The 288,358-nt window shown below is 41.2% G+C and overlaps 4 protein-coding genes across 23 annotated transcripts; 2 read left to right on the top strand and 2 right to left on the bottom strand.

Annotated features, from left to right (window-relative positions):
- Positions 1-30,700: 30,700 nt before the first annotated feature.
- SLC18A1 (solute carrier family 18 member A1) lies at positions 30,701-59,841 on the bottom strand. Of its 2 annotated transcripts, XM_082470013.1 has the most exons (15): positions 53,583-59,841; positions 51,864-52,221; positions 51,187-51,245; positions 47,685-47,768; positions 46,673-46,765; positions 45,007-45,096; positions 44,719-44,762; positions 42,515-42,575; positions 42,337-42,432; positions 36,740-36,818; positions 35,731-35,782; positions 34,144-34,207; positions 33,752-33,871; positions 33,407-33,540; positions 30,701-32,546 (listed from the first exon to the last, which is right to left on the bottom strand). In XM_082470013.1, the coding sequence occupies exons 1-15, from the start codon at positions 53,704-53,706 to the stop codon at positions 32,433-32,435; spliced, it is 1,572 nt and encodes a 523-aa protein (XP_082326139.1). In that variant the 5' UTR covers positions 53,707-59,841; the 3' UTR covers positions 30,701-32,432. The 2 variants fall into 2 exon arrangements, with proteins under 2 accessions (XP_082326139.1, XP_082326140.1); XM_082470014.1 differs by lacking the exon at positions 33,407-33,540.
- Positions 59,842-70,014: 10,173 nt separating this feature from the next.
- Positions 70,015-102,023, top strand: LOC309664400 (V-type proton ATPase subunit B, brain isoform). Its single transcript, XM_082469710.1, has 14 exons — positions 70,015-70,193; positions 76,760-76,815; positions 81,105-81,203; positions 82,306-82,399; positions 82,531-82,608; positions 83,079-83,218; positions 83,554-83,655; positions 84,036-84,133; positions 84,769-84,892; positions 93,911-94,061; positions 95,892-95,974; positions 97,252-97,356; positions 98,201-98,330; positions 100,567-102,023. The coding sequence occupies exons 1-14, from the start codon at positions 70,058-70,060 to the stop codon at positions 100,704-100,706; spliced, it is 1,536 nt and encodes a 511-aa protein (XP_082325836.1). The 5' UTR covers positions 70,015-70,057; the 3' UTR covers positions 100,707-102,023.
- A 26,555-nt stretch (positions 102,024-128,578) lies between these two features.
- LOC309664473 (uncharacterized protein) lies at positions 128,579-235,636 on the top strand. Of its 5 annotated transcripts, none has more exons than XM_082469985.1 (3): positions 128,581-129,544; positions 224,272-224,418; positions 234,769-235,636. In XM_082469985.1, exons 1-3 carry the CDS (start codon positions 129,404-129,406, stop codon positions 234,886-234,888), a joined length of 408 nt encoding a protein of 135 aa, XP_082326111.1. In that variant the 5' UTR covers positions 128,581-129,403; the 3' UTR covers positions 234,889-235,636. The 5 variants fall into 5 exon arrangements, 1 of the variants encoding a protein (XP_082326111.1); XR_014265772.1 differs by lacking the exon at positions 234,769-235,636 and adding an exon at positions 225,545-226,681 and having other exon boundaries at positions 128,598-129,544; XR_014265775.1 differs by lacking the exons at positions 224,272-224,418; positions 234,769-235,636 and adding exons at positions 130,050-130,134; positions 130,267-130,860 and having other exon boundaries at positions 128,608-129,544.
- Positions 206,309-257,952, bottom strand: LOC309664436 (cyclin-dependent kinase 20-like). 15 transcript variants are annotated; one of them, XR_014265749.1, is made up of 11 exons: positions 257,168-257,950; positions 256,703-256,816; positions 254,391-254,579; positions 254,024-254,145; positions 253,771-253,833; positions 252,310-252,465; positions 236,211-236,374; positions 235,643-235,761; positions 232,931-233,118; positions 210,877-210,962; positions 208,334-208,360 (listed from the first exon to the last, which is right to left on the bottom strand). XR_014265749.1 is itself a non-coding variant. In XM_082469870.1 (9 exons), exons 1-9 carry the CDS (start codon positions 257,240-257,242, stop codon positions 208,321-208,323), a joined length of 948 nt encoding a protein of 315 aa, XP_082325996.1. In that variant the 5' UTR covers positions 257,243-257,952; the 3' UTR covers positions 206,309-208,320. The 15 variants fall into 15 exon arrangements, 14 of the variants coding, with proteins under 14 accessions (XP_082325996.1, XP_082325999.1, XP_082325994.1 ...); XM_082469870.1 differs by lacking the exons at positions 232,931-233,118; positions 235,643-235,761; positions 236,211-236,374; positions 253,771-253,833 and adding exons at positions 218,642-218,683; positions 252,912-253,035 and having other exon boundaries at positions 206,309-208,360; positions 257,168-257,952; XM_082469868.1 differs by lacking the exons at positions 208,334-208,360; positions 210,877-210,962; positions 232,931-233,118; positions 235,643-235,761; positions 236,211-236,374 and adding exons at positions 244,225-244,315; positions 250,437-250,589; positions 252,912-253,035 and having other exon boundaries at positions 257,168-257,951.
- Between the last annotated feature and the right edge of the window lie 30,406 nt (positions 257,953-288,358).

Raw genomic sequence — 288,358 nt, 5'->3', positions numbered from 1 at the left:
TATTTAGGTAAATGATTTAGGAACGGTTCCAGGTATGATTTGAACATTTGGGGTAAATATATGGGAATTGAAGTATAATTACAATAGAAAGTAGAACGGTAAAGTAATGAAAGATCTTGGCTATATCTCAGAGCTGCTCTCCTTTCCTTCTCCTGACTGCATTGGAAGGCACAGAAAATCTGGTGTTTTTTGGCTTTAGTCATAAGTGATGATTGTCAACCAGATAAAAATCAGATAAAACAGTTATTGTAAATAACTGTTATAACCACCATTGTTAAGATCATCTACTCAGAAAACAAAATAGGTTCATTTTATAGAGCCTTTTTGTTACTGTTCAGAAGGTCCTGTGGACCTTCCAGGAGACCTGGATTTGCCTTCTGACTCTGCCATCCACTAGTTAAGTGACCTGAGCATGACATTGAACCTCACGGAATGTCTGTCTCTCCACCTACAAAGTAGAGTGAATAATACCTTCCCTGTTCATATAGGATCAAGTGAGGGGATTTCTCTACTTTGTAAGATGCCACATAAATTTAAGATGATATTATTATTATCATTATTTACCATTAGGGGCTTTCACCTATATAGCCCATACTAAATTTTCATCTCTCCCAAGACCAGAGGAGACCCTTTCTGTGGTTTTAAGCTTGTCTCAGACCCATGAGGAGGTAGGTGGTTGCCAGAATGTGCTATTTCTCCCCTCCCCAAGACTGAATGTGCTGTGTGAATCAAGACACTTCAGCAGAGATGGCCAGAAACAGAAACTGCTAATTGATCTGGACACAACTGGACACATGATAGGACGTGATATTATAACGTTATTGCTCTTACAGACCCAGTTTCAGGCCAGGTGGCTTGTCAGCTGATTTCCTGTCCCGGGGCTCTGCAGAGTAAGGCTGATTTGATCATGGACCACGCTCTCCAGGGACCACTGGGATTAGTGGCAGGAATGACAGTATCTTGACCATACCTAGGGCACTGTAATAACAGACTTGTGGGATCAATCCAGACAGATACTGCTTGCTGTTGGTTTGGATTTTTTCTTGATTTGGGCTTGTGGAACTGTGTGGAGAGTCTGGCTGATACAGTTTTATCAACTCCTCTTTCACCTAAAAGGATATGTCTCTAGCTTCTTTTTGACAAATACAATGAAATTCCTTTACCAGGGCTCTCAGGGGAGGAATGGTCATATACTTTAGGAGCAGTTGGCCCAACAATGTGAACTGTGAAATGATTTTCAGTGAACTATCCAGTGATATCCTGTTTGGATAGAAAGTGAATTTCTGTTGTTGTTGTTGGGTTTTTGCATTGTTATTTTTAGCGGAAAAGTGAGTCTTGCAAAATCAGGCCTATTGCCTGTGCTTTCTCTAGTTCACTTCCCCTGTGGATAGGAGAGAAGGCACAGGAATACTGTGTGTCTTTGTGCTTCCTAATAGACAGGAGAAAATAGATTTTTACCTGTGAGTGCTTCGACGTGAGATCCCATGGTAATCCCTCTAACTCGATATATCTCATCAGGATGGCGTGTCTCTAACATCTTGAGGTATTTGCTCGTGGTGTCTCTGGGCTGGAGGATTCTTCTTGGCACCCTCCTGGTGCTCTCTCATTTCCTTAGTCCAAATAAGACAAAGATTTTGAAAGAGTCCCTTGAGCTTCTGCACACTCCACCAGATTGTGCAAGCTTCTAACTCCAAGAGAGCCAGGAATTGCCAACAGCAACATGGCAAGAGGAATGCAAGGCCCGGGACCCTGGTTCAGACTCTGGATCTCTCAGGTTTAGGGCACTCTTGCAGCCTCCTCACCAGCCTGCCTGTCGCCTGCTGCACCTCCACCCCATCAATCCTGCACAGCCTGGCCAAAGTCTTCTTCCTGGATCATCATTTGCATTGAGCTCCCTTCTCTACTACCAGGAAGATGAAAGCTGGCTCCCCGAACCCGGCCTTTGAGGTTTCTCATAACCCGGGCCCAGCGTGCCTCTCTTTCTTAGCTCCCATTTCTGCTTAACAAGAAATGACCTTCCTGTCCCACAGTGACTGTGCTTTTCTCAAGCTGTCTGTTTTTGAGCTTCTTTGCCCAGCTGGCCATCAGCTCCTTCTTCGGAGTACAGCTCAAACTTTACAGCGGCCGCCACCTCCCCTCACACAAAGTGGTCTCTCCATCCCTTGAACTGCTTCAGGAATTTTCTGTATTTTTCATTTTAATCGATTAATCTCCCACAATTGTGACCTCCAATAATGTTATGGACAGAATGTTTGTGTCCCTCCAAAATTTCATATGTTGAAGATGTAACCCTCATTGTGATGGTATTTGGAGATGGAGCCTTGGGAAAAATAATTAGGGTTAGATGGGTTCATGAAGGCAAGGGCCCTGGTCTGATGAGATTAGTGCCCTTATAACATAAAACACCAGAGCATTCACGCGTTCTCTCTCTCTCTCCCGCTCTTTCTCCCTCTGTCTCTCTGTCTCTCTGTCTGTCTGTCTGTCTGTCTCTCTCTCTCTCCCTGCACACAGGCAGGCACTGAGGAAAGGCCATGTGAGAACAAGGAGAGATAGTGACCATCGACAAGCCAAGGGGAGGACCCTCATCAGAACCCAACCATGCTGGCGCCCTGATCTCAGACTTCCGGTCTCCAGAACTGCGAGAAAATAAATGTCTGCTATTTAAGCCACCTAGTTTATAGTATTTGGTTATGGCAGTTTGAGTTGACTAAGACAGATAATATTTCAAGTCTTCTGCTGGGTAATTTTTCTTTCTTGTGTTACTTTCTACCTTCCCAACAGGATAGCTCACTTTCCTGGAGATTAAGGTCTTAAATACCTCAGCATCCCCCACAGAGCTTGGTATTCAAGATATGAATGAGTCTCATCTGAATTCAATGTAGCTGTTCAGGTCACTTGAAGAAAGATTTGTGGACATTTATGGAAGTCTGTCTTTTGAAAATAATTCAAGAGGTCCAGTTTTTATATCTTCAAGATCGTATTCTAACTAGAATAAAAATATTCCTAAAAATATTGTTCAAGAGAACTCCTTTTGAGACTTCACTGTATATATAGAAAATTTTTGTTTCTTCCCTTACTAATGGGATAAACAGGTATTCCTTACTCTTAACAAAACTTAAAATTAGTTTTTCATCCTTCTGACATAGTTTGAACCCCCAACTTGCCATATTGTTGACATGATTTCTTGACAAAGCAAGAGCCCTTTCTTTGTAACTCTCTTTATAATCACAAAGGTAAATGTCAGCCCATCTTGCACCATGAACCACTTTGATTTTCCAGGAAGCCGAATCAGAATTGGTGAGGTTTAACAATATATGCATTTTATAAAATAAGTTCTCTCCCCCAGTCAATCCACATTTTGCAAAGGCTTTGTCTTTTCTTAGCACACCCACTACTATGTGGGGAAGAAAAAAAAGCAAAAAAATGTTCTGAGGATTGATTTCCCACTCCTCCCCTACATCTGAGATAGGGCTCTGACTTTTTCTCTGAAATGTGTCCTGAACAGTTCTAAGAAGAGCAGGAAGGAGGGACTAACTTCTGGGACCTCACTCCACCTCCACCTAGAAATTTAGGAAGGCTTGGTGGCCCAGAGATCACAGCAGCTGACGAAGAGAGGTGTGTGAGCATAGTAGACAAGTGACATATTCAGTAGGGTTGCTGTATCCTCATGGGGAAAAAAGGATCACACTGCATTTCCTGTCCTCAGCTGGATGTTACTTTTGTCAGATGTTATCCATAGAAAGTGTATTATTAATACACAGTCTATTAACCCCAAGGACCTCAGCTAGGTTAGGAGTGCTCGCTCATTTTTCCGGCTCTGTTGCAGTGGCTGCTCTCCGGTGATTCTGTTTCCTGATTCATCTTCTCTGACTAGTACTTCCTCCTGTCCCTGGAGTCATTGGCCCCAAAGGACGGTGCTCAGAATCCCTGTTCAGAAACATTCCATGGTCCCTTAAGTGCCGACAACATTAATTCCAAACATCTTCAGAATAGTATCGAAAGCCCTCCACAACTTCTCCTCTTTCTAAACTTTTCAGCTCTCTCTTTTATTACCACTTCTCATGCATTATATTCATAATCTCCCATGGGTCTGAACATACTCTGGTGCCTTCTACCCTTGCTCAAGCTCTTCCCCTCCTTCCCCATATGTCCTCCCCTCCTTCCCAACCTGGCCAGTGCTGTGCTGTGTCAGCCATATTGGAGTTGAGGCTAAAGGAAAAATACATGCCCCCATATACGCTTATCAAAGTATACTCTCATATTTGGAATCACTTGTAAAAGTTAATAAGAGCGCTCCAATCAAAAAACATGACTATCTATAAAACTCTGTGTTGCCCAGTCTGTGCTCACTCACTGTCAACCCTCATAAACTCTCCTGATAGGGCACTAGGAACCGAGAGCTGATTGAAAACAACTGTTCCCATTGTACAAGAATGCAGGGTCACAAAACGAACATCCTGTCTTTATTGAAATTCTATGTTCTGTTCATCATAGTCTTTTTAAAGTTTATTTTTATTTTTAAAGCTATTTCATTAACATATTAATTAATATTTATATATTAATATGATTAATATTAGTGTGTTGATCATATTAATATATTAATTATTACATTAATATTAATGTCTTGATTACTGAGGGTTTTTTGCACTTCTTTACATTCTGCACCTTACTCAAAAGCGTCTCTTGCCTCACCCTTACCCCCACCCTGAATCTGGCAAAACAGGGCGTTCAGAGTCCTGTTTATATGCTATTTCCTCTAAGCCTTAGCAGATCTCCCTAATTAGGTCCAACTCTCCATCTCTTCTACATACACAGCATGCTGCTTGGGCCTGGACCTTGGTCTCAACTACTCTGCTCTTTACCAGATTATTGATGTATGAGTCTTGCTCTCTTACCAGCTGAGGGCTTCTGGGGAACGAGGTTCACACCTCTTTCATCTGTGTGTTCCTTGCTGTGCTTAGCACAGTGTTCTAAGTCCACAACTGTGCAATGAGTTATTGGTTCAATAAGTCTTGGCTTGATTGGATAACAGTTCTAAGCCCCTGCCCTGGAATCTCACTCAGATGTTATTTGTTGTAAAATAGAATTTAGTATAAGTTCTTCTATTGCAGCTGAGGGGAATTTGGTTCCTGAAGTTCTGAGGGTACTAGTTAAAAAGTAATCCCATTATATGGAGGGTGGAGTGTAGACGTACAGCACTGAAATGCCTCACGGTGGCCTCCTGATCTTCTCCTTCAATGTCTCTTTCAAATGAGCCTCTTTCCATTTCCCCTGTTAGATCAGTGAGTGCTTCCCCCACAAATTCCTAACTCTCCTTGATATAGGACAGGCGTGGGGTTCAATGCTTCCAGTGTTTCTCATGTTAACACTTATGCCCGACTCTTCCCATCAATCTCTCTCTTTCCAGGCAACACCTCTCTTGTGGGTTAGGCCACTGTCTCTGCAGATCAGTGGGGGAAAAAGGAGTTCCTCATCTTTCTTACTGAGGCTCATTGAGCTTCTGACTGGAATTCACTCTGCTGCTGAAAGGGCTCTGGAATGGAGAACCCAGGGCCCCCAAAACGCAACCGTTCCGAATAATTGGACTTGGGTCTACTGACATTTTCCCTCGGTAATCTGAAGACATTTATCCTTGTATTTAATGGCATACTTTTATTGATACATGCTCAAATGAAGCTGCTATGCGTACGAATTAAAGCAATTCGTAAAAGTGAAAACAAATTTCTAAACCAAGAGAATAAATAAGCAGCTGAGAAAGTCAAAGCCAAGAGACCTCAGGGACCACTCTACCTCCTTGAACGTAAAATATTCCTAGACTCTGGGGAGGAAAGGAAGGGGAAGTGGGCCCTGTTCTTTCTAAGGTATAAGGTTTTGCAGCTACTTCTGAAAAATCTTAATTGGTCAAGGCCACAGAAGAATAAAATTGAGGATGAATTCCCTGAAATCAGGGACCCTGACTGGCCTGATTCTCCAGGGATCCCAAGAAACCCGCTAGTTATTTGGAGGCTCCTTCTAAACTCTGTGACCTGTTTGCAGCAGACACCCACCGCAGATTTGACTGCGTGACACAGCTTCCCGGTGGCCTCCACTGACCCAGCCACCAAACACGCAACCCAGCCCACTGAGCTGAGCCTGGAAATGTCTCAAGGGAAACAAACCACAACCCCATAAACGGGTTACAGTAGCTTTTAACATGAGTTAACACCATACTTGCTCTATTCAACCTTTGCAACAGTCAATTCTGCAAACTCCCAGAGAACGTCACCAGGAAGCTTTCATTCTCATGCTGGGTTTACGTATCCCAGCTAAGTGAGCCTGATGGGTGGTTTTGCTAGAATAATTCCCTATTGGCCTCTTCAAGCCAGAGACAGGCCCTGCAAGAATTCTCTCTAGGAAATGATTTTCCCAGTAGTCTAAAATCCACTTTCCCTGCATTGTATTAAGGGGTGTGGAATGAAAGTGACACGGGCATTTGGAATTCTATGAGGTCATGCATGCCAGCTTCCAGGGCTGACAGGCTTTAAGGGCACACTGAAACATACATGCTGGCCCACGTGCTCATCCTGCCCTGTCCTCAGCACTGTGATCTACCAGTTTACCTCTTTCCAGAAAAGCCCATTTCCATGGCTACTCCACGTTCATTTCAGCCTGTTGAGTAAATGAGCCAAATCCATTCATTTATACTCTCCTGTGTCATTTCCTCATCAAACACGTTTTGAGCACCTTCTTTGTGCAAAGCACTGGCCAGGTGCAGTGAGGAGCTCAGGGATGACCCCCGGGGCACCAGAGAGCCCCGTCAGCTGCCACTCTCTCCTCCCTGGCAGCCCCCCTCACGGCCAGCACCCTTCAAGTTCAAATCTCCCATTGCCTCCACCCCTAGCCACAATTCTCTGGATGAATTAAGTTTAAGTCTTCAATAGGAAAAGTTTTAGAGACCTTATCCTTATAAGAAGGGTAAAAGCAGGATTCCTAAAACCAGCAGACTGGTGTTCTAATTAGGAAAATAAAAGTTCAGGTTAGATAAATGCTGCCGGGGTTCCGGAACTGTGTGCAGGCAGAGAAATTATCTGTAGGGCCTGTGCCCGGGAAAACACGGGCCAAGGTACTGACTCACGGGGGCGAGCTTTCTAAGAAAGATGAAGGGGTCAGGAATTTTCCAGTAGGACACACGTTGTTTCTCCCAGGCCTGACTTCCCCAGCCCCTTCTCCTGAGCCTGCTGGATGGAGGAGCTCTGTGGCTGGGTTTTGAGCTCTCAGGCTGTCTGGCTCTAGACTAGACACCAAGCAGTAGTTGGAAGCCCCATTTCCTGGCTGGGAAGAGCCCAGACATCGATGTGTACAGAGAAGACCCACAGGTAATACAAACTCACAAACGATCAAACACGGGGAGTGCCAGCAACCCCGAGAAGGAAGAACGCTCAGTGTCGGGAACCCTTTATTAGGAAAAACTGCAAGTAAAAGACCTGGAGTTCACTTGCGACTTCTGAGGCAATATTTTGGGTGTTTTCGCAAACACCTCAGCACAGTCCCGGAAGGCAGATGTTACCCCTCTTTTCCTCAGCAGAAAACTGAGGTGCAGAGGTGAGCTCGCTTGCCTAGTGTGACTAATGGCAGGACAGGGATGGGTGCACAATTCCTTTTGATTCCTCCTCTCAGGCTTTTCCCAGAAATCAAAGCCCTAACACAATACCCTTCTCTGAGACACGCAAGAGCCAGGGCTGTCCCTTCAGGCCAGGGGGAGACAGAAGCCCATGGAGTAGGATTTCGGGGGCTGCGGCCGACTGAAAAGTTCCCCTCAATAGCTTTCCAGCTGTGCCTGGAACTCATACCAAAATTGTCCCTCTGGTTGTTTGAACTGTAAGTAGATTTACCTGTATTCACTCTCTTCTTTTTAGCTGGCTTCTTCCCCTCAGCTGCCACAAAGCATTTAACTCTCCCCAATCTAAAATTTTTAAAAATCTTTACACACCTCTGCATACCTTCTCTTCGATGGTCCAACCCTGGATGGAAGAGAAGCTCCATGGTGCTGATGGGTTTCTTCATCCTCCTATGGCCTGTTCCCACGTCCGCTAAACCAAGCCTGTGTAAGTGTCCTTTGACTCCCAGCTGTCTCTATAATGGTATCTTTTAGGTCTTCTTCCTGCCTGGCCTTTCCATGGCATTCAGTGCCCCTGACCACCACTTCCTTGAACTGTCTGCTTTCTCAGCTTCAGGCAAACTCTGGTTTTTCAGGGTTCACTTATGTTGCTCTATTTCTCCCTCTTCTTTGCCTGCACCTCCGCCTGGCCTCTGATTTAAAGTCCCTCTGCCCATTCCTTCTCTGTTTTATTCCCACTCTTGGCCAAAGGCATTACCATCTCCCAACTTGAAGGCATGAAGCCATATGTTTGGACACCTCTTTCTATTCCACACTCTCAATGTTCATCTTTACAAAGTCCCATCATTCTACTTTCTCTCACTCATCCTGTCTCCTCCATTATCTCTGCCCCCTTTTCCAGTCCTTCTCTTTTCTCATGTGTAATGAAGAGGCTCCTAACAGGTATTCCTGCTCAGAATGTCTCCCCACCTCAAGGAAACTCCACATGGCTGTCAGAGAGATCTTTGAAAAGTACAAACATGGCCATGTCAGGACACCAGTAAAACCCCTAAATAATCCCGACTGACCATGACTTACTGTCTGAACTCCCTGGTCTGGCCTTTTAGGCTCTTGGCAAAGGAACCCCGCTGTGCTTTGCTGGCTGGCCTCCAGCCTCCCCACCATTTACCCGGCCCTCTAGGCCCTCAGAAGAACCTGACACTCCCCAAAAGCCGTGCCCCCTGTCTCTGCTGCTCACGGCCCCTTTATGAGAAGCACACTCTTAACCCTCCTTCCAGGGCCAGCCCAAATATCACCTCCTCTGGCCGAGTCTCTCTCCTCCCCCAAGAAAGGTTGAACTTAGGTGCCCTTTGTGGTCCTACAGCACTTTCATCCGTCTGCTAATAGAGCCCCACTCCAAACCCCTCTTTAACTTTGAGTCGCTGGACAGGTAGAAGCCAGGTTTTTGGTTTTTTTTCCATGGTGTTGATTTTATTGTCAATAGAATAATTTTGATGGAAGTAAATATTACAAATACACAGAGCTAGATTCATCCATTTTGTTGCACGTATCCATGGTTTGTGCTCTCTCTCTTATTGCTGCATGGTTTTCAATGGTATGAACATATCATCACATTGATTTTTTTTTTTAACATCTTTATTGGAGTATAATTGTTTTACAATGGTGTGTTAGTTTCTGCTTTATAACAAGGTGAATCAGCTATACATATACATATATCACCATATATCCTCCCTCTTGCATCTCCCTCCCACCCTCCCTATCCCACCCCTCTAGATGGTCACAAAGCACCGAGCTGATCTCCCTGTGCTATGCGGCTGCTTCCCACTAGCTATCTATTTTACGTTTGGTAGTATTTATAAGTCCATGCCACTCTCTCACTTTGTCCCAGCTTACCCTTCCCCTCCCCGTGTCCTCAAGTCCATTCTCTGGTAGGTCTGTGTCTTTATTCCCATCTTGCCCCTAGGTTCTTCATGACCTTTTTTTTTTTCTTAGATTCCATATATATGTGTTAGCATACGGTATTTGTTTTTCTCTTTCTGACTTACTTCACTCTAGCAGCCAGGTTTTATCTAACTTGTTTTCCTAGAACAGTAACCAATTCCTCAAAGGAACTTAATAAATGATAATGATGACTGTGAAAATTTACGAATGAATGAATAAACTATTGTGTTTCAATTGTTCTTTCAAGGACTTTCAGGAAGCAGGGAAGGAGAGAGATGGGTGTAGACGGAAGTGGAAGCAGAGGCAATGAACAAGGTGGCATAAATTAGCTTATTGGATCACCAGCTGTATTTATTTTGTATTGAAGTATAGTTGATTTACAATGATGTGTTAGATTCAGGTGTACAGCAAAGTGATTCAGTTACACATACACATGTATCTATTCTTTTTCAGATTCTTTTCCCTTATAGGTTATTACAAAATGTTGAGTAGAGTTCCCTGTGCTATACAGTAGTCCTTGTTATTTATCTGTTTTATATATAGTAGTGTGCATATGTTAACCCAAACTCCTAATTTATCCTCCCCCCCTTCCCCTTTGCTAACCATAAGTTTGTTTTCTATGTCTGTGGGTCTACTTCTGTTTTGTACATAAGTTCATTTGTACATTAGCTGTATTTAAATGAAAGGGCCAAGTAGGTTTTATTTGGCGGATTCTGGCCAGCCGTTTAGCACTGGGGAGCTGCCTGGGGAACCCCAGGCCAGGTAAGAAGCAGCAGTGAGCAGATCCCAGCCTGGACGTAGGGAGGGACTATACCCCGCCCCTGGAAGGCCTGTGCATTCTGAACTGACGAGGGGTAGAAAAGTGATCAAAATTGCCACTTCACAATTTTCTCTTGAGCCTTTTTGTGGAGTAACAGCTTTCTATGCCTAAAGGAAACTCCCTGAAATTGAAAAAACTGGGCGCTTCCGAGGACAGGCGCTGTTTCAATAGTGTGGTCAGGGCGCCTCCTAGTGGACCTATATAAAATGAACAGAGAATCTTTCCTAATGCTCTCCCTCTTACCCATTTACTCAACTTCCCCTCTTTCCATCAATTTTTGTATCTGTATTAGTTTTATATTGATGTGTAACAAACTATGACAAAAGTAAAGGCTTAAAACAGCACTATCTTATAGTCCTACAGGTTAGAAATTCAAAATGAGGCTCATTAGGCTAAAATCAAGGAGTTGAATGGGCTGCATTTCTTCTGGAGTCTGGAGGCTCTCTGGGGAATCCCTTTCCCTGACTTTTCTACTTTCTAGAGGCCTCCGCATTCCTTGGCTCGTGGCCCCTTCCTCCATCTCCAAAGCCAGCAATGTCGAATCCTTATGACCCTTCTGTTGTCTTGTTTCTGTCTGACTCTGACCCCAGCTGGAAAAAGTTCTCCTCTTTTAAGGATTTTGTTTGATTTGGTAGGGCCTACCCGAATAATCCAGGATAAGCTTCCTATCTCAAGATTCTTATCCTTCATCACATTTGTAAAGTCTCTTTTGTCATGGAAGGTAACATATTCACAGGTTCCAGGAATTCGGATTGGGCACATATGATCAGCCCTTATTCTACCCACACCTCCATCCTGGCATCATTGTTTGTCATATTCCTTGTGCTAAAGAATGAGTAAGATACTCCTTACCTCATGGAGCTCACAGTCTACTGAGCAAAGCAACCCTGTAAACACATGGCATCGCGGTACCTTTCAGATGCACCAGTCACTATGGGAGCATTGAGGAGGGAGCTTCAGCTCTGCCAAAGCCGTTACAGACAATTTCCCAGATAGGATGGTATTTCAGCTGAGATGAATTAGGAGTAGCATTTACTGAATGCCTTATCCAGGATTAGAGCCTACTCTATCCACTGTTGGTTTTGTTTGTTTGTTTGTTTTTGGCCGTACAGCATGTAGGATCTTAGTTCCCCAACCAGGGATCGAACCCGCATCCCCTGCACTGGAAATGCAAGGTTTTCACCACTGGACTGCCAGGGAAGTCCCTATCCACTGTTTAGAGACCGCTTTCCTATTTGCTTTCCAGAGAAGAGGGAATGGTATTAAAAGAGCAGGGGATGCTTAAATGTCCACAGAAAAGTGTCATTCCTAGGAGGTACAGGAGCTATGGGAAATGCAGGTTTCAATTTTCTTAAATGATGTTTATCCTTAGAAAACTATATTCAGATGAAATTTTACCTGGATGTCCAATAAGCAAAACAACTGAAAATAGAGCTTCCCTAAATAACGGTCACCCTTGGCTTAAATGACTGGGTGGGGCAAGAGGGAGCCTTTTGGGGTGCTGCAATTTCTTTATATCTTGATCTGGAGGGTGGCTCCCTTGTGCATACATATGTAAAATGACTGCATAAAAACCCCGCTTTGGCCCCCCGGACAACATTCTGGAACCCTTTGGCCTGGAACGTGGTTTGAAGTCCACCAGCCTGTTTTGAAACATAAACTTTTGAGAAGGTACCCTATGCAGGGTAAGAAATGGGTCCACATTAAGTGCAGACCCAAGTTCTCTGATATGATCAAGTCTAGAAGGGAGAACACAGTCTAATCTCTCCATTCCTTCTTAAGTAAACTTCTAAATAAAACACCATATACATAGAGAATAGTGAATAAACCCTAAACGAACATGCCCATGAACCCACTATTGAAATCAAGAAACAGAGCATAACACACACTACCCCCCAGCCATGTCCCTGCCCCGGTGCCATCACCCCTTCCCCCCGGGGACAACCACTGACTTCTAACCCCATAAATTAGCTTTGCCTGGTTTTGAACTTTATATAAATGGACTCTTACAGAATGTATTCTTTTCCATCTGGCTTTTTGTTTTTTTCTTTCAACATTATGTTTTGAGATTCATCTATGTTGTTGGGGATAAGAGTAGTTCATTTATGCCGAGTGCTGCATAATATTTCCTGTGTAAGAATGCCGCTATTTATTTATCTGTTCTACTAATGATTTATATCTGGATTGTTTTCAACTTTTCCATCCCCCCCCCCAAAACCTAGCGATCATCGAGCAAGTTAAAGAATATATATATATAAAACTGAATCACTTTTCTGTATACCTGAACCTAACACAGCACTGTAAATCAACTACACTTCAATTAAAAAAAAAAAAAAAAAAGAGCAGGTGGGCCTGGAAGCTGGGTCTGGCATCAGACTCCCACAGCACCCTCAGGCCATAATACAGTCACAGCATCAAACACAATTTACTAACCTAAGGTAATGTCCTCATCTGTGGGTGTGAGTACCCAGTCCTCCCCAACCAGGCTAAGAACCCCTCAAGGACCAGATCAGTCTCTCTGTGTAACACCAGTCCCTAGCACAGTGCCAAGCACCTACAGACGCTCACAGGTGTCTGTGGAAGGAAGGCCTGTTCCCCACTGCTTCCCACGGCAGGCTTAGGACCCCTTTTCCTCCCAAAATTCTCCTGCCAATTTGCAAAAAACATTCAAAAGGAATCTAAATTTCTGTTATTATATTGCAAGAGGGCCCAGAAGAGGGAGGGCCCAAAGATGTCTTCGGTCCCTTGCATCTCAGCGTGAATATTTTTTTAATTTATTTTATTGAAGTATAGTTGATTTATAATGTTGTGTTAGCTTCTGGTGTACAGCAAAGTGCTTCAGCTTTATATATATATATATATATATATATATATATATATATATATATATATATATATATATATATATATATATATATATATTCTTCTTCATATTCTTTTCCATTATGGTTCATCACAGGATATTGAATATAGTTCCCTGTGCTATACAGTAGGACCTTGTTGTTTATCCATTCTATATAATAGTTTGCATCCACTAGTCCCAAACTCCCAACCCTTCCCTCTACCACCTCCCCACCCTTGGCAACCATAAGTCTGTTCTCTATGTCTGTGAGTCTGTTTCTGTTTCAAAGGTAAGTTCATTTGTGTCATAGTTTAGATTCCACGTATAAGTGATATCATATGGTATTTGTCTTTCTCTTTCTGACTTGCTTCACTTAGTATGATAATCTCTAGGTCCATCCATGTTGCTGCAAATGGCATTATTTCATTCTTTTTTAGGGCTGAGCAATATTCCACTGTGTATATACACCACCTCTTCTTTATCCATTCATCTGTCAATGGACATTTAGGTTGTTTCCATGTCTTGGCTATTGTAAATAGTCTCAGTGTGAATATTTATCAGAGATCCCTCCTCCCTAAGGACAGTTCCCTGAGACCCTCTGGAGAGGCTTTCAGCTTCAGCCTTTGCTAGAATCTAGACCCCGCTGTGCCCCAGGGCAGCCACTCTGCTGTCAGACATCCCCTCACTGGTAAAATGAGCCACGTCTCTGCCTGGACAGGCAAGCTGATCAGGGCAATGCCCATCTCTACTGTTTCATCAACCATCCCCGTGGGGAGAGTAAGAGGCTCACAGTGGAGACCATCTAGGGCAGTGGTTCCCAACCTTGAGTCTTTGGTCTTTAAGCTGCATAATCTTTTGTTGAAACAAGATTTTGTGGAACGTTTTGGGGAAACCCCCAACTTTGCCCACCCGTCTGCATGGATTGCCTAGAGCTTTGGGAGGCACAGGTGCAAATCTCTGCTTTAGACCAAACAAAGACGTTAGCCAAAGCCCGGAGAGTGACCGCCGCTCTTATGGATGGTACCATAATTATTCTTCACGTTAAAGCTTGGGGCACATTCGAGGGCTGGACCAGAGGAATGTGTTATGCCTTATGTAACTATACTGAAAAGAAAAGATGCAGAGAGCTTAATTCCAGATGACCTTGTTAACAAGCTTGCCCATCAGATTCCCACTGGTGGAGATTAGTGAAATTCCCCTACTTGGAGCTACAGAGAAGTTCAAGATCTTCCACTCCGCAGAAGGGTGAAGGCAGGATGTAGGCCTTGTTAGGAGGAAGAGGAATGCTCCCCTCTGATTCTGAGGGAGCCAAGAGCTTCCTTGGACCCAGAGCCTCTTCTGAGCTGTGGGGAGGTTGGGCCGCCCCCTGCTGGCTGGGCTACCACAGAGCACTCTGGGTTTCCACCAAACAAGAAAGGAGCTGGAAGCGATGAAGTAAGTGCGTGCTCTTTGCAGCCCCAAAGCTTCAAGCTAAGTCTGGAAATTAATTCCAACAAATTGTCAGGAAGGACTCTTTCACTCTTGGTTCATTGCAAAGTGCATGGATTACAATATTCCTCACAGAGCAGGCCACACACAGCTGTGGGACAAAGGAGGGGCCGTGGGTGAAGCGTTTCTAAATGCAGGCCTTTTCTAGTGCACATCAGGAATCAACCTTGGAAGAGACCTCTGGGTATAACACGGTTTGGTGCACCCATCACTTATTCGTAATGGAAATTAACTTAAGAGCTATAAAACAAAAGGATTTATTGGCTGGGGCGGGGAGTGAAAGTAAGGAAGGGGCTATTTAAATACCAGCTTTATTTCTTTTACTTAGAAATCCACCTGTTCTTTTTAAGCGATTAAATTTTTAACTTGCTTTTGCTTTGTAAGTTGCTATTACTAACTGCTATGTTTGAATGCACTAAAAATATATATATAATTTTTAAAGAACTTTATGAGAAATTCTGAACTGCCAGTAGATGATGACCCTCCTCTTACAACTATAGTTCATTCTGAGGGCATCTGCCTCTGTCCTCCACAGGAAAGAGCTTGTAGCCGAAAGGGATGGGAGGGAGGGAGGGAGGAGGGGAAGAAGAAATAAAAATAAAGAAGTATATGTGTATATTTATCTATGTCTGTATGTAGATGGGTCACAGCAACAAATATTAACTGAGTACACACTATATGTTGGGATCTATAACAGGTACTAAAGATGCAAACCTGGATAGAAGAGCCAGCAATCAGCCTGAAGGAGCTTGGAGTCTAGTGAGGGAGAAGGTTTGTAAAAATACAGCAGCTACACTACATACTCCGGCTGTAACTGAGGCAAGTGCTCAGTGTTGAGGGAATGTGGAGAGAGGAGTGGTTCGGCCTGGATAAATCAGAGAAGACTTCATGAAAGAAGAGGGTAGAGGAGCAGAATATGCCACCCCAAAATATGCCACTTGGCATATTGCTTTTTTTTTTTAAGATTTTTTTTTTTCTTTATGTGGACCATTTTTAAAGTCTTTAGTGAATTTGTTACAACACTGCTCCTGTTTTATGTCTTGTTTTTTTGGCTGCGAGGCATGTGGGATCTTAGCTCCCCAACCAGGGATCGAACCCGCATCCCCTGCACTGGAAAGTGAAGTCTTAACCACTGAACCGCCAAGGAAGTCCTTGATTATTTTGAATTAAAGTTACTTGAGAAACAGCTAGTGTCAAAAGGACACTCTGACCCTCCTTTGTCCCCCTGAAAGCAGGAGATAAGCCTCCCATATGAAAGCCACCCTCCCTGTACCAGGAAAATAGAAGGTACTTGTATCACCAGAGATAGAGAATTTAGGGCTGAGAAGACTGTGTAAATAAACATTGTCACTCCCTCACTAATTTACTACCCCAAGACCAAACTTCTTTGTCTTGTCAATCCTTCACAAATTTATTGTTTCTTTGTCAAAAAGGTGTAAAAGCTGCCTGCTTTGGTCACTTCTTTGAGTCTCATATTTTTTTTTTTTTTGTCTCATATTTTTTTGGACTCCCATGCATACAAAATCAAATTTCTTTTTCTCCTGTTTATCTGTCTTAGGTCAATTTCATTATTAAGTTAGCCAAAGAAATGAGAAGCAGAGAAGGGAAAACTTTTACGCCCCTACAAGAGACATTTGAGCTAGATCTTGAAGCATGAAAACAAGTTCTCTATCTGGTGTAAGGGGACACTCATTCCCGTCTGAAAGAACAGTGCAGGCTAAGTGTGGAGGGTAAGGATGAGGGCAGCTGGCCCAGGAGGATTACAGAGCCAGGGAGGACAGGAGAGGCTGCCATTCTCTCTCCTCCCCTTGGCAGAAGCCATCAGCACAGACAGGAATGCCAGCTCAAGGGCATCCCAGTTCCCTGGACCAGCGCCCAGCTTCCCTTGATCTCCCTGGGTGTTAAATCTTCTCCCGAAGATAATAGACAGCTTGTTAACTATTAGAGCTGTCCCACATCAGAATGACTGCACAGGTGGTAGTGAGGTCCCCGTGAGAGGAGGTATGGAGCAAAAGTGACCCCTTGTCTAGGCTGTGGTGGAAGAGAGGTGGGAGGAGGAGGAGGTCTCTGCCACAACTAAGGGTCTGTGATTCTTTAACGAAAGTGGAAGTTCCTTCTCTACTGTGGGGATTGGGAAAACAGGCCCAGAGAGGTTGTGTGATTTGTCCCAGGTCACACAGTTCTGGTCTCCTCAACTGGATTTTAAGATATCTGAGAGCAGAGGCTGGCTCTTATCTTTGCACTCTCTTTGCCATCTTTGGTAAAGACACTAGCACTGGACGCCAGCTGGATGACACATGCATGTGACTCACAGGCTCTGCTTCAGTCCTGCTAGGCAGGACCCTGAACAAACAGAAGCATGAAGTGTTTGTGCGGACACCGAGCAGGGCGCTGTGTGTTGGGTCCTGACTTCACAACAGCAGACAGAAGGTCACTGCTAGAAATATTTCACATGTTTATGTTCATCATGTTCCTTGCTTTGTACCAGCACTGGCTGATCAGATGGGTCAGGCTGAGCCGGCTTTCCCTCTGCCGAGCTGTACTTACTGTGACCAGTCAAGGGCTTTACGGTGACTGGCTCAGCCTTCAAACATGTCCGTTTTCCTCCTTCCCGGTCCTTGCATCCTAAAGCGAGATTCAGATGCTCAGACGCCTGCTCCTCTGTTAATGCCAGCCGGTGCTGGGAATCAATGTGCTGGCCCTTCTCCCTCTCCTTCCCACGGTCATCCCTCCTCTGCGTTAAAATCCAGCACCCACAAGACCCAGCTAAACTCACCAACATGTTCTGGAAAGGAGAGGAGTTTTCCAAAGTTCTCGGGGCCCGAGACGTGTCCGCGAGCAGGTTCATTACCACTTGGGCGCACTTTGGAGCACTCAGTGTGACTTCCCACACGTGACCCTATTTGGCCCCATGGCTCTGGCTCAGGTGTTAGTCACAACCCCAGCATCCAGACAGAAAACCCAGACCCTGAAGCTTGGAGCCTTTTCCACACATGCCAGATGGTCTGTTGAGCAAGGCTTGGCTGTCCCTTTGGAAAGGGGTGAGCAGAGCACTTAGGGGCTGGGATCCAGAGACACGAGTTGTGGGATGAGGAAACTCCAGGGCAAGCAGACCCCGCTAGGATGCACTGGGCAGATGATAGCAGACCACGGGGACCAAAACCAAACTTTAGAGTTCACTTTGTCCACACTTGGGTGCTGCACCCTAGATGGTAGATTGTCAGAATTGTAAGTGTTGAGAGTACAGTTCAGTGTGGGCCGTGCCCTATCACGTGGGCGTGACCTGGCTCTAAGGGGTCCTGACCTGATGTCACCATCCTTGACCTGATGCCAGCAGAGCCAAGCCACGGACATGGGGACACCCCAGGCAAGGCTGTCAGGCGAACAGAGGCCACAGGGCAGCTATAGGAGTATGTGCGGCCCCCCGGCAAGGTGACTAGGAAACAGAAATAAAAAATGGAGATGAGCTTATAAAAACCACCCAAACAGACAGCACCTCATACTGGACTGAAAGTGCAACATCAAATGCTCTCCAAGGGGAAGTAACATGCCTAGATGACGGTTAGCGTCCAACTCCATCTTCCTGCCTCTTCATCCTGTGTGACACAGCCAGGCCCACCTTTCCCACATGCTTTTTGACCTTGTAATTCTTTCTTTGATTTCTGGTGTCTGCAAAAGACAGATTCTAGACCCTGACCTGATGGCCACCATCTTCTGTCATCTGACCTCTCACCACCTTTCCAGACTTGCTGTCCCCTCCTCCCTGCGTTGTAGGTCCCCCCGCCCCCCTCCAAGCTGACCTGCTCACTCACTGTCCCCCAAGCCAGCCTGACACATAAGACATGAGTCTTACACTCAAGGGAATGGGATCTAGAGAGGTGAAGCCATCACCTCTCCTGGTCCCTAGGGGATCCAGACCAAGCCTTGATTTTGAAGCCCAGCCTGTTCCCACTATTTTGCAGTTGTTTTAGAAAATGAACACGCCAGAACTAATCAGTTTTGAGGGTTTTAATACCCACAAAGTGTGTCCATTACTCTTAATGAATAATCTCTGACCCTCACATCTTTTAATAATCTCCTTTGCCCATGGCATTGAACACCATTTCAAGTCTGACCAACAGTGAAGAATTAAAGTTTTTTAATGGAACAAAAATTATGTGAAGCAATGTCATCAACTGTAAGATAACATCCCATATTAGATTCACAGGACATCATTGTATTTCATAAACAAAGCTACTCAGCGAACCATTTGTTTGAATGCAGATTTTTCTTCAACTCAGTCTTATGCCGAAGAAAGCTCTGCTGGTGACTGGTTCTCATGGCCATTTTAGGGAGCCTTATTCTCCATTTCTCTGCAGCTTGTACGTGATGCTAGTTGTAATGCTTCTGTTGTTTCTGAAGAGAGAGGCTGAGGCCAAAGCAAACTCAGAACTTTCATCCAATGTGGTAAAACCTCCCAGGGATCTCTCCAACCAAAACTCCATGTCCCCCTTTGACTGCTGAGATTGACACTGACACGCACCTCCTACCCCCACCCACCAAGTAACTGGCTGCTTTCAGTCGCTCAGCATTTCTCTACGCAGACCCTAAAAAAGACAAAGCAGAATACAAAGAATTCCAGAATGGCAGGGTTGGTAAGGACCAACCTCCCTGTTTCACAGATGAGGACGCTGGGACCCACAGTGGGGAAATGCCAGCTAGTAAGTGCTAGTGTTGACAAAAACTGAATCAGTCGATCTAAGAAAGAAAAGGAAAATTTTATTTGTGCCAAGTTTGAGGATTATAACCCAGGAAGAGCATCTCAGGAAGCTCTGAGAACTGTTCTGACCATTAGAAATCAAGACACAATTTATATAAGTTTTTTGAGACAGAGAGCTGTATATCAAATGACATATTACTGACAGTTTACGTAATCCAGATCTAAGCGCCCTCATGGTGGGTCACGTGACCCCTTACAAGATCAAGAAGGAATGTTATTTTTAAGGACTTGTCTTGTTGGTGCTACGAGAGGTTGAGCAGGTATTCCGGCCCTGCCCATGGGGGAGGTTTAGTTGATGCATAATGTGGATACACAGTGCACAGTGTGGGGGAGAGAGGAGGCCAAAGGGCAGAGAAGATTTTTTGTTTAAATGTTTTGTCATAAAAATATGACTTTTATTTCACACTAGCAATGGGACTCCCACTCCAAGTTCCAATCAATCAAGATTTTCTAAGCTTATGTACCATGGAAATTTACAAGAGGGTCAAAAAGTGTGCAGCATGGAAGGATCCTTGAGGAGCCCACAGCCTGGCTTGGGGAGATACCATTCATACACTCAGAATAGTAAAGATGAACACAAGACGGTGTAGACAACAATCCAGGTAAGTGATGCAGCCATGAGGCCCACAGGACATCAGAGGTAGAAAGGGTCAGTCACCCTTGCAGAGGTTTGAGTAGGGCAAGGAAAGGCTCTACACCCACCGACCCCAGATATATGGCAAGTTCAGCACCAAAGTAAGCTCTTAAGTTGCAGACATTAGCCTCTTCAGCAGCTGTGCTGGTCCTCTGAGGTCTCTAGCTCCTGCAGACTCTGTGCCACGATTGTGGAACTCACTCATATGTGCACAGCTGCATAGGGGTCTTCAGTGTCTCTGTGGGCGCCTGGGCTTAAAAAGTGCCTGGCACTTAGTAAAGGCACAGTAAACGTCAGCTATTTTTTTTGTAGTTTTTAAATTTTTTTTTTTTTTAATTCTCTTATAGATTTGCACAACACTAACCAGATATTAGGCCACGCTTCTTGCACTGGAGTCAGCCATTAGCAGTCACTTTGAGGGAAGTCATGAACACAAACTGGCAAACGACTTTCTAGGACTGCCTTTGGAAGAAAACAGAGCCCCGAGAAAACGGACTACTCACTCACTTACTTCGGAGCTGAGAGGAGGTAAGTGAGAGGTTTCAATAAGAGAAGATAAGGGTGTGGACTAGTTCAAAGGGAAAAGGGAGAACAGAATGTAGAAATTAAACTTCACTTAACATTGTGCGTAAACTTTATGTAACGTTGTGTGTGCATAAGGTCCACAGTAATTAGTAAACAGTAACTGCTCAGTGAGTCACCCGCCTCAGGTCTCCTTGGAATTTGGCTTTAGGCAGTTCGGGGTCTAAGCAATTTAGTGTGGGCTCTACTGCCCCCTTCTGGAAAGAATGGGAAATTGACCATTACTCTTTTTTTTTTTTTTAATAAATTTATTTATTTATTGGCTGCATTGGGTCTTCGTCGCTGCACACGGGCTTTCTCTAGTTGCTGCGAGCGGAGGCTACTATTCCTTGTGGCGCGCGGGCTTCTCATTGCAGTGGCTTCTCTTGCTGCAGAGCATGGGCTCTAGGAGCGAGGGCTTCAGTAGCTGTGGCACGTGGGCTCGGTAGTTGTGGCTCGTGGGCTCTAGAGTGCAGGCTCAGTAGTTGTGGCGTACGGGCTTAGTTGCTCCGTGGCACGTGCGATCTTCCCGGACCAGGGTTCGAACCCGTGTCCCCTGCATTGGCAGGCGGATTCTTAACCACTGAGCCACCAGGGAAGTCTCGACCATTACTCTTGATGGTGTTAGTCGGTCAAAAATACTGGAAACCTGAGGCCAGTTTCACTGTGGAAACTGAGACAGAATTTGGTAGGTGTCTCGGGAGGGAGGAGAAGCAGGGTGGGAGCAAATAAAGGTGATGTACCATATTTCTCAAAATATGCAGAAAAGTTTCTACAGCCCATTCCAACTTTAGTAATAATTCACTGATGTGAAAAAGGGCCCTATATTAAGTTTCGTTCATGAGCAGAAGGTGTTTGTTGAGATACTAGTTTCTAGAGGAAAGAGCTCAGACTTTGGAAGCAGACCAACATGAATTTAAATCTGGACTCTGCTGCTTGTTCTGTGAGAAAGTGACTATGTGAGCTCAAGCTGATTATTTAACCTCTCAGCCTCGGTTTTTTCCACTGTAAAATGGGGACAGTAATGCCTAACCCAGGAAGATGAAGTGAGATGCCATATTTAAAAGGTCCAATATGTCATAGATTTCCCTTTAAGAAATTTACTTGAAGGGGGAGGGGCAAGATAGGGGTAAAAGATTAAGAGATACAAACTACTATGTATAAAATAAATAAGCAACAAGGATATATTGTACAGCACAGGGGAATATAGTTACTGTTTTGTAATAACCTTAAATGGAGTATAATCTATAAAAATATTGAATCACCATGTTGTATACCTAAAACTAATATAATATTGTAAATCAATTATACTTCAATTAAGAAAAGAAACAAAAGGAAATTTATTTGAAGAAAATTATAAAATCAGCATGAGAAAAATAAAGAGAAATCTGAGTAAATGGAGAAATATATATGAAGTTCAAGAACAGACAAAAACAATTGATGGGAATAGAAGTCAGGATAGTATTTACCTTTGGATGGGGGGTGGGTATGGGTTGAAGAGGGAGAGCCTTCTGGGGTGATGGAGGTGTTCTATATTTTTATCTGAGTGGTAGTTACACACACATACATAAACTTATCCAGCATAGGAGAGGGTGTGGAAAAAACGGAACCCTCCTACACTGTTGGTGGGAATGTAAATTGGTACAAACACTATGGAGAACAGTATGGAGCTTCCTCAAAAAACTAAAAATGGAATAAACATATGATCCTGCAATCCCACTCCTGGGCATATATCTGGACAAAACTATAATTCAAAAAGATACACGCACCCCAATGTTCATAGCAGCACTATTTACAATAGCTAAGACATGTAAGCAACCTAAATATCCATCAACAGATGAATGGATAAAGAAGATGTGGTGTGTATATACATATATATATATATATATGTATATACACACACACAATGGAATATTACTCAGCCATAAGAATGAAATAATGCCATTTGCAGCAGCATGGATGGACCTAGAGGTTATCATACTAAGTGAGGTAAGTCAGACAGAGAAAGACAAATACCATATGATATTACTTATATGTGGTATCTAAAATATGACACAAATGAACTTATCTACAAAACAGAAACAAATTCACAGGCATAGAGAACAGACTTGTGGTTCCCAAGAGGGAGGAGAGGTCGGGGAGAGATGGATTGTGAGTTTGGAATTAGCAGATACAAACTATTATATACAGAATGGATGGACAACAAGGTCCTACTGTACAGAACAGGGGACCATATCCATTATCCTGTAATAAACCATAATGGAAAAGAATATGTGTATATATATGTATAACTGAATTACTTTGCTGTACACCAGAAACTAAAACAACATTGTAAATCAACTCTTATACTTCAGTAAAAAATCAATTTAAAAAACAAATAAATAAAATGAAAAGCTCTCAGAATAAATAAATAAATAAATAAATAAATTTATCCAGCATGCCCTTATTAGTACATGTATGGCCAGGCCACTCAAGGCAGCTGTTCTCTTGCTCTCTATACACCCCTTGCTCGACCAGTGCCTGCTTCACCCATACCCTACTAACATAATTGAACTTCCTACATACTTGTTCCAGGCCCCAGCTACTGATTGTTCTTATGAAAGGGGCGGTGAGGGCCCTGCCCCTCTGCTGGTTTCCCCGGTAACTGATGAGCCAACCCGACATCATTTCCCCCTTATAACTGGTAATCTCCCTCTCCCTCTGGTGGTGAAGACTGTCATCATATCCTACCCACCGTCCCCTGCACACGGTGGGGTGTTGCTCCAGGACCTTGCTTCAGACATGTAAACTCCCCCATCCATTAAACCATCTCTGTTGCTGACTCTGGGCCCTTTCTTTGGTCCTAAAGCTGGGCAAGAGCGGGCCTTGTAGGCCTGCAGGGTGCAGCCCAACAGTACACTTTACTTTATATGTAACATACATAATTTTTAAAAAGGAGGGAGGAGGGGGGAGGAAAAAGAAGTGGGGGAGGAGAAGTAGGAGAAGGAGAAGAAAAGAGAAAAAAAGAATGGAAAGGAAAAGGAAAAAATTCTAAGAAAACTGCAGTGGTGGGTGGGGGAAATCAGAACTCCACTCAAGATAGTGATCTGAGCATTTTTAACTCTGCCACACCCGACCCCTCCTAAGGGCCCATTAAATGGCCTGTATCAGACCCAGAACCTATGGGAAGAGACATCCACATGCAGAGACTACAAGGAATTTCTGCTGGTACTGACGTAAGGAGATAGAGCAGAGGTAGACTAACCTGTGATTCAACCAGGTGAAAGGAAAGCCTGGGGGGGGGGGGCGGTGGATGTAAGTGATTTCCATAAGAAACCCCTTGGCTCAGAGTGTCAGTGGCTGGAGGCCAAGATGGACCAAGGGGCAGCCAGAGTAGAGTTGGATGTGTAAGATTTGCTGCTACCATAATTTCTGGCAAGTGCTCTGGATGCAGGGGTCAACACAGAGTGGTGATCCCCCCACGTCATTCACCCACAGCCTTGCATGCCAGGCATATTATGCATGCCAAAAACAAGTTCAGCCATGATTCTGCCTCAGCTAATTGCTAACAGGAAGAGTCAGGCCAATTACAGAAATAAAGGACTTAATTTCAGACTACTCCAGCAAATATGAAAAATAAATGCAGGCACACAGACCAAACTCTGTTCCAAACCTGTCTCAACTCTGGCTCTTTTCAATGTCTTTATAAGCAAATTTAAACTATGAGTGATTTTCCCCCCTATCTTTCTTTAAATGAGCTGGAAAGATTTTAACTCATATAAGCTCCTATAGCTACCCTATGAAAGGATTCAGAAGGAAAGATCTGGGAAAAGTAGTTGATACTACATGAGATAGCAAGAATTTTTTGGAAACTGTTAGGATGAAAATGTTGGATAAATACAGATGGCAAAAAGGCACATGAAAAGATGCTCAACATCACTAATCATCAGAGAAATGCAAATCAAAATCATGAGATATCACCTCACACCTGTCATAATGGCTAACATCAAAAGACCACAAGTGTTGGCAAAGATGTGGAGAAAAAGGAACCCTCCTACACTCTTGGTGGGAATGTAAATTGGTATAGCCACTATGGAAAACAGTATGGAAGTTCCTTAAAAAACTAAAAATAGAACTACAATGTGATCCAGCAATTCCACTCCTAGGTATATATCTAAAGGAAATGAAAACCCTAATTTGAAAAAATACATGCACCCCAATGTTCATAGCAGCATTATTTACAATAGCCAAGATATGAAAGCAGCCTAAGTGTCCATCAACAGATGAATGGATAAAGAAGATGTAGTATAAATATACAATGGAATACTCCTCAGCCACAAAAAAAAAAAAAAAAAAAAAAAAGAAATTTTGCCATTTGCAATAACATGGATAGACCTGGAGGGTATTATGCTAAGTGAAGTAAGTCAGACAGAGAAAGACAAATACTGTATGTTATCACTTATATGTGAACTCTAAAAAATAAAACAAATTAGTGAATATAACAAAAAAGAGACAGACTCACAGATATAGAGAACAAACTAGTGGTTACCAGTGGGGAGAGGGAAGGGAGGAGGGTCAATATAGGGGAAGGGGATTAAGAAGTACAAACTACTATGTATAAAACAAATAAGCTAAGCTGTGTACAACACAGGGAATACAGCCAATATTCTATAATAATTATAAGTGGAGTGCAATCTATAAAAATTTTGAATCACTATGTTGTACACCTGAAACTAATATAATACTGTAAATCAACTGTACCTCAATTTTTTAAAAAAATTCAGTTAATGCTGGCAGATACCACTTTACCCAAGTGATCAAGGTTAAAATTACCAATAATAAGAGATATCATGTATTCCCTGATGTGATGCATTGGGAAGAGCACATTATCTCTGTAGTATATTTCTCAAAAATGCAAAACCTCAATCAAATCATAAGAAGACAGCAGAAGAACACAAATTAAAGGACATTCTAAAAAATATCTGACCAAATCTCTTCAAAAGTGTCAAGATCATGAAAGATAAGGAAGGACTGAGAAACTGTCACAGTTTAGAGCAGACTAACGTGACATGACAACTAAATGCAATATGGGATCCTGGAACAGAAAAAGAACATTATTTAAAAACCAGCAAAATCTGAATAAAGTATGTAGCATAGTTTTAAAAAAATGAATAAGAGGAAATAGAAAAAAAATTAATCAATCCAGGAAGCACAGAGCCAACTCACAGGATTTCCAGAAAGAAAGCAATAGGCAAACAATGAAAAAATTATCAAAGAGATAGCACAATAAAATTACTAGAACAAAAGAATATGATTTTCTAGATTGAAATGGTCCATTGGATTTGTATCACAATGAATTAAAAGAAGACTGCCACAAACCTAAATGTACATTGATGGATGAATGGATAAGAAAATGTGCTGTATATATACAATGAACTACTACTCAGCCATAAAAAAGAATAAAACTCTGTCATTTGTGAAAATATAGATGGGCCTTGAAGATATTGTGCTAAGTGAAATAAGTCAGATGAAGAAAGATAAATACAATATTATATCACTCAACTGTGAAATCTAGAAAAACAAAATAAATGAACAAACAAAACAAAAACAAGCTCATAGATATGGAGATCAAATTAGTGGTTACCAGAGGGGAAGGGGGTTTGGGTATGGGTTAAATGGTGAAGGAAGTCAACTGTGTGGTGACGGATGATAAGTAGTCTTGTGATGGTGATCACTTTGTAGTGTATACAGAGGTTGAATTATGCTGTATATTTGAAACATATATATACATATATACATATAAAATAAAATGAATTTAACAATTCTTTCAATAACAACAGCAACAACAAAAAGACCTCCACAAAGACTATCATGAAATTTCAGACCTAAAATACGTGTAAAATCCAAAAGCAACAGCAGATCCCATTTAAAGGATCGAGAGTCCAAGTGGCACTGGCCTTCCCAAGAGCAATGCTGAAACCAGAAGACAAAGGAGCATGTATTCAAAATCTGAGGAAAAATTATATTTAGCCCAGAATTCTGCACCCAGACAGCTATCAACTGAGCATGACATTTTTAGACATCTGATATCTCAAATTACTTACCTCCCTTGCACATATCTGAGGTAGTTGTTGGAGGATGTACTCCACCAAAAAAATGGGAATGTACCAAGAAAAGGGAAGAAACTGGATCCAGGAAAATGGGATCCAGTTCAAGAGAGCAGCCCAGGGAAGCCCCAGAAGAGCAATAGCTCAGATGGCTTAGAGAATAAGCCCAGAGGACATAGAACTGGAGGGATGTCTTCAGGAAATAAATTGTTTATTTGAGTCCTTTATTTTTTTCTTGTTTAGTCTACCTGATGCTTTTGCTGGCTATAGCTCAAACTCATGAAACATTAAAAAAAGATAGGCCATATCCTAGTATCTTTTCGAATTATGGTTTTCTCCAGATATAGGCCCAGGATTGGGGTTGTGATGACATGCTATGCTCAGATATTAGTAGTCAGAGAGGCTTTATCTATCTGTTGGAGGACTTGAGAAGAATGAGAGCAATCTGTAAAACTAAGCAAGCAAAGTAGGCATTATCAACTGTAGGAAAAACAAAACGTAGAAAAAAGGAATGAAATCAGAATACCATCCTTGGTTCAGCAGCGAGTAATGCTAATTTGATCATAAAATGCAAACACTTCTTATTAATTTAATAAATTGTGAGGTTAGAGGGCAAGGAAGGAGTATTTTTTGGTAAAAATACCAAATCCCCATCTACCATTAAAAGAAGACAGTAGATGACGTCAAAAGATTAAATCAAGAAAGAGCTGAGTAAGTAGGTTTCTTAGACATAAAAATAGATATATAGATAGATAGATAGATAGATAAAATAGATAAAAATTTGAAAGTGGGGGATAGGATTCAGGGGTGAATGATGAAGCAAAAGACTGCTGCTTTTTTCTCATGCACCAGAGGAATTATTTGTTTTTTTAAACTATCTGATTTTGTAACTTACTACACAGTTACATAAATCAAGACAGTGAGATTCTGGCATAAGGACTGACAAATAAATTAATGGAATAGAATTGGGAGCTCAGAAATAAATCCTTACATTTATAGTCAGCTGGCTTTCCAAAACAGTGCTGGGAAAATTCAATGGGAAAATGATAGTCTTTTCAATAAATTGTGCTCAGACAACTGAATATCCACATATAAAACAATGAAGTGGGACCCCTACCTCACACCACATACAGAAATTAACTCAAAATAGATCAAAGATCTAAATATAAGAGCTAAACCTAAAAACTATTAGAAGAAAACATAGGTATAAATCTTCATGACCATGGCGTAGACAATGGTTTCTTAGCTATGATGACAAAGTGCAAGCAACAAATTAAAAATAGATACATGGATTTCAAAATTACAAGCATTTGTGCTCCAAAGGATACCATCAAGAGAGTGAAAAGACAACCCACAGAATGGGATAAAATATTTGCAAATCATATATTTGATAAGGAATTTGTATGTAGACTGTGCTCCATTCTAGTGTATGACCTTAGGAAGCTCACTTTCCTTTGTTGGACCTCAGTTTCCTCTTCTGTGAGATAAGACAGTTGGACTAACTGAAAACAGAAAGTAGCACTTGGATAGGACTTTATGATTATAAAGTGTATTCTTATTTCGTTTATTATTATCTCATTTAATCTTCATCACAGCTCTGTTACTAAAGTATTGCTATTTTTTCCACTTTACAAATAAGGACGTTTTCATTGCCACATTGCTCATATGTAGAGGAGTTCTGCCACCTGCTTTGCTCTATAATACTGCTGCCCTGTCCCCAGATCCCTGATACCCCGTGATTCCATGGTAGAACTAGGGTGAGCACCAGGCCACCGGCACATTGTCATGTTACTATATTGCACTACACCTGTACACACAGAGCTTCTTGCTTTCCTATGAAGATTTGCTCAACAACCAGTTGTGGCGTCCACCCTGTCTGGCCTGCCCCTCAGCACACCCAGGACCCTGCAATTCTCCCTTTATGAATAGCTGTCAGTTACTGGCCTGGGCTAAGAGTCTGAGTAACCAAAACAAGCAAGATTCGGCCCAACAACCTCAGTTTCCTCCCCTGTGACTTCAGGAGACTGTATGCTGACTCAGTTTGGAGGACAAATGCAAACAGACCTTGATCAGGCCTCTTGTCTCTGCTTACACTGTACTCTTCACCCTCCAGAAGAAGAAGAACAAAGAGGAAAAAGGGGGTAGGGGAGGAGGAGCAGGTGGGGGAGGAGGACAAGGAGGAAAAAAAGGAGAAGGAGGCAGAGGAAGGTGCATATTTTATTTCCAATAACTTCCTGAATACAGGCAATCAAGCCTCAAGTCACATTTGTATTTCTGAGGTGCGCTGGAGCACTGGCTGTATGTCTCATCTTTGACTTAGGCTCTTCACACAGGCACTGCCCGTGGTACTCACTGAAGGTGGCCCCAAAATAAGCCAGTGGCAGGATGGAACCACAGAAAGCCAGATCTGATCTACAGGGGGTGATGCTAAAGCCCAGAGGTGTGAAATGACCTGCCCCAGGACACACAGCTGGTCAGTGGCAGAGCTAGACTAGGATTAGGTCTGTTTACTCTTGATTTGGTCCTCCTTCTATCACCTTATGACCTCAGCATTCCTCCCTCACAGCAAGGGGGGAGAGTGCTGTGTGCCAAAGCCACCTTGTTCCAATCCTCCCTTGCTCCAGAGAAAGTTTTTCTGCCTTAGACAGGATTGTAGGGGTGCACTCAGCAGGACTAAGTTGTGTGACACAGCAACCTCGGTGCATCACCCATGAAGCTCAGTCTACAGGTAGAGGACAAACAGGTATTAGAGATGACAAAGATAGACTCAGCTGCATCACATCCAGGGCCACCCAGGAATGCTGTGTGGAAGGACTACATTGCCCTTTCTTCATGTCAACCTCAGAGGACAGACTTACACAAGCATTACAGAGCTGCCTCCAGGTATAGGGTCAAATATTCTTAGAAAACTTATTTTATTTCAGTTTGGGCTATATCTTGGAGTACTAATACTCCATAAGACAACACAGTGGGAGATAATATTCCCTAATATCGACTCTTGCCTTAGCTCTGTAGTGCTTTTGGAGTAGCCCTTTGTGGAAGTGTTCTGAGATTCGGTGCTGACACCAAGACGGGGCCTTTCTTAAAGGTTTTAGCTACTTTCCCCACATCCCCTTGGGTTTGGGTCCCTCCCTGTAAGAATTGTCCTGTCTCTCTCCACACCACTCTCCCTGCCAGCCATTTATCATCTCATGTGCTCCCTCTGCATTTTCTCCAACTCCACAGTTACTGCTTTAATCTGTGGTACTCTGCCTTCCACCCCAGGTTTTGTACTTTGGAAATAAAATGTCTTCTGGTTTGTTTCCAGCACTCTGAGAATTCCCAGTATTTTTCTGGCCTATTGAGCACAATAGTTCATGAGTTCCATTGTCTCCTTTGTTGCATCTCGTTGGTAGTTAGGGGCCTCTCACCCTATAAATGTTTATAGTCTCTGCAGTTCCTCCCTTTCATAAGGGGAAAATACACATTTTCAGCCATTCCACAGTAGAGGCCATCTGATACTTTCTGCCACTTTTTCAAAAAAATCCCCAAAACCAAAACCAAAACACAAAAATCCCCAAAAAACAAACAAAAACAAAAACAAAAACAAAGAAAACACTTGTGGCTCATTTTTGCTGGGCTGGTATTTTCATTTTTAGAAGACCTTAGGGTCACCTGTGAATGTGTGACGTTTACCATGAATTTTTTATCTTTTGTAAAACCATTAATAAAGACTAATTCATTTTCTATTTTTATGATATTCTTTTTTTAATAATCTTCTATATATAGGCTACATTTAGGACCTATTTCTGACCTATCATAAAAAAATGGGTCCTGACTTACTTTGTAGTGTTTGGTGTTGACTCTTATCAACAGTATTTTGAAAGGCTGAATAAATTATATCCATTGTTTCTCCTTAAACATATGTTTTAAATTGCTCAATGTTTACTAACAAGTTAAAGATGAATTACTCCTTTAAAAATTCTTCCTACTTTTTTTTAATGTGTGAACAATTTCTGTAACAAGCCCATCCTTTAATTATAAATTGTCCTCCATGTGGATGTGAGAATCAGAAGAGCACTGTTGTTGGTGCCCCTGACCCCTCCACACCCTACTGTATCCCACTCCTACCTTGTACAGGAGTCACAGTGGACACGCATTCAATGTAAAATTTGTAGTCACAGCTTACACATTTTGACAAATTATTTCCCAATTTTATCTTTGAGCTCCTTCGAAATCTGAGACAATACCATCCTGACTAAATGACATAAATACATCGAGTTTTGCAAATCAGGTAAGTCTAGTTAATGCCAACCCCCTAAAAACACACCCATAAATCAGATACCCATTGTCCAAGTGGTAAGAATTCATTGAGGCTAAGCTTGAATGTGTTCTGATGATTCAGGACTTGCACTGAACCCACCAAACTCTTGCAGAGGAGTGCACTAATCAGAGCCAGGTGCCATTCCAGAGTAAAGTCTGAACACCCCGATCTAATATGCAGGAACCCGAAGTCTGTGCCTGTGGGTCTTTCCATTCCTGCCTCTGCCTCCATCTCCACCATTATTCCCCACCCAGACCATGAGCAACCTTGCCTCTTTACACTTGAACACAAGAGTATATACAAACTTGCAGTATTGATCGTTTTTCTTCAGTGTATATCCAGTTTGCCCAGATAGATGGAAAACTACTTAAGGGTAGGTGCCATGTCTCCCATATCTTGGAAAACCCATCTCTTAGTAATTATTTCAAAAAGGTAGAAAAATGTCAAAATATTTATTGTACCTACTGTATTTGCCCACACAATCTCTTTTGCTGTAAAAGAGCATCTAGTTTGCCATGTCTGAATCAGGGAACAACTTATTCATTAGCAAATGTGGACAATGCCTCATTAGAATCTTTGGGTTAGGAAACCCAAGTTGGAAGGGATTCCAGGACAGTTGCTTTACCCTTGTTCCCATGAAATCTTAGAGTTCATAGACTGTGTTTTCTGTCCTCCTACATTTATTTCCAAGAATCTAAGAAATTTAAGGAAAGGTAGACAAAACCCACAGGGGAAATCATGAGAAAGTCAGTAACTCAAGCATAAGAGAAGCAGGCTCTTTTCCTTTCCATTTAGTAATGAGGAAAACAGGAGACCTCCTTTCACTGAGGGCAGACTCACTTCGGCAGCTGTAGGTTTGGCCACAGAGAAAACACTCAGCTTATAAAAACCAGGCAAAAATTTCCCAAACTGGCAATGTGGCAGCAATACAAGGTTGAGGACGCTTTCTCGACTCATCTGGGAAAAGTCAGGGAGGACCATGTCGAGGAAGAGAGGACAAAACTCTTATAGTCTGTTGGGAAGGTGCCAAAGAAAATCAGATAACAGATGAAATGAGTTTTGTCAGCCACCCCACTGGTTTCAGGGAACACTGCTCACTGCCGCCTCCGTGAAATGAGTCACCCCTCGCAGATCCCACACCGCCTTACAGAAACCGAGGAGGAAGCATCACTCTGTCCTCCCACCAAAGGTGGGCTAGCTGAGGCATCAAAGCTTAGAGGGAGAGCTATAGGTGACACAGGCGAGGAGAGAACCAGGGATCAGCATGCGTGGGCGGGGAGGAAAGGAGACACCAGGGGAGAGAGAAGTGAAGAACAGCCCGTGGTGATCTGCGTCCAGGGAACGAGGTAGTCACTGAAGTCTGAGCCTCACGTGACGAGGTCCAGGGACCAGCTTCTGCTGCTACTCCTCACAGCCAGGCTCCTCGTCGCTGTCGTCCCCCAGAGGAAATTCCCTCATGTGCTTCTCGGCTGCGTGCATCCGGGTCTCCATGGGGCAGTCCTGGCTCAGAACTGCCTGCAGCAAGAGGCAGGAAGAGAAATCACCGCACATCCTTCACCAGCTTCCCCATCCCCTTCCCCAACTAGCTCATCCAAGTCTAGTGCTGCACAGAAGAGACTCAGGAAACCAGCAAGGGACCCTTGTTCTGCTTCATGTATGTGCATAGGCCGCCCAAGGGACCAAGGTGTAGTCACCCTAGTCAAGACAATCATCTGATATGCTTTTAATTGAATCCTTTCAGCAGTAGTACAGGCTACAGCAGGGAGCCAGCTGAAATCGGCACCACCTCCCACCAGACTTTCACGTCTTCTTTTGCTCCTTTAAGCAGCCTCCGCATCCATCCCTAACCCACCCAGACCCTCAGGGTGCTCGTGCTGCGGTAAGAGGAAAGTATCTTATTAACTAAAATCATATGCTGTGGTTCTCTCCCCTGGGGTGTTTGTACTTTAAGAAATGACCTGGTAAGGACAAAGACAGATGGGAGTGAATGAATGAATGAATGAATGAATGTGCCCACTGGAATGCTGTCCATTTTGTGGGCATGATTTGGTAATGCACACTTTGCTAGTAACTACGGCAAATATAGGATGCCTTTGATGATCCCTGACCCCAACACTTTACAAGCTTCCCATTTTCCTCCTGTACTTAGGACCCTTCCTAACGGACCAGTGAAAGAGAGAAAGTGGTTGTGTAGAGAAGGGAAAATAAGGAAGGGCACAAAGGAAAGAGAGAGACGGAAAGGGGCATCAGAAAACATGGCAAAGCAGACAGCCTATCAAAGAGGGAGGAAATAAGAGCACGGGATAAAAAGGGATGAGAGACATGGAAAGAAACAGAAGGTTGTTATTTTTTCAGCAGTAGTCAGAGCCCCTCACAAGCTTCTCCTCCTTGGCTGGGGCGCTCCTCAGGTAGTAGCAGAGAGGAGCGTAGATGATGTTGATGACGCCGATGATGACCGTGAGCCAGGGGAAGCCAATGGCTTGCACAATGGCACCCCCAGTGGATGGGCCTGCGAAGAATAAAGCAAATCCACAAGGATTTATTGAGTCTTGATCACACGGAGGACACCATGCTAGGGGCAGCAGGTGACCCAGGGGATGTCCCAGGGTCAAATATCTCCAGAACCCCAGGAGAATCAGCCTCTTCTACCTGGTAAACAGTAGATAAAGGGAGAGTGGGGTACCAGGTCCTGGTGCTCCCCTATCCCTCCACCAGCATACCTATAGCAAAGCCCATGCAAAAAGCCACGTCAGCGATGGCATAGACACTCCCATACACCGGGGCATGGCGCAGGTCCACCAGGTGTCCCATGATGGGCATCATAGAGGAATCCACCATGCCTGTGGTCAGAGCAAGCAGGACATCGCTGTCAGCTCTACCCACAGTCCCCCTCCCTGTCTGTGGCATCCCCCCTCCTCCTCCCCCGTTTAGTCCACTGCCTTTACCTGCTGTCTGTCCTCCCCTCAGAACTGACACCCATTCCTACCAGGAGTTATGAGGCCATCTCTCCATACCCCTGCCAGCCGCTCTCCTGCTTCTTCTGCCTTTCCCTCTGATCTGACCCAAAGCCAACATTCAGGGGCTTCTTGTTTCCTTTAAGGGCACTTCTTACCTATGGAAAAGCCAAGCCCTGCATTGGGGCCAATGAGACCAAAAATATTATGAGCCAGAGGAACCTGCAGCAGGAAAGGAGGAAGAGTTCATCAGGAGTCCAGCTAGGTCAGATGGGGGCAGCACAAAAATAAAGAGTTTTCCTACAAAATGCATTATCAACCAGGTGCTACATGCCACAGACATTATCTCCGTGCATTCTTATACCTCCTGATGAAAAAGAATCTTTACTTCCGTTTAAAGATATGAAAACTAGATTGGCGCCATTTGGGTTAAATGTCCTATCGAGAATTACAGAACATAAGTGGTAAGATCAAGTGTGAACCTCAGATTCGACTCTATGAAACCATAACAATGGCCCTTTTCTGCTGCGTGAACTCTTCCTCCCCTTCCTCTACCCCCTCCACCCAGACACATACTTCCATCCTCACTCTTCACTGAGTGGAGTTTCCTCTCCTTTCTATTTGCAACATCATCCAGAGGTTTTACTTAAACCCTAATTGGGAGCCAGTGGAGCAAGAAGACAAAAAAGAAATGCCAACAACCAATTACCCATAAGCCAGCAGGGCAGGTGGCGTGCTTTGCATTGCCGCTTCAGCAAGCTTGTGAAACTCATTCTCTTGCCCTCCCCATCCATCCCCCATGGAAGCCTTCTTTTCCTCTTTTGCTGGTTCCTTACCTCCCTCCCTGGGCATCTGTCACCCAAACCTGCTATACCAGCACACTCACCCCTTAGAGGTTTCACATACCATTTAGATGTTAGTGGCTATAAACGATTTTAGGGGTGAATCCTCAAGGGCTATTTCTATTTTATCACTAGTACTGGTTAAAACTCTCTGTGGGCTCACTACATTCCAGACACGGCTGCAGTTGGTGTGGGTAACCCTGTGAGGTGCTATCAGAATCCTCTTTACACAGATGAGGATACTGAATAAAGGGAGGTGACGTAACGAACTCAAAGTCACACGAGGAGCAAGTGACAAAGCTGGGACTGAACCCGGAGCTTGAGCTCCCGATGAGGACCTCCAGCCTTTCTTGAGCACTGTATTCAGTGCTTTACAGCCATCTCATTCTCCTTCAAGCCTACGAGGCAAGTGTGCTTCTGATCCTTATGGTGGAGAGGAGAAAATGAAGGCTTAGAGAGCTTGAAGGGGACTCCTGGAAATGGAAGAGCCCTTCTTTCTTTCTTCCTCTACCAAACATTCTGGTGCTAGAGATGGAAGCACAGATAATGGTTCCCCTGGTGGCTTATGGGGTCCTGTCAGGGTGAGATGAGTAAATGAAGGCATAAAACACACCATTTTACAGACCCCAGAAATAGATACCACATGTATTGCTTCATGTGCCCATCCATAAAGCCTCAGACCTCTGTCTCCAGCTGCGCCACTGCCCTTTACCTCTCCTTCCCCACCTCCTTTCAACGGGATGACTGGTGGCATCTCCTCCAGTGCTAAATTCGTACCTACACAGAAACAGTCTTTCTGACAATCCTTGCCAAGTCAACTCTCTGTTCATCTCAAAGGAAAGTGGTCTTTAAATGTCTGGGTTTCTCTCTCTCTCTCTCTCAACAAGACCTTATTATACTTACACAAAGCAAGCTGGTACCTACTACCACCATCCCAATCAGGGAGCACAGCCACCTGGAAGAAAACAGCCATCATTAAACAGTGCAAACGGGAGAGATCCCTTCCACCTGCCACCCCATCACCAACACACTGGCCAGTCCTACCACCCCTACTTCCAGGAACCCCTTAGGATATGAGAAGATAAACACATCTCTACATGACCAGTTTATGCCCAGGTGAGCTCTTGCCCTGTCCCTTCCTGGCCCCTCATCTCTTCCCTGACTCCACACCTCTTTCCAGTAGAAGCAGATGAGGAGCAATGGGACATACTCTTCCTTCCCTTAGAAGAGGAAGCAGCTGACTCAGAAGGTACTTGCCCCTTGGGGATCATCCTCAAACTTAATTTCTGCTGTTTCCCGATTCAGCCTACCTCTCACCTATTCATATTTTATCTGGTCTTCAGGGTCCATCTCAAAACCCACAAAATATACCAAACTTCTTTCCTTCTCTGATTTCCTATGGCAATGGTTTTTAAACTTATTTTTTAAATCTCTGTGCTGAACTCCAAAGGTAAAATTAAAGGTGTTCCCACTGTAGTGGAGGAACAGAATCCAGACTTATACCTCTTAGCCCCCAACCCTTTCCACTTGGTGGCCTCTGAGGCACACCTGTAGAGCTCCCTGGGGGTCCACGGAATATAGTTTGACAACCACTGCCCCAAGGTATTGCTTTCTTCATACCTGTTCTCTGTGGAATTATTTTATCTCTTCAACTGCACAACAAACATCTGGAGAGTAAAGGTTGTCTCTCATATATTCACTGCCTCTTCTATAGCAGCCAGCTCAGGACCATCCTTTCTCTACATTGCCCTTACCACCCACCCATCCCCATCCTCCCAGTGGGCAGTTTTTATCTGTGTGTACTTGTTCTAAATTTTCAACCTCAGAGAAGCTATTACTCATCATCCCAGGTGCAGGGAGCCCCTCAGAAGTCTCTCCCACCTGACTTTTCCCAGATCTCCAGGCTACATACCGACCCATCTTGTTGGCCAGCACGCCAAAGAGGCTGGTGCCAATGAGGTAGGACACACTGGCAGGCAAGAAAGCTAGACCTGTAGAAAGACACAGGCCCTTACCTTAGAATGTACCCAGCTACTCTAAAACACCTTGTTTCTTACAGGACAGTGAAGTCCCCCTGTTACCTTCAAGGATCCCAAACCACTTTGTTTTGTGGGTTGGAGATCCTTCTGCAAACCCAGAGCAGATGACATAGGGCTCCACACTCTGCTTTCCTCAAGAGCAGGGCTATGTTTAGCTTCAACACATTTAACGTGCTTTTAGCTCCCCTCTTGGACTTCCTGATGAATGGCTTTGATGAGCCATTCTCACGTATAAAATACCCGTGATTATCAGCATAAGAGCATGAGCTTTAGAGAAAGACTTACATACCTCCTAGGAAGTAAAATTCCTGCCTTGCTATTTACCTGCCCTTCTATTGCTCTGACAGTGACTTTTTTTTTTTTTTTTTTTGGCCACACCTCAAGGCTTGCGGGATCTTAGTTCCCTGACCAGGGATCGAACCCATGGCCCCTGCAGTGGAGGTGCAGAGTCCTAACTACTAGACCACCATGGAATTCCCTCTGACAGTGATTCTGGATAAGTTACTAAACCTTTCTGAGCTTTGGCTTCCACATCTAGGAAAAACAAAGCTGTGATTCTATCATACCAAATTACACTAAGGAGCAAATTAGATAAATGTATGTAAAAGGATTTTGTAAACTGAAGCCCTTATCACATTGTTTTTTTGTGACAGTAGAGTCAGGTACCCTGGAACATGGGCTTTGGTGCTGAGTTCAAACTCTGGCTTGACCACTTGTTAGCTCTGTGACCGTGGGGAATTTACCCTCTCTGAGTCTCATTGATTTGTTCTTTCATTTATTCATTCATGTAGCATTTTTAATGAGCTTTTACTATGTACCAGGTATTCTAGGGACCAGGATTAGAAGGGTGAATAAAATAGACAAAATCCTGGCTTCCAGGGAGCTTACATTCCAAGGGAGGGAGATAGACAATAAACAAATAAATGAAAAAGATAATTTTGACAAGTGATAAGTTCTGTGAAGAAAGTTTAATGTGGCAATATGGAAGAGTGACCAGGAATAAGGGCTAACTTAGATTTAGGGGATCAGGGAAGGCTTCTTTGAGGAGGTAACATTTAAGCTGAGAACTGAATAACCAAAACAGAAGGTTTTTAGCAAGAAAAACAAACAAACATACAAAAACACTTAATGCAAATAGGAAAGCCCATTGAGTAGACAAGTCTAGAGTTCCGCGGAGAGATCCTACGCACAGACATAAGGGTTCGACTAATTGGTTTACCAATTAGTTCTTAAAGCCATGGGAATGGCTGGGATCACCAATGAAAGATCAGAGATAGAAGAATAGATATCCATGGACTGAGCCTTCTGGGACTCCTACCTTTAAAAGTTAACAGACGAGGAGGAGATAGCAAAGGTGATAAGGAGTAGCCAAGGAAGTAGGAGGAGATGGAGTCCAGAAGGAAAAAGAAGAAGAAAAGAAAAAAGAAGTTCGACCTCTGAAGGAGCTGGGATGTTTCAACCATAAAGAGAAGGCAGTGGATGTAGGCACAGGTACAGGGAAGTAAGTATATGTAGTGATGAGAACATGCAAGGTCCCTTCTTGTTGCTTCTATTTTCTCAACGACTGGGAGTTGAGGATGATGAAGGTGAAGGGATGAGGATGTGTAGGAGGTTTGAATGGAGAAGTGTAAACCAGTCCTTTTGGAAAGTAGGAAGAACATAACTAGGGATTTAAAGAAAGATTGTTGGACAGTGTGAAAACCCACTTTAGATTTGTGGCCATAAATATAAGGTGAGACCAACAGCCTACCTAGTGTGTGTTTTCCTACAGCCCCATTTCACTGCTCAGGTGCACACAAGGAGTAGGCAACCAGATAGGCTTAACCAGAGTTAAGGCTTCCCATGTGACAACCCCAGAGGGAGTGGGTGGGGCAAAGAAATTAACGATGCTTTCAAAAGAGTGACATTAATGATGGACATGGATTCATCATGAGGGACTCCAAGCTGGGTAAAGAAAGAAGAGAGGACATGAGTAGTGAGGGAAACAGAGAAAGAATTGAATGGACTGGTGATCCCAGTGTAGCCAAAGTGTGTTAATATAGGGGTATTAGAATACCTGAGCAGGGAATATGTAAGGTGATAACTGCACTGCTTGGAAGTGAAATTTCAGAGAAGCCATGATTAATGGTGAGGTCAAGGTCAATATTATATAAAGGTTTGATTGGCTAAGGTGGAGAGGAGAAGAAGATCATTGCAAGAGAGTAGATTAAGGAATAGGCCAAGATGTTGGTAAGGTTATCCACCTGGATATGGAAGTCACCAAAAGTGGTGAGAGGAATAAAGGTGAAATGAATATGAGCCAGGTGTTGGTGGATTTAATGAATGAGAAGGGATAACTCAGGGGTCAGTAGATAACTGCAATAAAGAAGGGTGGGGTGGTATAATCTAACGACATGATTTTCAAGGGAGTCAGGGCCTTTGAAGGAGAATGAAGAAGAAATGATTCAGAAGCAGCGAAAGAAAGCAAAGCCTAAAGGAACATGAACTTCCATCAAGAAGGCTGTGGGAAAATGGTGTTCTCAGAAAACATTCAGGTCTCAGGGCAAGAAGATGAAAGAAGTGTTCAGAGAAAAGAGGCTGAGGGCGTAGGGACACTTGCTGATGGCAGGGACTTCCACAAGACCCAGGATTTGGGAGGGCAATGGGAGATTGGGTCAGATTAAGAAATCTCTAAAATATGGGAATAATAATAATTCCTACCAGATAGGCTGGTTATAAGGCTTAACTGAGATAATGCAAAGCAACCATTTTGCAAGGCGCCTGGCACAGAATAAGTGCTCTCTGAGCATCGGCCTTAACTATTATCATCATAACCAGTGAGTAACAGGGTCAAGACCTGAACCCAGACCTTCTCCCTCCAACTCCAGGTGTTTCCACCACCCCACCAGCAGTGTGGCAGCACAGATGGCTCTGGCATAAAGAACTGCATGGAATGAGTGGTGTGAGTTTCCTTGGGTCTCACCAGCCTCTCTCTGCCTCTCTGTATAGAGAGGAAATAGTGCTGCCTAATAGAAACTGTCATGATGATTACAATTAAACCCAAAGTCAACAATTCACCAGTTACTAGCTGAGGTCTTGTTTGCTTTTAATATTCTCTTCTGTGGGCTGGAGGTGAAACACACCCTAGTGTGTTTGTCTAGTCTATCTGTACAGGTGGCAATCTGTTTCAAACTGTAACCATGTGTTTCTGTTTAATTGCTTTAAAAGATTTAATAGTGTAGCTACTCAATTGTCTACCTGGTATCTGGAAATGGGCACCTGTAGGAAGCCCACAGGCCTCCTAGATACATCTCCTTGACATCATTTTAAGTGATGTGGGATTTCCTGAATGAGATTTTCCTCAGTCAGTGTGGCTTGTTCTTTAGGATCTGAGTATAGCTTGCAATTCAGTAGCATTTTGTGCAAAAGAGGTGTTCCAGACTATATGTCTACAGACACATATATATTTCACAGCATATCTTCAAGGGGTGGGGAATTACACAGAGCTGTGACTGTCAAAGTGATTTCAACAAAAACAATGATGAAAACAGTCATGATTTTTATTTCCTGACTATATCCTCTATTCCAGGCACTGTGCTAATGCCTTTAGAATACAAAGATCTATTTAACCCTGAAAACAACCAGAAACGTGCCTCCATTTTTACAAATGAAAAAAAGTGCAGTTTGAAGACGTTAAGTAACTTATCCAAGGACACAACCAGTAAGTGGCTGGGTCAGGATTTCAGCCCAGGTGGGCTTGTTTCCAAAGCCTGAGCTCTTTCCTCCACTGGGTGAGAGTAGCGGGCACACAACGGGCCACTTGGAGAATGTTCAGTCACAGACTATAAATTGTTCCTCCCGACAACTTGGAGAGGGTTCTGCATCGAAAGCAATATTTTTCAGTGTGGTCGCTAACACCATATCAGCATCACTGGGAAACTCACCAGGAATGCAAACTTCTTTCTGCTGAATTGCTGGATGGGGCCTCGCAATCTGAATTTTAACACACTCTCCAGGTGAGCACATTTGAAATTAGACTTACAGACGCAGAGGGCACTGAGGAGAGTTGTAAGGGATGGTGGAGGGCAAGGCCTTCTCGGTCTCTCACTTACTCTCCTGAGGGCTTTCTACTGCAGCCTCGCCTGCACAAGGCACGGGGTGGCATCAGGCCTGTGAGTTTCCTTGCGTCTCACCAGCCTCTCTCTGCTTCTCTGTACCCTGACAGGAAACAGTGTTGCCTAACAGAAACGGTCAGTATGTTTACAATTAAACCCAAAGTCAGCAATTCACCAGTTACTGGCTGACGGCTGGTTTGCTTGTAATATTTCTGTGGGGTGAAGAAGGGCTGCAGAGAGGCCATTCTGAGCCAAGGTTGGTTGCCCCTCTGCCCCAAGAGCCTGAGCGGCTAGAGCCTGGAGGCAGGGGATGTTTATTTGCACCAAGCACCAACTAACTCAATTAACTGTCATGGTCAGAGGCAGCTGCAGCCCAGAAAAATTCAATTTGGGGCTACGAGTGCAGCTGGGAGCCTTGCTTAGCCTGGTCCCCTAAAAAATTAGATTTAGTGCTTTTCATTGTATATTAAGCTGTATCAGGTTCTTGTCAGTTTCCCCTCTGGCCACTTAAGCCTCTCCTCCCTGCAGTGACTGAGCCATTTGCACGTAACCTTTTCTGTCCCCTTTCCTCAGACTTCCTGGAAAGGTCCAGAGCCTCCTCTCTAAGCTCAGATGAGTCATGAGGACATCTCTCCATGGAGCAGAGGAGGCTAGAGGCCTCCCTCACAGAATAATATACTCCATTAGCACCTTTTTAGAGGTAAAAAGATAGCAAAAGGTAATCTGGGGGACAGAGTGGGAAAGAAGAACGTATCAGCAATGGTAACGGTGGTGCCTTGTTAATATTCTACGGGTGCAAAGCTTTGCCACAGATTATGTCATTTATTCCTCAGATTTACCCTCTGAACTAGATAGTATTCTGATGTCCATTTTAGAGATGAGAAAAGTGGTGCTCAGAAAGCTGTGATTTTCACAAGTGTGTACAGCAAATCAATGGAGCAGAAATAAAAACCCAAGAGCTTTCGACCAGAAGCTATTCATCCACCCAGCTAGGTATGTTGCCCCTCCAACACCCGTCAATGCCCCCCAACCCTGCTCTTCTCAGCCTGCTTCTTTTTTTCTTCTTCTTCTCCTTTTTTTTTTTTAAAGTTGAGAGTTATGTTTTATTGGACAGAAATTTTTAGGACTTCAAGCCCAGGAGGCAGCGTCTCAAGTAACCCTGAGGGAACGGCTCCTTGGCCTGCTTCTTGAAGGGACTGCCCACTAAATCAGGCTTGATTCACAGTTGTGGACGGGGAAGGTCATTCTATGAAGGAAGCACACTGTCCTTCCGTGACCCTGAAGACCTGGCCCTGATGATGCTTGCCGATTACCCGAGAAAGGGCCCACGGCACGCATCTCTGCCCAAGCCCGAGTTGGGGACCAAGGTCACTTACCTAGCTGCCACTCAGGGGCACACATGGTCTGCATCATCCAGATGGGCAGCGTGGGCTCCAGCATGGCCACCCCCATGTTGGCAAAGCAGAGGGAGCCTGAGGAGATGGTTCAGTGAGCCCCCAAGGCTGCCCAGAAGCTCAGACTCTCCCAGCCCAAAGGGAGGTAATGCCAGCTTACCTGCAGCCACCAGGATAAAAGGGTCTCTGAGAAGTGTGAGGAGCGGAGTCCCCTTGGCACTCTGAGAACATGAACAACAAAAAACTTCCATCTGTACAGTGTATACATCTCTCCTGTTTTCACAGAATCTGAGAGTGCGCAGGCAGGACCTCAGAGACCGTCTACGTCAGCTCCCTTACTGGAGAGACCAGACACCCACGTCATAGAAGAGGAGGTGACTTGCCCATTGTCACAGAGTGAGCTGGTAGCCGCATAGCCCCCATGTGCAAGGCGGTCACAAAGAGTAGGACAACATATTCCAGACATGATTCCTGCCTTTGAATGACCATCAACCAGATCAGAGTGCACTGTCAGCAGGGCCAACGTTGGACAACAGGTGTCTGGACTCCTGGCCTCGGGCCTCTCCACTGGATCTCGCCAGCACCAATGTTTATCCAGGAAGGACCACAGGCAGAGTGCTGAACCCCAAAGGTGAGCCTAGAGGTAACGACTCAGAAAGCTGCTCAAGCTTTCTGACTGCTTTGTTCTGACCATGTGGAGCTGTACTGGACTGGTGTGGCCGAAGGTGCCTGAACATCTAGATTAAAATGCCAGCCTAAATGTCCAATTATAACATCCCGCACCCCTCAAAAAACTTCATCCCAGATAAACTTAGCATCTACCTTCCTTCCATGCATACAAGCAGCCCCTCAGTTGTCATGGTTACCTTTTCCTAAACTCCCTTCCTTCTCCTTTGCATAGGTCCAAACCTCACCTATTCGTCAAGGTCAAGCTTAAATGGCTCCTTCTTATCCAGTGTTCCCTGACTCAGTAGCTGGAACTTCTCTCTCTTTCAAATTTCCTGAGTACTGTGTCCTAATCTCTGGTGTTTACCACATTCTATCTTGTAATGGATTTAATAGTTTTGATATGATAACCCTCTCTGCATCCACACAGGGTGGATTGCAATATTCAGAGATGCTAAAACTAAAAAGATTATGCCCTCTCCCATATATAATTCAAGTAAAGAGACAGATCTAAATCATAAAATGTACATAAAGAAGTCCAATAAACGCTTTGACCCAACAATTTCACTTTTATCTGTTTTTGTTTTTGGCTGCACCATGAGGCTTGTGGAATCTTAGTTCTCTGACCAGGGATTGAACCCGGGCCCTCGGCAGTGAAAGTGTGGAGTCCTAACCACTGGACCGCCAGGGAATTCCTGACAATTTCACTTTTAGAAATTTACTCTAAAGATTACCTCCAACTCCATAACAATGCCTATACAAAAGGTTATTCATTACAGCACTATTTGTAGCTGCAAAATACTGGAAACTACCTAAATGCCCAAATATAGAAGAATGAATAAAATATAGTACTGGTATGCCAGCCAAAAAAAAAAATACTTTTTTGAATACGTAGAACATTACCATCTAAAAATAAAAATTATTCAAAAAGGTACTAAAGGAAAATCATTCCTCTACTTACAACACTTCTGATACCAAATGGGTGGGCTTTTTTCACACCAAGCAATTCTCCAATTCTCTGGGAACCAACTGGGTGTCCCTAAAGTTTAATTCAATTCTGACACTAATTACTTGGAGCTAGCACAGACCCCACAAGATTGCCCCCCACTTCAGACACCAATCACAAGTAGTGCGCCCCTAGGATACCAACACTACCATCTGACTTGGCTACAAAATCAAGGTCCTTAGATCAAACTTTCCCCTATTGTCTGTACTCTCTTATCTTTCTTCATGACTTGGTATAGATTTCCCAGAGCCATCTCTGTCTTAGAGTCAGACAAATACCAACTCTGATATTTAACTGCTACAGAATGACAGTCTGTAAGGATGCTTTGAGGGGAGAGATTGTTTGGATGGCCTCCAAGGTCTTCTTTAGCTCTGAGATATTATAACTATAAATACTCAGGTCCCAATGTCATTGTCATCCTGGTTCTGAGTTATTATGTATAACTCAGTAAGGTTTCTTTGATTCTTTATAAGGCCCTTCCTCCATCTTGGTCCAACATCAAGCCAGACTCCTTCCCCATCCCTCATGCTATCCTAAACATGACCCTATTGGGAATCCAGTACAGTTCTTGCTTTCTCCAACTCCACTCCCCTTTCTTCTTATGGTTTGACAGGGATGGTCTAGGCAGGCCTGGGTCACTGCACTTATCCATTCTATCACTCTCTTGGCAATGGAGCTTGGTATCCACTTACCTCAGGAGAGACTTTGGAAGGCTGTAGGATGCAAAGCTGGAGTGCTAAGAAAGGAAGAGGGAGTGAGAAATAGTTCAGTGTGTCCACTTATTAGTTGGAGGATCCAATAACAGCCACATTGTTAGCACCCTACCCCTTGCAGATCTAATTCCCTGAGATTCCTCCCTCTCTCTTACGATGGGGCAGTCCTTGATCCACCCAAATATGTCACCATGGACACCACAGCATGATGCATTCCCAACCTGACCTGGGCTCTCGCCTGCCTGGTGTCCTCTTATGGTGACTTACCTCCATCCAGTAGTGCCAGGAAGGCCAAGATGAGGAAGGGTACAATCTTCCCCCAAAATACATATGTCACACTTCCAAAGGGAGCTCCCACTAGAAAAGCAAAACAGGCATGGATTCCAGAGATGGGGGGCTGATTCCCAGCCAGCATGACTTGTCCTCCTATACCCAGTGAGCATTTCTTGAGGGCCTGCTAGGGGCTGAGCTCCACATGAGGACATGAGGTTTTGAGGATTCAGAGATGAAGAAGACCTGCTTCCAAGGGGCTCACTTTCTAGTGGAAGAAATGTGTGTGTGGGCGTGGGGGAACCCAATTAATTATAACATGGTGAAAAGTAAATGTTCCATCCACAAAATGTTATGTAATCACAGTAGAGTGAGTTCAGGTGGCCACAGGGGCTTTGTCAACTGGATAATACTGGTGGAGGAGAAGCATGTGTGAAGAACACAGAAGTGTCAGAAAAGAGAGTGTGGATAGAGCAGAAATAGAAGAAAGTCCCTGTTACTAGAATAGGAGTATTTGGGAGATGAGGAGAGGTGGGGAAGTTTGAGACCAAATAGCCAAGGGCCGTGTATATCCAGATAAGTACAAGTATAAGGCATGTACTTGGCCTTGTGGGCTAGGGAGAAACATGAGTGCTTTGTGGCAGGGAAGAAACACCACCAGCTCTGGGCATAGGAAGCTTCTTCTGGTGGCACCTTGGAGGAAGGAGGCAACGTGCAGATCGGGCAGGAGGCTGGTGCCTTGTTCCAACTGAGACGTGATGAGGAGCTGGCTTGAGTAAGTGGTTTAGGAGGGTATAATAGGCTTATTCATTTGGGAGTGAGAGGTGATAAAGGAGACAAGGATGCACCAAAGTTTTAGCTTGGGTGTTTGGGGAGGTGGATACTAACAAAGAGAGGGCTTTGGTTCCCTCTCCTCACCATGGTGGTAGAGAGCAGGGTATGGGCCAGGGAAGAGATTTTTGGTGTTTTCTTCTCAGTCAGCTAGAAAATTCCTAGAGGGCAGGAACCATGTCTGAGGCTTCTGACCTGTATCCCCTCTGTGCCAGCATTGTGCTTGGCACACAATACGTACTCAGTAAAAGTGTGTGGCTTGTTGGACTAGTCAATTAAACCAGACTTTGGATGAAACTCAAAGAAAGTATAAGCTTATGGTTTGGAGCTTGGGATTCAATCCCAGAAAATCTGAGTCTGTATCCTTGCTCTGGCATTTCCTGGCCATGTGACCTTGGATGGCTATGAACGTTTCTTATCCTTGTCTGTGTAATGGGGACGATCATTCCTCCTTTACAGTGTGGTAGTGAGGAATAAAAGAGATTATGTATACATTTAGCACAGAACCTGACAAAAAGCACGTTCTCATGTTGAAAGCGCGGGCCACGTACGGAAGCAGAGGTAAGGCAGCGGCTACTAGCAGGCAGATATTCACTCCCTTGAATAGAGTAGGTTTCTAGACCATTCCCAGGCCCTTATGGGCTGTTCAGCTTCCCAAGGGGAAAGAGATTCTGCTTTTCCTGTTCAGAAGGCCTCAAAACATGGTTGGACAGAGAAGGAAGAAAAATGCTGTCTTCCATGACCTTAGAAACACCTGCCTCCTGGGGCTGTCTCCAGAGAGTCTGCTGTACCTCACCCTCCTGAACCCAGACCCGGGGCCAGTGCCACTTACCTAGCACTCCCAAGGCCAGGCCCCCCAAGGCAATTCCCATGGCCTGCCCTCTCTCACAGTCATCAGTGTAGACACTTGCCAGCATCCCAAGACCTGAAAGGAGAGAGGCAGGTAGAGTTAGCATAGTCTCTGCCTCTCTCACTGAGTCCTTGGTCTTGCCCCTATTATATCTTCAGGGGTCGTCTTAGCTAGAGTTTCAGTTTTTGGGGTTTTATAGAACCTAACCCATAGTATTTTGCAAATACTGCCTCCCACAAGTCCCCCAAATGCCCACCTTGCTCACTCCTTCTGTTCAGAATATCATTGGAAGCGCAAAAGTCTCTGGGAAGGGTAATGCAGAATACCATTGTCCAGTGATCCTGCATTTCATATTATTTTATCATTTCCTAGTACATTTCCCTGAATCCATGGATATGGAGTAGGCCAAGGAAGGGAAAACCTATGGACACAGAGCATTGCTCTATTCGATGGGGATGCCCAAAGAAGAGTATGAAAGCACTTGGGAAAGAGTGTGGGCTGGGCTCTTATGCCCATTTACTCATGTGTAAAATGTCATAAAATCTCTGCTTCATAGGATTACATTAAATATTGTATTTGATAGTACTTTGCAAACTGTGATGGTATTACCAATAGTATTAACTTTACTATTTCTATAAAATGGTAAGAGGGGGACAGAGAAAAGACCATAGAGTGCCATTAAATGAAAACCTGGCATACTTCACAGTTTTACCTTGGGCTTGGTCTGACCTGAGCTAGCAGTATCTAAATATTATCAAAGAGAATTATGTCACGCTTAGGGATTTATAGGCACTACCAGCAACTCTACAATTATCTTGTTTTTAAATCACAATTTCCGCAACTATGCAGAGATACATATCACAATTTATGCAACAATCACAACTATGATGATATTTTCCTTAATTTCTTCATATAAATCTTATAGGGTCTGATGGTAGTAAGAGATGGTGAGAGATGTGTGTGTGTGTGTGTGTGCGCAAGATGTCGGCATTACCTGCAACAGATGAAAATGAAGATCCAATGCCTTGAAGAGTTCGGGCCACAAAGAGCAGGGTATAGGTACCAGAAAAAGCAAACACTGGGCAAAGAGAATAGCAAGAATGTTCCAGTTAGCAAAAATGCCTTTGATTCCCTGGCCACCAGAAAATGGACTCATGATACCATAGACATGAGCCATTATGTGTATGTTTTAATAAAGCATGATCACTGCTCCCTGTTTTCGGAGTTGTCTTTCTAATCCTTCCCCCTTAATTAGGATTGCATTTTAATTGGCATGAAGACAGAGAAACCAAAGCATAAACCGATTCACCACACAGTGGATGGAAGGCTGAGTGTCCACATTTCCTGCTTAAAACCCAACATCCTGTCCACTGGAGTCAGGGCTGTGCATGAAACCCAATGCCCTGGGCTGAGAACTGGTCCCTGGACCCTACTTCTGGATCCTCTATATGCAACACCCAGATTTGATCTTTGCCATTGTTGGGTCCCATTGGGTCATCTGGAGTGTGGGACCAAAGCTATGTGTACTTGAAGGACCATTGGTACTGTGTAGAAAATAATATCTTGTAATCCAATCAGATCCTTCCCCTTATTATGGAGGATCTGTTAGCCAAATCAGATCAGTGAGTATTTATTAAGTAATACTGACCATGCAGCTGTGCTGGACTCTGTAGCAGATGTGAAATAAAGAGAATATCCAGTTCAAGCCCTTGAAGAGATTAAGTCTACTAGAGACTAACATACACGAAACTGAGAACCAAACAGGAATATGTTATCAACAACTAAATTACAGGGCATTGGCAGTAAGGCTGGTGGGTCCAGACATGTCTCACCTCCAATTCCAGGACAACACCACAGAAAGAGAGAAGGCTCCCTCCCAAAGTGTCTGAATCAGCATAATCTGAATGCTTTTGCCCATTCATTAGATGTCTTTGGTTGTGTTTATAATCTTCTCCCATTACTTCCCGACATGAGAACACCGTCTCCCAAACATGCCAATGATTAGTCTCTCCTGGCCAGGCCTCCAATGCTTTCTCCTAGGCTTTCTAATTTCCACTCTGTTCAAGGTCTGCTACCCCTATGTCCTTTGAGAATGGTGTGACCAACTCATCTCTGTTGTCCCAGGACCTTTGTGGTTTTAAAATCAAAAGTCTCACATCCCAGGAAGCCCCTCAATCCCAGGCAAACTAGGATGGTTGATCCCCCTATTTAGGAAGACCAGAGTAATTTCTTTTTCACTTTGTGCCCCAACATGGGCCACCATTTAGCTCCTAATTACATTAAGCATGTTTCCCAGCTGGGGGCCCTTCGGGGGAGTGATGGGCATCAGCAACCTCATTTTAGTATTTAAAAACCCTGAAGGAATGCTACATAGGATCCCCTAAACATCAAACGTTTGCTAGAGTTAGGCTAACTCAGTGTAGCAACACTAGTTATGGCATGGAAACGATAATTATTATTTAATACATACAGTTCGGTAGATTAGAAAAGCTTTCAAAACATGAGTTCTTGGACTTCCCTGGTGGCACAGTGGTTAAGAATCTGCCTGCTAATGCAAGGGACACGGGTTCGATCCCTTGTCTGGGTAGATCCTACATGACACGGAGCAACTAAGCCCGTGTGCCACAACTAATGAGCCTGTGCTCTAGAGCCCGTGAGCCACACTACTGAGCCCACGTGCCACAACTACTGAAGCCCGCGAGCCTAGAGCCCATGCTCCACAAGAGAAGCCACCGCAATGAGAAGCCCGCGCACCGCAACGGAGAGTAGCCCCCCTCACCGCAACTAGAGAAAGCCTGTGCACAGCAATGAAGACCCAACGCAGCCAAAAATAAATAAATAAATTTTAAAAAATCAGTTCTTGACAGAGAATCAGGAAAGGACCTTATGCTAAAAAGTTTGGGATCCACTAGGACACTGCATTACCTTACTTTGCAGGGTGTTTGTCATGGCTCCCAGGCAAGCATTAAGAACTCCTGGGTAGACAGAGCCATGTCTTTTCATTCTTTATGCTCCCTCAGTGACTTTTCAACTCAGTGACTTTTCACCATCACCATCAAGGTATCATGTGTGTGTACCATAAAGTTTTGTGAAATGAACTATGTCTCATTTGATGAAATAGAGCGTCTTACTAGTTTTTAACTTACTGTTTGGTATAGGTTGAGCTCCTAGAAGTTCAATAAAGATTTCTAACTTTAATTTCTTCATTTTCTTTGATTCAATTAGAATGTCACAAGTAAGCTGAAGTTCTCAGACAGAACTTCACACATTGAGCTCCTGCACTTTGCACCTTCCAGCCCTGAATGCAACAAATTCCTGTTCAGTATTGGTTGACAGGAGTCAAGTCCTATGCTGGAAGGGAAGAAAATTTGAGAAAGAGCAATAGAAAAAGTAGAAAAGTAACAGAAAGGTAATAAGAAAAACAAGAGGGAGAAGGTATGTTATTCGGAGCAGAGAGGCAGCAGGATGCCTTCCCCTTTATTAAACTCTCCCCCCCCCAACTCCACATTCATTTTTTTCTTATTTTCTCAGGGTCAATTTCCAGATGTATTTTATTTCACTTACTGTTCTTATTCCATCTCTATTTTATTGGGAACAGTTATCTGATACTGGGTAGACTATTTGTCTTTCTCTTTCTTGTTTCCTTAGCAAATTTATTTTCCAAAGCTATAATCTTTAATGGCCTTCCTTGAAGGGAGTAAACTTTTATGGAATTTTCCAGTTGCTACTGCCCAATTTAGATTCTTTGTTAGTTGCCCTTTACCTTTACATATCAAAATACTATGACCTCTTTTCAAAGATGGGAGGTTTGGGGCTTCCCTGGTGGCGCAGTGGTTGAGAATCTGCCTGCCAATGCGGGAGACACGGGTTCCAGCCCTGGTCCAGGAAGACCCCACATGCCACGGAGCAACTAAGCCCGTGCGCCACAACTACTGAGCCTGCACTCTAGAGCCCGCGAGCCACAACTACTGAGCCCGTGTGCCGCAACTACTGAAGCCCCCGTGCCTAGAGCCCGTGCTCCGCAATAAGAGAAGCCACCGCAATGAGAAGCTGTGCACCACAACAAGGAGTAGTCCTCGCCCTCCGCAACTAGAGAAAGCCCGTGCGCAGCAACAAAGACCGGACGCAGCCAAAAATAAATAAATTTATTTTTTAAAAAAAGATGGGAGGTTTGTACTAAACTCATTCAAGGGATTACTGATAGATACACATACACATTATAGCATACAAATTAAAACAGCCTTCACAATTTTCCAGAGCTGAAGGAAGTGAAGTATCTGTTCTTTTATAGCATGATATACAAAGGCCAACTAGACTGAGTTGCCTCTACTGCTCTAGTCCCCATAACGAAAACTGTAAAGTATTTAAATCAGTGTCATAGGTCACTTAGTCAGATGACTAATTAGATAACTTGACCCTGCTCTCTTCCTGGTAATGCATGTGATAAAATCAAAGTTAATCAATGAAGTGAAGAAAAGAGGTAGCAAATTACTTACTAACTGTGGAGATAAACATGATAACAAAGCCAGCAAACATGGGAATGTGATATCCAATCCTAAAAGGGAATTTAAAAAAAGATACAATTCCAATAGGCGTCCGTATACTTGCACTATATTTTTTCATGTAATTGGGGACAAAAATGCAGTTATTTGAGTTCATGGCAAAACATGTCTCCGAATGCAGGTATAGAGATGGCATATGACATGTGAATGCATATAAACAAACATGCAAATTTGCCTGTCGGCCAGGGCCCAAATCCTCTTTTCCAGAAAAGATAAATAACCTAGTCAGAAGGCATATCTTTCTGAAACATGAGGATAATCCCAAACACAAGCACTAAGAAGCCAGTGCTCTATCCTGCAAGAGGCCTGTCCTATTTCTACCCTTACCCCATTCAAGCCATGTTCCAGGGCACTGAAATAATACCAGTAGTATACTTCTGTTCTCTGGTTCTCTTCTTGGTACTCAGTAGTCATTACATCACTAAGAAAATCTGAAGCCCAAGTCATTTTATCAATATCATGTTATCTTTCCCAAACAGCTGACCACCCTGGGGTGCAGACAAGTGAGTTTTCCTTCTTTATCCCTTCTAACCACCTTTATGATACCTCAGCCCATTCTCTTGTTTCTGAGCCCCTGAGTACCCTGTGGGGCACTGTACCCATTGAGATACCTGTTGGTGAGAGGCCCCACGAATGGGTTGACCAGGAGTTGCATCAGAGCCTTGGAAGCAAACAGAAGCCCAACCCATATGTTCTCTTCCTTCAAGAACTCTGTGCCTCGAAAGCAGTTGTTTTCATGGGCTGGGATGGCTTCGGTGACCGGAGCGGGGATGGTGCCGGAAGTGTCACTTGTCCATGCTATGCCACTGGGCACACTTTCTTCAATAGCCAAGGTGTTGTTTTCAAAGAAGGGGAAGATGGTGGAAAAGGCAGAAGTGAGGGCAGGCTGGGAAGCTGTGGTGGGCCCAGGGTACAGAGAAGTGTTGACTTTGAACTCTGTGGCATATAGGTAGGTGGGCACAATGGGCACTGAAAGTTAAGAAGAACAAGTAATGAGGGCTAAGGACAGACTGTCTTCTGACTGCTAGTCAGTTCAGGGACATTATCATGAGGTCCAGACTCATGCTCAGGAAGGCATCTAAGTGACATGATCTGAAGCCTACTCAAAGACTGCGCCTGCCCGAGTTACCCTATTAGCTCAAGTACCTGAATTCCAACCATCATACAATTGGTCCTCATTATTCATGGATTCCATATTGGCTAATTCGTCTACTGGCTAACGTTTGTAATCACAAAAATCAATGCTCATAAAGCCATCACGGGTTTTCTCAGACATACATGCAGAGAGTGTGGAAAACAGAGTCACCAGATGCTCACTTTTGCAGCTGAGGTTGAACAAGGTGGGCTCTGCCTTCTTGTTTCACTCTCACACAGAGATGCAGAGCATGGGGTGGGGAAGGGCAGCGAGGTGCAAGAAACACCAGCTCTGGGGCCAGTTGGGCACAGCCTGACTCCCAACTCAGCACCTGTTAGTGTGGTGGCCTCAGGCAAGTCACTTAACACCTCTGAAGTTCATTTACTCTTTTGTAAAGAAAATACTATCTACCAGGATGTGTTGTTTTTAAGATTTAAGATTATAATCTATACAGTGTGTGTTTGCGCACACACACACACATATGTATGGGGGGGGGCGGGGGGGCGTGTGTGTATTTCCCCGAGGAGAAATTATTTAGTATGGACTAAATCCAGTGTTCACAGAAACTTTATAGAGCGTAACACCATGAATAATAAGAACTGACTGTATTGGATTTATAATTTGTTTCAGGAGGATTCTTGTTTAAAACCATATATTTTACCCAGAAGGGGAAACATGTTGGCGCCCATTTATATACCAGCACAACTGAATGTAAAAATGAATAGACTACCAACTAAAAAAGAAGGACTGGGAGGGAATGCACCACAGGAAAGGTAGGTTTGGATAAGAAGTTGGATATCCATATAAAGTGTGTTATTTTGACAGAGCAGACAAAGGCAACACGGTGGGAAGACGCTCACTAACCCAGAGGGCACTTGGAGTCCTTAGCACCTTAGGAAGACAGTATGGGGAGGAAGAAAAGTATTGCCAGTTCTGGCTCTGGGTCAGCCCCTTTGATCTGGTCAGATGCTCTCTGAACCTCCTTCTCTTTGAACCTCTGGGGTCTTTCAGCAAAGGTTGGCAAGCTTCAGACTCCCATTTCCTGCCATTTCTTCCAATCCCCAGCAATCTTTGTGTTTTCAAGCAGAAAAAGAAAAATTCTCCAGTCCGTTCACTGCTGAATTCTAACAGGGTATGTGCTGTCCTCTGGGAACCGGAGCAAATTAACCCCCAGCACCAAGCCCCCCAAACGTACCCACCACAGTGAGCAGCATGTTGTCCAGGAGCAGAGCAACAAACACCACCAGCAACACCAGCTTCCGGGACTCTCTCCCCTTCTTCAGCAACCACTGAGGAACGTCCAAAGCTGCCCTGAGCATGCTGAGGGCTGTGCCAGGGGTGGCTTCTCTGCCACGTTTTTAGGGAGGATCTGGGAGAAATTCTGCCCAGACAAGTGAAACTCACTATTAAAATGAGAAGTACAAAGAGTTGCACGTGATAGGATGGTATTTTTGTTTGTTTTTGGTTTTTCTATATTTTATTGAAGTATAGTTGATTTACAATGCTCTGTTGATTTCTTCTGTACAGCAAAGTGATTCAGGTACACATATATATATTCCTTTTCATACTCTTTTCCATTATGGTTTATCACAGGATATTGCATATAGTTCCCTGTGCTATACAGTAGGACCTTGTTGTTTATCCATCCTATATATACTAGTTTGCATCTGCTAATCCCAAACTCCCAGTGATAGGATGGTATCTGAACCTTTTCCATGCCTGTGTCTCTGTTACTTCTTATACATCCGAATAACTCTACCTCGTTCTCAGAATGCCTTCCAAGGAAGCATTGCTGACCGGCTTTTTATATCTGAAATTCTACCTCACACATTAAGCAAGTTCTACAGAGATCACCTAGCTCTATATTTCTCAAACATCAGACATTTGCCCATCACCTCAGTAGTTTATGTCATATCTGAGGACTACCTGTATTGTTATTTACTTAATCTTTTCCTTTAAATCCACTCTTTTTAAAAACTGAAATACTATCGTTTAAAAAGATAACTTTATGTGCTATGCCAAAAAAATAACTGTCTATGTCTATGTACCACCCCAAAATAGCCCATGTGCCACAAGTGTTACCTGTGCTGCCCACTGAGAAACACTGACCTAGACCAAGGCTTTCATCTCACAGATGAGAAATCTGAGCTTCAAGAAGCTAAGAGATGTGTCTCAGGTCTCACAATCAGTGTCAAACTAGAACAAAATCCCAAGTTTTCTTTTTAACTTGCAGGAATGTTCCCCCCCATCTTCCCTTGCTCTATGGTACTAGAAACACACCTATTCTTTTGTTTAAGCTATAAACCCCTGCTCAGAAAGGTGTGCTACTCTGTGTAAGTAAAATACTAACTTTGATGATTCGTTTTCTACTTAGGATTTCATGTCATTAGTCAGCATTAAGCCAGAGTACTTTGTTAAACTTCAGGTAATAACAGTTGCTGGGAAGAATTTCATTTTCTTTTATGTTGTTTCTGTTGTAGTATCAACAATTCCAATCTCATAAATTTTAAAATAGATTAATGTCATGAAACATATCAGGCTCTAAAAAATGTATACCCTTTGATTTGGAACCTATATTAAGGAAATAATCAGAAATGCAGCCAAAGATTTATGTGTAAAATTAATAACTGTTGAATTATTTATGTTAGTGATATATTTTAAATGTATCATAAAAATGATACATTTTAATGGTGGAATATAAGTAGCTCTTAAAAACAATATTTTCAAATAATTTTGATGACTTAGAAAATACTCTTAATATGTTAAGAAAAAAAAGATATTAGATTGTATCTACAGCTTGACCTCAATTATATAAAAAATAAATATATGTGCACCATTTTAAAAGACTAGACTAGAAAGGTACACCCACAAGTGTCAGCTATTATAATCAATGACAAATTATCTTCTTTCTCCTTTTCTGTAATTTTGAGTTATTCCATAATTATTCTATAATTAACTACTTTCATAATACAGGAACTAAATAATTTTAAATGATTATCATTGGGGTTCAATATCAGCCTCAAATGTTGGAAGTATCCCAGCACTGAGCTACTCTGTTTTAAGGCAAGGGCTGGAAGAAGAACACCATCCACACTACAGTTCCAAGTGACCAAGGGGTGCCCATGGAACCAAATTTCCAGATCAGTTTTAACCAGAAAATGCATGCAAATCATTTAAGACCCTTCATTTCTCTCTATATAAGGAAAAGCTATATCTAAATGCAAACTGAGTTAGGATATATAAGAAATGCATACATAAGAATATAAGAAGAGATTAAAAGAAAAGCAATGGAAAACTAAAAGATGTAAAATGGAATAAAATAAGTTCTCTGAGGACAGACCAAAAATATTCAAGCAAACAAAACAAAACCAAAACCACAAACCAAACGAAACCAGGAATGTGTCAACAAATCAGTAGTAAACTTTAAAGTCATAATTCTGTTTTGAGAGAAACAAATTACAAGGAAGGATTGAATCTGTCCAGAGAGAAAAACATCTTACCTTAGAGCTCACCTTGTACAAGGTACTCAGTGAGGTATTGGCAGCTGTTAGCAGTTCAGCCAGGACAGGTCTCTGAAAGTGGATGTGCTGATGGATTTATTGCCACCTGTTATCTGGGGATGTCATGTGTGCCTTTTGTCCACAAAGATTTAATTGGAACCTTAGCTCCCTGCATCACAGGTAGGAAAGCAGCACTGAAGAGGATAAAGAGAGGGGAGAAATTATCCTAAATAAAGACGAACTGGGCTACACCGTTTTTCATTCATGCTTATCTATCATCAAACACATTAACGTTTGTCTGGGTCTGAATACAAACTGGAAGACACAAGGGAACAAGGGTACGGTTCCTCTCTCTTGTTACTTAGTCAAAGAGGCTCCACATACCCAACTGCTTTCAGGAAAGAAACAAATCTTACAACACCTGCAGGACCAAAAACAAAAGAAAAACAAAAAACAAACAAATGAAAAAAACTATGCATATTGTTCTCAAGTATAAAAACCCAACACCTATGGGTCTCTGTGGAAGCACAGATTGCGCACTTCCATCTTTATATCCCAATACTAGCTCAAAGCCTGGCACGTGGAAGTCTCCAGTAAATATTTCTTGTATGAATGACTGGATGGATGGTTACATGAGAGAGTATGGCTCATTGTGGAATCTTCGAGTGGCCCTATAGATCTATACTCTTAAGAAATTAAGAGTCATCAGTGGGGCAAAGAACATAAATAATTTACAAAAGAGCAAATGGAACTATTGAGCAGAGTAGCAGTGGAGATTTCCTAACTGTGGAATTTGTAGCCCCTCCTAATTGTCTTAATTAACTTGGGAACTTTCAAGTTCAGGCTTAAAAAAAAAAAAAAAAAAAAGGAAAGCGATTTAAAGGAATCCTGGAAAGAGAAATAGGAAGGAAGCAATAGAAATAGGAGGAGGGGAGTGTATGAGTTTGCTATTGCTGATATGACAAATTACCACAAACTTAAAGGCTTATAACAACACAAATGTATTATCTTAGAGTTCTGGAGGTCAGAATTCCAAAATAGATCTTATTGGGCTAAAACTCAAGGAGTTGGCAGAGGTGCAATTCTTCTGGAGACTCTAGGAGAGAATCTGTTACCTTGTCTTTTCCAGCCTCTAGAGGTCACCTTCATTTCTTGGCTCAGGGTTCCCTTCCACCTTCAAAGTCAGCAGCACAGCATTAATTGTCTCTCTCTCTCTCTCTTCCATTTAACTTTCTATCACTCTCTCTCTTAGCCTCTTGTCTCCCTCCTTCACTTAAAAGAACTCATGTGATGACATTGGCTCATTCAGATAATCCAAGATAATCTCCCCATCTCAAGATCCTGAACTTAATCACATCTGCAAAGGCCCATTACCATGTAAGGTAACATATTCACAGGTTCCAAGAATATGGTGTGGACATCTCGGGGGGAGGGAGGGTCATTATTCTGCCTACTGCAGGGAGCACGGCATACGGGCTCCCTTTCACTCCTGTTGCCTGAGCCTCTCTGAAAAGAGAGCATTAGGGCCAAAAGATAGAGGGGCGTATTAATAATAAAGACATTTACAAGATTCTGGGCATAAGGCAGTGTCATGCCGGAGCCCAGATGACACTTCTACCATGATGCCCTCCAGCCTAAGTACAGCTTTGGTACTCTGAGGTCTCAAGGCAGCCACGAGCAAAGCAAAGCTGTGTGTAGAGAGCATTAGCAGAAAAGAGCTCCTGCTGAGCACCTCCACAGGGAAGAATAAACTGTTTTGAGAGACCACCAAACTGCAAATGCCCCATAGAGTTGGAAAACCATGGTTTAGAGCAGCGGTCCCCAACCTTTTTGGCACCAGGGACCGGTTTCATGGAAGACAATTTTTCCAGGGACGGGGCCGGGCGGGGGAGGGGAGATGGTGTTGGGATGATTCAAGCACATTACATTTATTGTACACTTTATTTCTATTATTATTACATTGTAATATACAATGAAATAATTATACAACTCACCATAATGCTGACAGAAGGCAGAGTTCAGGTGGTAATGCGAGCGATGGGGCGTGGCTATAAATACAGATGAAGCTTCACTCACTTGCCCCTGCTCACCTCCTGCTGTGCAGTCCAGTTCCTAACAGGCCACAGACCGGTACTGGTCCGTGGCCCAGGGGTTGGGGACCCCTGGTTTAGAGGAGCTGAGGGCTTGAGAGACCATGTACTGGCTAAGAATCATCATACTTTGGGCATTAATAGAAATCATAGCACCAATAATAATAGCTATCATTTATTGAGCCCCCCACCACATAGCAGACATGTTTCTACTATATGCATATATTATACATTATATATATTTCAGTTAACTGTAACCGTGCTAGTATTCACAGGCTAGCCAAGTTTGGAGTGTTCTCATAAATGCCCATCACTGTTAATAATCACAGTGTTGTCTATCAAACAGAAATGAGGTCTTGGGACTTCCCTGGTGATCCGGTGGCTGAGACTCTGCGTTCCCAATGCAGGGGGCCCAGGTTCAATCCCTGGTCAGGGAACTAGATCCCGCATGCCGCAACTAAGAGTTCTCATGCTGCAGCTAAAGTTCCCGCATGCCACCATGAAGATCCCGTGTGCCACGACTAAGACCCAGTGCAGCCAAATAAATAAATAAATATTTTTTTAAAAAAAAGAAAAAAGAAATGAGCCTTTATCTTCCTCCTGTTTTATTTTCTAATGTTAAAAAATAAATAAATAAATAAGGACTTCCCTGGCTGTCCAATGGTTAAAACTCCAGGCTTCCACTTAGGCAGGGGTGGGGGTTCGATCCCTGCTTGGGGAACTAAGATCCTACATGCTGTGCAGCGCAGCCAGGAAAATTTTTTAAAAAGCTGGTGTGAATATGGGGAAATGTAAATTCATATACACTATTAGTGTGCAAATAGAAATAATTCTTTTAGAAAGCAATTTGGCTTTCTATCTCTTGTCTTTCTTTTTTTCTTCCCTTTGGAAGAAGTTCTTTTTTTTTTTTTCATTAACATATAGTTAATTTACAATGTTGTGTTAGTTTCAAGAGCAAAGTGATACAGCTATGTATATATGTACTTATATATATATATAATTTTTCAGATTATTTTTCATTATAGGTTATTACAAAACATTGTGCTATACAGTAGGTCCTCGTTGTTTACCTGTTTTATATATAGTAGTGCGTATATGTTAATCTCAAACTCCTTATTTATCTCCCTCCCCAATCTCTTGTCTTTCAAGTTATAAAATGTCCATATCTTTTAAACCTAGTAATTTCACTTCGTAGGAATCTACTCTAAGAATATAAAGTAAAATATGGGGGGAATATCACAGGTACAAAATTTTTATCAGCAGTGAGGGAAAAACTGGAAACATCTCAAATGTCCAACTGTAGAAAAGATTTAAGAATATGGGTTTGAAGGACTACCATGTTGCTGTTAAAACAGAGAAAAAAAGATTATTATGGAGGCTATATATCAACCTGGAAAAATTATATATGTTTATACCTAGATATTACAATGGAAAGTAAAAAGGTAGGGTATAAAACTTCATGTAAATTCACAGCAGCATTGTGCATAATTGCCAAAAGGTGGAAGCAACCCAAATGTTCACTGGTGGATGAATGGATAAACAAAATGTCATATTTGCATACAGTAGAATATTATTCAGCCTTAAAAAGGAAGGAAATTCTGACACATGCTACATGGATAAACCCTGAGGACATTATGCTAAGTTTAATAAGCCAGTCACAAGAAGACAAATATTGATTTCAATTATTTGAGCTAACTAGAGTAGTCAAATTCATAGAATCAGAAAGTAGAAAGGTGGTTTCCAGGGTCCGGAGGGAGGAGGAAGTAAGTTTTTGTTTTGCAAGCTGAAAAACGTCCAGAGATTGGTTGGTTGCCCAACAACATGTATATTCTTAATGCTACTGAACTGTCACTTAAAAATGGCTAGGGTAGGGCTTCCCTGGTGGCGCAGTGGTTGGGAGTCTGCCTGCCAATGCAGGGGACACGGGTTCGGGCCCTGGTCTGGGAGGATCCCACGTGCTGCGGAGCAGCTGGGCCCGTGAGCCACAACTACTGAGCCTGCGCGTCTGGAGCCTGTGCTCCGCAGCAAGAGAGGCTGCGATAGTGAAAGGCCCGTGCACTGCGATGAAGAGTGGCCCCCTCTTGCCACAGCTGGAGAAAGCCCTCGCACAGAAACGAAGACCCAACACAGCCATAAAGAAATAAATAAAATTTAAAAAAAAAAATGGCTAGGGTAATAAATTTTATGTTATGTATATTTTATTACAATTAATGTTTTAAACTTTATGTGCATTGTCATTATATATCTCTAAAAATTCCATATACATAAGACAAATGCACCTAAGTTATATTAGTGGTTATGCTAAATGGCAAAAATTCTAGGAGATTTTTTATTTAATATCCAAATTATAGTGGAAAAATTTTAAAATAAAAAGTCATGAGTAAAAGTAAGAGCTTAGTCTGTGTGTAATTAGACTGGTAGACTCTGAGCCCCCAGGACTAATGATTTCTAGCCAGAGCAGCCTGTTGAGAACAGTCTAGAACTGAAATGGAACTTAGAGGCTCTTTGACAGTGGTTCTGTTATCACTCCAATTAAAGTGGCTGGAACACAGCATCCTCAGACAGACAGCTTTTTTCTGCAGACCAAATAACACGTATAACCTAACTATACTTACATTTGGCTGCGGCTGATATGGCCTGCCAGAGTGGATGGTCCTGTGACTCTGACATGGAGGGTGCTTTCGTTTCTCCTTGTTTCCTCTTTCTCTTGCTGTACAGATATTTAACAATAAGTTCAGACTTCCTCTTATATCAAGAATATGTCAGTGTTCCAGCCTCAGGCTGGAGAGGTTTGGTTCCTGTCACAAGCTTCTGAAAAGAAGACCAGGGGATTTCTATCTTATGGCTATCATCTGCATGGCACTGTGGGCCCTGTAAGAGGGATCTGTGTCTAAAAACCTGGGAACTGCTGTGTCTCGTAAACTGAGGAAAGAGCTTGTTGCAGATAAGGGGAAACAAGGTGCTTTAAAAACTAAACTCAAAATGAGCTGGAACCTCATTGAATGTATTGTAGAGCAGCGATCCCCAACCTTTTTGGCACCAGAGACCGGTTTCATGGAAGACAATTTTTCCATGGACCGGGGTGGGGTGGGAGGGGGTGCTTCAGGCCGTAATGCCAGTGACGGGGAGCGATGGGGAGCGGCAGATGAAGCTTCGCTCGCTCGCCCGCCGCTCCTGCTTTGTGGCCCGGTTCCTAACAGGCCGCAGACCGGTAATGGTCCACGGCCCGGGAGTTGGGGAACCCTGCTGTAGAGAACTGGTGGCAAACTCAGCAATAAGTAAGTAGACTGGAGACAGGGAACCAGCATCCTTTTACCTCCCCACCGGCAAACCAGCATCCTTTTACCCTCAGGGATCTTGAGGAAATAGAGACTTGCTTATGGAGGCAGCAGACTCAGAAACATTTAAAGCCAAAGAAGGTACAGAATCTGCCCCTGAGAAACCAGCTTCCTTATCCCTAGAGCCAGGTCCCTTCAAACTCAGTCTGGATTTCCTTTGGCTAGGGCCACCAAGGGGAGCCTGCAGCTGTCCCATTACAATGTAGAACTTGGTAGGAGGATGCCCATGGTGGGTAGGACTTGCCCATGGGGGACTCTTCTGGCTGTGGCTTCTCACCTGCTACCTCAGTCTTTTTCTTTGATTCTTCAGTACGGACCTAAGCCTCATGTCCACACGCCTGGCTATCTGGAACTCTCTACCTACTATCAACACTCCTTCATCTTTTCTTCCCCGGTGAGGGCTCTCCTTTCTAATTCTTACTGTCTCTCATTATGTCATTTCAAAATCCTCCCTTAACTATCAAGTTTCAGCCTGGCCGTCTTCCCCTGATCATCAGAGGGTACCATCTCTGCCTAGTTTGACTCAAGCCTGCTCTGCTCAGGACACACAGCCTCAGCTACATTTACCAGTCAGCATCCCCACCTCCTTTCCTTTAGTGCCCATTGCATCTATGCAGGAGTTGGTTAAGAACAAAACTGGTCAATATAGGGGCAGGGGGGGACAAACGGATTATTATGGGATCATAATCATCTGTGTGCAATTTTTGAAACTTGTAAAGGACTATAGAATTTAAAGAATCTTTCATTCAATAAATAAAAATAGGGACTTCCCTGGTGGTCTAGTGGTTAAGACTCCACGCTCCCAGTGCAGGAGGCCTGGGTTTGATCCCTGGTCAGGGAACTAGATTCCACATGCCGGAACTAAAGATCCCACATGCCGCGATGAAGATCCCACCTGCCTCAACTAAGACCCCATGCAGCCAAATAAATAAATAAATATTTTTAAGAAAGAAGGAAAGGAAGGAAGGAAGGAAGGAAGGAAGGAAGGAAGAAAGGGAGGAAGGGAGGGAGGGAGGAAGGAAGGAAGGAAGGAAGAGAAAAGAAAGAAAAGAAAAGAAAATGTTAAAAAAAAAAAAGAACTCAAAACAAAACAAACAAAAAGAACAAGACTGGCCAAGAGCCAGATGCAGAGATATAATATTTTATGACATTTTTCCTTGAATTAGAGTTATCTGCTTCTAGACTGTAAGCTACTTAAGAACAGGTTTTTATCTTAGTCATCTCTGTATTCCACACAGCACCTGGCATCTTGCCTAGTAGAGATGCTCTGTAACTATTTGTTATTGTTATTGATGATGATAATGAACATTCTTGCCTCTCTAAGCATTAAGACTGGCTGAGGTATTGGAAGCCTGGAAAGAGACTTGTACTTTCCCAGAGCCTCATTGCTTAAGAATGGGAATAAGGAAATTCAACCTTCCATTAGAAATTCAGCTCCCAAACCTACCCATCCCTGACTGTGTGAGAAGAATTCCACAGGCAGGACTGAGAGTTTTAAAATCCACCACTAACCCTTAGAATCTTAGCCTCAGTCATGGCTTCTTATTAACTTTAATTAATAGACTAGAGTTGGAAAATCTACCATCCCACAAACCATTGATCCGACAGCCTGTGGAAATGTCCATGACTTTAGTGGGATATGAAAGGCCAGTGGTAAATTCTCATAGGAACAAAGGCCATGTTTTCTATAAATATCTTTCTATAAATACCAGGAAGCAGAGAAGAAGCACCTGAATTAGCAGGTTTTGGGTCCTGGTTCTGCCATTTACTAGTTGTGAGACTTTGGAGAAACTACCTAATTTTTCTGTGCCTCAACTTATAGAGTTTTTGCTAACTTTGCTAATTTATAGAGTTCCTGTGAGGATTTAATGAGAAAATTAACAACAAGCACTTAGAAGAATGCCTGCAACATCATAGTGCATAATATTAGATCCTATGCACTTATCAGAAAAACAGTAACACATTGACTCTGCTCTGACTGAATGACTCTAATTGTTGGGGAAATATCCAAACACTAAGTTCCCTAAAATAAATTCCTCTTCAAAATGTACTATCCACCATGAACTGCTTCAGAGGTGTTATGTCTTTCTAACCATGAGAATTTATGCATCTTGCTCAAGAAACACATGGGACATGCAATATTGCTCCTCTAATCCAAATTGGCCCCGAATTCTGTCTAACCAAAAAGATCTGCCTTCCTGTGGAGACTAATCTGACCTCGGTACATCCTAGCTGACCTATCTCTTACCAGTTAGACAATGTAGTATGTTATCCATGCTGTTTTACATATTCTCTCTGTCAAGTCACATGTGTTAATCTTGTCTCTACAATTTAGCCTTTAGCTCCTTAGCAACATACTTTACAGTAATGTCACCTTTGCTTTAAAGATGTGACTCAGGCCCAGAGACACTGTCTGCCTGAAGACACAGAGCTCGGCCCAATGTACTTACTACTTGAGAGCAAGAACATGCCCTCTAGTTCTTCTGAGGTTTTCCAGTGCCTAGCACGATGCTGAGTGCATTATCAATGCTCATTCAATATGCATTTCTTTTTTTTTTTTAATTTATTTTCGGCTGTGTTGGGTCTTCGTTGCTGTGTGCAGGCTTTCTCTAGTTGTGGCGAGCGGGGGCTACTCTTCATTGCAGTGCGCGGGCTTCTCACTGCGGTGGCTTCTCTTGTTGCGGAGCACAGGCGCTAGGTGTGTGGACTTCAGTAGTTGCAGCACCCGGGCTCAGGAGTTGCAGCACGCAGGCTCTAGGGCACCAGGGCTTCAGTAGTTGTGGCACACGGGCTCAGTAGTTGTGGCTCGTGGGCTCTAGAGCGCAGGCTTAGTAGTTGTGGTGCACGGGCTTAGTTGCTCCATGGCATGTGGAATCTTCCCGGACCAGGGCTTGAACCCATGTCCCCTGAGTTGGCAGGTGGATTCTTAACCACTGCTACACCAGGGAAGTCCCAATATGTATTTCTTGATAAAAAATGTCATTCAAGCTTTCACTGCACTTTCCCAATGAGTACATCCTAAGTAAGCAAGGAAATAAGGCCCTTTTCTGGCACTGGTCTGACTGATGTTGAGATAGTACAGGCACATTGCCATGACACCTTAAGAAAAAGTGGAAATGATCCAAATTAGAATAAATCCTTAGAATTTTTCCTGAGAATCCCAGATGTTCCAAGTCCAGCTTGTCCCCAGGTCATCTTTGCAACTAAAGAGGGGGCTTCAGACAGACACCAGGTCAGAGCCTGGGTCTTGGATTCTCATTTCAGATCATCAGAAGCCCCCACCTGTCTTAGAAATAATTTGGTCTTCCAAAGTTCCCCTACATGGGGACAGAACAGCCCATCTGTAACTAGCCTGCATCAGAGGGAATCTTCCAGACTTATCCTAATGTGTACACAGCTGACAGAGCCAGAACTGGGCAGCTAAGGAGGCTATGGAGCAACAAAAGGCATGGTCTAAAGTCTAGGTAGGTTAGATTGTCTTCCTAGTCCTGTTACTACTACCTTGCTTCTGGAACTTGGGAAATCACTTTACTTCCCGGAGCTTCAGTTCCCTCATTTGTAAATTGGAGAGTTAGGTCTAGTTGATTCCCAAGGTCTATTCCAAGTCTAACAATCATAAACTAGTCTTAAAGGTAAAACAATGAGTTCTCATCGAATGTTGACTCTGTGTCACCCTTCACTACTTTCTTTGCCCCAAATTCCTTCCAGGTCTCTGCAATACAGAACTTTTCATTTGCCTGACCACACGCTTATTTTACCACTAGTTGAAACTGCTGCCTGTTAAAAAGAAAACTGTAACATTTTAAACAGAAGTACCTTAATATTTCTAATTTTATTTCTGATTAAAAAGTGTAATGTAGGATCATACCAATAAAATGACAAATATAAAGAATGCAAAACATCCCATAACTCAGAGATAGATACTGGTAACATCTATATATCTTTCTTTCCAATAATTTCTCTAAGGGTATATGTATACCTATAGATAATAGAGATTATACTGTGTATGACATTTCCTATAGAATTTCTACTCAATACTGTATTGTGAAAATTTTTCCCAGGTTTAAGATATTCTTCTGTCTGTCCTAAAGTCTGAGTAATATTTCAACAAATAAATGCATCAGCAGTTATCCAACTGATTCATTTTGTCTGGAACATTTGGGATGAGAAAGGGCTATCTTGATCTGGCAACAAAAGAAAGTCTTTGACAAAGGGCACCCGGAGTTTCAAGACACTTTTTCCCACTACCAGAGAATGATACAGCCAGCACCTGGTAAGGGAACTTCCAGCCATTGGCTTCTTCTTGGGTTTATATGCTTAAACATTGCACTGTTCACACTTAAGCAGTCATGTTCTGATCATAGGGGGCCCTCTGCTGTCCCCTTTCTTTCCACAACACATTAGGGACCCTAGCGACAATGAAAGTTACATGAAATAGAACAAGAGATCTCAGTTTTCAGGAGGTCAAAGTATAGTTTCCAGCCTATAAAGCTCACTCTGCATCTGATGGTCAGAATTAGAAAATACCCAACACAGAAAGAGAAATATATATATATATAAATTAATTAGCTTCCTCTCCCATCTCATGCTGAAATTTTTATGTTGATGATCTTACACTGGTTTATGCCTTGTTACATGGAAATGTACAGACCTAGTGATTTGATTTGCTGTGGTTTGTCTTCATAATGTTTTTCTTGATGAGGATTTTCCAGCAAATGAAGAAAGACACACATTATATGGGGAAAATTAGGTCACTGGCATGAGCTTTTCTTCCCCTGCCCTTCTATAATTTTCTTCCTCTTAATCATTTGTGAAAAAGAGTAAGTGTTTGCATTTCTGTTTGCACTGTTGATTTCTGGAATCCTTCTTTTAAATTCTTGAGAACTATGGCAAGAAATCTTCCCAAATGACATATGGAGACTCAGAGACAAAAGGAATTGGGGATTGGCTCAGGGTCACACTGTGCATAAGCGGACAGTCAACACTGAGACTGGGGCTGGTGACTCTGAGTCTCATGTTCCAACCACATTCCCTGCTGCTGAGGCCAGCTGGTCTTGCATTCTTTGGGATAAAATAAGGATAGGATTTCAACAAATGATAAGAGGACAGTAACCACTATAAAATCTGATAGGGTGAGTGTTCCTTAGGAAAAACCCTCCATATAGAAGTATAAAATTAGTGGAGAACTGTTCATCCTTAGGAAAGGAGAACCCCATTTGTGTTCATCTACTAGATATTCATTATGTATTATGTGCAAGTTACCTTGCTAGGTACTATAGACAGAAGACACAAGATAATTATAAGATATAGTCCCTGCTACTTCCCTGTTAGAGTAGTGGTTAGGAATCCGCCTGCCAATGCAGGGGACACAGGTTCGAGCCCTGGTCCAGGATGATCCCACATGCCACAGAGCAACTAAGCCCATGTGCCCCAACTACTGAGCCTGAGCTCTAGAGCCCGCATGACGCAACCACTGAGCCCACGCACCGCAACTATTGAAGCCCACGCACCTAGAGCCCGTGCTCCACAACCAAAGAAGCCACTACAATGAGAAGCCCGTGCACTGCAATGAGGAGTAGCCCCTGCTCGCCGCAACTAGAGAAAGCCCATGCGCAGCAACAGAGACGCAACACAGCCAAAAAAAAAAAGAAAGATATAGTCCCTGCTTAATACAAACTAGTCAGGTAGCTATGCCATTTATAAAGCTCTTAGAAAAGAGCCTGACACATAGTAATTAATATGTACATGATTGATCAAAGTATACAATAACAATGCTAGTTAAAACATATTTAGCCCTTGCTATTTGCCAAACACTTTCCAGTAATCTCTTTTAATGCTTATAACAAGCTTATGAAGAAGGTAGTATTATGATCCTCAGTTTGCAAATGTGACCTAGAGACAATAAACAAATAAATTTTTGTTCCAGATCATAGAACTAAGAAAACCAGGACTTCACTAAGTTGTCTGGCTCCAGAGCCTCTTAAACATAATACTGTATTCTACCCACTCCCCAGATGATGGTCTCTGTGTGAGTGTATGAGATTGGACATTTAACATTCTAGAACAAAAAATTAGGCACCCCGCTACCACAAAGCCCCACAATATCAATTATTTATATCACTGCACTATGTCTTCTGATTATTAGCCGTGTACAAAAGTGTTGCAATTGGTCTATATCTGTTTTAGCTCTTTTCACTCACTATTATTTTATATAAATAGTTCCATACACTTAAATTCCACTAGCTTATACATCACATGCATGCCAGTAGCCATTAAATATAGAATCCTTGTCTAGTTCATTATTGCTAGATATTTAGGTTGCTATTTCATTTTCACTATGATGAATAACCATATTGCCATAACAAGCTGTAAACATATTCCTTTGGTTCATAATCCCATTATTGAGATTGCTCAAATTATTGGATCAAACACTATGAACAGTGTTGTAATCCCCAACCCATACCAGGTTGCTCTCCAGAAGGACTGGCCAGTTTACAAAGCCAGGAGAAACGTGTTGGTGCATCCCTTAGTCCCTAATCCTGCCAATGCCTAAAAAAAGAATCACTGGGTTAGTTTTGCTAATTTAACAAATACAGTAGAGCCGCACGCTGTTCCAGTTTGAATTTCTTCATTATTAGGGAAACTAAGATTGTTCCATAATTTCCTACCTATATTTTTCTATGTATAGAATATTTGTTTTACCCTGTCTTTCTTATATATTAAGGAAATACTTTTTTAAAAACCATGAGGAACGGTGTATAAATATCAATGCTCTAAATAACTGAGAAATTCTCATATTCAGTTTCACTTGATTAATATTTTTGAATTACCTCAACTCTACACAGATACCATCATAGGACCCTAAGACATTATAAAATTAAAATAACAGTAATTGTCTAAAAAGTTGGAGATGGTGCCAAGTAATAGCAGATATCTGACAGTACTGTACAGAAATATGATTCTATAAATGGAAATATCACTTTTCCAATTACTCAATGATGCTCAGCTATTTTGTTTTCTTTAAGTTTCAGGCTTCTGTGAGAATCTGACAAAAACCTACGGGTCATCTCCATGAAAGATACCCATATGCATACATTTTGCACAAGGTCTCATAGATTCTTGTTTTCTTATACTGTTGACAACTTTTTTTTGGGGGGGGGTGAAGTAGAAAAGGATAGCTTTATTGCTTTACCAGGCAAAGGAGGACACAGCAGGCTCCTGCCTCGAAAAACTATGTGTCCCTACTCTTGACAACTTTGGACATTAGTTAAAAATTATAGTCAATCCCATGAATTAAAAAATATTATCATATTATTTCACCTTTTTTTTTTTTAAATTATAAGACATACTAAATGATGCTAACTCTCACTCAAAATTAAGGAGTACTTGCTTCAGTGGTTTGGTTCAAAAGGGCTATGGGTATATATACCAAAGGGCATGGAGATGAGATGCCCCTAAAGTAGAGTTTAAATAACTAAGTAATGATCACTTCATTTGTAATATGACACCATCATATACAGTTCAACCCCTACAATTTTCACCTATGTAAAAAAGCTTATTGTTTTCCATTAAGCATATATCTTCCCATTATATCACAATGGTCTTCTAATGGCCAAATAAAATGGATACTTGTAGTATTCCTATTACTTCCCTTCTCGTCAGTTTTTGGCATTAACAGTACAGTAATCCCTCCTTAAGATTTTCTCTTCTTTTTGCTTCTAGAACATGTGCTCTGCGTTCTCTCCAACTCTAATATCACTGCAAGTTTGATTTGATTACAAGATACTCTTCTTGGTACATCCCCTCACCTTAGTGATCTCTTAAAAGTTGGCCTTTAGTATCTTCCACAATACATCACACACTCTCTGGCTTATCTCTTCTATTTTCATATTACTAACATGGTGATAAGTTATAAATTTTGATCTTGACTTAGCCCAGATAGCTTCTCCTGGGATAGTTACCTATTTAGTTGAATAGAAATCTCATTCTGAATATTCCACAGGAAACTTAACAGATCCCCAGACAATTAGCTTTTCTCTTTTCCTCCTCTACCACCAGCAAAATTCCTCACTTCCTTCTCTGTGTTCTACCCAGTAAACAACAACACAATCAACCAATCACTCAGGACCCAAGCCTGGATTGACACCTTCCACAGCCAGCTAATCATTCTTGCATCGGTTCTATCCCTTAAATAGTTTTCAAATACATCCCACTTTGTCTTTCACACCACTACCACCACCCTAAAACAGTCCAATGTTTTTTGACTGGACACATGAGTGAACGTATTGGAAAGGAAGATGATAAAGTGAGAGAAATGATGGCACACGGTTCCCCACGTTAATATCCACTAGAAGAGGTTTTAGATTCTGTTTTTCAAAGTGTTTTTTTAGAACTTGAGTTCTCTTCATTCAATGTCATGAAATGCCGTTGACGTTTTCTTGCACGAAGTTGCCTTTCTTCCCTCTCCCTCCTTTCTTCTCCTTCTCCCTTAACTCTTGCCTTTCTCTGGATCCCTCTCCCTGGCCCGCCGTCCTCCTCCCAGCACGCTGGTCAGCTCCTCTCGCGGAGGGCGCGGGTTTAGCCCCGCCCACGCGGAGCCCAAGTCACGAGGCCGCGGGCCGGGTGCAGCTCAGTAGGCGGGGACTCCTCAGCGCGCATGGGCGGAGCGGGGCGCGGGCTGCCCCAGCTATATCTGCGCCTGCGCGGCGCCGCTGCGGGGCCAGTCGGGACGGAGGAGACAAGATGGCGCTGCGGGTGATGCGGGGCATCGTGAACGGGGCCGCGCCTGAGCTTCCTGTACCCACCAGTGGGCCCATGGCGGGGTCTCGAGAACAGGCGCTGGCAGTTAGCCGGAACTACCTCTCCCAGCCTCGTCTCAGTGAGTATCAGAGAGCAAGACGAATCCTGTCTTTGCTCTTAGCCCAGCCCCTTGCTCCCACTCACCTGCTTAGCCAGAGGGGTGGGATGGGGGGATTGTTTTTCCCTCTCGCGTCCCCCTACTCCGACGTCTCTCTCTAGAAGGCGACTTGAGTGTACCTTAATTTCCGTGCCAGGGGTGGGCTAAGGGGAAGAGCACCAACGGGAACTTTTTCCTGGGTTGGTGGTCTCCTGGCTATTGCCCCACTCTCTCCAGTTTCCCGAGGCTGGAGCATGCTCAGGCGCTTGCTTCCTGTCTCTGAGCGAAGGCCACTTCTTGCCACTCTTATCCTAATCTTCTGCTGACCTCATTTGGATCTGCAGGGGTCGAGGGAACCGCCCCTCGCCTTCCCCCTGCCTCGGGTGTGGACCTCAGGGCAGGTCCTGAGCTCCTGCCGAGGGGGACGATGTAGTGTCATCGCTGACGTGCTCAGGCCTTTCGTGGATGGAGGTCGGGCCCACAGCCAGAGGGAAATGTTGTTCAGTGGAGAAGCTGCTCCGCAGGAGGACACCTAGATATCAGAGAAAGCTAGAGCTGAGAAGTACCCTGCGGGTCATCTAATCTAACTCTCTCATTTTACAGTGAGAAGCCTAAGGTTCTGAAAAGGACAGGGCTTGCCAGGCTTTAGACCCCTAATTACTGGCAGAGCAGGAAAATTCCAGGTTTCTTAATTCTTGCTGGACCTTTTTCTGCCATTAACTTGAGTGCAAGGCTATCTTGGGGAAGACAAGTAGCTTTGCCCATATTATGTAGCATATATGCAAAGCATATGCATAAGCACGTTTAAGTGTTGTGATTGTAAAAAGACCTTAATAAACCAGGCTTAAGTGGACTGTTCAGCAGTTCTGAAAGAAATGGTTCTTGATTACTAAACAATAAAATTGTGTAGCATCAGACCTCTTAACAGTTTCCTTAGGAACCGGGGATGAGCACTGGAAGTAGACTCTTTAAAACTTAGGAAAGCACCTGATGTTTTCCAAGGTGGTGAGACTGTATTTGCACCCGTTAATTGCCACAGTACCTCTTGGTGGGTGGCTCATTGGTTAAAAAGAATTTCAGATGAAGGGTTTCAGTCCGGGCGCTCTCCTGCCTGACTAATCCCATCCTCATCAGTCACTGGGTCAGGTCATGTGACAGCACTGCAGTGTAAGGAAGAAAGAAAAGACTTGAGTCTATGGTTTGCAGAGATGTGGTTTTTTTTTTTTTAATTGAAGTATAGTTGATTTATAACGTTGTGTTAGTTTCAGGTGTACAGCAAAGTGATTCAGTTATATATATTATATATGTATCTATATTCTTTTTTAGATTCTTACCCATTAGAAGTTATTACAAGATATTAAGTATAGTTCCCTGTGCTATACAGTAGTTACCTGTTGGCTATCTGTTTTATATATAGTAGTGTATATATTTCAATCCCAAACTCCTAATTTATTCCCCCCCCCATGTGCTTTCTACAGTGGGAATTATTTGCATTAGAGAATGCCTGTTCGGAGTTTACATGAGCTGAATGTTTCAAGAAATTGACAGATGTTGTATTCTTACGACAATAAATTTGTGCCTAACAGTTACAAATACTCTTTTATGAATTGCATTTGTATGCTTTGCTGTTCTTTGGGTAGAACAGATAGACATTAGTGGTGCTTCTAGAAAAAGATTATAAGGGGCAGTAGTCATTTTTCCATATAATTATTCACTCAATCTCAATTCAGAGTATCAATTGAAATAATAACATAGTTTAAAGAGTACTCCATGGTTGAGGTGGTAAACCCTTAAGGGAGATGAGTATGATTTCTCAACATTCTGTGTGTGCTTAGCCAGTGACTGAAGAACTTCTCCAGATGAGATTCCTCCTGACAAGATTGTTGCGACATAATGCTTAAAACTGAAACTTTAGGGTTCAGGAATCCTTTTTGTATCCTCAGTGCCTAGCACAGTGTTGGCACATAGAAGCATTGTGTTTTGTAATTGTATAACTTGCATTTAAACCCCTTGTTCTAATAGTTTAGTATATGGATCCTTAATGTGGATGGAACCAGAGTAGGGAGTTGGGGTACTTGGTTTGAGTTTCACTTCTGTGTCTGGGTTATTCTAAAAAGCACAAATGATATCATACTTAGGCTAACAGCTAACTGCATTTGAATGTCATCTTTTTCCTGGATTGCCACATTCTTGATTCTAGTTAACACACTTAATTTGCTTCTGAATAAATATTAACTTCTTAATTTTTCTGATTAAAGATGGATGTTACCATCCTAGGTAAAAAGTTATAGTTATTTAATGTGTGCTTTTTGAACAAAGGAATGGAATATTGGCAGCTCCACTGTACAAATTGGATCCTGGTTTTAAAAAATTTCAGGATTATGGGGCCGTTAACAAGAGATGGAAAATGAGATATGCAGGCTTGAAATAATCTTGAGCACATTAGTTGAATTTCTAAAGTCACAAGGAAAGAAAACTTGATTTCCTTTTAAACTTTGAGCAAGGTTCAATAATATACGCAGAGCTTTTGGATGTTAAACATTTTGGATTAGATAATCTCCTTTGTTCTTGAGATCCTAGATCAACTAATCTTACGTTTCTTATGTCATAAAGCAGAGTTAGCCTCAGTGAAAAGTCCAGTAAAGGAATGGTCGGCCTGCCTTTTTCTAGAACCTCTCCCTCCTTGCCCACTACAAAGTGTGGGTCTTTACTTTTCTTGCACAATAGAAGACGATTGTTCTGGTTTTGTTTTGCTAATAAGGTGGAGGCTGAAGGACTAGATCTCTTATTGTGCAACAGCTGTCAAATTTTCTCTTTGGAAGTTTCACAATCATTAAGTAGTGTTAGTTCTGTTGAACAATCTCATATCCTATAGGAGGAAGAGGATGTCATCTAACAAAATATGTGCTTCTTAAAATCTTTGTAGATTTTGGGTTTTAAATGTTACTCCATAAATGTTTATTGTCTCCATAAATATTCAGGATCAAAGATGTAAACATGTGTCTGCTGTGTTTTCAGAAGTTCTGATCATCCCCTGCAGACCCAAGTTCTTCTTCATTTGGAATTTTCAAGAGAAGAGTGGTCATTATTGTTTGTAAACAGAAATATTTATGTAATTTGTGAATGGGTATTGACTTTTTGAAGAACAGCTTTATGTCTTTGGCAGCTTTAATCTAAAGTGTTGTCTCTGCTTTGGGCTGTTAATACTAATGGTGAGAAAAGCTGGGTAAATATTGTTGAGAGATAAAATGTGGTATTTGATATTATTTTCTCTGCTTGTTCCCCCCCAGTAGTTTTACTATTGTGGAAAGGAGCTATAGTTTGTATATAAACTGTTTTCTACTCCCTATTTGTAGTCCAAGTGCTAGGAACTGTGTTATCTCCATATTTTTAAGTTATACTGGAGACTAAGGGTCATAGAGTATAAACCTAGAATTGGTGGGGGTGGGCCACAAACAAACAAAAATAATTTTAATCTTGGCTCTTGCATTTAGTAACAGATTTCTCATAGATGTAGTTTAAGTGTGGAGTAGGTCTATCAGCCTTGCCTACCTCCCAGTGTTTTGTGAAACTGAAAAGGTAACCTATCTGAAGATGCTCTGTAAAGTGTGAAGCAGTTTTCGTTTGGTAATATTTTTTATTTAGTTTGGATTATAACATTTATTAGTTTAGTTTGCATCCCATTTTAATTTAAACCAAGCATGTTGCTTAACCTCTGGTTTGTATCTGAAGTGGTCTCCTCATGCTTTCCAGTGACAGAAAACTGCTGAAGCATCTCCAGTAGTTTCTTCCTTTACTGGTTTAACTTTTCTAGTGGCTACACCCCCACTAGAGAAAGATTGTTTTTCAGTAATGATACAAGAGTGCCTCAGACCACAAAAAATGACCAGTTCACTTTTAGAATTTGAGCTGTAGCACAGAGTCAAGGAAAAAGTGACTGGAGGCAGACTATGTAAGTTTAGATCCTTAGGCAAGTTACTTAATTTCTGAGAATCATTTTTCTCTTGTAAAACTTGGAATAATATTTGTTAACTCATAGACCTGTTATGGAGATTAAAAAAGAATTCCTGACAAGTACTTTTTAAATGTGTCTTGGTAGTTTTGTTATTAATTAATTCCAATGGTTACTAGCTTTTTTAAAGGCTACATACATTGTTGCAAATTTAGAGACTGCTTTTGATGAAGTAGAATCTTCTATAGTTGAAATCAACTTGATTCACTGTTTCCGGGAAAAGCAATGACTAGCATTTCTTTTTTCTTGGTCATGCTTTTGCCTTGTGACTGGCAAAACTTCATAATTTGAACGGGCTTGAATTTAAACATGAGATTCTAAAGGATCATTGTTGTAGAGGTTAAAAGTTCAAAGGAGATGCAAATCTTGTCCAGAAAGTAAAGAGAATTTCAGAACCTGAAGCATTTTACTGATGTTACATTTTATTCAAAACAGTTGCCTGTAAATCTCAAAACTGAATTCCCATGCCCCCAACTGGCCCACTCCCTACGCCCATTCCCAGCTGTTTAGGTTTTGAAAAAGTCTGTGTTTCTATAGTTTTAAAACCTGGGTGCCAAGAAAACATGTTTCTAATGTAGTTCACTTTGCCTATCCACATAGCAATTTTAGAAAGTAATTGAAAACATATTTGGATTCTTTTAAAATGAGAACAATGAGGGAATTCCCTGGAGGTCCAGTGGTTAGGACTCGCATGGCGCTTTCACTGCCATGGCGTCGGGAAGCTAAGATCCTGCTAACCACGTGGCGAGGCCAAAAATAAAAATAAAATAAAAGAGAACAATGAAGAAATTGTTTTAGGGGTAGGACTTATTTTTAAGAGTGTTAGATTATTTTAAAACAATGGGGAGGATTAACATAAAAGTAGCAGAATATATGACAACTGGGATATTTATTTGTAATTATTTATTTATTTATTTTTTGTGCTGTGTTGGGTCTTCGTTTCTGTGCGAGGGCTTTCTCTAGTTGCGGCGAGCGTGGGCCCCGCTTCATCGCGGTGCGCGGGCCTCTCACTATCGTGGCCTCTGTTGTTGTGGAGCACAGGCTCCAGACGCGCAAGCTCAGTAGTTGTGGCTCACGGGCCTAGTTGCTCCGCGGCATGTGGGATCTTCCCAGACCAGGGCTGGAACCCGTGTGCCCTGCATTAGCAGGCAGATTCTCAACCACTGCGCCACCAGGGAAGCCCCAACAACTGGGATATTTTTAATAATCTTGGAGGCATGATTAATTTGTTTACATTGCCATCCATTCAAGTAACTTAACATTTAAAATTTGTGACTTACTTTTTATCTCAGGTTGAAAAACAAAGAAGTAATTAGGAGCCTCTGTTGATCATTACAATTACAAATGTATTCAAGCAAATATTTAGTGTGAGGATTTAAAGGTCCTCAGTATGAAAGACTAGGGTTCGTGACAGTGCTCGCCTGCCCTGTCTCAGTGTTTCTACCAGGGCACTTGCTTCCTGGCTAAAGAAATTATGTTTTTAAATTCTGAAGCCCCTTGAATGGACAGACTGGTTATTAAATGGTTTCCTCATTCTTGGGAGTCTACATTCATGCCAGAAATTTCTGTCTAAGACATCATAAGAAATCAAGCAAGTGAAAAATTCCCAGTTGGTTGACAGCTTCTTATACATTATTTTAGGTCTTGTAAACACTTACTTCATTTGTTTTTTCAGCTTTTCTGATCATGAAATTTAGTTAATTCTGGCATTGTTAGAATTGCTTTCCTGACTGTTCTGATGTATACCTGATTACCATTCATTATACTCGGCATGTATGTAGGTGTGATACAATTCAATGACAGCTACCTCCTTTCTAAAATGAGAGATTTGGGTAGTTTGTTGCTAGGGCATAATTTGCGGTAGAAAATATAAGCTTCTACAATGACAGTAACGTTTGACTTTTTTTTTTTTTAAAGGATACTTATATGATCTCTGACCTTTCATTCCATCCCCCTTCATAAACTCCTTTTTTTTTTCATAGTTTTTATGATACTATTTAATCATGGCATTTTATCTTAACAGACTACATTTTGTCAGATTTCTTTTGTGAGTTTTGTCACTTCTGCTTAAAGTTAAGGATTCCCTTCTTCTCTATCTACTTTGCTAAGTGCTACCTTTTCTGTAAAGCTTTTTCTTTTCTCTTCTAAGTGAGAACCATTGCAGGGTCTTTCCTGTGCTCCCACAGACCCTCAGCACACCTCTGGTAGAGCCCTTACCTCCCCCTTCTCCATATAAAATTGTGAACTCTTGTGGGAACTCTCCCTCTTTACCTTTGTTTTTGTATTCTGGGTCCTTGAAACAATGTGACTTATAGTAAGAATTAAACATGTTTTTGGTTTGATGAAGGGGATTATGAGAAGTTGTACAGATGCAGGCATATTTTATCAATTCAATGAAAAATTTCATACTTTTTGAGTGTTCCATATAATAATAGATACGGTAAAGTAGAGAGAGGTTCTTTTTGGTAATACCAGAGAGATCATTTAGACTGTTGTCCTGTTTGACAAGAACTGACTTTTTTGTGTTTCTTTCCAGCATACAAGACGGTATCAGGAGTTAATGGTCCACTAGTGATCTTAGATCATGTTAAGGTAATACCACTATCATTATCGTCTAACCATTTATGAAGTTAAAAACATAGTATTAAGTACTGTTTAGTACACTTTAAGTTTTTTGTTATGATTCTTTTAAGCCATTCCTTGGTCGGAATGTCAGTGCTATATGGAGACAAGAATTTTAGGTCCGAAGTCAGAAGATGGGATTCTAGTACTGGATCTGTTGTGGATTCTGTTTGTGGCTTTGAGTCCCTTGTCTGTAAAATTTAAAATTTTATTTGTTTGTTAATCATACCTCACAGGTTTATTAGGAACACAACAGTAATATTTGTGTGTTTTATGACTTGTAGGATATTATTTAGATATACGGTATCTTGTGGCTCTTGTCATAGACTACTGTGTGTTCTAACTACTTGTTACACTTTTGTCTTCTCTACTAAATTTTAAGGTCTTTGAGTGAGTAAACAATGTTACTTTTGTCTTTGAGGGCCTGACACTGGTATTCAAGTAATGAATAAACAACAGATTATCTCAACAGTGACTAAAACCATAAAGCAGAGAAAAGTTTTTACTTAATAGTTTGTTGAAAGACTCTTTAGTTACATGGGTTTTTTTTAGCCACACCTATACATAAGAATTATCTTAGAAAAAGAGGCATAGAATATAGTCTATAATTGAATAGACTTCATTCACCCTGGGTGAAGCCTCCTGCCTGAGTTCAGTGATTAAAATATCTTCAGAGGAGATAATTTGTATAATATGCTCTGTAGAACAGTAATTCTGCATTGGTTGTTGTTGGGAGTGGACGAGGGGGAAAGGTACACAGTTATTAGTTTGTGGAGAGAAGTAATGGCAGAAGTATGTTTGGCATGTGGCCCCCCTGGAAGCAGAAAATAAATTGAAAACCATTTCTTAAAAGAAAGGGCAAAGTGCACTGTCTCTTCAGCTTTATCACTAAGATATTTTTGTGCATGACAAGGTACCTATACAAATTAATTGCAAGATTAAGCATATAGCTTACTCCTGGCCAGTTTCATACTAGTCTGCAGTTTGATTCAAAGCCTCAGTATACAAGTTGTACAGGGTTTAGGCAGGTGCCCGTTAATATTTTGTGAAAGGATGAAGCATACACTTTTATTTTTGGGGGAAGTATTGAAAGCATTATTTGCTTCTTTGTCCTTTATTTCTTCTTTTTTATATACTTTTTATTAGATAAAATTTTTGACTCATATTTTAAAAATATGAAGCTTTTATATTAGTAAATATATTTTCAAAAACAGTTAAAAATATTCATGCTTCAACTATGTTAAGTGCTGAACTCAGCACCAAAAATACACAATACAAATACGTAAGTGTCTAATTGGTAAGTGCTATGAAGGGTGAGTGCAGGATGCTATGAGAGTCAATAGTGAGAAGGACTTAGAAAACATCTTGGGGGAAATAATTTTAAGAAAGCTGAAAAAGTTTTATTGAATGTTTGTTTGGGGTATAACTCCAGCTGAGGAAAAACTGGTAAATAAAGTTTATGTAGTTGTAAGAATGGCTTTATACCACCAGATTTAGAGTGTTTTTTGTTTGTTTTTAGTTTTTGGCTCCTGTTTTTAACTTAAAACATACACATAGGATCAAGGAATAGATAATTTTATACAAATTGTATCAGAATAGATGATGATGGAGACTGCTGTCCAACTCATTTTCTGAAGGTAGCACATCTTTGATTCCCAAACCAGACAAAGGCTAGTATCAGAAAAGAAACAATGTAGCTAGTCTCATTTACAAGCACAGATTCCAAAATTCTTAATAAAAATATTCTCATGTATTGGATATTAGCAAAAATACACTTTAAAAACTCAACAGAATTATGACAAAGTAGAATTTATCCCAGTAATACAAAGATGATCTGATATTAGCAAATGTCAGTATAATTCAGGTCATTCATAGATTAAGCTAGAAAAAGCTTATGCTCTTCTCAGTAAATACGGAGTATGTACCTGATAAAATTACTTGTTTCTAAAAAACAAAACAAAACAAAAGAAGAAGGTGGTCTTAGAAATAAGGGCTAGAACAAACGTTTCAAACCTCTTTAAGGATCTCCACCATAACCTACAGCAAACAGCGTACTTAAGGAGAGCCTCTAGCAACCTTCCCATTTAAATCAGGACCAAGGTGAGGACCCCTGTTGTCAGCACCGCTGTCCGTCTGTGTTCTGTCTCTGCGCTTGGCCCCTGATCAGTGCTGTGCGGAGAAGGGATCACAAGGAAGAGGCACAGCTGTCAGCATTTCTCGGCGGTATGATTAACTAAACAGAAAACACAAGTCATTCAGTGGACAAACTATTAGAAACAATGGTGTAAAACAGTGTTGCCGGATACAGAGGATGTCTATAGAAATCAGTAGTGTTTTGTATGCCAGAAGTAACTACTAGAATAATTAGGAACTTTTTACAAAAAACTGTGAAACTTTGTTGAAAGACATAAAAGAAGACTTCAAATAACTGGAGATTCCACATTCATGAATGGAAAGACTCAGAATAGAAAAGATGTTGATTCTCTCCAGGTAACAAAATCAGTTAGAAATACAGTAAGAATAAAGATTTGGTGAGGGAGTAAGCAGATAGTTCAGTGGAGCAAAGTTAAAATTCTTAAAACCAACTCTCCTCACACCTGAGAATTTGACTTGGTAAATGATAAAGGCTACATTACAAGTCTTGCTACTTGTAGCACAAATATTTACTCAGTAAATATTGTTGGGGTATTTGGCTTCCTGTATGAAAAATAAAGATAAAAATGAGAAAAAATTACATACCAAAAATAAATCCAGATGGATTAAAAACCAAAACATGAAAAACCTATTAGAAGACAGTATAGAAGGCCATTTTTATGACTTCAGATTGGAAGCTTTTCCTACACAAAAGACACAAATCATAAAGGAAAACAAGTAATTTTATTGCAAAAACTTCTGTATGATAGGATAGCATAAACAAAATTAAAAGACAAGGAAGACTGGGAGCAGATATTCGCAAAAGGATTGATATCCAGAATCTATGAAACTTACCTAAAAGTAAATAAGAAGAAGCAGATGTAGTTGAAAAGCGAGGAAAAGATATTATTAATAAGGCCATTATAGGAAATGAAGTCTGAATTGTCAGTAAACATGAAAAGATGCTCAATATTAGTAGAATCAGGAAAATGCAGATTGAAAGATACTATTTTTTATTTTATCAAAATGGTAAAAATTAAAGTTTAATAATGTAAGATTGGCAAAGATGTAGGGAAAAGATACTTTTCTATCCTACTAGGGAGTTTGTAAAGTAACAGGTTCCTTTGCAGAGTAATTTCACATAACAATGGACACAACCTATAGCCCGCCACTACGGAACCAGCTACCTTAGGGAAACTTAGGCCCACATGTGAGAATGTTCATTGCAACATGTTTGTAGTAGTTTAAATTTGGAACAGCCTTGAACACCAGTGGTAGAAGAACAGCTGAATAAAATGTAGTGTCACCTGATTTTATTTTAGCTATATCTGTTCTAACATTGATTCTAGATGCCCATTTATTCATATTAGCATCTCCAGAATCAAGTGTCCTACAGTCAGTGTTGATTCACAGATGCATTGGCAGATGTTTTCCTTCACATCACACAATGTAGTGATGCATTTTTCAAAAGATTCTGTTCATCAAATAAGGTAAATATGACTATGACAGATCCAAAACATACGGTGAAGTGGGAAAAAAACGAGTTGCAGGATGATACATTTAGTATGTTGCCATTTAGGTAAGTGAAACACTACAGTATATTTTTGGAAACATGCAATTTAAAATATTAAAAATGGATTAGAGGAATACATTTCTGGTTAGGAGAATTAGATTGAGGAGGGAATATTAGCATTATTTTTTATAATAGTAATTATTTTATTGTTCAGTTGCATTTTATTCCTGTCCTCCCAAGGCACAAGGTGATTACACAGCCCAGAAGCAAACATCATTTCTGAGTAGTGGGAACATAGTTTTTTAACTTTCTGTAGTCTCAAAGCTTAAAAACATACACACAGAAGGAAAGAATTTAATTGCCGTGGTTTCATAGATTTAAGATCCTTCTCTCTGTACCTTATGCTGTGTTTGCCAGTATATGTGCCAGTGATCAGTGTTCTAAGGACTTAAACTACCTGAGGATATTCTAAACTCCGGATGTATACCTGTGTGCTTCGGGGAGGTGTGGGGTCTGCATGTGCATACGTGCTGTGAAAGACAGAGAGCATATAGAGTATTTTGAGGAGCTTTTAAAATGTTGGTTATTGAGCCTTTATTTTTTTCCTATTTAGTTTCCCAGATATGCTGAGATTGTGCACTTAACACTACCTGATGGCACGAAGAGGAGTGGGCAAGTTCTAGAAGTTAGTGGTTCCAAAGCAGTGGTTCAGGTAAGCATCGCTTTCAAAACCTGGCCAGTTGAACGTTTTTCTGATCACAGCAAACATAAGAAACACCAATAGTTCTTTTTAGTAATTATCACATAAGTATACAGATCTTCATCAACTTATAGGTGGGGTGACATCTTGATAAACCCATCATAAGCTGAAAATATCATAAGTTGAAAATGCATTTAGTACACAGAACCTACTGAACATCATAGCTTAGCTTAGCTTACATTAAAGGTGCCCAGAACACTTATATTAGCATACGATTGCACAAAACCATATAACACAAAGCCTATTTTATAATAAAATGTTAAATATCTCATGTGATTTTTTTTTTTTCTCATGTGATTTTTCTGAAGTACGGTTTCTACCAGATGTGTATTGCTTTTGCACCATCATGAAGGTGAAAATTCTTAAGCCAGGGACCCGACTGTTTACTGGCTGTGAGGGAAGAAAAGTATTTTTTCATGTTTTCTTGCTAAATGCCAGCCACCAATATCCATTCTAGCCCAATAGCTCCACTGGTAAAATGGCTTTTTAAAAAAATTTTTTTAATGGATAAAATGAAACAGTCACATAGAAGGGGAGAGATGAAAAGTAGAATTCAGAGCTTATGGGCTGAAACCAAAATGAGATCTGAGTCTACTCCTTTAAATTGTCTCTGATAATTCCTAGTTTTTAATGTTACTGATTATAGGAAGTGCCAGTTTTCTCAAATAACATATTGCCCTAAAAAGTAATCTAGAGCAAAGGTCAGCAGAATTTCTGTAAGGGGCCAGATAGTAAATTTTTTAGACTTTGTGAGGGTTGTGCCTAAGGTCTCTGATGCATGTTCTTATGCTTTCTTTTCCTTTTTTTTTTAAAAACAACCCTTTAAAAATGTAAAAACCATTCTTAGCTTGCTTGATGGATTTGGCTGCAGGCATGACTCTGGGTCAGAGGTTGACAGTTTGGTTCGTCGTCCACCATGAACACTTCTTCAGTCATGAGGCTACAAGTAGTATATACGTTGATGTATTTTACTTTATAAGGGCTGACAAATAAATCTTAAGCGCTTATGATCTAAATTTCCTTTACCCTTCTGTTTACTTTTCTTTCTTGATAGGTATTTGAAGGGACTTCAGGTATAGATGCCAAGAAGACATCCTGTGAGTTTACTGGGGATATTCTCCGAACGCCAGTGTCTGAGGATATGCTTGGTAAACGGATATTATTATTCATGCTGAGCAGAGATCTGCTTCCTTTTTAACGTCTTTGCAGGAAGTCTTTTTAAAGATTGTGAACATTTGAGTCATTGTCCACTCTGTACTGTCTCGTTACTGTTTACCAGGTCGGGTATTCAATGGCTCAGGAAAACCCATCGACAGAGGTCCTGTTGTACTGGCTGAAGACTTCCTTGATATCATGGGTAGGGACAGAAAATGGGTTTCTGTGTTTTGGGGAAAATAGCATCTACCTATCTTATACCTTTGTCAGAGAAAGGGTGATTTTTATGATACTTTAAGTAGATAACCAACATACTCCATGTTTGATTAATTATGTTTTGTTTATTATTTAATAAATTTATTTTTCCTTGAGGTTATCTTAAATTTTTATATTTTATTTATTGTAAAATATCACCAGGATATATCTGAGATGTAAAAGCCATAATGGCTTTGAAATTAGGATTTCTCTCTTATTTGCTATACCTTACGTTTCACTTTACTACCATATAATTTGTGAATCTACAAAAGATTAATGGAAAAGAATATTTAAACAGTTTCAGATTTCAAAAACAACTGATTTTTTAAGAGTAGAAAGAAATGCTTTATATGCTTTATATGGTTGTAGTCTTAATGTAGAGACATATTAAAATTTTCCCTTTTGGAAATGCATTAGGCCAGCCAATCAATCCTCAGTGTCGGATCTATCCAGAGGAGATGATTCAGACCGGCATTTCGGCCATAGATGGCATGAACAGTATTGCTAGGGGGCAGAAAATTCCTATCTTCTCTGCTGCTGGCTTACCGCACAATGAGGTGAGACCTAGAATCTGTTTGGTATGAAATTTAAGGAGAAAGAATTTCCGAGTGCTTCACTCTTAGTGAGAAACCAAATATAGCATTTTCAAGGTAAATGCCCAATGTTACTGTTTATATAATCCAATTACATTGACTCTTTATCCACACATATCTGACTTCTTGCTTACTCTTAGGAATCTGCAAAAATTACAAAATAGTTTCATTGGGTAAAGCCCTTTAAGACAACCCAGTTTCATTTATGATTACAGTTCCCCAAAGTTTAGGGTAAAAGTTATTTTGTTGTAGAAATATTATTTTAGATTTTAACTTGGTTCTTTTGTACTCCTCATCAGATTGCAGCTCAAATCTGTCGCCAGGCTGGTTTGGTAAAAAAATCCAAAGATGTAGTGGACTACAGTGAGGAAAATTTTGCGATTGTATTTGCTGCTATGGGTGTAAGTATTATCTTTTTCTGTTTTAGTATGAAATGTAAAAGTGCTTGTGTTCTTAGAACAATGTAGAAAACTACACATATATTATTCGATTTATCTCTAGGCAGAGAAGTTGCAAGTTGGCATTTTGGGCAAACCATGGATTAGTATTTAGCATTTGACTGTGGAATGTAAGAATAATTCCCTTTGTGCCCAAAGCAAGCTGTTTACTCTGTTGGCTTTTGTGAACGTTTTGGGGGTACTTGAACCTTTAAAAGAAGGAGCAGTGCAGATCTATAGCTTGGCCTTCATCAGAAATAAATATTGGGGGGGAAAAAGAAAAAGAGAGAAAAAATATTGAGAATTTTTCTTCTCCCAGCACTGATGAAGTCATTGCCATTTAGGTAAACATGGAAACTGCCCGGTTCTTCAAATCTGACTTTGAAGAAAATGGCTCAATGGACAACGTCTGCCTCTTTTTGAACTTGGCTAACGACCCAACGTAAGTAAACAAATAGAGCTGTTTTCCCCCTACTCATGCAGCCTTCTGGTCAAAAATGTCACCTTACACTAAGGAGGTAGAACATTAGAGTGAAAGCTGCACAGGCCTAGGTATGAGATAACCGTATTTAAATTCCAGCTCTGCTTCTTGCAAGTTATTTGGTTTTGGGTAAGTCACTTAGGCTGTGAAGCGCAGTGTCTTCTTTCATAAAATGTGATAAATAATACTTGTCTCACAGAGTTGTTGTGCATATGAAATGAGATAATAGTGTAAGTTACCTAGCACACAGTCCATACTCAATAAATGACCTTTTCCTCTTACCTGCAAAATCTGGCCCCTACTTCTTTCATCCCTTTCTCCTTCTCTCTCTCTTCCTTTCTTGCTCAGTTTTGAGAACTATATAGTTCTGAGAAATTATGGGGCATTTATTAAAGTAAATCAATTTAGCTGTGTAGCACTAAGTAATTCTTATTATGTAAATGCATAAAAGAACTCTGCCTTACTTAAGAACTTTTAAAGTAATAATTGCTTAACCTTCCTCAATTTATGTGAAACTTTAAAAGGGAGACTGTACCATTATTTCTGGATACATTTTTTTTTGTTTGAGTGACGTAGGACTTAATGTTTCATTTCAGTATTGAGCGAATTATCACTCCTCGCTTGGCTCTAACCACGGCCGAGTTCCTGGCCTATCAGTGTGAGAAACATGTATTGGTTATCCTAACAGACATGAGTTCTTATGCTGAAGCACTTCGAGAGGTAATTTTTTTCTTAATTAAAATGGATTATCTTGTCAGGGTTATCTTGTCCCTCTGCAAGTTTTCAATTTTTTTTAAATCATGTTTTTTAAAATGCATTGCTCATATATTAGTAGAATACCTTAATTAATCAGAAAAGAAAATATTACTTTTGTCAACCTAGTTGAAATGATTAGAGGACGAGATTTAAATTATTAGCCTATTTATCATACTCTCACTGTCTCCATTGGTTAAGACTGGATTCTTAGAGAGAGGAAATGATGCAAGCTATTTAATCAGTTACTCTCCCAGGTAGTTCTGTCTCTGTCCAGACTGTCAGTTTTTAGCCCTTTTCAAGAATTGCATTTTTTTTTTTTAACATCTTTATTGAAGTATAATTGCCTTACAATGGTGTGTTAGCTTCTGCTTTATAACAAAGTGAATCAGTTATACATATACAATATGATCCCATTTCTCTTCCCTCTTGCCTCTCCCTCCCTCCCACCCTCCCCATCCCACCCCTCTAGGTGGTCACAAAACACTGAGCTGATCTCCCTGTGCTATGCGGCTGCTTCCCACTAGTTATCTATTTTACATTTGGTAGTGTATATATGTCCATGACACTCTCTTACCCTGTCACGTCTCACCCCACCGCCTCCCCATATCCTCAAGTCCATTCTCTAGTAGGTCTGTGTCTTTATTCCCGTCTTGCCACTAGGTTCTTCATGGCCTTTTTTTTTTTTTCCTTAGATTCCGTATATATGTGTTAGCATACTGTATTTGTTTTTCTCTTTCTGACTTACTTCACTCTGTATGACAGACTCTAACTCCATCCACCTCATTACAAATACCTCCATTTCATTTCTTTTTATGGCTGAGTAATATTCCATTGTATATATGTGCCACATCTTCTTTATCCATTCATCTGTCGATGGACATTTAGGTTGCTTCCATGTCCTGGCTATTGTAAATAGAGCTGCAATGAACATTTTGGTACATGACTCTTTTTGACCTGTGGTTTTCTCAGGGTATATGCCCAGTAGTGGGATTGGTGGGTCGTATGGTAGTTCTATTTGTAGTTTTTTAAGGACCCTCCATACTGTTCTCCATAGTGGCTGTATCAATTTACATTCCCACCAACAGTGCAAGAGTGTTCCCTTTCATCCACACCCTCTCCAGCATTTATTGTTTCTAGATTTTTTGATGATGGCCATTCTGACCGGTGTGAGATGATATCTCATTGTAGTTTTGATTTGCATTTCTCTAATGATTAATGATGTTGAGCATTCTTTCATGTGTCTGTAGGCCATCTGTATATCTTTGGAGAAATGTCTGTTTAGATCTTCGGCCCATTTTTGGATTGGGTTGTTCGTTTTTTTGTTATTGAGCTGCATGAGCTGCTTGTAAATCTTGGAGATTAATCCTTTGTCAGTTGCTTCATTTGCAAATATTTTCTCCCATTCTGATGGTTGTCTTTTGGTCTTGTTTATGGTTTCCTTTGCTGTGCAAAAGCTTTTAAGTTTCATTAGGTCCCATTTGTTTATTTGTGTTCTTATTTCCATTTCTCTGGGAGCTGGGTCAAAAAGAATCTTGCTGTGATGTATGTCATAGAGTGTTCTGCCTATGTTTTCCTCTAAGAGTTTGATAGTGTCTGCCCTTACACTTAGGTCTTTAATCCATTTTGAGTTTATTTTTGTGCATGGTGTCAGGGAGTGTTCTAATTTCATACTTTTACATGTACCTGTCCAGTTTTCCCAGCACCACTTATTGAAGAGGCTGTCTTTTCTCCACTGTATATGCTTGCCTCCTTTATCAAAGATAAGGTGACCATATGTGTGTGGGTTTATCTCTGGGCTTTCTATCCTGTTCCATTGATCTATATTTCTGTTTTTGTGCCAGTACCAAAATGTCTTGATTACTGAAGCTTTGTAATATAGTCTGAAGTCAGGGAGCCTGATTCCCCCAGCTCCATTTTTCGTTCTCAAGATTGCTTTGGCTATTCGGGGTCTTTTGTGTTTCCATACAAATTGTGAAATTTTTTGTTCTAGTTCTGTGAAAAATGCCAGTGGTAGTTTGATAGGGATTGCATTGAATCTGTAGATTGCTTTGGGTAGTAGAGTCATTTTCACAATGTTGATTCTTCCAATCCAGGAACATGGTATATCTCTCCATCTATTTGTATCATCTTTAATTTTTTTTAATCGGTGTCTTATAATTTTCTGCATACAGGTCTTTTGTCTCCTTAGGTAGGTTTATTCCTAGATATTTTATTCTTTTTGTTGCAGTGGTAAATGGGAGTGTTTTCTTAATTTCACTTTCAGATTTTTCGTCATTAGTGTATAGAAATGCAAGAGATTTCTGTGCATTAATTTTGTATCCTGCTACTTTACCAAATTCATTGATTAGCTCTAGGAGTTTTCTGGTAGCATGTTTAGGATTCTCTATGTATAGTATCATGTCATCTGCAGATAGTGACAGCTTTACTTCTTCTTTTCCGATTTGGATTCCTTTTATTTCTTTGTCTTCTCTGATTGCTGTGGCTAACACTTCCAAAACTATGTTGAATAATAGTGGTGAGAGTGGGCAACCTTGTCTTGTTCCTGATCTTAGTGGAAATGGTTTCAGTTTTTCACCATTGAGGACAATGTTGGCTGTGGGTTTGTCATATATGGCCTTTATTATGTTGAGGAAAGTTCCCTCTATGCCTACTTTCTGCAGGGTTTTTATCATAAATGGGTGTTGAATTTTGTCGAAAGCTTTCTCTGCATCTATTGAGATGATCACATGGTTTTTCTCCTTCAATTTGTTAATATGGTGTATCACATTGATTGATTTGTGTATATTGAAGAATCCTTGCATTCTTGGGATAAACCCCACTTGATCATGGTGTATGATCCTTTTAATGTGCTGTTGGATTCTGTTTGCTAGTATTTTGTTGAGGATTTTTGCATCTATGTTCATCAGTGATATTGGCCTGTAGTTTTCTTTCTTTGTGACATCTTTGTCTGGTTTTGGTATCAGGGTGATGGTGGCCTCGTAGAATGAGTTTGGGAGTGTTCCTCCCTCTGCAGTATTTTGGAAGAGTTTGAGAAGGATAGGTGTTAGCTCTTCTCTAAATGTTTGATAGAATTCACCTGTGAAGCCATCTGGTCCTGGGCTTTTGTTTGTTGGAAGGTTTTTAATCACAGTTTCAATTTCAGTGCTTGTGATTGGTCTGTTCATATTTTCTTTTTCTTCCTGGTTCAGTCTCGGCAGTTTGTTCATTTCTAAGAATCTGTCCATTTCTTCCAGGTTGTCCGTTTTATTGGCATAGAGTTGCTTGTAGTAATCTCTCATGATCTTTTGTATTTCTGCAGTGTCAGTGGTTACTTCTCCTTTTTCATTTCTAATTCTGTTGATCTGAGTCTTCTCCCTTTTTCTCTTGATGAGTCTGGCTAATGGTTTATCAATTTTGTTTATCTTCTCAAAGAACCAGCTTTTAGTTTCATTGATTTTTGCTATTGTTTCCTTCATTTCTTTTTCATTTATTTCTGACCTGATCTTTATAATTTCTTTCCTTCTGCTGGCTTTGGGGTTTTTTTGTTCTTCTTTCTCTAATTGCTTTAGGTGCAAGGTTAGGTTGTTTATTCGAGATGTTTCCTGTTTCTTGAGGTAGGCTTGTATTGCTATAAACTTCCCTCTTAGCACTGCTTTTGCTGCGTCCCATAGGTTTGGGTTGTCGTATCTCCATTGTCATTTGTTTCTAGGTATTTTTTGATTTCCCCTTTGATTTCTTCAGTAATCACTTCGTTATTAAGTAATGTATTGTGTAGCCTCCATGTGTTTGTTTTTTTTACAGCTCTTTTCCTGTAATTGATATCTAGTCTCATAGCGTTGTGGTCGGAAAAGATACTTGATACGATTTCAGTTTTCTTAAATTTACCTAGGCTTGATTTGTGACCCAAGATATGATCTATCCTGGAGAATGTTCCATGAGCACTTGAGAAAAATGTGTATTCTGTTGTTTTTGGGTGGAATGTCCTATAAATATCAATTAAGTCCATCTTGTTTAATGTATCATTTAAAGCTTGTGTTTCCTTATTTATTTTCATTTTGGATGATCTGTCCATTGGTGAAAGTGGGGTGTTAAAGTCCCCTACTATGATTGTGTTGCTGTCGATTTCCCCTTTTATGGCTGTTAGTATTTGCCTTATGTATTGAGGTGCTCCTATGTTGGGTGCATAAATATTTACAATTGTTATACCTTCCTCTTGGATCGATCCCTTGATCATTATATAGTGTCCTTCTTTGTCTCTTGTAATAGTCTTTATTTTAAAGTCTATTTTGTCTGATATGAGAATTGCTACTCCAGCTTTCTTTTGATTTCCATTTGCATGGAATATCTTTTTCCATCCCCTCACTTTCAGTCTGTATGTGTCTCTAGGTCTGAAGTGGGTCTCTTGTAGACAGCATATATATGGGTCTTGTTTTTGTATCCATTCAGCCAGCCTGTGTCTTTTGGTGGGAGCATTTAATCCATTTACATTCAAGGTAATTATCGATATGTATGTTCCTATTCTCATTTTCTTAAATGTTTTGGGTTTGTTATTGTAGGTGTTTTCCTTCTCTTGTGTTTGTTGCCTAGAGAAGTTCCTTTAGCATTTGTTGTAAAGCTGGTTTGGTGGTGCTGAACTCTCTCAGCTTTTGCTTGTCTGTAAAGGTTTTAATTTCTCCATCGAATCTGAATGAGATCCTTGCTGGGTAGAGTAATCTTGGTTGTAGGTTTTTCTCCTTCATCACTTTAAGTATATCCTGCCACTCCCTTCTGGCTTGCAGAGTTTCTGCTGAAAGATCAGATGTTAACCTTATGGGGATTCCCTTGTGTGTTATTTGTTTTTTTTCCCTTGCTGCCTTTAATATGTTTTCCTTATATTTAATTTTTGACAGTTTGATTAATATGTGTCTTGGCGTGTTTCTCCTTGGGTTTATCCTGTATGGGACTCTGTGCTTCCAGGACTTGATTAACTATTTCCTTTCCCATATTAGGGAAGTTTTCAACTATAATCTCTTCAAATATTTTCTCAGTCCCTTTCTTTTTCTCTTCTTCTTCTGGGACCCCTATAATTCGAATGTTGGTGCGTTTAATGTTGTCCCAGAGGTCTCTGAGACTGTCCTCAGTTCTTTTCATTCTTTTTTCTTTATCCTGCTCTGTAGTAGTTATTTCCACCATTTTATCTTCCAGGTCACTTATCCTTTCTTCTGCCTCAGTTATTCTGCTATTGATCCCATCTAGAGTATTTTTAATTTCATTTATTGTGTTTTTCATCATTGCTTGGTTCCTCTTTAGTTCTTCTACGTCCTTGTTAAATGTTTCTTGCATTTTGTCTATTCTATTTCCAAGATTTTGGATCATCCTTACTATCATTATTCTGAATTCTTTTTCAGGTAGACTACCTATTTCCTCTTCATTTGTTAAGTCTGGTGTGTTTTGACCCTGCTCCTTCATCTGCTGTGTGTTTTTCTGTCGTCTCATTTTGCTTATCTTACTGTGTTTGGGGTCTCCTTTTCACAGGCTGCAGGTTTGTAGTTCCCGTTGTTTTTGGTATCTGTCCCCAGTGGCTAAGGTTGGTTCAGTGGGTTGTGTAGGCTTCCTGGTGGAGGGAACTAGTGCCTGAGCTCTGGTGGATGAGGCTGGATCTTGTCTTTCTGGTGGGCACGTCCACGTCTGGTGGTGTATTTTGGGGTGTCTGTGGCCTTATTATGATTTTAGGCAGCCTCTCTGCTAATGGATGGGGCTGTGTTCCTGTCTTGCTAGTTGTTTGGCATAGGGTGTCCAGCACTGTAGCTTGCTGGTCGTTGAGTGAAGCTGGGTCTTGATGTTGAGATGGAGATCTCTGAGAGATTTTTGCCGTTTGGTATTACGTGGAGCTGGGAGGTCTCTTGTGGACCAGTGTCCTGAAGTTGGCTCTCCCACCTCAGAGGCACGGCCCTGATGCCTGGCTGGAGCACCAACAGCCTTTCGTCCACACGGCTCAGAGTAAAAGGGAGAAAAAATAGAAAGAAAGAAAGAGGCTATAATATAGTGAAGTAAAATAAAGCTATTGTAAAGCAAAGCTATACAGACAAAATCTCACCCAGAAGCATATACATATACACTCACAAAAAAAAGGAAAAGGGGAAAAATTAATATATCCTGCTCCCAAAGTCCACCTCCTGAATTTGGGATCATTCGTTGTCTATTCAGGTATTCAACAGATGCAGGCACATCAAGTTGTTTGTGGAGTTTTAATCCGCTGCTTCTGAGGCTGCTGGGAGAGATTTCCCCTTCTCTTCCCTGTTCGCACAGCTCCTGGGGTTCAGCTTTGGATTTGGACCCGCCTCTGCGTGTAGGTCGCCTGAGGGCATCTATTCCCCGCCCAGACAGGACGAGGTTAAAGGAGCAGCTGCTTCGGGGGCTCTGGCTCACTCAGGCCGCGGGGAGGGAGGGGTACAGAGGAGGCGGGGCGAGCCTGCGGCGGCAGAGGCCGGCGTGACGTTGCACCAGCCTGAGGCGCGCAGTGCGTTCTCCCAGGGAAGTTGTCCCCGGATCACGGGACCCTGGCAGTGGCGGGCTGCACAGGCTACCGGGAGGGGCGGTGTGGAGAGTGACCTGTGCTCACACACAGGCTTTTTGGAGGCGGCAGCAGCAGCCCCAGCGTCTCATGCCCGTCTCTGGGTTCCGCGCTGATCGCCGCGGCTCGCGCCCTTTCTCTGGAGTTCGTTTAGGCGGCGCTCTGAATCCCCTCTCCTTGCGCGCCGCGAAACAAAGAGGCAAGAAAAAGTCTCTTGCCTCTTCGGCAGCTGCAGACCTTTTCCCGGTCTCCCTCCCAGCCAGCTGTGGTGCGCTAACCCCTTCAGGCTGTGTTCACGCTGCCAACCCCAGTCCTCTCCCTGCGATCCGACCGAAGATCCGACCGAAGCCGAGCCTCAGCTCCCAGCCCCGCCCGCCCCAGCGGGGGAGCAGACAAGCCTCTCGGGCTGCTGAGTGCTGCTCGGCGCCGAGCCTCTGTGCGGATATCTCTCCGTTTTTCCCTCTGCGCCCCTGTTGCTGTGGGGTCCGCGCTGATAGCTGCGGCTCGCGCCCGTCTCTGAAGTTAGTTTAGGCCGCGCTCTGAATCCCCTCTCCTCGCGCACCAGGAAACAAAGAGGGAAGAAAAAGTCTCTTGCCTCTTTGGCAGCTGCAGACTTTTCCCCCCGGACTCCCTCCCGTCTAGCTGTGGTGCACTAACCCCTTCAGGCTGTGTTCACGCCGCCAACCCCAGTCCTCTCCCTGCGATCCGACCAAAGCCCGAGCCTCAGCTCCCAGCCCCGCCCGCCCCGGCGGGTGAGCAGACAAGCCTCTTGGGCTGGTGAGTGCTGGTCGGCACTGATCCTCCGTGCGGGAATCTCTCCGCTTTGCCCTCCGCACCCCTGTGGCTGCGCTCTGCTCCGTGGCTCCGAAGCTTCCCCCCTCTGCCACCCGCAGTCTCTGCCCGCGAAGGGGCTTCCTAGTGCGTGGAAATCTTTCCTCCTTCACAGCTCCCTCCCACTGGTGCAGGTGCCGTCCCTATTCTTTTGTCTCTGTTATTTCTTTTTTCTTTTGCCCTACCCAAGTACGGGGGGAGTTTCTTGCCTTTTTGGAGGTCGGACGTTTTCTGCCAGCGTTCAGTGGGTGTTCTGTAGGAGCAGTTCCACGTGTAGATGTATTTCTACTGTATCTGTGGGAAGGAAGGTGATCTCTGCGTCTTACTCTTCCGCCATCTTCTCTCCTCCAAGAATTCCATTTTTAATGATGTAAATTTTTATTTATTTACATAAGTAAAGACTATACTGTGGCAGAACCCTCTTCAGAACTTTTTTTTCCTTCAGAAAACTCAGTGATTATTTAGAAACAATATAAGATTCTAGCAGTTACCATCCAGAAGTGTGGGGTGTTTGTTCTAATGCAAGTTACTGAAATTTTGAGTGACTTGCTCTTTAAAGTGTGCAAAAAAGGGAAGAAGACTTTTCAAGAGACAGGCTATATAAATATCTAGCTTAAGATTCCCTAAGATCCATCATCATATCTCACTTGGCTACAGTGCTTTTTCATTGAAGGACTTCTTTTCTCCCATCCATCACAGATACTTTTCTAAAAGGCAGTAAAAATAAGTATTAGAAAAGTGAAAATTAAAAAAAAAAAAACAATTTACAAACCCTTTTATTAGTATTATTAGATTCGACAGACAATTATTCTATCAAATTGCCACTAAAGTTTTCTATATGTTTATCTTGCTTTCTGCATTATCTCCTTTCACATTGATAAAAGCTGGTCTGCAGGCAGGCCACGCTTTGAGTAGCACTGCTGGAGCATACTCTTGGAGGAACCAAAGTAGCGGTTAGAAGTTGGGCTTAATGACTCACAGTTCTTGTTGGCTGTAGATTAAAATGTATGCATATATTCTAGTGTGCATGTCTCTAAGAGAAAGACCATTTATTACTATTTTTGTCTTGTGCGGTGATCCAGGGAAATCATCTGGCCCTTGATTGCGGTTGTAAGTTGGGGTTAATAACATTAACTTCCTTATAGGGTTGTTGTGAGGATTAAATTAAATAATGTATGTAAAGTGCATCAGATGATTTCTGATATATGTATTTCCTTCCCTTTTGATCTTTTCAGGATTAGCTTATGTAAATCTGGCAAGATCCATAACATGAAGGAAACCTTGTGAACTGAGACTGTTCTCTTAGTTTTAAAATGTACTACCTTTGATTTATAAAATTGCAAGCAGATTTTCTTCTAGCCAGCTATTTGAAGATTTGTGTTATGGCAGTATGATTTTAGCAAAAAAACTTCTGGTCCCCAATTGTCAACATTTTTGTTGCAGAATAATCTGAATTTATGTTGCTAGATTTTTCTAAATCGTTTCTAGAGGTGATATTTAAAACGAATAAGGTGATATTTCCAACTTTGTAATTTGGCATGTTCAAACAAATGTTTTCTAACCAAGCTTTAATTTTCATTTTCTGGTATGTGATACTGTTCTCCTTGACTCACTGTCAGGTTTCAGCAGCCAGGGAAGAGGTTCCTGGTCGACGAGGTTTCCCAGGTTACATGTATACAGATTTAGCCACAATATATGAACGCGCTGGTAGAGTGGAAGGTAGAAATGGCTCTATTACTCAAATTCCTATTCTCACCATGCCTAACGATGGTAAGTTTTGGGTCTTTGGATTATAGCATCCCTAATCGTTGTAAGGACTTTGATTTGAAGAGAGAAGACCATCTATCTTTTTGAGTTGAAATTCTTTTGAGAGTTTATCCTCCAGAAGTTTACCTTACCTAGTGATTTGTTTCTAATAAAATTTTTCATTTCAAAACTACCCATAGTTTTGAAATTTTTCATTTCAAAACTACCCATAATTATTATTCTTTTGTAGAAAAATTTTCTTGTAATTTTAATTTTTAATTTTTATTTATTAGCTAGTATTTAGTGTCTACTATTTGCAGGACACTGGTCTAGATGAAAGAAACGAATTTTTAAAAATTGTATGGGCTCTACTTAATGTAAGCCTCTCATTCTAGTTGGATATTTTTTAAATGTATGTGCATCAGTCATTTAAGGTAGCTTAAGTGCCAGATACGGAGCACAAATTGTAAATGCCACGAGACTCTAGAGATAGAACGATCATCAAAGACTTGCTAAAAATTACTTGGTTTTATCATGTGTGTGTAAGTGCACAGTGCAGTGCCTGCCTGGAGGTATGCCCAGCAGCTCCCGGGCAAGACTTTCAGCATTCCCCTTATGTTAGTGTCTTTTTGTCTTTATCTCAGTCTTTTAAAAACACTTTTTCAAACTATTTTCAGAAACAGTAATAACTCATTATAACTGAGCACTGTTCTAAGTGTTTTGTAAGTTTTGACTCATTTGATCTTCATAGCGACTTTTTAGATGCTCTCGTGTGAGGCACAGGGAGGTAAAGTGTCACAGTTAGGAAGTGGCGGCTTTAGAACCCAGGCAGGGGCTTCCCTGGTGGCGCAGTGGTTAAGAATCCGCCTGCCAATGCAGGGGACACGGGTTCCAGCCCTGGTCCGGGAAGATCCCACATGCCGCAGAGCAACTAAGCCTGTGCGCCACAACTGCTGAGCCCGTGCGCCACAACTACTGAAGCCCGCACGCCTAGAGCCTGTGCTCCACAACAAGAGAAGCCAGCACGAGAAGCCCGCGCACCACAATGAAGAGTAGCCCCCCCAACCCCCGCTCACCGCAACAAGTGAAAGCCCTTGCGCAGCAACGAAGACCCAACAACAGCCAAAAATAAATAAATTAATAAATTAAAAAAAAAAACAACCAAAAACACCCAGGTAGTCTGAATACTACCTCTGATGTGACAATGATTTGTTCCAAGGAAGTAGCTACAAAATTACTCTCTGTAATTTAACAGACTTAGAGATGTCTTGCTCTGTAGGACCTGCTTGGTGCCACCTGTGTAGTGTTGCTTAACTTGTTGAGCCTCTCCGTGTTTTCCATGTTGAAATGTTGTGTATCCCTCTGGGATAGCTTATGGACTGAGAATGTTCTCTCAGTGTACATCAAATTGGCAAATCTCTGCAAATGAACTTTGTGTTTAAACTGGAACTTTATATTTGGGGGAGAGAGAGCATAACTAGGAGAAATAGTACTTTTTATGAAGATAGCTAATTTAACTTGTGTCAACACATGTCTAACTGTGCTGCAACCAAATAAGTGAGACTGGCCAATACGGTAACCTCTAGCCACATTTGGCTGTTTAAATTCTAAAGTTTATTAAAATCAGATAAAGCTTGAAATAAAGTTTTTCAGTCACAGTAGCCGCATTTCACATGTTCAGTAGCCACATTTGACCAGTGGCTGCCATATTGGACAGCACAGATAAAGCACTTTTCCATCATCCCAGGAAACTATTTTCTATAGCACTGTTTTGAGTAGTGCAGATTGACTTCCTGTGGTTTTGTTTATATGAGATGGACACTTTAACTAACATCAGGTGTCTTTCTCTGGTAGATATCACTCACCCCATCCCTGACTTGACTGGATATATTACAGAGGGGCAGATCTATGTGGACAGACAGCTACACAACAGACAGGTATTTGAGAGTTGAATGATGCTATAAGCCTACAGATCTAGTCTTCAGTTATTCTTTAGTGACTCTGACTTTGCTCTTAGGAATTATTTATTTAGAAAATATCAAATTGAATTGTTTTTAATATGGCTATAAAATTGTCATTTCTGTAATACTAAAATCCTGGTGTGGAAAAGAGTGCCAGAATTAAGAATTAAATTTCCACTTTCTTTATTATGCCTTAAAATGGAGTGAGTTGTTCAAAGAACTTTTTTGGGTCTTCTGTTCCATAACGGTATAATCTACCACTTTTGTTATTAATACAAGAACAGATTTTTCAGAGTTTCTTCTTTGTCTTTTATTGTTAAAATTTTTTTAATTGAGGTATAATTGACGTAACATTACATTGGTCACAGGTGTACAATGTCATGATTTGATGTTTGTATATGTTGCAGAGTGATCACCACAATAAGTCCACTTAACATCCACCACCTCACATAGTTACAGCACTTTTTTTCTTGTGATGAGAATTTTGAAGAGCCACTCTTCTAGCTACCTTTAAATATGCAATACAGTATTATTAACGTACATAGTCACCATGCTGTGAAAGTTCCATCCCCATGACTTACTCATTTGATAACTGGAAGTTTGTACCTTTTAACCTCCCTCACCCATTTGGCTCACTCATCCCCTGCCTCAGGCAGCCACCAGTCTGTTCTCTATCTGTGAGCTTGACATTTTTTTGTTTGTTTTTTAAGGTCCCATATATGTGAGATTATATGGTATTTATCTTTTTCTGTCTGGCTTATTTCACTTAGCATAGTGCCCTAAAGGTCCATCCATGATGTTGCAAACAGCAAGATTTCACTCTTTTTTATGACTGAATAATCAAAAACAGATTTTTTATCGGTTCTTTAGTAGATGCCAGCTTCTGATATCAGCTTTTAGGTGAAATTATTCTTAATCTTTTTATGTGTGATTTTATGAGTCAGAGTTCAGAAGACCATTTGGATTTGCTATTGTAGGCAGATGTTGAAAATTCAGTTTTTTAATAGAATCTTGTACTGTTTTGTAGATTTTACTTTTTGGATTTGATTCTCAAAAAGAAATCTTAAACTGTAAAATGTTTCTTACTCCCTTTTCTTACCAGGAAGAGATATTAGGAATCGTCTAGGAAACAAATGTAGCAGTTTTATGCAATTTAAGCTATAAAAATGAGTTTCAAAATCCTCCTTTACTACCAGTAAAGCTTGAATTTTGTACTTAAATATAATATTTTCCCCCTTCCCCTTTTACCCAAGATTTACCCGCCTATTAATGTGCTGCCCTCGTTGTCTCGGTTAATGAAGTCTGCTATTGGAGAGGGTATGACCAGAAAGGATCACGCCGATGTATCTAACCAGCTGGTACGTATGTTTTCTCCAGGATTGTGTTTAAAGAAATGAATACTTTCTCAGTTCATGCTGCTGTCTTATACCTCTTGTCTTTCTTCCATATCACTTTTCTTCTCCCCCCATCAAAGTAGAATTTTAATATAGAATATATAATATAGAATACTGGAATACAGAAACATTCATTAGAGCCAAACAGTCTTTTTCATAAGGATAACTGCTCATGACAAAGATTAAAGATCACATGCTTGAAACCCACCTCTAATGCTGTATGAGGTAGTTTTTAAATAAAAAAGGCATAAGACAATTAAGTTTTTATTAGTAACCTTTATCATAGAGTATTTCTGAAAGACTATTCTAACTAATTTTTTGTTTAACATATTAGGCAATCACCAGAACGCTAAGGGATACAGCTGTGTATATTCTATGAAATCCTTGGTTTCTATAGTCCTGAGATTGTATACCAAGCATAATTAAAGAAAAATACATTTGACCTTAAAGTAGAAATGATAAATAAACCTACTGATAACCCAGATATTTTTTTTTGAATAGAATTTAGAGATGGATTTCTCCTATTGCGTAAGTTGTGATTTTTAAATGCTCTACAAAATGGAAGCTCATTGATATATTGAGGGAGTGTATTTTTTGTAGAGTGTTAGTAATGTCTATGTATTGCATGCCTGAAGACTCCTTCCTTAGTGAGACTGCTGTATAATAAAGTCTTTCCAATACTTGCATATGTGAATTATGTTTGGAAATAATGTGAAATACTGTGAAGATAGCTACAGCAATACACTTATATAGCCCAGAGTACCGTTACCATTTATAAAGGTTCATGTAAACCTTTTTTTCTCTTTAGTATGCATGCTATGCTATTGGTAAGGATGTGCAGGCCATGAAAGCCGTAGTTGGAGAAGAAGCCCTTACCTCAGATGATGTGCTTTACTTGGAATTTCTGCAGAAGTTTGAGAGGAACTTCATTGCTCAGGGTAAGATTACTATTTTCCTATGAATAGAAACAGCATCATATGTAGTTTTGAGGACTTCTTTCCTAGTCTGAGAGAATTTACATTGGTCTCCATACAATTTTCCTTCTGATTAGAGAAGAGGTTCTTCCAGCCGCCTGCCATGTCTTCGTTCTTAGCCCTCTGGTTCCTTCCCCTCTACCTTCAATTTCTTTATCCATTTATTTAGCTCCTGTCTTATTTTTTATCTTCCTTACAACCGGCCTTCTGCTCTCCTACCTCCATTGCCACTTCTCCTCGCTCTTAACCTCTCTGCAATGCTCTCCTCTGGCTTTGGGGGTTTTGGACTTTCCCAGTCCCTCTGTTTTCATCCTCCTGATTTCTTATCTTCCTGCTTCTTAATTGTTAATGTTCCCAAAGGCTTAATTACCTGTTCTTTCTGTGCTTTTTTCCCCTATGCTGATGACTAACTTGCTATGTATGAGCCTTGACCCTCTTTCTGAAGCTCTAATCCCACATCTCCAGCTAGGAAGCCTGTGTTTATGCCACCATCCTCTCTGGCTCAGCGTGGTGAGAACCAAAGTCTTTTCCCAACTGACCACCTGCCTAGCAATTCCCTTTTTAATTTCTGTCTACCTCTGGCATGACCATTACCCTAGTTAGCCCAAGCTCAGGAATTGGGCATTCTTAAGCCTCTTCATTTATTCTCCAGTCATCAAATATTTGCTAATTTGCATTGTTCTCCTTTGAAACATCTTATCCTGTTCTCTTTTCATTCCTATTAAAAAAACTTAGGCCAGTGTTTCTCAAAGTTGAATATGCTTTTGAATCTACCAGGGATCTTGTTGAAGTGCAGATTGTGATTCGGTAGGTGTGGGTGGGGCCAGAGAGCCTGTATTTTGACAAGTTCCTGGGCGATGTTGAAGCTGCTGATCTCTGACGACTCTTTGTGTCCCAAGACCTAGTCCAGACCTTTGTCCCATCATCCTTGGCCGTTAGTGCCAGCATCTTCACCAGTCTCCCTGACTCTCTATGTGCCATTGCCGGGGTAAATTTAGTATTAATTTTATTGATTGTCCTTCTGTTAAAAAGTCTATAATGGTTTTTATTACAGAGCATGTGTAGGGCTTTCAAGCTGTTTTGTTTGGTCTCTTCCCTACCACCCCTGCTAATGCTGGTAAACTCTATTTTTGACCTCAGTGATACTTACAAACGATGTGTTTATTTTGGAATAATGCATCAGCTGCACACTTAGGATTTGTGCACTTTTCTATTTGTGTGATACATTTTTTAAGTACCATTAAAATCCCCAGAACATATGATTGTTGGGTTTTCTAAAAAAAAAAAAAAAAAAAAATTTATGCAGAACCTTAATATCTTAAAAAGATAAAAATTATTCTGGTCGAGAAAAGAATGCAGAACTCTAGCCACTCTAACTCCTTAGTTAAAAAATGAGATTTATTTGCAGGATAAGAATGATTCTGCTATTAAAAATAATAATAGCAATAGCAAGTTTGAAAACTTTCACGTGGACCTATTCAGGTGCTTCATTGGCATTTAAGGCCTTCTAAGTATCTGTACTAGCCTCCTTCAGGTCAGCCTGTGTTGCTGGGAAACTGCTTTTCTCACTACTCTCTGGACAAAACTCTGGGTCTAGTTTCCATTATTCCGTGGAGTGTTTTTAGATCCCACCCGTTGTTAAACACATGCACGCACACACGCGCCCAACGTCTCGCCTGCGGGCTTTCTCCCTTTTCTCTGATTCCCAGGGGTACTTACTGTCTAGACCCTCATTTCCACATTTGGTCACATCCAGTCCTGGGAGACCTGACTGCTTTGTGTCTCTTTTTTTTTTTTTTTTTTTTTATTTATTTATTTATGACTGTGTTGGGTCTTCGTCTCTGTGCGAGGGCTTTCTCTAGTTGTGGCAAGCGGGGACCACTCTTCATTGCAGTGCGCGGGCCTCTCACCATCGTGGCCTCTCCTGTTGTGGAGCACAGGCTCCAGACGCGCAGGCTCAGTAATTGTGGCTCACGGGCCCAGTTGCTCCGCGGCACGTGGGATCTTCCCAGACCAGGGCTCGAACCCGTGTCCCCTGCACTGGCAGGCAGACTCTCAACCACTGCGCCACCAGGGAAGCCCTGTGTCTCTTTTTTATACTTCATGCTCACAGTGCTAGACCCATAACAATAAATTTTGAATAACGCTGATAAGTTGGAAGTACTTGGCCTTTATTCATCTAATCTCAATTTTTTGTAAGGTCCTTACGAAAACCGCACTGTCTATGAGACTTTGGACATTGGCTGGCAACTGCTCCGAATCTTCCCCAAAGAAATGCTGAAGAGAATCCCTCAGAGCACCTTGAGCGAATTCTACCCTCGAGACTCTGCAAAGCATTAGCTGCTACTTCATCGCTGGCTCGATGCTCTTGTGAAATACTGGTTCTGTTTTCTTTATTCCTTTTGCACTCCCCCAACCCCACCTTTGTGTTGGAGTTTACTGTGTTACCCTGTAATTAAAAACAAAGAATAGGTAACATATTGTGCCAGTGTTGCAATGTTTTAAACTGCTAACAGACTTTAAAATATCCCCTGTTCCGAAAACCTGGAACTGCAGTGCTTTGTTTAAAGTAGCTGAGGGTTGGAGGTGAGGTTTTCTTACTGATGTGTGTATTTGTACGTAGTGGTGTAGTTAGCTGCCTAGTGTCCTCATTATTTGGGTCTCTCAGACCTTCCCTGTCCACCCCCTCCAGAGTATCACTATCTGAAGTGACAATGCTTTGATCTCCAAACTAGGGACAAGATAGGGTCTGAAAGACGCTTCCTCTCCGAGCCGAGACGCTTTCCTGAGCGCTTGTTTTTAGACTTTGGTGAGCCTCTGGGTCTGCTCTAAGCAGATGGCTTTTCCTGTCCAACTGCTGTTTCCTATTTAATGAATAGGTTAGAAAAGGAGTTTCCTTTTCCTCTTTGGTGCGGATAAGTTTCAACTCCTGTGTCTTACTGTTCTCCCTCCCTCTGAGTAACACAGAATCATGCAGCTTTTGCCCAACTGGCATTGATCTGATAGTAGTGAGATGCCCTGTCTTGATGATCCCTTACTGGGTTTCCATGCAGAGGAATCATAATGAAAATAATTAATAGAATTCTTGGTTGGAAAGAGTTGGTATACAATTTTTTAAGAAAGAAAAAACCTATATCGGTTCTACATTCGGACATGCTAACAGTGGTTTTAAGTTTCTAAAGTGTTGACCGGATGCTAAAGGCAAGGTGGGGAAGAGAAAGCTCTTCTGTGTATGGAATCTTTTATATATATATATAATCTATGGATATTTTAAACTCTGTTAGATAGCAGCCTTTGGAAAATCCCCTATTTGGTCCTGCTTTCTGACCTATCTGCCTTTTCAGGGTAATCTTGTGGCACAAGTGATAGCATTTAAAAGCTTTAGTCTTTTAATTCCTCCTCCTTCCTGCTGCGAGCCCTGAGCTGTCTTCTGTGCACTTCTGACATGTCTACTGTTTGGTCTCTCTGTGTTCTTTGTTACTTGGGTGCAGTAGCAACTTCTCTGTGCATTCCATCTTTCTTTCAAGTTGTGTAAAGTTCTTCACTTTTTTTCTCTGAGGGTATAGGGGGTGGGGGGAGTCAGCATGATTATATTTTAATGTAGAAAATGTGACCTGGATATAAAATGAAAATAAATATTAAATTAAATGGAAGTTACCTAAAGTGACTCTGTATCTTCTAATCAGAAAAGCAATAGCAACAAGCAAATGTATAATAATGCACCTCTCTTTGATTGACAGTTTTGAACATCATAACCAGTATTGTGAACCAGCCCCTTGATTCACAATATTATGAACCATGTCCCCTTTACAGGGACATGGCCCATGTTCTGTACCCTCTGCCTTTTAGGCTGCCCTTTCAAACTCTTTTCAGTAATACCTCTTCCAACATATTATAGTTTGATCCAAGGTTGAGAGTTGCTAGGGTGTGGGGTTGTTTGTTTGTTTATTTGTTTGTTTTGCAGATCGTTAGTGGCTGTAAGTTCTCTGAAACTTGAAGTTTTGATTCAGGGTCCACTTAGCATTTTCGAGAGTTACTAAGGTGTTTTATAGCATTCTTTGTTTCAGAACATTCTCAGGACCTCTAGAGCCTGTCTGCCATGAATGAAAGAAAGAGGGTTATAAATAGAAAATGAAATACATACTGAAGCAAGCCAAAACTTGCTTCAAATAAAATCTGAAATAGATGATCCAGTATATAAAGGAAACATACTTGTTAAAGCACAGGGATGTGGCATCACGGTGGTCTCCCATTTCTTTCCCCTCTTCAACTCAGAGTGACATTTAGGAGATGTAGAGGAAGAGGCTCAGTCATAGCAAGAGTAGGTAGACCTGTGTTCTGATTCTGGTGCTGCCACTAACTGTATGGTCTTGCTTAGTCGTTTAACAGATTTGTGTTCCTTTCAGGGTTATTATAAGGACTAGAGATTTTGCTTTTTATATCGCTTTTTAACTTACGTAAAAAAAAAAACAGTTTGTTGTATTGGCATGTGTCTATTTCTGTATTCTCTATCCCATTCATTGAACTATGTATCTATCCTTCCACCAATACCACACTGTCTTACTTATAGCTTTACAGTAGGTCTTAATATCCTCTAACTATATTCTGCTTTCTCAAAATTGTTTTACTTATTCTGGTTCCTTTGCCTTTACCTTTTGTTCATACATTTTAGAATAAGCTTGTCCATGTTGACAAAAAAATTCTGTTGGAAGTTGACCTTTTATTATGTTGAGTCTTCCAATCCATGAATGCGATATGTCTCTCCATTGATTTAGGTCTTGTTTGGTTGTATCATACAGCTCCTCTATTAAAATATTTATAATCAAATATTTCATGTTTTGGAAGCATTGTGTATGGCATTGTGTTATTTTTTTTTTTTAATTTTTCTTTTTTTCTTTTTGTCTGTGTTGGGTCTTCGTCTCTGTGCGAGGGCTTTCTCTAGTTGTGGCGACTGGGGGCCACTCTTCATCGCGGTGCGCGGGCCTCTCACTGTCGCGGCCTCTCTTGTTGCAGAGCACAGGCTCCAGACGCACAGGCTCAGTAGTTGTGGCTCACGGGCCTAGTCGCTCCACGGCATGTGGGATCTTCCCAGACCAGGGCTCAAACCCGTGTCCCCTGCATTGGCAGGCAGATTCTCAACCACTGCGCCACCAGGGAAGCCCCGGCATTGTGTTTTTAGTTTTGGTTTCTAGTTGTTCATTGTTAATATTTGGAAATATGACTAATGTTTTTGTGTTGATCTTGTATCCTGAGACTTTGTTAAAGTAATTGCCACTTATTAATTGCTTCTTAGAGATTTCTTGGGATTTTCTATGCAGACAGTCATGCCATCCGTGAGTATGGACAGTAATATTTCTTCCTTTCTAATCTGTGTGTCTTTCTTTTTCTTGCCATGCTGCACTGGCTAGTACCTACAGTACTAAGTTGAAAAGCAGAGATGAAAGAGGACATTCTGGCCTTCTTTTGAATTTAGGAGGAAAACATTCATTCTCTCACCATTAAGTATGATGTTCACTGTCAGTTTTTTGTAGATATTCTTTACTGGGTTGAAGTAGAGCCCTTCTATTCCTAGATTTCTGAGAGCTTCTGACATGAATGTGTGTTGAAGTTCATCAAATGCTTTTTCTTCATTAATTGATGTGGCCATGTAGATTTTCTTCTTCAATCTATTAATATGGCAAATTACGCTGATGATTTTTGAATAGTAAACCAAGCTTGTGTTCCGAGAATAGACTCCATTTGATCAGAGTGTATTGTTATTTGCTTCCTTCTTCATGTGTTGATTTTATTGTGCAATTTTTTTCCCATTTCCGTGTGTGAAAGCTTAGATTATTGATCTCAGACCTTCCCTCTTTTCTATTATAAGCATTTAGTGCCATTCGTTTCCCTCTTAATAATGTTTTATCTGGATCCTTCCACATTTTATGTGTTGTATTTTCATTTTCACTCAGTTCTATTTATGTTAAAATTTTTCCTTGAAATTCCTCTTTAACCATGGATTATTTAGAAGTGTGCATCTTAATTTCCAAATGTTTGGAGGCATTCTACTTCTCGTTCTCATTTTTATACAATTTAAAGCTTAGACTTTGGACACAGTGGAATAAAATGCGATTATGTTTGTTTAGTTATTTTATAGAGGTTCTTCAAATATCACTGGAGTGAAGTTTTCAAATATTAGTTTTACATAGTAGTTCTCAGTCTTTTGCACTTGTAACCATAAGAGAGTTCCCTAAAAATATGTAACCCTGGCTGCTGGAGCCATGTTTATCAGGGGAAGTTCACAGTCACAGGAATAGTGGGGAGTTTGTGGGTCCCCACTGCACACTTTGTTCTGGGCCAGCACACAGGGATCCAGTAGGGATCCAGGGTCCAGGAGAGGGACCCAAACGTTGGGCTCTGGCGTTTATATTGCAGAATCAGGGAAGCCCAGGTCCCGTGTTGGCAGGAACTAGGACCAGCACTGGGACACACAGGACCCAGGTCCAGTCCCTCTCCATGGAACGAGCAGTCAGGCTGAGGGAGGGCCCAGCCTCTCTCCTGCTGGTCAGGGCTGATCCAAGCTGCGGTTGCAGCTGTATTGCTCAGTAGGCCCATGGCTGAGTCACCAGCTATGACAGCCGTAAACCCTGGCTATGGGTAGTGTCCATGAAGTCTTGAGGAAGGCCAGCCTTCCTCCTGCAGGGAGGCAGTCTTGAACAAGTTAGCCCTGCCCTGTCACTACTTCAACAACCAGAATTTTCATTATTCCCTCTTGCTCCCCAACCCCACTCAGATAAAAGCATAGTTTTTCATGGGGTGGCCAACCTTTTATTTTTCAAACATTATCAACATCATTTCATACAAGAAAGGACATTCGAACCCCAATTAACTAAGAAGCACATATTGCAGAATAAGCTCGTTTGCCCTAAAACAAGACCCTTAGCTATTTCCATGGACCATCCTTGATTTCTCCATTATGCTGCTGAGTAGTGCAAAGTTGGTGCTCAAGAACTCCTTGGATGATGGTGTGCTATCCCTTTGTATCCCTACCACCTGAGGAATGAAGGCAGTGATGAGTTATTGGCAGAATTGCCCTGTCTGATAAGAGAGTCACCTGCAAGCCAGAGGGCCCAAATCCTCCCTGGAACACATCACTCCCTACCCACCACTTAACAATTCCCTTCAAACAAAGGTGCAAATTTGTAATAGCTGTACTGTTAAGATATGCCATCTGTGATTCGGACAACTGTGACTCCTTGCCCTGTTCTTGGAGGAACATGACATTTTGTAGGGAGAACCCAGGCCAGGTGGCCAAAGTCTCTGTCAAGTCTGTTTCTTCAGCCAATACTTTGATTCAAGTTGAGGGTGGTGGAGATGAGTGGGCCTTCACCATGATAGCCTTTCCCTGGTATCACTGGCCAAGGTTCCCTTTGGTGAACATTACATACAAAAGCTTGCCCAGCACATGCCTCGCTCTCAGCCGAGCCGTGGCCATGCTGCTCCTGGGATTAGGCACCTCCTTTGCACACCCTGTGGATGGTGCTCATTTCCTTGATTCTGTGATTGGGTCATTTGTTAAACTATTATTTCTTGAGGCCTGTAAACTATTATTTCTTGATGTCTGTGCAAGTTTCAATTCTGCAATTTCTATTTCCTTCTTCTTACGGATTGAAAAACACTAGTGAAATTCCTCATCTTACAATCTCTGCTCCTTAACATTAACCGTAGTCTTCTTAAAGTCCTTGGTCTTGCTCTCTCAAAGGCTCCCTGGGGCTTGATTCCAGTGGGCTGGTGAGGTGGACACCACTGAGCTTGACAACATGCCATACTCCACCCAAGCCTGGAGATCTCCGGTGTCTGGGGGAAAAGGCAGGGGCCGTGAGACAGGAGACAAGAATGGAGGTAAATTCAGGGGTAAAGGCCAGGGAAGAGTCCATATGTCAGTTGCAGGTCAGCTATGTGCCCTGTGTCCGAGAAGACGCCCCTCAGTGTGGGATGACCAGCTGCTCTCAGAGAGAGCGAGGCTCCTGGGCCCGGTTTCTCATGTGATACTGGGGCAGATCCTATGCACAGAGGCTGTGGCCTGCAGGGGGCGTGTATCGGCACCTCTGCAGGGTTGAGGGGCCAAAGGGGGCCATGGGCAACGTCTCCCAGGAGAAGTCACCTGGCCTGGGGCTGGGGCATCAGTCCCTCAGACCCACACCATCTACCTTTCTACCTGGGTTCCAAGCCCAGCAAGGCACAATCCTGACTTCCCCAGTGTAGGATTTCCCCAGTGTGTGACAAGCCAGGCTGTGGCCACCTACCCCGAGGGTATAGTTCAGCGGGGCAAAGCCCGTCACTGCCCCCTGGTGAGGCAACTACAACAGAAAGGTGAGCTTTTGAGAACAAGGGTCAGGAGTCAGGGAGGAGAGGCAGAAACCCAAGAAAGGACCCATTGCCTGAGCCCACATCCTTGTCCACCTCTGTGGGGGTCAGTCAGCCTCCAGCCTCTGCTCTGAGATCACAAGAGCCCACAGTACTGGCCATCACAACCACCTGCCTCAGAACAAAACAAGAGGGCACAAGAGCAGGAGGCCCGTATGATAAGTGTGGTCCGTTGAGTAGGTGCTCCCTGGGCCAAGTGACAAGACATGGCTTCTCAGGGCACAGCTGCCCCCAGACTCAGCATAAATGTCTGGGCTGTGAGCCCATTGATTCTGGGAAGGGCACCAGCACAAGGTGAACAGATACTCCATACTTTGCGTCAGGCAAGCCAGGAGCCAAGCACTGACAAGCAGCCTGCGTTACACCCTCGTGTTTCACAGCACAGGAGCCTCGGGGGTGGGGGGGAATGGGGCCTGCCCTGAGGTCACAGCAGAGAAGGTTTGCTGCTGGAGGGCCACACACAGGACAGCTGTATAGAATGTGATCAAAGGCTCTCTGGTGCTTCATGCCATTCAAAACCAGGGGCTCTTAAACAGCCCGAGGGTAAGATACCGCCAAATCCTTGCTGAAATTTCTGAGCCCATCCTCAGATCCCAAATTTTGCCCAGATTGCCAAAAGTTTCATGGACTTCTGGTCAAGGACCTGATTCATCTGGACTGCTCAGTGCACAGCAAGATTGCCAGGACGGGGCCTAGGGATCTTGCCCACACAACCGTCCCTGACATTTGCTCCTGGAGAACCACCTGCCCAGCTACCGACATCTCCTCCTTCCCTCTCATCAGGCTAAATGCAACTGGGAGAAAGGCAACACAAAAGGAGGCAAATGTGGAAACATAAACCCGACAGTGCTGTCTCCCCCAGCCAAGACTAAGAGTCCATGAGTCTACCCACTGCACTCACCTGAAAGCCCCCACATATCACCAGGAGCACAGAGAGCACACAGGCCATCAGATACACCTGACCTCAATTTCCTCCTGAGAGAGCACTCAGGGGCCTCCCTGGGATTTGGAGGTGTCAACAATTCACTGCATTGTGGCTTATGCCACAGAGCAATTTTGAACAAGGATTATAGTACCAGTAAACTTTAAGCACTGCTTTAAGTCCAATCACTTTATGTTTAAAGAGAGGAATTGGGACTTCCCTGGTGGCGCAGTGGTTGGGAATCCGCCTGCCAATGCAGGGGACATGGGTTTGATCCCTGGTCTGGGAAGATCCCACATGCCGCCGAGCAACTAAGCACATGCTCCACAATTACTGAGCCTGTGCTCTAGAGCCCACAAACTACGACTACTGAGCCCGTGTGCCACGACTACTGACGCCCGCGTGCCTAGAGCCCGTGCTCCGCAACAAGAGAAGCCACCGCAATGAGAAGCCTGCTCGCCGCGACTAGAGAAAGCCTGCGCACAGCAACGAAGACCCAACGCAGCTAAAAACAAATAAATCAATTAATGAATTTGAAAAAAGAGAGAGAGGAATGGAATATTTTAAACAGAGACATATGAGCCCTTTAAAGGGCAAAAACGTGTTGCTTACAGCTTTTCACATGGAAAAGGAAACAAAAAGTGACTGGGTTTGCCGTTTTCCTTGAATTTGTCTAGTGCTAGCACTAGATAATATTGACGATCTTCACGCTTGATCACAAACAACATGATGCTGTAATATTCAAACTGTTGGTGAAACTTTTTTAATCTCATGATTTACTCTGGAACAATTGTGTTGACATAGGTACTGATGGTGCAAAAGCAAAGGTTGCAGAAGTGCTGGCACCTTAACCCAAATCAAGGAGTAGCACCAAACTGTACTAGTTGGGCTTGTATTCACTATCATACACTTGTATTAACAGTGCCAGTTCCAGTTAAGAATGTTCTGTCTTCAACAGTAAAAATGATTGATGTTAGTAAATCTTGACCATTGAAATTGAATATTTTATAGTGGATGATGAAATTCAACATACATCACACATCTGTATATCAAAGGGAGTGGGAAAAAGTTAGATCAGATACTGATAAAGAGGAATTGGATGACATGGATGATAGATGTGAAAAATTAGCTAAAATGTAGCACAGAAAAGAAACGGTCAGAAATTATGAATGAGAAATGTATGGACCTAGAGTCTGCTGGTGGCTTGATTTTGGACTTTGCAGCCTCCAGAACTGTGAGAAATATACGTCTTTTTTTTAAGCCACCCAGTCTGTGGTAGTTTGTTATAGCCCTTTGAGCTAAGACATATTTTAGTACCAAGAAGTAGCAAATACCTAAATATGTGGAAGTGGCCTTGGAATTGGATAGTAAGTAAAGGCTGAAAGAGATTTGAAGTGCATACTAAAAAAGAGCTGAAATCGCCATAAAGTCCTTTCAGCCTATACCTATTAAAAGTGATTCTGGTGATGGCTCAGAAAGCAAAGAGGCACACTGGAGAGAAAGTCTCCATCTTTGTAGAGAATACAGAAATAATCATGAACAGATAGAAATATGGACGTTAGATGCTATTCTGGTGAGGTCTCCAACAGAAATGAGGAACACATTATTAGAAATTGGAGGAGAGGCAATTCTTATTATAAAGTGGCAAAGAACTTGACTGAACTGTGTTCTAGCGTTTTGGGGAAGGTAGACCTTGTAAGTGATGAAATTGAATATTCATCTGAGGAGATCTCTGAACAAAGTTTGGAAGAAGTAGCTTGGTTCCTCATCACCACTCCTAGTAAAACACATCAGGAGAAAGATAAATTGAAGACCAAATTGTTAAGCAAAAAGAAATCAGAACTTAGAGATTTGGAAACTTCTCAGCCTATCCATATTTGAAAGTGAGAAAGCTTGTTCTGAAGAAACTCTAAGGGTGCAGCTGAGCAACCCTTTGAAGAAGAGATCATAGGTGTGATATTAATTTAATTAGTCATCTCAGCAGAGGCCAGGAGTAGAGAAGGGACACTGCCAGTTTGAACTAAAGGGGACAGAGAAAGCCAGGCAGAATGAGGAAGGCTGTCAGAATTCTTGGATTCTACAGAATGGGAGACTAGAGCAATTTGGCTGTGAATGTGTACTCCTCTTGACGAAAAGGGAAGAAGGACCCCAAAGGTGATTCCGAGGTCATCGGGTCTGTCAATCCCACCACAGGCCCAGGGGGCCTCAGTTTCAAAGTGTGAGATTGTCGCCCTCACAGAGAGTCATGGTGTAGGTGGAGGCCCTACAGAGAGCTGCAGTGTGGGTGGCACCCCACCAAGCTGAAGGAGTGGGGCTGCCCCACCGAGCTGTGGGGATGATGTTGCCACCCCAGCAGGCCTGGAGGGCAAAGCATCAAACTAAAGAGGGTTATTCTCGTACCTTAAGATCTAATGGGATTGGCCTTGCTAGGCTTTGGACTAGCTTGGAAACTGTCACCCCTTCCTTCTTTCCTATTTCTTCCTTTTGGAGTAGGGATGTCTATTCTATGCCAGTCCCAACATGGTATTTGGAAACACTTAACTTGTTTGGGTCACAGATTTACAGCTACAGAGGAATTTTGCCTCAGGATGAATAGTACCTCCAGTCTCACCCATATGTGATTTAGATGGTGTTTAGATCAGACTTTGGACTTTAAATTTTACAGTTGATGTTGGAATGAGTTAAGGCTTTTGAGGCTGTTGGGATAGAATGAATGTATTTTGCATACAATAAGGACACGAATTTTGGGTAGCAGGGGCAGAATGCTATGGACGTATATCCCCCCCACCAATTCTTATGTTGAAGCCCTACCCTTCAATGTATTTGGGGATAGGGCCTTTGGGAGGTAATTAGGGCATGGGAATGGAGCTTTCATAATGGGTTTAGTGCCCTTAAAAGAAAAGACACAAGAGAGATCCCTCTTTCTCTCTGCCACGTGAGGACGCGGTAAGAAGACAACCATCTGAAAAGTAGGAAGAGAGCTCTCACCAGGAACTGAATATGGCACCTTGATCTTGGACTTCCAACCTTCAGAACTGTTAAGAAATTACCGTCTGTTTCTCAAGCCACCAGGTCTATGGCATTTTGTTATAGCCGTCCAAGCTGATGAAGACACAGAGAATATATAAGATGGTCTAATATACATATATCCAGGGTTCTAGAAGTAGAGACAGGAGAGAATGAGTAGAAGTAACATATGAAAAAGATAATATTATGTTCTAGATGAGATGAAGAATGTGTATTATCAGTTAATGAAGCAAAATAGATCACATGGAGGATACATTTTTTTAACCTGAAACTAATCACAGGTCAAGAAACTGGAGAACACAAAAGACAACAGACAGTCTTCCAAAAAACAATTAGCAAGGAAACTGATCACCCACCATGAAAGGGTGTATTGATGGCATCATTTGAAAAAAACAGTAACAAAAGCCATATTCGATGGAATAAATACTCAAAGTTCTGAAAGGAAAAACTTTTCCTCTGGAACTGATTACCCTGTCACATTATAATTTATAAAAGTTCACCAACAAGGGAACTGATAAATTATTTTTAATGTATGCATACAATGCAAAATTATAAATAATTAAAAAATTAAAGAACATCTAATATATCCATTTTTCTTAAAGTAAGAATGTTGAAAGAAGAAACCAAAGGCAATATGACTTACATGACACCATATATAACCAAAAATATTGTTATTATACATAATTTTGATTATCTACAGCTCTGCTAAAAGCATAAACATTTTTATAAGATGGATATATACCAAGTTCTTGATGGTGGCTATCTTTCTCATTGTTGATGAGAGGTGTAAAATGGGACAACCCTTACGGAAAACAATATGAAGTTTCCTCAAAAAATTAAAAATATAACTACCATGTGATCCAGCAGTCCCACTTCTGGGTATGTATCCAAAAGAATTCAAAGCAGGATCTCAAAGACATATTTGCACACCCGCATTCGTCATAGCATTATCCAAAATACCCAAGACGTGAAGAAACCCAAATGTCCATCAACAGATGAAGGGATAATGGGGTCTATAAACACAAGGAAATATTTCCTTCCTTGAAATAAAAGGAAACCATATCTCATGCTACAACATGGATAAACCTCTAAGACATTATGCTAAGTGAAATAAGCCACTCATCAAAGGATATATCATAGCCACTCACATGAAGTATCTACAGTAGTTAAAATCATAGAAACATACAAAGGTGATTGTCAAGATCTCAGGGAGGAGGAGGGAGAATTAGGGAGTCTCTGCTGTCCCAACCCCCGCTTGGGTCCTGGGGAAGGAATCAGAACTCAGAACCGGGAGAAGAGGCTTTGGCCAGCAGGGAAGGGCGGGGGGGGGGGGGGTGGTGGTGAGGCCCAGGGCGGGTCCACTAAGGACCAGAGCATCTGAGTGCATTAGGAGGAAGGGGCTTCAGAGGTGGGCCAGCACAGGCCATGACGGGGGCTAAGCAGGCTGCGAGGGGGGGCAGTTCAGGGAGACAGCAGGGGTCTGCTCCCTGCCCCTCATTGTTTGCTCGTCTCACCCTTATGAGCGGGTCATTTCCCCTGCTCTGATGATTCAAAGTCTCTGCCGGCAACCGCAGGACGGTGACTGAGGCCTCCACACTCCTCAGCATGGATCCCAGCTCCCACCCAGATCTGGGGCCACAGACACCTCTCCCCCACCCCTGCTGCCCCTGTGAGCAAGCTGTTCTTGTGAAACACGGTCATAGTTTGTCAGGAGGAACTGTTTTCTATGGGAATACAAATCAGTGTTGATACCGATACACACACATGTCCAGCCATGGGTGGAAAGGGAAGGGACAGTAGTTCTGGGGTGTCTTTGCACAGCCCTAGGCCCCTAAGGCCAGTCCCCACAGCCACAGCCAGATGGGTCCTCCTCCCTCAGTTGAACGAGATGCTGCTGCACGGAAATCCCACAAGTTCCACAAAGGGGCCCAACTGTCGTTTCCCTTAGACTCACCTGTAACAGGTGCCCCATGAATTTCCCCGCGCCCATTCCCCTCGTTGCATCCTCACTGGGATTAAGAGGTAGCTGCCTCAACCACTCTCCACATTGCAATAATCCCAGTGGGACTAGAGAACGCTCCCGCTATGACGAGGCAGACAGTCCTGTCCCCATGGCCAAGACTTTTCCTGTCTGGTCAGGCCACCCACACAGGAAACCCTGGAGGAGCGGAGGGTCACCCCAGCGCCATCGCCTGGCCACTTCAGGGAAGCAGAGAGCAGCTCCATAAAGACAAGGGCCGTCTCCAGGCTCCGTCCTAGAAACTGGTTAGTGTCCAGAGGGCTGAGAGGCACAAAAGCAGCTCTCCCTCCCCAGACGGTTCAGGGATGCAGAAGATGCTACAGATGCCCCAGAAGGCCCCTAGCCAAGCAGGCTTTAGAGAAGGGGATGATGAGGGGGTCCCTGGGGAAAGTGAGAGCTGTGCGTTCCCAGGGGCAGCCTGAGGAGTCCTTGTCTATGTGGAGGAAAGGTTTGGCCACCTGTAGATCCATAGCTCCTGTGACCTCCCTCACCCTTCCTTCCTCTCAGGATCGCTCTCTGTGGAGCAGCTCCACACGAAGAAGATGACAGTGGCCTGAGAGCATTTCCCACCAAAACTATCTTTATTCACCATTTTCATACATCACTCCGAAGGTCCTGCCCACACCCACCTCCCCCACCTCCCTAACCCCCCACATCCTCCAGGATCAGCACTGGGGTGAGGAGGAGCCCCTAGGCTCCCCTGGGGGCCGCCCTGGGGGGCTCGCCCTGGAGGGCCGGCCCGGCTGTTCCCTACTGGCTGCAGTGCTTCCTCTTCTTCTTCCTCCTCTTCCCTGTGACAAACGGGTCACGCTTTCTCTTTCTCGGCTGTGAGGGGCGAGCCAGCCCCAGAGCCAAGGCTGGCCTCGCAGAGACCCCGTGGCCAGCCCCGGGGATGGGCAGCTTCTCAGCAGCGGCTGGGCGCCCACACAGAGCCCGCTTCCTCGACTTGGGAGGGGCTGGTGGAGCTGGGCTGGGGCCTCTTCTCTGAGGGCAGGGGGCCTGGGGAGCACTCTGGGCCCCCCAACCTCCAGGGGAGGCCAGGCCTGAGGCAGGGGCAGGTGTCTGGGACAGCCCGCAAGGCGGCAGGCTCTGCGGAGAGGCAAAGAGGAAGGCCAGGCTGCGGAGTGCCTCCTCGTCCTCACTGGACGCGTCCCTGGGCCCTCGGGCCTCCCGAACAGGAGACGCCTCTCTGAGAACAGACGCATCCCTGGGTCCCAGTAGAGGGCCAGTGCGCCTTTGACCCTGGGGAGGGGAGGGCCGTCCGGCCCGGAATGGAGAGACCTCCTGATGTTCTCGAGAGGGAACAAAGACTTTGGGCCCAAACGGGCCAGTGTCTGTTCGGATGGGCCTATGAAGAGCCTCAACATCAATCTCTGGTGGGCAGGCTTCATCACTGACCCCTAGATGGCGGACTTGGTCGTGCCTCTGGGCATCTTGGCCGGCGTGGGACTCAGATGGACTTGAGCCCATTCCGGGTGCACTGTGGCTCGGGGCTGCCGGCCCACCTTCGTCCTCTTTCAAGTCCAGGAGTTGTTTCTGCACCAGCTGGTAGGAGGGAGGAGGACAGTGACAGCTCCACGCGCACGAGTGAGAGGAGGAGCACTGGGCAGTGGGACAATGGCCCTGGGGGGGAGGAGGGGACGGGGGACCCCAGGACTAGACTCCAAATACAGACACGGTGGCATTCCTGCCATCCTCCTGCACCTTATTCCCAGCTGCGTGTCCTTCCCTCCGCTCCCGGCTCCCCATCCTCTCCTTCCTATCACCCTGCGCTGCACCCACCCCAGAGAGGGCCCTTCCCCATGCCAGGCCTCCGAGGCAGGGAAGGGATGGACAGAGCCATGTGGGCCTCCTGTTCTGGGGCCCTACCTCTCCCCTGCTCACTGGGGTCCCTCCGTGCCCTGGTCTTCCTGGGTGTCCCTTGTCTCCCCTGTTCTCCCTGCGATCCCTCCCTCCTCTGGCTCCCCTGGGCCACCTGGTTTCCCCTGTCCCCTGGATCACCTGGGGTCCCCCCTCCCCTGGAGTCCCCTGGCACCCTAAGTGTCCCTCTCCCTCCCCTGGCTCACTTCTTCAGGGGTGAGTCCTTCCTCCTGCTTCAGCTCCTCAGCAAGGGCCAAGAGATCCAGCTGTGGGTCTGGGGAAAACAATTCTGCCAGGAATCGCGGGTGAATGACTGCCTCCACCTCGGACAGAAAGAAGAGGCTGTGAGCATCCTTGGCCAGGAGTGGCCTGTGACACAAGAAGACCAGGAGGGAAAGTGAAAAGCAGAGACCCACCCCCACTCTCCTCCACAAGGCGGGGATGGTCAGCACACACACACACACTCACACATGCACATAAACAGTCACACACAAAAGAGCACATATACAGATGCACATACACAGACACACAAAGGCATACACACAGACACAAACATATACACACATACATCTGCGTAAACCTCCCCTAACACCAGGCTCAGGAACAAGGAGCTGAGCTGAAGTCCCATCGGCCTGAGCAGAACCCAGATCTTGGGTGCTGAGAGTTCCATGCCCTGGCATCTTGTAGACCCCAGGCTCCAGGCCCAGCCTACCTTGGTGACAGAGTCTTCCCGGGAACGCAGCTCGTCAATGTAGCTCAAGAGACACGGGTCCAAGTAGGTGTCGTCCTCTTCCTGCTTCAGCTCATTTCCGTCCTTTCCACATTCTGCATGTGACTTGCCTCTGGCTGAGTGGACGGGCCCCACCAGCGCCTCCATCCTGTCCACATACTCCCTCACAGTCTCAGGGGGAATCTCCTTGGGCGCCTTGGGCTCCGGGGTCCGCTGGGATCTGTGTGGCTTCGGGTGCGAGGGCTGGGCCCTGGGGCCGGACATCCTGGGAGCACAGGCTGAGGCAGAGCAGGAGGAAGGGAAGGAAGGTGAGGGACTCCCGGTCCACCTCCTGACCGCCGAGCGCACGTTGGTGAGGGCATTGTTTGGGGGACGTTGATGTGGGTGTGGGAGGGGTCAGGACCATCTGAAGCCTCATGCACAGTTGGAGAGGGGAGGTTAGGGGGTCATCTAAGAGAGTCACAAGTAAGGAAGTGGGGAACCTCCAATTTTCTAGGGGTCTCCCCATCAAGCCCACTTCTTAGGCAGACTTCGTGTGGGGTCCTTTGACAGGGAGGTGTGAGAGGAGTTACAAAACTGACCAAGTCAATACCCCGTAGTGACAAAGGGCAGCTGAGACCCCACCTCCCCACACCCCGCCTCGGTGGCTGTTTTGGTTGAAAGACCAATGCCCCTGTCTTGAAAGAGAAGGATCCACATGGGGACGGTGGCCAACCCTAGGCCCCTGTTACCTGTGCCTTCAGCTCCAGTGGGAACCTGGGTGCCTGGCTGAAGGTGCACTTTTGGGGCTGGGGGCCCCCGAGGATCCAGCTTCGGTGGGGCTGGAGGAGGCAGGTCCTGCGCACGCTGCATCCACTGCAAATGCTGAATGTGCATCTCCTCCTCGGCCGCAAATTCCATGAACCTGGGGGGTGACGGAGGCACAGGCCACCCTGAGAAAAAGGCCTGGGTTCTGGAGCCCAACAAAGGCAGCCAAGAATGAGGCACTGGGACAGGATGTGCCTTGGGGCCGTCAAGGCCCTGTGAGGTGCTGTCCACAGCAGAGAGCTGCTCCTGGAAGTGATAACAAGATCTGGGACCCTTCCTGCCTCACCAGCACTGGAGGGCATTCAACAGCATAGACCCAGGTCGCTGAATTGAACCAGGTCAACGGGACACATGGCTGACCCAGGGGACACCCTCCTCATGCCCCCTCCCCATCCAGAACCACATGAAGGGCTGACAGCCAGAGGCTGGAACAGGCATGTGTTCCCCACAGGGGTCCTTGCCTGAATCCAGTACACTGGGCTAGGACTGAGAGTCCTGGAACATAGACCTGGAGACAGGGCCCAGGAGAGGCTGGACGATGTGGATGCTGAGCTTAGAGGAGAGGCCTTCCCTTCCTCTGAGAGGCGTTCGTTTGTTTGCTTTTGTTTCCTAAACCAAGGGGATTACCATGGAGCAAACACTGGAAGGGCCGGAGACCCTTGGGCCGACGACAGCTGGCTTCCCCAGCCTCTTCAGGGATGCCAGGGTACCCACTCAGGGCACTTTTCATGAGGAGAGGTGGTCCCAAATCCATGTTAGTGGCCGCCAGCCACCCACCACTAAGGAAGCAGCAGGCTGGCGGGTGGAGCTCTTTCCCCGGCCCAGCCCATATGGCCAGAGTTGGACCCCTACTGGACTCACAGCTTCACCCTGCCCCGTCCTGAGACCTTCATGTCAAGGCAAGGGTAGGTCAAAATCAGGGGAGGGCAGAGCTCCTGGTGGAGGAAGGACAGAAGTCTCAAACTCTCAAGGTGAGGGATGGGTTTCTGGGGGACAGTAGGGCCCCTGGGCTGCGGGGCCCCTGTGCTGGGTGACAGCCCTTCTCCTCTGTCCTCTCTGATGAGCACCGCCACGGCCAGACCCTGCCCTCACCCACTCGCCTCACCCTCCACGCAGCCCCTGGGCCCAGGACGCTGACTCACTTTTCCGCCCTGTCGTAGTAGATCATCCGGTCAAGGTTGCTCAAGCGCCGCCATTCCTGCACGGCCCTCCGCAGTCCCTCCTCCAGTGGCATGTTGGGATTCAGGCGGGCCACGGATCGAAGCACTGGGCTGTAAGCACTCGGGGTCAGTCTCCCGGCCCAGCCCAGCCCCCACCTGCCTGACCCCACCCGCCCATGTGGACCACACATCACTCAACCCAGAATGACTGAGCAACAGGAGGGTGAGAGGCGGGCGTCTGGGAGGGCAAAGACAAGCCTTCCCGGACACTGCTGTCACCGCCTCACACTCACTCAAGGACGACCATCCACTCCCAGGCTAGAGCTGGGACATTGTGCCTTGGGGATCTCTTTTCCTCCTCAAGGCTGCATTTTCATCATAAAAATCATCATCATCAATGAGGCGTGGCATGTGCCAAGCAATCTGCTCACACTTCAGAGATTAACCCAAGGAGTCTTCTGCACAGCCCTCTGAGTGAAGTGTAATTGTCCGCTTTTTACGAGGGACCGGAGGTTTAGGATGGAAAGGCCTGCCAGGCTCACAACTCTAGTGGGAGAGAGCCCACGCCCTTAGGAGAGCTCTACCATCACCCTGTTCCTAGTGGAATTCTCCACAACGAAGTGGAGGCATGCATAAAGCGCTCTCCTGGGCCCCGCGCTCCTCCCCCTCCTCTGAAATGACCCCCCTGGTCATGTACACTCACGTCCTGTATGAAGGACACGACACCACAGGAGAGTGCGGCATCCACTCCTTGGCTCCTCACCTTACACCACGACCCTCTCTGACTGCAAGTCTTCAGTCCATATTACCATGAGAATCATGGAAGAGCAAGCTGGCCAGACTCACAGGGTGGTGGGGCCCGTTGCGATAGGGCACATTTCAGTCCTGATGTCACGGAATGGCAGGCCCACCCATGTGACCGACAATATGCCCTCTCATAGCATGGACATCAGCCTCACACCTTCTTTCCAGTAGCCCTAGAAACCTAACGTGCGAGTCCATCCCCAGTTCCTCTTTATCTAAAAGCTCCCATAAGCTCAGGACCCCCTGAGCGTTCACTCACATGAGAAAGCAGGAAAAAGCTTCTGCATCAGGACTCAGGCGAAAGTGTCTCCGGGCCAGAGGCTTGAAGCGCTGCCAACGTCGGAAGTTACTGTACTCTCTCTGGGGGTTAGAGGAGCCATCCTGCGAGGCGTTGGACTGGTTGGTGGCCAGGCGGCCCTCCCTGGAAGTGCCATGTGGCCATGGCCCAGAGTTCACTGAGCGAACGATAGGGGCCAGCTGGGCAGCTGGTGGTGGAGCTTGAGGAGGAAAGCCTGGGGTCCAGCCTCCCTTGCCAGCCTGACGTCCTCGAGAGGGAACAAAGTCTCTGAGCACTGTTCGGATGGGCCTATGAAGAGCCTCAACATCAATCTCTGGTGGGCAGGCTTCATCACTGACCCCTCGATGGCGGTCTTGGTCATGCCTCTGGGCACCTTGGCCAGCGTGGGACTCAGAAGGACTTGAGCCCATTCCGGGTGCACTGTGGCTCGGGGCTGCCAGCCCACCCTCGTCCTCTTTCAAGTCCAGGAGTTGTTTCTGCACCAGCTGGTAGGAGGGAGGAGGACAGTGACAGCTCCACGCGCACGTGTGAGAGGAGGAGCACTGGGCAGTGGGACAATGGCCCTGGGGGGGAGGAGGGGACGGGGGACCCCAGGACTAGACTCCAAATACAGACACGGTGGCATTCCTGCCATCCTCCTGCACCTTATTCCCAGCTGTGTGTCCTTCCCTCCGCTCCCGGCTCCCCATCCTCTCCTTCCTATCACCCTGCGCTGCACCCACCCCAGAGAGGGCCCTTCCCCATGCCAGGCCTCCGAGGCAGGGAAGGGATGGACAGAGCCATGTGGGCCTCCTGTTCTGGGGCCCTACCTCTCCCCTGCTCACTGGGGTCCCTCCGTGCCCTGGTCTTCCTGGGTGTCCCTTGTCTCCCCTGTTCTCCCTGCGATCCCTCCCTCCTCTGGCTCCCCTGGGCCACCTGGTTTCCCCTGTCCCCTGGATCACCTGGGGTCCCCCCTCCCCTGGAGTCCCCTGGCTCCCTAAGTGTCCCTCTCCCTCCCCTGGCTCACTTCTTCAGGGGTGAGTCCTTCCTCCTGCTTCAGCTCCTCAGCAAGGGCCAAGAGATCCAGCTGTGGGTCTGGGGAAAACAATTCTGCCAGGAATCGCGGGTGAATGACTGCCTCCACCTCGGACAGAAAGAAGAGGCTGTGAGCATCCTTGGCCAGGAGTGGCCTGTGACACAAGAAGACCAGGAGGGAAAGTGAAAAGCAGAGACCCACCCCCACTCTCCTCCACAAGGCGGGGATGGTCAGCACACACACACACACAAACACGCACACACACACACATGCACAAATACAGTCACACACAAAAGAGCACATATACAGATGCACATACACAGACACACAAAGGCATACACACAGACACAAACATATACACACATACATCTGCGTAAACCTCCCCTAACACCAGGCTCAGGAACAAGGAGCTGAGCTGAAGTCCCATCGGCCTGAGCAGAACCCAGATCTTGGGTGCTGAGAGTTCCATGCCCTGGCATCTTGTAGACCCCAGGCTCCAGGCCCAGCCTACCTTGGTGACAGAGTCTTCCCGGGAACGCAGCTCGTCAATGTAGCTCAAGAGACACGGGTCCAAGTAGGTGTCGTCCTCTTCCTGCTTCAGCTCATTTCCGTCCTTTCCACATTCTGCATGTGACTTGCCTCTGGCTGAGTGGACGGGCCCCACCAGCGCCTCCATCCTGTCCACATACTCCCTCACAGTCTCAGGGGGAATCTCCTTGGGCGCCTTGGGCTCCGGGGTCCGCTGGGATCTGTGTGGCTTTGGGTGAGAGGGCTGGACCCTGGGGCCGGACATCCTGGGAGCACAGGCTGAGGCAGAGCAGGAGGAAGGGAAGGAAGGTGAGGGACTCCCGGTCCACCTCCTGACCACCGAGCGCACGTTGGTGAGGGCATTGTTTGGGGGACGTTGATGTGGGTGTGGGAGGGGTCAGGACCATCTGAAGCCTCATGCACAGTTGGAGAGGGGAGGTTAGGGGGTCATCTAAGAGAGTCACAAGTAAGGAAGTGGGGAACCTCCAATTTTCTAGGGGTCTCCCCATCAAGCCCACTTCTTAGGCAGACTTCGTGTGGGGTCCTTTGACAGGGAGGTGTGAGAGGAGTTACAAAACTGACCAAGTCAATACCCCGTAGTGACAAAGGGCAGCTGAGACCCCACCTCCCCACACCCCGCCTCGGTGGCTGTTTTGGTTGAAAGACCAATGCCCCTGTCTTGAAAGAGAAGGATCCACATGGGGACGGTGGCCAACCCTAGGCCCCTGTTACCTGTGCCTTCAGCTCCAGTGGGAACCTGGGTGCCTGGCTGAAGGCCCACTTTCGGGGCTGGGGGCCCCCGAGGATCCAGCTTCGGTGGGGCTGGAGGAGGCAGGTCCTGCGCGCACTGCATCCACTGCAAAGGCTGAATGTGCATCTCCTCCTCGGCCGCAAATTCCATGAACCTGGGGGGTGACGGAGGCACAGGCCACCCTGAGAAAAAGGCCTGGGTTCTGGAGCCCAACAAAGGCAGCCAAGAATGAGGCACTGGGACAGGATGTGCCTTGGGGCCGTCAAGGCCCTGTGAGGTGCTGTCCACAGCAGAGAGCTGCTCCTGGAAGTGATAACAAGATCTGGGACCCTTCCTGCCTCACCAGCACTGGAGGGCATTCAACAGCATAGACCCAGGTCGCTGAATTGAACCAGGTCAACGGGACACATGGCTGACCCAGGGGGCACCCTCCTCATGCCCCCGTCCCCATCCAGAACCACATGAAGGGCTGACAGCCAGAGGCTGGAACAGGCATGTGTTCCCCACAGGGGTCCCTGACCGAATCCAGGACACTGAGCTAGGACTGAGAGTCCTGCAACATAGACCTGGAGACAGGGCCCAGGAGAGGCTGGACGATGTGGATGCTGAGCTTAGAGGAGAGGCCTTCCCTTCCTCTGAGAGGCGCTCGTTTGTTTGCTTTTGTTTCTTAAACCAAGGGGATTACCATGGAGCAAACACTGGAAGGGCCGGAGACCCTTGGGCCGACGACAGCTGGCTTCCCCAGCCTCTTCAGGGATGCCAGGGTACCCACTCAGGGCACTTTTCATGAGGAGAGGTGGTCCCAAATCCATGTTAGTGGCCGCCAGCCACCCACCACTAAGGAAGCAGCAGGCTGGCGGGTGGAGCTCTTTCCCCGGCCCAGCCCATATGGCCGGAGTTGGACCCCTACTGGACTCACAGCTTCACCCTGCCCCGTCCTGAGACCTTCATGTCAAGGCAAGGGTAGGTCAAAATCAGGGGAGGGCAGAGCTCCTGGTGGAGGAAGGACAGAAGTCTCAAACTCTCAAGGTGAGGGATGGGTTTCTGGGGGACAGTAGGGCCCCTGGGCTGCGGGGCCCCTGTGCTGGGTGACAGCCCTTCTCCTCTGTCCTCTCTGATGAGCACCCCCACGGCCAGACCCTGCCCTCACCCACTCGCCTCACCCTCCACGCAGCCCCTGGGCCCAGGACGCTGACTCACTTTTCCGCCCTGTCGTAGTAGATCATCCGGTCAAGGTTGCTCAAGCGCCGCCATTCCTGCACGGCCCTCCGCAGTCCCTCCTCCAGTGGCATGTTGGGATTCAGGCGGGCCACGGATCGAAGCACTGGGCTGTAAGCACTCGGGGTCAGTCTCCCGGCCCAGCCCAGCCCCCACCTGCCTGACCCCACCCGCCCATGTGGACCACACATCACTCAACCCAGAATGACTGAGCAACAGGAGGGTGAGAGGCGGGCGTCTGGGAGGGCAAAGACAAGCCTTCCCGGCCACTGCTGTCACCGCCTCACACTCACTCAAGGACGACCATCCACTCCCAGGCTAGAGCTGGGACATTGTGCCTTGGGGATCTCTTTTCCTCCTCAAGGCTGCATTTTCATCATAAAAATCATCATCATCAATGAGGCGTGGCATGTGCCAAGCAATCTGCTCACACTTCAGAGATTAACCCAAGGAGTCTTCTGCACAGCCCTCTGAGTGAAGTGTAATTGTCCGCTTTTTACGAGGGACCGGAGGTTTAGGATGGAAAGGCCTGCCAGGCTCACAACTCTAGTGGGAGAGAGCCCACGCCCTTAGGAGAGCTCTACCATCACCCTGTTCCTAGTGGAATTCTCCACAACGAAGTGGAGGCATGCATAAAGCGCTCTCCTGGGCCCCGCGCTCCTCCCCCTCCTCTGAAATGACTCCCCTGGTCATGTACACTCACGTCCTGTATGAAGGACACGACACCACAGGAGAGTGCGGCATCCACTCCTTGGCTCCTCACCTTACACCACGACCCTCTCTGACTGCAAGTCTTCAGTCCATATTACCATGAGAATCATGGAAGAGCAAGCTGGCCAGACTCACAGGGTGGTGGGGCCCGTTGAGATAGGGCACATTTCAGTCCTGATGTCACGGAATGGCAGGCCCACCCATGTGACCGACAATATGCCCTCTCATAGCATGGACATCAGCCTCACACCTTCTTTCCAGTAGCCCTAGAAACCTAACGTGCGAGTCCATCCCCAGTTCCTCTTTATCTAAAAGCTCCCATAAGCTCAGGACCCCCTGAGCGTTCACTCACATGAGAAAGCAGGAAAAAGCTTCTGCATCAGGACTCAGGCGAAAGTGTCTCCGGGCCAGAGGCTTGAAGCGCTGCCAACGTCGGAAGTTACTGTACTCTCTCTGGGGGTTAGAGGAGCCATCCTGCGAGGCGTTGGACTGGTTGGTGGCCAGGCGGCCCTCCCTGGAAGTGCCATGTGGCCATGGCCCAGAGTTCACTGAGCGAACGATAGGGGCCAGCTGGGCAGCTGGTGGTGGAGCTTGAGGAGGAAAGCCTGGGGTCCAGCCTCCCTTGCCATCCTGACGAACTCCAACAGCTGGAGCAGTCGCAACGGTCCCCATCACAGGGGTTGCTATGAATACGGGTGCAGGACATGCAGCACTCCCGCTGAGGGCCCCTGGAGCGCTCCAGTTGAGGGGGGCCTGAGTAACGACAAAGGTCTGAGTCTGGGGAGCCTCCACTGTCCTCCCTTGTGACCTCACTTGGACAGTGAGGTTGCAAGCCCCAGGGGTACTGGGCCCACGGCCACCATTAGCCACCATAGGCGTCCTGGGGAAAGCTGGCAGCAGCAGGCTGCTGCCAGGAGGGAATGCTGGGGTGATGGGACGTGGCAGGTGCTGCTGCCAGGGTGGCCGGTGCTGGGCGCCACGAATGGGTGGAGGGAAGGGCACTGCCGTGAGAGTAGACAAGGAGGCACCGGGGTTCATGGTCACATCCATTCCCAGCACTGGAGATGCTGTTGAGGCAAAGGAAAGGAGTGAATGGAGGAGGAGAATGGGCAAGTGGGACTGAGGCTTTCTGTGGCATCAGAGTGTAAATCTCCACAGGTGAGGGACACTTGGACAAGGGAAACTGTGCAGCGTGCAAATGTCTTCAAGTGATTTTCATGCCCTGACCTCCAGTTGAGAATTATTCCACTGGTGACCCCGTGCCCATCCACCAAGGTCCCTGACCCCTGTCTGCCGAGAAGAAATCGCCTCAGCAAGCACTGACTTGGAGAGCCTCCCTAAGGCACCCTCTGGCACCTAAGCCTCACAGGCTGTCTCCCAAGATCTGGAACTGTGTGGACATCCGCTCTGTGAGAAATGCCCCTCAGCCGGCGTACTAGCAGGTAGGGACCTTCTCCAAGGTAAGTTCTAGGCACCCAAAGGCCCTTTGTGGACAGGTATTGTGTAAAATATTAGGGCCCCACCTCCTCCTCAGTCCTCCTTTTCCTGATGCTCAGTAGAAATCCCCTCTTTCTTTCCTAGCCTCACAAAACAAAACAAAATGCTGGAAAATATCTCTCTAATGGAATCCTGATACAAACCCATAACACTGGCCCAGAATGCACCTGCATCTCAGAACAACCCACTGCAGACATGTAACATGGGCCAGGTCCTGCCACCCCCTCCCCAGTGCCCATCACTCAGGAGTTCTGTTCCTAGGAGGCGGGGGTGGGGGGAGTGGTGTGTGAGAAGTAGGCGCGTGTCCCTTAGATTCTGTCATTTCACAGCCAGTGATGGCTGCAGAGGATTAAACAAGGGCCAGGGAATTGTCATGTTACATTGGTCATGGGAGTACATACCGCCTGTGGTCCTTCCCCCTCCAGCTCCCAATAACGGAAAGACAATCTGAGAAGCAGGCAGAAGCCAGTTGCCATGGCGATCAAGTTGTCTGGATCACATCCCTGTTCAGGAGAACAAGGTACACACCACGGTGCACCTAATTAACCAGAACAGGTGTCATAGGACGTTTAATAATAACACAGAAGATCGTCTTCCTGCCCCTGGGTTACACTCCTTCCCCCTTTAAAAGAGGAAGCAGCCTTCACAGACATTCCACCCGAAACAACCCCACTCCACATCTGTCCCCTGTCCATGAAGGAGTGACAGGAAATATGAACAAACTCTTCCTCTCAAGGCAGCCTGAGGGTCCACCATGAGATACTGGACGAGATGAAGTAGGTCTGAAGTACTGTGATTCCACAAAAGGAAGAACAATTCAGAGCAACTCAGGAACCTGAGCCCTCTTTTGGCTGAAGTTACATGGTTGCCCATCCCCTGTTGAATCCAAAGCAACAGTTGTCTGAACTGAGAAGTGAGCTCTGGGCTGGGAGGAGTGGACGAGGTGTGGGCTGCGGCAGTTAGAGTAACCTCCTGCCTAGCTCTCGGAGAGGGCACTTCACTGCAGGTGTGGCCACACACAGCCCCACTGAACAGTTTTCTCACCAAGACCATCTCTCCCCACGGCCCCCTTAGATACAGTATGCTCCTGTTCAAATCCCTTAGAAAGATACGGTGAGGCAAGCTTCAGGTGCCTCAGGAACACAAGACAGGTCTAGGCTTTCCTCATGACCCTCCCTGTGTCACCACCAGGACATCACACACATCCTTACACACACGTTTCAAAGTGGCTTGTCTCCCTTCTAGAAAGAATTAACCTGCCTGCTGCCATCCTTTCTCCATAGCCAGGGCAATTCCTCTTGATCCGCCTCCAATGACCCCTCCTCCCCAGTGCAGTCTCAGGTTTCTTCAGGCTCCCCAGTCTCCCCAGGTGAAACGTCCTCGTGTGTCCAGTGCTCTCTTCCCCCTCTACTTCAGTCCAACTGTGTGCCCACCGTGAAGTGTCACGTGTGAACCCGAAGGATGTGAGGGATGGCAGGGTCTCTGAGAACACACCCCCAGCCTATAGGCTTACCTCCTTCTGAAGCCATCCTGCAGGCTTGGGCACAGACTACTGCTGCCTGGTAGCCTCAATGAGAAAAGTCAAGACCAGGACCCAGAGAGTGACCTGCTTCAACGACGCTCAGGATCCAACTGAAGGAGGGGCACGTAGAATGTGGCTGAAACATTCTGCAGTGGGGGAGGGGCAGAGGGCACGTGGGTCTGGGTAGGGTGGGGGTGGGGAGACATTCCACGAGGGCTCTGGCAGGTAGGCAAGAACCGGAAGTTCCTTCCACCTCACACAGTGGCAACACAATTGGCGTGTGCCTCTTTATGCAGTTTATAGACTGTTTTTTTGATTCACGGCACTGAGGTTGGACTTGACGGTCCCTTCCTTTCACTTTTTCCATCAACCTAGTTTTGTGTCCCTCAACACACTCTGCTTCCTACCTGGCTCTTGACTTATTTCAACAGAGACTAGACTTTCTGAACAAAATTCAGAACTGTTAGTCTGATAAACACTTGGGTATTTATGGCCACATGGTACTGAGTATTTGAAATTAGGATTGTCTCAGCAGATCCAGTGTCTTTGACTGCTGTATGTACATCACTCCTAAGGGAGTGGTCCTTGTGCTCCAACCAACATCCAGCAGGACCAGCCTTACTAATGATCCTTTCTGCTGGAAAGCCCCCGTCCATCAAAAAACCGTCATGCAGCCCCCATGTCCAAGACCAGAATTCACTAAATGTCTTTCTCATAGTATTCCATGGTTGTAAAAGATTTAGTTTTTTACCTTTTAAATGATTTTAGTATAATATTTTAAGCGAGCAACACCTTCTCATGGTTCAAAATTAAATTGTGCAAAATGGAATATGCAGTGGCGAGTCCTCCTCCCACCTCTTTCCCGGAGGAAACCAGTGTTACCTGTTTCATTAAAATCTTTCCAGGGATACGCCATGCAACTAAAAACGAAGGCAATCTGTTTTCATTTTTAAAAATGCCTTCATTTTTTTTTCTAGTTGAAAATTCATATATGTTCTAATATATCTGAGGATATTTCCAATGATTGTATGGGTATCGTGGCTCCTCTGTTTCTGCACTAGATTCCTAGAACAAGAATTTCTACAGTCTCTTACATTTCAAAGTACCTGAAAGAATAGGGTGGCTCAATCTAGCAAAGAAAAATAACAAATGCCTAACTGAATTTGATTTTTGAATTTCACATAAACAGTGAATTCGTTTTTAGTATAACGGTGTCCCATGCAAATTTTGCACATACTTTTACTGCAAATTCTTTCCCTCTTTATCTGAAATTTACATTTAACTCGAAATCTGTATTTTATCTGGCAACACTACCAAGAAAGTATAAACATACCAAGCTATTATTAGTTACTCATCTTTATGAGAAAGAGAACTTGGAGTAAAGAGACTCAAGTGTGCATATTGGCTCCAGCAGAAAACACAATTGTAAACATACATAAAATCTGCAGGCTCTTTGGATGAAATGGATTTGGAAGAGCCATCATATAAGCACTGAACATCTTGGCTTAGTAGGGGTAAGGACAGAAGTAAGGAACAAGAAGGCAGAAAATCTTTTTCTCTTTCCTTATGGTAAAGGGACTAAACATCCTAGAGCCCTGGTTTTTCTAGGTGTTAAAAATCCACTACCCATGAAATGGATGTGCACCTTGACACAATGCCAAGAGTTTATCTACCAGTTACCAATCCCCATTCAGACAAACCCACTTCCATCTAAATCCTAGCCTGCAAGCCCTGCTTACAAGTTTGTTAATTTCCTGTCTGCATTTCTTACCCTTGCTCTTTAGAATCTAGGCCTCATCATTGCATATGGTCCCATCTGCACGGGAATCATGGTAGCATTCCTTTTAAAAAACTTGTTTGATTATTTTTTTCATATTGAGAATCCATGTCAGTCAGTTTAACACTATCAAAATGATATGAAAGAGTATTTGTGTTTTGTGTTGTGAGAGGAGAGGACTGTTAGGAAACTTCTCAAGGGAGACGAAGGCTGAAAACCTCAGAGGATGGCAACCAAATCTCTTGGGAGACGAGATTCACTCACTGCTGTAGCAGCAGTACAACTCCTACTGATTGTGGGGTGTTGGAAGGAAACAGACGTTTAGAAGGACTGTTCCACGGTGTGAAAAAGACTCCTGTTGGTGCTTAAGAAGTTCCTTGCCCCTTGTCAGGAAAAATTGACTCAAAAGAAGATGAGAAGATAAGGTGAGAATATTTCAAGCAACATCATGGTGAACTTTATATCTAAAGAAACTCCTGTTGGGGACTGAAAAAAATAAACAATTTGGGAATATCGGTCAGTACTGGAGCTTTCATAATGAAGGAAAACTTAAATGATTGTCAACCAATAACTTCACACTAGAGGGATGGTGAGGCAAAATATTGTACCCAGGCACTCGAGAAAGGCAGGCTTCCTTGTTGCTTCCTCCCTTTGTTCAGTCATTCAACCAATTATTTACAAGATTCTCACTCATAATTCTGATACAGTATTTGAAGGACTCTTCTCAAGGCCCCTGATACAAAAATTGCACTGTGCAAAAATTAGCCAGTCCCAATTCTGCGATCACTTTTGTAATACTTCAAAATCCTACACCCGAGAGACAGAGAGAATCAAATTAGCCCAAATGTAATTTGGGAAGAGCAGTCACAGAAGGGAGTATCTAAAAGTCCTTTGGATCATGGTCTCTGACTATTCCTGCACAGAGGCTGGGGGCAGGCATTGACTACTGAGAAAAAACAACTCTGGACATGCATCACAAGCCTCAGAAGACAGTTCATCTTCCACTCAATCACGAAACGTTAAAGAAACGAAGAGATACCATGTTTGTGTCTTGTGGAGTTTTCAAGTCTGTGCACTTGGAGGCGCTTAGTGCTGTTAGACATGAGGGGTCTTCAGAGGCATCCTGTTGAGTGAGAAATGCTCTAATCTTGCAATTGACCAGAAAGAGGATCTGATGATTGAAGTTTCTTTGGGAAGTATTACAAAGTCAGGTCAGTAAGTTGATCCCGCTACTATTTTTGTTGTTGTTGTTGTTTTTAATGCCAACTGACAGTCTGCAAGATATTACAAAAAAGGAGGGAGGGAAAGGAAAATTGTTCCCATACTACCTGCTGTGTTGAAATTGGCCCAGATTTCCCACTCTCTCTCAAAGTTATTTAAAAAAAAAAAAAAAAAAAACCGTACAAAGGAAACACCTGTGAATCAACATTTATTGAAAAACCTCCATGTATTAAATACACTGAGAAAAAATATTCTAGTAGAGTAAATGCGTTTGGAAAAACTCTAGGAACGGAGTCAGGAGACAGTATCTTAAGAGTGTTTCCCAGGTCTGAATTCTTTGCTAGAATTGTTCTTTAACGGAAACTTCAGGCTTGCTAGGAAAAAGGACCTACTGTTTTTTGAAAGGCATAAAGAAGAACCAAGGAACTGCAGTCCAAAGGGCATGAAAGCACTTGCCCCAATTTGAGGCTACTGTGCTTAGAGCGGAGCTCTCCAGAACTCTTTGTAGCTAAGTGCATGGGTTTCACGTGTGCAGTATAAAAATCACGAGTGCACATCTCACAAGAGCTGGTTTTAAGAAGAGACCGTCACGAAGGTTCCCGGCGAGGAGCATCGCCAGAGATGCTCCGTAGCGTGCCCGACCCTGCATTTCTCTCCTCTCCTGCAGAGACCTCCTGGAACAGATCCCCGCGCGCCCCTCGCCTGCACGCCTGCGCACGCCCACTGGGGCGGGGCTCTCGGGCACGCGGACCGCCGTCCTCCAATGGCTCCCGGGGTCGTTGGGGCAGTCGGCTCCGGAAGACAGGAGCGCATGCGCGAGCGCGGAGGGTGGGGCCCAAACGGCCGTCCGGCGGGGGCGGGGCCTGTCATGGCGGCCTCGAGAGTCAATTCCAGGAACCCTGAGGTAAGGGGTACGGGGACTTTTCACCCCTCAGGTGTCACCGCTCTGCGCTGTTGTTCACCCTGTGGGTTATTTGTGCCCTTGTCCATGTAAGGAGACTCCCCACAATGTGGGTTCACGCCCCCATAGAGCTCGATTCCCTTGAGGGGTTTACCCCAGGGTTATTGGCTCCACTGGGGAGCCGGCTGCATGAAGGGTTCAGTGATTGCGGGGCCTACAGTGGGGGGGAAATAGTGTGTGCGAGCTATTAAACAGGTGCCATTCTAGTCTGCGCGTTCTGAAGACTACAAAAGCTAGAGGGAGTTCTTGCGAGTTGAAAACCCTCATCTGGTTCCAAAGGTGTAGCTCAGGTCAATGGAATATGAGTGAAGATCTAGCGAACATCCTCACAGCTTCACTAGTAACTTTTTAACATAAAAATATCAATCAACACTTATGTTCAAACTGTACTCTTTTCTCAATGAGAGGAGTAAGTTTCCTGAATCTAACAATAAGCATTTATTCGTAGTCTGATACTCTCAGATCATGACGGAATTGCAAGCATAGTTTGGCTGGTGATGCAAAAGTTCAGCAAAAATCAACGAAAGGATTAGGTAAGAATCAATTCGGTATATAGAATTTACAGTGAAGAATAGTGTACATTTTAAGTTATTTGTAAATTATGTGCACACATCCATTATATCTTTAAAATTAATTATATGGTATATATCACCACATTTCTTTAGGGAGTGCTGATTCAGGTTATTAAGGCTTTGCTTGATGACACACCACTGCAGGTGCGTATGGGGCTTAAGGTAGTTTATGTTTGTATTCTGGGGTTGTGAAAGTACTGTGTGGGTGTGTTTGTAGTGTGAATTACATATATGTGCGTTTGTGGCTTGTTGGAGTTCAGTGTCTGTATTTAAGGATATTAAGAAGTTACATCCTTGTTTTTGGCAGTTGGGGAGTTGTGGGTGTTTATGTGTATCTGGAAGTGTCATGTTGTATATGCGTATTTGTAGATCTTCCAGGGATTGTAGGACCTCATGGGCAGTGGGTGGTTTTATGTATATCATTATTTGGGAGTCTATTGGGAATGTGTTTCCATGAATTCCTGGCGTGAGGTTTATTTGTGTATTTATGGAGTTGGTGAGAATCTGAGTAGTGTATTTGCATTTGTGGGTTGGTGATGTCTGTGTGGATATTTGGGGTTAAGTGGAAGACATGAGTGTGTTGTTGTGAGAGTGGATGTATTTGAGTTTATGTAGAGGGTTTGAGATGTAATTCAGATGTAGTCAAGTTGTTTGGGTTATGTATTTGTAGTGTAAGACTTTGGGAATGTGCGTTTATTTGTGTGTTTTTTCCCAACATGTTAGAAATGCGTGTCTGATGGTGGGTTTTGAAGGGTTAGCTGCATGTACATAGTGGAAAAGTTGGAAGAAGTACTTGTGTTTATTATTTTTGGTGTAGGGTCATGTGTTTTGCCTATTTTTGAAATGTAAAGGGATCATTTGTATATTTAGGGCATGCTGTATTATGTGCGTTTCTTTTGGTGGTTTTCAGGAATTGTGTGTTTTGGGGTGTGTGAGGGCAGGTGTATGACTATTTTATGGGACTGGTGGTATAATGTATATGTGCATATGAATGTGTTGTGTGGTGTGGGGTTTATATGAATCTGTATTCTGGAAGCAGGTGGTGTTATTTCAGTGTGAGTATTTGGGAGTGTGGGATTATGTATATGCAGATAGTGTGAAGCCTTATGTTTATTTTTGGTTATAGGTTGGTATATTTCCATATGTGTAGTATGCTGAGTAATTGGGGGTATATTTGGGGCTTGTGGTGAGAAACATGTATGTTGAGTTTGTGTGTGTATTCAAGGAGCGTAGCAGATTAGATGAATATTTTCTAGAGTATGTGTTTACATTTTTCATTGGGGGTTATTTGTATCTGGAAGTGAGTATTTTTGTGTTGATATAGTAATGGAGTTATGTGTATACAGGAGAATGGGAGAATTTATTTGTACTGGAAGTATATGATATGGTTCTAAGTAAGTATTTAGGGGTATGGAGGTTTAAGATGTGTAATTTAGGACTTGGAAGGGGTTTTATGTGTATTTATATATGATATGCTGGAGATGTGTCCACGTGTCTTAGGAGTGTGTACTGGTTTGTGTGTATATCCAGCAGGGCATGGGTGAATTCATAGGGTTTGAGATTGTCAGAAATGGTCACAGTGGTTTCCCGGAATGCTGGGATTTTTGTGTTTGGAAATGTTTGGGGATTGTGGTGGTAATGTTGGATTCTGGAAATGTAAGGATGATGTATAGTGTTTGGGGGGATATATATATTTAGAGATTGGGAATATTTGCTGGTGTGTGTGTCCATGAGTGTGTGGGGGTCATGAGTGTATAGTAGCTACAGTTGAGGGATTGTTGGTGTTTTTGTGTCTTGTATGTATCTGAGCATGAGGGGTGTATGTTCATGGTTAGTTTATGAGAGTGTGCATAAGGGCTTTGTGTGTGTATTAAAGTATTCAAGGATCCTCTTTGTGTCACTTCTGGAATGTACTGGTTGAAGAACTTGGTGGAGTTGCTTATATGTGTATTTTCAATGTTCGTGGGATGGTCCTCTATATATTTGGTAAGTTTGGTTGTTTTGTGCCTGTGTGTGTGTCTTTAGGTTCATGGGGCTTACGGGGTGTGTATTCTGAGATATGGGAGAGGTTCAGTGTATGTATTTGGAAACAGAGAGGCTGTATAGGTTGTGTGTTCAGGAATTGTGGAGTATATGTATTTTGGGACTGTGGGATTGTGTGTGGGTATTTTTTTGGTGGTTCATGAAACAACTGTATACTTGGTGTTTTTTGAGAGCCTATGTGTCTACAGGTTATTTGTTGTGAATATACAGGTAGTGTGTTGGTTGCATATGTTGGTATTTGAGCACATTCAAGGTGAGTGGTTTTGTGTAAAAATCAGGTAGTGAGAGGTGTTTTGTATGTACATTCAGGTTTCAGGTAGCAGTTGTATGGGTGTGTTTAGTGTATATGAAAGATTGTATGTTCTGAGATATGTTCTGGAGATATGTAGTGTGGTTTTGTTTGTATATTTGGGGTGAGAGTTCAGGGTGTTACTCAGGGTGCAGTCAGACTGTGTGCACATATTCACATGAAAGGGGATGGGGTGCGCTGGAACTGGCTCGTACTAGCTTGGTATAGTCAATGGTGCGTATCTCTTCCCAGCTCTGTGACGTCAGGTTGAAATTAGTCATGCTGAGAATAGTTACACCAGGTAAGTTGTGAAGCTCCGTAAATCAAAGCTTTCCTACCTGCCCTTGGAAAGCATTTTATTAAGCATTCATCAGCATTTATCACTGGTGTGTGTGTGTGTGTGTGTGTGTGTGTGTGTGTGTGTGTGTGAAGTAAGAATATTCAGGCATCAGTGCATACGTGTATGGGAGACTCTATGAGAATTTTGAGTGGGGCATTCAGAGGCTGTGGGCCTTGGTATTTGTGCCTTGACCCTGGTCGATCAAATTGGTGCATTCTTTTTTTTTTTTCCTTGCCCATGTACGTTTAATGTTACAAGTACATTTTGTTTCAGTTCTGACATATTATTTTATGCTATAATTGATATGTTTTATTTACAATAAATATAACAAAATATCCTTTTATTATTTTATTAGGTTTTTAGATTCTGTTTTGTTCTAAGTACTCTTTATATGTATACCTGTTACAGTGCCCTTAATTTTCCTTTTTCTTAAAAAGCTTTTGCTATCTAGTCTGTCAGTTTTAAATGGTACTCACTGACACTCATATATACAACAGTCAGTTACCTTTTTCAAATTTCACTCTTCTCCCTCTCTTCTCCTCCCATTTTTAATGGAATTCATTCCACGTAGTCGGAACATGTAACAATTAAACACTATTCCCTCACCCATTACCCTACTCTTGTGTTAGTATTTGATTTACAATTAAATATGTTAAATAATCACCAGCAATCATTTACCAAGGTTTCCTCAGTGTGTGCTGTTGACATGAGCTCATCCTATTGTAGATTCCTCATGAATGACTCACCTGCACAATAGTCCCTGGGTTCTTGCACAGTCGAAACTGTTTACTTATAGACTCGATACGTTAAAGGCAGCTTGGCTGAATATAAAAACCTTGGGTAACTTTTGTTCTATGGAATATTTTGAAAATGCTGTTCCACTGTTGCTTTGCATTGTATGCTGCTCTTGAGAGGCTGGTGCTAGACTAATATTCTTCTCATTATAGGTAATTTGATTATTTTGTTTAGAGGACCTGATGATTTTTTTCCTTAGAGTCGTTTTACTAACATGTTTCTCAAAGTGATTTGTTTTTGAATCATTTTCCCGGGTACAAGGTAGGCCCTCTCAACATGTCAATTTAAGTTATCTTTTATTTCCAGGTAGTTTTCTTGCCTTACAGATTTAAATATCAATATTTATTTCTGTTGTGTTTCTTTTTCATTTCTAGTAACTCTAATTATATAAAGATCAGATTTTTTTTTCTTGCCTGCCTGGTATTTCATCCACTTTCTCCTTAAACATTTTTACTCTTTTAAAAAAATCTCAGATGTACTCTCTTGGTTGTCTTCCTGCCTTTCCTCAAAGTCCCTTATTAAAATTTTATTCCAATCTGTACTCTCTTGGGCACCCTCTAATTTGTTCTTCCTTCCCTGGTGGAATTTGTCTTTTTCTTCAATTCGTTTTCTGAACTTGATTGACTTTCATTGAATTTTTTGTGTGTTTTGTCCTTTTTTGTCATTAGTTTTTAAAATTGCTGATTCAATGCATGCATTCAATGTTAAAAAACTTATTGTTTTAAAACTAATTTCTTGTTTATGAATATTTAATTCAATTTAGAAGTTTGTTACAGTATTCTTCTGCTCCCTTACTAATTTTTGGAAAGAATATCTATCACAGGAAATATTTTAATTTGAATATTCTATTTACTTTTTGTAGTACTTTATGTTGAATTGAGTTAATTTTTTTTCAATCCTAGGCCTTTTGTTGATAATTTTCCTGGTGTAAGAGTGCCCTCTTTTACCAGTATTTTAAAATGCATTTAAAATTTTTGATTATGTTGGTAATGGTTGGGATGGTGGCAGAAAGAGAGGAGAGGTGGTGTGACATGTTTGTCTTTGGTTTCTGTAGGATCCTTAACTTTTACTTCTTCCTTTTTCTTCCTTCTTTCTTTTCGCTGCCACCACTTCTCCATTTGGCAGATTCTCCCCCCAGAAGCAATGCTTCCCAAAGGCTAATACCTAGAGTTCTGCTTACTTTCAAGCCCAATTCTTATAGCTGATGCCAGAAATGGACAATTCTTCAACTTGTGTTTAACATTTTGACACTTAGTCTTGTAATTTCACTTTCTGGAAGTGATTTTGTCTATCTTTATCTGCATCTTCTGTTCCACTCTTCTTTTTCACAGAATCTCTTAAGTTTGCCTTCCCTCATTCTTCATGCCTGTAGACTTTTACCAGCCATGATGATACCGACCAGGGTTCTTGGCCTTCCTCAATAAATAGAAATTGACTAGAGGCCAGACAAGAAATTCAGGCAAGGCTTTATTGGGGCCCCTGCTGCAGCAGTGGGGAGCCAGAACAAGTTACCGGTTCCCTTGCTCACTTGCTCCCTTGGTGGGGGGGAAGTGAGCTGGTTCTTTATATGGGGTGAGCGTAGGGGGTGTCCAGGGGTCGGGCCAGAGGGGTGGCTTAAGTGTTTTGTCCACCCCTCTGGTGGTGTTGAGTGCAGGGGGCGTGCTCAGTACCCTGCTTTTGCTCCGGACACCCTGGTTTTTTGCTCCTAGGTCTTCAGAAGTGACAGTAGGGAGGTTTTTTGTTCTTTTTGTATCTTTTGTACATAATTTGTCCCAACTGCACATGCATGCAGTTATTTTTAGTCCCTTATGGTTTCTTTGTATTTTTTTGCTTGAGGAGAGGTTTGTCCAGGTGCAAGCATTGCAGCACTGCAGCAAAAGGTCCCAGGTCCCAGGCCTGTCTCAATGAGAGCCTGTTGAAATTTGTTTTTCATTTCTCTACTTGTAAATAATTAGAAGTTCGTGGTATTCTCTGTACCCTAGTATATCTAAAGCATGGCCAATAGTAATTTTATTAGTGTTCTTTATTTGTGTTGTTTTACTTGTCATTGTTGATCTTCTGGTTTGGAAGGTTGAAGAGATTCAGATTCAGGTGGTCACCATTACAATCTGTAGCTGGACAGTTTCCCAGGCAAGGTTTTAAACAAGAAAATGGCAGTTTTAGAAGCTGAGCAGAGGCACTACTGCAAGATTGAAAGAGTGGAATTGGGGATCACAGTAATTGTTCTGGTTGGTGAAGTGACTCACAATAAGTAAGTGGCAGTGGAATTTAGAAGTGAGGGTGGATTCAAACTGCACTCAAAACGATAAGGACGAATTGTCAGTTTCTTAAATAAATTGTCTTGGGACTTCCCTGGTGGTCCAGTGGTTAAGACTCTACGCTCCCAATGCAGGGGGCCCAGGTTCGATCTCTGGTCAAGGAACTAGATCCCACGTGTGGAAACTAAAAGATTCTCGCATGCCACAACTAAAGATCCCGCATGCCGCAACGAAGATCCTGCACACAGCAACTAAGACCTGACACAGCCAAACAAACAAACAAACAAATAAATAAATATTTAAAAAATAAATTGTCTCTTTTTAAAAAATTGTTATGTATGGACTAAATTTTCTATTCATCGATAGCAAAATAATCAGTTCATGGGTTAAGATAACCTCCTGCCAATGCACAGTAAATATACCCACTGGTCATTCACCTTCAGGAAAATTCCAAAGGAAGCATTGTATTTTTTTTATTGAAGTATAGTTGATTTACAATGTTGTGTTAGTTTCAGGTGTACAGCAAAGTGATTCTTTTCAGATTCTTTTCCCTTACACATTATTACAAAATATTGAGTATAGTTCCCTGTGCTATATGGTAGGTCCTTGTTGATTATCTATTATATATATGGTAGTGTGTATATGTTAATTCTGAACTCCTAATTTATCCCTCCCCTCCTTTCCCTTTTGGTTCCATAAGTTTGTTTTCTATGTCTGTGGATCTATTTCTGTTTCATAAATAAGTTCATTTGTATCTCTTTTTTTTAGATTCCACATATAAGTGATATCAAATGATATTTATCTTTCTCTGTTTGACTTACTTCACTTAGTATGATAATCTCTCAGTCCATCCATGTTGCTGCAAATGGCATTATTTCATTCTCTTTTTATGACTGAGTAATATTCCATTGCATATAAATAGCACATCTTCTTTATCCATTCATCTGTTGATGGACACTTACGTTGTTTCCATGTCTTGGTATTGTTAATAGTGCTACTATGAACATTGGAGTGCATGTATCTTTTCAAATTAGACTTTTCTCTGGATATATGCCCAGGAGTGGGATTGCAAGATCACATGGTAACTCTATTTTTAGAGTTGGTCCATTCTCTAGGGCCAAAGAATCCCCATAAATGTTGATGATTTCTGGCCCCTCTTCGTGCAGATGGGTTCAGGGTGTCTGTACCTAGGCAGGTTCACACTCCTTCAGCATTTGTGTGGTCCTGGCATATGGGTCTTGAGATGAGTGAGCCTGGTGGACAAACGGCCATGTAGAGCAGCAGCAGTGTATTAATCAAGTTTTCATTTTCTGTATTTTGTGATGTTTTGACATCTTTAAAAGCTGTCTGGCCAGGGAGAGACTGCCCCACACTGGGCTAGCAAAGGGCTCTCTGGGAGCTTGTCTTTCATATGCAAATCAACCAACCAGTCTGGGGTCTAGAGCCCCAATTACCCCATTTATCTAACTTACACACTAAGCCAATATTTCCCCTGACCTAAAATGTCCCAGGGTCAGGTACCAGGCAACTAGGGACCACACCTATAGCCTAAAACCCACCAGAATTATTCAAACTAAGCAATCCTAAATTGTTTACTCTGCCCTCCCTTACATTTTCTGTCAAAATTCCAATAAACGCTCTGGCATAGGCTTTCTCCTTGTTCCTGTTTCTGCCTCCTGACCAAACCTGGTACTTACCCACTAGCCCTGTGTGGTGTTGTATGTCCCCTTCTTTCAGGAAATGTAACTAATGAGTTTCAGAGGCATTGGCCTCTCTGTATCATCACTTGGTCACCTCCGTAAATTAAATCCTGGACATAATTTTAGAACAGTTGGCACAGTGAGCAGAATGACTCAAGTGTTCAATGGAGGGGCCACCTCTGGGCTGCTCTTGGCTTTCTAACTGATTTTACCACACAGCAAGTTCTGCCTAAGAAGGCACTGTTAGTTCTTGGTGCATTTGCACTTTGGCTGCTTCCACTTTGTGCTGTGTCTACCATATGCTGTATTCCAACTTAAATTGTTATAGGATCTTGAAGGAGTAGTCCTTAAGGTCCTTCTCAGCTCCTTCTGTAACTTAAAGGTGCTATAGTATAGGTCTGAAAAGGCTATAATTCACTAGTTGGCACCTTAGCCAGGACAGATTCATCTCATCAGTCTCTTTTTGTCTGAGATCAAGATACCTGCTTTTTAGGCTGGTGACCCTAGGAGTGACTAGAATAACTAGTTAACATACAAGGCAGAGGCTTCTCCCAAAAGTGAGTGAGGAGAGGCTTCCTCCAATAGACTGTGTTGGGATGCCAGTCTGATCAACTAAGCGAACAGTGGTGGACTGCAGTTTTGTTTTGTTTTTCATCTTCATTGAGAAATAATTAACATATAACATTGAGTGAGTTTAAGGTATACAATGTGATGATTTGCTACACATACATAATTGCAAAATGATTACCACAGTATGGTTAGTTAACTTTTCCATTCCTTCACACAGTTACCTTTGTGTGTGTGTGGTTAAGCCATTTGAGATCTACTCTCTTAGCAACTTTGAAGTATATGATACAGTATAGTTAACTGTAGTCGCCATGCTGTACGTTAGATGACCAGAACTTATTCATCTTATAACTGGAAGTTCCCACCATTTGATCAACATCTCCCCATTTCCCCCAATTCCTAGACCTTGGCAACTACCATCCTACTCTCTTTCTGTGAGTTTCAGCTTTTTTACATTCCATGTATAAGTGATAGCACACAGTATTTGTCTTTCTGATTTATTTCACTTAGCATAATGCCCTCATGGTCAATCCATGTTGCTCAAAAGGCAAGATTTCATTCTTTTTCTTGGCTAAATAATATTCCATTGTGTGTATATCTATATATATAGATATATTTGTCACATCTTCTTTAACCATTCTTCTGTTGATGGACACTAAGGTTGTTTCCATATCTTGGCTATTGTGAATAATGCTTCAGTGAATATGGGAGTGCAGATATTTCTTTGAGATAGTAATTTTATTCCATTTCCTTTGGCTATATATCCAGAAGTGGGATTGCTGGATCATATGGTAGTTCTCTTTTTAATTTTTTGAGCATACTGTTTTGCATAATGGCTGTACCAATTTACATTCCCACCAACAGTGTACAAGCATTCCTTTTCCTCCACTTTTATCTTTTGTCTTTTTTATGATAGCCATTCTAATAGGTTTGAAGTGGTATCTTATTGTGGTTTTGATTTGTGTTTCATTAATGATTATTGATGTTGAGCATCTTTTCATACACCTGTTGGTCATTTATATGTGTTCTTCGGAAAACTGTCTATTTAGATCTTCTGTCCATTTTTAAATTGAATTGCTTGGTTTTTTGCTGTTGGGTTAAATGAATTTCTTATGTATTTTGGATATTAACCCCTTATTAGTTTGTTTACAAATATTACTCTCATTCCATATGTTGCCTTTTCATTTTGTGAATTGTTTCTTTGCTGTACAGAAGGTTTTTAATTTGATGTAGTCCCATTTTTTAATTTTTATTTTGTTGTTTGTGCTTTTGATGTCATATCACTAAGACAAATGTCAAGGAGCTTCTACCCTATGTTCTCTTCTAGGAGTTTTACAGTTTCAGGTCTTATGTTTATGTCTTTAATCTATTTTGAGGTAATTTTTGTGAGTGGTGTAAGTTAAGAGTCCAGCTTCATCTTCTACATGTGATATCCAGTTTTCTTAACACCATTATTTGAAGAGACTATCCTTTCCCCAGTGAGTATGCTTGGCTCCCTTGTCAAATAATAATTGACTGTATATGAGTGGGTTTATTTCCGGGCTGTCTACTCTGTTCCATTGTTTTATGTGTCTGTTTTTATGCCATACTCTTTTGATTACTATAACTTTGTAATAAGGTTTGAAAACAGGAAGTGTGGTAACTCCAGCTTTGTTTATTCTTTGTCAAGATTGCTTTGGCTTTTCGTGGTCTTTGTGGTTCCATTTGAATTTTAGGATTGTTTTTTCTATTTCTGTGAAAAATGCCCTTGGAATTTTGATAGGAATGATGTTGAATCTGTAGATGGCCTTGGGTAATGTGGATATTTTAACAATGTTAATTCTTCTGATCCATGAACATGGGGTATCTTTCCATTTATTTGTGTCTGTCAAATTCTTTCATCAAAGTCGTATAGTTGCAGTGTACAGATCTTTTGCCTCCTTGGTTAAATTTGTTCCTAAGTATTTAATTATTTTGGATGCTATTATAAATAAGATTGTTTTCTTTATTTCTTTTTCAGATATTTGGTTGCTAGTGTATAGAAATGCAATTGATATCTGGATGTTGATTTTTGTATCCTGGAACTTTACTGAATTTTAAAAATTAGTGCTAACAGTTTTTGATGGAGTCTTCAGGATTTTTTATCTATGAGATCATAAATCTGCAAACAGATTTACTCCTTTCTTTCTGATTTGCATGCCTTTTATTTCTTATTTTTGCCTGACTTCTCTGGTTGGGACTTCTGGTATCATGTTGAATATGTGTGGTGCCACTCTGGGTACCCTTGTCTTGTTTTCTTGTTTCTGATCTTAGAGGAAAAGCTTTCACCCTTCCACTCTTGAGTGTGATTTTAGCTGTAGGATTTTTGAATATGACCCGTATTCTATACTCAATTTGTGAAGAGTTTTTTTTTTTTATCATGAAAGGATATTTTGTTTCATCAAATGTTCTTTCCCCATCTATTGCGATGATTATATTATTTTTATCTTTCATTTTATTAGTGTGGTGTATCACATTTATTGATTTGCATATGTTGAACCATCCTTGCAGCACAGGGATAAATTCCACTTGATCATGGTGTATGATCCTTTTAATGTGCTGTTCAATTTTTTTCTATTGTTTTTCTGGTCTCTATTTCATTTGATTCTGCTCTGATTTTTGTTGTTTCCTTTCCTCTGCTAACTTTTGGTGTAGTTTGTTCTTTTCTTTAAATTTTTTGATGTGTGAAGTTAGGTTGTTTATTTGAGATATTTATTTTTTCTTAACATAGTCATATATTGTTACAAACTTCTGTTAGAACTGCTTTTGCTGCTTCCCATAAGTTTTAGTGTGTTGTGTTTCCATTTTCATTTGTTTTAAGATATTTTATTTCTGTTTCGATTTCTTCTTTGACCCACTGGTTGTTGAAGAGTGTGCTGTTTAATTTCCACATATTTCTGAGTTTTTCAGTTTTTCTACTGTTAATTGATTTCTAGTTTCATACCGTCATGGTTTGAAAAGTTGTTTGGTATCAATTCAGTCTTCTTAAACTTGCTGAAAATTGTTTTGTGAGCTAGCATATGATCTATCCTGGAGAATGTTCCATGTGCACTGGAGAAGATTATATATTCCACTGCTCTTGGATGGAATATTCTGCATATGTCTGTTAGGTCCATTTGGCCTGAGGTATAGTTTGAGTCCAGTGTTTCCTTATTGATTTTCTGTCTATATGGTCTGTTCATTGTTAAAAGTGGGATAGTAAAGTCTTCTACTATTATTGTATTGTTGTCTATTTCTGCCTTCTTCACTGTTAATATATTTGGGTGCTCCAATGTTGGGTGCATATGAATTTACGATTGTTATATTCTCTTGGTGAATCAACCCCTTTATCATTATGTAATGATCTTCTTTGTCTCTTGTTACAGTGTTTGAGTTAAAGTCTCTTTGTCAAAGATGCAGACATAGAGAATGGATTTGAGGACATGGGGAGGGGGAAGGGTAAGCTGGGAAGAAGTGAGAGAGTGGCATGGACATATATACACTACCAAATGTAAAATAGATAGCTAGTGGGAAGAAGGCACATAGCACAGAGAGATTAGCTCGGTGCTTTGTGTCCATCTAGAGGAGTGGGATAGGGAGGGTGGGAGGGAGATGCAAGAGGGTGGAGATATGGGGATGTATGTATATGTATAGCTGATTCACTTTGTTATACAGCAGAAACTACCACATCATTATAAAGCAATTATACTCCAATAAAAATGTTAAAAGAATTAAGTAAAGTCGTTTGTCTGATATAAGTATAGCTATCCATGGTCTCATGTTGTTTGCATTTTCAGGAAATATTTTTTTTTTCCCTTCACTTTCAGTCTGTATGTGTCTTTGAATCTGAAGTGAGTTTTCTGTAGGGAGCATTTAGTTGGATCTTTTTTTTAAAAAAATCCAGCTCCTCTGTCTTTTGACTGGAGAATTTAATCCATTTATATTTAAAATAACTGTTGATGGGTAAGGACTTACTAATGACATCTTATTAATATTTTTCTGACTCTTTTGTAGTTCCATTGTTCTTTCTTCCTCTCTTGCTTTCTTTGTGAATTGATGATTTCCTGTAATGTAAGCTTTGATTCTTCTCTCTTTAACTGTTATGTATCTATTGTAGGTTTTTGCTATGTGGTTACCATGAACCTTACATAAAACATAGATGTAACAGTTTATTTTAAGTTGATGACAACTTAACTTCAATTGCATACCAAAATGCTACCCTTTTACTCCCCGACCCCACATTTTATGTTTTTCATGTCAAAATTTACCTCTTTGTATATTGTATATTTTTACAAATTATTATTATTGTCATTTTTAATAATTTTGTCCTTTAACCTTTATACTAAAGTGATTAACACAACACTGTATTACAATATTACAGTATTCTGAATTTGTCTATATACATACCTTTACCAGAATGTTTTATATTTTCATATGTTCTCATGTTAGTAATTACCGTCATTTCCTTTCAGCTTGAAGAAATCCTATCAGCATTTTTTGTGAGGCAGGTCTAGTGTAGAATAGCTCCCTCAGCTTTTGTTTGAGAACAAACATCTCTTCTTTGTTTCTGAAAGATAGCTTTGCTGGATAAACTTCTTTGGCAGTGTTTCTCTTTCTGCGCTTTGAATTTTTCATCCCACTCTCTCCTCGCTTGCAAGGTTTCCACTGAGTAAGTATCCACTGATAGCCTTATTGGGGGTTCCTTTATTATGTGAGGGTTTGTTTTTCTCTTGACAGTTTAAAAAATTCTCTCTTTGTCTTTGATTTTACACAGTTTTTTAATAGTGTGTCTTAGAGAAGATCATTTTGGGTTGATATTTGGTGTTGACCTATTAGCTTCATGAACTTGTATGTCCAAATCTTCTCTCCCCAGATTGGGAAGGTATCAGCCATTCTTTCCTTCTTTTTTGGCTTAAAAGAGCAGAAATTTATTTTCTCACAGTTTTGGAGGCCAGAAGTCCAAAATCAAGGTGTTTGCAGGGCCACGATCTCTCTGGAGACTCTAGAAAAGATTCCTTTCCTTGCAATTTCCAACTTCAGCGAATGGCTGTGGGCATTCCTTGGCTTGTGGCTGCACACTCCACTCTCTGCCTCCATTTTCACATGGTCTTTCTCCTCCTTTCTGTCTGTGTCTTCTCCTCTTATTATAAGGACACTTGTCATTAGATTTAGGGCCCACCTGGATAATCTAGAATGATTGCAAATTAGTTTTTGATATAATTACATATGCGAAGACCCTTTTCCAAAATAAGGTCACACTAACAGGTTCCAGGGATTAGAACATGGACATATTCAGTGGGGGCACCATTTAATTCATTATACCCAATGTGTGGTGCCCTTCCAAGTGGCAGGGAAGCATTTGTCACGCACACATTGAACTTTCCTACAGGTACCCACATCCTGTTCTCAAACTTGCCAAGTACCCAGATGGGTTTCTGTGATGCCAGCAAACCCAGACGGGATGCAGAATGGGACCCAGACACAGCTTTGTTTCATGTTAGCTTTCAGTGATGTCTCTTTTTTTTCCTTTCTTTTTTTTTAACCTTTCTTTTTTATTGAGTTAAATATATATCTCACATAAAGTTTACCATATTAATAATTTGTAAGCATTCAGTTCAGTGGTACTAAATACATTCACATTGTTGTGCAGCCATCTCCACCATCCATCCTTATAACTCTTTTCATTGTAAATCTGAAACTGTATACTTATTAAACAACTCAACTTCTCCATTCCCCCAGCCTCTGGCAACCACCATTATATGTTCTGTCTTTTTGATTTTGACTACTGTAAATGCCTCATATCAGTGGACTCATATAGTTTTTGTCTTTTTGTTACTGGTTTATTTCACTTAACATAATGTATTCAAGGTTTGTCTATGTTGCAGCATATTACAGAATTTCCTTCCTAAAAAGGAAGTTTTTAGAATAAAACAACAAAATATTCCATTGTAAGTATATACCACATCTTGCTTATTCATTCCTCATTTAATGGGCACTTGAGTTACATCCATGTTTTAAATAATATGAATAATGCTGCTAGGAATATGAGTGTACAAATATCTCTTCAAGACCCTACTTTGTTTTTAGTATATACCCAGAAGTGGAATTTCTAGGTAATATGGTAATTCTACTTTTAATTTATTGAGGAACCTCCATACTTTTTTCCATTGTAGCTGTACCATTTTAGATTCCCACTGACAGTGCACAAGGGTGCCAATTTCACCACATCATTGTCAGTACTCGTTGTTCTCTAAGAAGTCATTATCAAATCAAATATCATGAAGCTTTTGTCTTGTGTTTTCTTCTAAGAGTTTTGTTGTTTTAGGTCTTATATTTATGTTCTTGATCCATTTTGAGTCAATTCTGTATATGGTGTTAGGTAAGGATCAAATGTCATCCTTTTGTATGTGTATATCCACTTTCAACAGCACCATTTGTTGGAAAGACTACCCTTTACCCATTAAATGGTCTTGGTATTCTTGTCAAAAGTCATTTGATTGTATATGTATTTATTTCTGGTCTCTGTAATCCACTCCATTGCTCTATATGTCTGTCTTTATGCCAATACTATATTGTTTTGATTACTGTAGCTTTGTAATAGGTTTTGAAACCAAGAAGTGTGAGCCCTCCAGTTTTGTTTTTTTCAAGATTTTTTGGGGCTGTCTGAGGTCCCTTGAAATTCCATATGAATTTTAGGCTAGGTTTTTTTCTATTTTTGCAAAAATATCTTTGGGATATTGATAAGTACTACATTGAATCTGTGGATAACTTTGGGTAATAGTGACATTTTAACAATATTAAGTCTTTCAATCCATGAAACTGGGATGTATTTCCATTTATTTATGTCTTCTTTTATTTCTTTTAGCAATGTTTTGTAGTTTTCATTTTGCAAATCTTTCACTTTTGTAGTTAAACTAATCCCTAAGTATTTTATTCTTTTTGATGCTATTGTAAATGGGTTTAAAAATTTTTTCTTTTTCAAATTGCTCACTGCTTGTGCATAGAAATGCAACTGATTTTTGTGTGTTGACTTTATATCCTGCCACTTTGCTGAATTCATTTATTAGTTCTAACTTTTTTGATGTGGAATCTTAGGGTTTTCTAGATATAAGATCATATTAATTGCAAACAAAGATAATTTTAGTTCTTCCTTTCCAATTTAGAAGCCTTTAATTTCTTTTTCTCGCCTAATTGCTCTGGCTAAAACTTCCAGTACTATGTTGAATAGACGTGGTGAAAGTGGGCATCCTGGCCTTGTTCCTGATCTTAGAGGAAACGCTTTCAGTTTTTCACCATTAAGAATTACGATGGCTGTGGGTTTTTCATGTATAGCTTTTATTATGTGGAGGTACTTTCTTTCTATTCCTATTTTGTTGAGGGTTTTAATCATGAAAGGCTGTTGAATTTTGCTAAATGACTTTTCTGCATCATTCAGATGTTCGTGTGTTTTTTCTTTCATTTTGTTGATGTGGCATATTGGTTGATTTTTGTTTGTTGAAGCATCCTTGAATTCCAGGAATAAATCCCAGTTGGTCATGGGGTAAAGTTCTTCCAATATATGCTAAATTCTGTTCACTAGTATTTTCTTGAGGATTTTTGCACCAATGTTTGTAAAGGTTATTGATCTGTAGTTTTCTTATAGTGTTTGTCTTGCTTTAGTATCAGGGTTATTTTGGCCTCACAGAATGAATTAGGATGTGTTTCCTCCTCTTCAATTATTTGGAAAAGTTTGAGAAGGATTAGTGTTCTTCTTTAAATGTTTGGTATAATTTGCCAGTGAAGCCATCAGGTCCAGGGCTTTTCTTTTTTGGAAGATTTTTGATTATTGATTCAATCTCCTTACTACTTAGAGTTCTGATTGTCTGTATCTTTTTTGGGGGAGAGGTGTATGAATTTACCTCTAGATACCTTTTTGTTTGTTTGTTTTTGGCTGTGCTGCGTGCCTTGCAGGATCTCAGTTCCCTGACCAGGGACTGAACCCAGGCCATGGCAGTGAAAGCACCAAATCCTAAACACTAGACTGCCAGGGAACCCCCACCACCCCGTTTTTTTTTTTTTTCTTTTTTTTAGTTGCGATATAGTTGATTTACAATATCATATTGGTTTCAAGTGTACAACATAGTTATTAAACATATTTACAGATTATACTCCATTTATAGTTATTTTAAAATATTGGCTATATTCCCTGTGCTGTGCAATATTCTTGTAGCTTATTTATTTTATACATATTAGTTTGTATCTCTTAATCCCCTACCTTAATCTTGCCCCTCCCCCCTTCTCTCTAGGTAGGTAATCACTAGTTTCTTAGTGATTAGGTAATCACTAGTTTCTTCACTAGTTTCTTCTCTGTATCTGTGCATATATTTCTGTTTTGTTATTTTCATTCATTTGTTTTATGTTTAGATTCCATGTAACAGTGATAACACACAGTATTTGCTTTTCTCTGTCTGACTTACTTCACTTACTTCATAATACACTCCAGCTCTATCCATGTTGTTGCAAATGGCAAGATTTCATTCTTTTCTATGGGTGAGTAATATTACATTGTATACATATGCCATATTTTCTTTATCCATTCTTCTGTTGATGGACAATTAGGTTGCTTCCACATCTTGGCTATTGTAAATAATGCAGCTATGAATATAGAGGTGCATGTTATCTTTTAAAATTAGTGTTTTCCTTTTCTTGGGATATATACCCAGGAGTGGAATTGCTGGATCATATGGTAGCTCTATTTTTAATTTTTTGAGGAACTGCCATACTGTTTTCCACAGTGGCTGCACCAATTTACATTCCTACCAACAGTGTACAAGGGTTCCCTTTATTCCACATCCTCGCCAACATTTGTTACTTGTGTTCTTTTTGCTGATAGCCATTCTGACAGGTGTGAGGTGATATAGAAAACATCAATGAAGCTAAAAGCTGGTCTTTGAAGAGGTAATCAACATTGATAAAACTTTAGCCAGACTCATCAACAAAAAAGGAAGAGGGCCCAAATCAATAAAATCAGAAATGAAAAAGGAGAAGTTACAACCGATGCCAGAGAAATACAAAAGATCATAAGAAACTACTGCAACCAAGTATTAAAGTGGACATTAAAATGGACAATCTAGAAGAAATATGCAAATTCCTAGGAATGTACAGTCTTCCAAGACTGAACCAGGAAGAAATTACCAGTAGTGCAATTGAATCAGTAATTTTAAAACTCCCAACAAACAAAAGTCCAGGAACAGATTGCTTCACAGGTGATTCTACCAAACATTTAGAGAAGACTTAACACTCATCCTTCTCAAACTATTCCAAAACCTGCAGAGGAAAGAAGACTTCCTAACTCATTTTATGAGGCCACCATCACCCTGATGCCAAAACCAGACTAAGATATCACAAGAAAATTACAGGCAAATATCACTGATGAACATAGACGCAAAAATCCTTAATAAAATATTAGCAAACTGAATCCAACAATACATTAAAGGGTTCACACACCATGATCAAGTGGGATTTATTCCAGGGATGCAAGGATTTTTCAATATCCACAAATCAATCAATGTGATACACCATATTAACAAATTGAAGATTAAAAAATATATGGTCCTCTCAATTAATGCAGAAAAAGCTTTTGACAAAATTCAACATCCATTTATGATAAAAACTCTCCAGAAAGTGAACTTAGAGGGAACATACCTCAACATAATAAAGGGCATATATGACAAACCCACAGCTAACGTCATACTCAATGGTGAAAAGCTGAAGACATTTCCTCTAAGATCAGGAACAAGACAAAACCACCCACTCTCACCACTTTTATTTAACATAGTATTGGAAGTCATTCTGGTTTTGATTACATTTCTCTAAAGGTTAGTGATTTTGAGTATCTTTTCATGTACCTATTGGCCATGTGTATTTCTTCTTTGGAAGAATGTCTATTGAGGTCTTTGGCCCATTTTTTAATCAGATTGTTTGTTTTTTTAGTATTGTACAAGCTGTTTATATATTATGGATATTAACTGCTTATCAGTCATATCATTTGCAAATATTTTCTCCCATTCAGTATGTTATATTTTTGTTTTTTTGTCATTTTGTTTTGTCAGTGATTTCCTTTGCTGTGCAAATGCTTTTAAGTTTAATTAGGTCCTATTTGTTTATTTTTGCTTTTACTTCCATTGCCTCAGGAGACATATGCAAAAAATTATTGCTACTATTTATGTCAAAGAGTGTTCTGCCTATGTTTTCTTCCAGGAGTTTTATGGTCTGTAGTCTTATGTTTAATTATTTAATTTGTTTTGAATTTATTGTATATGGTGTGAGAAAAAGTTCTGATTTCATTCTTTTATATGTAGATGTCCAGTTTTACAAGCGCCACTTATTGAAGAGACTGTTTCTTCTCCATTAAATATTCTTGCCTCCTCTATCATTGATTAATTGACCACAAGTATGTGGATTTATTTCTGGGCTTCCTATTCTGTTCCATTGATCTCTGTGACTGTTTTTGTGCCAGTACCATGCTCTTTTGATTACTGTAGCTTTATAGCATATTCAGAAGTCAGGGAGTGTGATAACTCCAGCTGTGTTCTTCTTTCTCAAGATTGTTTTGGCTATTTAGAGGTCTGTTGTGTTTTCATACAAATTTTTAAATTATTTGTTCTAGTTTTGTGAAAAATTTCATTGTTACTTTGATAGGGATTGCATTGAATCTGTAGATTGCCTTGGATAGTATGGTCATTGTCACAATATTAATTTTTCCAGTCCATGAACATGATATATCTTTCCATTTGTTTGTGTCATCTTCTATTTCTTTCATTAGTATCTCATAGTTTTCCAAGCACAGGTCTTTTACATACTTAGGTAGTTTTATTTCTAGGTACTTTTTTGTTTTTGATGTGATTGTAAATGGGATTGTTTCCTTAATTTCCCTTTCTGATATCAACAGATATCAACAGATTTCTGTATATTAATTTGGTATTCTGCAACTTTACTGAATTCATTGATGAGCTCTAGTAGTTTTTTCATGATGCCTTTAGGATTTTCTATGTATATTATCATGTTATCTGCAAACAGTGACAGGTTTACTTCTTCTTTTCCAATTTGGATTCCTTTTATTTCTTTCTTTTTTCTGATTGCTGTGGATAGATCTTTTAATACTATGTTGAATAAAAGTGGCAAGAGTGGGCGTTTTTGTCTTGTTCCTGATCTTAGAGGAAAAGCTTTCAGGTTTTCACCACTGAGTATGACGTTAGCTGTGGGTTTGTCATATATGGCTTGTATTATGTTGAGGTGTGTTCCCTCTAAGTTCACTTTCTGAAGTTTTAATCATAAATGGATGCTGAATTTTGTCAAAAGCTTTTTCTGCATTAACTGAGATAACCATATGTTTTTTTACTATTCAATTTTTTAATATGGTGCATCATATTGATTTATTTTCAGATATTGAACCATCCTTGTATCCCTGGGATAAATTCCACTTGACCGTGGTGTATTATCCTTTTACTGTATCATTGGATTTGGTTTGCTAAAATTTTATTAAGGATTTTTGCATCTATGTTCATCAGTGATATTGGCCTGTAATTTTCTTTTTTTGTGATATCTTTCTCTGGTTTTGTTATCAGGGTGATGCTGGCTTCCTAACATGAGTTTGGAAGCCTTTCTTCCTCCTCAGGTTTTGGAATAGTTTGAGAAAAATAAGTGTTAACTCTTCTCTAAATGTTTGGTAGAATTTGCCTGTGAGCCATCTGTTCCTGGACTTTTGTTTGTGGGAGTTTTAAAATTACTGATTCAATTTCATTACTGGTAATTTGTCTGTTTATGTTTTCAAGGAGATTACACATTTCTAGGAATTTGTCTATTTCTTCTAGGTTGTCCATTTTATTGGACAAATACATATTTGTAGTAATTGCTTAAGATTCTTTTTATTTCTGTGGTGTTGGTTATAACTTCTTTTTCATTTCTAATTTTATTGATTTGTGCCCTCTCTTTTTCTTGATGAGTTTGAGTAAAGGTTTATCAATTTTGTTTATGTTTTCAAAGAACCGGTTCTTAGTTTCATTGTTTCATTTTCTGTTTCATTTTCTGTTTTATTAGTTTCATTTTCTGTTTCATTTTCTGTTTTATTAGTTTCATTGTTTCATTTTATTAGTTTTCTGTTTTATTAGTTTCATTGTTTCATTTTATTAGTTTTCTGTTTTATTAATTTCATTGTTTCATTTTCAGTTTTATTTTCTGTTTTATTAGTTTCTATACCACTTATTTCTGCCTTGATCTTCTACTACATTTGGGTTTTGTTTGTTCTTCTTGTCCTGGTTCCTTTAGGTATAAGGTTAGGTTGTTTATTTGAGATTTTTCTTGTTTCCCAAGGTAAGCTTGTGTCATTGTAAACTTCCCTCTTAGAAGTGCTTTTGCTGTGTCTCATTGATTTTGGATCGTTGTGTTTTTGTTTTCATTTGTCTCCAGGTGTTTTTAAAACTTTCTTCTTTGATTTGTTCAGTGATCCATTCGTTGTTTAGTAGCATATCATTTAGCCTTCACATGTTTGCATTTTTTGCAGTTTTTTTCTTATAGTTGATTTTTAGTGCCATAGCCTTATGGTGTGAAAAGATGCTTGATATGATTTCAATTTTCTTAAATGTACCAAGACTTGTTTTGTGGTCCAGCATGTGATCTACCCTGAAGAATGTTCCATGTGCACTTGAAAAGGATGTGTATCCTGATGCTTTGGGTTGGAATGTTCTGTATATATCCATTAAGTCTATCTAGTCTAATGTGTCATATAAGGCCTGGAGGCCTGGTTTTTCATACTGATTTTCTGTCTGGATGATCTGTTGATGTAAGTGAGGAGTTAATGTCCCCTAATATTATTGCGTTACTGTCAATTTCTCCTTTAATATCTGTTAATACTTGCTTTAGTTAATTAGATTGTCTCATATTGGGTGCATATATATTTACAATTGTTATTCTTTTTGGATTGCTCCCTTGATCGTTATGAAATGTCCTTTTTTGTCTCTTGTAACAATCTTTGATTTAAAGTCTATTTTGTCTGATATAAGTATTGCTACCCCATCTTTCTTTAGGTTTCCATTGGCCTGGAATACTTTTTTACATCCTTTCATTTTCAGTCTGTGTGTCTTTAAATCTGAAGTGAGTTTCTTGTAGGTAGCATGTACGTGGGTATTGTTTTTATATCCATTCAGTTACTCTATATATTTTGATTAAAGCATTTAGTCCATTTATGTTTAAAGTAATTATTTTGTTAATTGTTTTGGGTTGTTTTGTGGTTCTTTTTTGTTTTTTTTCTTATTTTCTCTCTGCTCATGTTATCTGATGACTGTCTTTAGTGTTCTATTTTGATTCCTTTCCTTTTTCTGGGCATGTGTCAGTTATAGATTTTTGTTTTATGGTTACCACAAGTTTTGTATATAGAACTCTATATGTATAAATGATTTTTAAAATTTGTTGATCTCTTAATTTCAAACACTTTTAAATTACTCTGCATTTTTACCCTCTTCTCACGATAACTGTTTTTGACATCATATTTTACATCTAATTTTTTGTGTATCCCTTAAGTTCTTATTGTTGGTCTAGCCTTTCATAATTTCATGTTTCTAGTGTCGCCTTTTCTTTTTTGTTTAGAGAAATCCTTTAAACATTTCTTGTAAAGCTGGTTTAGTGGTGCTGAACTCTTAGGTTTTGCTTGTCTGTAAAACTTTTTTAATCTCTCCATCAAATCTGAATGAGAGTCTTGCTGGGTAGAGTATTCTTGGTTGTAGGTTTTTCCCTTCATCACTTTAAATATATCATGTCACTCCCCTTGAGGTCTGCAGAGTTTCTGCTGAAGTCAGCTGATAGCTTTATGAATATTTCCTTGTATGTAACTCGTTGCTTTTCCCTTGCTGCTTTTAATATTCTCTCTTTATCTTTATTTTTTTCTCATTTTAGTTACAATTTGTCTTGGTGTGGTCCTCTTTGGGTTGATCCTGTTTGGGACTCTGATTCCTGGACTTGAAAGTCTGTTTCCTTTCCCAGGTTAGAGAAGTTTTCAGCAGTTATGTCTTCAAATACATTCTCTGCCCCTTTCTCTCTCCTCCATCTGGGACCTCTATAATGTGAATGCTGGTACATTTGATGTTGTTCTAGAGGTCTCTTAGACCATCTAATATTTTTTTGCTCCTTTTTCGTTTCTCTGTTCAGCATCAGTGATTTCCACTACTCTGTCTTCCAGCTCACTGATCCATTCCTCTGTATCATTTATTCTACTGCTGATTCCTTCTAGTGTATTTATCATTTTAGTTACTGTATTCTTCATCTCTCTTTGATTGTTCTTTATGTTTTCTCTTTGTTAAAAATGTCTATTTCTTCTCACTCTGTTCATCCGTTTTTCTCTTCTCTTCTTCGATCATCTTTACGATTGTTACCTTGAACTCTTTCTTGGGTAGATTACTTTTCTCCACTTGGTTTTTCTTCTGGGTTTTTAATCTTGTGCCTTCATTTGGAATATGTTCCTCTGTCACCTCATTTTGCCTAACTTCCTGTTTTTATTTCTGTTTATCTGTTAAGTTGGTTACATTTCCCAACTTTGGAGAAGTGGCCCTTTGTAGGAGACATCCTATGCATCCCAGCGGTGTGCTCCCCTCTGGTCACCAAAGCTATATGCTCTAGGGCTGCTGCCTATGTGGGCTGCATAGGTCCTTCTGTTGTGTTGGGCTGACTACTAATGGGCAGTCTCGTAGGCTTGGCTGGCCCCCGGTATGGTTGGTTGCCAAGCCCTACCTTGTGTGGAGGCTGCCAGCTTCTGGTTGGCAGGGCCAGGTCATGAGGCAGCTAGTTGCTGAACCCTGGGGGATTCTAGGGCTAGTGCTGGCTTCCTGGCGGGTGGAGTCAGTGTCCAGGTGATCCTGAGCCTGTGCTTACCCTCTGATGGATGAAGCCAGGTCCTAGGGTTAATGCTGGGACATGGAGTTTGGCTGCAGGGCCCAGGGTTCCCAGAACTGGTGTTGGACTGCTGGTGGGTTGAGCTGGTTCCTGACAGCTGATTTCAGGGTTTGGGGTGTCCTGAAGCTTGTGGTGGCTGGAAGCTGGATGCAGCTGGGGCCCAGCCAGTCTGAGGGCCAGTGCAGGCCTGCTGGTATGTGAGCTGGGTCCATAGGCTGCAGGAGTACAGTTGCCGTGGGGTCAGTGTCCACCTGCTGGTGGGTGAGGTTGGTCCCAAAGCTAAAGCAGGCTTGCTGACGGCCAGGGCTGTAGATTCTCTGGCTGGTGCCTGCATTCTGGTGCACACAGCTCGGTCCCAGGGTCTCTGACTGCAGGGCATTGGGGGTCCTAGGTTTAGTGTCTGTGCACTTGTGTGGGAAGCCAGGTTCTGGGCCCTCTGGAGGGCAGGTCCATGTCCAGGGGTAGCTATGGGCTATGGGGTTCTTTTTTTTTTTTTTAACTTTTTTTTTTTTTTTTAATTTTTATTTATTTATTTATTTTTAATTTATGGCTATGTTGGGTCTTCGTTTCTGTGCGAGGGCTTTCACTAGTTGTGGCAAGTGGGGGCCACTCTTCATCGCTGTGCGCGGGCCTCTCACTATCGCGGCCTCTCTTGTTGTGGAGCACAGGCTCCAGACACGCAGGCTCAGTAATTGTGGCTCACGGGCCCAGCCGCTCCGCGGCATGTGGGATCCTCCCAGACCAGGGCTCGAACCCGTGTTCCCTGCATTAGCAGGCAGATTCTCAACCACTGCGCCACCAGGGAAGCCCAGGCTATGGGGTTCTTAAAGCAGCCTGTCTGCTGGTGGGTGGGGCTGTGTCCTGCCCAGTTAATACTTTGCCTGAGGCATCCCAGTGCTGGTGCCTACATGCTGTTAGATGGGCAGGGGGTGGAGTTGGAGGTTGGTTCTTGGGGCTAATAAGCTAGAGGGAGTATTCCATAATGGTGCTTATCAGTACTGGTGTCCATGTAGTAGAATGAGCTCTCAAAAGTAGTTTCTGTCAATGTCTGTATTCCCAGGGTGAGTTCCACTTGCCTCCTGCCTCTCTAGGAGACTCTCCAAGATCAGCAGGTAGGTCTGACCCAGGCTTCTTTCAAATTACTGCTTCTGCCTTGGATCTTGTAGCATGTGATTTTGTGTGTGCCCTTTAGCAATGGAGTCTCTATTTCCCACAGCCCTCTGGGTCTCCCAAAGTTAAGTCCTGCTGGCCTTCAAAGCCAAATGTTCTGGGACCCCCAGGTGGAGGAGTCTGATGTGGGGCTCAGACCACTCACTCTTTGGAGATAACCTCTTCAATTATAATTATTCTCCAGTTTGTGGTCACCCACCCACGGGTATGGGTCTTGACTATACCACCACTTAACCCCTTCTACCCACCTAGTTGTGGTTCCTTCTTCATATCTTTCTTTGTAGAAGCTCTTTTCTGGTAGGTTCTGGTCTTTTTGATAGGTGTTCTGTAAATAATTTAAATTTTGGTGTGCCTGTGAGAGTGGGTGAACTCAGAGTCTTTATACTCTACCATCATGGCTGATCCTTTTCAGATTGTTCTTTTTGTGTGTGATGTAGTCTTGGTAGGTTTTGTTTTTCTAGAGATTTGTCCATTTTATGTGTGTTATCCAATTGGTTCACATAAAATTGTTCATAGTTCTCTCTTGTAATCCTTTTTATTTCTGTAGATTTAGGAGTATTGTCCCCACTTTCACTTTTGATTTTAGCAATCTGAGTCTTCTATTTTTTAGTCCATCTAGCTAAAGATTTGTCAATTTTGTTGACGTTTTGCAAAGAATCAACTTTTGGTTTCATTGATTATCTCCATTTTTCTATTCTCTATTTCATTTACCTATGCTCTAATCTTTAGTATTTCCTTCCTTCTGCTAGGTTTGGATTTAGTTCATTCTTTTTATAGTTCCTTAAAGTTGTAAAGTTAGATTGTTGATTCAAGAAATTTCTTTTTTAATTTAACAAATTTCCCTCTTACCACCACTTTTGCTGCATCCATAGGTTTTGGTATGTTGTGTTTTGTTTTCATTTATCTCTAAGTATTTTCTAATTTCCTTGTGATTTCTTCTTTGATTCACTGATTACTTAAAAGTGTATTATTTAATGTCCACAGTTTTGTGAATTTTCCAGTGTTCTTTATGTTATTGATTTCTAACTTCATTCCATTGTGGTCAGAGAAGATATTTTGTACGATACTTATCTTTTTAAAATCTTGAGAATTGATTTGTTGCCTGTCATATGGTCTACCCTGGCATATGTCCTATGTGCACTTGAGAAAAACGTGTGTGCAGTTGTTGTTGGAAGGAGTGTTCTGTATATGTCTATTAGATATAAATGGTTTATTGTGTTAAGTTCTCTGTTTCCTTACTTGTCTTCTGTCTGGCTGTTCTATCCTTTATTTAAGAGCAGGATTAATATCGCCAACTATTACGGCAGAATTGTCTATTTCTCCCTTCTATTCAGTCAGTTTTTGCTTCATGTATTTCAATGGTCTGTCATTAGGTGCATAATTGTTTATAACTGTTACATCTTGCTGCATTGGGCCTTTATTAATATATAGTAGCCTTCATTATTTCTTGTAAACTTTTTTGATTAAAGTATATTTAGTTTGATATAAGTATAGCCACTCCTGCATTCTTTTAGTTACTGTTTGCATGGAATATCATTTTCCATCCTTTTATTTTCAAACTGTTTGTGTTTTTGGATATCAAGTGAGTCTTTGGTAGACAGCATATAGGTGGGTAATGTATTTTTATCTCTTCTGCCAATCTCTATCTTTTGATTGGAGAATTTAATCCATTTACCTTTAAAGTAATTACTGGTAAGCAGGGACTTACTTCTGTAATTGTACTAATGTTTTCTATATGCCCTACAGCTTTTTCATTCCTCATTGACTGCATTCCTGACTTCTTTTGCGTTTAGTTGGGTTTTCTCACAGTGAGATGTTTAACTTCCTTGTAAATTTTCTTTTGTTTATAATCTGTAGGTATTTTCTTTGTGGTTGCCATGGGGATTACATTTAATTATAAAGTTATAACATGCAAATTTGAATTTATAGCAGCTGAACTTCAATAACATATAAAAACTCTGCTCCTTTACAACTCCATTCCCATCCCTTTTGGTTGTAGATATCACAAAATTACATCTTTATACATTGTGTGCTCCCAAACAAATGATTTAAATGCATTAGTCTCCTGAGTTATATAGAAAATAAGGTACAGTAATAATAGCTTTTATGTTAATTTTTTTTAAACATATTAATTTTTGTTTTTTGGGTTTTTTTTTAGCAAACAAAAAATACAGTTATAGACCATTGTTAAAAAACTACTGGCTCTTGGGACCTCCCTGGCAGTCCAGTGGTTAATACTCTATGCTTCCACTGCAGGGGCTATAGGTTCAAACCCTGGTCAGGAAACTAAGATCCCGCATACTGCGTGACACAGCCAAGAAATTTTTAAAAAGTATACTACTGGCTCTTATAATTGCCCATGTATTTACCTTTATAGATATCTTTATTTCTGTATATGGTTTCAAATTATTGTCCAATGTCCTTTTGTTTCACCTTGCAGACTCCCTTGAGCATTTTTTTCAGGCAGATCTAATGGTCACAGACTCATTCAGCTTTTGTTTATCTGGGAAAATCTTGATTTATCCCTCACTATTCAAAGACAGTTTTGCCTAAATTGGATTCTGCCTGAATTTAGGATTCTGAATTGACAGGTTTTTTTTTTTCTTTTAGCACTTTAAATACAAGCCCACTGTCTTCTGGACTCCAAAGTTTCTGATGAGAAATTTGCCACTAATCTTGTTGAGGATTCCTAGTATGTGATCCCTAGTATTCACTTCTCTCTTGCTCCCCTCATGATTTGCTCTTTGTGTTTGTCTTCCGAATATTTGATTATAATGTGTCTCGATGGGGGTCTTATTTTATTTCATTGTGGGTCTCTTGGAGTTCATTGAATTTCTTGACTGTTTATATTCATGACTTTCATCAAATTAGGAAGTTTTCAGCCACTATTTCTTCACATATTCTCTCTGCCCCTTTTTCTCTCTTCTCCTTCTGGGGCTTGCATGATGTGTATGTTGGTCTTTCTGTTGGTGTCCCATAGTTCTCTTAGGGTTCTCTTAGGGTCTCCTAGGGTATTACTAGGGTCTGTTTGCTTTTTAAAATCTTTCTTCTTTCTGTTCCTCAACCTCAATAATTTCCATTTGTCTTATATTCAAGTTCACTGATTTTTTCTTCTGCCTACTCAAATCTGCCTTTGAATCCCTCTAGTGAATTTTTCATCTAATTTATTGTACTTTTCAGCTCCAGAATTTAGTGTTTGGTCTCTTTTTAGGTTTCATTTCTCTATATTTATGTTTCCATTTTGTTAACACATTATTTTCTTGACTTTCCCCATGTCTTCCTTTAGTTCTTTGAACACCTTTAAGACAGTTTTTTAAAAGTCTTAGTCTAGTAGGTCTGCCATCAGGTCATTTTCAGGGACAGTTTCTGTTAACGTATTTTTTCCTTTGAATTAGCCATACTTTCCTGTCTCTTTGTATGCTCTTTGATTTTTTATTGAATACTGGCTATTTGAATCTAATGAGGTTGTAACTCAGAATATCAGATTCTCTCCCTCCCCCATGGTTTGCTTTTTTTGTTATTGTCTTGTTTGTTTATTTTATTGTTGTAGACTGTCTCTGTGGCAAGGATCAGCCTGAGGTGTAAACTTTAGTTCTTCTCAGGTCTTTTCTTAGTCTGCAACTTTTCCTGGGCATTTCTAGCTTTCCCCATATTTGAAGTTGTTTTTGAGTGTCTTAATGTCTCCTAAAAGGGGAAAAGTAGAAAAATGAAGAGGGGGAAAGAAAAGGTACTGGCCCTTTATATCCCATGGAAGTTACTTTAGCTGGAGGGGGAGGGGTTTGTAACAGTTACGGTAGGTACAACAAAAATGGCCACTGACTTCTTTGACTGCACCTCTGTGATCAGAAGCAGCAATCAGAAATCAGAGCACAGGTCCCTAATATTTGGAGCATAGGATCCTTTTTTCCCACCCTGACTCCCACAAGCTGTGTACAAGCTGCTTCAGGAGATGTGCACAGTTGCCTGCCATGTGCCTGGGGGTGGGGGATGGATAATTGCTACTATGCTAAGAGCTGAAATTGACTGAAGTTAAGCACAGTTTCCCATCCAAGCCTTCCCAGAATTCTTCATCACCAGATCTTGATAAAGTTTATTCCTGGGTCCACCTTCATAATTCTCAATTAGTACTTCTGGGGTGGGGCCTTAAAATGTGCACTTCTTTTTAGCTCTTTGCTGATGCTTATGTTGCTGTGATTTGCCCAAACTTTGAGAGGCACTGTTCTAGAACACTTCATTCTCTCTTTGGCAGTATCTAATCTGAAGTGAAACTCATTTAATGAGTTTGTAATTTAAGTTATATTTTTCAAGCCTGGGAATTCTGCTGGATTCTCTGCCCTAGATTATAATCTTACTTTTTTTTTTTACTTTTTCATGTAAATTTTATTTTATTGATTTTTTTAAACTTTTTATTTTATATAGGAGCATAGCCAATTAACAATGTTGTGATAGTTTCAGATGCCCAGCAAAGCGACTCAGCCATATGTATACATGTATCCATTCTCCTCCAAACTCCCCTCCCATCCAGGCTGCTACATAACGTTGAGCAGAGTTCCCTGTGCTATACAGTATGTCCCTGTTGGTTATCTGTTTTAAATATAGCAGTGTGTACATGTCAATCCCAAACTACCTAATTATCCCTTTCCCCCACCCTTCCACCCTGGTAACCATAAGTTTGTTCTCTAAGTTAGTGAGTCTGTTTCTGTTTTGTAAGTAAGTTCATCTGTATCGTTTCTTTTTAGATTCCGCATATAAGGGATATCATACGATATTTCTCTTTCTCTATCTGACTTACTTCACTCAATATGACAATCTCTAGGTCCTTCCATGTTGCTGCAAATGACATTATTTCATTCTTTTTAATGACTGAGTAATATTCCATTGTATATATATCCAGAGAAAAATATGGTCCAAAAGGATATGTGCACCCAAATGTTCACTGAAGCACTGTTTACAATAGCCAAGACATGGAATCAACCTAAATGTCCATAGACAGAGGAATGGGCAAAAGAAGATGTGGTACATATATACAGTGGAATATTAAAATCTTACATTTTAATTATTCAAATAATATTAAGGACATTTACTTTATATACATGCATAGTTATTTCATTATCTGTATCTCTGATTTTGTTTCAAAGGTCTTTTTGTTTGTTTTGGGTTATTTGGATATTGTCTTTTCTTATATCTGGTTATTTTTGTTTGAATACTAGAAATTGGTTTTGGAAAGTTGAAGAGGGAATTTGGATTTATAGTTGATTCTGGAAGGATACTCAGGCACTAGTAACCTCCAATCTTCTTAGTCCAATAAGAGATTGAGATGATTAAAAGCTGGGTTTTAATCTCTGTGTAAGCTGGGTTGTTTTCCACTTATCCTAACCCATGGTGTATAGCTATTCCATGGTTTACAAGGGCCTTCTCCTTTGTGAGGATTTTAACATCAGTTTTTATATGTTAGTTCCATTAATATATCAGTTCCTCAGGTTTATCCTCAGGTTTTTTTGCTGCCATTTATAGAATTGGTAAATTCTTTTTTTTCTACAGGTAAAAAAAAAAGTTAGGCTCTTGGAATATACCTCTAGAACATTCTTCTCCTTCACAACAGATTTTCAAATATTCTGAAAAAAAATATTCTGTATCATTTTTTAGTCATTTTCAGTGTGTTTATTGTTTAAAATTACCTGTTACTTCACCATTCTTAGAAGTTGAACCCTTGGCCTCTGTGTTCACTTTTGAAAATCGTCTCTTTGGCTGAACAACTGCATTAAATTTTTCATATAACATAAACCTTCAGTCTTATCCCTATTTCAAGGTCTGTGATTTTGAGCTGAGGCCCGGAAATTATTTTATAAACTCCCCAGTTGAATTAAATGCATAGCCAGTGTTTAAAACCCCTAACATATCCATTCTTTTTTTTTTTTTCCTTAGAAAATTATAGTGGTTTATTAGAAAAAGTAATCTCCAGTTAAGGAGTATTATAAAAAAAACAGATATAATTCAAATGAGAAAAGGATCAATACAGGGAATTCCCTGGTGGAGCAGTGGTTAAGAATCCACCTGCCAGTGCAGGGGACATGGGATTGAGCCCTGGTCTGGGAAGATCCCACATGCCGTGCAGCAACTATGCCTGTGTGCTGCAATTACTGAGCCTGCGCTCTAGAGCCCACGAGCCACAACTGCTGAGCCTGTGTGCCAAAACAACTGAAGCCCACGTGCCTAGAGCCAGTGCTCCACAATAAGAGAAGCCACCACAATGAGAAGCCTGTGCCCCACAACAAAGAGTAGCCCCCACTCACCACAACTAGAGAAGGCCCACACACATCAACGAAGACCCAACACAGCCAAAAATTTAAAAAACTAATAATAATAAATTTATTTTAAAAAAACCTTATTAAACAAAAAAGGATCAATTCATCAGGAAGACATAATTCCAAATATAGCATATCCATTCTTTTTTTTTTAAAACTTTTTATTGGAGTATAATTACTTTACAGTGTTGTGTTAATTTCTGCTGTGTAACAAAGTGAATCAGCTATATGCATACGCATATCCCCATGTCCCCTCCCTCTTACGACTCCCTCCCACCCTCCTTATCCCACCACTCTAGGTGGTCACAAAGAACCAAGCTGATCTCCCTGTGCCATGCAGCTGCTTCCCACTAGCTATCTATTTTACATTTGGTAGTGTATATATGTCAATGCTACTCTCTAACTTTGTCCCAGCTTACCCTTCCCCCTCCCCATGTCCTCAAGTCCATTTTCTATGTCTGTGTCTTTATTCCGGTCCTGCCCCTAGGTTCATCAGAACCATATTTTTTTTTTAGATTCCATATATATGTGTTACCATACAGTATTTGTTTTTCTTTTTCAGACTTACTCCACTCTGTATGACAGACTCTAGGTCCATCCACCTCAGTATAACTCAATTTCGTTTCCTTTTATGGCTGAGCAATATTCCATTGTGTATATGTGTCACATCTTCTTTACCCATTCATCTGTCGATGGACACTTAGGTTGCTTCCATGTCCTGGCTATTGTAAATAGTGCTGCAGTGAACATTGTGGTACATGACTCTTTTTGAATTATGGTTTTCACACGGTATATGCCCAGTAGTGGGATTGCTGGGTCATATGGTAGTTCTATTTTTAGTTTTTTTTTTTTTAAAGGATATAAGGGTAAATTTTTGTTGTAAATTTTTTTTAATTTTAAAAAAATTTTATTTTTTATTTATTATTTTTTCTGGCTGTGTTGGGTCTTCGTTTCTGTGCAAGGGCTTTCTCTAGTTGCGGCAAGAAGGGGCCACTCTTCATCGCGATGCACGGGCCTCTCACTGTCGTGGCCTCTCTTGTTGCGGAGCACAGGCTCCAGACGCACAGGCTCAGTAGTTGTGGCTCACGGGCCTAGTTGCTCCGCGGCATGTGGGATCTTCCCAGACCAGGGCTCGAACCCGTGTCCCCTGCATTGGCAGGCAGATTCTCGACCACTGCGCCACCAGGGAAGCCCCTATTTTTAGTTTTTAAAGAAACGTCCATACTGTTCTCTATAGTGGCTGTACCAATTTACATTCCCCCCAACAGTGCAAAAGGGTTCCCTTTTCTCCACACCCTCTCCATCATTTATTGTTTGTAGATATTTTGATGATGGCCATTCTAACCTGTGTGAGGTGATACCTCATTGTAGTTTTGATTTGCATTTCTCTAATGATTAGTGATGTTGAGCATCTTTTCATGTGTTTGTTGCCAATCTGTATATCTTCTTTGGAGAAATATCTATTTAGGTCCTCACCCCATTTTTACATTGGGTTGTTTGTTTTTTTTGATATTGAGCTGCATGAGCTGCTTGTATATTTTGGAGATTAATCCTTTGTCAGTTGTTTCATTTGCAAATATCTTGTCCCATTCCGAGGGTTGCCTTTTCGTCTTATTTATGCTTTCCTTTGCTGTGCAAAAGCTTTTAAGTTTCATTAGGTCTCATTTGTTTATTTTTGTTTTCATTTCCATTTCTTTTGCTGTGATATATGTCATAGAGTGTTCTGCCTATGTTTTCCTCTAAGAGTTTGATGGTGTCTGGCCTTACATTTAGGTCTTTAATCCATCTTGAGTTTATTTTTGTGTATGGTGTTAGGAAGTGTTCCAATTTCATTCTTTTACATCTAGCTGTCCAGTTTTCCCAGCAACACTTATTAAAGAGGCTGTCTGTTCTCCATTGTATAATCTTGCCTCCTTTATCAAAGATAAGGTGACCGTATGTGCATGGGTTTATCTCTGGGCTTTCTATCCTGTTCCGTTGATCTTTATTTCTGTTTCTGTGCCAGTTGCATACTGTCTTGATTACTGTAGCTTTGTAGTATAGTCTGAGGTCTGGGAGCCTGATTCCTCCAGCTCTGTTTTTCTTTCTGAAGATTGTTTTGGCTCTTTGGGGTCTTTTCTGTTTCCATAGAAATTCTGGAATTTTTTGTTCTAGTTCTGTGAAAAATGCCATTGGTTGTTTAATAGGGACTGCATTGAACCTGTAGATTGCTTGGGGTAGTAGAGTCATTTTCACAATGTTGATTCTTCCAATCCAAGAACATGGTATATCTCTCCATCTGTTTGTATCATCTTTAATTTCTTTCATCGGTGTCTTATAGTTTTCTGCATACAGGTCTTTTGTCTCCTTAGGTAGTTTTATTCCTAGGTATTTTATTCTTTTTGTTACAATGGCAAATGGGAGTGTTTCCTTAATTTCTCTTTCAGATTTTTCATTATTAGTGTATAGGAATGCAGAAAATTTCTGTGCATTAATTTTGTATCCTGCTACTTTACCAAATTCATTGATTAGCTCTGGTAGTTTTCTGGTGGCATCTTTAGGATTCTCTATGTATAGTATCATGTTATCTGTAAACAGTGACAGTTTTACTTCTTTTTCCGATTTGGATTCCTTTTATTTCTTTTTCTTCTCTCATTGCTGTCGCTTAAAGTTCCAAAACTATGTTGAATAATAGTGGTGAGAGTGGGCAACCTTGCCTTGTTCCTGATCTTAGAGGAAATGGTTTCAGTTTTTCACCATTGATAATGATGTTGGCTTTGGGTTTGTCATATATGTCCTTTATTATGTTGAGGTAGGTTCCCTTTAAGCTTATTTTTTGGAGAGTTTTTATCATAAATGGGTGTTGAATTTTGTCAAAAGCTTTTTCTGCATCTAGTGAGATTATCATATGGTTTTTATCCTTCAATTTTGCCAATATGGTGTATCACATTGATTGATTTGCATATATTGAAGAATCCTTGCATTCCTGGGATAAACCCCACTTGATCATGGTGTATGTTCCTTTTAATGTGCTATTGGATTCTGTTTGCTGGTAGTTTGTTGAGGATTTTTGCATCTATGTTCATCAGAGATATTGGCCTGTAGTTTTCTTTCTTTGTGACATCTTTGTCTGGTTTTGGTATCAGGGTGATGGTGGCCTCGTAGAATGAGTTTGGGAGTGTTCCTCCCTCTGCTATATTTTGGAAGAGTTTGAGAAGGATAGGTGTTAGCTCTTCTGTAAATGTTTGATAGAATTTACCTGTGAAGCCGTCTGGTCCTGGGCTTTTGTTTGTTGGAAGATTTTTAATCACAGTCTCAATTTCAGTGCTTGTGATTGGTCTGTTTATATTTTCTATTTCTTCCTGGTTCAGTCTTGGAAGGTTGTGCTTTTCTAAGAATTTGTCCATTTCTTCCAGCTTGTCCATTTTATTGGCATATAGTTGCTTGTAGTAATCTCTCATGATCCTTTGTGTTTCTGTAGTGTCAGTTGTTACTTCTCCTTTTTCATTTCTAATTCTATTGATTTGAGTCTTCTCCCTTTTTTTTCGTGATGAGTCTGGCTAATGGTTTATCAACTTTGTTTATCTTCTCAAAGATCCAGCTTTTAGTTTTATTGATCTTTGCTATCGTTTCCTTCATTTCTTTTTCATTTATTTCTGATTTGATCTCTATGATTTCTTTCCTTCTGCTAACTTTGGGGTTTTTTTGTTCTTCTTTCTCTAATTGCTTTAGTTGTAAGGTTTCATTGTTTATTTGAGATGTTTCTTGTTTCTTGAGGTAGGATTGTATTGCTATAAACTTCCCTCTTAGATCGGCTTTTGCTGCATCCCATAGGTTTTGGCCCGTCGTGTTTTCATTGTCATTTGTTTCTAGGTATTTTTTGATTTCCTCTTTGATTTCTTCGGTGATCTGTTGGTTATTAAGTAGTGTATTGTTTAGCTTCCTTGTGTTTGTATTTTTTATAATTTTTTTCCTGTAATTGGTGTCTAGTCTCATGGCATTGTGATCAGAAAAGATACTTGATAAGATTTCAATTTTCTCAAATTTACCAAGGCTTGATATGTCACCCAAATATGGTCTATCCTGGAGAATGTTCCATGAGCACTTGAGAAGTGTATTTGCTTGGTTTTGGATGGAATGCCCTATAAATATCTATTAAGTCCATCTTGTTTAATGTATCCTTTAAAGCTTGTATTTCCTTATTTATTTTAATTTTGGATGACCTGTCCTTTTGTGAAAGTGGGGTGTTAAAGTTCCCTACTCTGATTGTGTTCCTGATGTTTTCCACTTTTATGGCTGTTACCATTTGCCTTATGTATTGAGGTGCTCCTATATTGGGTGCATAAATATTTACAATTGTTATATCTTCTTCTTGGATTGATCCGTTGATCATTATGTAGTGTCCTTCTTTGTCTCATGTAATAGTCTTTATTTTAAAGTCTATTTTGTGTGATATGAGAATTGCTACTCTAGCTTGCTTTTTGAAAAAACTTATATATTTAAATTAATTAATTTATTTTCCTATTTTTGGCTGAGTTGGGTCTCTGTTGCTGTGCGTGGGCTTTCTTTAGTTGTGGCGAGCGGGGGCTACCCTTCATTGCAGTGCTCGGACTTCTCATTGCGGTGGCTTCTCTTGTTGTAGAGCACAGGCTCTAGGCACGTGGGCTTCAGTAGATGTGGCTCACGGGCTCTAGCGTGCAGGCTAAGTAGTTGTGGCACACAGCCTTAGTTGCTCCGTGGCATGTGAGATCTTCCCGGCCCAGGGCTTGAACCTGTTTTCCCTGCATTGCCAGGTGGATTCTTAGCCACTGTGCCACCAGGGAAGCCCTAAATATTTTAAATGTTACAATGTCAAATACTCTTTTTTAAAAAAATTAGTTTATTTATTTTTGGCTGCTTTAGGTCTTCCTTGCTGTGCAGAGGCTTTTTCTATTTGCAGCGAGCATGGGCTACTCTTCCTTGTGGTGCACAGGCTTCTCATTTCAGTGGCTTCTCTTGTTGCGGAGCACGGCCTCTAGGTGTGTGGGCTTCAGTAGTTGTAGCACGTGAGCTCAGTAGTTGTGACTCATGGGCTCTAGAGCGCAGGCTCAGTAGTTGTGGCGCACAGGCTTAGTTGCTCTGTGGCATGTAGGATCTTCCCAGACTAGGGATCGAATCTGTGTCCCCTGCGTTGGCAGGTGGATTCTTAACTGCTGACCCACCAGGGAAGCCCCCAGCTTTCCTATGATTTCCATTTGCATGGAATATCTTTTTCCATCCCCTCACTTTCAGTCTGTATGTGTTCCTAGGTCTGAAGTGGGTCTCTTGTAGACAGCATATGTACAGGTCTTGTTTTTGTATCCATTCAGCCAGTCTGTGTCTTTTGGTTGGAGCATTGAATCCATTTACATTTGAAGTAATTATCGATATGTATGTTCCCATGACCATTTTCTTAATTGTTTCGGGGTTTTTTTTGTAGGTCTTTTCCTTCTCTTGTGTTTTTCTTGCCTAGAGAAGTTCCTTTAGCATTTGTTGTAAAGCTGGTTTGGTGATGCTGAATTCTCTTAACTTTTGCTTATCTGTAAAGGTTTTAATTTCTCTATCGAATTGAAATGAGATCCTCGCTAGGTAGAGTAATCTTGGTTGTAGGTTTTTCCCTTTCATCACTTTAAATATGTCCTGCCACTCCCTTCTGGCTTGCAGAGTTTTTGCTGGAAGATCAGCTGTTAACCTTATGGGGATTCCCTTGTATGTTATTTGTTGCTTTTCCCTTGCTGCTTTTAATATTGCTTCTTTGAAAATAATTTTTGATAATTTGACTAATATGTGTCTTGGTGGGTTTCTCTTTGGGTTTTTCCTGTATGGTACTCTCTGTGCTTCCTGGACTTGATTGACTATTTCCTTTCCCATGTTAGGGAAGTTTTCTATAACTATAATCTCTTCAAATATTTTCTCAGACCCTTTCTTTTTCTCTTCTTCTTCTGGGACCCCTATCATTCGAATGTTGGTGCATTTATTGTTGTCCCAGAGGTCTCTGAGACTATCCTCAATTCTTTTCATTCTGTTTTCTTTATTCTGCTCCCTGGCAGTTATTTCCACCATTTTATCTTCCAGCTCACTTATCCGTTCTTCTGCCTCAGTTATTCTGTTATTGATTCCTACTAGAGTATTTTTAATTTCAGTGATTGTGTTGGTCATCACTATTTGTTTGCTCTTTAGTTCTTCTAGATCCTTGTTAAATGTTTCTTTTATTTTCTCCATTCTTTTTCCGAGATTTTGGATCATGTTTACTGTCATTACTCTGAATTCTTTTTCAGGTAGGTTGCCTACTTCGTCTTCACTTATTTGGTCTTGTAAGTTTTTACCTTGCTCCTTTGTCTGTAACAAATTTTTTTGTCATTTCTTTTTTTGGGGGGGGGGGTGATGCTGTATTCCTGTCTTACTGGTTGTTTGGCCTGAGCCGTCCAGCACTAGAGTTTACAGACAGTTGGATAGAGCTGGGTCTTGGTCCTGAGATGAGGACCTCTGGGAGGCCTCACCCCAATTGATATTCTCTGGGGTCTGAGGTTCTCTGTTAGTCCAGCAGTTTGGACTCAGAGCTCCCACCTCAGGAGCTTGAGCCTCACCTCCAGCCTGGAAATCAAGATTCTGCAAGCTTCATGATGAGGGAAAAAAAAAAAGAAAAAAAAGAGCAGTACAATATCAAAGAATAAAAAACAAAATAAAATTAGAAAGATAAAAAATATATTAGGAAAAATAAAACTACATTTGAAACAACTGCAACAAGGTAAAATAAAACCACAACAGAAAAAAGAAAAAAAAAAGGGGGGGGGTGGCAAGCCAAAAGGAGAGAACACTAACCAAGTATAAAGAATAAAATAAAATTAGAAAAATAAAAGATGTATTAGGAAAAATAAAAATATAAAAGAATCAACAATGAATCAACAAGGTAAAATAGGACCCCAATCTAAAAGAGGGGGGAAAAAAAAAAGCCTTGGCTATGGGGGCAGAGTTTAAGCAGGGGTGGAATTTAGGCAGGGGTGTGGTTTTTGGTGGGGCAGGACCTAGGCAGGTTGGGGGGTTACGTTTGAGCATTGGATGGGGCCTAGGTGGGGCGACCTTCAAGCATGGGGCCGGGCCTCTGCTTAGGACCTGCACCAAAGGTGAGAGGGCCTCTGGAGTGTGGTGTTCCGGAGTTTGGAGGTAGGTCCCTGAGTGAGAGTGTGTGTGTGGGGTTTAGGCCCAGCTCGTTGGAGGGGTTCTCCAAGTGTAGAAGTAGGGCCCTGGGTGGGGATGTAGGGGTGGGGCTTGTGCTCTGCGTGGCAGGAGGGAGGCTCTGAGGGTATAGCATTAGGCCTGGGAACCCAACAGGGTTCCTGGTGCCTAAGTGGACAGGGAAAGCACTGGCTGCATTCCCTTCCGTTCCTTTGTGCCCCTCCCCTACGGTCTCCCCTGTCACCGCTGGACCCCTAACTGTAGGTGGGTCCCGCTGGGTGTAGAAACTACAGCCACCACTCAGAGTGCCAGTCCTGGAGCTCCAGCCTTTACTTTTTCTCCCCCTTCCCTCCCTCCCACTCCCTCAGGGCCTGCGTGGCTGGAGGGGGTCTAGGTGGGCAGAGGATCAGGCCCAGGATCCCAACAGGTTCCTGGGGGTCCAAGTGGGCAGGGGAAACCTGGCCATACTCCCTTTTGATCCTCTGCCCTCCCAATGGTTCCCCAATTTCCCCCTTCGGGCATGGGATCCCTTCCCCTCCCCGAGCCACCCCTCAGGGGTGCCAGTCCTGTCCCGCCTCCACTACTCCCCCTTCACTCCCCCCATTCCCCCTGTCCTACTCGGTCGTTGGGGGTTCCTCCCTTCCCTTTAGGTGTCTGTGGTCCCCCACCGGTGCCTGGTAGGTACCCTGGTTGTGAGGAGACGTGAATTCCGTGTCCTCCTAGTACGCCGTCTTGACTCTAGCATATCCATTCTTTCGCCAAATTATCTTCAGTGTCACCTTAGTCATATATCAAATTTCCATATGATTGTGATTATGTTCTGTATTTTTTATTCTCCTCTTATCTCACCCCTATCTTTGCTACATTATTGCCTATCAAAACTTATTAAACTTTAAAACATGCCCCTTCTACACTGAATTTTGCCTTGCTCTTCTTCAAAACTGTCTTGGCTATGTTTGGCTTCTTTATCTTTCATAAGAAATTTAATATGTGCTTTGGAATTTTCATAAAAATCCTTGTCATTATTTTTATTGAAATTGCATTGCATATATGGTTATATTTGGGAGTTGACATCTTTATGACATTTTCTTCCCATCCATAGTTTTATATATATATATATATATATATATATATATATATATATATATATATATATATATATATATATACATACACACACATACATATGTTAATTATATACATATATATATACATACATACATATATATAATTAACAGTTATCTTTTTATTTAACATGTCTCACTGAAGTTTTGTTTATTTTTTCACAAGTTTTATTAAATTTATTCTGTGTCGTGTATATAATTAATATATTGATAGTATTTGTCATTATAAATATTATCTTTTTAAAAATCTGTTTAGTTTTTTTGCTGTATATAAGAATGCAATTGATTACTAATCATATGCTTTCTTCTATTTTTAAAAATTCTCCTTTGCCTTTGGTGCTCTGAATCTTAAAAGATGTACAATTTTTATTTCACATTTTTGATAATTTTTGTGCTCTTTCTCAAGGATTCATGTATTTTCATACAGTCTGAAAAATTCTCAGTCATCACTTCTCACCTGGAGTTACACTGCTTTCCCAGGCTCTTTACTGTCTTTCCCAAAGTTCTTCCTTTTCCACTGCCATCTATCCTTTCTGTAGGGCCCAGAGTGAGGTTTTTAAAGTGCAATTCAAATCATTTCACACCCCTGCTTAAAAGCCCAAGAAGGATCTCCTTTGCATTTAAGATTCTTTAAAAATCCTTATAATGGCTGATGAGGCCCAGCCAATGTCTACAGCCTTGTTCTTTGGTATCTTCGTCTGTGCTTCAGTCACACTGACCTCCCTCCAGTTCCTTCAAGAACATGATGTTCCCATCAGACCCTTCACATCTCTGGTCCCTGCTTGGACTACTGCTCCTGACCACTGTGCTGGTCTCACTTTTCCTTATTCTTCATGCTGTAGCTTAGTTATGACTTTCTTAGAAGACTTTCTCCATGGCACCCACAATTATAATTCACTGTCCTTGTTATGGTCTCACATAGCATGCTATGTTTTGCCTTTATAGAACCAATCACATATTGTAATTATGTGTGTTTGTGATTATTTGTTTCTTTCTCCTTTACCACAAGCCTCATAAAGACAAAACTGAGACTTTCGTGTGGAACCCCAGCACCTAGCTTAGTACCATACTAGTCATTCAAAAGTTCTACAAGAAATAAAGTACATATTTAATATTTTAACTGAGCCTCAGATGGAAATCATTTGTCTGAAGTCACTCAGCAAGTGAGTGCTAGAGCCAGGATTCACACTCTAGCTCTCACCACCACTTGCCAGTTGGCAGTCAGCAGTTGGCAGGTCTGTCACTTACCTTCAGGGCCAGTGTATCATACTGAGAAGTGCTGTGATCATACCTCGTTAATGTTAAAGCGCCAAGGGGAAATGTTTTAAAATAATACAACAGACCTAATGTTAGGCCTGTACATCCATGAGACCCAAGGAAGGCATATTTGATCAGCCTGACTTTATGAAGTGTAATTTGCATCTAACTGCATCTATGAAGTGTAATTTGCATCTAACTGCTGTTCCTTAAATATTGCTTAAAATTCCACAATTGTGTATATTTGGCCTACATTTTTGTTTGGGTCCTAGATACCTGTTAATGTATATTTTTAAGGGATTAAAAAAATAATTTTCTTGTGTTGTACTCTATACCTTAGTTATAAATATTTAGGAAAATATACAAATTTAAAAATGAAAAACAATCTTGGATAACAAAAATAGTTCGGTTTTAGTTGTTCCACTTATCTGTCAATTGAGTAGTTTTGGAAAATAGATAATTATAACATTCTCTGAATAGCCTTGACACAAACAGAAAGCCATTTTTGGTGAAAATCCTCTTTCATAATTGATGAACCAGAGAACCTTTCAAATCAGACAGAACTCAAGACTCCGGGCAGAGTTATAACTTGGGTGCCTTTATTATCTCAGTCCCTCCTGAGATTAAAAATGCAGTGATACCCTCTCAGATAATTCATGTATTCAAATCCAAATCCAAGAGTGAGCCAATTAAGCATAGGCTTGTCAGGTTTTTCCAACGTTAGCTATATCTCTGTCCAACCTTTGCTTTATATGTTTGGTAATAGAACCAGCTGCATGCCTGTTTCCCCATTGGTGATGATGTCCCTTCTGTCTGCAGCTACATATCCAAAGCCAGACATGATGATGTGAGCATAGAGTGTGCTATGTCAAGAAAAAACTGGACACAATTTTCTGGTGATGTACTCTTTGAAAATGTGTTATGGTAAAAAATGAAGTAAATTTTGTCTCATCATTCTAGGTGTAGTAGATTTTGATTGGCAAGCCCAGAATAATTATGTTAACTGTATTAGGAAAAAACTGCCTTCTATGGATCAGAAAAAGACACTTCAGCTGGCGTTGTGGAGTAAGAGTAGTAAGAAACATTTGCTCTAATCCTGGGCAGAGTATTAATTAGATGGAGGTAAAGGTAGCAAACAAACATACCATAATAGAATTTCAATCTAAGGAATATGAGAGTATATGGGGGAGGGGGGTTAGTATTGTGAATTCAGACTGGGGCTGGTTTGAGAGGAAAATCCTCTGAATCCTTCAGAGTTAATTACTGCAAGTAATCAAAGTCACCTGTGATTATGAATCCATGAAAATAAGCAAAAACTAAAGCATTTTACTTTAGAACCCCACAGCTGAACTTTAAAAGACTGCAGTACAAAAAGACACAGTACAAACATTGAGACCTATGTGAAATTGGGAGGCCAAGACAGAGACATACATAGACTTTCCATACATGGAAAGCTGTCATCCCTTATAGGTGAATTGAGAAAATATTCTCTCCTGAGAATTTCCAACCACTGGGACATGTCCCACCAAGGTCCTAGCAGAGTACAGATGGGATACTTCAGGCAACTTATGAGGGTTTAATACAGGAACTTTTAAATGTGTGAGCAGGAGGTAGGGAAACAAACAAGAGATAGTGATACACCCAGAACTTGTACCTGTGGAGCTATTGCTAACTCCAAGACCAAAGTGAGGAGGAGCACTGAGGGTTGCTGGAACACAGAAGGTGAAATTCATGTGCAGAAGGTTGCCTTGAGAGAAGCAGTGACCTCAGCTGAGAGACAGAGTCAGCCTAAGGCAGCCCTACTGATCAGCTAAACTCAAATGTAAATTACTAGGGCATCTGAGTTGTCACTCTTGTTCACCAGGTCCAATCGAGATTTTGATATTATTGTGGACTGTTGTGGTATTTCTGCATAAAGTCAAGGTCCCTGTGAACTATATGTGACAAAGAGCAAGAATGTTAACACGGGCCCCTGGCAAGACAATGAATGTATACTTCTGTTTTCCCATGAAAAAGCCAACTGCTCATGAGCCTCTTTTTTTTTAAATAAATTTATGTATTTATTTATTTATTTATTTTTGGCTGCATTGGGTCTTCATTGCTGCACGCGGGCTTTCTCTAGTTGCGGTGAGCGGGGGCTCCTCTTCATTGCAGTGCATGGGCTTCTCACTGTGATGGCTTCTCTTTGTTGCGGAGCATGGGCTCTAGGCGCGTGGGCTTCAATAGTTGCAGCATGCGGGCTCAGTAGTTGTGGCACACGGGTTTAGTTGCTCCGCAGCATGTGGGATCTTCCCGGACCAGGGCTCGAACCCGTGTCCCCTGCATTGGCAGGCGAATTCTTAACCACTGTGCTACCAGGGAAGCCCAGCCTCTTCATTAATGAGAATGGAAAGTAATGTGATCACCAGGTCAACACCATACTAAGTGTCTGAATTTGGTAGATGTCTTTTAGCAACGATTCAACACTCAGCATAGAAGTTATAAATTGAGACTACCATACTTTGTTATAGCAGACTACTGTTATCCATTATGATTCTTCTGGTTTTGCAAGGGTCATAAATGGAAAAGGAATATGATGGAGACTACTACCACTACATCTTTTATGACTCTTCTGGCATTAATCTCAGTAAATCCTCCTGAAGTGCATTATTCTTTCTGAGTTGTTGTTTTGGCTAAAATGTCAGTTTCCAGGGTTTCCACTTGGCTCTTTCTATTGAAATAGCTCTTACTCTACAAGTTTGAAGATCAGTGTGAGGATTCTGCAGCCTCTATTCCCACATCTATCCCACTTATACATTGTGGAGCTGGGGCTATACACAGATTGGGTTTATGGAGGCTTTGAAGAGTCTTCATATTCCCCATCCCCACAGTTACTCTGAATAATAACTTCAACAACCTTTGGGAAATAGGAGAATACACACACACACACGCACACACTGGTATTACCATGTTTTTCTTCAGATAGGAAAAACAGTCAACAGTCCCCTCATTGATTGGTTTGTGTGTCTGTGAACTGACACGAATTCTGTATACTAGGGGAGGAGCCAGTATCATGCAATTAAAGAAATGCTAGTGTGCTCTACATTTACCTTGCCCCTAGGGACACTATGACAAAGTAGCCATTGTTATACAATCCAAAGGTCCAGGTACTTGGTAACCACTCTTGCACTGCTGTATTATGTAATTATATCCACCTTCCCACTGATAATTAAGTGCTGCCTCTTGGTTTCTGCCATTCTGGAATCTCTACATCCTCATTGGTATTGCCATGGTAGTATCTCCCACTGTCAATTCAGACCAATAGCAAAGAGTCACCATCAAATTTGTCAAAGATGCTGGGTCTCCTTTACCAGGGTGTTCCTTAACTGCTTTAGGGAAAGGAGAGACATCTGCTTGCTTAGGCTGACAGAATGCAACAGAAGAGTGATGGTCAGTTCTGAATCCAGGTCTCAAGAAGCCCCATGTGATTTGTTCTCTCTCCTGGAACCTACCCAACTACCATATGAACACTCAGGCTAGCCTCCTAGAGGATGAGAGACTGACTACCTGGAAGATGAGTGGAGAAGAGTCATCACAGCTGAGACCATCCTAAACCAGCCAACTTTTGGCCCACTGGATGGCTGATGCAGAAGCACCAGCAGCCGATCCAAAATTAGCTGGACCTGGCCCAGATCAACAGAGCCACTCAGGAGCTAAATAAGTGGTTGTTGCTTTGGCCATCAAGTGTTTGTAGTACTTTATTACACAGCAGTAGCTAATTCATTTAAACAGTAGAAAGTCTTAGTAAATATATGCTACTGCAGGCCAGGAGCTATTGCCACTCTCCTAATCTTCAATGAGTTCATGTTCCCATGGCAGTGATGGGTATTGCATGTTTGTTTCTCTGAGAAACCCACCTCCTCCTCGGACTAGGATTACACAGGTAAACTAACTTAGTCCAGGGAACATGTCAGTGATGTCCAAAACTCTATAGGCCTTGATGCTTACAGAGTTTTAAGGGAAACCCTTTAAATAAAAGATGACAAAATAGGTACAAAATTACCTCTGCTTATGAATGTCTATAACAAGAAAATAAATCACAATGAATTACATATTTTTTTTGAAATTTCATGTAATGTCTGAAACATTTATATTAACATATTTCCATACAAATAACCCAATGAAAGTTTAGTATTAGTTGTTTTCTTTGTTTGTTTTATACTGCATATTCTTATTAGTCTTCAATTTTATACACATCAGTGTATACATGTCAATCCCAATCGCCCAATTCAGCACACCACCATCCCCACCACACAGCAGTTTTCCCCCCTTGGTGTCCATATGTCCGTTCTCTACATCTGTGTCTCAACTTCTACCCTGCAAACTGGCTCATCTGTACCATTTTTCTAGGTTCCACATACATGCATTAATATACGATATTTGTTTTTCTCTTTCTGACGTACTTCACTCTGTATGACAGTCTCTAGATCTATCCACGGCTCAGCAAATGACTCAATTTCGTTCCTTTTTATGGCTGAGTAATATTCCATTGTATATATGTACCACAACTTCTTTAACCATTTGTTGTCGATGGGCATTTAGGTTGCTTCCATGACCTGGCTATTGTAAATAGTGCTGCAATGAACATTGGGGTGCATGTGTCTTTTTGAATTATGGTTTTCTCTGGGTATATGCCCAGTAGTGGGATTGCTGGATCATATGGTAAATCTATTTTTAGATTCTTAAGGAACCTCCATACTGTTCTCCATAGTGGCTGTATCAATTTACATTCCCACCAACAGTGCAAGAGGCTTCCCTTTTCTCCACACCCTCTCCAGCATTTGTTGTTTGTAGATTTTCTGATGATGCCCATTCTAACTGGTGTGAGGTGATACCTCATTGTAGTTTTGATTTGCATTTCTCTAATAATTAGTGATGTTGAGCAGCTTTTCATGTGCTTCTTGGCCATCTGTATGTCTTCTTTGGAGAAATGTCTATTTAGGTCTTCTGCCCATTTTTGGATTGGGTTGTTTGTTTATTTAATATTGAGCTGAATGAGCTGTTTATATATTTTTGAGATTAATCCTTTGTCTGTTGATTCATTTGCAAATATTTTCTCCCATTCTGAAGGTTGTCTTTTCGTCTTGTTTATGGTTTCCTTTGCTTTGGAAAAGGTTTTAACTTTCATTAGGCCCCATTTGTTTATTTTTGTTTTTATTTCCATTACTCTAGGAGGTGGATCAAAAAAGATCTTACTGTGATTGATGTCAAAGAGTGTTCTTCCTATGTTTTCCTCTAAGAGTTTTATAGTGTCCGGTCTTACATTTAGGTCTCAAATCCATTTTGAGTTTATTTTTGTGTATGGTGTTAGGGAGTGTTCTAATTTCATTCTTTTACATGTAGCTGTCCAGTTTTCCCAGCACCACTCCTTGAAGAGACTGTGTTTTCTCCATTGTATATCTTTGCCTCCTTTGTCATAGATTAGTTGACCATAGGTGCGTGGGTTTATCTGTGGGCTTTCTATCTTGTTCCATTGATCTATGTTTCTGTTTTTGTTCCAGTACCATATTGTCTTGATTACTGTAGCTTTGTAGTATAGTCTGAAGTCAGGGAGTCTGATTCCTCCAGCTCCGTTTTTTTCCCTCAAGACTGCTTTGGCTATTCGGGGTCTTTTGTGTCTCCATACAAATTTTAAGATGATTTGTTCTAGTTCCGTAAAAAATGCCATTGGTAATTTGAAAAGGATTGCATTGAATCTGTAGATTGCTTTGGGTAGTATAGTCATTTTCACAATATTGATTCTTCCAATCCAAGAACATGGTATATCTCTCCATCTGTTGGTATCATCTTTAATTTCTTTCATCAGTGTCTTATAGTTTTCTGCATACAGGTCTTTTGTCTCCCTAGGTAGGTTTATTCCTAGGTATTTTATTCTTTTTGTTGCAGTGGTAAATAGGAGTGTTTCCTTAATTTCTCTTTCAGATTTTTCATCATTATTGTATAGGAATGCAAGAGATTTCTGTGCATTAATTTTGTATCCTGCAACTTTACCAAATTCATTGATTAGCTCTAGTAATTTTCTGGTGTCATTTTTAGGGTTCTCTATGTATGGTATCATGTCATCTGCAAACAGTGACAGTTTTACTTATTCTTTTACAATTTGTATTCCTTTTATTTCTTTTTCTTCTCTGATTGCTGTGGCTAGGACTTCCAAAACTATGTTGAATAATAGTGGTGAGAGTGGACATCCTTGTCTCACTCCTGATCTTAGAGGACATGCTTCCAGTTTTTCACCATTGAGAATGATGTTTGCTGTGGGTTTGTCGTATATGGCCATTATTATGTTGAGGTAGGTTCCTTGTATGCCCACTTTCTGGAGAGTTTTTATCATAAATGGGTGTTGAATTTTGTCAAAAGCTTTTTCTGCATCTATTGAGATGATCATATGGTTTTTATTCTTCAATTTGTTAATATGGTGTATCACATTGATTGATTTGCGTATACTGAAGAATCCTTGCATCCCTGGGATAAATCCCACTTGATCGTGGTGTATGATCCTTTTAATGTGTTGTTGGATTCTGTTTGCTAGTATTTTGTTGAGGATTTTTTCATCTATATTCATCAGTGATATTGGTCTGTAATTTTCTTTTTTTGTAGTATCTTTGTCTGGTTTTGGTATCAGGATGACGGTGGCCCCATAGAATGAGTTTGGGAGTGTTTCTTCCTCTGCAATTTTTTGGAAGAGTTTGAGAAGGATAGGTGTTAACTCTTCTCTAAATGTTTGATAGAATTCCCTGTGAAGCCATCTGGTCCTGGACTTTTGTTTGTTGGAAGATGCTTAATCACAGTTTCAATTTCATGACTTGTGATTGGTCTGTTCATATTTCCTGTTTCTTCCTGGTTCAGTCTTGGAAGGTTATACCTTTCTAAGAATTAGTCCATTTCTTCCAGGTTGTCCATTTTATTGGCATAGAGTTGCTTGTAGTAGTCTCTTAGGATGTTTTGTATTTCTGCGGTGTCTTTTGTAACTTCTCCTTTTTAATTTCTAATTTTATTGATTTGAGTCCTCTCCCTCTTTTTCTTGATGAGTCTGGCTAATGGTTCATCCATTTTGTTTATCTTCTCAAAGAACCAGCTTTTAGTTTTATTGATCTTTGCTATTGTTTTTTTTGTTTCTATTTCATTTATTTCCGCTCTGATCGTTATGATTTCTTTCCTTCTGCTAACTTTAGGTTTTGTTTGTTCTTCTTTCTCTAGTTCCTTTAGGTGTAAGTTTAGATTGTTTACTTGAGATTTTTCTTGTTTCTTTAGGTAGGCTTGTATAGCTATAAACTTCCCTCTTAGAACTGCTTTTGCTGCATCCCATAGGTTTTGGATCATCGTGTGTTCATTGTCATTTATCTCTAGGTATTTTTTGATTTCCTCTTTGATTTCTTCAGTGATCTCTTGGTTATTTAGTAACATATTGTTTAGCCTCCATGTGTTTGTGCTTTTTACGTTTTTTTCCCTGTAATTGATTTCTAATCTCATAGCATTATGGTCAGAAAAGATGCTTGCTTTGATTTCAATTTTCTTAAATTTACTGAGGCTTGATTTGTGACCCAAGATGTGATCTATCCTGGAGAATGTTCCATGCGCACTTGAGAAGAAAGTGTAATCTGCTGTTTTTGGATGGAATGTCCTATAAATATCAATTAAATCTATCTGGTCTATTGTGTCATTTAAAGCTTCTGTTTCCTTATTTATTTTCATTTTGGATGATCTGTCCATTGGTGTAAGTGAGATGTTAAAGTCCGCCACTATTATCGTGTTACTGTCGATTTCCTCTTTTATAGCTGTTAGCAGTTGCCTTATGTATTGTGGTGCTCCTATGTTGGGTGCATATATATTTATAATTGTTATATCTTCTTCTTGGATTGATCCCTTGATCATTATGTAGTGTCCTTCCTTGTCTCTTGTAACATTCTTTATTTTAAAGTCTATTTTATCTGATATGAGTATAGCTACTCCAGCTTTCTTTTGATTTCCATTTGCATGGAATATCTTTTTCCATCCCCTCACTTTCAGTCTGTATGTGTCCCTAGGTCAGAAGTGGGTCTCTTGTAGACAGCATATATATGGGTCTTGTCTTTGTATCCATTCAGCAAGCCTGTGTCTTTTGGCTGGAGCATTTAATCCATTCACGTTTAAGGTAATTATCGATATGTATGTTCCTATGACCATTTACTTAATTGTTTTTGGTTTGTTTTTGTAGGTCCTTTTCTTCTCTTGTGTTTCCCACTTAGAGAAGTTCCTTTAGCATTTGTTGTAGAGCTGGTTTGGTGGTGCTGAATTCTCTTATCTTTTGCTTGTCTGTAAAGCTTTTGATTTCTCCATCAAATCTGAATGAGATCCTTGCTGGGTAGAGTAATCTTGGTTGTAGGTTCTTCCCTTTCATCATTTTAAGTATATCATGCCACTCCCTTCTGGCTTGTATAGTTTCTGCTGAGAAATCAGCTGTTAACCTTATGGGAGTACCCTTGTATGTTATCTGTCATTTTTCCCTTGCTGCTTTCAATAATTTTTCTTTGTCTTTAATTTTTGCCAATTTGATTACTATGTGTCTCGGCATGTTTCTCCTTGGGTTTATCCTGTATGGGACTCTCTGCGCTTCCTGGACTTGGGTGGCTATGTCCTTTCCCATGTTAGGGAAGTTTTCGATTATAATCTCTTCAAATATTTTCTCTGGTCCTTTCTCTCTCTCTTCTCCTTCTGGGACCCCTATAATGCGAATGTTGTTGCGTTTAATGTTGTCCCACAGGTCTCTTAGGCTGTCTTCATTTCTTTTCATTCTTTTTTCTTTAGTCTGTTCCACAGCAGTGAATTCCACCATTCTGTCTTCCAGGTCACTTATCCATTCTTCTGCCTCAGTTATTCTGCTATTGATTCCTTCTAGTGTAGTTTTCATTTCAGTTATTGTATTGTTCATATCTGTTTGTGTGTTCTTTAATTCTTCTAGGTCTTTTTTAAACATTTCTTGCACCTTCTCGATCTTTGCCTCCATTTTTTTTCCGAGGTCCTGGATCATCTTCACTATCATTATACTGAATTCTTTTTCCTGAAGGTTGCCTATCTCCACTTCATTTATTTGTTTTTCTGGGGTTTTATCTTGTTCCTTCATCTGGTATGTAGCCCTCTGCCTTTTCATCTTGTCTATCTTTCTGTGAATGTGGTTTTTGTTCCACAGGCTGCAGGATTATAGTTTTTCTTGCTTCTGCTGTCTGCCCTCTGGTGGTTGAGGCTATCTAAGAGGCTTGATGGGAGGCTCTGGTGGTGGGTAGAGCTGACTGTTGCTGTGGCGGACAGAGCTCCGTAAAACTTTAATCCACTTGACTGTTGATGTGTGGGGCTGGGTTCCCTCCCTGTTGGTTGTTTTGCCTGAGGCAACCCAACGCTGGAGCCTACCTGGGCTCTTTGGTGGGGCTAATGGCAGACTCTGGGAGGGCTCACACCAAGGAGTACTTCCCAGACCTCTGCTGCCAGTGTCCTTGTCCCCACGGTGAAACAGAGCCAGCCCCCGCCCCTGCAGGAGACCCTCCAACACTAGTAGGTAGGTCTGGTTCAGTCTCCCCCAGGGTCACTGCTCCTTCCCCTGGGTCCCAATGCGCACGCTATTCTGTGTGCGCCCTCCAAGAGTGGGGTCTCTGTTTCCCCCAGTCCTGTCAAAGTCCTGCAATCAATTCCCACTAGGCTTCAAAGTCTGATTCTCTATGAATTCCTCCTCCCGTTGTCGGACCCCCAGGTTGGGAAGCCTGACGTGCGGCTCAGAACCTTCACTCCAGTGGGCGGACTTCTGTGGTATAAGTGTTCGCCAGTCTGTGGGTCACCCACCCACCAGTTATGGGACTTGATTTTAATCTGATTGCGCCCCTCCTACCGTCTCATTGTGGCTTCTCCTTTGTCTTTCGATGTGGGGTATCTTTTTTGGTGAGTTCCAGTGTCTTCCTGTGAATGATTGTCCAGCAGCTAGTTGTGATTCTGGTGTTCTCGCAAGAGGGAGTGAGAGCACGTCCTTCTACTCTGCCATCTTGGTTCCTCTTTTCATGAATTACATATTTAAGAAAGTTTTGAAAACTACAGAAATATCACAAAGTATATAAAATACCATAATGTTTATATTAATTGTCTAGTGTATTCTGTAATATATTTTTCTATACTTCAATGGCTGCTTATTCTTTGATTGGTTCTCATTTGAAAGTAAGTTTGCAGGGTTTTTTTTTTCTATAGAGAAAATAGATTCTGATGTCATGCTTGACTGTGTTTATTATAGGTGGCATAGAAAATTCATTAGCTTCACAAATCATTAGTGGTAAAGTTATGGAAAATTTTGGGATTGTTGTCAAATTTAAGAAAAACCCTATCAAAATTATTTCATTTATTAGCTACAGGATTTCAGCTAATTTCATATAAGTGGTCAATTTTCTGTTCTTTTATATGAAACTGTTAGACTTCATTATGATAGCAAATATCAGATACCCTAAGATAGAGCCCATTATGTTGGGCTTATAAAATGTGTGACTTCATACACAAATGGAATCACTGTAGTACTGCCAGAAGTCTTTATCCTATAAACATAGGCATTCTGATTTTCAAAAAGTAAGTGTGTGTGTGTGTGTGTGTGTGTGTGTGTGTGTGTGTGTTTATTGCATTAATAAGTACAGGTTAAAACTTCTGTTTTGACTGGGAAGATATTCAAACCAAATATGCAGCTTACAGATTTACACATCTGATGACCTAATACTTGGGAGAATTTTCCACAGATAAGCTTTTTTGCTCCTTAGATTTCAAACTTTTTTTCCTTTAATACCAACATACTTTCAGGCCCATTTAAGAAAACAATATAAATATCCACAAATTGTCCCTGAAAATCTTGAAAATAACTGTCTTAAATATTCTCAAAGAGCAAAAAGGAGAACATGGATAAAGAACTAAAGGAAATCAGGGGAACAGTATATAAACAAAATGAGAACACTGACAAAGAGAAATTATAAAGAAAACCAAATTCTGGATCTAAAAATTCAGTAGCTGAATTGAAAAACTCACTAAAGGAGTTCAAAATCAGATGCCAACAGGCAGAAGAAAGAATCAGTGAACCTGAATACAGGTCACTTGAAATTATTGAATCTGAGACATAAGAAAATAAAGGTGAACAGAGTCTAAGGGATGTATGGGATACCATCAAACAGACTAATATATACATTATGGGGATCTTAAAGGAGAAGAGCAAGAGAAAGAAAAAGGGTCAGAGAGATTATTTGAAGGAATAATCACCCCAAACTTCCTAAACTTGAGGAAATGCATTGATATAGAAATACAAGAGGCTCAACCAGCTCCAAGTAGGACAAAAAGGGACTCACAGTGAGACAGTTTATAATCAAACTGTCAAAAGACAAAGGCAACAAGAGAATCTTGAAAGCAGCAGGAGAAAAGTGACTCAGCACATACAAGGGATCCTCAATAGAATATTAGCAGATTTCTTGGCAGGACTCTTACACAGTCCATATAGTAGTGGGATTATATATTTAATAAAATGCTGATAAAATGCAGAAAGAAAAATTGTGAACCAAAAGTTCTATATCTGGCAAAACTATCCTTCAGAAATGAGGGAGAAATTAAGACATTCCAGATAAAACCTGAGGGAATACATTACCACTAGGCCTGCCCTAAAAGAAATTCTAAAGTCATTCAAGATCAAATTAAAGGATTCTAGACAATAACTAGAAGCCATATGAAAATATAAAGTTCTCCCATAAAGGTAAATATATGGGCAAATATAAAAATCATTACTTTGTCATTTGAGCCTGTAACTCCACTTTTTATTCTACAGGATTTAAAAGACAAAAGCATAAAATATATTTATAAATATGTTAGTAGGTACACAGTATATAAAGATGCAACTTACAACATCAATAAAATAAAGGGGGGGCAGAGATGTAAAGGAGTAAAGTTTTTTTATGTGATCAAATTGGTTTGGTATGAATTTTAAATAGGTATAACTTTAGAATGTTATAACATCCTCAATGTTAACCACAAAGATAATATCTATAGAATATACACAAAAAGGAATGAGAAGAGAATCCAAACGTGTCACTACAAAAATTAACTGAACACAAGGGGAGGCATTAATGGAGGAAATAAGGGACAAAATATTCTATAAGACTTAAGGACAACAAATAAAATGGCAACAGTTAAGTCCTTCACTAACACTAATTACTATAAATGTAAATGTGTTAAACTCTCCAATCAAAAGACATAGACTGGCAGAGTGGATTTAAAAAAACAAAACAGGATATAACTGCATGCTCTCTACAAGAGACTCACCTACCTAAAGACACCAATAGGTTCAAAGGATGGGAAAAGATATTCCATGCAAATATTCTGGATCAAAGAGCTCTGAAGAACAGCAGCAGCTTGGGGTGTTTTACAGCCCCAAGACTAGTCTTATCTATGGCTAGCACATGTTGGGTATAGTTTCACAGGTTTTATGAAGAAGACAGGCTATAAGTAGCTAAGAATGAGCTTATTTGGACTATATTTAAAGCAATTGGGGGCATTCCCTGGTTAGGACTCAGTGCTTTCACTGCTGAGGGCCCAGGTTAGATCCCTGGTAGGGAAACTAAGATACCGCAAGATGCATGGTGGCGCGGCCAAAAAAAAAAAGGAATTCAATTTGTAAAAATTTGAGTTTGATACCATCACTCTTTGAGCTAGAGGGCTCAGCCTGCTGTTAAGAAGTAAACAGCATGGGACTTCTCTGGTGGCACAGTGGTTAAGAATCCGCCTGCCAATGCAGGGGACACGGTTTCGAGCTCTGGTCCGGGAAGATCCCACATGCCGCGGAGCAACTAAGCCTGTGAGCCACAACTACTGAGCCCAAGAGCCACAACTACTGAAGCCTGAGCACCTAGAGCCTGTGCTCTGCAACGAAGAGTAGCCTCCCACTCACCACAACTAGAGAAAGCCCACGCACAGCAACAACTCAAGACCCAACGCAGCCAAATAAATAAATAGATAAAAAGAAAATATTAATAAATAAATACATAAATAAAAAGAAAGAAAAAAAGTAAACAGCATAGGGACCAATATACAGGGACATCTTTGGCTCATTTATACAATAATATATCCCCTGGCTCCATGTTGTTTTATAATCTAAGTTGTGTATAACTTTGTAATGTCTGAGTCTGCAGCCAGCAATAAAGCATTCTAAATGCCCAAAATCCTACAAGGGCATAAAGCCCATTTCAAAGCCCATTTTCAGCCAGTTGACCCACTTAGTGGGGGGAAGTCAGGAGAATAGATCAGAAAAGGAGAAGATTTTGACTTGTTCAATCAATTTAGTTAATAGAGTGACATTATGACTCCTTTGATACATGTCCCTGGCTATCTTTAAAACGTGGTAAGTGTTATGACTCACATGCAGCAAGATATGTGAGGAAGTGCACAGACACAAACACACCCCCATTTTAACAGCTAATAAATAATCTAGGGCTATGCAGTTGTCTAATGCCGTGGTCCCTAAAGTACACTGAGATTCAGCCAAGAGTTCTAATCCCTGGGCCATTTGTTTCATTTCTGTGGATAATTCCTTGGACATGGCTATCTGTGTTTCTTTGTGAAGTGTCCCACACATATGCTGTTCTATTTCCAGAGTTAGTGAACCTAGAGTGATTAGTGCCAGGGGGACCATTAGCAGAGCTCGTTTGTGTCCTTGGAGAGCTGTGGCTAGTGTGGTTTGTGAAAACAAGGACTTGGGGTGTTCTGCTGCTGAGTAAAAATCTACTGGAATTTTCAGCCAAATTCAAGTGCAGGGAAAACTTTGCAGTGTTGGGTGGGAGGAAGCTTGTGATAGGGGAGACTATTTGATTCTCTTTCAGGTCCTCCAGCCTCCCTCTGCTGCCTATATGCTCTGTGTTTGTAGGAAAGGTATGTTTGCACAGCTTAGTGCAATTCCAAGTGGTGTGACTAGGAGCATACAATGTCATGGTCGAACAGACTTGAATGTTCTCTACCTCACACTCAGCACCTGGGTCAACTAATGGGTTATGTGCTTAGCCCACCACTGTCTACACATTTATGTGGCAAGCCTCACATAAATTCGTTGGATGTTGATGCTGTTGTTGGATGTTAATGGTGAAGGGAAGAGGCTCATCTTGATGGGTGAGGTTTACAGGAGAGTTTGGCCGTTATGCTGTGTACTAAAATCAGGTTGTAGGAATCTAACCCAGCATGCAGTTAGATCTGCATACATATGTATTGCTGTGGCTAAGGCTGTATGCAGATTTGGTTTGGTGGGCAATTGTATATTCCTTCTCGTTCAGATTGGTGAGCATTAGTGATTGAGTTTCCTGCTGACTGCCATAATAAGTAGCATCAGTGTGTGCCCATGGACATGGGATAGGTTTCACAGATAATCTCAGCAGTCTGATAAAATGTTAATTTAGACATGCACCAAATTAGTTCCTGAACCATGGGGCACTCACATGTGGGATCCTCCCAAGTGGGCCAAATTATTTCTAAAAGCAGACATCAATTGTATTATACATTTGTCCCAATTCTATCCCTATTTATTACAAGTTTGCTGTGTTTCACTGTGGGACCCTCTGCTCCATGGTATCCAAACCTTCCTAGGGCAGACGTTAGAACAGCTTTCATAGTGGCCCCTTGGGAGGTGGTGTTGTGACTACACCAATACATTTCCTCCCAGGTTAGCTTTGCTACTTGTCTTTTCATTATTGTTTCTATATTCTGTAAGGTGGGATTTTTAGGTTTTTTAAAAATTGAGATATAATTGACATATAATATTGTATTCACTTTAGGTGTACAGCATAATGATTTGATATATGTATATATTACAAAATGACAACCGCAATAAGTTTAGTTAACATCCATCACCACACATAGTTTACAATTCTTTTTCTTGTGATGAGAACTTCTAAGATCTACTGTCTTTACAACTCTCAAATATACAATATTGTTAGCTACATCATCATGCTGTAAATTACATTTCTAGGGCTTATTTATCTTATAACTTTCCAGTTTGTACTTTTTGACCACCTTCACCCAATTCCCCCACTCCCACCCCAACCCCCCACCTCAGGCAACCACGAATCTGTTTCCTGTTATCTGTGAGTTCTGGGGTTTTTTTGGTTTTTGATTTTGTTTTAGATTCCACATATAATTGAGATTATATAGCATTTGTCTTTCTCTGACTTATTTCATTTAGCATAATGCCCTTGAGGTCCATCCATGTTGTCGCAAATAGCAGAATTTCCTTCTTTTTTATGGCTGAATAATATTCCATTATACATATATTTATATTATATTATACTTCTTATATACGTATGTATGTGTGTATGTATGTATGTGTGTATATATATATATATATATATATATACACACATACATACATATACATATATATCACATTTTCTTTATCCATTCATCCATGAATAGACACTTAGGTTGTTTTCATGTCCTGGCTATTGTGAATAATGCTGCAATGAACGTGGGGATGCAGATATCTCTTTGATATAGTGATTTCATTTCCTTCAGATAAATACCCTGAAGTGAGATTGCTGGATCATATGGTAGTTCTATTTTTAATTTTTTGAGGAACCTTCATACTTTTTTTCCACAGAGGCTGTACCAATTTACATTCCCATCAACAGTATACAAGTTTTCCTTTTTCTTCACATCCTCACCAACATTTGTTATTTCTTGTCTTTTTGAGAAGAGCCATTCTAACAGGTGTCAGGTGCTATCTCTTTGTGGTTTTTATTTGCATTCTCCTGATGATTAATGATGTTGAGCACCTTTTCATATATCTGTTGGACAGTTGTATGTATTCTTTGGAAAACTGTGTATTCAGGTCCTCTGCCCATTTTAAAAATCAGATTATTTTTTATTTTGTTCTGTTTCATATTACTTCATAGTGTTGTATGTATTCTTTATGTATTTTGAATATTAATCCCTTTTTAGATATGATTTGCAAGTATTTTCTCCCATCTTTTAGATTGCCTTTTAATTTTGTTGATGGTTTCCTTTACTGTGCAGAAGCTTTTTAGTTTGATGTAGTCCCATTTGTTTATTTTTACTTTTAGTTCCCTTGCCTTTGTATTCAGATCCACAAAAACATTGCTAAGAGCTATGTGAAGGAAATTACCTCCCATCTACGCTTTTTTCTAGGATTTTTATGGTTTCAGGTCTGATAGTCAAGTCTTTAATCCATTTTGAGTTAATTTTTGTGTATGGTGTAAGATAGTGTGGTCGAGCTTCATTCTTTTGCCTATGGCTGTCCAGTTTTCCTGACACCATTACTGAAGAGACTATATTATCCCATTGTATATTCTTGATTCCTCTATCATCAGTTAACTGACAATATACGTGTGGGTTTATTTCTAGGCTCTCTATTCTGTTCAGTTGGTGCATGTGTCTATTTTTTTGCCAGTATCATACAGTCTTGATTATTAGAGCTTTGTACTATAGTTTGAAATCAGAAAAGCCTCTACCTTTGTTCTTTTCTCAAGATTGCTTTGGATACTCAGAGTCTTTTTGGTTTCATATAAATTTTAGGATTGTTTGTTCTATTTCTGTGAAAAAATAAACCATTGGATTTTGATTGTGTTGCACTGAATCTATAGATTTCTTTGGGTAGTAGGGACATTTTAACAATATTAATTCTTCCAATCCATGAGTATGATATACACTCCCATTTATTTGTGTCTTCTTTAATGTCTTTCATCAATTTCTTATAGTTTTCAGTGTACAGATCGTTCATCTTCTTGGATAAATTTATTCCTAGGTATTTTATTCTTTTTGATGCAATTGTAAATGGGATTGTTTTCTTAATTTCTCTTTCTTTTTTTTTTAAATTTATTTATTTATTTATTTATTTATTTATTTATTTTTGGCTGTGTTGGGTCTTCGTTTCTGTGCGAAGACTTTCTCTAGTTGCAGTGAGCGGGGGCCACTCTTCATCGTGGTGCGCGGGCCTCTCACTGTCGCGGCCTCTCCTGTTGCGGAGCACAAGCTCCAGACGCACAGGCTCAGTAGTTGTGGCTCACGGGCCTAGTTGCTCCACGGCATATGGGATCTTCCCAGACCAGGGCTTGAACCCGTGTCCCCTGCATTGGCAGGCAGATTCTCAACCACTGCGCCACCAGGGAAGCGCTTAATTTCTCTTTCTGATAGCTAATTATTAGTGTATGGAAATGCAATGATTTTTGTATAATGATTTTGTATCCTGCAACTTTATTGAATTTTTTTATTCTAACAGTGTTTTGGTGGAGTCTTTAAGGTTTTCTAAATATAATATCATGTCATCTGCAAATAGAGACAGTTTTACTTCTTCTCTTCTGATTGGATGCCTTTATGTAGGTTTCTAAAATAAGGCCCCAGGACAATAACATTGGGCAGAAATTACCCTCAAATATTTCCCAAGTACTTATTAATGGTGGTTTTGATAGGTCTAGAAAATTCTGTAATAGCTGAAGCAAGTAGTTGGATAGAAAATAGTTGGGTAGAGAAACTCCCATGCAGAGAGCAGTTAGATTTCTCTATCAATATGATCAAATATGCTTTTCATGAGAATTGTCTGCTATAATACCCAAGAGATACGATTATTCACTGTGGGCAGCCAGTATTGCAATTATTGTAGAGCCCACCCCTACTGAGTGGTACATAAAATTTGCAGTTGGTATGTGAGGAGGTTAGGTTATGGAGCATTCTCAAGCCAGTTTCTAATTTCCTAGACATGCCTTAGCTTAGGTAACATTATATTGTACACATTGCCTTCCTTGAATATGTTGATCAGTATCCAGGGAAGAGGTCCATGGTAACGTGCCCATGGCCACTTGGTTAGCGCAATTTCTTTCCACCTCAATAAATGAGGCTCATACTGGCAAAGGAGAGAGATCATTGTAAAGAACAGAAAGAGAGGCCAGGGCTTCCCTGGTGACGCAGTGGTTGAGACTCTGCCTGCTAATGCAGGGAACACGGGTTCGAGCCCTGGTCTGGGAGGATCCCACATGCCGTGGAGCAACTGGGCCCGTGAGTCACAACTACTGAGCCTGCGTGTCTGGAGCCTGTGCTCCGCAACAAGAGAGGCCACAATAGTGAGAGGCCCGCGCACCACGATGAGGAGTGGTCCCCGCTTGCCGCAACTGGAGAAGGCCCTCGCACAGAAACGAAGACCCAACACAGCCAAAAATAAATAATTTTTTTAAAAAACACCTGAAAAAAACCTGTCTATTGATCTTACCACTCCTTGCAATTATCACTTTAAAAGAAAAAAATAAAAGAAAGAGAGGCCAATAACTGTAAGGGTATACATTGTTGTCAGGGTTTATATTTATCATCATCTCAGGGATTAGCAGGAGGTATACTTTTATCTCCATAATCCCATAAGGTTCGTTGGTATAGTCTCTGAATTACAGAGTTTTTCATTTGATTGTACCAATCCCGAGCATCCTGGTTGTAATTTGAGTGCACACTATATCTGGGCATTTCTTAGATGAGACTCGATAGGTAATGGCCATTGCTCTATTTTTTAATGGCACTAGTTAATAATAGTGGGTTTCATCTGATTTGAAGTTAAAGTTGGTCTATAGGGCTTAGAAGGCACCTATAAGTCACAAGTGGTATCACAGACTCTAGCTTATCCAGAGGACTATTGCCAGTGGTAGTAGAGATAGGAGAAGGAGTGCCAGCCTCAGTGCTGATTGACCAACCCAAAGAGCCAATGGTGTGGTTCCCCCAGTCTAACCCATATTGTGTTTCTTTCTGTGATGTGAATGCCAAGGACATGGAGTAGGTGTGGGTAGGAACTTCTCAGGTAAGGAAGGGACACAGCAATAGAGTAGAGATTAAAGTCTGAGGTTGTCTGCAGCCATCTATAGGATAGTGATGGTCCCCTGAGTGTCATCCAAGTGCTAGTACCCAGTCTGAGGGTGATCAGTTACACCTCCTGGGTGTCAGGATCAGGTCCATGTTGGTTCCACAAAGTATGTGGGCAGCCTATCCAAGTGGTGTGGGTAGTTTGCTTGCCTCTCGCTGACGATGAGCAAACTCAGGCTGAGAATGGCCCCAGAGCCAGTGGTCCACATCAGGCTCTTATCAGGATCAAGGGGGAAGTGGTCAGGCTCTGTATTTTCTATGAGGGAGAAGGGAACGGTGCAGGTACTGAGCGGGATGTTCCTTTGCTGTGGGCAGCAATGTTAGAGGTACCATATCTGTGAAAACTGGTCATTGTGTTGTTTCTGATGCAGGTGTATACACCATTAGAGGTTGCAGCGTCTCTGTTGGTGGTTCCCTCAGTTGCTGTGAATTTAAATATGGTATAGTTATGCTATAGATTCCATGAATTTAATGTAATCAGGGAGTGTGGATTTAATGTAATCAGGAGAATGGGTAGCTTTTTTGACCACTTGGGAGACAGTTGTCCTCCAAGTTCTCTCAACAGCCCTTGTTTTAAAAGCCCTTTATGTATTTATGTGATACCTACCACTGTTATTTTGTAATGTCATTTCATAATGCTCATTATTGCATTTGCTTCATGGTGAAGTGGGAGCCTTGATCTGACTTTTTAGCTTGTGGCACTCCGAAAGGTTGTAAAAGCTGCTTTGTTTACACCTCAGTGACATTAGCAGAGGTTGATGCCTTGCATGGGTAAGGCAATAGAAGGCCTGTGTAGGTAACTACCATTGTTAAGGCAAATTCAGTGGCCCCTGATGCTGCTGAGAGAGGCACAATGAAATTGATTTGCAAGTTCTGATGTGGCCCTTCTCTGCAAACTTTTCCTCTGATGTGGTAGGCCCAGTATCTAAATTTCTGGCATATGGTACAATACCCAGTGGCTTTTTGTAAATGCCTCTCTTTTGGGTCAGCTCATCTATTAACAATCCATTTTTGTCACTCCATGATGCCCAAATGCCCTGATCTCTCATGTGCCCACTGGTAGAAGGGACAAAATTCTGGGACTTTCCTTCCTGTTTTGGTGGATTGGTTAGTTTGTCAGCTTTGTTGTTGTATTATGCCTCTTACATGTCTTGCTTAGTATGAGCCAAGATATGGTGCACCCAGCTTGGTAGAATGGGAACCAGTGTAGCTATTTTTCCCTCATATCTCTTTACCCCAAATGTCTTGGCCTTGTATTTTCCAGCCCTGATTTTGTCAAAGTCCCAATCAAGTACTTAGCCTGTTAGCCACCAACCAGGAACATATCTGTGAAAATACAAACCTTAAGAAAGTTTTTGTCAAGGGAATACTCCATTGCTAGGAGTATTGCATATATGGAAATTGGAGTATTTGAATAGGGGAGATAGGCTGCAGCTGCCATTGTGTGGCTCCCTTAAACCCACTGTTCACTCCACTGGTAAAGAATGACTATTGGTTTTCTTGTTTTAAGAGTGCTGACCATCTTCCCTTTAGCCCCCCTTGGGCAAAGGGTGGAGGCATTTCTGCAGTTTCATCAAGTTAACCTGAGTGGCAGGATATGTGGCTGTTTCCTCGTAGAGCATAACACTACAGTAGGTATGAGTTCTGCCCAATGCTGTAGATACCATTTCCATTTTAACAAGGAGACTTCTGATTCAGATCCACTTCTACAGGGAGCTTTTACCATTACCCAGGTCATAACAGAAATCTTGGTTCATAGGGTAATTTTCTCTGCCCCAGTAAGAACTTCAGTTTTGATCACTGAAAAGTGAAAAACTTACAGGTAACTTGATAACACAGGGGACAGTGACTACTGGGGGAAATAATGCGTTGGTGCCAGAATGAACGTTCCTACCAAATGTTAGTTGGATCCCTTTAGCAATGTGAGAAATTAAAGTGCTAGGAGCTTGTCTCTTACTGGATTGGGGATAGTTCACTCTTCTGAATTGTAAACGTAACCTAACATTTTAATAGACTAGGAGGGGCCTTGTACTTTAGGGGGATACTTGTCCCTCCCGTCAGTGAGTTGTTCACTCATGGCTGTACTGGCCTATGAGACATAGTCTTGGGCAAGTCCAATGAGGAGGATGTCATCCATATAACGCCAAAGCTGAGTTTCTGATGGAAGTGTCGGGCACGCATCCAAGCCCTGGCTGCAAAGCCCTTGTGTAATTGCAGGGCTATTTAAGAACTCAATAGGTAATCAGGTAAAGGTATATTCTTGAGCCTCAAAGGAGAAGGTGAATTGTGGTTGACTGCAAAATTTTTACTGAATAGATCATGTTACCCAAGTCTATAATTCCAAACAATTTACCCATGTTGTTATGAATGTCATCCATCAAGGCAAGGATGGTAGAGGTACCCTAATAAAGAAAATAGCCTTGTTCAACTTTCTATAATCTATACTTCACCTCCAGTCATCAGTAGTGGCTTTAAGCACAGGAAATACAAGGTAACTGAAAAGTGAGATGGTGGGAATCAATATCCCTTCTTACCTAGGTCAGCTCTGATAGCCCCTTATCCTTCAGTGCCTTACCTTAGCTAGCTAGTACTGTGACATATTTATCACCTGTACTGGTAGGGAAGATTAATTTGTTCCCACTGAATGATACCAACCAATAGCATAAAAGCCTTAGGCTTGTTTCCTGAGGTTACCTGCTGCTGAGTGATAAATGGAATATTTATAAATGGAATGGAATATTTATAAACGGAATATTTCCTGCCATATCAATAAACAAAGGATGTCACAGTGATCAAAGACTGCAACCCTCCAATGTGAGCTGGTGAGCCCTGAGGAAACTCAGGGCTGAAAAGAATACCTGCCATCTAGCAGCCATCAGACTGCAGCCACTCCCTGCGATGAGCCCTGAGGAAACTCAGGATGTGAAAATACAGGATACTGGCCCCAGATAGCTGAGGTGCATGTCAAAGGAATGATTTCAGTGAGCCCAGATTCTTGCATCTTCCCATACATAGAAAAGCGCTAAATTCCTTAACTTGAGATATCTGGTTTTCTTTAATTAACAATAATCTTTTGATGTTCCTGACTACCTGCCCTTTGTTGCCAAACTCCTATTGATCCTGGCTCCTCCCCTCGCCTCCTTGGAGCAGTTTCTCAGAGTTATCTGAAACACTGTCTCCCGAGCTGCAGTCCTCATTTTCCCCCAAATAAAACTTAACTCGCAACTCTCACGTTGTGCATTTTTTTAAGTCAGCATGAGGGAGGTGTATTCTAATAATGGAAAAATAGGGCGTCTTGGAGGAAACAAGAATAGAAACATCTTTTTAGCAAAACTGGGCCAATTTTAATAAAGTTGGTAATTAACCATTATCAATCCTGCTCCCAAGGCTGTCACCTCCTCGAGGTGTCCCTTTAGGGAAAGAGTGCTTCCTGGGATTAGGGAGATTTGGGCATCTGTGTCCAACAGAGCCACCAGCATTGTTCATTTTTGAGCCCAAACCATGGTTAATGTAGGTGGTTGTTTGCCAGAAGGGGACTGCTTCCATGATGGTGGGATTCCCTATGTGGTGTAGGTCCCTGCCACTGGTAGAGATCAGGGTTAGGCATAGAAGGTGGGGATGACCCCAAAGGTGATGCCTGTCATCAACTGTAACTTAACCTTAGTATTGTAACTGCTTACTGATTTTCTAGAGACCATCCAAACTGGCACCCCCTGTCCCTTAGGTTCCAACACAATATCTCTTGTCATCTTGGGGTTGATATTTAGGTATGGTTGTAGGTGGCTTGTTTGGCCTAGAATGGGGGCAGCCTCACTGTTGGTGTAATTTTTAGGCCCGGCAGGATATTGCTGTAGAATTAACAGGAACTTGACTCTGAGTTTGTCTCTCAAGAGCTTCTTTTAAGTGTAGGGCTGGTACGGCCTCTTGAATTGTTTCAGCATTCACCGTCATTGTCAGTAAAGAGGACTTTTATTTGTGAGGGGGCACCCCTGAGAAACAACTGGGTGGACTCAGGACTCAATTCAGCCTCCTTCAACTTGCCAAGTCATCATGATGCACATCATCTGTTGCCTGACAGGCCCACTCCAATGTCCCCAGCTGGCAGAGGCGATCTTTGGCCTCAGCTAACATTTTCCATTGACAATCTGCCGGGCTGTTATGAGGCCTAATGTAGGGCAGGTGGCCTTACAAGCCATGAAACTCCACACCCACAAAATACATATGGACCAGGGTCCAAAGCCACCTCTGGGGGTCATTCCCACCTTCCACACTAATTGTGTGGGATCCTTTACTGGGATACCATCTTACATCCCATACCATGGCAGCCCCTGTTAGGTGAATCTTGCTCCCCGCCAGATACATTCTAGACAGCCAGGAAGCCCTTTTTCATTTGGTTCCTGGGCAGGGTCTTTCAAAGGAGAGACTGGGCCTCAGGACAAGGGAGTGAATGTGTCTCCTCCTTCAAACAAGGGAAGGCCCCCCTTGGCCCTTCCCTTTTGTCTTCTCTGTCTGTATTACTTTGCAGGTGATTACCAACAAAGCAGAGGGTAAATTATCCCAGTCACTATCAGGAGGACACTGTGCTGCATCTTCCTCTCCAGGGCTCCAGTCAGTCTCCCCAGGGTCCTCCCCTCCATTGGGTCTGCCCTGGGACTTTGGGATCTTGCCTCCTCTCCAGGCAGTGCCTGGGTGAGAAGCAGCGGTGAGCAAGCCCTAACACATATCTTGTGGTTTGGATCATCTGCTCAGCAAGGTGTCCACCTCCTTCAGGGTCCTGGGAAGGGCTGGGCTATAAACTTCCTTGACTTTGGTCCTTTGAGTAATGCTTTAGCCAGCTCAGCCCAAGCACTGGGGAGGGGCTAGAATGACAACATCCATAACAGCATGATAGATTATCACAAGAGAAGAGGCATGCTAGCTGCTTGCAAAGGTGTCTCCCCACCTGACATCCAGCATCCACCTCTGCCTTATCAGTTTCTTTACCTGCCATAGCAGTCACCAGGGATGAAGACATTCTCTTATCTCAGAGTACTCCAAACTACCAACACACTATGGGAAGCTTCTACTGTGATGGGGCCAGGGTTAGGGGAGCCCACCCTCAGTCCAGAGGGGTGCATCCCTCCCCTTTTTTCTATCCAAGCCTATAGGTCTTACAGTGTCCCCTGCCTGCCCAGTGGGGGACCCAGGCAGATGGGCTAACCATCTGTCTCTGGATGACTCGGTGTTTCTAACCCCAAAAGTCAGTTCTAATAGTGTGGGTGCACTCAGATACTGGTGCTACCTCTTGGCCAGGCTAATGAAACAGAGGAGGAGACTGTGAAAAATGTAGAGAGCAGTACACAGGAGTGATTCCAACCAAATTGTTGCAGAGGCATTCCAAATTTTGAGTCCCAACCACTTAAGACTATTCAGGATCAAATTGCCAATTGATTGTCCTACTGACTGGGTAGACCCCATACCAATTCCTTGATCATAACCAAATTTTTGTATTCAGTGCCACTTGTTATGAGTTCGAAGTTTGGTGGGGGGAGTGGTGATCAAGGAAAAGACAAAACCATGGGATGGCAGTAGCACATGGCAAGCTTTATTTGGGCATTACTTTGAGAGGTTGCCCGAGAGAGAAAGTCCCTCACAACAGGAGACCTTCCAGAGACAGCACCACCAGCACCCAGAAGGGGAAGAGGGCAAGGAAACTCGTGGGGGAGAGAGAAATTAGAGAGGTGTTTAGGTGATGTTGCTTAGCAGCAAGATGGAGAGTCTCTGGTTCAGAGAGCTCCAAAGAGCAGCAGCAGCTTGGGGCTTTTTATATCCCAGGATTCATCTTATCTATGGCTAGCTAATGTTGGGTGCAGTTTCATGGGGCATGCAAAGCAGGCAGTCTCTAAAAGGTGAAAGTAAACTTATTTTGGCTATATTTAAGGCAATTGTATATGTAAAAATTTGAGTTTGGTGCTGCTGGACTTTCAGCTAAAAGTCAGCCTGCTATGTTGAAAAAGACTATTGAAGGACCAATATACAGGGGTATCTTTAGCTAATTTATATTTTGTGTGTGTGTGTTTTAATAATAGGAACAAAGCCTCCTTGGAATAGTGGCTGATTCCATACTGGGGGAGTTCAAGTAAAAAATGAGCTGGAACATACTATAGTGCCAGAAAGTAATGAAATGATTATTGATGGGAACATAGTGAAAGGACACAGGAGAATGAGTGATATCAATGAAAATGGCAGAGTAAGAATGTCAGAAAACTCCCTTTTCTGTAAAAGAACAGAGAAAACTGGCCCCCAAATTTGTCACAATCATGTTTTCTCAGAACTCTGGAAATTAAGCAAAGATCTGCAGAAAGCCAAGGACTGTCTATTCAAGGAAGATTACTGAATCTCAGTAAAAATACTTTGTTATCTTATTACAAGATATTGCATATAGTTCCCTGTGCTATACAGTAGGACCTTGTTATTTATCTATTTCACATATAGTAGTTTGTATCTGCTAATCCCAAACTCCTAATTTATCCCTCCCCACCCCCCACTTTCACCTTTGGTAACCATAAGTTTGTTTTCTATGTCTGTGAGTCTATTCCTGTTTTGTAAATAAGTTTACTTGTATCATATTTTAGACTACACATATAAGTGATTGCATATGATATTTGTCTTTCTCTTGTCTGACTTATTTCACTTAGTATGATAATCTCTAGGCCCATACATGTTGATGCAAATGGTATTATTTCACTCTTTTTTATGGCTGAGTGATATTCCATTATAGGTATGTATATGTGTATATATATATATATATATATATATATATATATATATATATATACACACATATACACACATACATATACATACATACCACATCTTTATCCATTCATCTGTCGATGGGCCTTTAGGTCGCTCCCATGTCTCGGCTATTGTAAATAGTACTGGTATGAACATTGAGGTGCATGCATCTTTTTGAATTAGAGTTTTCTCTGTATATATGCCCAAGAATGGGATTGCTGGATCATATGGTAACTCTATTTTTAGTATTTTAAGGAACCTCCATATTGTTTTACATAGTGGCTGTACCAATTTACATTCCCACCAGCAGTGTAGGAGGTTTCCCTTTTCTTCAAAACCTTTCCAGCATTTATATTGGTAGACTTTTTAATGATGGCTATTCTGACTGGTGTGACGTGATTGTAGTTTTGATTTGCATTTCTCTAATAATTAATGATGTTGAGCATCTTTTCATGTGCCTGTTGGCCATCTGTATGTCTTCTTTGGAGAAATATCTAGTTAGATCTTCTGCCCAGTTTTTGTTTGGTTTGCTTGTTTTTTTGTTATTGACTTGTAGGAGCTGTTTGTATATTTTGGAAATTAAGCCCTTGTCAGTCTCATCATTTGCAAATATTTTCTCCCAGTCCATAGCTTGTCTTTTTGTTCTGTTTATGTTTTCCTTTGCTGTGCAAAAACTTTTAAGTTTGTTTTGTTGTGTTTTAACTTGCACGAGTTCCATCCTCCACTCTCCAGATCCATGGTAGCTTTGAAAACTAACAACCCCCAATTACAGTGAAAACCAGCAGCCTGCCAGCCACTGGAAGGATCAGAACAAATTTGGAGATTTTTCAAAGCTCCATTACCAGAGAATTATCATTACTTGATCTGACCAGTGGTTCCCTGGAAACCCTGCTTTGAGGACTAAGTATATTTGACCTTAGAGCTCAGTGTGAAAAGCCTTCTTTGGGGGTGTTTGTCAAGAACAATTACAGGCAATTGCTTACATTTGCAGTGACCTGAGGCAGTGAATAATAGTGGGGGCCAAAAATAGACCAGCCAAATAGTGTAAAAGGAAAAACTGGGTAATGAGATGTTCATAAGGGTTTGAAAAGTTGCTAGGAAGCTAAAAGTCCCCTAATGCCTAAGAATAAAAAAAGGAAAATAAAAACTTCTCCCAGTTTTCTCAGATTGATTCTGTGTTTAGGCACTCCTTTATTGCATAGCCAGGCCAATTACAACTCTGCCTTCACCTTCACTTCCTGTTTGTGCTGAGCCTAGAGATCAGCCAGAGATGAAAGCTCAGAATCTTCTCAGGTCTTTTCTGAGCATGTGTCATGCCTAGGTTATATGCATGTCTTTCCAAATTACCCACTATACACAGGCACTTATGAAAGCCCTAATTTCCCAAAGGAAGTCTTTCCCTAGCTTTTCTTCCCAGGCTTTTGCGTATTTATTATTTTCCTCAACTGTAATCCTTTGCCCTGGGCTGAAGAAGTTTGTTCATTTGCCTTACAATGTTTCTGAGGAATGCCATCTGTGTAGTCAATTTTTTGGCCTGAGAGAATTCCAAATTAGATGAAACAGACAGGCACCTTCTATCAGTCTTTCAGGTAGTATCCAAGACAGGTCAAAGCAGACAAACACAATTCTTTGCAAATAAGGGCTTCTCTGCTCCCTCTAGAACCAGGGACCAGGGTCCCATGCTGGGAATGAAAGCTTCTTTTCTCAAGACCACTGCCAAGCTGATGAAGGGTGTAGGTCAAGTACAAGTAAAAATGTTGCAATGCTTTCCTACCATTTTAAAGTTGACCTTTTCTTGATTCAGCCTTCTCTTGGTTGCTATGAACCTCTGTTTTCAACAATTCTAACTAAGTTGATTCTTATCATTTTTACTCGATTTTTCAGTGTTTCTATTGAGGGGTAGGCCCCTGGAACTATCTACTCTGACATTTTTGCTAATGTCACCCCTTTAGTGAGGTAGGTCTGTTACCAATGAATTCTTTGTTTTTGTATAGCTCAAAATATGTTAATTTTTCTTCATTTTTGAAGAATAGTTTTGTTGGATATAGAATACTTCATTTGACAAGCTTTCTTTCCTCTCAGCACTTGAATATATCCTCATACTGAGACAAGATGGAAGGAGGCAGGGCACAACCATTAAAAGAATGACATAGCCATTGAGAAGAATGGGATATGACAAAAAATGGTCAGAACTGATTAGGTCCAAGATGGCAGAAGGTTCAACTTCCAGTAGACCTTGAGCCTCATTATATGCTCATTGTAATACATTAACATGCTAAGTGACACACCCACAGGTGCCATGACAGTTCCAAGGCTGACCATAAAAGGCCAAAAAGTGGGCAGTGGCCCATGTCATGGAAATCCCTGCCTCTTCCCCAAAACAGTTGGAATAATCCTCCCACTTGTTAGTCTGTGAAATTACCCAGCCCATAAAACTAACAACCCCATACCTCGGGGCCACTCTCACTTTCTTAGATGGCCTGCGTTCTTTCTGTTGAAGGTGTATCACTTTAGATAAACTCACTTTCACTTTACTATGGCTTGCTCTTGAATTCTTTCCTGCGTGAAGCCAGGCACCCTTTCTTGGCAGCCCATCCCAGGAACTCACCTGAGACCTGAGACATGACCATCCTCTTATGCCCCATTTTCCTGCAATACTACTGCATCTGGCCTCCATGGTTTCCAATGAGAAATTAGCCGTTAATATTATTGAGGATGAAAAAATTGAACTTCATCAAAATTAAAAACCTTTGTGCACCAAATGAGATTATCAAAAGGTGAAAAGATAACCTTATAGAATAGAAGAAAATATTTGCAAATCACATATCTGATAAGTGTTTGGTATCCAGAATATATAAATAACTTTCATAACTCAACAACAAAAAGCAACTCTATTAAAAAATGGGCAAAAGACTTGAATAGACATTTCTCCAACATGAAAACTGTTCAACATCATTAGTCATTAGGAAAATGAAAATCAAAACCACAATGAGATACCACTTCACACCCACTAGGATGGCTAAAATTTTTAAAAAAAGAAAGAAAAAAATAACAAGTGTTGTTAAGGATGTGCAGAAATTGGAACCTTTGTACATTGCTGTAGGCAGTATAAAATGGTTCAGTCATTGTGTAAAAACAGTTTGACAGTTCCTTGAAAAGTTAAAAACAGAACTCCATACAACCCAGCAATTCCATTCCTAACTATAGACTCAAACTAATTGTAGACAGGGGTTCAAACAAAAACCTGAGCACAGATCTTTACAGCAGTATTATTTATAATAGCCAAAAGATGGAAACAACCCAAATGTCCATCAACAGATAAGTGGATAAACAAATTGTAATATATACATACAATGAAATGTTATTCAGCCATAAAAAGGAATGAAGTACTCATAAATGCTACAATGTGGGTGAATAGTTAAAAGCTAGCTAGGGCCTTCCCTGGTGGTGCAGTGGTTAAGAATCCACCTGTCGATGCAGGGACACGGGTTCGAGCCCTGGTGCAGGAAGATCCCACATGCCATGGATGCAACTAAGCCTGTGCACCACAACTACTGAAGCCCGCATGCCTAGAGCCCATGCTCCACAACAAGAGAAGCCACCACAATGAGAAGCCCGTGCATTGCAACGAAGAGTAGCCCCCACTCGCCACAACTAGAGAAAAGCCCATGCACAACAACAAAGACCCAATGCAGCCAAAAATAAAAATAAACAAAATAAATAAATAAATAAAAATAAAAGCTATGCTAAATGAAAGAAGTCATACACAAAAGATGATGTAGTTTACAATTCCATTTATATGAAATAGCCATAGGTAAACATATAGACACAGAAGACGGATGGTTATGAGGAGTGAGAATAGGGGAGAATGGAAGTGACTGTGCAGTGGGTATGTGGTGTTTTTTGAGGTGAGGAAAATGTTTTGGAACTTATAGGTACTGGTTGCACAATATTGTGAATGTACTAAAGGAAACTGACACATGAGACCACATAGACTTAATGGATATTTATAGAGCATTCCATCCAAAAGCAGCAGGATACACATTCTTTTCAAGTGCACATGAAACATTCTCCAGGATAGATCACATGCTGGGCCACCAAGCAAGCCTTGGTAAATTTAAGAAAACTGAAATCTTATCAAGCATCTTTACTGACCACAACACTATGAGGCTAGAAATCAACTATAAGCAAAAAAACTGCAAAAAACACAAACATGTGAAGGCTAAATGACATGCTAATAAACAACCAATGGATCACTGAAGAAATCAAAGTGGAAGTCAAAAAATACCTAGAGACAAATGAAAATGAAAACATGATGATCCAAAACCTATGGGACACAAAAAAGCAGTTCTAAGAGGGAAGCTTATAGTGATACAAACTTACCACAGGAAACAAGAAAAATGTCAAATAAACAACCTTATGTTACAACTAAAGCAACTAGAGAAAGAACAAACAAAACCCAAAGTTAGTACAAAGAAAGAAATCATAAAGGTCAGAGCAGATATAAATGAGACTAAAAAAACAATAGAAAAGATTAATAAAACTAAAAGCTGGTTCTTTGAAAAGTTAAACACACTGACAAATCTTTAGCCAGACCTATCAGGAATAAAAAGGGAGAGGGCCCAAATCCTTAAAATTAGAAATGAAAAACACACAGAAGTACAAAGGACCATAAGACACTACTACAGGCAACTATTCAATATATGCCAATAAAATGGACAACCTAGAAGAAATGGACACATTCTTAGAAAGGTACAATCTCCCAAGACTGAACCAGGAAGAAATAGAAAATATGAACAGAGCAATCACCAGTAATAAAATTAAATCAGTAATTTAAAAACTCCCACCAAGCAAAAGTTCAGGACTAGATGGCTTCACAGGTGAATTTTACCAAACATTTAGAGAAGACTTCACAGATATCCTTCTGAAACTATTCCAAAAAATTGCAGAGGAAGAAACACTTCCTAACTCATTGTATGAGGCTACCATCACCCTGATTGCAAAACCAGACAACGATATCACAAAAAAAGAAAATTACAAGCCCATATCACTGATGAACATAGATGCAAAAATCCTCAATGGAATACTAGCAAACCAACTCCAGCAATACATTAAAATGATGATACATCATGATCAAGTGGGATTTATCCCAGAGATTCAAAGATTTTTCAATATCCACAAATCAATCAATGTGATACACCACATTAACAAATTCAAGAATAAAACCCATATGATCATCTCAAAAGATGCAGAAAAAAATTGACAAAATTCAACAACCATTTATGATAAAAAAAACTCTTCAGAAAGTGGGCATAGAGGGAATATACATCAACATAATAAAGGTCATATATGACAAACCCACAGCTAACATCATACTCACAGTGAAAAACTGAAAGCATTCCCTCTAAGTTCAGGAACAAGACAAGGATGCCCACTCTCGCCAATTTTATTCAATATAGTATTGGAAGTCCTAGTCACAGCAATCAGAGAAGAAAAAGAAATAAAAGGAATCCAAATTGGAAAAGAAAAAGTAAAACTGTCACTGTTTGCAGATGACATGATGCTATACATAAAAAATCCTAAAGATGCTGCCAGAAAACTCCTAGACCTCAGCGATAAAGTGCTGGATACAAAATTAATATACAAAAATCTGTTGCATTCCTATACACTAACAATAAAATACCAGAAAGAGAAATTAAGGAAACAATCCCATTTACTATTGCATCAAAAAGAATAAACTACCTAGGAATAAACCTACCTAAGGAGGCAAAAGACCTGTACTCCAAAAACTATAAGATGCTGATGAAAGAAATTGAAGATGACACAAACAAATGGAAAGATCTACTGTTCTTGGATTGGAAGAATCAATATTGTTAAAATGACCATACTACCCAAGGAAAGCTACAGATTCAATGCAATTCCTATCACATTACCAATGGCATTTTTCACACAACTAGAACAAAAAAATTTTTAACTTCTATGGAAACACAAAAGATCCTGAATAGCCAAAGCAATCTTGAGAAAGAAGAACAGAGCTGGAGGAATGACACTACCTGACTTCAGAAAAGCTACAGCAATCAAAACAGTATGGTACTGGCACAAAAAACAGACATATAGATCAATGGAACAGGATAGAAAGCCCAGAAATAAACCCATGCACTTATGATCAATTAATCTATGACATGGGAGGCAAGAATATACAGTGGAGAAAAGGCAGTCTGTTCAACAAGAGGTGCTGGGAAAACTGGACAGCTACATGTAAAAGAATGAAATTAGAACATTCTCTAACACCATATACAAAAATAAGCTCAAAACAGATCAAAAACCTAAACATAAGACTGGATACTATAAAAGTCCTAGAGGAAAACATAGGCAGAACACTCTTTGACATAAATCACAGCAATAATTTTTTAGATCCCTCTCCTAGAGGAATGGAAATAAAAGCAAAAAGAAATAAATGGGACCTAATTAAACTTAAAAGTTTTGCACAGCAAAGGAAACCATTAAATAAGTTCAGTGAAGTTGCAGGATAAAAAATCAACACAAAAATCAGATTTCTCTACACTAACAATGAACAATTTGAAAGATAATTGAGAAACAATTCCACTTACAATAAATAGCACCAAAAATAGTAAAATATTTAGAAATACACCTAATTAAGGAGGTGAAGGTCTAGTACACTGAAAACTATAAAATATTGATGAAAGAAATTAAAGAAGACACAAATAAATGGAAAGACATGCTATGTTCATGAATTGAAAAATTTAATGTTGTTAATAGGTAAATGCTTGTCAAAGAGATCTATAGATTTTATGCAATCCCTGTCAAAAACCCAACAGAGGTTTTTGCAGAAATAAAATTCATATGAAATCTCAAGGGACCCCAAATAGCCAAAAAAATCTTGAAAAAAGAAGACCAAAACTAGAGAAATCACCATCCCTGATTTCAAAATATACTAAACAGTTACAATAATCAAAACAGTGTGGGGCTTCACTGGTGGCGCAGTGGTTGAGAATCTGCCTGCCAATGCAGGGGACACGGGTTCGAGCCCTGGTCTGGGAAGATCCCACATGCCGTGGAGCAACTGGGCCCATGAGCCACGATTACTGAGCCTGCGCGTCTGGAGCCTGTGCTCCGCAACAAGAGAGGCCGCGATAGTGAGAGGCCCGCGCACCACGATGAAGAGTGGCCCCCGCTTGCCACAACTAGAAGAAAGCCCTTGCACAGTAACGAAGACCCAACACAGCCATAAATAAATTAATTAATTAAAAAACAAACAAACAAAAACAGTGTGGTACTGGCATAAACAGATATATATATATATATATATATATATATATATATATATGGAACAGAATAGACAACCCAGAAATAAACCCTCACATATAGGATCAAATGATTTTTGACAAGAGTACTGAGACCATTCAGTGAGGAAGGGCCAGTCTCAAGGACCCAAAAAGTTGGAGGACTCCACATTACCACATTTCAAAATATACCATAAAGCTACAGTAATGAAGATTCTGTGGTACTGGCATAAGAACAGACATAGAGATAAATGAAATAGAATTACGTGTCCAGAAAAAATTCATACATTTATGGTCAATTGGTTTTCAACAAGGGTGCCAAGAAAATTCAATGGGCAAATAGTGCTAAGAACAATTGAATAGCCACATGCGAAAGAATGAAGTTGGACCCTTATCTCACAGCATACACACAAATTAATAGATCATAGGCATAAATGTAAGAAGTAAAACTATAAAGCTTTGAGAAAACAGATGTAAATCTTCAGATTGGGCAATGTTTTCTTAACTATGCCAACTAAAGCACAAGCAACCAAAGAAAAAAACTGATAAATTGTACTTCATCAAATAAAAGTAAAAGCTTTGGGTTTCAAAAGACACTATCAAGAAAGATAAAAGGAAATGCACACAATGGGAATTTTTTTCAAATCCTGTATCTTAGGGATGTGTATCTGGAATATATAAAGAACTCTCTTACAAATCAATAACAAATAAATAATCCAATTTAAAATGGGCTAAGGATCTGAGTAGATATTTCTCCAAAGAAGGTATATAAATGGCCAATAAGCACATGAAAAGATTCTCAACCACAGCAGACATTACGGAAATACAAATTTTATTCACATATTATTTATTTATTTATTTATTTATTTTTGGCTGCATTGTGTCTTCGTTGCTGTGTGCAGGCTTTCTCTAGTTGCGGCGAGCGGGGGCTACACTTCGTTGAGGTGCACGGGCTTCTCATTGTGGTGGCTTCTCGTTGCAGAGCACAGGCTCTAGGCACGCAGGCTTCAGTAGTTGTGGCACGCAGGCTCAGTAGTTGTGGCTCACAGCCTCCAGAGTGCAGGTTTAGTAGTTGTGGTGCACAGGCTTAGTTGCTCTGCGGCATGTGGGATCTTCCCAGACCAGGGCTCGAACCCATGTCCCCTGCATTGGCAGGCAGATTCTTAACCACTCTGCCACCAGGGAAGTCCCAAGGAAATAAAAAATTTAAAAACCAATATGACACTGATGAACATAGATGCAAAAATCCTCAACAAAATACTAGCAAACAGGGCTTCCATGGTGGCACAGCGGTTGAGAATCTGCCTGCCAGTGCAGGAGACGCGGGTTCGAGCCCTGGTCCGGGAAGATCCCACATGATGGACAGCAACTAAGCCCATGTGCCACAACTAGTGAGCCTGCACTCTAGAGCCCGCGAGCCACAACTACTGAAGCCTGCACACCTAGAGCCTGTGCTCCGCAACAAGAGAAGCCACCACACTGAGAAGCCCGCGCACCGCAGCGAAAAGTAGACCCCCTCGCCACAACTAGAGAAAAGCCTGAGCACAGCAACAAAGACCCAACGCATCCAAAAATAAATAAATAAATTTATTTAAAAAAAAATACTAGCAAACAGAATCCAACAGCACATTAAAAGGATCATACAGCATGATCAAGTGGGGTTTATCCCAGGAATGCAAGGATTCTTCAATATATGCAAATCAATCAATGTGATAAACCACATTAACAAACTGAAGGAGAAAAACCATGTGATCACCTCAGTAGATGCAGAAAAAGCTTTCGACAAAATTCAACACCCATTTATGATAAAAACCCTCCAGAAAGTAGGCATACAGGGAACTGACTTCAACATAATAAAGGCCATATATGACAAACCCACAGCCAACATCATTCTCAATGGTGAAAAACTGAAACCATTTCCTCTAAGATCAGGAACAAGACAAGGTTGTCCACTCTCACCACTATTATTCAACATAGTTTTGGAAGATTTAGCCACAGCAATCAGATACGAAAAAGAAATAAAAAGAATCCAAATCGGAAAAGAAGTAAAGCTGTCACTGTTTGCAGATGACATGATACTATACACAGAGAATCCTAAAGATGCTACCAGAAAACTACTAGAGCTAATCAATGAATTTGGTAAAGTAGCAGGATACAAAATGAATGCACAGAAATCTCTTGCATTCCTATACACTAATGATGAAAAATCTGAATGACAAATTAAGGAAACATCCCCATTTACCATTGCAACAAAAAGAATAAAATACCTAGTAATAAACCTACCTAAGGAGACAAAAGACCTGTATGCAGAAAACTATAAGACACTGATTAAAGATGATACAAACAGATGGAGAGATATACCATGTTCTTGAAATGGAAGAATCAACATTGTGAAAATGACTATAATAACCAAGGCAATCTACAGATGCAAAGCAATCCCTATCAAACTACCACTGGCATTTTTCACAGAACTAGAACAAAAAATTGCACAATTTGTATAAAAACACAAAAGACCCCAAATAGCCAAAGCAATCTTGAGAAAGAAAAACGGAGCTGGAGGAATCAGGCTCCTGGACTTCAGACTATACTACAAAGCTACAGTAATCAAGACAGTATGATACTGGAACAAAAACAGAAATATAGATCATTGGAACAGGATAAAAAGCCCAGAGATAAACCCACACACCTATGGTCACCTTATTTTTGATAAAGGAGGCAAGAATATACAATGGAGAAAAGACAGCCTCTTCAATAAGTGGTGCTGGGAAAAATGGACAGCTACATGGAAAAGAATGAAATTAGAACACTCCCTAACACCATACACAAAAATAAACTCAAAATGGATTAAAGACCTAAATGTAAGGCCAGACACTATCAAACTCTTAGAGGAAAACATAGGCAGAACACTCTATGACATAAATCACAGCAAGATCCTTTTTGACCCACCTCCTAGAGAAATGGAAATAAAAACCAAAATAAACAAATGGGACCTAATGAAACTTAAAAAGTTTTGCACAGCAAAGGAGACCATAAAGAAGACGAAAAGACAACCCTCAGAATGGCAGAAAATATTTGCAAATGAAGCAACTGACAAAGGATTAATCTCCAAAATACACAAGCAGCTCATGCAGCTCAATAACAAAAAAACAAACAACCCAATCCAAAAAAGGGCGGAAGACCTAAAATAGACATTTCTCCAAAGAAGATATACAGATTGCCAACAAACACATGAAAAGATGCTCAACATCACTGATCATTAGAGAAATGCAAATCAAAACTACAATGAGGTATCACCTCACACTGGTCAGAATGGCCATCATCAAAATATCTACAAACAATAAATGCTGGAGAGGGTGTGGAGACAAGGGAACCCTCTTGCACTATTGGTGGGAATGTAAATTGATACAGCCACTATGGAAAACAATATGGAGGTTCCTTAAAAAACTAACAATAGAACTACCATATGACTCAGCAATCCCACTACTGGGCATATACCCTGAGAAAACTATAATTCAAAAAGAGTCATGTACCACAATGTTCATTGCAGCTCCATTTACAATAGCCAGGACATGGAAGCAACCTAAGTGTCCATCGACAGATGAATGGATAAAGATGTGGCACATATATACAATGGAATATTACTCAGCCATAAAAAGAAACAAAACTGAGTTATTTGTAGTGAGGTGGATGTACCTAGAGTCTGTCATACAGAGTGAAGTAAGTCAGAAAGAGAAAAACAAATACTGTATGCTAACACATATATATGGAATCTAAAAAAAAAAAAAAAGGTTCTGAAGAACCTAGAGGCAGGACAGGCATAAAGACGCAGACGTAGAGAATGGACTTCAGGACAAGGGGAGGGGGAAAGGTAAGCTGGGACGAAGTCAGAGAGTGGCATGGACTTACATATACTACCAAATGTAAAATAGATAGCTAGTGGGAAGCAGCCGCACAGCACAGGGAGATCAGCTCAGTGCTTTGTGACCACCTAGAGGGGTGGGAGAGGGAGTGTGGGAGGCAGACGCAAGAGGGAGGAGATATGGGGATATATGTTTATGTATAGCTGATTCACTTTGTTATAAAGCAGAAACTAACACACCATTGTGAAGCAATTATACTCCAATAAAGATGTTAAAATAAAAAACCAATGTGATAGCACTTTACACCTATATGGATGGATATATTAAAAAGGCAGACAGTATCGAGTGTTGGCAAAAATGTGGAGAAATTGGAATCCTCATTCATTGGTAGTGGAACTGTAGAATAGTGCAGCCAACTTGGAAAGCATGAAGTTACCACATGACCCTGCAATTCCACTCTTATGTGTATACCCAAGATTATTTAAAACATCTGTCTACACAAAAACTTATTGAATGTTCATAGCAGCACTATTCACAATAATCAAAAAGTTAACCCAAATGTCCATCAACACATGAATGGATAAACAAATTGTGGTGTATACATACAATGGAATATTATTCAGCCCTAACAATAAGGGGGGTGGGGAGTAACTCCTCAGTGAGTATGGGGTTTTCTTTTGGGGCGATGAATATGTGATGAACGTTTTGATAGAGACAGTGTTTGCACAACATTGTGAAAATACTAAATGCCCCTGAATTGTTTGCTTTAAAATGGTTTGTTTTGTGTGAATTTTATGTAATGTTGTATGAATTTTACCTCAACTTTAAAAGTAAGAAAATGAAATAAAATTGTAATGTGTCACCAAAACAATGAATAAATAGCCCTAAGCTTTAAAGAGAATATTGATGTTTAGGAACTTAAAATGGAATACTTTGTTTATCATAAACCACCACAAAAAAAGTGATCAGCAGTTTACACTGTAAGTATCAAACAGCTCATTGAAAGAATATATAAACAACTCTTGCAAATTAATGAAAAATAGGCAACATGGCAGAAAAATGGGAGAGTTGGACAAAAGTACAGATGAGTAACTCCTATCATGACATGGAGACTTACAATCTCAGATTCATAGCTCTAAAGGTATAGTAAAACATTCACAAGGGCAGTATAATTGCTATCATAAGGAAGATAATGTTTAATCTGAAGTATTTTTAATACTGAGGTTCAGTAGCATGGAAATAACAAATAAAAATATAATCTTACCTCACTAACCTGTTCTTCACCTCTTTATTTTTTTTATCTTCTCAAGTTCAGCAAGAAAAGCAGTTGCCATCATCACTCTCCTTCAGTACACTAATCATCCCTCAAAATAAAATGGTTATGGTTCAGGTAACTGTGGAAATAAAAAAAGAAAGATGTGTATTAACTTTTCTCTTTGAAAAAATCTCATGCAGTTTTACATATCTATGGTGGGCTGGATAAATTTTTACATGGCAGGAAGAAAAGTGGCTTTCCATTTGCACAGCCCAACCGAAGAAAGAATGTAAATTCCTAAAGAATTTCATGAATAATAATGACAATAAGACATAGAGTACATTTCCAAAATCATGACAAAGGCAGTATACAAATGAAATGGTTTGATTCAGGAAAATTATTAACAACCCTAAATTAAGGAAATTAAATAACAAACCTCATACCACATACCTATCCTATACTGTACTCTATACTTCAGCACTTTCCAAAGTAAAAATAATTATATTTTTTAGGAATTCCAAGCAAGTATCATTAGAAACATAAAAGGCACGATACTCAGAAACAAGAGAATTCTTTCAAATGACCAATACTTAAAGCTTGTATAAACTGTTCACTTACTTTAGGTCAGCAAAATTCAAATTGCTTTACTAGAGCAGCCAATGAAGGGTCACATGGTGAGTTTTTCTATTTGGGAGAATGAAAACTAGTGATCTATATCAGAGTCCTGTGAATTGTTGACATTACTCCACCTGCAATTTCCTGAAACCCTAAGCCTGGGAAATATCCTTTCAGCTTAGTTCCTTAATGTCAGGGCTTCAGAAATGTGGCATCCACCAACTCTTGTGATTATTTCAAGTATGAAGAAAGAATTTAATAAATTATATGCTGGAATTCAAAGCTCTGCATTTGTGGGGAAATCTAATTTCTTAAAGGATGGCTTGAAGAAATACTTTGATATTGAGCAATTTTTAAACCTGTTAACGTGAAAAGAATGTTTGTTTGGTAAAACAGCATCATCCTGATCGCAGGTGGCCTTGGCCTGTAGCGGCTTGAAGCAGGATTTCGGTTTCCAGGCAGAGATTGAGGTCGGGCAATGGCAGTGAGAGCGCTGAATCCTAGCCACCACACTGCCAGGGACCAGTGGCCAGTGACAAGTCCCTGGCCCGTCAGCTGTGTGGAAATGAATTTCCACATAGAGACGGAAAGTAGTGAAACAAGTAAAGTGTTTATTAGGAGGAAAAGAGTACAGTACATGTGGATGGACACACAGGTGGGCTCAGAGAGAGAGTCGCACCCTCGTGGTAGTTTGTATCACTTTTATGGGGCATTTCTTCTGGGTTTCCTTAGACCAATCATCTTGCTTTGCCTGCTTCTGAGTCTGTATTTGGTTTATCTCAGGGTCCTCCCATGTGTGCGTGCGCATCTCTTAGCCAAGCTGGATTCTGGTGAAGAGGCCTATAGGTAGTTGACATCACTTACTTGGGGTGGCCCCCCCTCCCTTTTTGACCTCCATGGAGCTTTTCTGTGCATGTGTAGTCGAGAAGGTCTCCTTGACTTCAAGAATGAGGAACATGTGGTCTTTTATCTCTTATCTGAGCAGGGCCCAACCTCCTCCATCATCCTGCTTTTATGGGGTTCCTGCTATTATGGAGTTCCTGTCCACAGGGGAGAAACTGTTCAGCCTGGGACCCATCTACCTCCTGCCTCAATCCCTGAGACAACTTGAAGCCTCAAAACCAACACCATCATTTTATTTTTACTTTAAAATGAAGTAAAATATTAATAATGGCTTAGGGTTGTATAATACAAAATGAGAATACAAACAAATTTAGGTCACTTCTGAAAGTTGAAAGCCAACCCCTCTGTCTCTATACACACACACACTTTGTATATAAATATAAAATGTGACACAATTTTTCATAATAGAAGAAAAATTGGTGAGAATACATCTGTTAGAGGATTATCAGTATTGAGTATTTCCATAAGAATCTAATCAAACCAAGGCTTCTTTGACACAGAATTAATTTTTTGTTCTGGTAGGAAAGAATATCACTAGGATTAGAAAGCAAATATGATGTCCCATAAATTATTAATAGTTCATGAGTAAATAAATATATGTAATAAATTTCATGAAGACACCATTAACAATGCCATACAATCAGCCTAGTATGGTGTTTGTCATAAAGTTCCTTGCAAAAACATTGTTAAAGTTTATTAGCCATTATAGTCAAACAACCACAGTGTGTGAACTTCGGCATTTCTGAAAATATCCACAGGGTACCCATATCCTCAGTAATTAACCTCAGTGCAGGTTATGTCCTAATTGGGGGTGGCTTCCAGCATGTCCTGAGAGCAGAGGCTCACCCCATGGAGCCAGCTTGGGGCTTGCCAGCTTGGCATCTGTAAACCCAGGACATCTCCATCAGCCCCGAAATGGCTGCCAGCTTCCCTTGTGCTCTCTGGTCAGGGAGACTAAAAACCTTGAGATGCAATGGACTTCAGGGCTCCTCTAGCTCAGCACCTTGTTCAGGAAACTAAAAACAGGCCAAGATATTTTGGCAATTCGAAATCCACCTCTTCCAATTTCCCCTTGAGGATAGCCATCGTAATTTCAAAAAGTGGCGAATATGATCATTTATTTATGGTATTATATACCTGGAGAGGAACCTGTCCTTTTGTTTCTTCTGCAGTAGTGGACTCTCACTTTTCCAACTCCATCCTGAAATCACATCTGTGAAACCCTTCAGAGAAAAATTTGTAAAATGTTAGCCAACAGAAAAGGTATTATAGTAATTCACTTCTCACTGTAGTAATACTTCCAATCTGAAATCAGTTCTAAGAGGTCTCACAGGAGAACCATTAAACTGCTACCAGTCAGTTGTTCATTGGGCATTTCTATGAAGTCGAATTTCTAGGAATTGGAGATGCGGTGAAATGAACTATGGTACTACAGCTATCATTATCTCATGACCGTTATAAATAAAATCAACTTATATGTGCCTTTACTAGTGTGAAACGTAGAAAAGTTGGCATTTTAAACGAAAGTATGTAACTTTCTGACAACAGTAATATCTGACTAAACAAAGTGCTCTATTTCCAGACCATACCAAATGCAAGGTTTACATCTTATTGCTGGAGTAGAAGGAATGAGCATCTGTATTATCATCTCTCATTCTTATGGGAGAAGGCAGGTCTCTAGTTGACCTTTTCTCCTCCCCCCCATCTCAGGATCAAAAATTAAGTTTCCCTGTAGTTGTCACTGTCAATGCTGGAGAGAGTCATTTCAGTAAAATATAACCTTATTTTATTAAATGGTGAAAAAAGTAGCCCTGTGAAGAGAGCCAGAATCCATTCCACAAAATTTCTGCTTCTTCTGGTCTACTCATGAATTTCTTCCCTTGCCCAAGTAAGTCAAGAAATTCTTATGAAATTGCCCTGACACTAACAGAAGGAAAACTGGAAAATTCACAAATATGTGCACACTAACAACACACTCTTAAACAACGAATGGGCCAAAGAAAAGATCGCAAGAGAAGTTAGAAAATACCTTAAGACAAATGAAAACAAAAACATAAACATGCTATACCAAAACTTAATGGGATGCAGTGAGATAAGTTCAGAGGGAAATTTATAGCTTTAAATGCCTACATTAAAAAATATCTCAAATCAGTCACCTAACTTTGCACCGTAAAGCACTAGAAAAAGAAGAGCAAACTAAACACAAAACTAGTACAAGGAAGGAAATAATAAATATTAGAGTGGAGATAAATAGAGAATAGAAAAACAAGAGGGAAAATAAAGGAACCAAATTTATTTTAAAAGAGCAACAAAATTGACAAACCTTTAGCTAGAGTGACCAAAAAAGAGAAAAACTCAAATTACTAAAATCAGAAACGAAAGTGAGGAAATTACTACGGACCTTAGTACTAACGATAGCACTGAATTGTACTCTTAAAAATGGTTAACATGATGAATTTCATTTCATGTAAATTTTACCTTAGTAAAAAAGCCTGTATTTGTGTGGATTCATACCTGGACTCTCTGTTCTGTTCCATTGATCTACGTGTCTATCATCTCACCATTACCACACTGTCTTAATAACTGTGACTTTACAGTAAGTCTTAAAGTCAAATTTTTTTCTTTTCAAATTTATTTTGGCTACTCTAATTCCTATGACTTTCTATAAAGAGTTTAAAGTTAACTTGTCAATATATACAGTGAGTGATGCTGGGATTTTTATTGGAATTGTGTTAATCTATAGATCATTTTTTAAAGAATTGACATTTTAACTATATTGAGTCTTTCAATCCATGAGCATGATATATCTCTCCATTTATTTAGATTTTTTAGACATCCTTTGATTTCTTTCATTAGCTTTTTTTAGTTTTAAGTGTACAGCTCCTGCACGTTTGTTAGATTTATATCAAAGTATTTCCTTTTTTAAAAAGAAGCTATTGTAAATGGTATTTAAGAAACAGATTTGGTTTCCTATTTTTCATTAATATTATATAAATTACATTTTAATTTTTGTGCATTGACCTTTTATTATGCAACTTTGCTACATTCACTTATTCATTCCAGTAGCTTTTAAAATAGATTCTGGAGATTTCTACTTTAACAATCATGTCATCCTTTCCAATCTCTAAGCTTTTTTCCCCTTGCTTTATCGCACTGGCTTGTCAACCAACCTATGGTGTTGAATAGGAGTGGAAAAAATATATATCTTTGCTTTGTTCTTGATCCTGGGGTAAAACATTAAATCTTTCACTACTAAGTATGATGTTAGCTATAGAATTTTTTTGTAGATGCTTTCTATTCCTAATTTACTAGAGTTTTAATGCTGAATGGATGTTGAATTTTTCAAGTTCTTTTTCTGTATCAATTGATATAATCATGTGGTTTTAATTATTTTAGTCCAGGGGTCAGCATACTGTGACTCACAGGCCAAATCCTGCCCATTGACTGTTTCTTTAGAGGCCACAAGCCAAAAAATGATTTTTTCACATGTTTAAAGTATTGTAAAAAGAAGAAGAATATGCTATAAAAACTGTATGTCACCCACAAAGCCTAAACTATTTACTATCTGGTTCTTTACTGAAAAACAATTGCCAAATCATCCTTTAGTTGATTAATATAGTGGATTGCATCAATGATCTCTGTCTGTTTAACTAGCTTTGCATCACAAGAAAACCCCCACTTGGTTGTGATGTATTATTCCTTTTATAAATTTCTGGATTTAATTTGCATAATTTTATTAGAAAATTTTATGTCTATTTTCATAAGGGATATTGATTTGTAACTTTCTTACAAGGCCTTTTAAGGCTAATACTAGCCTCAGAAATGAGTTAGGAATCTCTCCTTTTCTATTTTTTAATTTGAAAATATTTTCTTAAGAAGCTCTATTTATTTTATATTCATAGGAAAATTGAGGAGACAGTATAAAAGTTACCCCCTGCCCCAACACACACACAGCTTCCCCCACTACCAATGTCTCATACCAGAGAGTACATTTGCAGGTTATTTGATAATCAACCTACATTGACACATCATTATCACCAAAATTTCATCAAGGTTCACCCTGTGGGTTTTGACAAATGCATAATGACATGTATCACCATTATAGTATCATACAGAACAGCTACACTGCCCTAGAAATCCTCTGTGCTCCACAAATTTATTTATTCCTCCCTCCTTCTGAACCCCTGGAAACCACTGTTCTTTTTTACTGTCTGCATAATTTTACCTTATCTAGAATTTCATATATTGCAACCATACAGTGCGTAGCCATTTCAGATTGTCTTCTTTCACTTAGTAATAGGCATTTAAGTTTCTTCTATGTCTTTTCATGGCTTGAAAGCTCATTTCTTTTTAGTGCTGAATAATATTCCATTGCCTGGATGTTTCACAGTTTATTTATTTATTCACCTAATGAAGGACAACTTGGTTGCTTTTAAGTTTTTGTAATTATGAATAAAGATGCTATAAACATCCACGTGCAGGTTCATAACTTTTCAATTCCTTTGGGTAAATGCCAAGTAGTGCAACTGCTGGATCATATGGTAGGAGTATGTTTAGTTTTGTAAGAAAGTGCTTAACTGTCTTCCAAAGTGGTGGTACCATTTTGCATTCCCACTAGCAATGAATGAGAGTTCCTCTTGCTCCACATCCTTGTCAGCATTTGGTGTTGTCAGTGTTACAGATTTTGGCCATTCTGATAGGTGTGTAGTGGTATCTTACTATTGTTTTAATTTGCAATTTCCTAATGACATATAATGTTGAGCATTTTTTGTATGCTATTTTGGTATCTGTTTATCTTCCTCAATGATGTATCTGTTCAGGTTTTTTGCCCATGTTTAAATCAGGATGTTCATTTTCTTATTATTTAATTTTAAGAGTTCTTTGTATATTGTGAATTACAGTCCTTCATTGGATAAATCTTATGCAAATATTTTCTCGCAGTCTGTGGCTGTTTTCTTATTCTCTTGACAGTGTCTTTCACAGAGCAGAAGGTTTTCCTTTTTTTAATTTTTTATGAGTCCACCTTATCAATTATTTCTTTCACAGACCATACCTTTGGTGTTGTATCTAAAAAGTTATCACCATACCAAAAGCCATCTAGAATTTTTCTGTGTTAACTCCTAGGAGTTTTATAATTTTGCATTTTATATTAAGGTCTATCATCCATTTTCAGTTAATTTTTTTGAAAGGTCTGTCTCTAGATTCTTATGTTTTTTAATATGTGGCTGTCTAGTTGTTCCAGCACCATTTGTTGAAGAGAGTGTCTTTTCTCCATTTTACCGTTGTATTTCATCAAGATCAGTGATATTTTCACAGAAATATAGTGATATTTATGTGAGTCTCTTTCTGGGCTCTTTATTCTGTTCCAATGGTCTATTTAACTGTTCTATCACCAACACCACACTTGGTTACTATAGCTTTATTGTAAGTCTTGAAGTCAGGCAGTGTCAGTCCTTCTGCTTTGTTCTTCTCCTTCAATACTGGCTATTCTGGGTCTTTTGCCACTCCAGATATACTTTAGAATCACTTAGTTGACATCCACAAAATAACATGCTGGCATTTTAATAGGGATTGCGTTGAATCTATAAATCAAGTTACGAAGAACCAACATCTTGACAAAATTGAGTTTTCCCATCCATGAACATGAAATATCTCTATACTTATATAGTTCTTTTTAAAATTTGTTTCATCAGAATTTTGTAGTTTTCCTCATATAGATCTTGTACGTATTTTGTTAGATTTACACCTAAGTATTTGTGTTAATGTAAATGGCAATATGTTTTTAATTTAAAATTCTACTTGTTTATTGCTGGCATAAGGAAAGTGTTAACCTTTTGTACATTAACCTTACATCTTTCAAATTTGCTGTAATAACTTATTAGTTCCAGAAATTTTGTTGTTAATTCTTTTGAGTTTTCTATATAGACAATCATGTCATCCATGAACAAAGATAGTTTTATTTCTTCTTTTACACTCTGTATAACTTTTATTTCCCTTTTTTGGTATTATTGAGTTATCTAGAACTTCTGGTATGATGTTGAAAAGGAGTGGTGAGAGAGGACATCTGCCTTGTTCCTGCTTTTAGTGGAAAAACTTAGTTTCTCATCATTAAGTATAATGTTAGCTATCGATTTTGTATAGATGGTCTTTATCAATTTGAGAGAGTTCCCCTCTGTTCCTAGTTTGCTAAGAGTTTTTATCAAGAATGAGTATTGGATTTTGTCAAATACTTTTTCTGTATCTATTGATATGATCATGTGATTTTTCTTCTTTAGACTGTTGATGTGATAGATTATATTAATGGATTTCCAAATGATAAACCAACCTTGCATACCTGGGATAAATCTCACATGGTCATGTTGTATAATTCTTTTCATACATTTTTGGTTTTGATTTGCTAATGTTTTGTTGAGGATTTTTGCATTTGTGTTCATGAGAGATATTAGTCTGTAGTTTTCTTTTAAAGACTATCTGGTTTTGGTTTTAGGGTAATGCTGGCCTCATATAATGAGTTAGGAGGTTTCCCCTCTGTGTCTATCTTCTGGAAGAGATTGTATAAAATTGGCATAATTTCTTCCTTAAATGTTTGAATTCACCAGTGAACCTATCTGAGCCTGCTGCTTTCTGTTTTGGAAGGTTATTAATTGTTGATTCAATTTATTTAATAGATACAGGCCTATTCAGCATCTCTTTCTTCTTGTGTGAGTTTTGGCAGATGTGTCTTTCAAGGAATTACTCCATTTAATCTCGGTTATCAAATTTGTGGCCATAGTGTTGTTCATAGTATTCCTTGATTATCCTTCTACTATTCATGGGATCTGTAGTAATGTCCCTCCTTTATTTTGGATGTTACTAATTTGTATTTTCTCTCTTTTTTTCTTCGTTAGCCTGGCTAGAGGCTCATCAGCTCTATTGATCTTTTCAAAGAACTAGTTTTTTTTTTTTAATTGAAGTATAATTGACCTACAACACTATGTTAGTTCCAGGTGTACAACATAGTGATTCAATATTTCTATACATTAGAAAATGTTACTATGATAAATCTAGTTACAGTATATTACTATACAAAGATATTACAATATTACTGATTATATTCCACATGCTGTACATTTCATCCTCACGACTCATTTATATTGCAGCTGGAAGTTTACACCTCTTAATCTCCTTCACCTATTTTACTCAACCCCCCACCCCCTACCTTATGGCAACCACTATTTCTTCTCTGTATCTAAGAGACTGTTTCTATTTTGTTCATTTGTTCATTTGCTTTGTTTTTTACATTCACATATAAGTTAAAATCATACATCATTTTTCTTTCTCTGCCTGACTTATTTCACTTAGCATAATAACCTCTAGGTCAATCCATGTTGTCACATCGAAATCACAAGAGATCTCATTCTTTTTTATGGCTGAGTAATATTCCACTGTGTATAATATACCACATCTTTATCCATTTATCTATTGATGGATACTTAGGTTGTTTCCATATCTTGCCTCTTGTAAGTAGTGCTGCAATAAACATAGGGATGCATATATTTTTTCTAATTAATGTTTTTGTTTTCTTTGGAAAAATACCCAAAGTGGAATTGCTGGATCATATAGTAGTTCTATTTTTAACTTTTTGAGGAACCTCCATATTGTTTTCCATAGTGGCTACACCAATTTGTACCACCAACAGTGCACAAGCGTTCCCTTTTCTCTACATCCTTACCAACACTTGTTATTTCTTGTCTTTTTGTAATAGCCATTCTGACAGGTGTGAGGTGATATCTCATTGTGGTTTTGATTTGCATTCCCCTGATATTTAGTAATGCTGAACATCTTTTCATGTGTCTGTTGGCCATATGTATGTCTTTGGAAAAATGTCTATTTAGGTCCTCTGCAAATTTTTCAATTGGTATTGGGTTATATGAGATCTTTTGGGTTATATGAGTTCTTCGTATATTTTGGGTATTAACCCCTTATTGGATATCATTTGCAAATACCTTCTCCTATTCAGCATGCTGTTTTTTCATTTTGTTAAAAGTTTCCTTTGCTATACAAAAGCTTTTTGGTTTGATGTAGTCCCATTTGTTTATTTTTGCTTTTGTTTCCCTTGCCTGAAGACACATATCCAAAAATATATTGCTAAGACCAATGTCAAAGAGTGTACTGACTATGTTTTTCTAGTTGTTTTATGTTTTCAGGTCTTACGTTTAAGGCTTTAATCCATTTTGAGTTTTTTGGTTTTTTTTTTTTTATGGTGTGAGAAAGTAGTCCAGTTTGATTCTTTTTCGTGGAGCTGTCCAGTTTATCCAACACCAATTAGTGAAGACACTATCTTTTCCCCATTGTATATTCTTGCCTACTTTGGCATAGAGGAATTGCCCATATAAGTGTGGGTTTAATTCTGGGCTCTCTATTCTGTTCTAACGATTTATGTATCTATTTTTGTGCCAGTACCATACTGTTTTGATGACTGTAGTTTTGTAGTATAGTTTAAGATCAGGGAGCATGATACCTCCAGCTTTGTTCTTCTTTGTCAAGATTGTTTTGATTATTCTGTGTCTTCTGTGTTTTCACACACATTTTAGAATAATTTATTGCTGTTCTGTGAAAAATGCTGTTGGTATTTTGAAAGGGATTGCACTGAATCTGCAGATTGCCTTGGGTAGTATGGTCATTTTTACCAATATTAATTCTTCCAATTCATGAACACAGTGTATCTTTCCACACAAAAGACCCAAATAGTCAAAACAACCTTGATAAGAAAACAAAATTGGTGGTATCATGGTCCCTGATTTCAAACTATACTAAAAAGCTATCATCATCAAAATAGTATGGTAAAGATGGATCTTTTCAATAAGTGGTGCTGGGTCAATTGAATATCCATATGAAAAAATAAGTGTGACCTGACACTTACCTCATACCATACATAAAAATCAATTCCATATGGATTGCATACCTAAATGTGAAGAAAAAACAATTAGGCTTCTAGAAGAAAATCTATGAGAACCACTTCATGACACACATCCAAAAGCTGAAATCTAAAACATGGAAAAAGCAAGTGTTGGTATGAATGTGGAACAACAGTAAATCTCATACACTCTTACTGGGAGCATAAATTGGTCCAACCACTTTGGAATACTGCTTGGCAGAGTCTACTGAAGCCAAACACATGCATATCCTATGACCCAGCAATTCTGCTCCTAGGTATATATCTATCAGAAATGTGCACATTTATTTACCAAAAGACATGTACTAGAATATTCATAGCACTAATCATAATAGTCCCAAGCTGGAAACTAAATACCTGTTAAAACTGTTGTGGATAAATGAGTTGAGACACAATAAAGTACTATGCAGCAATGAGAATCAATTACCTATAACTACATGTAGTATGGATGAATCTGACAAATAGAATACAAAGGAAAATAAAACTACAGTTGACCCTTGAACAACATGGGAGTTAACCCATGTTTAACTTATAGTCAACTCTCCATATCCCTGGTTCCTCTGCATCTGCAGATTCAACCAACCACCGACTGTGTAGTACTATACTATTTACTATTGAAAAATACCCACTAATAAGTGAACCCACAGTTCAAAGCAGTGTTGTTCAAGCGTCAACTATATAATATACCACATAACATACTATATGATTTCATGCATGCAAAGTACCAAAAAAAGCAACATTAATCTATGTTCTCAGATGTCAGGATAGTGGTTACTCAGAGAAGTTTGAGACTACAAGGAAGCTGAGAGGGCTTTGGGGGTTCTGACATTGTTCTCTTTCTTGATTAGAATGCTGATATCATGAGTATGACCAGATAGTGATATTTCTTTGGGCTTTATGCATGCAATATTGCACTTTTCTGTATGTACACTATTTGTCAATAGAAAGTTTAAAAAATGTTTTCACATCATGGATGTGTCATAATGTATTCAAACATTTCTGTACTTATTAGTCATTCCATTTGTTTCAGCTTTTTTCTTCTACAAATAATGTAAAATAAACATCTCCATACATATTTTATACATATTGGTCCCTTTTCTTTTTAAACATCTTTATTGGAGTATAATTGCTTTACAGTGGTGTGTTAGTTTCTGCTTTATAACAAAGTGAATCAGTTATACATATACATATGTCCCCATGTCTCTTCCCTCTTGCATCTCCCTCCCTCCTACCCTCCCTATCTCACCCCTCTAGGTGGTCACAAAGCACCGAGCTGATCTCCCTGTGCTATGCGGCTGCTTCCCACTAGCTATCTATTTTACGTTTGGTAGTGTATATATGTCCATGCCACTCTCTCACTTTGTCCCAGCTTACCCTTCCCCCTCCCCGTATCCTCAAGTCCATTCTCTAGTAGGTCGGTGTCTTTATTCCCTTTTAAAGAAATAAATTCTTTGTATATTAAGTGGTTTAAGTCTCCACACTAATATACAATATATGTGACATTTCTTCCAGAAAAGCTGTAAAACCTCAGATTTTCATTTTCACTAGCATTGTTTATATTTTTCCTCTTATATGCTCATTAGAATTTTTTCATGTCTTTTTTCAGTGTGTATATTGAGTTCCTATCCTCATTTATAATAGATTAAGTCATTTTGCTTTCCTATATGTTGCAAATACTTTTCCTAATATAGGTACTCTACATTGAATTCGTTTATAGTAGACTTCTGATAAAATTTATGGTGATTTAAAATATGTCCACAAATACTCTGATACCATTCCCTTGAAGAGATGGAGTTTAATTCCTCTATCTTCATCATGGACTGGACTTTAATGACTTCCTTTTAATGAATAGAATGTGGCAAATTGACAATGTTTGACTTCTGATACTAGGTTATGAAAGGCATTGCTCTCTTCTCTTTCTCTCTTGAATCATTCACTCTGGAGGAAGTCCGCTGTCATGTGGTAAGGAAACTCAAGCAGCCCTGTGAAGTGGCCCACATGGTAAGGAGCTGAGGCCCCCAACCAACAGACATGTGTGTGAACTTTCATGGAAGTGGATCCTCCGGCCCCAGTCAAGCCATATGACTACAGCTCTGGCCTACGGCTTGACCCCAAGGCCACCCAGCTAAGATACTCACAAAGGCCTGGCCTTCAGAAAATATGTGAGATAATAAGTATTTGCCTACTTAAACTGTTGAATTTTGTGGTAAATCTTTTTACAACATATAAGTAATATATAATTTAAAAAATTTTATTGTTAAACACAATGTATGTGCAAAAGCAAACAAAACATAGATGTACAATTTAACAAAGTATTATAAAGCAAACACTAATGTAATTACTACCCAGCTTAAGAAATTAAAAATTGCAGGTCCCCAAAAAGAATATGGGTGTTCTTTCATGATCAAAACCTTCTTGCTCCAGTTTATGTGCAATCACAATCTTGATTGTCATAGTGATCATTTCTCTGCTTTGCTTTATGATTTTATCTCCTATGTTTATATCTCTAAACAATACAAGTTAGTTTTGCTTATTTCTGAGTTGCATATAAATGGAATCTATGGAATCATAGATTTACTTTTTTATGCCTTCTTCTGTTCAACCTTTTGTAAGATTCATCAATGTTGTTGTATGGAGCTCTAGTTTGTTTACTTGCATTTCTGTATAATATTTCCATTGTATGACTCTACTGCAGCATATTTATCCATTTTACTATTTATGAATACTTGGGTTGTTTCTAATTTGGGACTACTATGCTTGCTTTTATGAACAATCTTGTTCATACTGTCATGGTTCATGTGCTCATGAGCTTCTCAAAGTTATATATTCCTAGGGGTGGTGATAGGAATATCACCACTTTACCATTTAATAACAACTTGTTTTCCAAAGGGACGGATTAATATGCACTGCCTCCAGTGCTGAATGAGTTTTGTTGTGACATATCCTCAACAACACTCATAACTCTAAAGGTTTTTAATGTTTGCCAGTCTGAGGGGATAGAGTGGTATCTCACCATAGTTTAATATGCACTTCCTTGAATAATAATGATTTTAAGTAAATTTTCATATCTTTTTGGCCATTTTTATTTTCTCTATTATGAAGCACCACCTATTTTCTATACGTTGCCTGCCTTCCTATTGAATCAAAGAGATTTAAAATTATATGTTTAAATTTAAAAACATATATATCTATATACATTTTAATCCTTTATTGTTTATATCTTTAGAAAATATTCTCTGACACTCATTACTTTATCTTTCAACTTTTAAATAGTGTTTTAATGTACAGAACTTTTACATTTTAATGTAGTTAAATTATAAATCTATTCCTTATGGGTAGTTATTTTCTGACTGATTTAACCAATTTTATACCACAAAGTATATATTTTTTATATATATAAAAAATATATATTATATAATATATATTTATAAATATATAATTATAATATAAATGTATTTATTTTATATTTATTATATAAATAACATAATTATAATATATAATATATTTATAAATATATCTAACTCTAATATATTATATATATAATACATATATATATATATAATTATATTACTCTAGATATATCATGTTCTTGGACTGGAAGAATCAACATTGTGAAAATGACTCTACTATCCAAAGCAATCTACAGAGTCAGTGCAATCCCTATCAAACTACCACAGGCATTTTTCACAGAACTAGAACAAAAAAATCTCACAATTCATATGGAAACACAAAAGACCCTGAATAGCCAAAGCAATCTTGAGAAAGAAAAACGGAGCTGGAGGAATCAGGCTCCCTGACTTCAGACTATACTACAAAGCTACAGTAATCAAGACAGTATGGTACTGGCACAAAAACAGAAATATAGATCAATGGAACAGGATAGAAAGCCCAGAGATAAACCCACGCACATATGGTCACCTTATCTTTGATAAAGGAGGCAAGAATATACAGTGGAGGAAAGACAGCCTCTTCAATAAGTGGTGCTGTGAAAACTGGACAGCTACATGTAAAAGAATGAAATTAGAATGCTCCCTAACGCCATACATGAAAATAAACTCAAAATGGATTAAAGACCTAAATGTAAGGCCAGATATTATGAAACTCTTAGAGGAAAACATAGGCAGAACACTCCATGACATATATCACAGCAAGATCCTTTTTGACCCACCTCCTAGAGAAATGGAAATAAAAAGAAAAATAAACAAATGGGACCTAATGAAACTTAAAAGCTTTTGCACAGCAAAGGAGGCCATAAACAAGATGAAAAGACAACCCTCAGCATGGGAGAAAATATTTTCAAATGAAGCAACTGACAAAGGATTGATTAATCTCCAAAATTTACAAGCAGCTCATGCAGCTCAATATCAAAAAAAGAAACAACCCAATCCAAGAATGGTCAGAAGACCTAAATAGACATTTCTCCAAAGAAGATACACAGATTGCCAACAAACACATGAAAGAATGCTCAACATCATTAATTATTAGAGAAATGCAAATCAAAACTACAATGAGATATCATCTCACACTGGTCACAATGGCCATCATCAAAAAGTCTACAAACAATAAATGCTGGAGAGGGCGTGGAGAAAAGGGAACACTCTTGCACTGTTGGTGGGAATGTAAATTGATACAGCCACTATGGAGAACAGTATGAAGGTTCCTTAAAAAAATAAAAATAGAACTACCATACGACCCAACAATCCCACTACTGGGCATATACCCTGAGAAAACCATAATTCAAAAAGAGTCATGTACCACAATGTTCATTGCAGCTTTACTTACAATAGCCAGGACATGGAAGCAACCTAAGTGTCCATCAACAGATGAATGAATAAAGAAGATGTGGCACATATATACAATGGAATATTACTCAGCCATAAAAAGAAACAAAACTGAGTTATTTGTAGTGAGGTGGATGGACCTAGAGTGTGTCATATAGAGTGAAGTCAGAAAGAGAAAAACAAATACCATATGGTAATACATATATATGGAATCTAAAAAAAAAAAAAAAAGGTTCTGAAGAACCTAGGGGCAGGACAGGAATAAAGACGCAGATGTAGAGAATGGACTTGAGGACATGGGGAGGGGGAAGGGTAAGCTGGGACGAAGTGAGAGAGTGGCATGGACATATATACACTACCTAATGTAAAACAGATAGATAGTGGGAAGCAGCTGGATCACACGGGGAGATCACCTCGGTGCTTTGTGACCACCTAGAGCGGTGGGATGGGGAGGGTGGGAGGGAGATGCAAAAGGGAGGGGAAATGGGGATATATGTATACATATAGCTGATTCACTTTGTTATACAGCAGAAACTAACACCTTGTAATTATGCTCCAATAAAGATGTTTAAAAAAACAAGAAATTAGATTTACTCTAAGTGCTCAAAACACACACACACACAGAAAAAAAGAATTAATATGTAAATTTAGCAAGGCAGTTGAATATGGGTCAATATACAAAAATCGAATGCATTTCTATTTATATTTATACACAAATGATTTCTATGTATGCTACATATAGTATGCACAGAATTTTTTCTGTAAATACAAAACTATACATTCCCCTATTTATTACTGTTGCATTGCACCCTACAGGCCTGCAAGCCCTGCACTTGCCCAGCCTCGAGACCGAAGAAAGAGCCTGGAGTCAGCGACATAGACATCAATGGTTTAATGGATGGAGGAGCTTACATGTCCTGGAGCAACACTCCACGGTGTGCGGCAGACAGCGGGCAGGACATGGTAGTAGTCTTTGCTTCCAGGGCTCGGGGAGGTTACCGCTTATAGGGGGAATTGACATCAGGTTGGCTCATCGGTTACCAGGGAAACAAGCAGAGGGGCACGTCCCTCACCGTCCCTTTGATAAGCTATCACGGTGGAGATGCTCTGATCTAAAGATTAGAACAATCACTAGCTGGGGCCGGGGGCTAGTATGTATTAGGAGGGAAGGTTGGTGATGTGAGTAGTGTGTAGATGAAGGAGGACTGGTCGGGCAGGGGTTGTACAGCGAGCAAGAGAAGAGCCATCTTGGGTGGCTTGATCATACAATTATTTATGTATTTCTATATATGCTGTATACTAGCAATGAAAATATTGGAAAATCAAATTTTAAAATAACATTTAAATAGTATAAAAATACTTACGAATAATTTTAACAAAATATGTGCAAGCCCTGTTCACTTAAACCTACAAAACTTTGTTGAGAAAAATAAATGAAGGCCTATATAAATGGGGTCATATATGCCATGTTCATGGCTTAGAAGACTAAACATTAAGATGTCAGTTATCCCCAAATCAATCTATAGATTCAAAGTAATCAAAATCCCAGTAAGCAGTTTTGTAGAAATTTCCAAGCTGACTTGACAAATTTTATGGAAATGGATATATTTTCCAAAAAAGAAAATGCTGGAGGTCACGACTTAACTGTAATCTGTGGGAAACAAGACCCTGTGTTACTGTCATGAGGACAGACAAACAGATCAGTGGAGACTGACCCACATGTTCAACATATAACACATATAACACATACAGTCATTTGATATTTTGACAAACGACGGTGATGATATAATTTGATGAAGAAAGGATGGTCTTTCCTACAAATTCTGGATACCCATTTGTAAATAAAAATGAACCCTGACGCTGACCATGCACACAAATATAATTTAACTTGAAATGAGCCACAGACCTATATGTAGATCATCTTCCCAATAACCCGTGAGACGAAGTCACACAAAGCTAAGCCAAGGCGTCAAGGTGCTGGGTTCTCACTGGGGCCCCATTCAGGTTGTTGGCAGTCCAGGACATTGTGGCTACAGAACTAAGGTTTCCCTGCCTGCTGGCTGGTGGCAGAGACTATTCTTGTTCTCAGGCCCACCGACAGCCTGGCAGCCAGCACGTGAGGCCCCCGCACCCGTGAGTCTCTGACTTCCTCTTCTGTGACCAGTCAGAGAAAACTCTCTGCCTTTGAAGCACTCATGGAATTAAAGTGGGCCCGCCCAGATCATCTCTCTTTAGCCAGGTAACAGAAATTTCTCGTGATGCTTGTAACTTTAACCATTTCTCCTTGAAATTCCACACATTTTTGTTCCATATATATTTTAGGCCATACTTTAAAGTGCATTCAAAATTAGCCTCGCTGTATCTTTCTGGGAGGCTGATCAAATTATTATTTTGAAATGACCCCTAAGATCTAGTAAAAACTTTGATCTTCCGGTCTTCTCGTCTAACATTACCAGCTGTGTGAGCTTGCTTCTGGTTAACATCTCCAACACCTGTCATTTTCCCATCCTTTTAATTCCATCCTCCTTAAGTGTTCTGTTTTAGATGAGTCTTGTATTAATTTCCTAGGGCTGAAGTAACAAAACAGGGTGGCTTAAAAAAACAAAAATTTACTCCCTCACAGTTCTGGAGGCTAGAGGCCCAAAGTCAAGGTACCAGCAGGGCTCTGCTTCCTCTGAAGGTTCTAGGGCTTTCCTTGGCGTGTAACAGCACACTCCAATGTCTGCGGCATCTGCACATGGCTTCTCTGTGTGTGTCTCTGTGCCCTCTCCTCTTCTTAGCAAGATACCGTTAGATTAAGGGCCCAGACTAAATCCAGGATGATTTCATCTTGAGATCCTTAACTAAACACGTCGCAGAATAGGGAGGGTGGCAGGGAGATGCAAGAGGGAGGAGATATGGGGGTATATATGTATGTATAGCTGATTCACTTTGTTATAAAGCAGAAACTAACACACCATTGTAAAGCAATTATACTCCAATAAAGATGTTAAATAAATAAATAAATACATACATACATACATCGCAGCAGCACCATTTCCAAAGAAGGTCACATTCTGAGGCTCTGGGTAGACCTGAATTTTGGGGGGATACCCTTTTCCGTACCCCACTGGTGCATGTGTAAAGTCAGCAGTCTCCAAATCTGAGCCAAATTTTGTGTAGGGGGTTGATCCTGCCCCATCCTCCGACAGGGCAACCTCAAGAAAATCAGTGCTTCTGATACAAAACCTACCAACCTCAGCCCCGCACAACACACCATCAAAGTGAAAGCTGCAGGCTACATCTGGGCCCTAGTGGTGACAGAGGTGATCACAGGTTCAGGTTCAGATCACAGGTGACTCTCTGTTCCCAGGTACGTATTATGCCTTGGGACGTGGAGGTAGCATCCTGCAGGCTCCGCACAGCCACTGGAGCCTCCTTGCTAAGACAGAAATGACATCTTCAGGATGAAGGCAGGCCTGGCCATCTGGTGCAGGAGGAAGTAGCTTCCTGTTGTCCTCAGACCCTTGCCACAGGCAATGACACTAGAGCAGGCCACCCTCTGAGTAGACAAGAAAGGGAATTCTCTCGTGGTATAGAGAGCACTGCCACTGTCCCATGCCACACGGCCCACCAGAGCACTGCTGCTGCCCGTACCTTACCGGGTGTCCCTGATAAAGGACAGACACAACAGTCCACACAAATGGTTGACCTTCAGGCTGTCATCTCAGTCACCTTAGCCCTTGATGCCCCAGCAAACAACCAGCATGTTTACACTCTTTGGCCACTGCCAGTGGCATGGCCATGTGGCCAGCCAACGCAGAAACTAAATTCTCATCCAAGCTTTCCCATTTGGGAGGAAGACCTCAGGACCTCTTGCCCCCCAAACACCCCAAATATAAATGATAGTCACACATGTCTGCACATAGCAGGCACTCCTATCCCCTTTGGAGACCCAGACATTACCAACAGTGACCAAGACTCTCATTTCACTTTAAAAAACACACAACACCAAGCTCTTGAGCAAGTCATTCAAGAGAACTTCCCTTCATCTGCCAATTTAGAACGCAGGCCTCACAGAGGACCATATGGCCTACTTATACAAGTTCAGGTTCAGGGAAATGAAACATGCACCTGTCAGTCATCAAACATCAGAAATGCATCATAATAACTTACTCCATTTTTGATGTTTGACAGCTGATAGCCTTTAAGGACCACCCCCCCTCTCTTACCCCAGGGCAAGCTGATAAGAAAGGGGCACCTGCAGAGAATTCACACCAGTAAACCCTGGCCCAGGGTAAGAACCCCACCTCCCAAACCACAGGGAAAGCCAGAGTCAGTAACTCCTCCCTGCTTCCTCAAGCCATTTCCAGAGCTGCCTCCTGGGAGCCCACCCTGCTCTCCCAACAAAGTCTCATTATGTGAAAAATTGACCTTTTCACTCCCACTCGCTGCATGTGTGGCATCATCAGTCTTGATAATGAGAACTAAAATGTTGCCTGCCATATCAGTAAACAAAGGATGTTGCAGCCATCAAGCCATCATATTACAGCCACCGGAGGGTGAGCCCTAAGGGAACCCAGGATGTAGACAAATGGGCTGCTCACTGCCAAACCCTCAGCCACTGCCGCAGCCCCTGGCTCTGCCAGTGTACCCTGAGGAAACACAGGATGAGAAAACACAGGATACTGGCCCCAGATATTTAAGGTGCATATCAAAGGAATGATTTCAGTGAGCCCAGGCTCTTGCATCTTCCCAAACATAGAAAAGTGCTAAATTCCATAACTTGAGAAATCTGGTTTTCTTTTATTAACAGTAATCTTTTGATGTTCTGACTACCTGGTCTTTCGTTGAGAATCTCCTATATATCCTGGCTCCCCACCCTTGCCTCTTCGGAACAGTTTCTGCAATGTCATCTGAGATGCCATGTCTCGGGCCTGCAGTCCTCAGAAAGTCCACCCAATAAAACATAACTCTCAACTTTTAGGTTGTGCATTTTTTTTTTTTCAGTCAACAATAACCAAGCCACATTTTGGGTCAGGTTGATCCTGCCCCCTATGGTGCAACCACAAAACACATTCATCTTCCTCTTATGATTTAGAAGCTATATGCTGTATACTGTTCTTCTAGGAGTTAGACGAGAGATTACTATTTGCAGCCTGCCTTATAAAGTATACTGCTAATTGGTACATTTAATCTTCTCCGACAATTCAAGGAGCTTAGACCTTTTAGTTCCTCATAAACCTCCCCTAGCCTAAATGCTAAAGTCATGCATTTTATTTCTACATATAGTTTAAAGTCCACAAGGCATTGTTGTTGCTGTTTTATACAGTCAATATTTAGATTTCCTCATATTTACCACTGTTGCGGCTCATCGATCTTTCCTGCTTCTCTGACATTTCGTCTGTGATCATTTTCCCTCTGCCTGAAGAAGTCTCATTAGTATTACACCGAAGGTCATTTTACTTCCTCTCGCTGCTATTAAATACATTTTTCTTAGTCTTCAGTTATCTCAGTTCACTCTGATGGGTCTATATGCAGATTTATTTTTATTTACCCTGCTTGGCGTTTGCAGGGCCTTCTTGATTCCATGGAGTACTGTCCTTAGTCTATTTTGGAAAAATCTCTACCATCATCTCTTCAAATGTTTCCTATGCGCCCCTGCCTCACCTACTCCTAGGATATAAAATAAACAAATACTAAAATTTTTTCATGGATCCTTTATGGCCTCGCCATTCAAAGTGTGGTCTATGACCTGATAGCATCAATATTCTCAAGAAGCTTCTAAAAACTCAGCATCTCAGGCATCCCCAGGGATCCACTGAATCAGAATCTTCATTTAAACAAGATCCACAGGTGAGTCACATCCCATTCAAGTCTGAGAAGCACTGGTCTCCATCTCTCAGCCTCTCTTCCACATTTACCACTCCTCGTCTCCCCATTCCATTGTAGATAATTACTTTTATCTTCCAGTTCACTAATTCTTTCATACTCTTAACTTCTTAATTGATGTATATAATACACATAGAAAATTGCACAAGACATAAACATAAGAGCTCAGTACATTTTTACAAAGTAAATATTCATGTCACCACCGAAGTTAAGAACACTGCCAGTGGCCCACAAGCTCCCCCCACCCACCCCAGACTTTTGTGGGATTCAACTGTCCACTCTGCTATTAAATTCATCCGCTGAGTCCTAACGTTTGTTATTCAGTTTTGCTACTCCAGAATTTCTTTCTACTTGGTTCTTTTCCAAATCTGTATGTCATTTTTCACGGCTTTAAGTTCTCTGTTGAAATTTATCTCCTTGAGCAGGGCAACCACAGGTGTGCTAGTGTTTGTGTCTATTAACTACAATATCCAAATCCCCTGGGGCTCTACTGACATTGTCAGCTGTTTATCCTGCAGGTTCTAGTTCATGTTATCTTTTTTTCTTTTTTATGGAGTATAGTTGACTTACAACATTGTGTTAGTTTCAGCTGTACAGCAAAGTGATTCAGTTATACATATACATATATTCATTCTTTTTTACATTCTTTTCTCATACAGGTTATCACAGAATATTGGGTAGAGTTCCCTGTGCTATACAGTAGGTCCTTGTTATCTATCTTATATATAGTAGTGTGTGTATTCGTCCCAAGCTCCTGATTTATCCCTCCCCACCACGTTTCCCCTTAGGTAACCATAAGTTTGTTTTTGATATCTATTAAGTCTGCTTCTGTTTTACAAATGAGTTCATTTGTATCTTTTTTAAAAAAAATTAGATTCCACATATGAGTGATATCATATGATATTTGTCTTTGTCTGACTTACTTGACTTAGTATGATAATCTTTAGGTCCATCCATTTTGCTGCAAATGGCATTATTTCATTCTTTTTTATGGCTGAGTAATATTCCATTGCATATATGTACCACATCTTCTTTATCCATTCCTCTGTTGATGGACATTTAGGTTGCTTCCATGTCCTGGCCATTGTAAATAGTGCTGCAATGAACACTGGGGTGTATGTATCCTTTTGGATTATGGTTTTCTCCAGATATATGCCCAGGAGTGGGATTGGTGGATCATATGGTAGCTCTATTTTAAGTTTTTTAAGGAACCTCCATATTGTTCTCCATAGTGGTTGTACCAATTTACATTCCCACCAACAGTGTAGGAGGGTTCCCTTTTCTCCACACCCTCTCTAGCACTTACTGTTTGTAGACTTTTTGATGATGGCCATTCTGACAGGTGCAAGGTGATACCTCATTGTAGTTTTGATTTGCATTTCTCTGATAATTAGTGATGCTGAGCATCTTTTCATATGCTTTTTGGCTATCTGTATATCTTCTTTGGAGAACTGTCTGTTTAGATCTTCTGCCCATTTTTTGATTGGGTTGTTTGTTTTTTTGACATAGAGCTCCATGAGCTGTTTGTATATTTTGGAGATTAACCCCTTGTCAGTTGCATTATTTGCAAATATTTTCTCCCATTCTATGGGTATCTTTTTGTTTTGCTGATGGTTTCCTTTGCTGTGCAGAAGCTTTTAAGCTTAATTAGGTCACATTTGTTTATTTTTGTTTTTATTTTCATTACTCTAGGAGGTGGATCAAAAACGATATTGCTTTGATCTATGTCAAAGAATGTTCTGCCTATGTTTTTCTCTAAGAGTTTTATAGTGTCTGGACTTACATTTAGGTCTTTGATCCATTTCCAGTTTATTTTTGTGTATGGTGTTAGAGAATGTTCTAATTTCATTCTTTTACATGTAGCTGTCCAGTTTTCCCAGCACCACTCATCAAAGAGACTGTTTTTTTCTCCATTGTATATTCTTTCCTCCCTTGCCATAGATTAATTGACCATAGGAGCGTGAGTTTATTTCTGGGCTTTCTATCCTATTCCATTGATATATATTTCTGTTTTTGTGCCAGTACCATACTGTTTTGATTACTGTAGCTTTGTACTATAGTCTTCAGTCAGGCAGTCTGATTCCTCCAGCTCCATTTTTCTTTCTCAAGATTGTTTTGGCTATTCGGGGTCTTTTGTGTTTCCATGTAATTTAAAAAAAAATTTGCTCTGGTTCTGTGAAAAATGCCAATGGTAGTTTGATAGGGATTGCACTGAATCTGTAGATTGCCTTGGGTAGTTCATATCATCTTACCTCATGTGCCTACTTATCTCTAAGTGAGTGCTGAACACTGTATTTGAAAAGAGAGGCCTTGGGAGTTGTTAACCTTCTCCAGAAAGGATTTTCATTTACTCCCAGCCAGTAACTGGGCAGCTGCAGCCAGTTCAGGGACTGTTTACTTTCAGACCACCCTCACTCTTAGGTTGAAACTTGATAACCCACCCAACGTAAGAGGATTCACAGGGCTCCATTCCTTGGTGGCCCTGCAGTCCAACTTTTGTCTACTTGGCTATTAAGCTCTGCTCAGCCCCTTAGCTTTGTAGTAAACATCTCCAGGGCAAAAGCAGCCCCATTGTTAGGCTCAGCACTTTGATTTCTGCCATCTTCTGAATCTTGGCCTAGAAACCGTTTGCTCTTTTTAGCTCTCTGACTTGATATATATTCTAATTTTTCTAATTGTCCTTCACTGACAAGTATGTGTGAATCATGTGCTCTACCATTCCCAGGAGAGAAACTTAGTGGCTTCCTCTTCATCTACACAATATATTCTCAAATTGCTCTGGAGATGTTAATTACACTTATTCCAAAGTCTTCTTTAAACAACTAGAGTTGTTTATGTGAAATCTGTTTCATCAGGTTTTACTTTTTTTGTTTACGAGCTTAGTTCTTTTACAGAGTTAGTTCTGTTTACATATGAAACTGTTCCTGGATGTCTGCTCATCTTGATATTTGGGATGCCAGTTTGCCCACACTTGCAAAGACCTCCTTCCCTCCAGGAGGAGGATACTGCCCCCAGGTGAGAGCTACTTCCTCAATCTGCCAGCTAACACCCACTTTTGCCATTTCTCTCTGGCCAAATGCTCCCTCTCAATGCCCAAGAATCACCTCTAAAACAAATGTCCTGGCAGCAGAAGGCCTTCATCATCTGAGGCAAATGCTTGCATTCTGTCAAACATGCCTCAGTTTTCCTTTGAGTTGGGCCCTCGTGGAGACTTGAAAAGGGGGAAAGAAGGGTGAGAATGCAGTAGTGAGAAGGAACTGCAAGGGGAAGAAAGACTATGAGTAGGACCAGGAGACAGGAAAGCAGGGGCCCGTGGACAAGAAAACACAGGCAGCCCACAGGGCTGGACCTCACTCTGAAGGGGTGAGAGGCTGCAGAGATGGGGCCAGGTAACAGGCTGTGGCACACTAGAGCCGAAGGGGGATGAGGAGTCTGCCCTCCACGTGGCAGGCAAGGAGGAGCTTGGGGGACCGAGCAGAATTATGTGGTCACTTGGTCTGCCATGTGGAGGGCCTGGCTTGAAGTGCCACCTGGCACAGTGGTCTGGTGCCAGGTCCACAGACCCTGGGAAACAGCAGAGGTTCCTGAGAGCTGGGTCACTCACCAGCAGGAGGGGGCCTTCTGGAAAGTCACAGTATGTAGGCAGGCAGGAGGCTTGCTCACACCCGTTCTCTGCTTTCCATACTTTGATCAGTCCCTGCTCGTCCACGGTGACAACCAGTTGCAGCCGAGGGTAAGTCACCAAATTCACCAGAGCTGCAGGCTGTAGAGGGCTCGACAGATCTCCGTGCCCTAGGCAACAACAAAATTAATGTAACAACTCACATAGGGCCCATTTATTTCCTAAACACTTATTATTTTCATTCATTCGACCATCACCCAGTGCATACTGGGGACATGTAGGTGTAAAGGATATGATCCCCATCCTCACAGGCTGCACAGCATGGTAGGGAACACAACACAGAAGCAATGTTCCACCATAGAGGAGACAGGTGTGTCCTGGAGGAGAGCAGTGGCTGAGCGTGGGTGTTGAGACTGCCTGGGGTTGGTGCCATTGCAGGGGGATTGAGGGTGGGGTCCTTCATGTGCACTGGGCACAGGATGTCTGAAGCACTCCCAGTGGTTACCTATGGCTCAACTGAAGAAGGCTGGGCAGGGAGGCAGGACCCAACACTACCCACCCTGCCCGGGATCTGGGCTGTGCTTGGGACCTAGGCTGTGCTGGGGACCTGGGCTGTACTCAGGACCTGGGCTTTGCAGGGCTGCATAAAGTGAACTTCCACGTGGAACGTCTCACTTGGTCCCCAAGGAACCCAGGTTTACAGATAAGCTAATTCAGCCTTGTGGTTGTAAACAGTTTCTGTTGCATATCTGCAACTGCCCTGCTCAGAACATGCCCTTCCCAGTGGTGTACCCAGCAGTGCCACCGCAGGCCAGGCCTGGCGAAGGCCCATGCCCTGTCACGGCCATTAGCACAGAGGAAAATGACTGGTCCGAGATGGGCTGATTCCCAGATACATGGTCTCTCCCAGGATTCTGAAAGCTAGAACAGCGAGGTAAAGAGCCCGGGTCCAGCAGGCCCACGGCACATTAGGATAGGGCGTCAGAGAACCAATCCTCTAATTGCTGTTTCTGAGTTTCTCAGAGTTGCCACATGGGGTTTCTTTCCAATTTGGAGTTATTACGGTTCTTTTTCTATCAGGTGTTATCATGTTAGCATGATCTTTTTCCAATCATGATATTCCAGTATTCTTCCATTCTTTTCTTTCTTCCCCCTCACATCAACAAATCAACAGTTGGTTTCTGTTGCTTAAACAGCTAACAAGACTATTACTAGTAGGAACTCGGCACCGGTGACTGGGTCATGTCAACTAGGTCTCGGAGAATACACATTATTCACCAGTGGCTAGTAGTATGGAAGTGGGCAAAGAAGCAGTGAAACTCCCCTTCCCATTTCAGAATAGAAAGTAGCAACCAGGGGAACAGAGCGCAGAAACAGGCTACATACTGCATGACGCCAACAAAATGATTGAGCTTTCTAAAAATAAAATAAGATTGGAGATGTGTTCACAAAGAGGATTAAGGTTGGCAAGCCAGGCAGAATGGGTGCAGAGGGTCTAGCCCTGTCTAACAGTCCCACACTGTGACCAACGGACCACACTAGAGTTCAACAAACCACAGCCTGCAGCCAAACCCAGCCCACTAACCATTTTTGTATTTTCGTTAAAAAAAAAAAATCAAAGAATATTTCATGACACATGAAAAAAACAAGAAACTCACATGTGAGGGTCCATAAGTACAGTTTTATTGGAACACAGCCACTCCCTTTTTGTTTACTTCTTGTCTACAGCTGCTTCTGCTTTTCAGCCACATAGTTAAGTAGTTGCAACAGGACCATGTGGTCTGCAAAGCCTCAAATATTTGCTCTCTGGCCCTTTACAGAAAAGGTCTGCCACCCCAGCACCAAAGCTCTTTATGTTCAAGTCAAGACCTTTTTGTTTTGGCAACTATGGAACCTCCCAGCCTTCAGGTCTTCTTCCTGCCCAAGAGCCCCTCATCTAAGCCTGTGTGGTCTCATGTCCACAGCCTAAGGGGGGTCTCTTTCAGGGCAACACAACTGCAATGAAACAGAGACCAGCCACCTGCACCCATCAGTCACCAGAGACCTTCACTCGAAATTATAATGTCAAACATCACTGTATATGAGGAAAATAAAGCAGGTGGAAGAGAAAAAAAACATGATAAACAAATGAAAAACTGACCATGGAGGAAAGACATATGATGCAAATAACTGTATCCTTTAAACAACAAAAAAGAGCAATCAGAGAATATGAAAATGGATAGGAAAGCTTTTTAACAATTAGTACCAACCAAGTCCAAAATACTAATCAAGTTATCGAGGTTGTAACACTTAAGTTTGCAAGTGGGGTGAGTAAAAGCTGCATTATCTGGGCAAAACCACCCAGAGGCTGGCATTGGCTCCAATGTGGACATCACAGAACTGGGCATGGCAGCTGTCATCCCCTTGCATAAACAGCCTCCATCAGGCACTGCAAAAATGCCCATCTCCCTGAGGCAGGACAGCAGAGAGTCAAAGGCATTTGCGATCAATCAGACTCAAGTCTGAAGTGTGACCTGGCACAGCGACTGAGCCTCCTGCAGCTCAGATTTCTCATCTGTACAATGGGGCTCCCACTCCTAACCTCACAAGTTGGCTGTGATGGTTAAAGAGAATAAAGGCAAAGGGCCTCGCTAAGACTGAGGACATAGCAGCATCTGGTCACTTCTCATCCTGGCCCCCTCCTGGACAGCTCACCTCTTGCAGATCCCAGGCACACACGGTGCCATCTGACGACACGGTGCACACCACGGACTTCTCCCGCCCATCAAACCAGTACTCTTTGGTTGAGATGTAGGCCAGCTCATCTATCTCTCCTGAAAGAGAACACAGACTTGCCTTAAGCACACACATGGATGCCTGGCATGTGAACATTCAACTTGGTGAAGGGGAGGCAGGCAATTCATTCCTCTTCTCTCTCAGGAGCATGACAGGTGCTGATTCTGGGGACAGTGGTGGACAGAAAGAGCTGGGACCTCAGACTTACAATTTGGGTATCATGCCCAGGACTGCCTACCACCCACCAGCCATGTTACTGTGAACAACAGTTACAACATCCTTATCTCTTAGTTTCTGTTTCTTTCTACTCTGAAATAGATGTAATGATCTCTGTGAGGATCAAATGATAACACAGGTATAGAACATAGCAGGGTATGTCCTCATTATGTGGCATTTTCCAACTAATTGGCTGAAAAACCAAATCCCTAGAGATCTGACCAGGGAAAGAGTGGGAATGCACAGAGTTACCACCTTCCCCACCCCGTACCTTTGTGCCCAGCAATGGCTTTGCAGATAAAGTCCTTCTCTGGCCACCCAGATTCCATTCGGAACTCCAGCTCGGATCAGCAGAGATAGTACTGTTTTCATGTCTGTGTGCCCAGGGTCGTCTGGGAGGCTTTACAGGAGGACCAGCGTCTCAGACACAGCTGCCTGAAACAAAGACCCACAGTCCCAGGCAGAAAAGGAGTCATTAGAAGGTGTTTTGGCATCAATAGGCCTAGCTTTGATTCCCAGCTTCACCATCTACTAGCTTGGACAACTCACTTTGCCTATGTAGGTCTCAGTTTCCTCCACTGTTAAATGGGGATAATGATATGACACTGAACGAGTGCTCACCACGTGTCAGGAATAGGTGCTTTTCGTGTTTCCAGTCAATCTATATAACAACCCCATAAGGTAGGTCCTCATCTCCATTTTAGACATGAGAGAGAGGTTAAACAACTAACCCAGGGTCATGCAGCCTTGGTCATGCAACTGGAACTCAAGAGTCTGCATTTTTTTGAAGCCGCCAACTATTGTTGAACTATTTCTCCCTTCAATTTTGTCAGCCCTTCATGCATTTTGTTGCTTTGTTATTAGGTCCATTTACATTTATAATTTTTAGATCTTCTTGATGGATTGATCTGTTTATTATTATAAAATATCCTTCTTTGTCCCTAGTAACACTTTTTGTCTTAAAGTCTGTTTTGTCTGATATTCGCACAGTCATTCTAGCTCTCTCTTGGTTGCTGTTTGCATGGTATATGTTTCCATTCTATTATTTTCAACCTGTATCTTTGATCTCAAATGTGTCTATTGTAGACAGCATATACTTGGATATTTTTAATCCCTTCTGCCAATCTCTGCCTTTTCATTGGAGTGTTTAATCCATATATATTTAATACAACTACTGATAAGATAGGATTTACATGTCATTTTGCTTATTTCTATGCATTTTTCCTTCTATTCCTCTATTACTGCCTTCTTTTGTATTAAGTATTTTCTTGTGTCCTATTGCCGTGTCATTTCTTCAACTGTATATTCTTTTAGTTCTTAGTGGTTGCCTTGGGGATTACTGGATAAAAATCTTAATTTATGACAATCTAGTTTTGATTAATATCAACTTAATAGTATCAAAAAACTTAGCTCCTGTGTAGCTCCATTTTATGCCCCTCTCATTCATGCTGTTATTGTCATACAGATTACATCTTCATACATTATGTACCCAATGGAGAGTCACAATTATTGTTTTATGCAGTTGTCCTTTAAATCACATAGGAAAAAAGGAGTTACAAACAAAAGAATTCATTTATGTTGCCTTTTATATACACCCATATGGTTACTTTACTGGTGCTACGTCTTCACGTGGATTCAAGTTCCTGTCTAATGTCCTTTCATATCAATCTGAAAGACTCTCTTTAGTATTTTTTGTAGGGCAAGTCTGCTAGCAACAAATTCTCAGAGCTTTTGTTAATCTGGGAATGTCTTAATTTTCTCCTTCATTTTGCTAGATATAGAATTATTTATTTATTTATTTGTTTATTTATTTATAATCAGTCATCAATTTTATACACATCAGTGTATACATGTCAATCCCAATCGCCCAATTCAGCACACCACCATCCCCACCCCACCGTGGTTTTCCCCCCTTGGTGTCCGCACGTTTGTTCTCTACATCTGTGTCTCAACTTCTGCCCTGCAAACCAGTTCATCTGTACCATTTTTCTAGGTTCCACATATATGCGTTAATATACGATATTTGTTTTTCTCTTTCTGACTTACTTCACTCTATATGACAGTCTCTAGATCCATCCACGTCTCAACAAATGACTCAATTTCATTCCTTTTTATGGCTGAGTAATATTCCATTGTATATATGTACCACAACTTCTTTATCCATTTGTCTGTTGATGGGCATTTAGGTTGGTTCCATGACCTAGCTATTGTAAATAGTGCTGCAATGAACATTGGGGTGCATGTGTCTTTTTGAATTACGGTTTTCTCTGGGTATATGCCCAGTAGTGGGATTGCTGGATCATATGGTAATTCTATTTTTAGTTTTTTAAGGACCCTCCATATTGGTCTCCATAGTGGCTGCATCAATTTACATTCCCACCAACAGTGCAAGAGGGTTCCCTTTTCTCCACACCCTCTCCAGCATTTGTTGTTTGTAGATTTTCTGATGATGCCCATTCTAACTGGTGTGAGGTGATACCTCATTGTAGTTTTGATTTGCATTTCTCTAATAATTAGTGATGTTGAGCAGCTTTTCATGTGCTTCTTGGCCATCTGTATGTCTTTGGAGAAATGTCTATTTAGGTCTTCTGCCCATTTTTGGATTGGGTTGTTTGTTTCTTTAATATTGAGCTGAATGAGCTGTTTATATATTTTGGAGATTAATCCTTTGTCCGTTGATTCGTTTGCAAATATTTTCTCCCATTCTGAGGGTTGTCTTTTTGTCTTGTTTATGGTTTCCTTTTTTGTGCAAAAAAAAAAAAAAAACAAAAAAAAACGGAGCGGGAGGAATCAGACTCCCTGACTTCAGAATATACTACAAAGCTACAGTAATCAAGACAATATGGTACTGGCACAAAAACAGAAACATAGATCAATGGAACAAGATAGAAAGCCCAAAGATAAACCCAGGCACCTATGGTCAACTAATCTATGACAAAGGAGGCAAAGATATACAATGGAGAAAAGACAGTCTCTTCAATAAGTGGTGTCAGGAAAACTGGACAGCTACATGTAAGAGAAGGAAATTAGAATACTCCCTAACACCATACACAAAAATAAACTCAAAATGGATTCGAGACCTAAATGTAAGACCGGACACTATAAGACTCTTAGAGGAAAACATAGGAAGAACACTCTTTGACATAAATCACAGCAAGATCTTTTTTGATCCACCTCCTAGAGTAATGGAAATAAAAACAAAAATAAACAAATGGGACCTAATGAAACTTCAAAGCTTTTGCACAGCAAAGGATATAGAATTCTTCATGACAATCTTTTTCTTCCCACACCTTCAACAAATCAGCCCACTCCTTTTTGGGCTCCATGGTTTTTTATGAGAAATCAACCGTTACTCTCATTGGGGTTGTCCCATACATGATGAGTGGATTCTCTCTTGATGCTTTCAAGATTCTGTCTTTGGCTTTCAAGTTGGATTATAATGTGTCTCGACATGGAACTCTTTTGACTTTATCCTACTGGCAGCTCACTGAGCTTCTGGATGTGTAAATTAACATTTTTCATCAAATTTGGGAAGTTTTCAGTCATATCTTTAAATACTTTCTACTTTCTTTCTCCTCTCATCTGGAACTCCCTATTATGTGTTGCTTGCATGCTTGATGGTGTCCCACAGGTCTCTTAGGCACTATTCATTTTTCTTCATCTTTAGCTTCATTGCATTCCTCAGACTGGATAATCTCAACTGACCTATATTCCGGTTTACTGATTCTTTCTTCTGCCTGCTCAAATCTGCTCTTGAATTTTTAATTTGATATTGTACTTTCCTACTCCATAATTTCTGTTTAGTTTTTTTTTTTATAATTTCTCTTTATTAATATTCTCTATTAAATGAGACACTGTTCTCATACGTCCCTTCAGTTCTTTTCACGTGGTTTCCTCTAGTTCTTTGCACATACTAAAATAGTTGATTTAAAGTCTTTGTCTAGTAGGTCTGATGCCTGCGCTTCCTTGGGGACAGTCTTTATTGTTTGCTTTGTTTCCTGCATACTAGCGACACTTTATTTCTTTGCATGACTTATAACTTCTGTTGAAAACTGAACATTTTAAATAACATAATGTAGAACTCTGGAAATCTGATTCCACCCCACCCCCGGTTTGTTATCATTGCTGTTATTATTTTTTGTTTGTTTAGTGAAGTAACTGAAAAGTTTCTGAAGTAACTCTGAAAGTCTGTAGTCTTTGTTATGTAGGGCCACTTATGTCTCTGCTCAGTTAAATTAATGTGCAGTAATGAGAGGACAGAGGTTTCCTAAATTTCTGGAACCACTAAGTTTCCTAGTCATTGCCAAAGGCTCTATGTGCAGGTTGGGGCATGTGTGCAACACTCAGCCAGGCAGTTGACTTCTCTGCCTTAGTCTTCACTTCCTGCTTCCACAGAACCTCAAGGTTAACCAGAGGTAAAAGTTTAGAGCCCTTTTATATCTTCCCTGAGTTAGCACACAGCCCTGCACAAGCACTTGGCCTTCTAGATTCCTAGGAATGTGTTGGAGCTTTCCAAAACCCCTAAGGACATCACATTCCCAGCTTTTCCTTTTAAACTCTTTGGTTAGCCTATTGTTTCCTTAACTATCATTCATCAACTCTGATTAAAGACTAATTAAAAAGTTAATCAATTCCCTTTAGTTGTTTTGACAAATGCCCCAAGGTAAAGGTTTTTCACATTGGATGAACACCAAACAAGGTAAAATACAGACAGCTTACACGTGAGCTCTTCCAGGAAACACCAGACAGGTCGAACAATGACAATTCTCTGGGAATAAGGCTTTGAAGAATCTCTCATCCCATTCTTACCCTTCCAGTGACTGCGGCTCCTGCTTTCACTGTGATTGTGAACTGTTGGTATTCAAGGCTAACACAAAGCTGGAAGGTTGTTATGGGAACAGGGCAAGTGAACACTTGCTGCTCTTACTGAGAATAAGCCATTTTTTTTCTTGAATAAACATTTCCCAGACTACTGTAAGTCTCTGGTTAATTTCCAGAGTTCTGTAAAAGTTGATTTTGACAATTTATGCCAGTTTTCTCATTGCTTTTATGGAGGAGAAAATTTTCAGAAGTCATTAATCCACCATTTTCCAAGAGTCTGCATCCTTAACTTGTATGTATCAGTAACTACTGTCAATTCTATGATAGCAACTCGCTTATAAGGTTGTTGAAGATAAAACATTAGCTCATCCACACTATGGAGAATACTGAATCCCCACCTAGTCTGTGGACCCCAAAGTGAGTGAGACATGGTCCTTGCCCTATGAGTACTCGCAGCTGGTGGTTAGGAGGATAAGTAAAACTAAAATTCTGGAGAGAAATGCTAAGTTTCAGAAGGGGCAGCCTATGGTGCCATGGGAGTAAAACACAAGGAGAGTGAACATCTGGGAGAGGATTAGGGAGGCCCCATGGACAAAGGCTTTCAAAATTTACAGTCACCAGAGTTGATACAGCATCAGAGGACTCCAGTCATATCTCACAGAGGAGAAAAATGAGGCTGGGTGGGAAATAAGTAGCTCACAGCCCATGGTCCCAATAAGTACAACGCAAAGAGTTTCTCTCCATTCAAAGCCTGTACACTCACCAAGCACCTATGTGTCAGGCTCTGTACTAGGCACCAGTGACCTTCTAACACACTGTGAAGGATCCAGTGCTTATGTTGGATATGGGTTTTCCTGTACCCACTGAAACCCTGTTCCTTCTACCAGAAGTAGCATACTCACAGCCTGCAGGCAGAATGGGCATCCAGATTACCTTGTCTGGCCTGCATAGGATTGGCCTATGTGAACTAACTGCCAATACTTAAAAATCGAGAGATTTCACATACTAATTAGGTAAAAGAAGAAGATCTAACTATACTGAAATCAAATTCTCACCTGGAAAAATTTATCTGGGGCCACACAGAACAGTACTCTTCAGACAAGAATGAGCTTTCAGGGAATTCCCTGGTGGTCCAGTGGTTAGGACTCTGCGCTTTCACTGCTGAGGGCCTGGGTTCTATCCCTGGTCGGGGAGCTAGGATCCTGCAAGCCGCATGGCACAGCCGAAAAAAAAAAAAAAAAGAATGAGCTTTCAGCTCCACCGTGGCCTTCACCATCCCTTTTATCTCTTGGACTAAGAGGCTGAGTATCAGCTGCCTCACATCATCATTCTTATGTTGTTGATTTTCTTTTAGTTGAAATAATCAGAAAGGGAAATTTCTTGTACCCATATCTCAACCTAAACAGTGTGAAAATAAAAGCTAGACTAAGAAGATAATGTGGTTTAAGAAAAAGGGGGGATAACATTTCTTTGTGGAAGTGAAGTCTATTTCTACATATTTAAGGCCATTATACATCAAACCATAAGTAGGAACCATGACCAATATTCAGAAGAAATAACACCAAGTGATTTGACCAAAAAAAGGGCAGACTGTCAACAAGGCTAAAGTGTGCACAGGAGTAAAGTATGAGAAATACAAGCCTCTGAAATACAAGGATGTATCAAGTGAAAAAACACCATGGCACCAAAACCTTTCAGATAGCAATTAACAGCAAAACAATCTACTGTACACAAACAACAAAAAAAAATATTTGTACCTTAAACAAAAGCAAATATTTGCAATTTTACTTTTAACCAAAAATCTAACACATAGTGTGTTAAAGAGATGGCAGAATTTAAAAGGTCATGAAGCATTTTAAAGAAGTAACTTGCAGTGTTTTAAATTAGAATTATAGAGTACATATTAAAAACATATGACCGGTTAACCATGTTCATTTACTGTGTCCGTAAGAGTTCCTATGGGCCTGGAGAGTTTTGGGGCCTAGTACCCATGACAGGTACAACATTAGAAATGACACGTGCATGTGACAATGCTCCTGGAATGCTGTTGCAGTTGTCCCAGTTCCAGAAACATAAACCCAGTGTTTTTTATATGAACATAGGTCAAGGATACCATCCCAAAGAATGACTGTATGCTAAAAAGAGTTTAGCACCAAAAACTATAAAATAGTAGTGAACCAAAAACCCATTCGTGACTTGGCTTGCAGACAGCTGAAGAATCTGCTTGAGGAACCTGGAGGTACACACAATATGGTAACACATGCATACATGTGGGGGTTAGGTGATAAGCTGCACAAGAGATTTTTTGAACTGCTGAAAGAAATATATTACTTATGTTACTCAAAGGGAAATTCCTACCCCAGCTTATCAGTAAAGATGAGAACAAAGACTAGGGTTTAAGGTTGGCATCCTACCCATTTCAACTGTGAGAATTGCCCTCCAAGGGCTTCCACAAATAGTTACACCAATCTATGAGTCAACTCATTTATTTCTAGTGACACAGTGTCTTTGAGAATCACATTTGGCAAGACATTCTCTTGTCCACTTATCTACAGAGAAATCAATTTCCAGAATTGAATGTTCTATCTAGAGTACATCCCCCAAATTGTAGAGATAAAGACTGAAATCCAATAAAAGTTCCCTTACTTCAAAATTGACTAGAGATTAACATCATTTTTCTAATTAATATTATTAGCAATAAAAATACTGAATAAAAAGCAACAAACAGAACAGTGCTGTATGATACTGAAAAATAAATATGGCAAGGTTGGCATTCCACAATTCTCAAATATATCAATTCAGTTATTCTAAAAATAAAAACCATCAAGCAAAGATTCCCTCCATGTTTGGAGGAAACTTCATGTGAACAGTTGTTTTCCATCAGGAAAGACTAAAACTAAATATAGCTCCTAGTTGATAGTCAAGGCTATGTAGTCTGTCCTATATTCTGCAAGAGGCAGAAGATCTGACACTTACCTCTTGGGACAAAAGAAAAGATGTCAGGTTCCAAAGGAGGAATGAACAGAAAAGAAAAATTTAATAATTTAATGATTAAAATATTTTTTATTTTCTACTTTTAATTTTTTGAATTTTATTTAAGTTCTCATATCAAACATGCTTATATAACTATGTTGTTACACCAAAGTTGAAATCAAATAAAAGTGGTTTATTTGTCTATTGATTTGTCTATCAGCCAGCTGCATTCAATTTGCTGTACATTTCTGCCCCTGAGTTTGGTACCCCCACCTACATCAACCTCCACTTGATTAACAAAATCGCTTATATTTCAATATACTATACTATACTACCTCACACCCCCAACTAGGGAGGAGTTTCCTGCTGGTAAGGGCTGTGGATTGTCCCTTCTTGTCTACTTAACGGAAACGCAGTGAGTGCTGAAAAGTACACCCCTCTCTCCTTGGAGGGATACTCTCCTGAGCAGGCCTGGCTCTTCCTCCACTCACCGCCACAGTTCCTTGGTCCTTGAAGCCTCATTCCAGACCTAGAAGAGTATCTGGTCAGTCAACATGCAATTAGTGCCTAGCCTGCCAGGCCCTGTGGAGGGGACAGAGAGCTAAATGAGACCCAGTGCTTGCACTCAAGAACACTCACCCTGGGGAGTTAGAGACAAATTCAGACCATCAAATAAAACACACCAAATAATGAATGACAAAGGAGAGAATGACCAACTCAGTTGGAGTCAAGGGGTTCAGAAGTAACTACTGATCAACTCCTGAAGGATGAGTAGTTATCCTCTAAGAAAACGGCTGAAGCATGTCAGGGAGAGAAAGATCCGCTTGGGCAAAGATTCAGAAGTATGAAAAAGATGATGAGTAAGTTGCCTTAATCAGAACATAGAGAAAGGAGCTGGAGACAGGCTTAGACCAACTCTTGGAAGTCAGAAGGGCAAAAACAGTGAGAAGTCACTTGAGAACTGTGAATGGAAGAGTGGCAAGTCAAACTGTGTTTTAGGCTGCTATGAGAAGGAAGGACTTGGAGACTTCCCTGGTGGTCCAATGGTTAAGAATCCGCCTTCCAATGCAGGGGGCATGGGTTGGATACCTGGTCGAGGAACTAAGATCCCACATGCTGGGGCAACTAAGCCCATGCACGCTCTAGAGCCCATGCGCTACAACTAGAGAGCCCGTGCACTTCAACGAAAGATCCCACGTGCCACAACAAAGATCCCGTGTGCCACAACTAAGACCCGATGCAGCAAAATAAATAAATAAATATTAAAAAAAAAAAAAAAAAGACTCTGAGCTTCCACTGTAGGGGGCACGGGTTGGATCCCTGGTTGGGGAACTAAGATCCTGTAAGCCACGTGGTAGGGCCAATTGAATAAAAAAGAGAGAGAGAAGGAAGGACTGGAAACGAGGGCAGAGCAGCAGGACCCATAAGAAGGCTGCTGCAATGGAGTAAATTAAGGCTCTGGCTAAAGGGATGTCCCAGAGATGCCAAGGTGCAGGAACAGAACTGCTACCTGGGGAGGGCACACAGGCCGTATCACAAACTGCTCTCTGCAGAAGTATCTGGAAGAGGCTCAGGTGGCCCTGGGAAGGGATCACAGTACCCTGCCTCCCCCTCCCTCAGGCCCACACCTGCATCCTGGAACTTCTTGGCTTCTCCAGCTGGGCCACCCTGGGTTCTGGAGCCTATACAGCTTCAGTAGAAACCACTCTGGAGCTTTCTGTGGCCCAGACCTACTGAGGGTCCCAGCCAGATACGTGGCTTTCCAGGCCCTGGCAGAAATAACAACCACCCTGTCTAAGCCCAGGTTCCTACTTCCACAGCCCTCACTCACCCGAGATCAAAGTTTCTCAGTCCTTAAGAAATCTTTTTGGCTAGTAGGAATGTAAAGTTGATACTTTGCAATAATCAAACCAGGTAAGAAGATTTCCGCATTCTTTTTTTCTATAGTTCCCAGTTCAAAACCCAACTGAGATGTTCTTACTTCCCTAACATAAAATTATAATATGTAATATAACCTGCAAAATGGGTGTTACCCACCTTGGAGAATGCCTCTGTTAGATGCTGATCTTCATGATGACACTGTGAGGCAGGGTTTATTGACCTCATTTTACCTAACAGGGAAACCAGAACCTGGAGAAGTTGCTGCTATCAAAGGGTAAAAGGCACCTCCCTTTCAAAATCTGCTGGGAGACTACCTGGGCGACCTCAGCCAATGCACTCTCGGCACGATACTCACTTTCCCTATTGGTAAAAATGGGGATAGCAACCCAGTATTTTACTTGATACATTTAAGTTATAATTACACAATTCAGGTAAGGGTCTGTTTATTAATCTTTCTGTAAAATGATATAATAATGTATTTTAAAAGTAAAGAAATTCATTTACTCAACAAACATTTACTTAGAGTACACTAAATATCAAGCCATACGCTGAGTGTATACACACAGTGATCATACAGTGGTTATACACACAGTGATGCAAGAGACAAAAGAATGAGTCTAGCGGGAGTGGGGGGGAAGCAAACATTTAACAAGCACAGTATGTGATCATTTAGTCACAGTTGTGCTGAGTAAGAGCACAGAGGAGGAAGAGCTCGGAGCACAACAGGGGCAGAAGCGCAGATCAGACTAACGCACCAAACAGGCACTTAGGGAGCACAGCCAGTACAGGAACTCGACTGGCTGGGAAGGGACAGGCGGAGCCCGCAGGAGGAGGTGCCACTCACAGGGAGGGCACGGCTTTCCAGGCAGGCCCCAGAAGGGGAATTCCAGAATATTCCAGAAGAGGTGGGATCCCTAGGCCAATCTTAGGGGTGAACCCTGTTCACAGGTGCCCAGTGCAAGCCAACCGCGCAGGGGCTCTGGACACACCGACAGACGGAGGAACAGAGGGATAAGAGGTTTCCACAGCAACCCCTTCATAGGTCGCCGAGGTCGCCACCCCGGGGGCCAAGAGCGTCCTCTGCAGATCGCGGATTCAGGGCCGTCCGACGCTCCCTCCCAGATTTGGGAAACGGAGGCTCCGAGGGGACGGGCCGACCATGGACACGCCAGTGACCAGGAGCCCAGCCCTGCCTACCGCCTGGGACAGGACGCGCTACCTTATCCACCTGGGCGACGCAGAGCATGTCTCGGCCTTCCAAGAAGGAGAAGACGTGCAGCAGCTCGGGCAAACCCATCTGCGGCTCCACGGCGCCAGCCCCCATGGTTGCCTGGGTCGGGCTACGCCTTCGCTGCGCTTCCGCCCCCGCAGGCCGAGCCCCGCCCGCTTGCTTCATCCTCACCCAGCCTCCGCGCTTCCGTTCGGAACACCCACTTCTACTAATCCGCTCACCGGCCCTGCTTCTACTTGGCCTTAGACTGGCTTCTAACCCTTGTCCTGACATTCGCTGAGACCCTCGCCCACCCCCTTATACTGACATTCATCCTCGTTCTGACCTTCGCCCTGACCCTCACGCGGGACCCTGTGGTGCCCCTGAACCCAGCACCTCCCAAGCCCTTGCCCTGGTGCTGGCCCTTATCCAGACCTTGACCCTCTTCCTCAACCTCGCCCTAATCATCACCCTTGATTTCATTAGCATCTGACATCTACCACACTCCTGTCCCTACCCTCACCTGACCCTGACTCACCCTAATACACACCTTCATCCTGAGCTTTGCCCTAGCCCCGACCCTGGCCTTCACAATCACCTTCAGAATGACCCTCAGCCTCCGTCTTACACTGGCACTGGCCCTTGCCCAAGCCCTGGCTCTAACCTGGTACTTCCCTCATCATGGCCCCTGCCCAGGCTCTCACCCTACCTAGCCTTAGCCCCAACCCTGGACCTCACCCTGGTTTTGGTCGTGGCCCTGGCCAAGATCAGATCAGAGTTAGTGTAAGGGTGAAGGTCATGATCAAGCTCAATGTCAGAGCAGCCAGGGTCACAGTCAGGATGAGGGTAAGATCAGAGACAGAGTGATGAAGATCAGAATCAGCGTGAGGGTGAGTGTCCAGTTCAAGGTAAAATTCTATGTCAGGTTAAGGATCAAGATAAGACAATGGTCAGGGTCATGGTGTCAGAATCAGGTTCAAGGACAAGATCACTATGAGGGAAATTTTAGATCCAGGGTTAGGTTCAAGATCAAGTTCAAGATCAGTGTGAGAGCCAAGGTTAGGATCAGGTTGAGGCTCCATTAGAGAGGATCAGTGAGAGGATGAATGTCAGGATTAGGATGATGGTTATTGTCAGGGTGAAAGTAAGATTGAAAGTTGGATTCAAGTTGACAGTGGATGTCCAGTTCCGTGTAGGATTCAGGGTCAAGGTGAGGGTGAGGTTGATGTTCAGGATTAGAGTCAGTGTCAGGTTCAGGGTCAAGATCAATGTGAGGTAGTGTCAGGGTCAGGGTGAGCATGATGTTCATTGTGAAGGTCAAGGTCAATTAAAAGTCAAGGTGGGTCCCTTTTCTATTGCTGCTGGAAGGAATTAAGTCCTCCTCCTCCAACTCTCCCTCCCCCCAACCCCCATTACATTGGCCCAATCTGCATAATCCAGGACACTCTTTCCATCTCAAAGTCTGTACGCTTTAATCACATTTGCAAAGTCCCTTTTGTGTGTAAGGCAATGTATTCATAGGTTAGGACATGGGCATCTTTGGTGGGGGGGGGGACATTATTCTGCTTACCACAGAGGGTCAGAGTTTGGTTTATAGTCAAAATCAAGTTCAAGGTTAAGTTTCAAAGTGAGGATGGGTCAAGATGAAGGTGACGATCAGGCTGAGGACGAGTCATCATAATAATGAAAGTCAGTGTCAGTGTGAAGTTCAATTCAGGGTCAGGGTCTAGATTAGGTTCAAGGTCATGATGGGATTAGGGTGTCAATGGTGACAGCCAAGTGTGAGTCCATGTTCTGTGTGAGGCTCAGCATTAGGATGAGGACCCAGGTCAGGATGAAGTTGAGGTCTAGGTCAAGATGAGGGTCAGGATCAGGATCATGGTCAGGCTTGGTGTGCAGACTAGTTTCAGCTTGAGTGTACAGTGTAGTTCAGCATCAAGGTGCAAGTTCAAGGGCAGGGTGTGTCAGTATGATGGTCCTTGTCAAGGTGAGGATTCAGTCTAGGGGCAGAGTGAAGTTGAGGGTCAGAATCAGATTGAAGGTGGTGAGTATCTCATTTATCACAGTATTCACAATCAGTGTGAGAGAAGCTGTCATTGTCAAAGATAAGTCAAGCTCAGGACAAGTGTCAGGGACATGTTAACGGTCAGGATCAGGATCATAATGAGCATCAAGGTAAGAGGAATGTCAATTAGAGACCCAGGGTTAAGGTTAAGATGAGAGCCAAGTTCATGGACAAGGTTTAGTTCTAGGTCAAACGGGGTCAGAGTTTGGGTGAGGGTCAGAGTCAATGCCAAGATCAAAGCCAGGCATGGGTGGGGAAGGGGCTGGCAAAGAATTGAGTGAGGGTGAGAGTCAGTGTATATGTCAGGGTCAGGGTGATAGGGTCAGGTTAAGTGTAAGGTTTAAGGTAAAGGTGAGGGTCAATGTCAGGGTGGAGTAAGCGTTAGAGTCTTTGTGAGTGGAACTGGCTGAGGGTCAGTGGTCAGGGTTTGGGTACAAACTTGCGTTCATACAAAGGTGAGAGACACCAGAAATTGAGCTAGACTGAAGCTTAGAGTCTACAGATGTGGCTGGACAAACAGGCAGAGGCCAGATCCTTAAAACATCTTTAAAGACATATGGGACACTCAGACTCTTCCCTGAAAGCAACAACTAGAGTTTACTGTGCTTTGCCCTCTAAGAGCTTGGAGAGCAGTGACTGTGGCACTGTTAGTCACCTCTGTGACTGCAGTGCTTACAGAATTTTAGCCACATGAGCACAAAATGAATATTTTAAGAATACAAGATTGCTAAGAATAAGTTTCTCTGACTTCTCTGTTTTTATCTATCTGTGAACCAATACCACATTGCTTATTTATTACAGCCCTATGATAGTCTTGGTATCTGATAGGGTAAGTCCTTTCATCATTTTTTGCCTTTTCTTCTGCTTCTGCCTCCTCTTAACCCTTTCATTTCTGCATATACTTCAGAACTGGCTTACCAAATTATTTAATAAGAAAAACAAGAGCCAGTTCAGATTGTATTGGGATTTACTGAATTAACAAATGAGTTCCAGGAATGTCTGTCTTCTTATTTGCCCAGTATCTCTGAGTAAAGAGGAGGCCCATGTGGTCCAGGCTCACCCGTATCCTGAGGGTGATGTTGGTAAACCAGCTCAAGGTGTGGAGGGTCACTTATTGGGTCCCCAACTTGAGCCATTCCTGGGTCCTGATTTCTGCCAACTCACCTCCAAAAGGGAGCTCTGTCACATGAAGCACCTAGCAATCTCCCAAGACTAAAGTAGCCATGAATGGGGCCACTTTCCCAGTGACCACAGAGAAGCAAGGGCCAGGGGATGATGCTACCTCAGCCACTTCCCTCAACTGGAAAGGAAGAGGGGCATACATCACGTAGAACTACCGGGCGTTTTTATAATAAATCTCAAAAGTGAACTAGTGTTTAATGTCTCTGAGAACAAAATCAAACCAAACTTTCCTTCCCACTTGGATTTCCGACATGAGGACATCCTACACTCAGCGCTCCCCCAAATGGCTCTACCAGGACTGTCCCTGACCAGGAAGGCAGCAACTAGAGAACCAGCCCCATGGCAGGCATGGCAGCGGAACTCACTGCCTCCTTCTGATGGATCTGTTACCAGCAACAGATGGGAGGCCGACAGCACAGGCCGAGGGTCCCCTCTGCTGAGGCTGGATGGCCTGGCCAGGAGCAGGACCACTGTGGTCGAATCAGGCCGGAGCAGAAGAAGAAGAGGCCTGGCTTGTCCTGGGGAGGGAAGGGGGCGACACGCCTGTGGGGCCTGGCCCAAGGTCTCAGCCCTCCAGGATGAAGGGCCGAATCAGCTCCGGGTTCAACAGTGACTCCTCGAGAGGCCGGTCCACGTGGAGGTCATGGACGTGGGGGGGGTCCTGGGAGGGGCCTTGAGGGCAGGTCCCCCTGGGCGCTGAGGAATTGGCAGCTCCGAGGGGTGGGCAGGCAGGGGAGCTGTGAAGAAGTACTGGTGCAGGAAGGCCTGAGGGTAGCAAGCAAGGGGCAGCAAAAGGAAACTGGTCACTTCCCCGTCCCAGCTTCAGCCACTTCCCTCCGAGGAGGAGATGTGAACATTGCCCTGGAGAGGATTTTTCCTTCATCTGCTCATCGTTCAAGTGACTCCAACACCTCGGAGTGCTCACTGTTTGCGCACTGCTCCAGAGACAGGAGATGCAGCGGTAAACAGAACAAAGAGCTCTGCCTTCAAGTTTTCCACATAGTGAGGGGTGGGGGTAATAAACACGATAAAGAAGTAAGACAAACAGTGCATCAAATGATTAGTGCTGTGGGAAAGAGAAAGTATGAGGGGGGATGAGGAATACTGGAGGGGCTGCAGGCCTGAAGAATGGTGAAGGGAGGCCCCTGGGAGGTGGCGCTCAAGCAGAGACCTGAAAGGTGAATGAGTGAGGCCTAGGGACAGAAATGCACAGACCCCCAGGACATGGAGAAGCCCTGGGGCCCGAGGGGAGTGAGCAAGGGGAATGGGAGTTGGCAGAGTCACAGAGGTGATGGCCCCAAATGTGTGATGGCTGTGGGCCACTAGGACCTGGCTTCTCCTCTGAGGGAGCCCCAGGAGGGCCCTGCAGGCGAGGATGCGACAGCCTACCTGGACAAGGTCCCTCTCTTTGCCACGTGGAGGAAAGACTAAATGGGCAGGAGAAGCAGATTCTGGGAGGCAATGGGGGCGGGGGGGCGCTTAGAATGGGGGCAGCAGCAGGGGGCTGAGAGGTGGTCAGTTGGCCTCAGTACACTCTGAAGGTGCTGCTGACATGGGAACTCGCCAGGGGCATGTGTAAACACACACTGCTAGTGCCGAGGGCAGGGAGGGGAGGCTGCCATGAGGCCAGATGGACAGATACACCCGACAGAGGCCCTCATACCATCAGCCATCAGCCCATGGTCCTCCCCTCCTCCCCTGCCTTCTAGCCACAACCCACCCCTCCTGGGTCCTCCTCTCCAGGCCTCTGCTCATCATTTCTCTTGGGAAAACAGCTCCCCATGCTTAAACCTGCCCTTCTCCAGGAAGCCTTGCATGACCCCAAAGTCAGTCCCAACATCCCTCCCCTCGGCTCCCACAGACTGACGGCCCTGCCTCACCACAGGGTGGAGACCCCACAGGCACAAGCCACGTCTGTTCACTCTGGATCAGGCTCCAGGACAGTGCTCAGCACGTGCCAGATGCTAGTAAATTCTTGTTGAAGGAATGAAGGGACGAAGAAGTGAGTCACCAATAACCCAAGACTCGCTCTTCTGCGACGTGTGCATGCCCTTCTAATGGGCCACCCCTGGCCACCTGCCCTCTAGGGTCCACTCAGGAGAGGCACACCTGCCCTGCACCCTCCTAACCCTGGCTCCAGGGGTTCTGGTCCCAGCCCATCACAGGTTCTGAGAATCTCAACCTGCCTGGTCAAAAGGACATGGACGAGGAGGGTCAGGGCAACGGGTGTCACCCTACCTGGGAGGCTGCAATGCGCTGGCGTGGAGGGTAGAGGAGGAAATGCCCCAGCAGGTCCAAGGCCTGGGGAGAGGCATCGGGCAGCACCTCCTCCAGGGGCACGGGAGCCTGCTCCTTGAAGGAGATCTTGTTGTAGTCAGGCAGGTCCTTGATCTCCTGGAGGAGAAGGGGGTCCATCAGGGCCGGCACCCACCCCGCCAGCCCCCTTAAGGTGTCAGTTCTCGCTCCCTGTCACCTACCTGCTCCCATTCACTCATCACTCCCCCATCCATGCACCCCTGCTCACATGTCACTCATGACATCACGTGCTCACTCAGTCCTTCAGTGCTTCCTCCACATCTCAGGCGCCTGCTCCATGCCCAGCTCGGTTTGGATGCGTGTGTGCTGGGGACGGGTGGGAAGGCATAGGGCTTGGGCCCTGGCCCTCGCACCTCCAGCAGGGCAGGGGAGGAGGAGACCCCACGCTGGGCCAGGACCGAGGTCCGGCAAGTCAAGGAGGCATGGGGCCACGAGAGAGAAGGTGCGGGGCAGGGGAGTCACTAGCTATTGGGGTAATAGAAGCCACCCGCCCCCACCCCTTCCCACTGTAGGCCCCTGCAAACCGGCCAGACTTGAGGACTGGGGGCGCCCAAGATTCGAAGCACACAGCAAAGCTGTTCAATGTCATTCTCCCCTGGGAAAAGGGGGGACCCGTTCAACAGCTCCCCCAGGATGCAGCCAACAGCCCTGCAGATACAGAACCCAAACAACTCAGAGATCTCACACCATGGAAACAGATCCCCCCACACCACCACCCACACCTCACACTGTGGTCAAGATACCCACAAAGTAGCCTTCAGGCTTCATAGCTAAGGATACAGATCACCAAACAGTCAAAGACTTCAAGCCTAGAACACAGAGCATATCCCCCTCTCTAAACAGCTCTCAGGCCTCAACTCTGGAACACACATCAACCCCTCAACAGTTCTGAGACTTCTCAGAGCCTCACATTCTGGGACACACTGCCACCTCCTCCCATTCTGGGGCAGACTCCAAAACGGCCCCCAAATCTCAAACTCTTAGGCATATACAAACCATCCTACCCCAAATAAAGGTTCAGGGCCTTCATATCCAGGGACCCAGGCCTCTAGATAACTCAGGAACATTGCATCCTGGGATATCACCCCCTGCATAGCAGCTTAGACGCCCCATGCCTCGGACCACCTCCCCGACTTCAGCCCAGAAGCTTCCTACTGGGACAACCACTCTGATCCCACTTGACCCCTCCCAGCTCAAAACTGTCATGGGGAGGAACACTGATCCCAAACTCCTCAGAGATACTCTAACCAGGGGAGACACCCCCATGGCAACCTAGAGCTCACAGCAGGAAAACCCCCAAATGGCTTAGAGACCTCAATGCCCAGGAGGAAAAGGTGACCCAACGACCCACACTCCCCCTTGCCCAGCCCATAGGCGTCTCACCACAGGTCGACACCCTGATCATACTGGCGGGCACCATACAGGAGCTCAGGGGCTCGGTACCACCTGTGAGAGGAGGGCAGGTGGTCACAGCCAGGTCACCGGTCTGTCAGGAAGCTGCCTCGGAAGGTCATCCTGGCCCCCACAGCAGCCCCAAGAGCACTGTTTGGACAGAAGGTCCAGAAGCATCTCTTCCCAGCAGGAGGGTTGGGGCCTGTCTATTGCCAGGTCCTGCTTGGGAACTGGTCCTCCCTACCTGGTGGCCACCTGGTGCGTGTAGAGACGGCTGCCATCTGGGGAAAAGACCCGGGCCAGGCCAAAGCCCGCTATCTTGAGCTGGCCCGAGGCACTGATAAGCAGGTTGGCTGGTTTCAGGTCCTGAGGGCACCCGAAGAGGCATCAGTCCCTCCAGAGCCCCCACAGGACCTCGGGACAGGAGGGCTTGGCAGGCTGGGCACCCAGGTCAGCGCAAGACCCGACCTCCTCCAGGGCCCCAGCCCTGGCCTCCTACCCATAGGCCCTGCCCCCTCTGTCCCTTTTCTAACCATGCCCTTCATCAAGGGCTGGCCTACCCACAGCCCAGCCACCCCCCCGGTCCCACCCCAGCCCATGCTGGAACTGACCCGATGTACAATGTTGTTGGCATGGCAGAAAGGGACCCCCTTGAGCAGCATCTGCAGGTAGCTCTTGACCTGCGCCTGGGTCAGCGGCCTCTGGGCGTGGCGCACCACCTCAGCCAGATCTGACAGCATGAACTCGAAGGCCAGCACGAAGCCTGCGCCATGCGGGAGCACGGCCTTCAGCTGTACCACCTGCAAGCGGGGCATCCCGTCAGCCGCCAGACTCACATGGCTCAGACTCTCTCTGGGACCCTCAGCCCTTGCACCAACAGAGGACCAGGCAGGCAGAGATGGTGGCATGAGATCTGAGCTCAGAATCAGGGAGCTTGGTGATCTCTTGCTTCCCTCTCCCAGGAGAAGGCAAGTCCCTACTCTAATGCTCCAGTAAACACTCAGGGAAAAAAGGAGGTCTAAGAAAGGCGACTTAGGGCAGTGTCTGGTCCCCCACCCAGCCCACGAACTGGAAAATCACCTGGAAACACACACACACACAGGTGATCACAACTCCCAGCACTGGGAGAGCAGGAGACATGTCACATATACTTCCTGAGGGCCCACGAGGTCACAAGGGCAGGCTGCACAGTAGTGAACAGGAGCAAGGGCTGGTGGGTCCCGAAGGACTTGAAGGAGCTCAGGGGACAAATGACTGACAAATGACCAAACAACAAACGTATAGGGTATTTTGATGAAGATTCTGATGAAGAAAGAAGAGGAGGCATCTGGGAAGGAGCTCTGGGCCAGGGGACAGCAAACACAAGGCCCGGAGGCAAGAACAGGAAGGAGGCTGCTCTGTTCTGCACTCCTGGAGCCTAGACAGTGCTTATCACGGGCGAGACACTTAAGAAGTTGTGAATGAAAAAAGAGGCTGGAGCGGGGTGGAAGCAGATGGTGACAGTTCTTTCAGAGTGAAGAGAAGCCTCTGGAGCTTTTCAAGCCAGGGAGTGGATGATTTCATGTACATTTTTTGACTGTGGAGTGGAGGCAGTGGCGGGGGGGCGGGGGGGCAGGGGAGCCTGCTGTAGTTGTTCTGATGAGAGGTGAGGATGGCCTGGGCCAGGGTAAGATCTGGAGTGTTTTGAAAGTAGACTCTTCAGGCCTGCTGATGCACAGGACATGGGACCGTATCACCAGCTTCCTATGGGCCCTCCACCTCTCCCACACACAAGCTGTCAGCAAAGCCCTTTTACTTTCCTCAAAAAACAAGAATGGCCATATTGCTGTTTTTCTGATGTTGAGGGTAGTAGACACTCATTTTACAGATTGGGACAAACAAATACATTCAGATAATACCCAAAATTATAATGAAAAAAACAGCAAAAGAAAAATCCTATCACCTACAGTCAACCTTAGGAGTCTATTCCACCAGACTTTACAAGAGACATGGCACACACAGGCATGTATTCGTATATATATACAAAATATTTTCATACAAAACCAAGATGACACACACAGTTTTATAACATGCTTGTGTCACCCAATATATCAAGGACATCTCCAGAGAATAAGAAACAAGTCAGAGTATCACCCACCCTTAGGTGGGTGGACCTACCCTTGTCACTCCCTGGGAAGTTAAGCACATCCTCTACTCAGGACATGGACAAGAGAGAATACCACAAAGAGAATGAAACTGGGTGTGTGAGGTGTCTCTCCTCGTGTGCCCACAGCCCCTCCCAGGCCTGTCACAGCACAAACCACGCCAGATGGGCGCTGTAGCCTTTGGCCATCTCCCCTACCACACTTCAGTTCTCAAGAGCAGGGTAGGGGCTGGTTTCTGTGTTGCCAGTAGCCAGTAGAGGGTAGAGTCCATGGGAGGCCCCAGTGTTAAACCGTCCTGATTCTGCGATCAGACCTGGGCCAAAGCCTCCACAGACAAGCGGAACAAGCTGAGCACCGGTAAGCTGGTGGCTGCGCCTCCTCCCCTGGCCTGAGATAGGGAGGGCCTGAGCGTGCCTTGCGGAGCAGAGGACGAAACTCAGAAGGACAATATACATAAAGCAGTCAACCTGGCATGCAGAACATAACAGGAGCTCAATAGGTGGCAATTATCATTATCATCAGAAATCACCAAGTGTTTTGAGAAAAAAGGAATAAGTTAGTGAATGAGCGAACGAGTACGCGAAGAAATAAGCGAGTGAACGACAGGGAATGAATGAGTGAAGTAACTGAGTGAATGAGGGTGAACAACAAGTGGAGAAAAAAGGGAGTGAGTGAGGGGTGAGGAAGCAAATGAGTGAACAGAGTGACTGCAGGACCTCAGAGTGGGAGTGAGTGGAGGAGGGCGGGAACCAGCACCTCAGAACACCAGCCCCACTCACATACTGACTGTCCTCGATCTCCTGCAAGGCCTTGATCTCCCGCAGGGCCTGGTTGGGGATGCCATCCTCCAGCCGCCGCAGGGCCACCTTCTTGAGGGCAACGATCTCTCCAGTCTGTTTGGGACAGGATGCAGACACTGCAGGCCCATCCCCGGCTGGAAAAGGGGATGCGACGCCGAGGCCTGAGGCCCTCGTGGGGGTGGGACGCGCCCCCCACCCCGGGCTGGAGGGAAATCAGGGCCAGCAGGCGCAGCGCTGAGCAAGCAGCTCAGAGACATCCACGCCACGCTCCTAGGGGGCACTCGCCCGAAGAAAGCACCGCTGGTTGCTGGACGCCCTCCACTCAAGAGAGCAAAGGAGGCGGGAGCACGCCACGAAAAGCTGCGGGGAGGCAGGAGCCCAAGCGTGGGTCGGGACAACGGGTAGATCTCAATGGAACCCAAGGAGGAAGGGCTGGGTGCTCACCTCCACGTGCTTGGCCTTGAAGACGATGCCGTGCGCGCCCTCCCCAATGCGGCCCAGGATGCAGTACTGCTCCATAGCCCTCTGCCAGACACCCGGACCCTCTGCAATCACAGCCCCTCCCCGGCACCCGTACCTTTCCGCATTAGCCCGCCCTGCCTGCCGCGCCCAGATGCGGCTGCCTAGCAACGGCGCAGGAAAGAGCGCAGAGGCCGGGAGGCCGAAGGCAGCTACAGGCGGCGTCCAGGCCTGTCTGCGCCTTCCCCTAGGCCCTCGCCATCACGCCTCAGTGCGCTTCATTCGGCGGGAATCACCCGTGCGCAGACCGTGCCAGCAGGAGCGAGAGCCACCGCCGACCCCTCGCGGCACTGCCGGGCGTCACGTGACGAGTGACGCCTGGTTACGCAGAGGGGCGGGGGCATGCAGCCAAGGAGCAAGGCGGAACAGCCTTGGGAGCGGGCTACATAGGCGGGAGGGTGGAGCCGCTCTCCGGGGTGGAGGCGGGGCACTCAGCGAGGCGGGCGGGGCACTCAGCGGGGCGAGCGGGGCACGGGGCGGGGCCGCACAGCCGGGGGCGGGACCGCGGCGCCGAGGGCATGGCCGAAAGGTGACGGGGCGGGGCCGGCTACTCTGGCAGGCCAGGGTACCCTCGCCCCCATACCTAGAGGTGCAAGCTTCCACCTGTGAGAACGTACAGGTGCCATTTCCACCTATGAGCCCCAAAGCCAATGATGATTGAAGCGAGACAGGTTCGGGTCTGCATTGTGGAGGGAGCGTCAGTTGGCAACATGTAAAGACAACGTTTAAAGAGTAAAAAGTCTGACCCAGAAAGTCCATCTCTAAGGGCTTCTCATGAGGAAACATTTGGAGGCATTTGCAGCCTGAGTGATTTTTAAGAAGTTCATGCCATGAAAGGATGTTGACAAAAAACACAATTAGCTTTTTAAACTTCTGAAAAGGTGCTCAATCTCATACACAATGAGATAAATGTAAAACAATCTACAATTTTCCATCTTTGGGATAGCTAAAGATCTCAGATCTAACAGTCCATTTAATCTCGGAGAGGCAGCAGTGAGTGGTGGCATGAAGCAAGATCTTAATTCCGTGCCCAGGAATTGAACCTGGGTAGCCTAGATGAAAACCAGGAATCCTAACCACCACCCCTTGGCTCTTGCCCCCTGTGAAAAATGCATTTCTCATGGAGGCAAAACTGTAAAAACAGGTACAAAGTTTATTAATAGAGACACAGCACAACAACAACAAGTGGGAGAGCACACAGAGAAACAGTTTGTTTAGTTAAGATAGAAGCAAGGCAGAGATGCACACCTGGAGACAAAGGGTGTGGGTGTCCTCCCTAATGAGGAGGAGCACAGTAAAGAGGAGGTGAAGTCATTTATATAGGGCAGTTCTTCTGGGTCTTTGTGTACCTTTGGCCAATTATCTGGTTTCCTTTTCCACACCTGACCTGCCCTAGGACACTACCCAACGTGCATGCGCAACTTTTTTCCAAGATGGATTACAGCCCAGAGGCCTATGGGATGACCTTAGCATCACATATTATGGGGTGGTGCCCCCTCCCTTTTGACTCCCAACGAGCCTTTCTGCACATGTGCCCCAAGGGTGGGAAATGTATGACCCCTTGATCTTTTCACAGGGTTTAGTCCCACTCTGTCCCTGCCATAAAAATCTCCAGTGTCCAGTTATTTACCCTATTCCTGTTGCTGGTTTTTATACTGAGGTGCAGATCTCAAAATATAGACAGGAGTCCAGTCATAAATATGTAGTCCTGGAGCCCATTTATCTCTTGCTTCAGGAAATGTAAACAGGGGGCTGGTTATGAATGTCCGGCCTGGAGCACAACTTCTTCTCACCCCAGGAAGGGCAAACAGGAGGCCAGCTGTAAATGTCTAGCCTGCAGCCCCTCTATCTCCTGCCTCACATTGGCCATGCTGTGGGAAAACAGGAGCTTTCATATATTGCTGAAGCATTGGCACTGCTAATCAAATTACATCTGCATATCCCCTTGGACCCAGCAAGGTCTCTTCTAGAAGTACCTCCAACAGATATATTGCACACAGCGAAATGACATGTTCAAAGTTATTCATTGAAGCATAGTTTGAATAGCAAAAGATTAGAAACACCATAGATGCCAATCAATAGGAGACTGTCTAAATTCTGATACACCCATCAAATGAAAAATTATGCTCACTACCTTAAAAATGAACAAGGATGCTTTTTTATTACAATAATAGGAAGATTTCTAAGATGTATTGTTAAGTTAGAAAGGCAAGATGAAGAACAGAGCATATGCAGTACCGCTAGCCGTGTAAAAAGAAAAGAAGAAAAGAATATAAAGAATGAATTTTTGTGCATTACAGGATATCTGGAAAATACTCAAGATTTCATGACTGTGCTTACCTGGTGAAGGGACTGGGAGGGTTGTGGACAGGGTAGGAGGCAAATGTTTCACTGGGGCTCTTCGTATTCTTTGAGATGTGAACTGTATAATTTATTAATTCTTAAAAAAAGTAAGAATTTTCAGGCTCAGAAATTCTACTCTGTTCTAACAACTTCAGAAGAAGGCCTTGATGTCCATACAAAGATGTTCACCCTGTTTGATGATGGCAGAGACCAGACAATAACCCAAATATCCCATGGAAGAGTGGCTGAATAAGTTATGAGGGTAACTTAGAATGACATGCTTTACAGCTATTATAAATGGTGAGGGTAGACACAGTGGTGGAATTGGAAAAGATGGTCTTCAAAAAATAGTACGGGTCATTTGAAAAGTCATATGAGGAAGAAATGTCTATTGACCCAAATCTGAAATCATAAACGAAAACTGATTCCAGATGGACTGCATACCTAAATATAAAAGGTAAACAATGAAGCTCTTAGAAGAAAACATGATATCTTAATGACTTTGGGTTAGGTAAGCCTTTTCTAAATAAGGTTACAGAGAATACTAAAAGGGAAATAAAAATTAGAAGTCGGACTTCGTCATTAGTAAGAACATCTGTTCATCAAAAGAAACCATTTAGAGAGTGAAAAGCAAAGCCACAAAAAGGGACATGGTATCGTAACACATGTATCTGACAAAGCACTCATATCCAGAACTTATAAAGAACTCTTACAAAATCATAAAGAAGAAGCAAACCTTCAGAAAAATTGGCAAAACCTGTGATAGACACTTCACAAAAGGTGATACCCAAATGGCCCATAAGCATTTGAAAAGGTCTGTGCTAACTCCACTAGTCATCAGGAAATTTCAAATCAAAACTTTAATACAATATTACTATAATCACCAGAATCATTCCACTCCTAGGAATTTAACTTGGCAGAAATGTGTAAATATATATATATATATATATTCACCAGAAACACACAAGAATATTCATAGCAACGCTCTTTTTAATAGCCCAAACCTGGAAACAACCCCAAAGTCTATAGTAAAATAAATAAATAAATTGTGGGATTTTTACCTAATGGAGTGCTACACAGCAATGAGAATAAACAAACCATAACTACTGGCAACAACATGGATGAATCCCAAACACAATGTTCAGCAAAGAAACTTGACAGAAAATAATGTAAAATGGTGCATCTGCTACGGAAAACAATATAGCAGTTACTCACAAATTAAAAATAGAATTACTCTGTGATCCAGTAATTCCACCTCTGGGTATATATCAAAAGAATTAACAGCAGGATCTTGAAGAGATATTTGCACACCCATTTTCCTAGTAGCACTGTTCACAATAGGCAAGAGGAGGAAGCAACCCAAGTGTCCATAGACAGAGAAATGAATAAACAAAATGCAGTATATACATGCAATGGAATACTATTCATTCTGAAAAAGGAAGAAAATTCTGACACTTTCTACAATGTGAATGAATCTTGAGGACATTATGCTAAGTGAAATAAGCAGGTCACAAAAAGAAAAATACTGTATGATTCCATTTATATGAAATATGTAGAGACGTCAAATTCATATCAACAGAAATTAGATTGATGGTTACTGGGTCCTGGAGGGAGGATGAAATGAGGTGCTGTTTTTTAATGAGTATAGAGTTTCAGTTTTACAAGATGAAAACTTCTGGATATTGGTTGCACAATACTGTAAATATATTTAACACTATTGAAGTGTACACTTAGAAATAGTTCAAATGGTAAATTTTATATGTGTTCTTTTCCACAATTAAAACTATTTAAATAAAAAAAAAATTTTAATAAACAGAATATGAAGGGCTGGTAGGAAAATAGCAGTAGATCTAACATCTAGGAGAGGAGGAAGAGGGCAAGGCTGAAAAATAATATTTGAATAAATAATGACTGAAAGCTTCACAAATTTGGGGAAAGGCACAACCTACAGATTCAAGAAGCTGAGTAAGAATAAGCCCCAAAACATCATAATGCCCAGAAACAACATAATCAAATTACTGAAAACTAAAGGAAAAAAAAACAAAAACAAAAAAAAACAAAAAAAACCTTCCTGAACACATCCATAGAGAGATGACACATTGCCTCCTGGGGCAGATTGTCTCTAATTCCTGTGATTTCTCATTAGAAGCCATGGAGGCCAGAAGGAAATAGCACATTTTTCAAGTGCTAAGAGAAAGGAACTGTGAACAGAATTCTATATCCAGTGAGAATATCCTTCAGAAATGAAAGTGAAATGAAGACACTCTCAGATGAAGGAAAACTGAGTGAATTTGATGCCAGCAGACTTAATTTGAAAATTGCTAAAGGAAGTTCTTGAGACAGAAGGGGAATGATAACAGAAGGAAACAGGGAATGTCAAGAGTGAAAAAGAAGAATAGAAAGGGTTAATATTGGTGAGGATACTAGATTATTCTCCACTGAGGTTTTAAAAATTGTTTGCTATTGAAAAACAACAAACTATATAGCATTGTTTGAAGTAGTTCTCAGTGTATTCAGATAACATTTAACACAAACAATATTTAAAACAGAAAGCAAGAAACGGCTAAAAAAAAATCAGGATACAAAATTAATGCACAGAAATCTCCTGCATTCCTATACACTAATGAAGTAAATGCTAAAAGTGAAATTAAGGAAACACTCCCATTTACCATTGCAACAAAAAGAATAAAATACCTAGGAATGAACCTACCTAAGGAGACAAAATACCTGTATGCAGAAAACTATAAGACACTGATGAAAGAAATTAAGGATGATACAAAAAGAGGGAGAGATATACCATGTCCTTGGATTGGAAGAGTTAACATAGTGAAAATGACTATACTACCCAAAACAATCTACAGAGTCAATGCAATCCATATCAAACTACCAATGGCATTTTTCACAGAACTAGAACAAAAAAATTCACAATTTGTATGGAAACACAAAAGATCCCGAATAGCCAAAGCAATCTTGAGACAGAAAAATGGAGCTGTACCAGTCCCTCCCATCAGGAAACTTGCAAAAACCTCATAGATAACCTCGTCCACCAGAGGGCAGACAGCAGAAGGAAGAAGAACTACAGTCCTGCAGCCTGTGGAACAAAAACCACATTCACAGAAAGATAGACAACATGAAAAGTCTGAGGGCTATATATCAGATGAAGGAATAAGATAAAACCCCAGAAAAACAATTAAATGAAGTGGAAATAGGCAACCTTCCAGAAAAAGAATTCAGAATAATGACAGTGAAGATAATCAAGGACCTCGGAAAAAGAATGGAGGCAAAGATCGAGAAGATGCAAGAAATGTTTAACAAAGACCTAGGAGAATTAAAGGACAAACAAACAGAGATGAACAATGCAATAACTAAAATGAAAAATACACTAGAAGGAATCAATAGCAGAAAAACTGAGGTAGAAAAACAGTGAGTGACCTGGAAGACAGAATGGTGGATTTCACTGCTGTGGAACAGAATAAAGAATAAAGAATGAAAAGACATGAAGACAGCCTAAGAGACCTCTGGGACAACATTAAATGCAACAACATTCGCATTATAGGGGTCCCTGAAAAAGAAGAGAGAGAGAAAGCACCAGAGAAAATATTTGAAGAGATTATAGTTGAAAACTTCCCTAACGTGGGAAAGGAAATAGTCATCCAAGTTCAGGAAGCACAGAGAGTCCCATACAGGATAAACCCAAGGAGAAATATGCCGAGACACATAGTAGTCAAATTGGCAAAAATTAAAGACAAAGAAAAATTATTGAAAGCAGCAAGGGAAAAATGACAAATAACATACAAGGGTACTCCCATAAGGTTAACAGCTGATTTCTCAGCAGAAACTCTACAAGTCAGAAGGGAGTGGCATGACATACTTAAAGTGATGAAAGGGAAGAAACTACAACCAGGATTACTCTACCCAGCAAGGATCTCATTCAGATTCGATGGAGAAATCAAAAGCTTTACAGACAAGCAAAAGCTAAGAGAATTCAGCACCACCAAACCAGCTCTACAACAAATGTTAAAAGAACTCTCTAAGTGGGAAACAAAAGAGAATTATAGGACCTGCAAAAACAAACCCAAAACCACTAAGAAAATGGTAATAGGAACATACATATTGATAATTACCTTAAATGTGAATGGATTAAATGCTCCACCCAAAAGACACAGGTTTGCTGAATGGATACAAAAACAAGACCCATATATCTGCTGTCTACAAAAGACCCACTTCAGACCTAGGGACGCATACAGACTGAAAGTGAGGGGACGGAAAAAGATATTCCATACAAATGGAAATCAAAAGAAAGCTGGAGTAGCAATACTCATATCACATAAAATAGACTTTAAGATAAAGAACGTTACAAGAGACAAGGAAGGACACTACATAATGATCAAGGGATCAGTCCAAGAACAAGATATAACAATTATTAATATATATGCACCCAAAATAGGAGGACCTCAATATATAAGGCAACTGCTAACAGCTCTAAAAGAGGAAATCAACAGTAAACACAATAATAGTGGGGGACTTTAACACCTCACTTACACCAATGGACAGATCATACAAACAGAAAATTAATAAGGAAACACAATAGACCAGATAGGTATAATTGATATTTACGGGACATTCCATACAAAAACAGCAAATAACACTTTCTTCTGAAGTGCGCAAAGAACGTTCTCCAGGATAGATCACATCTTGGGTCACAAATCAAGCCTCAGTAAATTTAAGAAAATTGAAATCATATCAAGCATCTTTTCTGACCCAAATGCTATAAGATTGGAAATCAAATACATGGGAAAAAATGTAAAAAAACACAAACACATGGAGGATAAATAATACGTTACTAAATAACCAAGAGATCACTGAAGAAATCAAGGAGGAAATGAAAAATTACCTAGAGACAAATGACAATGAAAACACGACGATCCAAAACCTATGGGATGCAGCAAAAGCAGTTCTAAGAGGGAAGTGTATAGCAATAGAAGCCTACCTCAAGAAAGAAGAAAAATCTCAAATAAACAATCCAACCTTACACCTAAAAGAACTATAGAAAGAAGAACAAACAAAACCCAAGGTTAGCAGAAGGAAAGATATCATAAAGATCAGAGCAGAAATAAATGAAATAGAAACTAAGAAAACAATAGCAAAGATCAATAAAACTAAAAGCTGGTTCTTTGAGAAGATAAACAAAATTGATAAGCCACTAGCCAGACTCATCAAGAAAAAGAGGGAGAGGACTCAAATCAATACAATTAGAAATGAAAAAGGAGAGGTTACAGCAGACACCACAAAAATACAAAGCATCCTAAGAGACTACTACAGGAAATTCTATGCCAAAAAAAATAGACAACCTGGAAGAAATGGACACATTCTCAGAAAGGTATAACCTTCCGAGACTGAACCAGGAAGAAATAGAAAATATTAACAGACCAATCACAAGTAATGAAATTGAAACTCTGATTAAAAATCTTCCAAGAGACAAAAGTCCAGGACCAGATGGCTTCACAGGTTAATTCTATCAAACATTTAGAGAAGAGCTAACAACCATCCTTCTCAAACTCTTCCAAAAAATTGCAGAGGAAGGAACACTCCCAAACTCATTCTATGAGGACACCATCACCCTGATACCAAAACCAGACGAAGATACTACAAAAAAAGAAAATTACAGACCAAAATCACTGATGAATATAGATGCAAAAATCCTCAACAAAATTCTAGCAAACAGAATCCAACAACACATTGAAAGGATCATACACTATGATCAACTGGGATTTGTCCCAGGGATGCAAGGATTCCTCAATATACTCAAAGCAATCAATGTGATACACCATATTAACAAACTGAAGAATAAAATCCATATGATCATTACAATAGATGCAGAAAAATCTTTTCAAAAAATTCAACACCTATTTATGATAAAAAAGCTGCTGAAAGTGGGCATAGAGGGAACTTACCTCAACATAATAAAGGTGACAAACCCACAGCAAACATCATTCTCAATGGTGAAAAACTGAAACCATTTCCTGTAAGATCAGGAATGAGACAAGGATGTCCACTATCACCACTGTTATTCAACAGTTTTGAAAGTCCTAGCTACGGCAATCAGAGAAGAAAAAGAAGTAAAAGGAATGCAAATTGTAAAAGAAGAAGTAAAACTGTCACTGTTTGAAGATGACATGATACTATACATAGAGAATCCTAAAGATGCCACCAGAAAACTACTAGAGCTAATCAATGAATTTGGTAAAGTAGCAGGATACAAAATTAATGCACAGAATTCTCTTGCATTCCTATACAATAATGATGAAAACTCTGAAAGAGAAATTAAGGAAACACTCCTATTTACCACTGCAACAAAAAGAATAAAATACCTAGGAATAAACCTACCTAGGGAGACAAAAGACCTGTATGCAGAAAACTATAAGACACTGATGAAAGAAATTAAAGATGATACAAACAGATGGAGAGATATACCATGTTCTTGGATTGGAAGAATCAATATTGTGAAAATGACTATACTACACAAAGCAATCTACACATTCAATACAATCCATATGAAAACACCAATGGCAGTTTTTACAGAACTAAAACAATAAATCTTAAAATATGTATGGAGACACAAAAGACCCTGAATAGCCAAAGCAGTCTTGAGGGAAAAAAACGGAGGTGGAGGAATCAGAATCCCTAACTTCAGACTACACTACAAACTTACACTAATCAAGACAATATGGTACTGGCACAAAAATATAAATATAGATCAATGGAACAGGATAGAAAGGCCAGAGGTAAACCCACGCACCTATGGTCAACTAATCTATGACAAAGGAGGAAAGATATACAATGGAGAAAAGACAGTCTCTTCAATAAGTGGTGCTGGGAAAACTGGACAGCTACATGTAAAAGAATGAAATTAGAACACTTCCTAACACCATACACAAAAGTAAACTCAAAATGGATTAGAGGGCTTCCCTGGTGGCACAGTGGTTGACAATCTGCCTGCCGATGCAGGGGACACGGGTTCGAGCCCTGGTCTGGGAAGATCCCACATGCCGCGGAGCAACTAGGCCCGTGAGCCACAACTACTGAGCCTGCGCGTCTGAAGCCTGTGCTCCGCAACAAGAGAGGCCACGATAGTGAGAGGCCTGCACACCGCGATGAAAAGTGGCCCCGCTTGCCGCAACTGGAGAAAGCCCTCGCACAGAAACGAAGACCCAACACAGCCAAAAATAAATAAATAAATAAATAAATAAATAAATAAATAAATAAATAAATAAATAAATAAATAATTTTTTAAAAATGGATTAGAGAGCTAAATGTAAGACCGGACCCTATAAAGCTCTCAGAGGAAAACATAAGAAGAACACTCTTTGACATAAATCACAGCAAGATATTTTTGATCCACCTCCTAGAGTAATGGAAATAAAAACAAAAATAAACAAATGGGGCCTAATGAAAGTTAAAACCTTTTCCAAAGCAAAGGAAACCATAAAGAAGACAAAAAGACAACTCTCAGGATGGGAGAAAATGTTTGCCAATGAATCAACTGACAAAGGATTAATCTCCAAAATATATAAACAGCCCATGCAGCTCAATATTAAAAAAACAAACAACCCAATCAAGAAATGGGCAGAAGACCTAAATAGACATTTCTCCAAAGAAGACATACAGATAGCCAAGAAGCATATGAAAAACTGCTCAACATCACAAATTATTATAGAAATGCAAATCAAAACTACAATGAGGTGTCACCTCACACCAGTTAGAATGGGCATCACCAGAAAATCTACAAACAAAAAATGCTGGAGAGGGTGTGGAGAAAAGGTAACCCTCTTGTACTGTTGGTGGGAATGTAAATTGATACAGTCACTATGGAGGACAGTATGGAGGTTCCTTAAAAAACTAAAACTAGAATTACCATATGACCCATCAATCCCACTACTGGGCATATACCCAGAGAAAACCATAATTCAAAAAGACACATGCACCCCAATGTTCATTGCAGCACTATTTACAATAGCCAGGTCATGGAAGCAACCTAAATGCCATCAACAGATGAATGGATAAAGAAGATGTGGTCCATATATACAATGGAATATTACTCTGCCATAAAAAGGAACGAAATTGGGTCATATGTAGAGACATGGATGGATCTAGAGACTGTCATACAGAGTGAAGTAAGTCAGAAAGAGAAAAACAAATATCGTATATAAACGCATATATGTGGAACCTAGAAAAATGATACAGATGAACCAGTTTGCAGGGCAGAAATTGAGACACAGATGTACAGAACAAACGTATGGACAGCAAGGGGCAGAGCAGCAGGGGTGGTGGTGGTGGTGTCATGAATTGGGAGATTGGGATTGATATATATATATACTAATATGTATAAAATGGATAACTAATAAGAACCTGCTGTATAAAAATATAAATAAAATTCAAAAATTCAAAAAAAAGACAAGAAAATCAGAGCTGGAGGAATCAGGCTCTAGGACTTCAGACTTTACTACAAAGCTACAGTAATCAAGACAGTATGGTACTGGCACCAAAACAGAAATTTAGATCAATGGAACAGGATAGAAAGGCCAGAAATAAACCCAAACGCATATGGTCACCTTATTTTTGATAAAGGAGGCAAGAGTATACAATGTAGAAAACACAGCCTCTTCAATAAGTGGTGCTGCGAAAACTGGACAGCTACATGTAAAAGAATGAAATTAGAACACTCCCTAACACCATACACAAAAATAAACTCAAAATGGATTAAAGACCTAAATGTAAGGCCAGACACTATCAAACTCTTAGAGGAAAACATAGGCAGAACACTCTATGACATAAATCACAGCAAGATCCTTTTTGACCCACCTCCTAGAGAAATGGAAATAAAAACCAAAATAAACAAATGGGACCTAATGAAACTTAAAAACGTTTGCACAGAAAAGGAGACCATAAAGAAGACGAAAAGACAACCCTCAGAATGGCAGAAAATATTTGCAAATGAAGCAAGTGACAAATGATTAATCTCCAAAATTTACAAGCAGCTCATGCAGCTCAATACCAAAAAAACAAACAACCCAATCAAAAAATGGACAGAAGACCTAAATAGACGTTTCTCCAAAGATGATATACAGATTGCCAATAAACACATGAAAAGATGCTCAACCTTCACTAAGCATTAGGGAAATGCAAATCAAAACTACAATGAGGTATCATCTCACACCGGTCAGAATGGCCATCATCAAAAATCTACAAACCATAAATGCTGGAGAGGGTGCAGAGAAAAGGGAACCCTCTTGCACTGTTGGTGGGAATATAAATTGATACAGCCACTATGGAGAACAGTATGGAGGTTCCTTAAAAAACTAAAAATAGAACTACCATGCGACCCAGCAATCCCACTACTGGGCATATACCCTTAGGAAACCATAATTCAAAAAGAGTCATGTACCACAATGTTCATTGCAGCTCTATTTACAATAACCAGGACATGGAAGCAACCTAAGTGTCCATCGACCGATGAATGGATAAAGAAGATGTAGCAGATGTATACAATGGAGTATTACTCAGCCATAAAAAGAAACGAAATTGAGTTATTTGTAGTGAGATGGATGGACCTAGAGTCTGTCGTACAGAGTGAAGTAAGTCAGAAAGAGAAAAACAAATACCATATGCTAACACATATATATAGAATCTAAACAAAAAAAAAAGGTTCTGAAAAACCTAGGGGCAAGACAGGAATAAAGACGCAGATGTATAGGATGGACCTGAGGACATGGGGAGGGGGAAGGGTAAGCTGGGATGAAGTGAGAGAGTGGCATGGACATATATACACTACCAAATGTAAAATAGTTAGCTAGTGGAAAGCAGCCACATAGCACAGGGAGATCAGCTCAGTGCTTTGTGACCACCTAGAGGGGTTGGATGGTGAGGGTAGGAGGGAGATGCAAGAGGGAGGATATATGGGGATATATGTATATGTATAGCTGATTCACTTTGTTATCAAGCAGAAACTAGCATACCATTATTGGAGTAGAGCAATTATACTCCAATAAAGATTTTTTTAAAAAAAGAAAAATAAATAAATAAAATATTAAAGACAGACTTTCAAAAAAATAAAAAGAAACTTATAAATAAATAAATAAGGTCTACATGAGCTAACTAAAAGAGCTTCCAATGGCTAAAGCTGAAGCAATTTGACCAATAAAATAAATAACTTAGTATTGGGTTATAACCCAAAGTATAAAATTAATATCCATGAATCCTTATTAATAAATAAATGAGTAAGAAAGAAAGGAAGGAAGGAAGGAAGGAAGGAAGGAAGGAAGGAAGGAAGGAAGGAAGGAAGGATAATAGAAAGTATCCTGTACAGAAGAATTCCAAATAACTTATATAGATACTCTGCTCTCAGGAGGTGCAGTATAACTCCCCACTTTTTAACTGTGGGCTGTACATTGTGTCATACTGTCAAAGAGGACAATATGGAAAGGGAATAAACAGACTATACAGTGAAGAAATTTGACAGGAGTCCACCTCAGCCAGGAGACTAAGGTCAACAACACTAGGGATAAGTCATGTTGGTAGTATGTGCCATTGATATGTGAAGAGAATGACACTTTACATCTGTGGTCTTCCTCCCCAAATCCTATAACTTCCATCTAATCATGAGGAAACATCAGGCAAATCCCAAATAGGGGACATTCTACAAAATAGGTGACCAACACTCCTCAATACTGTCAAGGTCTTCAAAACCAAGGAAAGTCTGAGAAACAGTTCAGCCAAGAGGAGCCTAAGGAGACTAAATGTACCTTGGTATCTTAGATGGAATACTAGAAACAGAAAAAACACTTTAGGTAAAAACTAAGGAAATCTAGGGACTTGCCTGGTGGCGCAGTGGTTGGGAGTCCACCTGCCAGTGCGGGGGATAAGGGTTCAAGCCCTGGTCCGGGAAGATCCCACATGCCGCAGGGCAGCTGGGCCCGTGCGCCACAGCTACTGAGCCTGTGTTCTAGAGCCCGTGAGCCACAACTGCTGAGTCCATGTGCCACAACTACTGAAGCCCGTGTGCCTGAGGCCTGTGCTCCGCAATAAGAGAAGCCACCGCAATGAGAAGGCCGTGCACTGCAATGAAGAGTAGCTCCCGCTTGCTGCAACTAGAGGAAGACTGCGCACAGCAATGGGGACCCAATGCAGTCAAAAATAATAAATTAATTAATTAATTAATTAATTTAAAAAAACTAAGGAAATCTGAATAAAGTGTGGACTTTAGTCAATAATAATGTATCAATATTCATTTATTAATTGTCATAAATGTGCCATACTAATACAAAATGTTAATAGAAGAAACTAGATGTGAGGTATATGCAAGCTGTATTATCTTTGCAATTTTTCTGTAAATCTAAAACTATTCTAAATTTTAAAGTTTCCTCTAAAAATATATCATTAGAACAGTAATATCATTATTGTGATTTCTGTGATTAATATCATTAATCACAGAAAGCTGGAGTGGTTATATTAATGTGAGACAAAATGGACTTCAGAACAAAGAAAATTACCAGCGTCAAAGAGAGAGATGATAATGATGAAAGGGTCGATTCACTAAGAAAATATAATCCAAAATGTGTATGCACCAAAAAACAGAACTGATAGGACTGAAAAGAGAAGCAGACACATGGTCAATTATAGGCAGGGATTTTGACACGCATCTCACAGTCATCGATAGAACCACCAGATAAAAGCAGCAAGGGTATGGAAAAACGACACTATCAACAAAATGCCTACAGTATTTTGTGTAGATGTCGATAGACTGATTATCAGATTTTGTGGGAAGGCAAAGAAACTGGAACAGTTATTTTTAAAAGTTTTGAAAATGAAGAATAAAGTTTGAAGACTCACCCTACCCAAATTTACGGAGTTGGGTATATCTATAGTAATCAAGACAGTGTGATACTGGCAGACAAATAGACCCATAAATCAATGGAATAGAATAGAGTCCAAGAATAGACCAACACAAGTATGGTCAAATGTTTTGGTTTTAAATTGAGATATAATTCACATACCATAAAATTTCCCCTTTTAATGTGTACATTAAGTCGTTTTTTGTATATTCACAAGATTTTTAATATGTCCACAAGACTGCAACCATCACTACTATCTAAACCAGAATATTTCCATCACCCTCCATAAGATCCCATACCAATTAGCAGTCACTTCCCATTCCCCTCTCGCCCCAGCCCCTGACACCCACTAATATACTTTCTATTACTGTGAATTTTCCTAGTCTGGACATTTCATATAAATGAAACCATACATATGTGACATTTTGTGTCTGGCTTCTTTCACTTAGCATAATGTTTTCAAGGTTCATCCATGTTGTAGCATGCATCAGTACTCATTCCATTTTATGGCTGAATAATATTCCGCTATCCGGATATACTTCATTTTGTTTATCCATTCATCAGGTGATAGACATTTGTTTCCACTTTTTGACTCTGATGAATGCTGCTATGAACACTCATATACAAGATTTTGTGTGAAATTATGTTTTCAATTTTCTTCGGTGTATTTGTAGGAGTGGAATTGCTGGATCATATGTTACCTATGTTTAACTTTTTGAGGAGTTGACACATTGTTGTCCAAAGTAGCTGCAACTGCAACAGTTTACATTCCCACCAGAAATGTATGAGATTCCAATTTCTCCACATCCTTACCAACATGTGTTATTGACCATCTTTTTTATTCCAGCCATCCTAGTGGTATCTCACTCTGCATTTTATTTGTATTTTCCAAATAACCAATGATGTTGAACATTTTTTCTCGTGCTTTTTGGCCATTTGTATATCTTCTCTGGAGAAATTTGTGTTTTGGAGCAATTTGTGTTTTTATTGTAGACTTGTAAGAGTATTTTATGTATTCTGGATGCTAGACTCTTATCAAATATATGATTTGCAAATGTTTTCTTCCACTCAGGGGTTGTTGTTTTTTTGTGTTTTTTTTTTCTCACTTTCTTGATAGCGTCCTTTGAAGCACAGTTTTTTTTTTTATTAAGTTCAGGTTATCTATTTTTTGCTTTGGTTGCTTGTGCTTTAGGTAGCATATCTAAGGAATCATTGACTAATCCAAGATCACAAAGATTTATGCTTATATTTTCTTCTAAGTGTTCCGTAGGTTTAGCTCTTACACTTAGGTCTTTCATCCATCTTTTGTAGATAGTGTGAGGTAGAGGTCCAACTTCATTATTTTGCACGTGAGGATATATAGTTGTCCCGTCAGTGTTTGTGAAAAGACTATTCTTCTCTTTTTGCATTGTTTTAGAACCCTTGTCAAAAATCAGCTCCCCATAATGATTGGATTTATTTCTGGAGTCTCAATTCTACTTTGCTGATTTATATGTCTGTCTTTATGCCAGTATCACCTAGTCTGGATTACAGTAGCTTTGTAGTAAGTTTTGAAGTTGGGAAATGTGAATCCTTAAACTATATTCCTATTTTTCAAGATTGTTTTGGCTATTCTGGGTCCCTTGCATTTCCATCTGAATTTTAGGATCCGCTTGCTAATTTGTGGGGAAAAAAGTCAATTTTGTAGAGATTGTAGTGAATCTGTACATAATTTGGGAAGTATTGCCATCTTAAGAATATTAAGTCTTCTAATCCATGAAGACAGGATATCATTCTATTTAGTTAGATCTTCTTTAATTTCTTTTTTTTGGTAGTTTTCAGTGCATAAGTCTTGTGCTACTTTTGTTAAATTTATTCCTAAGAAGCTTATTCAATTTTTGCTATTGTAAATAGACTTGTTTTCTTAATTTTATTTTCAGAGTGTTCATTGCTACTTTATAGAAATACAACTGATTTTTGTATATTGATCTTGTGTCCTACAACATTGTTGAACTTTATTAGCTTAATAGTTTTCTTGTGGATTCCTTAGTATTTTTTATCTACAAATAGAGATAGTTTTACTTCTTGCTTTCTAATCTGGGTAGCTTTTACTTCTTCTTCTTATCGGATTGCCCTGGCTAGAACCTCCAGTAAAATGTTGCCTGTAAGTGGAGAGAGCAGACATTATTGTCCTGATCCTGATATTCAGGAGGAAATTTTCAGTCTCTCACCATTAAGTACGATGTTAATTGTGGGGTTTCCATAGACACCTTTATTAGGTTGAGGATGTTCTCTCCTATTTTTATTTTGTTGAATATTTTTATCCTGTAAGGGTTTCGATTTGTCAAGTGCTTTTTTCTGTGTCTATTGAAATTAGCATGTGAGATTTGTCCCTTATCAATATGATATATTACATTTATTGATTTTCTTATGTTGAGCACTTTGCATTCCTGAGACAAATCCTACTTGGTTGCTGTGTATAGTCTTTTAAACACACACACACATACACAGACACACAGATACTTTATTTTTTGAGAAGATTTAGGTTCACAGCAAAACTGAGCAGAAAGTACAGAGAGTTCCCTTATATTCCTTGTTGCTCTGCACACACAGCTTCCCCCACCATCAACATCCTGCACCAGAGCGGTACATTTACTACAATTAATGAACCAACATTGACACTTCATTATCATTTAAAGTCTATAGTTCACATTAAGGTTCACTCTTGGTGTTGTATATTTTATGGATTTTGGCAAATGTATAATGGCATGCACCCACCACTATAGTATCATATATAATTATTTCACTGCCTAAAAGTCCCCTGTGCTCATTCTATTCATTCCCTTCACCCCAGCCCTTGGCAACCACTGAAATTTTTACTGTCTCCATAGTCTTGGTTTTTCCAGAATATCATGTAGTTGGAATCACACAGTAATTGGCTACTTTCACTTAGTAATATGCAATTAAAGTTCCTCTATGCCTTCTCGTGGCTTGGTAGCTCATTTCTTTCTCGCACTGAAAAATATTCCATTGTCTAGATATACCACAGTTTATTTACCCAATCACCTACTTAAGGGCACCTTGGTTGCTTCCAAGATTTGGTAATTATGGTACAAAGCTGCTATAAACATCCACGTGTAGGTGTTTTTGTGGAATTAAGTTTTCCACTTTTTTGGGTAAATACCAAGGAGCACAATTGCTGAACTGAATGGTAAGAGTATGTTTAGTTTTGTAAGAAACTACCAAATTGTCTTCCAAAGTGGCAGTATCATTTTGCATTATCACCAACAATGAATGAACATTCCTCTTACTCTCCATCCTCACAAGAATTTGGTGTTGTCAGTGTTTTGGATTTTCACCATTCTAATATGTGTGTAGTGGTATCCTCATTGTTGTTTTAATTTGCAGTTCCTAATGGCATTTGATGTAGAGCATCTTTTCATATGTCATTTGTATATCTTCTTTGGTGAATTGTCTGCTCAGACCTTCTGCCCATTTTAAAATCAGGTTGGATAACAGTGCTTTATCAGCTGTCTTTTGCAAATATTTTCTTCTAGTCTGTGGTTTGTCTTCTCATTATTTTGATATAATCTTTTTTATACTTTCTTGATTTGCTGTGCCAGTATTTTGTTGAAGATTTTTAAAGTCCATTTTCATTATCCATATCCACTTTATCCATAAAGGATACTAGTTTATAGTTTTCTTCTGATATCTTTGTCTGATTTTGGTATCAGGGTAATACTGGACTCATAAAATATGTTGGAAAGTGTTCCCTTCTCTTCTATGTTTTCAAATATGTGAAGGAGTGGTGTTAATTCTTTAGACATTTCAGAGAATGCACCAGTGAAACTATTCCTGGGCTTTTCTTTGTGGGAAGTTTTATGATTATTAATTACTTGCTATGTATATATTCAAAGTATCTTTTCTTCTTGAACAATTTCAGGAGTCCATGTCTTTCTGTAAATTTGTCTATTTCATCTGGATTATCTAGCTTCTTTTGCCATGCAATTGTTCATAGTATTCCAATATAATCCTTTTTTTTTTTTACATCTGTTAGGTCAGTAGTGATGTTTTTCATTCATTTTTTTTTTTTTTACAGCTAAGATTTTTTATTTGTTTATAGATTTTGTTCTTTGTGGAATAATATTGAATGAATCTGGTTTTATTTCTGGGTGCCAAACTGATATATTCCCATACTTGGTGAAAACCTAAGTAAGGGTCATAGAAAATGGGGAAATGGAAATCTCTCCTCTCCCTTTTTTAATTTATTTACTTATTTATTTTACTGATTTTATTTTATTTTATTTTTATTTATTTATTTATTTATTTTTTTTGCCTGCGTTGGATTTTTTTTTTTTTTTTTTTTTTTTTTTTTTTTTTTAATTTTTATTTATTTTTTATGGCTGTGTTGGGTCTTCGTTTCTGTGCGAGGGCTTTCTCTAGTTGCGGCAAGCGGGGGCCACTCTTCATTGCGGTGCACGGGCCTCTCACTATCGCGGCCTCTCTTGTTGCGGAGCACAGGCTCCAGACGCGCAGGCTCAGTAATTGTGGCTCACGGGCCCAGTTGCTCTGCGGCATGTGGGATCTTCCCAGACCCCGGGCTCGAACCCGTGTCCCCTGCATTGGCAGGCGGATTCTCAACCACTGCGCCACCAGGGAAGCCCCTCCATTGGATTTTTGTTGTAGCGTGAGGGCTTTCTCTAGTTGCGGTGAGCAGGGGCTAATCTTCCTTGTGGTGTGCGGGCTTCTCATTGCGGTGGCTTCTCTTGTTGCGGAACACAGGCTCTAGGTGCACAGGCTTCAGTAGTTGTGGCTTGCAGGTTCTAGAGCGCAGGCTCAGTAGTTGTGGCGCACTGGCTTAGTTGCTCTGTGGCATGTGGGAATCTTCCCAGACCAGAGCTCAAGCCCATGTCCCCTGCACTGGCAGGTGGATTCTTAACCACTGCACCACCAGGAAAGTCCCCTCCTCTCCCTTTTTTTAATTCTCTGGAACCTGACAGGAAATTCCTAACAAGCACAAGGTAACATCTGAAGTCACAGTTTGTAAATAAATCAGCTGTGTCAGAAAAAATTTCAGGAAGAATGAGTCAATAATTAATTAATTCCAACCAATGAGTAGGTTATAAACTCTTGGTATAATTTACTTGCCCATAATGGGGAATTCAGTATAGCCCTTAGGTCCGTGCTGACTTACAGGGTCTTTTCTATCCATTAGGTGGGCCATCTTCTGCACAGCTCATGCTTCTGTACTGCTTAAACTCTACCCCTCGTAAGTGTAGAATTGGAAGTGTCTTAGTATACAGGAGGGGTCCAGACCCATCACGCTGTCCAAGGGTCACTTTTTAGGAGTTTTAATTTATGTGGATTTATAATACTCTTCTCATTAAAAGAAACTTATACTTATTTGTACTTGCAATTTCTTAAGGAAAGTCCAGGCTGCTTTTTTCTTTTGTTACTTATATACAGTAAATTCACTCCTTTTGGTGTAGAGTTCTAAGAGTTTTAACAACTACCACCACATTCATTCTTGATTAGAGTATTTTGAATTTTCTCTCTTTTTCCTGGTCAGGCTAGCTGTACTAAATGTATGGTGGGCATGTCCCCTGCCATCTCCCCCAGCTCCAAGTAAGACCAAATTTTTATCTTCTCTCCTGGAAGGAGCTTGTCCACACCTCTAGCACACCAGTTTTCAACTGCCACCTAAGGGACTAGCCCCCAATTCACCTAGCTCTGGGAGCTGAAAGGGCTCAGCCTTCATGAGTCCCTGGGACCACTAAAAACAAAGGCTGTTTTACTTGGACAGAGAAGCATTCAGAGCAACTATTTCCCTTGGTTCAGCACAGAGTGAGGAAGAAAAAACTCTTCCAGCTCTGGATTCTTCTTCATAGGGGCTAGACTACATATGTCATATTCTGACTTTTCCAACTCCTGCCTGATAATTGGGCTTCCAATTAACCTGCATCAGGGAGTTAAAGCGGCAGGCAACTGGCAGTTGTCCAGAAGCCTAAACAGGCATATGAGCATTAACCACATCTTTGAGGACACTGATGGGTCTTGGAACACCCTCAACTACTGGAAGTCACTAAGAACAAAGACAATGGTTTCAACAACCAGGCCAGGCTGATTAAGGAGGTTCATATCCTACACAAGGCCAATCTGTCAAAACTGGGAAAAGTGGCTGTTTTATACAAAAACCAACACAGAGAGTCAAGGAAAGTAAAGAAACGGGGATGTTTCAAACAAATAAACAGACGTCTAGGAGCTGACCTTAATGAAGTGGATATAAGTGAATTACCCAACAGAGAGTTCAAAATAATGGTAATAAAGATGCTTACTGACGTCAGGAGAATAAAGCATGAACAAAGTATGAGATTCAACAAAGAGACAGAAAATATTAAGAAGTACGAAACAGAAATCATAGATTTCAAGAATAAATGAAAAGAAAAATTCAATACAGGGCTTCACAAGCAGACTAGACCAAATGGAAGAAAGAATCCGACAAGGCAGTGGAAGTCATCTAATCAAAAGAGCAAAAAGAAAGAAGACTAGAAAAAGGTGAAGATCACATAAGGGACACCAGTAAGTGGATCAATATATGCATTACAGGTCTTCAAGAAAGAGAAGGGAAGAAAGGGCAGAAAGCATATTCAAAGAAATAATGCCTAGAAACTTCCCTAATGTGGGGAAAGAAAGAGATATCCAGATTGAGGAAGCCCAAAAACTTCCAAAGAAGATTAATCCAAAGAGATCTACACATAGACAGACTATAATGAAATTATCAGAAGATAAAGACAGAATCGTAAAAGCAAGAACAGAAAAGCCACTTGTTTAACACATGCGAATCCTCATAAGATTAACAGATTTTTCAGCAAAAAATATTGCAGCCCATAAGGGATAGGAACGATATATTCAAAGTGTGCAAAGAAAAAAAAACTGCCAAGAATACTCTATCCAGCAAACTTGTCCTTTAGAATTGGAGACACAGAGTTGTCATAGACAAACAAAAGCTGAAGGAGCTTATACAAAAGTTGTTAAAAGTTCTTCAATCTGAAATGAAAGCATGTTAGTTAATTAGGAATATGAAAACACATGAAAGTATAAAACTCATGGGTCAAAAGATAGTTAAGTTCAGAATACTCTAATATTGTGATGGTGATGGGTAAACCTCTTATAACTTTAGTATAAAAGTTAAAGACAAGAACAACTATAACTGCAATAATTTTTTAATGGATTCACAATATAAAAAGATGTGAATTGTGACATCAAAGCGTAAAATAAGGAGAGTGTAAAATTGTAGCGCTTTTGTATGTATTCAAAATTAAGTTGTTATCACCTTAAAATAGTATGTCATAAGTCTAAGAGGTTGTATGAAAGGCTCACCATAACAAAGAATCAAAAACCTTTAGTAGGTGCCCAAAAAACAGAGACAAGAATCAAAGCATACCACAACAAATTATCAATTCACAAAGAAAGACAGCAAGAAAAGAAGAAAGGAGTAAAAGAATGACAAAAAAGCCAGGAAACATTTAATATGATGGAATTAGTGAGTCCTTACCTGTCAATGATTCCTCTATATGCAAATGAATTAAATTCTCGCATTAAAAGACATAGAGTGGTTTTATGAATTTAAAAAGAAGACCCAACTCTCTGCTGATAACAAGAGTCTCATTTCAGCTTTAATGACACACTTACACTGAAACTAGAGGGATGGAAAAAGATATTCTATTCAAATGGAAAACAAAAGAGAGCAGTGGTAGCTATACTTATATAAACATGAAGTCAAATACTGTAACAAGAGACAAAGAAGGTCATTATATAAAGATAAAGAATAAATTTAGTTATAACAGGACATACAATTATACATTTGTATTCCTCCAATATCAAAGCACCCTAAATATATAAAGCAAATAGTAACTGACCTGAAGGCGGAAATAGGCAGCAAATCAGTATTTCGGGACTTCAATACCCCATTTTCAACAATGCATAGATCATCATCCAAAAAGAAAATCAATAAGGAAACATTGGACTTAAGCTACACATACTACACATAATACCAGATGGACCTAACAGACATATGCAGAACAGAAGAATACACATTCTTCCCAAGCATACATGGAATACTCTCCATGATAGATCATCTGTTAGGTCATAATATAATTGAAATCACTGTATCGTTTCCAACTACAATGGTTTGACACTAAAATACATTATAGGAGGAAAATCAGAAATATCCCAAATATGTGGAGGTTAAACAACAGGCTCCTAAACAAAAGGGTTGAAGAAGAAATCAAAGGGTAATTGACAAGATATTTTGAGGCAAATGAAAATGAAACACAATGTACTACAACTTATGAGCTGCAGCAAAAACAGTTCTAAGAGGGAAGTTTATAATGATAAAAGTCTACATTAAGAAAAAAGAAAGGTCTAAAATAAACAACCTAAAAAAAAAACAACTAAAAAACCTCAAGGAACTAAACAACATACTAAGCCTAATGTTAACAGAAGGAAGGAAATAAAAATTAGGGCAGATATAAATGAAACAGGGACTAGAAATACAAGAGACGACCACTGAAACTAAGAGCTGGTTTTTTAAAAGTTAGAAAAAAAGAAAAGATGTGCAAGCCTTTAGCTACACTAACTAGGCAAAAAAGAGAAGACTCAGTATTATCCGAAGTGAAAGGGGATATATCACCACACGTAACAGTAACAACAAAGATAAAGGATCAGAAGAAATTACTATGAGCAATTTTATGCCAACAAATTAGATAACCTAGAAGAAATGGATAAATTCCTAGAAACATACAACCTACCAAGACTGAATCATAAGAAAATAGAAAATATGAACAAATTACAAGTAAGGAGATTGAATCAGTAAATAATAAACCTCTCAACCAAAAATAGTTCCAAGACCAGATGGCTTCACTGGTAAATTCTACCAACACTTTAAAGAAATTAACCATTCTATCTCAAACACTTACAAAGAACTGAAGAGGAGGGAAAACTCCCAAACTCATTTTACAAGGCCAATATTACCCTGCTACCAAAGCCAGGCAAGCACACTACAAGAAAATAAAATTAATGCTCAACATCCTTGATGAACACAGATGCCAAAATCCTCAACAAAATATTACCAAACAAACTTCAACAGCACATTACAAGAATCATACACCATGACCAAGCAGGTTTATTCCCGGGATGCAAAGATGGTTCATCACATGTAAATCAATAAATGTGATATAGCACATTAATAAAATGAGGGATAAAATCATATGATCAGCTCAATGGATGCAGCAATAGCTTTTGACAAAAGTGAACATCATTTCATGATAAAAACTCAGCAAATTGAATGGATAAAAAACCAAGACCCATATATATGCTGTCTACAAGAGATCCACTTCAGATCTACGGACACATACAGACTGAAAGCGAGGGGATGGAGAAAGATATTCCATGCAAATGGAAATCAAAAGAAAGCTGGAGTAGCTATACTCATATCAGATAAAATAGACTTTAAAATAAAGAATGTTACAAGAGACAAGGAAGGACACTACATAATGATCAAGGGATCAATCCAAGAAGAAAATATAACAATTATAAATATATATGCACCCAACATAGGAGCACCTCAATACATAAGGCAACTGCTAACGTCTCTAAAAGAGGAGATCGACCGTAACACAATAATAGTGGGGGACTTTAACACCTCACTTACACCAATGGACAGATAATCCAAACAGAAAAGTAAGGAAACACAGTCTTTAAATGACACAATAGATCAGATAGAGTTAATTGATATTTATATGACATTCCATCCAAAAACTGCAGATTAAACTTTCTTTACAAGTACGCATGGAACATTCCCCAGGATAGATCACATCTTGGGTCTCAAATCAACCTTCAGTAAATTTAAGAAAATTGAAATCATATCAAGCATCTTTTCTGAACACAACGCTATAAGATTAGGAAACAATCACAGGGAAAAAACAGTAAGAAGCACAAACACTTAGAGGCTAAACAATACATTACCAAATAACCAAGAGATCACTGAAGAAATCAAAGAGGAAATCAAACAATACCTAGAGACAACTGACAATGAAAACACGAGCGTCCAAAACCTATGGGATGCAGCAAGAGCAGTTCTAAGAGGGAAGTTTATAGCTATACAAGCCTACCTCAAGAAACAAGAAAAATCTGAAATAAACAATCCAACATTACACCTAAAGGAACTAGAGAAAGAACAACAAACAAAACCCAAAGTTAGCAGGAGGAAAGAAATCATAAAGATCAGAGCAGAAATAAATGAAATAGAAACAAAGAAAACAGTAGCAAAGATCAATAAAACTAAAAGCAGGTTCTTTAAGAAGATAAACAAAATGGATGAACCATTAGCCAGACTCATCAAGAAAAAGAGGGAGAGGATTCAAATCAATAAAATTAGAAATGAAAAAGGAGAAGTTACAACAGACACTGCAGAAATACAGAGGATTATAAGAGATTACTACAAACACCTATATGCCAATAACATAGACAACCTGGGAGAAATGGACAAATTCTTAGAAAGGTATAACCTTCCAAGAGTGAACCAGGAAGAAATAGAAAATATGAACAGACCAATCACAAGTAATGAAATTGAAACTGTGATTAAAAATCTTGCAACAAACAGAAGTCCAGGACCAGATGGCTTCACAGGTGAATTCTATCAAACATTTAGAGAAGAGCTAACACCCATCCTTCTCAAACTCTTCCAAAAAATTGCAGAGGAAGGAAAACTCCCACACTCATTCTATGAGGCCACCATAACCCTGATACCAAAACCAGACAAAGATACTACAAAAGACGAAAACTACAGACCAATATCACAGATGAATATAGATGCAAAAATGCTCAACAAAATACTAGCAAATATAATCCAACAATACATTAAAGGATCATACACCATGATCAAGTGGGATTTATCCCAGCGATGCAAGGATTCTTCAATATATGCAAATCAATCAATGTGATACACCATATTAACAAACTGAAGAATAAAACCCATATGATCATCTCAATAGATGCAGAAAAAGATTTTGACAAAATTCAACACCCATTTATGATAAATGGGTTTTCTCCAGAAAGTGGGCATAGAGGGAACCTACCTCAACATAATAAAGGCCATATATGACAAACCCACAGCAAACATCGTTCTCAATGGTGGACAACTGAAAGCATTTCCTTTAAGATCAGGAACGACACAAGGATGGCCACGCTCACCACTATTATTCAACATAGTTTTGGAAGTCCTACCAAGGCAATCAGAGAAGAAAAAGAAATAAAAGGAATACAAATTGTAAAGGAATAAGTAAAACTGTCACTGTTTGTAGATGACATGATACCATACATAGAGAACCCTAAAAATGACACCAGAAAATTACTAGAGCTAATCAATGAATTTGGTAAAGTTGCAGGATACAAAATTAATGCACAGAAATCTCTTGCATTCCTATACACTAATGATGAAAAATCTGAAAGAGAAATTACGGAAACACTCCCATTTACCATTGTAACAAAAAGAATATAATACCTAGGAATCAACCTACCTATGGAAACAAAAGACCTGTATGCAGGAAACTATAAGACACTGATGTAAGAAATTAAAGATGATACAAACAGATGGAGAGATATACCATGTTCTTGGATTGGAAGAATCAATATTGTGAAAATGACTATACTACCCAAAGCAATCTACAGATTCAATACAATCCCTATCAAATTACCAATGGCATTTTTTTACAGAACTAGAACAAATCATCTTAAAATTTGTATGGAGTCACAAAAGACCCCGAATATCCAAAGCAGTCTGGAGGGAAAAAAACAGAGCTGGAGGAATCAGACTCCCTGACTTCAGAATATACTACAAAGCTACAGTAATCAAGACAATATGGTACTGGCACAAAAACAGAAACATAGATCAATGGAACAAGATAGAAAGCCCAGAGATAAACCCACGCACCTACGGTCAACTAATCTATGACAAAGGCAGCAAAGATATACAATGGAGAAAACACAGTCTCTTCAAGGAGTGGTGCTGGGAAAACTGGACAGCTACATGTAAAAGAATGAAATTAGAACACTCCCTAGCACCATACACAACAATAAACTCAAAATGGATTCGAGACCTAAATGTAAGACCGGACACTATAAAACTCTTAGAAGAAAACATAGGAAGAACACTCTTGACATAAATCACAGCAAGATCTTTTTTGATCCACCTCCTAGAGTAATGGAAATAAAAACAAAAATAAACAAATGGGACCTAATGAAACTTCAGAGCTTTTGCACAGCAAAGGAAACCATAAACAAGACGAAAAGACAACCCTCAGAATGGGAGAAAATATTCGAAAATGAATCAACGGACAAAGGATTAATCTCCAAAATATATAAACAGCTCATGCAGCTCAATACTAAAGAAACAAACAACTCAATCCCAAAATGGGCAGAACACCTAAATAGACATTTCTCCAAAGAAGACATACAGATGGCCAAGAAGTACAATGAAAGCTGCTCAACATCACTAATTATTAGAGAAATGCAAATCAAAACTACAATGAGGTATCACCTCACACCAGTCAGAATGGGCATCATCAGAAATTCTACAAACAACAAATGCTGGAGAGGGTGTGGAGAAAAGGGAACCCTCTTGCACTGTTGGTGGGAATGTAAATTGATACAGCCACTATGGGGAACAGTATGGTGGTTCCTTAAAAAACTAAAAATAGAATTACCATATGATCCAGCAATCCCACTACTGGGCATATACCCAGAAAAAACCGTAATTCAAAAAGACACATGCACCCCAATGTTCATTGCAGCACTATTTACAATAGCCAGGTCATGGAAGCAACCTAAATGTCCATCAACAGACGAATGGATAAAGAAGTTGTGGTACATATATACAATGGAATATTACTCAGCCATAAAAAGGAACGAAATTGAGTCATTTGTTGAGACGTGGATGGATCTACAGACTGTCCTACAGAGTGAAGTAAGTCAGAAAGAGAAAAACAAATATCATATATTAACACATGTATGTGGAATCTAGAAAAATGGTACAGATGAACCGGTTTGCAGGGCAGAAGTTGAGACACAGATGTCGAAAACAAACATATGGACATCAAGGGGGGAAAACCGCGGTGAGGTGGGGATAGTAGTATGCTGAATTGGGCGATTGGGATTGACATGTATACACTGGTGCGTATAAAACTGATGACTAATAAGAACCTGCAGTATAGAAAAAAAACCAAAAAAACAACTAATACGAAACTTTCTTTGGGTTATTTGTATGGAAATATGTTAATATAAATGTTTCAGACAGTACATGAAATTTCTAAAAATCTTATATGTTCTGGTATAATGTTATAAGTCATAATTCTAGTTATTACTTTAAAATGTATATCTCAGGAATAACTAAATTTCCTTGTCAATTGCATTATTATGAACTTTCATCAAATCTTTAACCGTGGTCATTTTTAAGTCTTTTGTCATTTACAGACAGTTCTGGGTGTACTCTGATGCTTTCGCAAAAATGTTCCTATAAAAGGGTTTCATATTCAAGGCATTCATGGAAAAGACTCTGACAAGTACACGTTTCTGGTAACTAACTATACTGCTGACCTGAATGAATAAGCATATTCGGAACTCTAATGAAAAAATGATGAATTCATAAAAGTGCTAACAAAAGATCAAGATAAAAAAAATTAATTACATGGGACTGAGTGAACTGATGAGGATGATTATAATTTCTGTGACTTTCTGTTTGAATAAAAAAAAAATCCCACAAGGACTCAGAGGCAAAAAATATACAAATCAATTTTCACTGCAAAGTAAAGGAGCTGTTACAGTGGAGGATTGCTGGACTGAATGTCAATATTATGACACAGTATGAGTGTGTTTCGTGTTTGGTAATTGCAATCATTGTTGCTTTAGCTGTGGTCATCCATTTACAATGCATCGTGTCAGTTTAACTCTTGTAAAAATAAAATACAGTGTGTGTGTGTGAAAAAAAAACTCAGCAAATTATGTATAGATGTAATGTACATTATCGTAATAATGGCCATATATGATAAGACTACAGTTAACATCACACGCAACAGTGAGAAGCTGAAGCAAGGAACAGGGTCGTCTAAGATCAGGAACAAGACAAGGATGCAACTCTCTGCACCTTCATTCACCATATGAATGTAAGTCCTAGCCACAGCAATTAAGCAAGAAAAACGAATAAAAGGCATCCAAATTGTAAAGTTATAAGTAAAATAAGTCTGTTTGCAGATGACATGATAGTATATGTGGAAAACCTTAAACACACTGCAAAAAAAAAAAAAACCTGTTAGAATAACTGAATTCTGTAAAGTTTCAGGATCAATATACAAAAATCAGCTGCATTTGTATATGAACGAATATCAGCTAACAATGAATTATCAGAAAGAAAAATTAAGAAAATAATCTCATTTACAATAGTATGAAAAAAAGTAAAATACTTAGGAACAAATTTATCTAACAGGGTGAAAGATCTACACACTAAAAACCATAAAACATGGATGTAAGAAATTGAAGAAGACACAAACAAATGGATAGATATTCTGTGTTCATGGATTGGAAGGGTTAATATTGTGAAAATGCCTATACCATCCAAAGTGATCTACAGATTCAATGCAAGCTCTATCAAAATTCCAAAGCATTTTTTAGAGAAATAGAAAAAAAATCCTAAAACTCATATGAAACCACAAAAGACTCCAAAGAGCCAAAGCAATCTTGAGAAAGAAGAACAAAACTAGAGACATCACACTTCCTGATTTCAAACTATAATACAAAGCTATAGTAATCACATAAGTACTGTATTGGCAAAAAACAGAAACACAGATCAACAAAAAGGAATAGAGAGCTCAAAAATAAACCCACGCATATATAGTCAATTAGTTTTCAGCAAGGAAGTCAAGAATAAACAATGGGAAAAGAGAATCTCTCCAATAAACGGTTTTTGGGGAAACTGCATAGCCACATGCAAAAGTCACATTACGCCAGACATAGAAATAAGCTCAAAATTAATTAAAGACATGAACATAGGACCTGATCCTTAAAATTCTTAGTAGAAAATATAGGGGGTAATCTCCTTGACATTAATCTCATCACTGTTCTTTTGGATTTGACACCAAAAGCAAAGGCAACAAAAGCAAAAATGTACAAGTGGGACTACATCAAACGAAATAGGTTCTGAACAGCAAAGGTAACCATTAAGAAAAAGAAAAAGCAACCTATGGAGTGTGAGAAAATATTTGCAAATCACGTATCTAAAAAGAAGTTAATATCCAAAGTATACAAGGAGCTCATACAACTCAGTAGCAAAAACACCATATAACACAATTTAAAAATTGGCAAAGGACCTAAAAAGACATTTTCCCAAAGATGACAAACATTTGGGGAACAGGTATATGAAAAGGTGATTCACATCACCAATCATCAGGGAAATGCAAATCAAAACCACATGGAGATATCACCTCACACCTGTTAGTATGTGTATTATGAAAAAGACAAGAGATAAATGCCGGTGAGGATGTGGAGAAAAGGGAATCTGTGTGCACTGTTTTTGGGAATGTAAATTGGTACAAGCAGTACTGAAAACAGTATGGAGATTCCTCAAGAAAATAAAATTAGAATACCATGTGATCCAGCAACTCCACTTCTGGTCATATAGCAAAAAGAAACAATATTTTTTTAGGAGTTCCCCGGCTGTCCAGTGGTTACGACTTCATGCTCTCACTGCTGAGGGGAGGGCCCGGGTTCAATCTGTGGTTGGGGAACTAAGATCCCACAAGCCACGTGGTATGGGAAAAAAACAAAACCAAAACAAAAACAAACTTTGAAATGTTATTCACAGTAATGGTATGGAAAGAACGTGCCTGTCTCTCACAGATGAATGGATAAACAAAATCTGATACACACACACACACACACACACACACACACACACATACACACAAATATACATACGTAACATACACAATGGGATATTATTCAGCCTTAAAGTAAATCCTTACACTTGCAAGAACATGAATGAGCCTGGAGAACATTATGCTAAGTGAAATAAGCCTGATGGAGAAAAGACAAATGCTGCATGGTATCACTTATGTGTGGAATCTAAAAAAAAGATGGAATCATAGAAACACAGAGCAGGAATTGTTGCCTGCAGTTGGGCATGGGGGGGAATGGGAACACGCTGGTAAATGGATACAAATTTTCAGTTATAACATGAGGGATAAAATGAAGGAATAAGGTCTGAGGAGCTAATGTATAACATGGGGACTAACTGATGATGCTGTATTCTGTAACTGAAAATTTCTGAGAGAGTAGAATTTGTGTCCTCACACACAAAAAGTAAATATATGACAGGTGATGGGTATGTTAATTAACTTGATTGTGAGAATCCTTTCACAATATATACGTATATCAAATAATCATGTTATACGTTTTAGATATATTACAGTTTTGTCAGTTATGCCTCAAAATAGCTGTAAAAAGAGGAAAACGATCAACAAAATTGACAAAACTAGTTAGATTGACTATTTAAAAAAGAGATAAGAACAAAATATGTAAAATCAGAAATGAAGAAAGTGACGTTACTACCAATTTTGTAGAGATAAAAAGGCTTACAATAGAGTACTATTGACAGTTGTATACCAACTAATTTGATAACTTAGATGAAATGAACACATTCCTAGAAACACACATCCTACCAAGAAATACAAAATCTGAACAGATCTAGAAGTTAAGATATGGAATCAGTTATCAAAAATCTCCCAACTACTGAACGCCCAGCACCAGGTATCTTCATGGTGAATTCTACCAACAATTTAAAGAAGAATTAACA

This window comes from Balaenoptera physalus (genome assembly GCF_965194825.1).
Source record: "Balaenoptera physalus genome assembly, chromosome: 7".
Taxonomy (NCBI): Eukaryota; Metazoa; Chordata; class Mammalia; order Artiodactyla; family Balaenopteridae; genus Balaenoptera; species Balaenoptera physalus.
The sequence above is the reverse complement of the archived record's forward strand: the minus strand, read 5'-3'. Positions and strand labels throughout refer to the sequence as shown.

Coding starts and splice junctions, on each gene's coding strand:
- SLC18A1 (XM_082470013.1), bottom strand. CDS start 53,706: ATGCTCAGGGCAGCTTTGGACGTTCCTCAGTGGTTGCTGAAGAAGGGG. Junction 45,097..46,672: donor CCTGGCCTTGGGAGTGCTAG/GTAAGTGGCACT, acceptor TTGCTTTTCTAG/TGGGAGCTCCCTTTGGAAGT. Junction 33,872..34,143: donor AGGGCTTGGCTTTTCCATAG/GTAAGAAGTGCC, acceptor CTCTGACCACAG/GCATGGTGGATTCCTCTATG.
- LOC309664400 (XM_082469710.1), top strand. CDS start 70,058: ATGGCGCTGCGGGTGATGCGGGGCATCGTGAACGGGGCCGCGCCTGAG. Junction 84,893..93,910: donor ATGCTGAAGCACTTCGAGAG/GTAATTTTTTTC, acceptor ACTCACTGTCAG/GTTTCAGCAGCCAGGGAAGA. Junction 97,357..98,200: donor CCGATGTATCTAACCAGCTG/GTACGTATGTTT, acceptor TTTTCTCTTTAG/TATGCATGCTATGCTATTGG.
- LOC309664473 (XM_082469985.1), top strand. CDS start 129,404: ATGGCTCCCGGGGTCGTTGGGGCAGTCGGCTCCGGAAGACAGGAGCGC. Junction 129,545..224,271: donor TCAATTCCAGGAACCCTGAG/GTAAGGGGTACG, acceptor TGCACCCTACAG/GCCTGCAAGCCCTGCACTTG. Junction 224,419..234,768: donor CAGACAGCGGGCAGGACATG/GTAGTAGTCTTT, acceptor GGCCCTTTACAG/AAAAGGTCTGCCACCCCAGC.
- LOC309664436 (XM_082469861.1), bottom strand. CDS start 257,242: ATGGAGCAGTACTGCATCCTGGGCCGCATTGGGGAGGGCGCGCACGGC. Junction 253,834..254,023: donor ACGCACCAGGTGGCCACCAG/GTAGGGAGGACC, acceptor CTCCTCTCACAG/GTGGTACCGAGCCCCTGAGC. Junction 253,036..253,770: donor GATCAGGGTGTCGACCTGTG/GTGAGACGCCTA, acceptor CTGTATCTGCAG/GGCTGTTGGCTGCATCCTGG.